We start from the raw sequence: 256,763 nt of genomic DNA on the forward strand, positions 1-256,763 counted from the left end.
TTCTAGAGAGAAACTGGACTAGTGCACACGACGAGCACCTGTTCACGCAAAATATCAAATGGAGTGTCCTTTAAAGGGGTGATTGTCTGCTTTTTTTCTAGGCTTGATTGTGTTTATGGGGTGCAGTCTAACATGTGTTAATGCTCTGTTTTTTTTTGTTTTTTTTAAAAACACATTATTTTTCACAAAATGTACCTCAAATCTACACCACACTGTCCCTTCTCTTATGAATGGTCTGATGAGTTCCTGGTTTTATGAAGCCCCTCCCTCAGAAATACGATATGGGATGGGATTAGTTTGGTTGGCTAGTGTGTTGTGATTCACTAAACCGCCTAGTGTGCATCTAAATGTCACGGCCCTCTCCTCAGAATGTGCTCCGCCTGTATTGTAAACAATGGCGTTATCAATATTGCTAATCAATTTGAGCCCGAATGGGAAACAGAGAATATTAGTCAAGAGGATCGAGCAGAAAATGTAAAAGAATGGCTCTTACAGGATGCTTCAGAATGGAATAGTTTTTTGTTTCACAGTTCATTGATGGAGCTAATGATCTAGATTGTTGTAATCCCGACGAGCCGTAACTGTAGGAATTAAACTGGCATAATTTTAAAAGACAATATCTCAGTTTTCACTGAATTTTTTAGCATTGTAACTTTGCAGATATTGTTTATGCTCAAACAGTAACATTACACACTAACTAAAGTTAAAAAAGTGAAATAACAATCACCTACCCCTTTAAAAATTTGTACTTACGAGGGGAGGATCTCAATAAAATTCAAATACAAGTGGTCACGATCGAAACACGTGTTAATAGCAGGTAGAAACAGTACTGTATCTTGGCTGGCCACTTATGATCAGTCACTGAAAACGCACCTTAATACCAGGTGGAAACATGACCTAAAACATTTTTAAATCAGATGACTGAAACCACATATGAAGTGTAGTGTAATCACTCGTCCATCCTAAATGCGTTCCAATGAAGCACCTACTACCTGCCGCTCACTCACCTAAAACTTGACCATTCTGTCATGCATTAATTGGAAGCCCACAAAAATAGGCATATCAAACTTTGTTGCATTGTACCAAAACACACGAATTACGAACAGATTGTAGCCACCTCTTTCTATTCTTCTCATTCGCTCAAGTTTTTTAACGTCACACTTGATGCTCCTGCGAAAGTGATGTACAGAGCGAAAAATAAAGAGGCAAGTGTCTCAATGAAATCTGAATGCAAGAAGTCACAGGAAACACATTTGAAATGCATGGTGGAAACTCTAATGCTTCTAAGCTGACCACTTGTGATCCAATCACTAAAATGCATCTTAATACCAAGTGTAAACAGGTTAAATAAAATAATAACTTTTAGGAGAGCATCACATGTTAAACTACAATGCTTTGCATGTTTGGAAACCATCTGAATTCAGGACAAGCAGCATGAAAGCGCTGGGCACATACATAACAGGCCCCACAAAAGTGTGTGTGTATTCTTGTCATCTATGGACTTCAAGGTTTCAAATGCCCACTGGCCTTTGTTTTCTTCTCTAGCCTCAGCTGCTTCAGGGTCAAGGCTGCCACTAGTGCGGAATGCGTGCTGTTCTTTGTGCAGGCCGTTCATCTCCATTCTCATCCCAGCATAAACAGGCATGCATTTAGTGCCAGGTGGCTAGAGAAGCACCTCAGTACCATTTCTGAGAGTCATTCAATACTAAAGCCATCAAGGTCTTAGCCTCCTGATGGATCACTCTCAACCATGCATTGTGCACAGATTACTAACAGTTAGAGACAAAGGCATCCCACAGCTGCACTGTACATCTAAATGTGCAACCTCTCAACCGCCAGCTATTTCAGAGTCACCACCCATAGTGGTCAAAATTAGCCCAAGCCACCCTCTTTCCAGACCACACAATCTCCCAACTTGCTTCTCCAGTTAATGTATTGTAACAATGAGCTCCAAGATTAGCTTACAACAATGGGGCCACGTCCCTTGGGCCATGGTCCTATCACGATGCAGACATGAGAAGAAGTCGTCTGACCATGGCACAATAAGTGCACCAATCCCTATCCAGAAATGAGTGACAGGAGCGGAGCATCCCAACTATGGAACGTTAATTCTCACCACAAACGTGTTGCACAGTGGAGGAAGGGTGCTAATGATCTGTGCAGGATCTTCTTACATAACAAATATCTTTAAAGTGCGAAGGAACACTTTAAACCTTTTGTTACTTCAGTACAGGGGCATCCAATCCTGCTCTTGGAGGGCTACTTTCCTACTTTTCCAACACCTGCCTGGAAGGCTCTAACCATCCTGATGACCTTGATTAGACTGGTTCAGGTGTGTTAAATTCTGCTGGATAGTGGACCTCCAGGAACAGAATCGGACAGCTCTGTTGTTAGTAGCACTAACTTCAGAGATCCAGGACACTTTATGTCAGAGGTCTTCAACCCTGCTTCTGGAAGGTCACTTTTCTGCAGAGTTTATTTCCAGCCCTAATTAAACACACCTGAACCAGGCTGACCTGAAAAAGGTCTTCTACAACTCTTTCTCTTCCATCTAATGCTGGTATGACGTACCTCACTCAATATCACACCGTGTTTGTTCGCTTAAGTCAGAAGAGAACTGGTCTCCTAACTGAGTCTGATTAATCCCAAGGATTTTATTTCTCCATTTCTGTCTCCTAATGGTGTTTGGTTTCCTTGTCACTATTGTCGTCTGGCTTGCTTAGTTGGGGTTTGAAATATACTTTCAGAAGTTTATCGATATGACAGAACTGATGGTCACCATCAGATGAGAACAAAACTTGAACTGAATTAAGCTGGATGATGGAAATATCATCTTCTGTAGAGCTGCTTAACAGCTGAATCGCCTCTTGCAAAATCAATACTGGACTAATGACTAATGAACTCATTTGAACTGAATAACTACATTGTCACCTTTTGTAGAAATGTTTACAGCTGATTTGACATTGTTTCAAAGTGATAAACATCACATTGTTATTGATATGAACTGATTTGAGGTAAATAATGACGCTCTCATCTCTTAGAGCTGCTTTACAGCAGAATATAAATTGTGTCCATAGATGAATTTCCATAATTGATTGCTATTTTCCTATTTATCCCTGTGAAGCTGCTTTGATGCAATCTGTTTTTTATAAAGTGCTATAGAAATAAAGGTGACGACTTCAGAATTGCTTGAAAACAACAGGCAGGTGTGTTGAAGCAGATTGAAAATAAACTTTACAGGACAGTGGGTCTCAAGGAGGGTTGAAGACCTTCACACTCCTTTGAGTCTTCTTTGTGCACTTTTAGTGCACTTCACCAAGAAAATACTGAGTAAAAACATGGACTTAATGTAGATTACAATTAGGTTTAGGGTTAGTACCTACTGTAGTTTTTACACACTGTAATTACTAAAGTTAAATTCATATGTACATGCAAAACTCGACTGTAAAATGAAGTGCTACTACTTTCTTTTCCGACTGCTTCTGTACCTGGGTGTTGTGGGTCAGCTGGGTATAGGTCCAGCTGCTCTAACAGTCTGGGTCAGGTTTCGCCCAATCTAGCTTTAGTGCTTCCACTTATCAAATAGAGCTTACAAAAGGACTGGGGCTCAGCACAGCCAGATGTCAAGCGGATTAGGAGGGCTCTAAGACCTTGGGTCTTCATAATAAAAAAGGATCCTGGATGTCAAGACCAGAGAACCTCTCACTGTGGACTGCCCTTGCCTCACAAAGAAGCCTTGGAGATTGAAATGAATTGCCAATTGAGTCTTTGAACACTTTGCCTTGAAGCCGATGCTGGAAATACTTTGCAGCACAAAGGGACTCTAGAAGATTAAGCTGGACTCTGGATGGTGTAAGACAACTACAGCACATCTATTGAGGAAAATAAATTTTTCAGCTTATAGACTTCAGGAAACAATCACGACTGAATTTGTCCTCTGATGGATGAGTAGTAAGAATGTTCCAGAAGAGGAAAAAAGTTCTCTACATCTACAATAGGGATTAGAGACCTTATCTTTCAAATTCTCATGTAACTCTCAGAGCAAAAATAACCCTCTTGGTTGCTTAAGTGGAGCAGAGGCTATCTTATCAAGGGTTTCATTTAACACAGCTATAATCTGACAACAGGACAACGTGCTTGCTGACAGAATACAAACGTGTGCCTGTTGCTCTGCCTTAAGTGAAGTCCTCAATGGTGTGAGCAGAGCATGAGTCAGAGCTGCAGGGCAGGGTGAGAGGCTGTGAAGTGCGTGGACGCGTGCGCCTCCTTGTTCTCCATCCGAGAGGGAGGTTTAGGGTGAAGGGAAGGTCAAGAAGCCCCTTCTTCATGCTGTCTGCAACTTAGACACATGCTGAAATAACTTCAAAGACAGACGCCCAGCATACACTAGCTGAGGACAGGGGCCACGTCTCATAGGCAGAAAACAACACCACAGTAAGATCAACACAGAGAGCTGCCGCTCAGTGGATCTTGACATAACCTGATATTCATACAGGAAGGAACACCAGGCTCAGGCTATAAGAGAGGGTAGGTGAAAAACGTTCATGTGGGAATGTATTTCTAAATGGTTTTTTTTTTTTTTTTTGTATTACACTTATGCCCTGAAGATATTATATAAGAGTTGCTGAGGTTTATTTAAAGCCTTACAAGTGCACTTTTTCTAATGCTTGATTGAAATTCTTACTCTGTTTGTGTTATGAGGTTACTTATTCCTGTTAAATTTCTAAATGAATTAGTTGAGCTAACCAGAATAAGCACCCAATGTCTGTCTCAATGAAAATTTTGGTTTATTGGTTTCAATGTATTTTTCACATGGAGCCTTGTATAGCATCTCACTGTAAGGCTCACATTTGCAGGCGGATATATTTTACTGGTCTGTATGGTGTGGGAAACATCACTGGGTTGTAAATGGAGTTCATAAATACCATCACTTCCTAATAAAACTCTGACTCCATAATCTACTATCTCTTGTATTCACTGAGCTGTCTAATACAAGAGTAGAGCCTGATAAAACACAAGGACAGACTAGCAAGAGCAAATCTGAGGCAGACAGATTCAGATAGATAGATAGATAGATAGATAGATAGAGCTCACTCTACTGTCTACATACAGAAGGCATCTTCTCTCAGTTGCTATAGTAACAGTGACCACCACGGACACACAAACCAGGATTATACTGTGATATTCATCCTCTTTACTTGAAATGTGAGTGGTCTGTGATAGATGCTGTGTTAAAGGGATGAGTAGTATTTAAAGCCCATCTAACATGGTGCTTTGAAGATGCTTTTATCCTCCACTTCATGGTAGTATATTAAAGTGGATCCGATCTTCATACGAACAGCACAGATATCAAAGGTGCAGCATTAACATTGGCTGAGTGTGTGAGTCCATTTTCTCAGAAGGACAAATATACATATCATTCAAGCTGCCCTGCTCTGACTGTTAAACACCCACTTAGCTTCTATTCATGCCTTTGTAGCGTATAAGTCAGAGGACGGGGTCCAGTGCAGTTGTTTGGTGGCAGAAACACAGTAAAACACATTTTTTTTCTAGGGGACATTGTCATAGTTCCAAAAAACTGTTGTTTTGTGTAATGATGCCATCATAATGGTTTGAAAAGTATGACATATTACTGTTATTATGGCAAATTAATTCTCTAGAAAATGCTGATATCAGTGCTGTAGGTTTTTATATTCTCAGTTCTTTTGCAAAACAAAAACCATGACTATCAGTTCCCATCTAACTCTTGCTGTGACTTCTCTGGAAAAACTAGGAAAAAGAACAGTTTATATTTCTGAAGTGTTTTATGTTGGGGGATGGAGGAGGAAGTGGTGGCGTGTTTATTGCTTGTAAATGCAAGTTTTACCGTAAGATGATAACATTACATATGATGATGACAATTCAGAACAACAACGAGGAGGGACAGATGGGCAAATATTCTGGGAAATAATTCATACGAAGAGTCCTGAAATCTTGAACTGTGATTCTGTTCTGAATGTAATTACTTTGTAAATATATATTTTAATATTTACAAAATAACATGGTGAAATCAAAATAAATAAATAAACAAATAAATAGAGAGAAAAAAGATTATCTACCCAAGAAAGATAAAGAAAAAAATAGATGTTATGACACTGTAAGTGAAACAAAGATAGATAGATTAAAACCCCTTGAAACTTTGGATCTGTTCACAAAAGCACTGAAATATTTTTTTTTCCTTTACAAAAGTTTTGAGAGAAAACACTCCTTCCACACAAACCTTTCAGTAAATTTTATAAACTTTCAGTTCATTTTTTCTTATTACTAAGAACATTTTACTAGAAGAACCCATTCTAAAGAACCTTTTATGCAAAGAAATGTCTCCACGGATGTTGAAGGTTCTTCATGGAACCACTGATGCCAATAAAAAACTTTTATTTTTAAAGTGCCCCTATTATGGGTAGTGAAAGTTTTTTTTTTTTGAAAGTCCCCAACAACAGGTTGACATGCATGTAAGGTCAAAAAACACATTAATTGTCTTGGATTATGGACTGGTCTGTGTGTGTTTTTTGCCCCTGTGACACAGTTTTGTCTTCCATTTGATTGTGTTAATTTGATCCCTTCCGGCAATGTAGTGTGACAGAAGACCCAACCTATAAACAGTTTATTGCGAGTCTCCCCTCCATTTGTTTTCCGTTTTTTCCTCAGTTTTTTCTTTCCGTTGTGTGTTACGGATCCCCTCCCAGATTACCGATCCGGGGGCCAGAGCCACCATCAACCATGGATCCATCGCTCAGGGCACACACCTTACTGTTTTGGGTCATGGCAAGCCTTACCAACTACCCAGATGACATGCTTTGTGCGTTCTACAATGCCAGTTTGAACATTGCACACAGAGCACTGTCATCCGAGTGAATTTCGCAACCTTCATGGAGTGGACACTGGCGAGAAATGGATCTCTGTTCCCCACCTGTTCCCAACATCTCCCCACAGTAAGGAGCATAAGCCCGAGCCCACCGATGACGGAGAGCCTTTTCCTGCCGCGATCCGGGGGCCAGAGCCCAACCCATCAGACCAGGTGCGAGAGCTGGGTTCAATGCCCACTGCTAGGGAGAGAGCCGCGGACAGTGTGAGCGCGGAATGGAGTTCGAGTATGGAGCACCACAAGGGCCAAAATGAGGAGGAGGAGGATCTTATAGACTGGGAATCTGAACTGGAGATTGAACTGCCCCCTCTCCTCTCTCCATCGTCTCCGCTGGTCCTGTCCAGCCCTCCTTCAATCTTGGTTTCCTCATCCGGCCCTGAGGGGGCTTCTGATTCTCCAGTGCCTGCTCCTAGAAAGTGCCTTCCAGTGCCTGCTCCTAGAAAGTGTCCTCCAGTGCCTGCTCCTAGAAAGTGTCCTCCAGTGCCTGCTCCTAGAAAGTGTCCTCCAGTGCTTGCTCCTAAAAAAGTGTCCTCCAGTGCCCGCTCCTTGAAAATACCAGCCCTCCCACCCGCTCCTGCCTCCACAACCACTGTCATCTGGCAGCCCTTCTGCCTGCCCTCAGCCCACCATCTATGCGGTGCGGGCCCTGTGGGACTGCCATCCTCCAGCGTCACCATGGTCGGAGTCTCCCTCACCTCCAGCTTCTAAGGGGCCGGACTCCACCTTGGCCCATTGTCCCAGCGGCTCCACCTCGTCTCCTGGCTCCCTCACCTCCACCATCAACCATGGATCCATCAGCTCCACTGGGCTCCCTCATCCTTCCGGCTCCTCCTGGGTCAGGCGTCCACCCGCCATCGCCTCTGGACTCCTCTCCACTGGCTGCGCCTAGTCGCTCCATCCCACCAGCTCCATTGGACTCCTTCCCCACGCCAGCTCCACCTTGGTCCTCAATTGCTCTGGCTCCGCCGCAGATCTCTGGATCTCCGCCTCCACCTCGGTCGCCAGAGCCCTTGGCTCCACCCTGGCCCCCTGGATCCTCGGCATCCACCTGGCTCATTTGCTCTCCATCTTCACCTCGGGCTCCTCCTCCACCTGCTCCGCCGCCGTTGGTCGGCTCCCTGGAGTCAGCGGCCATTCCTCCTCCATGGCTTCTCCCACTGTCGGCTCCACCTTGGGCCGCTGTTATGGCTGTGGCCTGGGTCCTGCTGGGCTCCTCCTGTTTCAAGCTCCTCATGTCTCCTCCCTGGCTCCTCCTTCTGTGGTCTAAGTCTGCCGGCCCCCTCCTGGGGGTCCATCCTCCACCGGAATCTCCTCCCAAGTTCCCACCCACGCCTACCTCTGTTGCTACTACGGTGCGAGGACGCACCTTTCGGGAGGGGGTGTTATGTCTGGATTATGGACTGGTCTGTGTGTGTTTTTTGCCCCTGTGACCCAGTTGGTCTTCCATTTGATTGTGTTAATTTGATCCCAGGTGTGTCTTGTTCTTCCCCAATTATCCTGCCTTTAAAAACCCTAGTCCTTTCAGTTCAGTTTTGTCGGGTCTACCAGTCAAGTATGTGTGTCTTTCTCCTGTTCTCCATGTTGGATTTACCCCTGTGTTGGATTAATAAAGACTCTTTCGATTATCCTCGGCTCCGTGTTCCTTCTGGCAGCATAGTGTGACAGCATTCATTATTACTTTATTTGCTAAATGATTCATTTTTCCAAACCCCTCCTTTGCGTGATGCAAATCTGCAGTGATTGGTCCGATTGGTCTCATTTTTAATTCATCTTGCCTGTAATGACTGATAAAGCAGCGTTTGTAAGAACAGTGCTGCTTTGTGTACAGCGTTACTTTAAGAGTGAATGCTAAGTTTCTTGGGGAAATGGAATACTTTTGTGAGTGAACGCAAAAGTTTTGCAAACAAACACAAAGTAATTGGGGAATTTAAAAGCACTGAAATATAATTGTTTACCTCTTAGGTAATGGTTACTTGTTCTATCCACCTGAGCAAGCCATTTTATGGAGTAGTTTTCTTAGTGTGAAAATGCTCCAGTTACTAATGTAACCTCGGTTCCCTGAGATAAGGGAATGAGGTTTGTGTGTAACACATTGGAGAAAACTCCTGTTTTACTCTGTACTGAAGCCTGATTTATTCACATTTGTGTAGCTGCACAAACCAATGGCGCTGTAGCCTGCTAGAAAGGGTGGAGCCTACCACTATATAAGTCAGCTCGGAGCGCCATTACTCAGATCATTCGACTGAAGCAGCAGCAATCGATTCGTGTGCAGCCTATAGCGTGGCGAGTGATGCAGTGCTCATTTCCTTATCTCAGGGAACCAAGGATACGTTAGTTACCCTTATGGCAGCCTCCAAAGCAAACAAAAAGCTGCTCTGACTGTCTGAACAGGCTAGAGCACTCCATATATACTCTCAGAGACCTTACTGGACAGAACAGGTTCTGACCCTGCTCACCATCAGTAGCGGAGAGTGCCAACAGAGAATCACCTGAGCTCTGAACGGAGATCAGAGCACCTTAGGAATATATCCTTTCAGCACGACTTTACAGTCGTTAGGTCCAAACTCACGACAAGAGATGCTGATTGACAGCGCTTGCAAGTCACCCACTCGTTTAATCGACGCCAAAGCTAGGAGCAGGGCCGTTTTAAGAGAGGGGCCACAAATTGGCAGAACTGAGCAGCTCGAAGGGGGTCCTTGTGGGGCCCGTAGGACTACAGACAAGTCCCAAAATGGCACAGTCTGAGGGCGCGGAGGGTTTAGCCTCTGTACACCCTTCAGGAACTTAATGACTAGGCTGTTTCTGCCATTTGATTTGAGAGATTTTATTGGATGGTTTAGTTTGGTAGATGTCACATGTGCTTTGTTTGTGTAATTGTAGTGTTGTCCAACAGCCCTTGCAAACACCAGTTAAAGAAGACTGACCATTTTTGGCTGTAAAGGCGCCTTGCCTCCAAAATGGTATTTTTTACTCTCGCTGGTTAGCTAGATAGTTACGCCAGTGAGTGGAGGTCCCTCCTCAACAGAATGGGCCATGGGGCTGCTACTGAGAGCTGCACTAGCTCCGGGAACCAAACCTGGTTCCTCCAGAGCGGGGCCACTAGTGGCGCTTTTCCACTGCGTGGTATGACTCTGCACGGCATGGCTCATTACGGTACGGTTCGGCTCGGCACGGTTTGCGTTTCCACTGCAGTCTAGTATCACTTCAGTGTGGGTGGGATTATTCACATGTCATTATATTTGCGCCGCCTCTACTGCCACGAATCCTAAAAAATACTTTTTCATTCCGCGTCGCCACCATCAAGCTCTTGCTGGATCCGCTCCTCTGCAATTAACGAGAGGAATGTCTGTACTTCAGCAACAGACAACAAAACTTTTTGGTTGTTAAAAACAACTTTTTGGTTGTTAGTGTTTCTGTAGCTCAAGTGGTAGAGCATTGCGTTAACAAGCACAAGGTTGGGGGTTCGATCCCCGGAAACCCATGATAGGTAAAAATTGATAGCCTGAATGCACTGTAAGTCGCTTTGGATAAAAGCGTCTGCTAAATGCATAAATTTAATTTAATTTAATTTAAAAAAAGGTGTGCTCATTTAAAACCTTAGCGTTTGATCCTTCGCTCGCTCCTTGAGCCACCGGATGACCTGAGGAATCAGGACAATCGGGCGAAAAGCGTAAAGGTGGGCACTGGGCCAATTGTGGGCCAGAGCATCTCACTGTATCAAGCAGTATGTTGGGGGGCAGTGAGGGTTGTCTTCTGAGGCAAAGAGGTTGACCTCTGCCTTCCCGAAGACTGACCAGATTTTTTGAAACGTTTGAGGATGTAGCGCCCATTCTCAATCTGCCCGGCACATGAACTGCCCTTAACGAGAGGAGTTCTCTCCGTGCCCAATAGAGGAGGCGACGAGCCATCCTGTATAGAGAGTGTGACAATGAAACCGCCTTGGTGATTGATGTAGGCCACCACTGTCAAGACGTGGTGCCCCTTTCAAGGTCAGTAGGAAGGTTTTCAGGGCTAAGAAAACCGCCAGCATCTCTAGGCAATTGATGTGTGGGCGCTGCTCTGGGACTGACCAGGAGCCGAATGATGGATTGCCCTCCAACAGGGCAACCTGAGTTTTAAGCATCCGTTGTGACAACCTTCCTCTTGGAGGTCAGCCCTAACCTCATTCCTGTTTGAAACAGGTGAGAGGACGCTCAGGGGGCCACAGCCTTGATACAGCAGTGGTCTACCTTGACAGGAAGCCCCCCGACACGCCAAACATGGGGTGGAATGCAGGCTTTGAGCCAAAACTGGAGGGGGCGCATGTGAAGGAGGCCCAGTGGAATTACAGAGGTAGCGGCCGCCATAAGGCAGAGTAACCTCGAAAAAACCTTCAGGGGACGCATCATCCCTGGCTTGAGTGATGAATCGCTGAATGGTCAGGGATCGCTCCAGCGTAATCCATGCCCGTATTTGGACTGAGTCTAAAATTTTCCCCAGAAAGATAGCTCATTGTCTGGGCAACAGGTAATTCTTGTTGATAACCAACCTAAGGCACTCTAAGAGTAACAGCTCTCTGTGAGCAGCCAAATCCCATTCTGATCTGGCTAGAACCAGCCAATCATTGAGGTAGTTCAAAATGTGGATTCCCATCTGCCTCAGCGGGAAAAGAGCCACGTCTATGCACTTTATAAAAGTGCGCGGGCCAGAGACAGTCCAAACGGAAGGACCGCATATTGATAGGCCACTCCCTCGAACACAAATCTCAAGAACGGTCTCTGATAGGGGGCTATGTGGATGTGAAAGTATGTGTCTTTCAGATTGGCCGGAGCATAAGCAAGTGGTTCAGATGTCCCAGATCCAACATGGGTCTGAGCTCACCATCTCTATTTGTAACAAGGAAGTAGTGGCTGAAAAAACCTGACACGCTGTTCGCTGGGGGCACTATTTCCACAGCACCTTTTGCAAGCAATACTTTTACTTCTTGTCCGAGAACAAGAGCTTTGTTGTCCAAGAATGAAGTTTGCATAAAACCTCTGAAGCGAGGTGGCCTGCAAGCAAACTGAAGCGAGTAACCTCGTTGGATTGTGTTTAGAACCCAACTCGACACTCCCGGTATGGCTGCCCAAACCATGAAACGGAAGGTGAGAAGGTCTATTTTTCGAATGAGAGTTCACCAAAAGGAGACGGGGAACCTGCATTCATGTGGTGTTGTGAGAGAGTGTGAAGAGGAAATTTGCTCTTTATTGTATGTGGGTCCACTATCGTGCTGCACCTGCAGGACGTGACCCACTGGAAAAAAATCTCCATCATTCAGAGATGCTTAGAGGAATGGAGAATGACCGGGAGGGCGCCTTCGTGAAAAAGGTAATCCACACGTGAAGATGGGAGAGACTCATGCTCTTGCAATGGGAGCCTCAGCGTGGGCTTCTTCCATGGCTTCTTCGGCTTCTTCCAGAGTCAACGGAGAGATGATCCTCGTCACTAAAGGAGAATGATTTGAGTAATGACATTCCAAGCCAACTTATAAAGTGGTCGGCTCTGCCCTTTCAGGCAGGCTAAAGCGCCATTGGTTTGTGCAGCTACACAAACGTAAACAAATCAGGCTTCAGTACAGAGTAAAACAGGAGTTTTCCCCAACGCATTATACGCAGCGGGAGAGACCATTCGAAAGGGAACTTTTTTCCACTTTAAAGAACCTTTTGTGCAATAGAAAGTTTCTATGGCTGTAGAAAGTATTAATGCCAACAAAACGCCTTTATTTTTAAAAGTATAAAACCTTTCCAGAGCACAAACATTTCTTTATAGTAGTAAAAAATTATTTAGATAATTAAAATGTTCTTCACACTAAAAAAAAAATCTTTTTTTAAGAACTGTTTATTGAAAGCTTCTTTTGTGGCATCACAAAAAAAAACCTTTTGGAACCTTTGAGCGTAAGAAGAACACGTTAAAACTGATACTGCATGTGATATTCAAATGAAAGTCAATTTTCACAATTGCCGTAATTTTTGCAAAAGCAGTAGATAATTATGTAAAGCTAGAGCAGCAAGCACTCGCGACAGAGCAGCAGATTTGAACACCCTAATTACTGTACTGCCATTTTCAGCACAAATATCATAATCAGGCCACAGCAGGACAGACATAGAAATGTGTGCTTAAAATTGAAAAGTTGAATGGCTGAAATAATGGGCATGCCATTATATCAATATAAGCAACCAAAACAAATGAGCACAAACGAGTACTTTCCTATTCATCTGTTCCTCACAGACTATCAGCATAAGCCCTCAGGAGCCCGATAAACGTGTCTACCCTTTTTGCTTTTGATAGTGGTAGTGATTCAGCTTTCTAAAGAGAAAACACCAGCGGTTGTTACATGTCTGTCTTTACATACGCCCTCAATTATAGTAAAATACTTGTACGGCAGCGAGCGAGTGTGTGCATTCTGTATATGTGCGAGTGCGGTCTCCCATCACCGTGGTGTGGACATGTAGATGCCTGTTTTCAAATGCTCCACAGGCCTGATATTGTTGAGATAATCTGCTGAAAACTGATCCTCTCCACACTATCGCCTGCAGAGGAACGTGTGGGCACATCAGCCCCCAACATCAGGAGCCTTGTCTGTCGCTACAGCAACAGCAAAAAGCCTTCCATTACCGCTACAGCATTCGCAAGGGTTTCTGCCAGACGACGCTTCTCTGATAACAAGACGACAAAATGCATACAATGCACTCTCAATCAGATGTGTCCATCTGTAAAAAACAGTCTGAAACAACAAGACTCGTCATGCATTGGTGAAATACCAAAAAAGTGGCTGAGGGTTTGAGAAAAACAAACAAACATGTGATGTCTGTACTGTATCTTGTACTTGCTCTACCATGATGGATTGTTCTTTGAGCTGTGTGAGATGGTGGTATTAAGCGAAGCCTGTCTCTTTAAGAGCCAGTCCTTGGGCAGGTTGGCTTGTTGAGTGGGGAGGTGGAACCTTGTCTGCTTCTACAAACAAGCATTTCTATCAACAAAACGAGTCTCACTAGCGGGCTGATCTTGAGGGTGTGCATATACACGAGACTGAATATTGAAGTTGTGCTTGATTTTCTTTTACAGTAATTCCTAATACTGTATGTGTGATATGTGAGTACCGTTTCATCAGCACCTGAGGTTTGCAACACTCTGCTGGAGGGGCCACCAACAGCTCAGGTGTGTCACATCTATTTGTCAGTAAGTGTATTTATGTGTTTAATAGAGTTAAATTGTTATGTGGCATTTAAAATACTGCCACTTGAAAGTGCTGGGTTGTGCAGTAGCTTTTAAACTCTGTAACTTTTTAAAAATGAGAATCCTTGTGTTGCAATTTCTGTACGAGGCAGAAATATGCTCTGGTAAAGCTCAAGCACTTAAATTTGTGAATTATAATCTGACTATTCATGTAATAGCAGGAAAGTATTTGTCTTCACACATCATTTGAGATGGAAATGGTGCAGGAATACAGATTCACTGTTATTCTGTGGTAGATGCTGGATAAAGGAACCATGTGCCAATTAAGTTTCCATGGAAGCTTCCTGGTAAAATAATGGGTTTTTAAGTACATATGCCAAGATTTTTGTGGGTTACTATGAGATTTTTGCATGTATTTTAAATGGAAGTGTATTTTGTGCTTCAGTGTACATCCAAGCTCAGAAGTCTGTCACTAATTCTTTATTGCTTAAAGACTTTTCAAAGAAGTGTTTCATACAGTACTGGCACAAAATCTGGAAGGATGTACATTACGACTTTCTAAAATGTGACCCTGGACCACAAAACCAGTCGTAAGTGTAAACATCTGAATAAACAAGCTGAATAAATAAGCTTCCCATTGATGTATGGTTTGTTAGGATAGGACCATATTTGGCTGAGATACAACTATTTGAAAATCTGGAAACTGAAGGTGCAAAAAATTAAAATATTACGAAAATTGCCTTTAAAGTTGTCCAAATGAGATTCTTAGCAATGCTTATTACTAATCAAAAATTAAGTTTTGATATATTGATGGTAGGAAATTTACAAAATATCTTCATGGAACATGATCTTTACTTAATATCCTAATGTTTTTTGGCATGAAAGAAAAATCTATAATTTTGACCCATACAATGTATGTTTGGCTATTGCTGCAAATGTCTCCTTGCAGCTTAAGACTGGTTTTGTGCTCCAGGGTCACAAATGTGAGAAGTAAATATGTTTGTGTTCCTAGACTGGTAAAATGGATAGTTTTGATGAGCCACAATATAAAATGCTGTTAAACCTACACATGTGAGTGCACATTCTATGTAAAATAAGTTACTATGTTATTATGTCCATGAAACACTTAAGGATAAATTCTGAAGAATCTTTATGCAGCTTCTTTTCACTCACTTTATCGTGTCATTTTCCAGAATGAGACCATAAAACATCAGATCATGCCCTTCACTGCAGGCTCTCAAGTGTTATTCTCCAAATATTCCCTACAGCATCACATTTGAACTGCTCTGTTGTGTTCAGTTACAACAAACACAAGAAAAATATTGTTTTTTTGATTTTTGGGATCAGTGATGTTAAATCATTGTGACTATTGTAACATACTATTCTCAGCTTTCCTGTACAAAGCTTTTCCCAAATTCATTCCCATTGTAAAAGCTCTCCATTAATTAATCATTTCGAATCTGGCCAGTTCCTCACAAATGTGCCAAAAATCTTTCCATGGAAGAAGAAAAAGTCATGAGGGTGAGTAAATAATGACAGAATTGTATTTTTCCACTTTTTTGTTGCCACCATTTTAAAAGTATAGTTTTAAATTTTGCATCATACTAAAGAATACCTTTTACATGAATCACTGTGATGCACAGCCCCATGAGACTTATTGCTTTAACATCAATTAGAAAGAGAGAAATTCTTATCAGAGGAACACAGCTGTCACACCTCAGTTGTTGTCGGTCAGTAGATATGTGTTAATAGTTAATAGCAGCTCCACAAGAAGAAGAAAAAAAACTGAATTTTTATCAAAAAAGGAAAAAATGCAATGCACAGGTCTACGCAGAAACCAAATGATAAAGATTCTCTGAAGAAAACAAGATGCTGCGAGAAGATGACTATTCGTCGATGTCTTGCTCTGGAGACAGTTTGGAGGCATGTTTGTGCCTGGGTGATGTTATCTCGCACCTCAGATCCGAACGAGCTGTTTATGGAGCTTGATTTAATAAATGCTTTGTTTGTAATGAGGAGGACGTTTTAAGCTATGAAACTTGCAGGATGTTTTAACGATACAAAGACCTCTTATATGCTAAAAGATCAAGGCAAATTTTATTTCTCATGTCATGACCAAGGTTTCGTTTTTATTTCCATTGCTGAAATTTGAATGCTGAACATGCTTTTCCAAAAGGTTCTTTTATTTTATGAGAAGCTAATAATTCATATCTGAATCATCTTGCTTTTAGCTTCATGTTTAGTGTGACAGGGCCTTCAGTTGAAGGACTGTAGGCTACATTTAAATCTATATCTGTTATAATGAATCGCTTTGGATGATTCATCGAATTTTGATGATTTGTGAAAGATGGACCATAAAAAAATGATGACAGTTTCCCTGGATAATTGCCAATGTGTCAAATGGCATAAAAGGCCCCTGACTGTACTTTTCACATCTGATATGACACATATTAATTAAACACGGCTGGAAATAGCACCTTCGACAATCACAGAGTGAGCTGCTCTGGAAATAAAGTAATGTTCAAATATAGCCTGTGCACTTGCTTTCACTTGCAGGTGTCTGCACATGAAACCGGCCAGAAAGCATAAGTGATAATTGACATGGCATCCCCAACATCAAGGACTGTAGATGGAGGCTTCCTCTTCTGGACCTCTTCTCAGCTTTCCCTTTCAAAGCTTTTCCCCAAATTTATTCCCATTAGTGGTTGCAAGAGCGCTCCATTAATCTACAATGGGAAACAACAAAAAAGAAGCAGCCAGTTGCACCATCTTGCCGTTTCATCATCTAGGTCATTTGCAAATCATACATTAATTCCTTTCTTGCTATGATTTTTTAATCTTTCTTTTAGTGTAAAATATTGCTGTTTGTGCATGTAAACGATCAAAAAAAAAAAAAAAAGACACAAACAATACAAATAATCACTAACACAAATGAACACTGCATACATCACTTTAAAAACACAGCTGTAATAATACATAAAAATTCATTTCAAGATCCCATTTAAAATACCTTCTTATTCTTGGCCTTTTTCACCAAAGGTACTTCATACCATCTGCCAGATGGAAGTAACTGAAAACAACTAAGCAGGGGATAAGAGTCTTCCTCACTAACAGAGGGTTTCCTTTTTAATGCCGCAGTATAGAGATCAGTGAGAGGTGTACTTGTCACTCACCAATTATGTTACTCGCCACATTTATAATTCTTAAAAGTCTGTTTTCGCCTTTTACAGAAAGAGAGTTAAACCAGGATTCAATACAAGTAGTGAGGTATATACCACTATCAGAATGTCCTTTTCAGTGTTAAAACTCCTAAATGCCTAGACGTCGATAAGCCTTTTTTAAAACATTGTCTGAATGCTTATCGAATGAAAATTGGGAGTCAGTCTCTATACCTAAATATAAAAATTAATATAAATATATAAAATGAACTAACAAAGGTTTGCAATGTGCTCATACATTATAAGCCCCACAACACATTTCTTTAGTTTTACTAATATTAAGCTGCAAAGAACTCTCCTCCTTCCAAACTGTAATAAAATTAACAAAATCTGAGGTAGTTATCTAATGACTGAATATCCTTTACACGTCCCACCAGCACCAATATCATCTGCATATCACAGGTCATTTCATTTATAGAAATAGAAATCAGGTAAGAGGCGTAACATTTCCGATACACTTCCATTTCCTGGTCGTTGAGCATTAGGAGCTGAATAGTGATTGTGTTCAGTTTTGGAATGTTTTTGAAGAGTATTTTTGTAACAGTTACCCATTTGACAATAAACCACAATAAAAAGTCCCCACAGTAATGTTTTGGTTGAAAACATGACAAAAAAGCACAGTGCAGAGAGAAGATATGAAATAGCCTAATATATGAATTAATGAATAAGAGCATTGCATATGGCTGAACCGATCGGCTTTTGCTTCTCATCTTCTCTTCATGTATTGCCTGCTGATGCAGTGTTTACAGAAGGTTACCGGGGAAACAATTCTATTTCTGCTGTTCCATAAGCGCCACCTGCTGTCAGACAGTGACAACATTCTCATTCAGGCTGCCTGACATTTCTGTTCAGACCAAATTCTTGTTGTAAATCTTAACCGGTAGATGGAAAGCAAGCTTATGCTTTGTAGAATCCTCAACACTTTGCAGAATAAGATGTCTTCCACTTGTTTATGGAGCAGATAAAATGCCTATAATCTGTCATTTTGACTCATCAATTTCCTAAACATTATCATTTTGAATAAGTTTAAAATATGGCCATCACTTTATTATTTTAAAGTTTATGCAAACAATATGTGCACATTAATGCTATTTTTATTTGTTGTTTGCCGGTTTTTGACAATTTGTTAACAATACAGTGATAATATATTGATCATTTAGGTCACTATAATCATGATATGAAGTTTTCATGCTGTTTTATCTCTATTAAAGAGACAGGAACTAAATCTGTCTGTTTCAAGCAGAGAGTGAAAAGGTACAGCATGTGTTGTGTTGTTGTTTTTTACTTTAAATAATGTAAATGTATTCTACCAGAACCCAAAAATAAAGTTATGGTCTTGTAAATGAGCATAATATGGGAATATTAAACAGTATTGCTTGAAGAGTTGTGGACCAGAGTGCAGGTTAGGCACAGGAGAAACAAACAGACACAACATAACACTTTTTCTGTCAGCACTCGGCTCAGCAAAGTTGCGAGATGTGTAAATAGACAGAAAAGGCAGTGAAGGACTGATGCGGTCTTGTAAATGTCCACCATGAAGGATTCACATAGTGCTTTTAATTATTAAGTATTAAGTTGAATTATTAAAGCGTGTCTGTTGGCTGGTGCATGGTCAGGTGTTGCTCTGTTAGATGCTTTGAAGAGTGAAATGACTTGGAAATCTTCATCTTGGGCTGTTGTGACTCATGTTGGAGGCTATGCAAGCATGCCTTGTTTTTAGTGCCTCATTTCTTGCTTTATACTTATATTCAGTAGGTAGATTCATAATATATGTCAATAGCAAAAGTTTGTGATTAAATGAATGATCATTTCATTGTTAATGTGTTAATGTCTCATTGTTTCAGATTGGCCTGCACCATGAATCTCACTGTAGTTCTGCTGCTCTGTGGCTGCTGTATGCTATTTCAACACAACTGTGAAGCCCAAGGTAAATATATTTCATATGCTGTTAATTTCTATTTATTTTTTTACTGTATATTCTTGAGCAGTGGTTGCTTTTTTTTTTAACAGTAATTCAATAAGTTAACTCATATAACACAAACAGATAAATTATTTTATTCATTCTGAATATCTTTTCTACACATCCCAAACGCATACATTATTAAAGGGCATTGATATCAGAAATATAATTCTAACAATTTTCATATTGAATTATTTTGAGTAAATGTGTAATATAACTTTAAAAAATTTATTAAAACTAATTTGCAGTCATTTAACTGTATTATGTATGCTTACTACATAATGATATTGAAATCAGTCATTTAAACGTTCATATCACTAAACCGCTATCATAGGAAGTCACGATGTGCTGCCTGTTTGTTTGTCAAGTCAAGCCGCTTTCACAATACAATCATGATGTGAATGTTTATAATTTCTTAATATTTACCTAAAAAGGTATGAGTAATATAAGGTAACTAAATGGGTTAAGTTTAGGTTTAGGGTTATTACAGTACCAAGTTTTTGTAATCACAATAATATGTACATAGTATGTACATGCAGAACAGGACTATAAAATAAAGTGGTACCGGACTTATCCTGGACTGATTTCACAGGAAACTATTACTGTAAAATGACTATGAAATAATGGCAATAGTTTATAATTTACAGTAGTTATATTGATACAATTCCATAAAATATCTGTTTAGCATGGATAGCAATGAAACTAGATATATGACAAGTAAAAGCAAAGCACATAGAGTATTTACAAAAGATACTGTTGGAGCAAGTTCATTATGAGGATTGGCCATACAGGCTGTTAATTTCCTCAAACAGTTTCTGCCAACTGTGCTGCAACAGGATCCTGGTGAGCAGATTACATAAAACTCAGCATCAGAGGCCTTTGATGGTTCCGTTGCGGCTGATCCATCTCTCTTTGAGTATTCAGCTGTGAAATTCCTGTCTGCTTAGAGAATGTGACAAATCTGCGTCTCAGTTGTTGGCAGCAAGAGTTTGTGTCTTACACGTGTGCTGGGGGCAAAGGTCAATGCCCAAAGTCCTTCCTCTGTGCGTCCAAGCAAGCCAGAAAAAATGTCAGTTGTGCCTGTTGACCTGCAGTTGAAGATGGGGGCAAAACCTGATCGGTGCATGTCTGCAAAGATGGATTATAGTGCAGGTCAGTGGGGCCAGAATCTCCTGGAAGGGGCTTCCAGCTGAGAGGCTCAAACCTGGAAACAAGCCACTGCAATGCCAAACTGATACAGACGGACAGCGCTTGAGTCTGTGCCAGTGACTATTGCCACACCGTAAAATAAGAAATCAGAAATCATATCAGTTGCTGGCTGTTCCTCAACACTATCAGTGCCTGCTGGACATTTGAAAGCTGCTTTGATGTTTTATACTAGTCATGGTACATTGAATAGTTCTATAAATGTTATAAAAATAAGTAAAAATAAAAATAAAAAAATAAGCATGAGTTATTAAATATGAAAATTATAAGTGTTGTTTTGGCAACTTAGCTAAGATAAGTTAAAGAACTAAAATAACTTACTGGAAATCAATAAAAACTACAAATGAAATAAAAAAAATAATAAACATAACTCAAATAACACCACCCCAAAAATGAAAGTTCTGTCATTATTATCATGTCAATTCCAAACTGGTATGACTGTCTTCTGTGAAAAAAGACAAGAGACATTCTTCAAAATATTTTCATTTGTGCTCCACAAAACAAAGAGAGAAAGCCATACAAAGTTGGAAGGACATGAGCATGAGTAAATGATGACAACATTTTGATTTTTCCTTTTAAATGCATGGCAGAAAATTCAAGTGAGAATGAATTGTGCCCAGCATTTATTATGTAATTGAAATCAGGTAGTTTAAATCAAGCTTCAGTGTGGTTACTGTAAATTACAGTGTGGAAATCTCCCAAGTGACAAAAACTTGCCTGTGCCAACATTTCTGCAAAATTGCATTGCTTTGTGCACATTTTACGACACTTTCAAAGTGACATGTCCAGTGAACGGCATTAAAAGCATGTTTAGTTTTGTGAAGGTGAACATGAATCTGGCAATGTTTTATTGAGTTAGCTCTTGTATATATTGCATGTACACTACAAAAATAACAGTGTACAGTACACTAAAATAATGTACAGTACACTAAACCCAACCTAATGGATAGTGTTAACAAAAGCTAAAATGAGATAAAAATGCATTCTGTGCATGTAATGCAGTACCAGGTGAGCTACTGAGCAAGTTTACTATGTGAGAAAAGCAATACATATGGACCCGATTATATGACACAAACATGGATTAGTTTACATACTGTATTATGCACAATAGTAATACTGTTTTGAGATCATAACATTAATTGGTAATTTGCCCTGTAAACAAAATTTGTGTGAAAAGCAATAAAGGTTAGTGTTTTACTGCCACTACTGTTAATTTTAACTGGGAACTACATACTGAATTGTATGCACAGTAAATATATATATTTTTTTGGGAGGGGGGGATGCATGTTTTTCTAATGAGCCTATGTTGCAGCCAACCCTAGTGCTCTGGAGCCTCACTGGATCGTAATCCGTCCTCGCTTGTCTGTCCTGGCAAAATGTTTTTCTAGCAGTGCAAACGGCTGAGTGGATACTGAGACTGAATGATCCTTTGCTTCACATGGATCTAGTTACTTCTTCCTCAGCTCCTTCAGATGCTGTCCAGCCGGCCTTCTATTACACTCCACCTGCTCCCCAGTGGGACACACATGCATACGCTTGGTGAGTGTATGTGGCCCGTCTGGGTTAAAACCAAAGGGAAACCCACACCTGCATGTTTCACTGGCACCATGGCGCTGAGCTTGGCCACGGGGGTTCTGGAGAGGGAATATAGGGTTTCATGGTAGGAATAAATTTAGATCACTCTGGTTTTCACATGCAGTGAGCCCACGCACTGTGGTGTCTGGTTAAGGACCTCCATGAGGTAAACCACAATGGCTGGAGGATGGAGACAGTCACACCTGTTGCAGTGCCATCATAAACTGAACCCCAGGAAGCACAGCCACTGTTAACAATTGAAATTATCACTATGTCAGATCACACATCCATCTTCAGCACAATGCCCACTGAATCAGAACATGACAGATCAAATCAGCAGGTGTCTGAGTGAATCTCAGGAAACCTTTTAGGAACATGTAAAGGGCTGCCTTTCCCAAAAGCATCGTAAGACTAAGTTGATCATAGCTTCCACTGTTTTCTCACCAAACAGTCTCAAAATGTTTTGTAGATTAAAAATAGCAAAACAAAGAACCTTTATGATTCCGCTCATCTTAATTACTCCAATATGTTCCAATTATGCATACATTTCATTTGCAAAATACAATTCTTAACTTAATGTCAATGCTTAAAATCCCAAAGAGCTGCGCATCTAAAAAGTCATTTTAAGTAAGGCTTCTTTTAGTTGAAAATACTGTCAGGTTTTTGTTGGGCTATATTATACAATATATATGTTTTTTGCATATTTGTAGCAAATTTGAATCATACAAAAACAACTTGAACTGAATCATGGCCCATTTTGAGATTTCTTGCTGTATCATATTATTTCGAAACCATTGTGATCGCAAATATTTACACACGCTACAGAATGAAGCCTGGAGGCTTTTCTAGAATAGACTCCTCCAGTTTGAACAAGAAGAGGTTATTTGCACCACATCTGTCTATCAGCACTCTGAGATCATCAGACTTCTGTTTGCTGTCACACCCGGACTCATTTCTCTTTAAAACTCTATAGTGTTTACTGCGTATGAAGTATTCACTGTCTCCATCCTGGATTTACACAACTCCCAGTCTTTGTCATCCAAAGCATGCTTTGAACTTGCAGTAAATGCAGAGTAAATGGAAGATTACCATTCTTCACTTGCTTTCTCGCTCACGATTTGAAGAAATCCCACTCCATAGAAAAATGTGTGGGCGATTACAGATCCACTACAAAGTTCTTTCAATATAATTGGTTTTTGGCCATATGATACACTATATGGACAAAAGTATTGTGATTAACTATTAAATTCATGTGTTTTAGTCAGCCACGAAGAGGAAGACCACAGAAAGTCAGAGTCAGAATAGCTGAAGAGCTCCAAACTTCCTCTGGCATTAATATCAGCACAAATACTTTGCGGCGGGAGCTAATGGAATGTGCTTCTATTGCCAAGCAGCTGTGCATAACGTCACCATTTTCACAAATTCATGTGTTTGTAGTTCACTCGGAGATTATTACAGTGTTGTTTTCAAACACTTGCACTTTGAAACCAGTTTTCGAGGCCCCCAAAACGCTATTGTTGTGTAAATGAACGTCCAAAACTCATAAAAAGTTTTCAGTTTTGTTTTTTTAGAAATAGTGTCATGTAAACAGCTCCTAAAATAAGAATAAGCACTCTGCCTTGCAAAAAAATTTAACTTGTAATTTCTCTGTGCGCCAGGCAAAATAATGCAAATCTTATCCAATCTTTACCCAATCGTAACATTCCTATAATGTTTGCAAAATGATAAAATGGAATGTTCCCTTAACGTTCATATAACCATTGAAAACATTTTTAAAACATTCAGAAATAATGTTTGCATGACTTACTGGAAACATTACCAAAAACATTCTTAGAACATACTTTTGACATATGCTCAGTGTCACAAATTCGCTTAAATTTGATTAGTGACCAGGTTTAAATAATAATAAATAAATAAAAATAGCTTTTGGACACCACTGTATATGTAAATTACCCTTGAGCAAGAAGGAGAATACTTTTCCATTCATGTCTTATTGAGCTGTACGACAAGAATCATAACGAGAAGAGATTCTCTTGCTTTTAAATGTTAAACTAATCCTTCAGCTGTCTATGTTTAAGAGATTACGCTTCATGTTGTTGTTTGGGCTGCTCTCTGTTATCAGTTTGTACTTTTCAGCTGTTGCACTGATAGCGCAGGAAAGCCAGGCTTGCATTGTTCAAAGCTCTGTGTTTCCAGGAATACAGGTCTTACACTTGGCCAGATTACATGGAAAATGCTTCCCATTCCAGCGCCACTGAATGAATATGAGCTTACACACGTATTGTGTCTCACATACCAGCCTTTATCAGGAATAGGAACACGATTAAGTGAGCATGTCAGATGGGGGGTAAACAAACTGCTCGTAAGGGTACATGTGATTTGCATATTGATAATTATTTGCAACTTCCTGGCTATAAGGAATAATTTAGTACATTTAGTGGAAATGCAGACGGGACGTGTGATGTAAGAGGCTGGGTGTGAGTGCCGGGTTTGAAGGCATGTAGGGGTTGGGCCCTGGGCGATGGTGAATTCTTGTGATGTTCGGGCAAAGCTCATACGGGCGGAGACATGAGCACATTCCTCTCCTCCCACTGCACACGCTCCCCTCGTGCCCATCACCACAGACACACGCGCTTCCTGGCCGTCCCCCAACACACACACACACACATACACACCCTACACTAACATCCACCAGAGCGCAAAACCCAATACTGGATAAGCACGGCCAAGAATGCTAAATCACTCAGTCGAGATGGTGATGATGGAGATCGGGGTGAATCATTTCCTGTAACACTTCATAAAACTTTTCATATAAAAGTATAAGTAGATTATTAAGGATGGAAAAAGAACACGCATAAACTTTCCACTCTCCCGGTCAGAGATCAGACTTTTATGAAAACATGCTACAGTTTCTCTCTAAAATAAATAACATTTTGCATTTTTAGTCATTTTAATATGTATTTCATTTATAATATTTATTTACAATATATTTAAATATTTTATTATATATATATATATATATATATATATATATATATATATATATATATATATATATATATATATATATATATATTTACACACACACACACATATATATATATATATATATATATAGGCATTCTGGCATTGTTTTCATAACACTTTTCCCTTCAGCATTTGACCTCTCAATAAAGAATGTAATTAGATTAACACAAATTTTTTATTGTATTACTGTTAAAATTCCTTTATATTAATCTGCAGTTATGTACTTTACATTTTCACCCCGTCATACAGACCAAGATGGAGTGAGTACTGTTAGTAAACCAAGTGAAAATGAAAGGGAAAGTTCACCGAAAAATTAACAATTTGCCGCCATTTACTCACCCTCATGTTTTTTCCAAACCTGTATGAGTTTCTTTCTTCTGCTGAGCATAAAAAGAAAATTTGAAGAATCTTAGTAACCAAAGAGTTTCAGGTAGCAATTGACTCCCATAGTATTTCTGGTAAGTCAATGGCTCCCTGAAACATTTTTACAACAAATTATCTTCTTTTGTGTTAAATAGACGAAAGAAACTCATACAGGTTTGGAACAACATGAAGGTGAGTATATGTTTCATTTTTGGGTGAACTATCCCTTTAAGATAACTAATTAAATAACATAGCTTGTCTTCCCCTGATTGTCTCTCACTGAAAGTTTGTCACAATAAATTAGCTTTCCTTCAGGCAAGATCAACGCGTATGTGCATCTTAGTATGCACTAGCTGTTGTTTACCACACTCAACATGCTACATAAGCTGTTGAAAAGTGACACTGATCGCACATGCCTTCTACAAGTGACAAACTCTCACAGACAAGCTAGAGCTTGTTATGTGATCTGAAGGACTTGTTTACTTAATCTGAAGAGGAATTATCATTGAGGATTGAGGATTGCTGTTATGCAATAACTTCTCATCTCTATAATGGTCAAAGAAAAAAACAACAACAGGATACCGAACAACCTAACAAACTATTAAATGTACTCTTCTCTTCACAGTTTTATATTCCTCAGTAGAAACATCTCCAACACCCTCGGCCAGTAACTGCACGTGTGAGCTCGGCCATGGAAAGTGTGCTGAAAACGGTGACTGCAGGTGAGTGGGTTCATGAGAGTGAAATATGGGCTTGTGTGGCTCTCGGGCGTCATGTTGTTGAAGTATATCTGACCTGTGCAAGCCTGTTCCCGCTCACTACTATTGCAGAAGAAAACTGTAAACAGATTAACAATACAATGAACATGGCATGTAGGGTTAACTCTTGTCTCCGTGTGGCAGGTGTGATCCGGGATGGGGTGGACCGCGGTGTGAGGACTGTGTGAGAATGCCCGGATGTGTCCATGGCACCTGCCATCAGCCCTGGCAGTGCACATGCATGGACGGGTGGGCGGGACGATTCTGTGATAAAGGTGATTAATTTTTGTAGATTAACCTGACAGCACTGATTATTCTGATAAAAGAAATCCAATATGATTTCCATGCATTTAAACATATATCCAAGAAATAAATGACAGGGGCATGAAAAAGGCTAGTCGCAACCGAGGCTCTTTGGGAATAGGCAACATTTCTGCAAAATCTGAAATATGTTTTGTCTGGGTACATTTTGCTGCACTTGTCATTTGACACGTCCACAAAATGCCATAAGTTATATCATTTTTCCTCCATTACAGAAGCAGGTTTATTAAACAGCACAGTGAAAAAAACATGCTGGGATGATATTGCGTTGCTTGTAGCACGTTTCACTGCAGTCAAAATGACAAAAGCAAATGTGAGATACAGTAAAAATGCATTTGCTTAAGCAACCATGCCATTTTAGCTTCCTTATACAAGACTACGAGCTCTTTTGTGGAGTGTCTTGATTCATTTTTCACAGAACTTGTAGCTATGTGCTGTACCAGGTGAGCTACCGAGCAAGTTTACTATGTCAGAAAATCATACTTATGGAGCTGATTATGTGATACAAACATTAAAATGTATTTGTTTACACAATGCACTGGGAAAAGTGTTTTGAGGTAATCACAAAGTGTTATTTTATTCATTGATAAATTTCCCTGTAATCATAATTTGTGTGAAAAAGGAATAAAAGTTGTTGATGTTTTACTGCCGCTAGTGTTTTATTTCACCTGGAAACTGCAGTGAAGTTTATGGAAAGGTACATTTTCCAGATATGTAGCCGAAGTCAGGTATTTACATTGAGCATGGGTTGGTTATTTTAGTATTATGTATTATTTAGTTTTAGTAATTAAGTTTTCATATTTCTGTTTAACATCATTTAATTATATTTAAATAGAAATATATAGTTAAATTGGTTCTTAAACATTTTATTTTCAGGTTTTATTGTTTTAAGTTTTAGATTCTGAAACAAAGGTGATTAATTATTTATGACCTTAAGTAGCAAACGCTTTAATAGATATAACAGTCGACATAACAGTGCTGACTTGTTTCCGCAGATATTTACGTGTGCTCCAGAAAGCAGCCGTGTCAGAATGGGGCTACTTGTGTCTTGAATGACTCTGGGGATTATAGCTGCTTATGTCCTGAAGGCTTTCGTGGGCGGGACTGTGAACTGAAAACAGGGCCTTGCCAAAAGACCAAGTGAGTGTTTTTTCCCGACTTTTGTTTGTAATGTAAATGCATGTTTTGTGTGTTCAAAAATACTCACCTGCCTAACATCACAAAGCTGCGGAAGAACAGAGCGAGCCATTTTTAGTAGGACTTTCTGATTACAGCGTTACAATGAACTGTTTTATGTAAGATCAGTGAGTAGTGGTTTGTTCATGATTTGACCTCCAAGTAAACATTTTGTTAAGCTGTGATCCTTAATCTATTAGCACACAAGCCCAGACGCACTGGCACAGGCAGCGCAACAGCCTGGTCAATTTGCAGCCTCCAGAGTGCAATCATGTATTTCAATGGGCTCATTACTGGCCCTGTAAGAGACTGCTAATACTGGCGTGCTGCAGCTCGGCCCCCGCTGTTCTTCCCCTGAAGACCAAACAAACTGACCGAGAGGTTTCCAGGGAAACCATGCTGCAGGACTGGACCAGTTGAGGCACAGTTTTAGAGAAGACAAATTATTACTTGAAATATTACAGTATATGGTTTAGCCTTTGAACATGAAAATAATAATAATAAACATTATTTTATATAGTGCCTTTAAAAGTAGCATCTCAAAGTGCTTTACATACATATAAAAAATATGAAGTTAAAAGATACACACAACAGTACAGGCAGTAAAGAATTAACCAAACAATACAAAGCCAGTATAATAAAAAACAAAGGAATCACATAAAAGCTACTGGTCCTAGTCAGAATTTTAGCAGCTGAGTTTTGTACTAACTGTAATTTACTTAGTGTAGCTTTGGAAACTCTAGCCAGCAAATCAATACGCGAAAAAACTAGTGTTGATTAACTTTTCAGCCACAGACAAAGTCAACATGGGACGTAATTTGGCAATGTTTCTGAGATGAAAAAAAATATGTTTTGACTGTATTATGAACATGCAGATCAAATGTTAAATTGGCGTCAAATATCACCCCCGGATTTTTTAGTTTGAAACTGTAAAGCAGAGCCATCCACACTTAAGGTTATGGACTCTGCTTTGCGCAACTGGTGAGGTGAACCAATAAGCATCACTTCAGTCTTGTGACTGTTTAGACAAGAACATTTTCAGACATTAATTTTTTAATAAAAGTAAACATTGACAAAGAAAAGAAACAGGCATATTGACATCAGGTTTTAAATGTATGTAGATCTGAGTGTCATCCGCATAAAAGTGAAAGTTAAGACCAAGTGTTCTTAAAAGTTGGCCAAATGGAAAAATGTAAATACTAAAAAGTAAAGGGCCCAAAACTGATCCCTGGGGAACACCAGAGTGCACCACACCAACCTCAGACTTGCAATCACCCATCACAACTGCTTGTGATCGGAAAGGTTGGACTTATGACTTATGAAGTAATGGGGATGTGTTTTTCACATGTCAAAGGTTTTATATGCAGATACAACTAAGTAAATAAGCCATTCACAGGGCTGGTTCACCTCAAAAGTGTAAATCTTGTGACTCTTTGGAAGAACGATTTTGCTTGAGAGTTCTGTGTGTCTGACCAATGGCAATAGAACAGGAAATCATAAGGATTTTAACCATTGTGATTCCAATACTGAGTCCTTAATAGTTTCATTAAGATTTTTTTTTGTTTGTTTTGTACTTTTGAGGAAGAAATATAAATATAGAGCAAATAAATTGCATTTACATCACTCAGCAGTCTATACATTTAAAATACATTTAAGGCAAGGACATGAAATACAGTTCTTTCATATGGTGTTAACATAGGCATATCAACAATAATTTGTAGCTCAGTGAGTCTTTTTAATTTAGTAACCACTCCTATTGATTCAGTGCTTTTCATTTATTAAAATGCCTCATAATTTATATTTGTATTATGTATTTGCCAGCAGGGACTTAAGTCCAAAGATACTTCAGTTCTGATGTATATGCTTATCTGAATGCATAGCATTTAAAAGTAAACTCCTTTTGATAACATGACCAAACACAGGCGTTGGCAATATAAGCACTATAAAGTTTAATCTCTATACTAGTTTTGGTACCTTTTTAGTTGCGGATAAGTGTTAATCTAGTCACAAAAAAAAGTATTTTGGCGTCACAGCCTTCAAAAGTTTGATCATGTTCCATGTCTTCAGCCAAAGTTGCCACCAGAGGCACCAACTAATTAGTGTAATAAAAAAAAAAAAATCAAAGTGCATGGGCATGCTTATGAATAATTAGAAAAACTGGACTTGTATGCATACAGTGTGTGTATGCTATGCTGATGATGAAATTTGTGTCATACTCACTGCATGCACAGTTCCTAGTGTACGCATTCCTAGTGTACGCATAAAAACCTAAGTATACTTTGGCCTTTATGTTGCATTCAAGATATACAATCAATCAATTCATGAATTGCCTGAGAAACAAACAGCAATGACTTGTACATATGTGTACAATAATTTTAAACACTTCCAAAACTGTAGCAACAGAGATGGAAATACAATTTGTAAATGCATGAACTGTTTCCATCTTTGTTGCCAGTTTTGGAAGTGTCTTTTTCTGTTCTAAATAAGGGGGTGTCCCAATACTTTTGTCCATATAGTGTATGTACAAGTCATTGGTGTTTGGTGATGGATATTTGGCTCAAGGTCTTAATTTAAAGTCACACCAGAAGTGTTCAGCTGGGATTGGGACTTGGCTTTCTGCAGACCAGTCAAGTTCTTCCACACTGACTGAATCAGTCATTTCTTTCTGAACCTTGCCTTATACACAGAGGCACTGTCATGTTAGAATAGAAAAGGGTCCTGTCCAAACTGTTGCTATGTGATGTATTATATGCTTAAACATTAAGATTTGTACTCATGGAAATTACTAAAGTAGCCAAACTAGAAGGGGGTGTCCCAATCCTTTTGGCAATACATTGTTTTTTTCAATTCTTATGTCTATTGCTGCAGGTCCCCCTGCAAGAATGGCGGTCTCTGTGAGGATCTGGGTGGTTACGCTCCAGAACTGTCTTGTCGATGCTTGGCTGGCTACACGGGGCCCCGCTGCGAGACCAACATGGATGACTGCCTGATGCGCCCCTGTGCCAACGGGGCCACCTGTTTGGATGGCGTGAACCGTTTTTCCTGCCTGTGCCCTGCGGGTTTCACCGGCCGTTTCTGCACCATCAACCTGGACGACTGCGCCAGCCAGCCCTGCCTCAATGGAGGACGCTGTATAGACCGAGTCTCCACCTTCCAGTGCTTCTGCTCTCCAGGGTTCACTGGAAGAACTTGCGAGATTCCCATGTGGGAGTCAAGACCTCAAGTGGTGTCTCCATTCAGGGGCGAAGGAGACAGAGTTACGCTGAGCAAACCTGCCCCAGTCAATCGCTCCCACTGGACCACTCCTAGTGGGGATGAAAGACGCTCTTTCAAAATCTCAGTGGTGACTCAGCATGGGGCAGAAGGGCTGTCAGAGCTGCAGCTCATCATCCTGCTGGTGTTGGGGGGCATGACTTTGGCCGTGGTGGCTCTAACAGCTGGCCTGGTCCTGCGCGGACATTGCCAGGACCGATCGGCTCGCTGTCAGTGCAGACCGGCCCCCGCTTACCATCGCCCATTCCACCGATGCCGGACAAACTCTGTGCCCTCGCAACAGGAATGCAAGATCAGCTTCCTCCAGTCTCCGGCTCCAGCTGAGCTTGAGAAGAAGAGGCTGAACACCGACATCATTTAGCCACAGAAATCATGCAGCTGCTCTTGTTGAAGTAAAAGACCACTTCTGACCTCTCAAAGATAAAGACGGTACTCATGAATCTGAGAGTTGGTTGCTGAAAGCAGGTGGTCATTATCCAGAGCAATTACACAGAAATAAAGAATCAATCAGTTTTTTTATTATTATTATTAAATATGCCACAAGTGAGGCATGTACTGCTGAGGGAACATTAGGTCAGTTAGAGTCAACATAAATTCAATAATGCTCGTACCTGGTCTTGGAAAAATTTTCTAAAGAGATGCTTGTCTGTGTAATATTTAATCAAAAATGTACTTTACTCTGCCTCTGAAAAACATTTTGCTCTCGCCAAGCATTATTTTTGCTGGAAACCCTGAACCTTGGAGCGTCTTAATGCCTTCCTGAATCTATTTGCTCCCCCAATTTTTATTTATTTATTTTTTTATATGAAATGAAAACTTTTTTTTCTTTTTCCTGGTATTTTATTTGGGTCTTTAATCTTTTTTCCTCAAAGGCAACATAACAGAAAAATGCTTTCTAGCTAACAGTAATCATGTAACTTTGGTCACCAGGTGCTAAAATTTTTTACACTGAAAAAAAGAAAAAAGTTAACATTACAGTAATGATACAGTAATACACCAATGATTTTCATAGTCCAATCAGAATTTTCAAATCTTGCCGATATTCGACTGATAGTTGAATCATGTTTTGGGGGCGGGGAAAAATAAACTACCAAGAGTCAAGTCAGACATTCGACATATGTCATAATTAAAGGGTTACTCCATCCCAGAATGAAAATTTTGGTCATTAATCACTTACCCCCATGTCGTTCCAAACCCGTAAAAGCTTTGTTCATCTTTGGAACACAATTTAAGATATTTTGGATGAAAACAGGGAGGCTTGAGACTGTCCCATAGACTGCCAAATAAATAACCAGTGTCAAGGTCCAGGAAAGTATGAAAAGCATCATCAGAATAGTCCATCTGCCATCAGTGGTTCAACCGTAACGTTATGAAGCATCAAGAATACTTTTTGTACACAAAGAAAACAAAAATAACGACTTTATTCAACAATTCCTCTCCTCTGTGTCTCTCCAAATCAGCGTAGTGCCATTTTGGCAATTCTGAGCAGTATGCAAGCGGCTTACGGTCTTCTGTATCAGCAGCGCTGTGCTGAAGAAACAAAGTCACCTACATCTTGGTTGCTCTGGGGGTAAGCAGATAAACATTTTTGGGTGAACTATCCCTTTAATGTTCATTTCAACATAAGTAATTAAATTCAAAAGTATCTGTTAATATTATTTAATAGGCCCAAGTTAACCTGAACTATACTGTACTAACAACAACTAAGATTAATAAATAATAATGTAAAAAATGTATTTCTCATTGATAGTAACTTTTAGTAAATGCATTAACTATTGTTAACTAATGGGGTCTTAGTGTAAGAATAAAAATAAATAAATTAACAGAATTATTTTAGAGGAAACAGACTTTCTTAGGGCTCCAAGGCTTTCTTAATTCTCATTTAGAGAGCACTTTTCAATATCCAGTCAGTAAAAGAATTGATCAAATTTAATCACACCTTACCCTTTTTCTCATTTTAATATACTGTATCACCTGGGAATACAGTATGTCACATTATGAAGGTAAGGTGGGTTGCAGACACTGTTTCATATTGACTTCAGGATACACAGCCGGAGAGCAACTGTATTTGTTAATATGACGTCTGTACTCAGAGTAAACAGTAGCACTCATGGACTGCATGTAAAATAAAGGGAAGCACTGAACCGCTCAAATATATCAAAACTTCCATTGTGTGTTACATAAGTACTGTATGTATATAATCAAGCCATATTACTAAAAGCGCTTTTAATTTCAGGTTTGTGTAGCCATTTTCGCCAAGTGTTCAAACTGTAAAATATTTCAATGTGAGTGAGTATAATATTATGCCAAGTAAGTTTTATTCTTTGAGTATTTGCTTTATAAACGTTTTTTTTTTTTTTTAAATGACAATGCAATATTCCCTTTAACATTATAGTGATGCTCTTTTAAGCAGTATAGTAACATGAATTTCATGCGATGATGTTTGTGATAGATCATGATACACTAACAACAGTATTCTTAAGTGTAAATATAATTTATTTATGTAATTTATTGGTGAAATGTATTTGTTTTTTATTGTAATGTGTTTTTTTATACAGATCTGTGTGTATTAAAGTTTTTAACTGTGTAATAGCTGAAATCCATGTCTAAAACAATGTCTTTGTATCACAGCTGCCATGATTAAATTAACACACTACATCCCTTTTAGCCCTGAGTTTGACTATCGCGTGATGCATAACAAACAGTGCCATAATGCATTAGTGACACATTTTTGAGCCGGAAAATCAAAACAAAAAAAAACTTTTGCTTTGTCTCGTAACATTCTGAAACTGTGAATGCTTTAATAAGAAGACATCAAGTGACCCCTGGTGGACGATTCAAAACAATGACAGTATGTGGATCTCAACCCTTTCTCTGGATACTCACCACAGTGTGATCTTTATGCACCATCATTTATTTACAGTATATTACCCAGTGTAACACCAGTGTTTAGCTGAAAAAGATTTATTCACATGCAGGTAACAATACACCGCTTAATTTACAATTTCACTGAAAATGTAATATAAAATGCCCACCAAAGGAAGAAAGTCCTACTGACTTTCTAAAATGAGAGGAGAAGCATACAGAAGTTGCGCTTATCTGTTATGATTTGCTGAAATATGCTCATCAATTCTTGCCGATAGTATTAAAATATTTCTCCAGGATACTCTCGACTTCATCCTCTGTGTAGTCCCGGACTTGGAAGAGCGAGTTTGTGGATGCTCCTCTGATCATGGCAGACAGCACTGGAGGGTGGGAGAAGAAAAATATCTATGTGGATATCTATCTGAACATCAGCGTGAATCCCATAAAGACCTGTCATGTGGGAGAAAGTCTTAATACCTTTTCCAGAGGAAGGTCTGAAGAGACAGAACACTCTTTTGTTGAGTGCCACAGCTCGGCCGAGCTCATAACCGACTCCTAAAGACGGCTGTGTCACCTCAGCTACTATCACTGAGACAGAGACGGAAAACTGTGATACAACAGAACCAAGACCGTCAAGAGCGACAGAGAAGTGGTTAATGATGAAAGGTTTAAAGGAAAAGACCTTTATATTAGATATTATAATTGTAAATACATCCTTCTTCAATTTGTGGTACGTTTCTTTTTTTATTTTTATAATGTAAATGTAAGAATAACTTAATATTTGTATGTGTCATATATGTATTATACTTGATTTTCCATAGATAATAGTTTAGAAAAATCATAAAATTTGAGTGTCAAAAATAATCCATCAGGCTTTTGAGAAAGGCTTTTGAGAATCATCTTGTTAAGACACATTACCCGGAGATATAGAGAGACAACTCATATTTATATGCATTTTATTTAAGTACCTTGTTATATTGTTATAAAGACCTCATTGATTCTCATTGAAACAGAATATGAATTTCATATTACCTTTTGGCCATATAAATATCAGCAATATCAGCTCAGTTTGGGCCTCTAAATTAAAATATGATTTACTAATTTAAATTTTTAAATGTAACAGTTTAGTGTACTTATGGACAATATATATATATATATATATATATATATATATATATATATATATATATATATCTATATATATATATATATATATATTTATATATATATAAGAAAAAGTATTTTATGCATAAGTGTTTTGGATATTTGATACATAGGGATTTTATGGCCCATATAGTACAGAACGAAATAAATAAATTTGGACTATTTCATGACAGGCTTTACAGGGTAAATTATCATCATTAATGCACTTTGCCTCTTTATATTATATTTAATATTTATCTCACAGTGGTAATTTTAATACGCTACAGTGTCCCGGTGAAGTACTTAGACCAGTTTTCTCAAACTCAGTTCCCGGGGGGCCACATCTCTGCAGAGTTTAGCTCCAAATCCCAGCTGCTTGGAAGTTTCTAGACATCCTGAAGACCTCGATGAGCCGGATCAGGTGTGTTTGATTACGGTTTGAGCTAAACTGTGGCCCTCCAGGAGCTGAGTTTGAGAAAACTGACACAGAAAGTCACAATTAAAAATTAATATTTCTGCAATGGATAACAAAATATCAAAGTTCTCATGGGGCTTGGGAGACTTTAGTGGAAGTATGAAGTCAGTTCTGCTCAAGTTCATGCAGGTGTCTGGCGGAGTAAGCACAGGTGTAGAGAACCACATTCATTTCACTTGAAACTTCTGTAAACGTTTTGCGAAATGTATAAATGCCACTTGATTGAAAACTGTTGACTATATTTTTTAGAGAGTTTAAATACGATGAAGAATGTCAAAATGATGAACACGTCACATGATCTCTCACCATCAGCCATCATCAGCCACTCGACATCTCGATCGTGAATGGCTTTATCTCCATCCAGAGCCGCATCTTCACCTGGAACAAGAAAACAGTGCTCAGAGCTGACCTGCAATCATCTTTATTAAAAAAACCCCGGATGGTTCCGGTCCTCGATTCTGATTGGCTGAGCCGCGTTCGAAGCTGCTGTAACGTTTGTTTACTTCTGTGTGTTGCTCGGGAACTACATTGTTTGGCGGAAGAATAATGTTTTTATTAACATCATTACACTTTATTTGCTCTGTTTTATTTTGTGTAACCGTACTACGTATATGGAATAACCGTTTTATAAAAGCAGTAATTGCTTTAATAAGGACTGTGTGATTGTTTGCAGTTGTTCACACACCGAACAGTGCTAGATGGATACATATTTAATAGAAATATAAGCTCTATAAGAGTTTGCGCAGCTTCGAGAGAAAGAGAGTACTTTAGAAATGAATCACCCTTTTCAGACAGACTGCCGGAGCTCACGTGCTCCGTCAGAACCGTGCCATACTGCTGTAACTTCTTCACTATCCTCTGGTAAATATTCACGTCTTGTCTCCCTCCGCGGATGCTTCCACAGAAATATATGTTCATATTTAGCAAATGTGTTCGTCCTCTGATAATAATGCAGAGTGGTTTTCACCGGGAAGAGCAAGACAGTCTGCACGTCATGTCCCGCTCAAACACACGTGGAGAAGCGCCACCGTGTGTGTGGCGACGTGCACAACACTTCATAAAAATGTTTTTTTTTTTTTTTTTTTTTTTTTTTTAGAATTTACTCAAAATTCCTTAATTATTCCCCCTTGTAGATGTATTTATTTACTTGTTTATTCATTACAGAATAACAAAAGTGTAGACCTATGGAGGACCAAACTACATAAAAAGATAAATATAAATAAATAAATAGCGCGTCGACGTGACGCAATCCATGCGCAGCTGTGCTTCTGCGCAGTACCGGAAGCAAATAATAGCTATCAGAAACAGATACAGCTGCTAAAAACATTTGGATAAAAGAGCTCCACAGAAGAAACAGGTAAGAGAGAATAATCAGAGATTATTTACAGCAGGTTTCTTCGTATGATATTCGTTAGTCAGTACCCTGGGATTGTATGAACCAGCAGGGTTTTAATCGCAAGATTACTCTGACAGGTGGAGGTTGACTCTGTACAACATTAGTTACATATAAACACGTATAAACACTTGTACTAACATGTCAAGAGCAGGGCAGTGGTCCCTGAGCCGGACTGAAAGTCTCGCTGTGTATGTTAGCCGCTGGTGAATGGAAGTGGCGAGGGCCGGAGCGATGGGTCCCGAGAGAATCTTACCGAACCCCGAGGAGGACGCGCTGCAGGACCGGCCCTCGGACACCGCGGAGCCGGAGGAGTGGAGCGGAGAGGACATGGAGGACGAGGAGGGAGCCGCCGGAGACGAGGACGAGGCCAGTGCTGGGTACTACTATCAGCCTCTGAATCAAGACCCAGACGGGATGAACGGCTCACACACAGAGCCAGCGGACGAGGGAACCGCCGCAGAGCAGCTGCAGGACGTCCAGGACAGGATAGAGGTTTGTGTCTCTCTGGTTTACCCGCTAATTACATTGATAAATGAACTTCTCGTCATCATGACCATTTCTGCAGGCCATGGGTCTTTTCCTGCCCCAGCCGCCTCCTCCTGACAGCGACGAAGAGGAGGATCCTGAAGGAGCTGCTGCTCGTAGAAGTCACGCGTCCATTCCCATGGATGCAGGTGAGAAAAAGAGACTCACTTCACATCTGTCTCACACACACACCTTTGCATTAGTTCTCTGTCAGTGTGAGGGGCCAAATTATACATAGCAAATCTGCTATATATAAAACTGCTTGTTTGTTTTACAAGCATAATGTAAATCACTCTATAACCTAGCTTTAATATGCTAAATGTGATTATAATCCATGAAGATTTTAAGATATTGTAAACATGATTTCCTGTTGAGCTGTTGTGAAAAATTATATACTTTTAAATTTGACTCAACTTGGTTGACTGATATTTTAAAATGGCATTATAAAGAATACAACTTAATACTAGCAAAGAGAAAAGTACACTTAATTGTTGAATTTAACTTTAGTAATACTAGCTCTATTTGTGACCCAAAAAAAAAAAAAAAAAAAAAGCACAACTGGTGGAATAATAGAAGTACACAAAATTGTTGAATTTGAATTTTTTTAAATGCGCAATTAGAAATTTGGAATTAACAGGTGAAATGATGAAAGAACAAAAAATGTTCAGCTTCAGTAACAGTAATATTTAATACAGAAAATGTGCAGTTGTTATTAACTGGTGGAATGATTAAACATGCAGTCAAAATTTAGTTTATTGCTTGACAAACAGATGTTGTGGCCTTTCACTGTGTAGTTTTAAAAATCTGTACTATTTACTTAAATGTTAAATAAAACACTAAAATCAGTCCTTATAAAAGTTTAAGTAAGGTATCACGTTATACTGTATCTAGTTTTCTCTACCATAGATTATATTGTGTTTTTAAAGACTTAAAAGGATCGGTAGATGACAGGAAAGTTAAACTAAATACAAAAATAACTATGCACAATAATACCCGTTATCTTATACCACTATAGATAAATTGAAAATAATAAAGCTCTAGTATCAACCAACATTTACCAGTTTATTGGTTGATATTAGCATTATAAAATGTTGATAGCAATTAGTGCTATCAAACAATTAATGTCAGCCAAAATATATGTGTGTACGGTGTATATTTATTATGTGTATATATAAAGACACACATGCAGCATATTTTGAAAATATTTACATGTATATATTTATATTCATATAAATTATCATATATATATATATATATATAAATGTAAAATATTTTTCTTAAATATATACATGCATGTGTGTGTATTTATATATATACATTATAATTATACACAGTGTACACATACAGACACACACAATTTAAAAAAACAAACTTTTTTTTGGAAGCAGTTAATCTTTTGACAGCACTATTAGCAATATATCATTTAGGTACCAGTATATTTCATAGTTTCTCTTTTGTGTCCACAGATCACGTTGAGCTGGTGAAAAGGACCATGGCGGCAGTAAATTTGCCGACACTAGCAATCCCTCCCTGGGCACAGGAGATCTCTGATGACCAGTGGAAGGACATGGTCCAGCAGACGCTTCAGTCCAGACAAAGCTCTGCAGGCCTGAGACTGGAACGCAAGTGAAACCCTTTCAAGAGCCTCATCTCACCTACTGCAGAAACATGAAACGGAGCTTCTGACATCTCAAACAAATCAAAAGGCATTCATCACTTTAGTTGTGGTTTATACAACTGTTCATTGAAATCTAATAGCTTGCCTTTTAATTGCTTTGACCCTGATACACAGCCAGTGTCCAGTTGATAGTTACAGAGTAGGCAAAAAGTGTCCTAAAAACATCCCAAATGTTTTTCAACCCAGTTGTATTAATGATGCAGTTTGTTCTTTTGCTTTTTTTTTTTTTTTTTTTGGTAAAGTGAAGAATTTTGCAAAACTAAGTGGTTGCTTTTGTATGACAGTATAGACATGTAACGGTGCATCTCAGTAATACTCACATCTCCATTAATCTGACTGTTGTTGATACCTGTGCAATGAGTGACTGATCCTTTATATATCTCACACGGCTCCAGCAACACAAATGGCCGTCACATCTTTTGTGTTTCTTTATTTTTGTTCTGTACATACATGAACATCTGTACAAAATATGACTTTCATACTATGTAATGCTCAACCTAATTAAAGTACAACATATGTACATATGACCTGGAAAGCAGCTTGAGATTAGTGTCAGACTTGGGAAGGAGGACTGGGAGAGGAGGGAAAGGGACGGGTGAGTGTGGAGAGACCCATACTTTCTTAATTTCCCCTCTGTTTCTTGTTGCTGCCAGACAAGCTGAACGCCGGCCCCATCTGCCTGTCAAGCTGCATTAAGAAAGGAAGCATGCTGCGTTTAAGAGTGAAGTTGCCTCTGATTGTTTCTGGAATGTTTTGGTCTTTTATTTAGAGGCAACAAGGTTGGCAATTCATGCTCTTGATTGCACGGATTAGTCATTCCCGTACGCTGATAGGCCGAGGTGACGTTACAACACTTCAAACCGCTAATGATTTCGAGACTTCACCTCTGCACTGCATACTAATAGGCTGTAAAAGCACGAGTCGAAACATATGTGCATGTTTGGAGCAGTGGATGAAGTGTAGCAGCTTGAATGCACAGCAAGTGGACATCTGGGCGAATTACAGCGAGACCTTTGAGCTGCGTGTCAGATCGCGATGCCGTTTTGCATTGTCCAGCAGCCTGTAAGAGGAGTAAATGTTCCCTCACTATTGGAATGATCAAAGTGACAACAGAGAGGGGACATCATGCATCAGAATGGAGTCGAACAAGCAAACAGAACGAAAGAAAAGTTGAACTTGGGGCAGGAAGAGGGAATGGGGTGGGCAAGGGCGCAATCATAAGCAGTATACATGACAATATACAGTACACAAGTATTTGCGACGGCAACTGCAGACTGTCAGTTTTCCATATATTAAGCCTGGACAGGTAAGCGAGTATCTTTTCTCTGCAAGTATATAGTCCTATCAGGAGGATTGTATAGCGCTTGATCGTACACTAGACCAGTGCATGTCCTCCATACGGTTCTAATTCCTGAAAAAAATATTGCTTAGGCGCTTTAAAGTGAAGAAAAAAAACAACAACAAAATAAGACGTACAATTTCGGACAGGACGGTAGTTCCTTTTTAAAGACTCGATGGGAGTTCGTTTTTCATTCTTGTCTAGTTTTCATACATCACAGAAACCAATGAAGCAAAAACAAGACCCCTTACTGAAGCTATGCAGTGAAAAAGGACGTTTCGTTGTTAAAGAGGTATCATTCTTAAAACGGAAAAAAAAAAAAACGTAAGAGCAGTGTGGACCGATAGGCCATTGGTGCATGCGTTTAGAGCAGTCTTTTCCGCTACTACTTTTACAGCATTTTCATCAAGCGCTCTGCTGGTGGTGTATATAGAGATGATTGCTTACACAAATCTCCCTTTTTTCTCATTTTTGATGGATCATTAACACAATCACTGGAAAAACAGCAAATGGATTAGGTTGAACTCTTCAGCCTCTGCCTCTTAATATGTGGCCGTGACCTCAAAAATGACTTCTTCAGATGACTACCTGAAGCATTTACAGCACCAGGCCACTACGGAGAAACACTCTCAGGTGTATATCTAGGAAAGCTTCTGAAATTGGCAAATCTCCAATTTGTGTGTCTAATCCATAAAGCTTCTTAGTAAGGAACAAGTTGCTCCGAGTAGTTTTTTGTTTGACGTCAAGAATACGCTGAGCCCACACAGGGTCACCGTCTCCACTGAGGTCTTCATTTATTTTGAGTAACATGATTCATTTAGTTAAGTGTGGCCCCTTCATTGCAAACAGCTTCACAGAGGCAGCGACTGGAGTACAGGAGAAGCTCTCAAGCAGTGGTAAGAACGGGATAGGGAACATGCGGACAAATGGAGACGGCATAAAGTGGGCAAAATCAAGTGGAGTGTGGAGAGAAAAACAAAGCACAACAAGAGCATACTCTGATTATTTGTAACCCACACTGCTTTCTAACAGCTTCTGTCGGATGTGAGGATCAGCAGCTATGGATTTGTGAAGACTTTGGAAAGCGTTTGTGCACACACAGGGGGTGGGACAGAGTTCATGGGAGCTCTCCACTGCTCTGCGGGCTGGATTTTTGCAGACGGGGCTCTCCAATAGCGAGGGAGGAAGAGAGTATGGATAGAGGCAGAGGAATAGAGAGAGGTGGGTTACAGCAGGCGACAATTTTGGACCAAGACGAGAGGGACAGTTTAGGAGCGGTGGAGGGTGGCGGGGCTCCCCGGTCAGAGGGCTTCCTGGTTGGCCGTCAGGTACTCCTCCGCTCGCTTGTGAGCTTCCAGGGCTTTTATAGTATACACGTCCTGCGGCAGCTCAGACTTTCGCCTCATCAAAACCTTCTCTTTCTTGATTTCTTTCAACCCCTGGAAAGAAAACGGTTATATTACTAGACTATAGCCCAAAGTGTACTACAGTTTTGACATTAACACTTAGCATGTGTGTTCGGCCAGGTTTTGTTTTTACACAGTGTTAGTTATTAAAGCAGCAGGTTGATTTTTTCCTTTATTAGGTCCAGAAAAGCATGCATTGCATTAGGTAGCCTACACCAAATTTTAAGAAATGAGTTTGGCACCTATGCTGTAAAACAAACTTCAATGTTGACCCATAAATCCACTGTTAAAGGGATACTCCACCCCAAAATGAAAATTTGGTCAATCAATTACCCCCATGTTGTTCCAAACCCGTAAAAGCTTCGTTCATCTTTGGAACACAAAACTTTTACGGGTTTGAAACGACATGGGGGTAAGTGATTGACCAAATTTTTATTTTGGGGTGGAGTATCCCTTTAAGTGTTTGATTGTACCTGTGTGGCTTCTGATTCCACAGTCTTCTTCAGCAGCTGGATGTCCTCGACTGTTGGGGTCTCTGTCTCCATTGAGTACAGGGGCATCCCTCCTTCATTATACATCATATACTGCACATACACAAACATGTCCTCAGTTCACACCTAAACATACATCTGTCACAATGTTTGGTTTATAACAACTTGCTGCATTGGTACAGAATTCAAATGATGGGTTTTATGAAGGCCTTGAATATGACTCATCCAAAAAGAAATCAGTGTTACTGTTTCGAGTCTTTTGTCTTTAACTTAAGTATTACATAATGTTGATCCAGATTATTCATTATGAATACCTTTTTTGTTTGCATCCATAACATCACAAATATATATAATGAGAAAAAAATAACGATCATAAAGCACCTTTCAAAGTATCTAATTTTCTGAATTATGCAAAAATAGACATAACTGTATGGTTATTAAAATATAAACCATTTATGTTGAGTTTACCAGCAAAACTGTGATATTGAATTACTCGTGTAGGATTTTGTTCATACCGCCCACCCTACTCCTAAACAGAACTTGGTAGGAAAGAAGAAAGTAACCCAAAGAGTAAGATGAATACATAACTATTATGTTTAGATAGATAAATGACTCACCTCCTCTTGAGCCAGACCGGGCCGCAGCTGAATCTTTGTACTCTGTGAAAATCCAAAACGTATAGTTGACAAACACGCATTCACAGGATCCCTCATCACATCTGATTTAACTCTGGCCTCTTTTTGTGTTTGCCCTCGAGAGCACACTGGTGACTCAAGAGAGATGAGCTGTGGTTATTACACTCGTCAGGAGTACTTTGGAGTTAATTCATTCTAATTACATGAAAAAAAAGGAAAAAAAGGAGAAAGACAGAAAACAAGTTCCCCCTTCTATTTCTCAGTAATTAAGGGAACCAGGCTGTTTTAGCTACACACAATGCTTTGCAAATAAAGGTAAATATATATATACCACTAGCAATATTTAAGCTTGTGCAACATTAATTTCTTTACTGATTTTAATTAATATCCATACACATGTATGACTTCAGTGAGTTTGACTGTGTCTTATTTGTTTGTCTTTATATGTACACAACTGTTTAAAATTTTGCGGTCATTAAGATTTTTTAAAATGTTTTTGAAAGGAGTCTCTTCTGCTCACCAAGTGTGCATTTGTTTGTCAAAAATACAGAAAAACATTAATACTGTGAAATATTATTACAATTTAAATTACGTTTTTTTTTTTATTCGAATATATATTTTAAAAAGGAATTTATTCCTGTGATGCATCACTCCAATTTTCAGTATCGCATATTATAATATGCTAAAGTAACATCATCAGTGCAGAAAACAATACATTTTTGTGAAAACGGTGATAGTTTTTCATTTAATGAATAGAAAGTTCAAAATAACAGCAATTATTTGAAACAGTGAAACTCTGTAACATTACAAAGTCTTTACTCTCACTTTGATTTATTCAATCGAATAAAAAAATAATAAAAAAATAAAATAAAATTTTGAACTTTTGATTGCTTTATTGCTTTGATTGTTTGAACTTTAGTGGGAGGGTGTTTACCTGAGGGTTCTGTTTTGCTAGCGCCTCGATTTTATGCCACATTTCTTCCCGCTCCTTTAGCTTGTACTTCTCTCTGAGAAGATCAGTAACACAACGACGAGTTTAGGATACATTTGAGAAGACCACTCATAAGTACTTGCTTAGAAAATGTTTATAGAAATTTGACCAAAACAAAGACAACTGCTTATTTAGACATTCTCTCTATGTGAAATAAATGACAACTGCTGACAAGTACCATGTGAGAGCAACACAAACTCCCTCCCCCCCATATTCTCTCTGTTCCCCCTCGTTCACTTACTTCTGCTTCTCAGCCTTGTACTGCTGAGTGCAGTCATCAAACAGCTTCTGGTTCATCTCCATAAAGAGCTTCAGAGCGTTGTAGATAAGCCCATGGATTGTCCTGCAGGACGAAACACAGCTCTATTAGTCCAGACATTTGAACAGAAAGCTCCTCTCTTCTGCTGTTTTGAATAAGATCTGTCTCAATGTAAAATCAGGCTGTGACAGTTCCAGAAGTCTGGTTTGTGGCTGTACTTGTTCCAGTGGCTCTTGGAGTTCTTGTAGAGAGCGGGAAACATGATGGGGAGGATCTTGGCGGCATTGTCACTGATCAGGCTCATGATGTACTCATTGTTCCAGTAATACAATGCTCTTTCAGCAACCTAGAACACACATGACCATTCAATTCAGTTGAAGTCAAAAGTTAGTATCGTATCGTATCGTATCGTATCATATCATATCATATCATATCATATCATATCATATCATATATCATATCATATCATATCATATATCATATCATATCATATCATATCATATCATATCATATCGTCCAGATATTTAGGCAAAATAAGAAAAATGTACACATTTTCATTCTGTTCAAAAGTGGCTTTTTTTTTTGTCCTCAGTGTGAAAAGATGAATCTCAGAATAATACAGTCACTGTTGGAAAGGGTTCAAATAGCTCAAAAAAAGCTAAAAAAAAAAAAAAAGAAAATTGTGGGACCTGAGGGATTTTTTTTTTGTGAAGAAGGGAGTTTAGTTTTTCTGTTGGGGAAAAAATGTGGTCTTGTGAATATATATCTCTTAACAAAACACACAGCTGTGGATCATTCAGGTAACAACACAGTATTAAGAATCAAGGGGATGTAAACTTTTGAACGGGGTAATTTTTATAAATTCAATTATTATTCTCTCTATCTTTTATGTGACATATCTTATTCAGGTCAGTACTAAAATAACGATAACATGCATTTTGTACGATCCCTCTTATTTTGGTAAAATAATTAATATTTTGCAGATTCTGCAAGATGTATGTAAACTTTTGACTTCATTGTAACGAATGTATCTGCTAGTATTAAAAAGCTTGTCTTTTAATCTATCAACGGTAAGATAACAAGTCTCTCAATGTTAAAGGAGTTTGAAAAGTACTATCGTGCTGTAATACCTGGAAGTGCGGACTTGATACACACTTGGCCAGCTGTCTAAAGAGAGGCTCCATGACTTTAACAAATTCTGAGGGCTCAATGACATCCAAGATTTCCTCCAGCTCATTCAGAAACATCACCTCCTTAGGACTGTGGGTCTTGGGCCAGAACTTTAGCAGGCCCATAATCACCTGATGCAGAAGGCGACAAAAAGCTGTGAGAAAGCCATCTTTACTCTCTCAAGTTTACCATGAAAAGAGAATTCAAACACAAAAGCTTGAAAGAAAATGTATTAATAGTGACAGGAAACAGCAAGGCTGTGAATCTTACAGGTTCAGTGAGGCTGCTGTCCTTTTCCAAAAACTGCACCACACAGTAGGCCAGCTGAAAGCACAGGAAATTACTTTTTTCCAAAAAGACATTACAGAGAACATAATATGATGACTAACACTGAACCACTGCTATTAATACAGTCTATTAATACATAGTGCATAACGTCATAACCTATAAGACTTAATCATAAAGTACAGACTATGGATATAGAGGAAGGGGTGGGCGATATGCCAGAAAAAATTTATTCTTTCTAATGCAGTTATGCAAACTTCATGGGCGTTTTGACCACACTGAAATATCACTGTCAATGAGAAAATGTGAAAGAGCTTGTTAGAATAAAAGTGGATCTTCGTGGTCTGAAACTGAGCCATAACTGGTTACTAGGGCTGTGCGATTTGGGGAAAATATCTAATAGCGATTTTTTTGACAGATATTGCGATTTGATTTGCGATTTTAATTTTGCAAAGTCAAGCTTCCCCTTAATATTGTCAATAGTGTGCAGCACAATATATGAGTATCGTTACCCTGCTGAAAAAAACAATAGAAACCATCACAGAAATTCTTATGGTTTCCATTAAAACAATTTCAAAATTCCTTTTTGTAGTGTGTTTTGGGCATTATTCCAATAGGAATTACTGTTGTGTTTCCCATCTGCCAGATTACATCCCACCAATAGAATCCATCAAATACCAGTAGACACCATTATAGTTTACATTAAACACCATTATAGTTTACATGAAAGCCAATATAATTCCCATTATAACCCTTAAATCCATTAAATTTTCTATTGTGTTTTGGGAGGGGTTCTATTGTTGTTTTGCAGGGAATATTTGAATGTATAACTACTTTTACAGAATTTACTTAATTATTGAATATCACAGGAAAGATTAGTTTATTTTGTGTAAATAAAGAACTGTGTTACTTTAGTCAATTATTTATGTATTACATAGGTTACATAGGCTGATACATAGCGAACATGCAATATAAACTTCAAATTACAATCTGTTGGAGAGATAAAATGTGCAAGATAATGTTGATGTACTTATAAAAACATCTAAGAATATATTTTATTCTCCAGTACTGAAAGCAGAGCCGATAATGGAGCTCTTGATATGTGTTGTGACAGCTCTTGCAAATTAACGTTACCTTTTTTGTTTGGTGTCTGTCATTTCGAAGCCGAAGTAATCTCATATTACATAAGTTTTTCTTTAGTAATTATTTGCCTTACTATCGATCTGACCCTGTAGATGTCATAATCACACACACACACACACACACACACACACACACACACACACACACACACACACACACACACACACACACACACACACACACACACACACACACACTCCCACTTTCCTTTTTTTTAATGGTGGCCGTTTAAGCAGTTGGTTAGTGCAGAGCTGATTGCGATTCGATTTCACTTAATCGCACAGCCCTACTAGTTACAACTGCTAATGCTTTAGAACTTAACTTTTGACACTTTAAAACATGAAGAGAGAGATGATTGAACATATTACCTCAAATCAAATAAAATATGGACTAACCATTCCTGAAGAGCCAAAGAGGTCACATATGGTGTAGCTTTAAAGGGGTCATATGATGAAATTTCAAGTTTACCTTTCTCTTTGGAGTGTTACAAGCTGTTTGTGAATAGATAAGAACCCTAAAGTTGCAAAGTCTGAAGTCTCAAACCCAAAGAGATATTCTTTATAAAAGTTAAGGACTGTTTCCTGAAACTGGGAAGGCTGTGCACAAAGGTTGTTTCTATAAAGTGGGGCAATTCCAACTTTGCAAGGACAGTCTGGTGCTTCTGACTCACAGCCTGTAAGTATGTTTTCATATTTAAAGGATTTGTCAATGAGGATTCAAATGCAAGTTTTGAGAAATAGAGTAGCACTTGTTGTATGTCGTTTCTCCGATCACAAATGCAGACATGGTTTTAGGTTTACGCAGTGCGATGCAACGCAACGCGTAAAAAGACAGTTTAAGTCATTATTATCCGTAATTATGTCCTCACTGGATGCAACAAATGCCTCGTTTGTAAAGGGTTTTATTGGTTTTGTCTCGTCTTGCCGGGACACGGCATCACAGCATGTTATGGGGTATAACATTTCCGTCACACATTTCCGGTATCAGCCAATCACAATGCACAGGATAGCTGGCCAATCAGAGCACACCTTGCTTTTCAGAACGATGAGCTTTGTAAAATCAGCACTTTTCAGAAAGGCGGGTCATAGAGGAGCAGCAACAATGTACAGTATTTGAAAAATAATGTGTTTTTTTAACCTAACCCGCAAAAACACATTGCATTAAACCAAATACACAAAATAATGTTCTTTTTAGCAGCATCATATGACCCCTTTAAAATAAGAGAGGGTCAAATTTTTTGGTTCCGATTTTCTTTTTTAAATGCGAGAAAATAAAATTGTATTTTTATCACAAAATCAAACGTTCTCTTCAGCTGCAGTCATGCTAATATTCAGCATAATGTGTAATGTATATACACAAAAACAGCCCCAAAAGAAGCTAAATAGAGAAGCGTAACGATAATAACAGTGAAACGTCCCAGTGGTGTTGTACTCAATGGTTAGCTCTTTTGGAACACCACTCAGCCAATTACATTTCAGAACTAACTGTGGTTTAATGCAATTATTTAACGTTCTGAGAATACTGTGGCTTCCACAGCTCATAATCACAAACCCCTACAAAAAGCAATCATTTCTACATTAGAGTCCCCAACAAAAGAGTGTTCTCCTTAAGCGTACCTGTGGGTGATAGACGCTGAGAGACTTGACTTTGTGTAAAGGCAGTAGCACTCTGATGAGGAACATTTTGTGCTCCTCTTTCAGTGGCAGGGCAAAGCCATTAATTATGCTGTGGGAAGAATGAGAGAACAGTCAGCAATAAGAGAAAGACCTCCTCTCAGGTTTGTCATGGCAACACTGATAGTGGTCACACACTCACCTTCCTAAGATTTCTAAAAGCTCTGCAATCCCATTGTGATGCTCCGTCTCGTATATAAACCTACAGTGCAAGATCAAGGACATTGACTCAATGGATGAATTCTGGAGGAGCTACCCGTCTCACCTTTTCTCACAAATGCCAACTTTTCTCAACTTGCTTCTAAGAGCTCAGTTTCTGTCTACCATAACAGAGTTTATGAATGAGAACATTTTCAGAACAAAAAGCAGAGGTGGATTAGTTGCCTGTAGAATATATTGTTGATCTGCCGGCGAATGTAGGCTCTCAGCCCGAGGAACTTTCCGTAGATGCGATGCAGGATGGTTTTCAGGAAGTCTCGCTCTCGGGGGTCTTCACTGTCAAAAAGCTCCAGAAGCTGAAAAGGAATAAGATGACCTGAAGTCATTAGCATAATCTATGTTTACATGCATCCAAATTATGTGTTACTAATCTGATAGATGGCTCAATCGGACTTAAAACCTTAAAGTAAACATTTCAATCGATCTGACTGAGCTCGAGTTGAACAAAATTTTGTTTTGGTTAAAAAGGTTGGTGTTGAACCGAAAAAAAAAAAAAAAATCAGAAAACGCTAACCATTTTCTCAGTCAGTTTCAAAAATACCTTGCCCACATGAGTAATGCCATGATGCATATTTTTTATGCAAGTTTTACGTCATAAAGAGCATGTGTATGTTTACTGATGTCTCATGTCTTATGAACTTCTCAGTAGATGAGATTAAATATTTGCTAAAAACCTCTTCTGACAAATGTCAGCTGTCTTTTTAGGGCCTGGTCACTCCACACGTTTTCTTTTCTCTGCTCAGACAGCTTTCCAATCGTGAAAAGAGCAGGTGTTAATGCCCTCCGAAATGCTTTCTTATTCAGAGGGTATTCATTTTGCTCACTGCTATTGTGATATTTGATCTTGCGCTTAGCTGAAGATAAAACGCAGCTTATTTCTTTTACTTTCATTGATGTGAACTCAGTTCAATTTGCATATAGTGCATAAAGAATTGAAGATCAGATTTACACTTGTTTTGGAGGAGACACATTTATGTGGCCAAATGTAAATGGCAGCATTTTAACACATCAGATAGTTATCCAATCAGTAAAAACACATTCATTGACCAGGCACTTAGATGTGGCAAAAACAATAACTATACTCAAGTTAGCTCCGGTGACATTATCAAAGTGGGCTTCTCCGGCTCTGAATGAATGACTGGTTACTGAAGATTACTGAACACGTTTAATGCATATGTAAACAAATATGAGAATCAGATTGTAATGTTGAGGGCTCAAATAAATAGAAATTTCAGAATCTGAAATTGGACTGGATTCATTCTAAAACGAATTGCATGTAAACATACCTAATGAGTTGTACTCTTAAAATGCTTCTAGGTCCTGCTCTCTAGATATCAGTGTCACCATCAGTCCATGGGGGGTATAAAACTGATCCACCAATAATTCAAAGTGATGGTGAAATGGTGATTATACGCTTGCTTTAAACTTGACCTATAGTATTCTACACAGGCAGGTGCTGATCTCTGCACTGCTACACGCTTGTAAAACCTGTAAGAGCAGCTGGGCTCTCGGACACTCACAGCAGAGGCAGTGTGTATCTTCCTCTGATAGTGTGCCGGTGAGGACAAACTGTGATGCAGCTATAGGTCAGAAGAAAGGACACTCACCGACATTACAAACTTTTGGTCGATGTATTTTTTGGCAATGTTTGGCTGGAAGTCAGGTGACTCCAGGAATCTCAAGAAGAATTCATACACCAGCTGAGGAAAGAAGAAAAAGGGGGTGAGGAGGAGAGATGGTAATAAAGCTCAACACTAATACATGATTAATGAAACCGTCTGGTCCTCTCTGACACCAAAACAATAAATGCTGTCAGTACCTGAACAAATGGGCTTTGTAATTATTTGAGACAGACACTTTGTTCCAAAACCTAGTGAACTGCTTCGCTGCAACCTCACTGGCAGGGAACCTCAGAAGTGACTGGACTGCAAACGCACTACATAAGCAGCAAAACTGTGACCTACACAAATAGTGCTTTTTATGACTATGACTTTAGCATAGTGCTAAAGCTAACAACAAATATAGAAAAGTCCAATCTGAATTTGATTGAAAAAACTATTTTTGCTCTCCAAAATACAGTATTGAAAGATATTTTTATAATGAATATTTGGATTTATTTTCCCCTGAGATAAGTGCAATGCATGTGATTCACCACAAAGGACATATATGATGCTACCTCGCATTTGGCCAAATTATTTTTATTATTATTTTATTATTATTTTTAGTTTCGTTTGCTGTTTGAGGTTTCTCAAATGCAACAGACCGTATCTCAGCTCGGACCGCAACACAAACAAACTTGTCCGAACTCAGAACAGCTTTATTTGGGAGCCAAAGTTGATTTCGCGACACCGTTACTGCACAGATGCAACAGTGCTGCGAGATCCAGTGATAAGCTTTGAATTCGCCACACAATGATAAGGTTGCTGTGAGATTTACTGAGAAGCATTCAAATTCTTCACAGAAATCTCTGTCATGAACAGCGCTGACATGCGTCAGGAAACCATGGTGTTGTGGTAGAAATAGTCGAATGTTGTACATAATTCATTTCAGGTTTGTACGACCTTTGAGAGAGAAATTCAAGCACTTTTCATAACTTTCAACCATTTCACACAACTGTTTCCAGCACTTTAAAGCTCTAAAATGATCCAGTTTGAATGTTATTTTTAATGGGATGATCAAAATATACTTTGTGGTAAACAAACACTTACTGTATGTAAAATTGAAAAAAATACATCAAATCACAATTATAACCAGTAGATAGCAGCAGAGGAGCACTTATTGGCTTATTAGTCATTCATTTATGCTTTTTCTCTATATTTTGAAATTATAAAATCACTATTATAAAATATCAAATCATCAAGAAATCAGATTTTGTCAGAATTTTACACTTTTTTGTGTAACTTTTCTTCAATTTGCTACTAAATCACACACAATCACTGAACGTGGTCAGTTCCATATGCTAAAAGAATAATGGTACATTTAATTAGAGTGGAATATACACATTTCCTGTATATAAAAAGTGGATTTTGCACCTGTTACTCTTGTTAATAAAAGTACATTTTGTATGAATCTTAACTCAAGCTTAGTGCATTACTGTCAAATATAAACAATAAACAAGAATTGAAAATGAAATGTTATTAATAACTGCACTTATTAAAGTAAAACAATAGTAATTTTATGATTAAATGATCTTTATTTTGAATACCCCCACACACCACCCTCAGCGCTACCATATCCGCTCCTGGCGCCACCATCTGTAGAACTTAGTGGCGCTGGTGCCACTGCTCTCAAATGTTAGTCTGGAGCCCTGAAGTGATATAGTTTTGCATCTTCATTGCTTCAAATCAGTAAAAGCCTTGAGTTTTCACAACACAATACAAACAGGCATATGAAAGGGAAAATGCCAAGAACGACCAGCAACATTCACTGAGGGTATACATTGAATATTTTGATAAATATGACATAGTCCTGTTGATCATATAAAGCTGCACACACCTGCAGGTGAGGCCAAGCTGCCTCTAGAGTAGGTTCGTCCTCCTCTGGGTCAAACTCTGCTCCCGTGGGGTTGGAAGAGGGCGGCAGAGTCCTGAACAAGTTTACAGAAAACTGGAAAGAAATACACATTATCTGTCATTATGTGAACAGTGAAACTACCTATTCTAAGAATATATTAAAAGTATTGTAATAGTACTGTAATATTATAATATATCTGGTATATCATAAAGAAATATGCATAGAGACCTTAGAGAAAAGAACAAAATCACAGGTATTAAAAACTAAGTCTTTAATATATTTTTTGTATCAGGATATCAAGTAATATTAGCACCGAGTGAGTAGTAGTATTATTTTGTGGATGTGTCTTTACTACAGAGGCTTTTCTGTTGTATTAATAATTTCAAGCGGACACAAAATTATTACTGCTACACTGAAACATTGTTACACAAATTATATTTTTAACTTGGGATGCACCGAATTTTCGGCCGCCGACAAAAATTATATATACACACTCATGTACCGCTCATACTCACTGGAACAGCAAAGTCCGCTCAAATAACGCACTGACAGGATATTTCTTTGTAGTATATTTGTTCCTGTCTGCAATAGCACTACTTTGCTGTAACATGCCAACGCTGGTAAAATGACGCTACTCTCTCGTGACGCTGTACTCACATGATCCAATAATAAAAGCTTTGTGGGGAAGTCGTGGCCTAGTGGTTAGAGAGTTTGTCTCCTAACCCTAAGGTTGTGAGTTCGAGTCACGGGCCGGCAATACCACGACTGAGATGCCCTTGAGCAAGGCACTGAACCCCCAACTGCTCCCCGGGCGCGCAGCATAAATGATACCCACTGCTCAGGGTGTGTGTTCACGGTGTGTGTGTGTGCACTTCGGATGGGTTAAATGCAGAGCAGGAATTCTGAGTATGGGTCACCATACTTGGCTGTATGTCACGTCACCCAATACATTATTTGGATAATTAGTTTAAAAAAAATTATATCTGATTCTATTGCACTGAATAAAAATAATACACTGATATTTAATATTAAGGTATAAAAATAAGGTAAGGTTTTATTATTTGGTTTTATTTGATGTAGCCTATTAACTAACATGAACAATACATTTATTACAGTATTTATTCATCTTTCCAAATGCATTTTCGGTTTGGGTTTTCAGCCAAGTGCATCCAGAATGTTCGGTTTTTACTGCTTCACTTTCACTCAGAAAAAGGAAGATAGCTAAAATGTTTACTTTAAAATTGTGTCTTCAATAAGCATTACAAATCATTCTAAAATCCACCAAACTTATCATGAGAGGCACTTGCTGTTGCTTTTGCTAGGTAGAGATGTGTCAGATGCACTTCTTTTGCCATCAGATGTCTTTTTGGCCTTTTAGGATGGGTCAAATGAGTTCATCTTTGAATTCCCATGTTGCATTTCTTTTTGATGCGTACTGTTACGTTCTATGTGAACGGCACCAAAAAATAAAATCTGCCAATGCTAAATCTGAGCCATGAGCAGGAGAATATACAAGTGTGCATCAGGGTATTGCGGTTTGGACAATATTGTGGTACCGCCAGTATTTTGAGGCCTGCTATACTACTTTAAAATTGATACTTAATGCTACCCTACCATACTCTTATTGGACAACATGTTTAATACACTGTAGTAGCAGTAGTTAAAACTATACATTTAATGAGAATGCATTTGTTATTTTTTAATATACATCTCTGGAAACATCTGTGACCTTCATTTTAATGTTTGCAAACTGAAAATTCGGCTCTAAAAACCTCACTTCATGCAGTTATGAACAAACTTCGTGGAAATACAACACTGAAATGTCATCCTTCTTTAGCTCTCATTATGAATCCTAGGCATTAAATATGTATGACCTAAAACATCAACTCCCTCTGAAATGACAAGTGGTAAGATACTGCTTATTACTCGTGTCCCAAAATGGCTGAGAGGAAGGACAGGAGTGTTACTACTGCAGAGGGGCGGCACTGCTCTCTCTGTCAAGATGACGCAATGTTTCGACCACAGCCTCAGACTAGAGTCGACTCAGACCTCCAGACAGGAGAGGGAGGGGCAAGACAATCTCTCTCACACCTCACTCTGAGACGGGAGAACGGGACATGAGGGTCTAATGCATGAGAGTGAGGCGACAAAGAGTATCTGAAAGTAAGAGATTTATGATTGCGATTGTCTTTCAATACAGGTGCAAGATTTATGACTAGGAATAGGACATGAATGAATTAGGTGGAGATTCTTTGTGAAAAGTTCTCCTGTGCATACAAATACAAATAATCTGAGATATATATATCTAACAGAGGTATATACACATATATATATACACACACACACAAATACATACACATATTAAATAGCTGCAAAATATAATTTAGTTTTTTTTTTTTTTTTTAGCTATAGTTATATCACTGAGCACTTTTTGGGACCCAGCAGATCTCTTCTTCAAATTATGAACGCCTGAAAGGAAACGCAGGTGTCTAGGCCTTGATTTATGACGGCTAATTACCCATAATTCCCTGGTGTACATTTACACTTGAGCAGATTTTATCCTGGGTCTGGCTAGTAATCACCTCTGCATCGGTCAGGCAAAAGCTATTAGCGTCAATTGGTCGCAGAGCTTGTGTTATGATGAACAGGGGTGTGTACTCGCCACATGTTTTGTCCTATTAACAATTAACCAACGTGGGTCAAATGGAAAGAAATAGTGGAAGCTAATGTTTGACATACATGTGTACTGCATACAGACCTACAACTGCTCAAAAGATGTGTGCGTAGTACAGGAACCACATGAACTCCGTCAGGCACTCAAACAGACAAGATTAATTCTTGTGATTAAATCCGCAGGTGTCAAAGGAAAAATTATGAAATGTTTTTTTTTTTAAGAGTTTGCAGTTTTTATGTGTATTATATCCCGTGAGTTCTTGTGACTCACGTGAAAGGTGAGTCACTCGATGCAGTGCAGCTGAGGCATGCCCTAGTGTGTTCACAACTGAGGGATCTCAAGATGGTACGAGAGGATTAATGTTGCCATGGAAACTGAATTAAAGGGGCAATTTTCCATAAAAAAAAAAAAGATTACTACATTTGAGAAAACTGCCAAGTGATTTTTGAAATGTGGTGTTTTATTTAGAATCGGGGCTGACCACTGAAGAGCGATAGGGTGGTGTGAACTAAGCCACACACTGCTATATGCACGAGCACCATGTATGAAAAGCAATGAGGATGTGTCAATGTTTGTGCATCCTCACCATGATGACAGCTTCAGGGTAGATGGACTCTGTGACCACGTCACGGTTGTGTGTGATGTACTCCACCATTTCATTGAGGCCGGCTCGCTTCACCTCTTTGTACTTGAGATCACTCAGTGGATCAGTCACAAAGTCGAAAAGCACACAGCACTGCCGCAGTTTCTGGACAAACAGCTCTTCTCGATCCACGGGTGGGGCATCTAGAAGGGGAGACACAATAAACGAAACAGCCTGAGTGACACCTGTCAGACAGGAGATGGGCGGCAGGCAAAACAGTCAATCAAACCAACCTGCAAACCTCCCAGGAAAGATTTCCAGTGCTCTTACTGAGCTATTTCACACCAATGCATTGTTTAAACAGAGCTCCTGTTTAGGAGGCTCTTTGGTCCACCACAGTTTCATTTACACCTTCCTCTCACCTTGACCGTGAAACTCATATGTCTGTCTGTGTGTTGTGAACTGTGTGTCCCTGCATGAGCTTGTGGAAAATAACACTGTTCTGCCAAGGCAATACACTGCTGCAATTATAAACAGGCCATAATGGCTGGACTCGAATAAGGTGGCCAAGTACTAGAGATGGGCAATACAGCCTACTGAATATTCATGATACAATCATAATGCTTTTGCTGACTATATTTGCTACCATTTAAAAGTTTTGAAGTGGTAAGGTTTTTTTATGTTCCTGAAAGAAATATCTAATGCTCATCTGCATTAATTGGATGAACAGTTGAAATTTTAATTTTGTGAAATGTTACAATTTAAAATAACTTTTATATTTTAATATAACAGCAAAGGTGAATTTTCAGCATCATTACTCCAGTCTTCAGTGTCTCATGATCCTTCAGAAATCATTCTAATATGCTGATTTGCTGCTCAAGAAACATTATCATCAACTATGTAAAAGTCCTTACTGTTACTTTTGATGCATTTAATGTGTCCTTGCTGAAAAGCATCAATTATAGAAACTTTGTGAATATTAATTTCTGACACGTTTAAAAAAAAAAAAAAAATGTTTTCTCAAAATTGTATGCAGGTATATAAGGAAATATTTGCTTATTTTATTACTATGTATTATTATTTTGGTTCACATAAATAAAGATGTTTACATTTAACTGTTCACTAAGGGAAAAATACTGTTGAAAACAAGTGTCTTGCTTACTTTTAAATGTGTTTAGCATTTTGTTGATTGCTATTGTGTTTTTTTCAAGCTATTACAGAGAAAATATACAAAAAGAAAAAAGGCTGAAAAATAGAGATAAAATTGTTTCACCTCTATTGCCAAGTCATACTAGGTTCTAAATGTATGTTTTACTATTAGAGTAAGGAAAAAACATTTATTCAGCAAATGTTATGTAACTTGCACATGCATCAGGCTAACTCATAAACTCCAACAAGTGGTCCTGAAATATTTGAATCAGTAAACTAGCTGTAATTTCAGAAAAGGTATTAAGTCTGACAGTGGTTTCTGTTAAACAGAGCCTGTCTATGGAGATGGACAGCACAGCGTAACGAGGAAAGGATGGGGGATTGACCCACTTTTGAGCAGGGCTGGGGACAGAATGAAAACGCAGGACTAAAATCTGGGGCACAGACGACAGCTTCAATGAATCTATATTAAACAGGATCCACAGAGAGCTGCACTGCAGCAGCTCCATCAGAACACTCACATGTCACCAAACACAAAGGGCACAATGACTGAAAGATCAATGTAAATGCAGCAGCCACCTCAAACAAATAACTCCTATTGCCAGATGTTTTCATTATTGATTTCTTTGAGAGATGGTGGCCTGTGTGCAAGAATGAAACACGTGTCATTTTTTAAACCCTGCTGACTCATGTGAATTCTTTCCACAATGCTTTAAGCTGGAGGAGGATTGCAGGATTTCCAGAATAGCTGCAGGCCATGAACCTCAACATCCTGCACCAGGCCTGCAGTCTGACGTAGGAGTGTGTGATTCGAGATCTTATGCAATGCCAGAGGAGAAGCTCTGAGGGTGATGAGGAGGAGGACAGTAATGGAGGTAGAGGATGGCCTGCAGCCAGCAGGTTTTCTGCTGATGAATGCACAGGATGGCTTTATAATATTGATTTAATAAAATCAAATATGCACTAAAGCATGAAAAAAAAAAAAAAACAAAATAGTAGTCAGAAAAATATTATTGTTGTGGGTGTGCACATATGGGGATATGTGGGGGATATAAATATATATTATTTTATTTGACTTAATAGAATAGATTTAATAGAATATTAGAATGAATTCTGAAGGATCATGTGACACAGATGATGCTAAAAATTTAGCTTTGCCATCAAAGGAATAAATAGAATTTTAAAACATCAAAATAAAAATCTGTTACTTTAATTTGTAATAATATATTTATTTATTTATTTATTTGACTAAATAAATGTAACCTTGGTGAGCATAACAGACTTCTTTTAAAATCTCACTGACTCCAAACTTTTAAATGGTAGAGCGATCTCCACTAGCAGCGCCAAACCTGCTCCAGGACTCACTGTGATCTAAGATGACTCTCTTCAGGGTTGTCTTTAGGTTAAGTAATGCAAATTACTAATAGCTAAGCATTTGCAGGGAGACATCTCCGTGCCATTAAGATAATTGCAAGATAAACTGTTATTACTGTTATCAGAGGGAACACGTATCTCTGGTGAGCTCTTAAATTGGATTTGTCACAGATCTTTGCTGTGACGAGTGACACCTGTGAGACTGAGAGTGAGCATGTGCACACAAACCATTTCTACCGATGCATGAGCAGACTGCCAGCACTCACGTTATGTCAAGAATACTCAGATTTGTATCCAGTCACTATTTCTTTTGGCAAACAGCTTAGCGAATCTGCAGTAGTGTAGAGATCGTTTCCACAGTCTATTGCTGCGCAGCAAGTGCTAAATTAAAGTAACAGCGCATTGTTTTCAGTAAATATGAACATGGATTGACACGAAAATGTAGTAATTACACTATACATGCATATAATTAATTAAAGTCTACGGTGTTTCACAGTCAACACATGTGGCTTTTTGGCTAGGTTTAAAGGGAAAGAACACTTTTAGATAAACAAGGCAATAAGATGGCACTCGTGGAGGAAGAAAAGTTATTTTTGAACGGCAGGATTGCATGTAATAAAGATTTAAAAAAGGAAAGGCAGTAGAGCTGACTATTTCTGTCAAAGGTAAGTTTGTGATAACGTAAGAAAAGTAGCTTAAATGTTTTGCCACTTGCTTAAGCAAATTAATATATATATAAATCTAGAAGTAAATGCAAAAGTAAAAGCACTGAATAATGTGTTGCTTATATTTATTGTGTTTAAACATAAAGATTGTAAAAATGTACTGTGTAAAAAAAAAAATAATAATTGCAATGATGAAAAAGCATTTTTAGTAACGATGTTTGGATTTGAAATCAAAATAATGGATAAATGTTGTGTTTGTGCCTTTGTGGTAAACAGACAAGGATCAGAAGTGGACTCTTCTGTGAAAGCACAGTCCCGAGGGGAACTGCCCCCTTTTTCAAAAATGAAATTCAGGCCCTGAATAAATTTATAAAATTGCTGATTGGAGTATCACTATATATAGTTATAAATTATAAATAGAAGCCTTTAAAAAGATTGGTATCGTTGATCGGTATCGACAGATACTTCTTTCTGTGATCGGCCTCAAAAATCCTGATCGGAGCACTCTAACTGAAAACATTTCAGCGTCTGTCGTCTCACTAAAAGAGGACATGAACTACTATTACTATCACATAACATTTCTGCCATGCTTTAATAGTAGATCCTCATTGCTAGCCAAAAAATAAAGTTTAATTTTCAGAAATTCTCTTTGTATCTGTGGCAACTCTTCAGTGATCAACAACAATAATTAACACATACAATTATCAATAATTAAAAGATAAATGAAATTAATGTTTTATGACTTTGACGTTTGATAATCAGAAAAATGTAAATACACAACATAGAATTTATGAGGGGAAAAAAATTCACAAGGCTATTTTTAGAATAAACTGAATCAATTAAGTTGTTTTTATACATTAAAATAATTAGACTCGCTAAAACACAGAATTTGGTAACAAAACATGAAGACAAAAAGAGAAAAACTAAAACATTCCATAGGGCCCTAAACATGTAATTTCTGTTAAACTAGAAAAACCCAGAAAACCAGAAAATTTAAATGGAAAAAACAGAATTTGAAAAAAATATAATGGAATTTGGGAAAAAATAAAACAGATTTTATAGGGACCTACATCCGATAATGATGGGTGGACAATCAATTATTAAAGCTGAATGGATGGTATAAAACAGAGCAAGGTAAAAGGGACTGGAAAAAGGCAATGCCTCAACCCACACTATGCAGACACTTTAGCAGCACAGGGTCAAATGTCTCACAGAGGACCCATTCGATTATCTCAAAGTTGTCACAACTCCAGCAAATCAAATCGGTATGTGACTGCAACCCTGGAGCTGCAGAACCTGCAGGGAGCCATTTATCTCTCTCTGTCTCTTCTACACATACACACACAAATGGCACAGAACACACAGCTTCGGCTTGCCGTTTAGTCCACAGTGATTACTGCTTAATGAGGCTTGCGTTTCCTTGAGTCCTGCAGATGGAAAGCAGGGCTGAGCACTGGGAGGGAAGCCCTTATGAATGTAGGATTGACTTCCTGTCTGTTGTTTGGCCTCCGCCAGAAACAAAAGCTGCCTACTGCTAGCAACACAGAAAAATCTTGTTTTTAATTTGCTATAATGTTGAGTATTATTAGGACTGCATGGGGAAAGTCATTTCTGATGTCAACATTTGCTGTTTAACACATGTAAAAAACAAAAACCAACACTAAACACGTTAGTCTATATAAAAGGCACAGGCAAATGTGACGTGTATTGTAATGGGTTTACGTAGCATTGTTTTAAGTGCGCTTAAACTAAAAGTTACATTTTTAATGTTCTGTAATTGTATTTAAATGTTAAAATCTGATAATTTGCCGTTTAAGTCTGGCTTTAAATTATATTGTAGTGTCAAATGACTATATTTATTCTATCCCCAGACAATGGAGGGAAAATTCATCCAGTACTTGGTAAAAAGAGATCATTAAACAAACATTTTAAAACAATTTGGAGATTTAATGTGAAAACATGATTACAAATTGCAGTGCTACAGGTGATCATCCATGATTAAATACAGAAACCTGCATGATTAATTAGTATATCAACAGGTCTAGGATTCTGCAATCTGTTTGTAATTTTATGTATTTTCTATTTCTTTTAATGTGCATCTAGCTATTGCTTCACAGTTTCAGACTATCCATGTCCATATGCTTGAGCTGTGTTGGATTGCTCTTGCATAATCCGATGAACCCCTGAATTGGTTTGGTTAATTTTTTTACACTTTAACCTTCTGAAATTTATAATGATTGTTGCCCAAAATTCGGAGATTTAATGTGAAAATATATTTGATTACAAACTTTACTATTAAGTGTGATTAATTGCAATTAATTACAGAAAGCTGTGTGATTAAATAGTTTTTTTTTTTTTTTTTAGCAATCAACAGCATTGGTATTTTGATTTTTTTTTGCAATTTTGTAATATAAACACTTAAGAGACCTTAAAGGAATACTCCCCCCAAAATGAAAATTTTGTCATTAATCACTTACCCCCATGTCGTTCCAAACCCGTACTTGGCAGTCTATGGGACAGTCTCAAGCCTCCAGGTTTTCACCCAAAATATCTTAAATTGTGTTCTGAAGATGAACAGAGCTTTTACGGGTTTGGAATGACATGGGGGTAAGTGATTAATGACAAAATTTTTATTCTGGGGTGGAGTATCCCTTTAACATGACCAAATATAATGTTAACATAGTTCATTAGCTAACATAAAACAGATGAACAAGGTCAACAAGTACAAACAACAAATAATATCAACAAATGTCTCCAGAGCAAGATAATAATGTGACTATTGTAGGCCAATGCAAAGAACACACCCAGTGCTTTTGAAGAGCACATGCAATAACCCCAGGGCTCCCAGACAGATGACAAGACAAAGGGAGGAGCATTTGTTCATGGTTCTTAGGGCAAGTGGATTAAAATAGCCTTTTTAAAATGATAAGTGGTCACATAGCTGTGTGCTGTGATGCCCATATACTCTCACAAAACCAAAACAGCAGCTATTAATGCTAACATTTGACCTCTTGTCCCACACAACCAATGCGATCCATGTCCTCTCTCACATGCTCTATAGCTGCGCCTGCAGCAAACAACACACAACACTCCAAGAAGACACTGAGCCGGGTTCAGTGCAACAGCTCAAGTGTTTAGGGTCATACGAGATTGTTTTCACAGTGGATCTTGAGCTAAACATAACCCAGACTAATCATCCAAATTACGACCCAATGACCTGTGTGTGCTGGCAAACCAAACAAGACAGACTGCACTTTCTTTAGTCAGGGCAGGTTGTGAAGCTCCTATTGCACATATGATATTGTGAAAAGATTTTATCAAGAATGTCAACCATATATGTAGGTATAACCCCAACCTCAGTGGAAAAATCATCACTTCAGTGGTTACCTTGCCCTTCAGCAGCACAGCACAAACATGCAGTCATAAGACCTCCACAGGCAAATCACCAAGCCCAGAGCAGGACATCTTTATTTTATCTCAGTGTTCTTTCAGTCACACTAGGTTACAACCAGACAAACATGGATTTTAATTTAGACAAACTATTTAAAGAGGACACAATTTCTTGTTCTGAATGCACACACACACACACACACACAAAAAAGGATTCTGACTCTGACTTGATGAGTTGAAGTCAAAACCTATAGTAAAATTATTTTGATCTTCAACAGTGAATGGGTGCCGTCAGAATGAGAGTCCAAACTTCTTATAAAAACATAATAATCCACAGGTAATCCACACCACTCCAATCTAACACCTTGTGAATCAAAATGCTGCATGTTTGTAACAGACATATCCATTATTTAGGCATTTTAACATTTAAACCATTACTACAAGCCAAAATAAGAGTCAATAATCCATAAAGAAATAGGTTTAAAAAAAAAAAAAAAAACCCCGCCCTTTCCTGACTGCTGATGAAATCACTGTAAAAACAGCCAGTGTTGCTTTATTGTTTTAACAAATATTGTTAAACCACATTTTACTAAATGTAAAAAAAAAGTAAAAACAAATATTAAATGGTAGCCTCACACTCATTCATATGCATTAAAATACAAAAAAAAAAAAAACAACTATTAAATTTAAAGAACATGAGGCTGAAATTAAGGATTCATAATGCAGTTTTACCACTGTACACCAGAACTGACAAAAACATTCGATAAACACTGTGTATTACATATGTTCCTAAGCAAAAGCATAGTAAAACAAAACTCAATCTTTTTTAAGCTCAAGTTATTCTAGGTTTAAATTTCCTCAGCAAAACGTCTCCAGCAGTCAGAGTGATGGTTCTGTGACAGTCTTGTATGCCTCACACAAAGAGCAGTCTTTCTACTGCATGAACATCTGTATGCTATACTGAGATCATGCTGCTGCAGGCAACCACCACATGAGACACAATGTTCTTTACAAAACTGTGAAAATATAAGCAAGCACTCATTCGAAAGCCTGTTGAAATATGTTATCTCGAAACTTACATAATCCACTTATGTTGGAAAACAGAGCACAGAGCTCACAGAGGATTGATCTACTTGCACACACAGCCAAAATACATGCATAAATAAATTATGCACGCTGTCCTCTGCATTCTGTCTCTACCTGTATCAACTTTTAGTCCACTGATGTATTTCTAATCATTAGATCTTCATTCATAATAAACATTACTTCTCCCAGCATGGCCATTTAAACACACTAGTAACATTAAAAGTACCAGTACTTCAGGTCCAAACTCGATACTGAAAACAAAACACTTTAAAAAAATAAATAAAGTAACAATACCCACCTAATTTAAAAATTTTAATTTTGATAAATTCAAAGTTAAAATTGATATTAATATGCTTGTTTTTAAAGGTGCTGTATGTAGGTTTGACTCCAAATGGTTGAACTAGGTATTGCAGTCCAAATTCAAAATATTGGAGAGGGTTTTTTTTCACCCGGCCCCTTGACACACGCAGGTTGCCAGATTGATGACACAAACAGGAATGAGCGCACTTGATGATGAATGAAATGAAATACGCTGTGTTTTCCACCAACTGGCAACTGTGCTGAAATGCAATTGGGTAAACTGGCAGTGGGCAGGGTTTCACAAACCAAAACAAACACCAACATTCCGGGCCAGAACGCACATTTTCAAAGGAGAATAACTGACTGTAGCATTGTTTTTCAGATAAACAATATGTTCACTAAGCATGTTTCTTAAATATCTGCAAACATATTAAGGTATTTTTATACTTTAGTAGAGTCAAAATCTTACATACAGCACCTTTAAATGAAGACCAGTGTTATTAAAAAAAAAAAGAAAAACACCACTTTAAATGTTCCTTATACATTTGCCATCCAACCTGGCAAAATGGCAGATACTGAAGTAAAATCACTCGCTTCAGTGGAATTCCTAGACAAACACTGAGCTGGTTTGGCTTAGTTCTCACACAAAGACAGGAAAAGGGAGATCTCCATGCTTCCTCTGTTTGTTTGCCATGTGGACATCCAGAGACAGTGCCAGGCCACTAGAAACAGCGTTGCCTGGGCCAGAAACAAACACACGGAGACATTGTTCTTGATGCATACATCTGTTTGGCACCCCGCATAGAAAGGTGAATACGTGCAATGGTCAAGGCTCCACAAGAACGCTCATGACGCATTATGCAACTCAGTATTTTAAGACACAGCGTGGTTAATTGAGACCATTGCTGTAGCATGTCGATGCACAGCATCAGAACTAAAACACATTACTTCTACCACAACCACTGAACTGCTGTTTCACATTATAGTAATAATAGAAACAGTAAACTGAAGCTCTTTCAAGAGCAGCTCTTCTCGAAAAGGGAGCATCATTCTTCTAGTTATGAAACCACGTGGACTGACAGTTAACTGCCTTCCTCAGGGTACTACTACTACTTGGCAAGAGCGGAGTTTAGGTGCAGGTCGAGGGGTCACATTAAGATACAATCTATCTAAATGTGCTGATCATGTGTGGAAAAATGACTGGTTCAGCTCTAGGGCCAAAACCACTGATGTTCATCATTCACAAATAGCCTGTGCTTCACTTTTAAGGACTAAAACAGCTTTTAAGGACTGAAAATACATCACCTTCATGTGACCACAACACAATGTAGTGTTAATACTAAAGCAACTTGATGTGCCCCAAACAACACCAAAAGAACTACCTATATCACAAATAATACAAAATTAAGAGTATCTGAAATGGTATAACAAACATCTTAATCTTAATTTTGTGGTCTTAAATTTGGGAATGGAAAAACAGGAATCCTGATACAAGCCTGATAACTGAACTTCAAAAGGCTATGACTTCATTAAAAATAAATGATACATTTTTGGATATGGAGCATTCATTTTATAAATTTTTATTGTGCCCCTAAAGTTTTTAAGATGCGCCTAGATTTTTTTTAACTGAGGTGCACATGTACTCTTTGGGGAAAAAAGTAAGCATCAAGCATCAATCAAGCATCAATCGTTCTGCCACAACAGGAGTTTTCAGCTATATTTTTCCAAGCGTTAACACTTTTTTTGGGCAACCAAACATGTAGTATCGCAGTAAATGCAGTATGCAGTCACAAAACAGAGATCCACTTCTTGATTACAAGAGGTCAAAGGAAGCATTTGAGACACATTTTAAATTCTTGGCTGACTATTTGTGATAGATATTAATTTGAGGTCCAAACAGGAGCTAATAAAATGAAAACAGCACAATAGCTGATGATGCAGTGCTGAATAAATTAATCAAACTGTATGCTTTCTAGGAACAATCCGCATCAGAATCCGCAATGAACAGGCTTGATTAGATTGGAGATTAGACTGTAACTCTCTAAATTGTGAGGTGTGGCAAGGTTTCACTGTCCTACTTAGTGCAGACACTTGCACTGCTGATCCAATTACCGTCTAAGAGTTGTCATGTGCTCAAACTCCCTGCGTGGCCAGACAGGAAGGACTCTCCCTGACTGAGACGATGTCGGAGCCCCACGCTCACAAGAACAGGAGAGACAGATTAAGAAAGAACATCCAACGACGAGAAACACTGATCTTCAACAGTGAAAGCTCTCAATATTGATTCAAAATGTACATATAATTAGTAGGACTATAAATAATTCCATAATTGTTAAAGACATTTAAAGACCTAGTGTATCTGCTCCAAATTCATTAGCCAATTTGCTGGAATAAAACACTTGATGTGTCTCACTTCAAACAAAGCTCCATCTGCCACAGTAACAGGCTAAAAAATAATAATTCATGTGATGTGAGGTTATGTGAGGCTGTCCTCCAACAGTTAACACAATTAGCACCATTCACTGTGATATGTACACAACAACAGATCACTTGATCATTCCAAGAAATCATCAACAAAGTAAGAATAACCTGCGAGGACTATGTCCTGTTTGGAGTTGCTACCTTTTATGGCGGGAAGCTTCTGCAGTTCCCGGTTCCTGCTGAGGTTGAATCGTGACGAACTCTGTCGACGCTCCTTCTTTACAATCTGAGGCCCACCTGAGTACTTAATTTTGTTGAGCTGAGTGGGAGGTGGAGTGCTGTTGCTGGGACGCTTGCTGGCTGTCTGCTGGGCCTGGAGAAAAAACACAAACACAATGTTCAGAATCAAAATGGGCACATTATGCCGTTCTATGCCATGGCACCACTTTTGCTCTTCCTGCTGATGGCGAACACAATAGAAGAGACAAAATACAGTGACCAAAGAGGAAAAAGGCAATCCTGCTGATCAGATGCAGAGGACATACTCATTCTGGAAAGCATTTTATTGGAGAAATATTTGGATACACTCATCAGTGCTAGATGAGTCATCAATATTTTTGCTCTGCTTTCTCGGAAGAGAAAGACTATTTTAAATGTGTATATCTACTAAAAGCAACAGTCAACTTTAGGAGTCTACTAACATATAAATGGCCTTAAAGATAATACAGTAAAAACTATAAATTTAATTTATTGGCACTTTAAAATGTCTGACTTTATTGTCTATAAATGCACCAGTTAAATTTCTGCATCTCTCTGTGTATATCTCTAGATCAACAGGTATATTCTTCTGCGCCTTGAATATCAGTCAGTCGGTTTCATTTGCACTTTTATATAAATATTAAAACTTATTCTTACATATCTGCATAATACGTCATAACTGGTTTGCAATGCTATTAGAAAGCACTACCAGACAAAAATATAAATTTAAGTCAGCTAGCTGCATTACACCTCACTTGGAAGCAGCTGACTGCAAGGAAACACTGAGTTCCAGCTGAATATTTACAGGATATTTAAATATAAAAAAAAACAGCTTCATGTGAGATGTGGGACAGTCTTTATGTCTTAAGTACTATTCCCACCCAGTGAAAAAAGTGAGACACCTAAAGCGGGGAAAAAAAAATACTCCCCATTTTGAGAAATGAATTTCAGGGCAGGCCTTGTTTGTAAAAAGAAAAGGATGAGAAAATAAGGGAGAGCAGATAGATGGTCATTAATAATTAAGACTTTGCATTATTCTTTTTCTTACATTGGACACATTACCTAGGAAAGAGCTTAGGATAAGACTGTGATATACAATAAATGATATTTTGACTTCTACAGTGAGCCTCCATTGACTATTAAATATATTACCACATTTACACTCAATTGTCAAGTCAAGCATAAACGGCTCATATTGTACAAAAAGTTTCTATCCGATGGCGAAACATTGGATAAAAAAAATCCATGCAACCACTGAGAACTGCTGTAACAAAGCAACGCACCACATCCGTCAACAATCTACAAGCAAACTGCCTCCCAAACCCATGCGAGTTAGTCCACAACTAACATGCCTCCTTAGAGTCAGCCCACATTAAACATTCACGAGTAGCCTGAGCTACACTATCAAATAAATATGTGTCTTCCATATAAAATGAGTGTCACAGAATCCGTTTTGACCATAGATGAGAAACACAGTACTACCGCTGTGGGACTGTCCCCAAAACTAAATCATGCAAAATTTCTGTCCTTTTGTCAAACTGTACGATATGACCACAGTGTGCAAAAGCCAAGGCAGATTATGCAACTTCCACCATCTTTTAAGACGATATACATCTCAGCTAATGCAATATTTCTGACACTGTCTGAGCTTCGTGTGAGGCTAAGATTCATTGCAAAGGCAATTAATCGGCCGCCAGTGACAATGTCACACTAAGCTATCCAAGACTGCCAATTTTGCCCTATGACAAAATAAATATTTCACAATCCCTGAAATTAGTCTCAGGCGGCATAATTGAGGGAAAAAAATAATCACACAGTGTGCACCCGGCTTTAGAAGCACGTTGATTAAGAAATAAAGCTGATCTCTGGTTTATAGGAACAATGAAACAATGCTAAACCACAATGCATTACTAACACCATGGCTGAAGCAGTTCAAATAGCAGTAGAAATTGCAAAATGAGCAACATGTAAGCATGTGAGCTTTCCAAAACAACTGAGCACCCTCATGGAAAAAAAAAAACCTTTAATGTATAGAAGGTTTTTAATGAAGAAAAAGCGACTCATGTTCAAGCAACAAATGGTGTGTGTGTGTGTGTGTGTGTGTGTGTGTGTGTGAACAGACCGGAGCTGTGAAATACATGTTGAGGCCTGCCCATAGCATTGCAAAGCTGGCCTCAGTCACAGGGGTTGCATGACTGAGCCTGACTTAAAATAGACCCAATCAATAAACTTCCCCCGCTTCTACGTCACACTCTCTGCCCGCTGATTCCAGCAGTCAGTATCACTTTGATGAACACTGAGATATTTCAGTCCCAACAGGGTTTACGGAGACACGCTGTTACGTCAACTGCACACTTAGAGGGATACAAGTCCATACGTAAACGCATACAACTTTCCTTATCTCACAGATCACTACTGACGCAAGACGACGGCAGCAACAAAAATGTAGTACACATTTCCTTCATCACCCGAATACTTCTTCACTAGGGTCTAAAAAAACAAGTCTGACTGGATGAGGATGCCAAAGCAACCATTAAAAACAGAACAATGCAAAAAGTAGTAGTAAACTGTTAAATAAAATAAAAATAAAACCTTTCGTGAACCAAGTAGAAATATTAGTGTTGACAACATATTTATATGATTTGTTAAATAAAAATTCTAGTCACCTATTCACACCTCTCCTAATAAAAAAAAAAATTATAATAATATTGAATTTGGGGCAACTGTGATGCAATGTTCAAAGCAATATTTGAATGCAATACAATTAACATTTTGAAGCAATGCTTGCCCGATCCATACCCCTGTCACAAAGTTAAACACGATCTGGAGATGTAAAAGAAAGGACAGAAAAATGTATTTTTAAGCTGCTGCTATTAGATTTAATAACACACAGACAGACCTAGAGGGGATTTGCATTGCTCCATGCAGGAGAATAAAGAACAGCTTTAAGAGCCACTTCAATCTTGGTTATTTAATAAAGCAGAAACTGAAATGAGGGTTTGTCTGGAAGCAAGGTAGATATCAAGGGCTTCACCCATCCTCAGCATGATACACTTCAGACTTGTGAGTTTGACAGGCTAAACGTGCAACCTTATGGAGTTGCAAAAACACAAGCAGAATCAACAGGAAGTGCAGTGATTATTATGCATGATGAACACAGCCTCGCAAAAAGGCAACAAAATTTAATCATGCCCCGAGGAATGAAAAAGCCCAGCTACAAGTATTTGTGCCGAGCCCACTAGGCAGCCCTATGGTCAAACACAGTATGAGATATGTTTTTAAAACTGTCATCTTTACCTCTTCTGAATTTTCAGTCCCAGCATCCTTTCCGCCACCGGCATTACTGTTTTTCGTGCTGCTTTTTGCAGATTTGGTTGGTTCCTGTAATGACCACAAAAGAACCAATAAATGAACATCTGAGTCACAAATCAAAGGAGGCTCCTATTATTTTGATCACTCCTTTTATCTTGGGGAGGGTCTGCACACGGGCCACACACGGGCAGGGCATGCTGCAGGGCTGGTATGACAGGTGATGGCCAGCAGCAACTAGACAATGACATTCACAAAACATTGACTGCTTTCTGGGAATGATGAATGATTTCAGTGCACACCGTCCAGCATCACATACACAGTGACAAACTTGTCCACTAATATATCGAGCGTTTATATAACGAAGCCCACAGCTTGTCCACTGAAACATTGACTCATGCAGGCACATGAGAACATGTTTGCGTGTCCAGCTTATGCTGCAATCTGTCACTAATACGCCTCTATTCACATATTAACAGCCGATCATAATCTTGCTGTAGAAAACTGATCTGTAATGCAAACACCGGGTAAAACAGCTATCGAACAGCACTCTTTCAAACATACATGATTCATGTTTTAAACCCCTATCACGTTGAGCTAAAGAAAACGCTTTTTTGTAAATTAAAAATTCTGAACACGTAGCTGTCAGTATTTTGACTTGAGACATAACGTTGCAGGCACAAATGCGCCCTTAACGGGCTAAGCGCGGCCTTCACTTACCAAAAACAGCGCCAGTAAACGCTGCAGAATATTTGTTTTACAAACTGAATTCTCAGACGCATTAATTAGACATGTGTTATAATTGTAAGCTGTACTTTACCTTCTCTTTTTTTGTTTTATTCGGCATTTTGCAAGTGTTGTCTTTAGCCGTGCCTCCGCGATAAGGCGTCCCTCGCACTCACTCAGGCTCTCGCTCACAGTTACCTCGCCCTCCCTTCACCAGCGACGATCTGATTGGTCGGCAAGGCTCGAGACTAGATAGCAACAGCACAGCGGAATTTTTCTATTGGCTGCTTTTCGAACCAGACGGTCTTGAGTTTTCCAAACGGGGTCCTGGCTGCGACGAGGAAGGGGGCTACAGCTGTTGTTGACGGCTTATCTATCTCTTGTGGAGGTGCAGATTGTCACGAGAAGAACTGATTGTGGGAGGGAGACTTGTGTTGGTGACATTGACTGTCAGAATACAGTCATCCAGAGGAGGTTCTGGTTGTATAACGCAAGAGAGCTGGAGCCTTTACATACTTTTAATTATAATACTACTGATACAGTCTATCTGATGAGACAATTATTCTGAAGCTGGACCACAAATGTATTACATTTAATGTTAAGGGTATTATGCTTTGTGATAGTCATTAAAAATCCCTTAGCTGCATAGAGGACTGTTCCACTGTAATTTTCTTACAGTGTGGTTAAAATTCACCAAATGTGAGTCTTTACACGCTTTAGCTTAAAACTAGTGTTACACAAGATCCTTGTTTTTGTAGAAATACATCTCATAAACCACGTATCTCGTCTGTTCATATTTATACACAGTATTCGTAATACATATATAAAATACTATATATGTATTAATATTGTATATTATCTTTAGAGTTAATAAAAAACGTCCATACAGAAGCATTTACTGCCATCTATTGGTACATTTTTCTCAAAACCATTTCGACAGGGATTATAGCCTATATTTTAATTTGATTTAGATTCAAACGACCAAAAAAAAAAAGAGAGAACAGAAACAGGATTGCATTCACAAGCATTTATTTGAAGTACAGAAAATTTATATTTCATTGTTTGTATTTACCTGTCATTAACTTCCGATTTCATATATTACTATTTTTAACAAATTCACTAGTGAATAAATATGGTGCTAAAGGATAGTTCACGACCAAAATGAAAATTAAATCATTGATGTCGTCTATTTAAACCTGTATGACTGGAAATTCTTCTAAACGCAAAATAAGAAATAAAGTCCATGGACTTTAATTGTGTAAAGAAGAAGAAAGGAGAGAATTTTTTCAAAAGATTTTATTTTGTATTCTACATAAGAAAGTTAGTGATTCGGTATTGCACATGATGGTGTGTGAAATAATTTTCATGCTGGGGTCAACTATGCTATTTTTAAACGTACTCGTACTATGTATTCTTCCATTGTACATGAATTATATTGATTAATTCACAATAAATTATCAAAACCAGTCAAGGCAGAAACACTTACCCTTGGTGATAAGCAGCAGCTTCATTTTGGCTGACGTTTTTTAGTTCCTCCCTGGATGCGATGTCAGCTGTAACATCACCATCATTAAAACACAGTATAAACCAATCAACCATATCTTCAGCAAATGCCTAAACAGTGAAATTCCTAAATGCATTACTCTTATGGTTTAGTCTCTATCATGATTCATGCATATATGAAAATCTACTTTTATATGTATAATGCACAATCACAAATATAAGTTCAGTAATCTCATGTTCAAGATGTTTACTAGAAGCAGGTACAGCATATTAGTTTCTAATTTATAATAGAACTAGCAATTACATTCATATTTGATGTACATGCAAATAAATACACAGTGCAGTGTGCCACATTCATGAAACACCAACATAATGAACTTGTATATAACGTTCATAAGACCATGCTTAGGCAAACCGCTCCACTCAGTGTGGCAAAGCATCTAATAGACAGGTTTTATGAACGATTTACACAGAAATCCATTCTGCGCCTGTTTTATGAATGAGCCCTAATGTGTGCAAAACAAAAGAAAAAAAGAGAATGCGGAAGTCTAATTCCAGCAGTAATAAGCATATCAGTAAGAGGCAAAGACAGAAAGGGTTACTGTGATTTATTTGAGCTAGCACAGAACGTGCAATTACACCAACTATCTGTAGATGCTGAAGTAGCATGGTAGCAATGTGATCATTATAACACCACATTAATTCCTTAAACTGAAACTGGAAAGAAAAGCCATCAATACAGAGAACAGTGTAATAAAAACTACGGAGGCCAAGCCTGACATTTTCTGGCCAGAGTTGTGAACGCACATGTCCTTGAAGCATGAACTCCACACCATTTTTCTTCTCTGAGCATGGATGTTTCTGGCTCCTGCATTAAAATATCTTCATTTATTTAAATGGAACGAACAGAGCAAACGGCTTTACAGACTTAAATGTTTAATACACATCATATTCATTATATGTTTTACATTACCTTTGGGAAAAAGGAATGGTTTCTGCTGGAAACGAAATAAGGAAACAAGTAGCTCAACACCAGGTGCTTTTGACAAGGTAGCAAAACTTTTACACATACTAAGGGTTCATTACGTGATGAAAGTTTTCATTTTCTTAGAGGGATTCCTTCCCCAGCACCCACTTCAGAATGAATGCTTTTCAGTCCACGTTTTCACTGGCATTACCTGCCAAAAGGTTAAGAATAGACATGAAACATTCTAACTGGATATAGCAAATACAAAGAATAATTCAAAATCACTTATTTACATTCAGAGGCATCATGTACATCCCTAAACCTACTCTTTGAAGGTCCTTTACAAAGTCTCAAAATTGAATTCAAATGTATCCAAGTTTAGTTGCTCAGTGAAAGAACCGGGAAGAGGAGAGAATGACATAGGTTCCTCAGATTCCAGAGGGTTTTCGTCTTCATTATTTGTCTGCATTGTGTCATGACTATCTACTTCCATCACTGCTATATCACCCACAGAGATTTCAATAGATTTGAGAACTTGTTGATCGTCAAAATGTTCCTCTCTTGCATTATCTTCATTTGGAAGGTCAGGTTTTAAGATGGCATCCTCAAAGGCTTGTCCAAATTCTGAGACTTCGTTCTTGGGAGATTCCTCTCTCTGGGCAACATTCGACTTTTCATTCTTGGGGGGTTCTTTGCTCTGGGCAACCTCAGAGTCTTTGTTCTTGGGAGATTCTTCTCTCTGGGCAAGATTTGAGTCCTCATTCTTGGGGGGTTCTTTGCTCTGGGCAACCTCAGAGTCTTTGTTCTTGGGAGATTCTTCTCTCTGGGCAAGATTTGAGTCCTCATTCTTGGGGGGTTCTTTGCTCTGGGCAACCTCAGAGTCTTCGTTCTTGGAAGATTCTTCTCTCTCAGCAAGATCTGAGTCCTCATTCTTGGTGGGTTCTTCGCTCTGGGCAATTTCTGAGTCAATGCTCTTTGGAGATTCTTCTCTCTGAACAAGATCTGATTCCTCATTCTTGGTGGATTCTTTGCTCTTGGCAACTACTGAGTCTTCATTCTTGGGAGATTCTTCTCTCTGAGCAAAATTTGACTCTTGATTCTTGGGGGGTTCTTTGCTCTGGGCAACTTCTGAGTCTTCGTTCCTGGGAGATTCTTCTCTCTGAGCAAGATCTGAGTCCTCATTCTTGGGGAGTTTTTCACTCTGGGCAATTTCTGAGTCTTCGTTCCTGGGAGATTCTTCTCTCTGGACAAGATCGGAGTCCTCATTCTTGAGGATTTCTTTTTGGGCAACTACTGACTCTTTATTCTTGAGAGGTTTTTCTCTCAGGGTAACTGTTGAGTCCTCGTTCTTAGGGAGTTCTTTTTGGGCAACTCCCAACTTCTCATTCTTGAGAGGTTCTTCTCTCAGGGGAACTTTCGAGTCATCATCCTTGAGAGGTTCTTTCCTCTGGCAAACATCACTAGCATTTTTGTCTTTATTGTTGGAATCTCTGCAGGTTGAGCCAAGGTCTTGAAGAGCAAATCCATAGTTTTGTTTGTCACCAACACTGCCACTGACAGTGGTTTTAGCTGTGGCACTGCCACTGTAGAAAATATCAAACAAATCTTTTGCTTTTCCTGCTGCAAGAGTTGTCTTTGGCTTTACAGTTTTGAGGGGTGGGTCTCTGGCATTAGAAGAAAGCTGAGGAGGAGGGCGAAGGATTACGGTGAGATTCTGCTCCTCCTCAGGCACTCCAGGAGCAGCCACATCAGAGTCGAGAGTAAAAACACATTGAATGGGAGTAACAGGTTTCATCTGGCTGGAATTTACCATTTTTGGCGCTGCAGTGGGAGACTGAACAGGTACAGATGTTATGAAGATTTCCACAGGGTTTGCAGGGGGGTCCTTTGTTTGTTTTAATTGCACCTCTTCTCCACTAAATGCCTTAGAGATGAGGTCTGCTGACAATGTTGACCCCTTCTGAGTTCCTATTACAGGTGCTTGAGATTTGTCAGCAGATGGTGTTGGTTTATTTTGCACACCTGTGTAAGTCTTCCTAATAACCATGGGAGATGAGGGAGGAGCTAAATTAGGATTAGTTTTATTTTCATTGTATGCTTGCCATACACCTGATGGGGGCAGCAAAGCCTTTCCTGTCAATTTGATAGCAATGGATTTTGCAGCAGCTATAGACTTGGAAAAAGGATCTAGCTCAGCTTCCTTGTTTTCTGCCATTTCAGAAGGCATAGCCTCTTCCTCTTCCTTTAAGAATTGTGCCGCCATCCTCTCAGCCTCTTTCTCCAGTTTTGTCTTCTGTGTCTTTTTCAGACCAAACTTTCCAAAGCCAGGCCGACCAGTTGCTTCCTCGTTCTTCTTGCGAAGTTTAGCAAGCAGGGCAGGACTTGGGCCACAGAATATTTTAGGAGGCTCGCTGGGTTTCTCTGGTTCTGATTTGCCATCTTTAACACTGAACTTTCCTGTGCTCTCCTTGTCATCTTTAGAATAACCAGCCTTGCCCTTCTGGTGCTGTGCTTTATCTTCCTTTTTTTCATACTTTCCATTACTGTCTCGGTCCTCGTCCCACTTTGATTTTGACCACTTCCCCCAGTCCTCATCTTTGTATTTTGACTTCTTCTCTTCGACCTCCCGAGTGTATTTGTACTTCTTATCCTCTTCTCTGCCATACTTGGGTTTCTCCTCTTCTCTACCATATCGGCCTCTGTCATCATCCTTTCTAAATCTATCGTCCTCTTTTCTATATCGATAGTGTTCATCATCATCATCATCATCTCTGTTTCTAAATCTGTCCTCTTCATACCTGGATCTCTCTCCTTCCTCCTTCCTGTACCTATATGTGTATTCCTCTTCTTTTCTGAAGCTTTTTCGCTCATCATCATCTTTTTTGTACCTAGCTCTCTCATCCTCTTCCTTTTTTATTTCCGCTCTTTCGTCATCCTCCTTGTATTTCTGTTTATCTATATCCTCTTTCTTGTATTTCTCCTTGAGTTTATTCTCGCTCTCTTTGATATTCTTATACGTCTCTTCCTTGCTGTACTGTGGTTTTGTCTCCACTTTATTGCTTGACATTTTTCCTTTGCTGTGTTTGGATTTCTTCAAATCATCCTGTTCGTCGTCTTCACGTTTTCGTTTGTGCTCTGAACTCTTCTGGCTCTCCAAGCCAGCCTGGCGGTCGAGGTTCCTCCTTTGTTCATAGAGGGGATTTTCATACATTTTTGCCTGTTAAAATCAATGCATATGAGACAATTACATCTGGTCAAAAAAAAAGTATAATTAAATGTATAATGTATCTTTTTAATTAACTTCATTAAATTTATAATGAATTTCATGTGATATATACCTTGTATTTCTCATTGTGAGCATGGCAGGTGACATGGGCCTCAGCACAAATGGGATCACCAAAAAACCCTTCACATAACTGGCAGAAGAATCCCCTGACAGGGATCAAGAACTCAGAGCCTAGAAAGAATACAGCACAAAATTATATACATTTACAAGTAGTGTATAATGGTTTTGATGGTTGGTAATTTACCCTTGATCTGCTCCAAAAAATAGAGATGCACCAATTGCCAGTGATTGGTTCTGAGCCGATCCTTTTATTGCCAGCGGCGCCGTCAATGACCTCACAGCCATGTGCACACTCACAGTTGCTTGTAAACAAGTCATTTCGCGTGAGAATGATTCTAATTTTAATTGCATTCAGTGTAAACAGCAACTGATAATGTATTTATGTTGTGCCAGATGAGGCTTGCACAGCTTGAGTGAGTGTGAGAGAGTGACAGCACACACAAAGTAACTCACAGAAATAGTGATAGATGCATAAATTATACATGCATACTGTGGTAGAAAAAAAAAGATATTTACAAAATATGATTTAGGTAAGGCCATGATGTTTGCCCGAATATCAATATCAACACGGTTGCAATGTGAAACTGATTTTATACAATAGTACTTCAATAAACAAGAAGTTAAAATTAAATGACTTAGATTTTAGACAAAATATTGAAAGTTTTTGTTCAATTTCGCTGACGAAAATAGCTCCAATCAAAGCCACAGCAGAACTGTTTTGTGTCTCCGAGCAACACACAGCAGTGTTTCATTATTGAATGAATCCATGTTTTTGAACGAATCAAGTGAGTCAATGATTCAGTGGCCCATTCATAAGAACAGTCACTTGTTTCTGAATGAATCAGCCATTTGATTAAATCGGTTGAATGAATGAATAAATGACTCACTCATTAAAACAGACATTTGCCGCCACCTACTGATGGTTTAGTCATATTTAAAAGTATCATAGCATTTTTCAACATTTATTTGTATGTTTAAAAAAAAATATGTAAAACATTAAATCTTATAAAATTATTTATGCATTTGAAATTTAGCAGTGTAAATGCATTTATGGCACCTCAGCTTTATCAAACGGTTTGTGTAAATGTATCTAATATCACTTTAGCTTCTGTTTCCTCAGCAGTGTATAGATAGAGTTTGTTAATACTAATTTCATTTGAATGGTAACAACTCTACAGTTTCGTATTATTTTAACTGAATTAATTGAAACAAAGGATTTGATGTGAAAGATGACAAATTTAATACGGTTAGGGGAAAAATTACCATTTGTAAACATAGTGGGAAATTACCGTTTTGTTACATACAGCAACTCCTTTTAAGTTAACTATTTCTTCCTCTTTCCAGTCACAGAGCACTTTATTTTGAGAGTTGTTTAAGTGAGAAAAAATCTGTAACTTAGTTCAGATTGGGGGAATTGTAATGTTTAATAATTTGTTTTATGTAAATAATTTTTGCATTGAAATTTGCATGGATTTTTGTTTGTATATGCTGTCAATTAAAGTTCTTAGAAAGTTAATCAGAATCGGCAAAAATCGGTATTGGCAGGTCACACTTACAAAAAAAATGGAATCGGCCAAGAAAACTGCAATTGGTGCATCTCTACCAAAAAGGAGGCACACTGCAAGAAAACAACAGTTTAGGACACTGCATTTAACATGGCATCAATTAGGGAAGAGAATCATAAAGAAACTGAATTATTCTAATTCTTTGACCCTCAGATTCCATTTAATGATTCCAAATCCTTAATGGTGCATATGTTAAAACAAATCAATTGCTTTAGCTTAAACAAAATGAATGTGTTTTCTGATTAGCAATCACATTTCATAAAGATGTAGTTACCTTTGGCTGGCTTTGAAGTCCTCTTTCCAGCAGGGGGTTTCTTTTCACTCTCTGATTTTGCCCAAGGTCTGTCATAAGGATCTAGAGTCTAAAGCAAAACAATTGATGATTGAAGCAGAGATGTGACTGGCAGAAATAAACGCAGCATTCATAAACAAAACAAAAAAAGTCTGATTTTGTATATTAGCACACATACCTTCCTATGGGTTTTGCTGTGTAAATGCATGAAATAATCGAACATTGAACCACTGGTAACATTGCAGTTTTTACACCAGTGGTTTCCTGCGTCGTAGTACTCGAACTGCTCGGCAGCAGTGTCCAGGGAATGGCTGCTCGACGGAGGAGGTGACTTGGGTTTTTCAGGAGACGCTCTTGATTTTGAGGAGGCTACCTAGATTAATTTAGGCAGTACAAAAAATACCTAAGTAAAAGTGAAGTATACCTAAGTATTCAAGCTGAATCAAATACTACAGAGGTATCTATTTTTAAATGAATGAAGAAAAGCTTTTCAAAGAAACAAATATAACAATCCTATTGCCAATCATTAAAGTTTGTCATAGGAGACTTACCTTTGCAAAATAGGCCATCTGTTTTCCAGTCGGGGAGAAGTTACCCATGGGTTTAATACTTGAATTATTTGACTTCTATAAAACTAATGGTTTTAAAAATCCTTTTCAAAATGAAATCTGAAATGGCTTTTATATCACATAACGTACTTAAAATTCATCAATAAAATCATCAAGCTCCATTAAAATAAAATCTTATTCATAAGAAATTTCAAGATATCAAAACACTTTTGCAGTGAATATCTTTCGATTTTTGCATATAAATAATAAATAATATAATACACACACAGACCTTATATATATTTTATGTACATATACGCGATTATATATATATTATATATATATATTATATATATTTATATATATATATATATATATATATATATATATATATATATATATATATATATATATATATATATATATATATATATATATATATATATATATATATATATATATATATATATATACACACACACACACAGCCCTTAAAATCAAAGCCAATTGTGATGCCAATAAAGAATTTAGGGACTAGTATATACCTTGTTATATGCAAACATATGAACACATAATTATGATTAAACAATGCTACGCTATTACGCTAGAATGCTATTATAATTAAACAAGCCTATGCTATCGAATAAAAAAAAAAATCCCTAAAATAGTATGTGTCCATACATTACAGGAGTTCCAGTTTAGTAAATCATAGCCACAATCTACTACAACATGGAAACAAATTAGTAAATCGTGGCCACAATTTAAATAAAACAAGAGATCTAATTAGTAAATCGGGACAACCAATAAATATACTGGGGGAACAAATTCTTAATTTGTGGCCCCAATTTACATTTTATCCTTCTATAAGTCACTTTGAACTAAAAGAGTGGTTTTCAAACGCTGTGATAAAACCAGGAGTACACAAAGTGTCTCAGGTGGCTTACAACTCTGGGAATGTACTACTATACTAAAACTGCTGCCTTCTGGTCTGTGTGGATTTTATTCTGTGCTGAAAGAGCCACAAAAGCTGATTTAATCCAGAAAAAAACAGCATGTTATTCCGTTTAATCTCAAAGGAAGCATTTAAGTGCCAGAACCAAGGGCAAGCATATTCTGAGCCTCTCTAAAAGTTGCAGTGTATGTGTGTTTTTAGACGTTACACCTTAGGGTCCTTCCACAGATCTGCAAAGGCATGCAGCATGATTAAACTGAACTACAGGAATATTGATCTTAATAATCAAAATATGGCATTATGTTGCTCACTGTTACTCGGATGGCCTGATTGGATCAAATGTGGTTTTAATTTCAGAACCACTGGCCTAAAAAGCGCCCTGATTGGATCAAATGTGGTTTTAATTTCAGAACCACTGGCCTTTTTGGCGATGACCCTCTATGTAAAAATGTGGTTTTAATTTCAGAACCACTGGCCTAAAAAGCAACTGTTTTAAATACATATTTTTGAGTATTTTTAATTTCATTAAGGGTAATTATTTACTGAGAAAATACTAAATGCAGCTATTTTAAAATTATTACTGAAAGTTTTTTAAATAAATATTTTGTGAAATCACTGTCAAGATTTAAATGACACTTGAAAAAGTGCCAGTCTAATTCTTAACTATGAAAAAAGCCAATCAAGCGCAAGCACCTTTCCTGTAACAGAATTAGCAACTCTACCTTATTGTATGAGGTGCTGGTTTTGGCCCCTGATTTCTCTGGGCTTCTGGTTGACTCTTTCTTACTCTGAAGGGGTTGCTGCACATAGTTCCCAGAGATCTTCGAGACTTTGTAGTCTATACCGAGAATAAGAGCCACTTTGCTCAGTTCTTCATATTTTTGGTCTGCCTCTCTCTGTTCAGCACGCAATTTAGAGATTTGGGCCATTGCATCTTCTTGGAGCTGACCGAGCTCGATGAGGACAGGGTCCTTGTGCCCATCCTTCTCTCTTCGCTTCTTTCGAAGAAGCTCCCCTAAAGGAACAAATCAAACACTTTATAATACAGTGAGCCCTTACATATTTATAAAGAAACCGCTTCAATTTTACACTAAGAGGGAAATACCTTGCTGCTTTCTCAATGTCTCCACATCCTTTAAGAGATTTTCTTTCCTCTTGTGTCGCATCTCTTTCTCCTTTTTTAGCTTTTCAAGCTCTTCCATGACCTGAGACAGAATTTTATTTGGGCCTTAAATTTCTTCATCAGCAAAAACAAAGGAAGGGGAATCCTGATGCATTTTAACAATTGTGCTTCTGATTCCACTTCCTTACTTACCCCCCAAAAATGTACAAAAGAAAATTGTAAAGATTATAGATGTTCAAGATGTTTGTGAATGGAGCCGAATGGAGAAAAAAATTCAACAAGAACCAGTTTTTGATTCTCAACACTACAAATAAAATTTTTGTACAAAGCTTTTGTTTTGTAGATGAAACAGCAACTTCAAGATGTTTGCACATTCAATAATCCCATCAAATCTCTTGCAGTTACCTTTTGCTTTTGGCTAGCAGTATTCTTATCTTCCATTTCTTTCCTCTGAATGCCACTGGTGATCATTTTAGAGGCCCCAGGATCTGATTTAGGGGGTGCTGAAAGGATAAATCAAATCATGTTAGTAAACTGTGATGAGCAAAATCGAAATCACCCAAAAAAATCTCTTAGTATTTACTCTCACTCTTGTCATTCTGAAACCATGATTAAATTCTTCCATGGAACACAAAAGGATTTTAAACAATCTTTGCATAGCTTTTTTTCCATTATTCATTGGGATCACGTCTGTGAAGCTCAAGGAAGCCATGTTATTTATAATTTAGTCTGCTTGTTTGAAAACTTGCGCTAATTTGTGCTGCTCTTGGTAGATTGCGTTTTCTTATTACGTAAATGATCTGATTGCTTCTGTGTTCTTTAATTTGTCCTATGTCAGTATATCACAGGCAGAACTTTCCGCTCCTATCGGTGCTTTTCTGAAATTGCACAAGGCATACCAATTGCATTCCTTGTTTAGTAAATCTGGCCCAAAGCATATAGGAAGTTATACAGACTGCTTTATGGTGCGTTTACAATCTTTTGTGGTCCTTCAAGGAGCTTTTCAGACATGGTCACTATGAACTCTCATTATACAGAACAGACCTTTGTGAACATTGTTCCAAAATTCTCCTTTGATCAACTGCACCAATGTAAGGTTAAATACATAATGCCAAAATTAAAATTTCTGGAAGCTATTCCTCTTTATGAATAACATATTTTAAAGGTCACCAACCTTTTTGATCATCACCTTTACTCTCATTCGGCACAGTTTTGATGACTTTAAGATAGGGTCGCTCAATGTTAGGCTGGCTGTAGGGATCCACTGGACTGGGAGGAGGTACCGGCATACCTGGAGGTGGGTACATCGGCCATCCCGGAGGCATATATTGAACATAATTGCCATACGGATCATAACCTCGTGGTGGGTAGTCAGGTGGCATTACCCCACGAGGGGGTGGCCCGGGGTATGGGGGCATGGGATGTGTTGGGAGGCTGTGTTGGGAGGGGTACGTCTGAGAACCAGGACCCACAGTGGGTGTCGTAGGCCAGCTGCTTTCTGGTTGAGCAATGCCAGGTTGAGCCTCTTTCTTCTTCTGACTATGTGAGCATGGAGATGTTTCTTCTGGGGAAACTGGCTTTTTCTTGCTGCGACTTGAAGTGTGACCTAAACTGCCACTTCGGCTTCGACGACTTCTGCTTCTACTTCGGCTGCTACTCCGACTGGAGCTCCTGCTGCTACTGCTGCTGTTGCTGTAACTCCTGCTACGGCTCCGGCGCTTTCTATCCGAATGCCGATGAGTTGGTGTCTTCGCAGGGGTGTTACCGTGCAGGCGCGCTTGCGTCCTAGCGGCCATCTTGCTTATCTCAGCCACACCCAGGTCCAAGCCAATTGTTTTCAGTAAGTCTTGTATCTTCTCATATTCCTCTACCTCCTTCCTCACATTGGTGTCCTGTGGCCCAACGCCAGGTGGGAAGTCATTAGGTCCTTCCTTGGCATGTACCTCAGGTGTGGCCGAGGGATGATGCCTGTCTGTCTGCCTACTGTCTCTATGCGAATGGATCATCACATTCTCCCCAGTACTGCCTAATGTGTAAGGATCTCTTATCTGCATATCACAAGACTGTGGGTAACTTGTGCCTGGAAAGTTGGAATTTGTTGGTGTCACCTCATTAACCTCTTCTTCTTCGTCTCCATAGAGGAACTTCTCCTCATCTTCAATATCTGGATGACTCTTTTTTAAATTCTGTGACTGGGCAACCTGGGCTATCATTCCAAGGAACTGTGTAAGGTCTGATCTCTCCTGTCTTCCCTTCTCGTGAGGGAGGAGCAGTTCACTTCCACCCTCTCTGGCTGGTTGGATCTTATTAATCAGCTCTTCGAGAACACCACTGTCAGAGCTTTTACTCAGCATGGATGCTAACAAGTCTGAATCCATGGTTTTGGAAAGTGCGCAGAGAAGCTGTTCAGCCTCCTGTGAAAGACCACCATCTGGATTTCCTCGAGGGGAATCACTATTCTGAAATACATTAGTTAAATATGCTTTAGGGACACCAGCATCATTCTTTACTTTCTAAAAAATAAAGCCCATTAAATATCAGCTAAAGCGGCGGTGACACTAGACTTTGAAGAGGCAAAATAAGCATGTTGCACGGGTATGAATGAAAGTCAATGGAATGGAAATTGTAGTGTGGCTGCCCCTTAGCTCTGTAGGCCAACTAAAGACTAGGGATGCACCGAATGTTTGGGAACCAAAATTATTGGGCCGAATTAATTGTACGGAACAATGACGTGACGTGATCAAATAGAGGCGCACACTAATGCAGCAAACACGTCGGCAGTGTGGAAGCATTTAAAACTATCAGAGAAAGATGCAAAAATCATGAGAGACTGTTTAGTACTGCATTGCATGTCTCCGATGAGGAGAGGAAGGGGTGGTTGTTGCTGGTTACTGTATAATGATTAGTAAATCAACTGCAGAACACTGTTTTCTAACACATGCATGAATTGCATGCATCAAACAGTACTGCACGAGCTCGCGGCGCTATCTGCTTGTTAGCCAGGGACAGTGTTCAAAGCAAACAGCAGCCTCCCGATCTCTTGCTTGAAAGTCCCATAGACTTGCCATGTTAAAATGCCCAACTTTACAGCAGAAAACAATATGTTCACAGCCTGGAACAAAAAGTGGTTTTGGTCTACATAAGTAATTTTGCCCTTCATGACAACTGTGAGGGGGTGAATTTTTTTTATATCTCATCCGTTTAAATTATCTTAAGCCTTAAAGTTCTGTATAATTAAGGATGTGGCCACTTGAGTGACAGGTGGACTGCTTCTCTGCAGCAGAGCGTGAAACTCACTAGACTGTGAAACTTAGAAAAATGGCTTTAAAGGTTTTTTTTTGTCCAGAAAAAATAATTGTAAGACAATGGAAATCTGGCAATTAGATGTTTTAATGAAAATTACCTCAAATTTGATTTTTACCACTATTTTGAAGTTATTGTAGGTACTCTGCCTTTGCACCGTCTGCAAAAAGTTAGATGGCATGCCGAGGCAGAAGGCAGTAACCTCCACATTATATACAATATTTGGGTGCTAATCACCATTTACAGAATCATTATAGTAATATCTGTATAAAATCTAGTGATCATTGGCTAGGCTATAACATATAGTAATGGGATTCATTTTTTTTCTGACCGTAACAACTAGACAGAAAGTTAAACGTGAGTGGATACCATTTTGCAACCGATTTATTAAAGGATGCAAGACATACTTAGCCTATTGTTTTTACATCGAACTGAATGAAAATAAATTAACCTATAAGAACAACTTGTGGATTGATGTGAACGCCAGCAGGAATAATGCTTAGAATGACTGTGAATAAAACATCTCCGATGACGTTCATTGCAATGGTTTTTATCAAGTTACAAGAAAAGGTAGGAAACAGATTTGACTGTTTACTGAACAGTTACTGATTTTATGTGATACGCTGTCACGGCATTCGACTCCTCACACGTGGAGAAGTGGGAAGCCCCAGACTGACAGCTGGCATCTGCATTATAAAAAGAAAAAAAACTTTAAAGATTATTTACGGTTAATTACTGTTGCCAAGTTATCTAGTCGTTGCTTATTTACAGTGCTTTGTTATATGGAGCAGTTTATTAGATCGTGATCTAATTTGTTTGTCTAAAGAAGTGCCGACAGATGTTGAAAGTACACAAGTTACCCCGTAATTTAAATGTGGCAGACTTTAATAGACAGTAAAACAAAGGCAGAATACCGTATTACTCCAGGCTGGCACAGTAATATTTAGGAATGGCTAAACAAATGCAGAGCACCGTAACTTAATTTGAGCGTTCTAAAACAAAGTCAAAGAGCGGTAACTGATGATACTGTGTTCTGCCTTGGTTTCTCCATGGCTTTTCTCCAAGATACTTATACACATGATAAAGGAGGTCATATATGATCATAAAAATGAAGTTATGGTGTTTTGTCTTTGCACGGCAGCACGGCTGTCACTATAGACGGGCGTGGTTTCAGCAACCAGGCACCACAGCTTCACCCACATCACACCTTTTTGCCCATTTTCGATCATCCGGGAGTGATGCACGGTGATGAGCTGCCAAGATGGTGGCAATCGGCTCCATCCACTTGCTCTTCAGAAAACTACGAGTGACGTCACAGACACTACGTCCATGTTTTTACAGTCTATGGTTCAAAGTCCAAAGTGCGAGGAAAATCTGCGCTGAAACTGTGTTACTTGTCAGCTGCTTAGTACGCATTTTTTAAAATAAAATAAGAAAATACAATAATAACGATAATTACTACAACAGCCCTATTAATACATTTATTATAACACTCACACAGTGTTCAAATTGTAATATTTTCTAATGTTTTAAAATAATTATCTTCTGCTCAGCAAGTCTGCATTTATTTGTATAGTAAAAAATACATAACTGCTTCAAGAAAGGTGTCTCAAAAATGGTGACTTTTTTAATTCATTACACGCAATGGTGAAAAAATTGGCAAAATATATGGGGAAAGAATGCAAAACAAACAAAAAAAAAAAACCTTTTCGGTATTCAGCCTTGTGTTTCATTTTGTTCGACTTCGGCGGCCAAGAATTTTCATTTCGGTGCATCCCTACTAAAGACCAACTCTACACAAGTATGTAAAATCTCATATTTGTGCACTGCTATGTTCTGAAAAGAGTCAGAGTACAATCAAAATGCAGAGCACACTTGCTATGATGTACATAGTTAAAAATAAGTGATGCAAGCTACTTTGTTCCCCCATTTATTTACTGACACCTCTTCTAACCCTGTGTTGAGAAACTGGGAGAAAGGTACAGAGGCACATCCGTCAATCTGAGGCTAATTAATTTCATTTTTGGTGTGAAAGGGACCTTACAGTTGCCAAAAATATAACTTTTGGGATTTCTGTTATTAAAAATAAGGAAGCATGCCCAGCTCAGGCTGACAAAAAGTAACGCAAAAGTAACGTAATGTATGAGTTTCCATAAAAAGTAACTAACAGTTACTTTATGGAGTAACTCAATATTGCAATGCATAAGTTTTAAAATTTATTGATTTTATTCAGATGAAGATTATTATCAGCTATAACATGAAAATAATAAATACTACCTTCCAGAATTAAATATCAGTTAATCCGTAGAACTGTCTTGTGCAGTATTTCTGGCTTAAAGGGGTCACTGTCACTGAATGCAAAATTCACTTTTACATGTTGTTTGAACTGAAATGTGTGTTGGCAGTGTGTGTACACATCCACCCTATAATGATAAAAATCCACCCAGGGCTTTTTTAAAATCCCCATAAATCATAACCCCTTCCTCAAATCGAGCCGTTCAGAATGATGTAGTTCTGCACAGGCCCCTCCCATGATTGTTGACTAGAATGTCTAATCTAGATCTGTCCTAAGCGACTGAGGTGTTTTGTTGTTGATGTAATAATGAACATAGCAGTTGTCATTTACTCCCGACATCTGAGCCGCTGAAGACACAGTGGATTTGCGTGAACCATTTGTGATCCAGCTTCACCCTAAGCACAGTATTTGCAAATCGCCTTTCCTAATAATGTGCTAGTTAGCAATGACAAATGCAGCTAAAGTTAACAGTTTAGAGAAAGGCTCATCACCCCACTGAAGAGAGGGGTGGGGTGAGCAGAGCTCATTAGCATTTAAAGGAACATGCACCGAAACGGGTCGCTGTGAAAAGAGCTGTTTTTGACAGGGTAAAAAGGGTGTTGTTTTACACTACCACTGAGAAATTTTAACCAAAGTATGTTATAGATTTTTCATTAAGACTCTAAAGAATCATATCAACTTATATAAGGGACATCCGATGACCCCTTCAAGTGTCTTAAATTGAGAGTGCCATACATAAAGTGAAGAATAAATATTAACAGCTTGTTAAAATTTTCCAAGCCACAATGAGAGGTGGTTACCTGTGCTAGCATGGGAGAATCAGTCTCAGAGGAATCCATTCTTTTCTTCAAAATTGACTTTGCAGGCTGTACAAGCATATCCTGGATTTCTTTACGTCGCCTGGCCTTCTCCAGCTCAGTAAAGTCCTCCTCCCTATCCCTAAAGTCACCTGATTTGACTCTCTTGCTGACGCTGCTGCGGCGACTCCTACTAGAGCCGCTGCTGCTACTGCTACCACTACGACTGGCGCTGCGGCTCCAGCTCCTAGCGCGACTCCGTCCTCTGCTTCTTCCCCTGCTATGGCTCCTTTCGCGACTGCGGCTCCGTGGCCGGCTCTTGCTCCGGGCTCTGCTCCTGGCCCTACTCTGTCGGCGACTGCGGCTTCCGCTTCTGCTTCGACTTCTACTGTAGCTCCTCCCGCGGGTTCTGCTCTTGCTACGCGCTCGGCTCTTCGCCCGTTCAGGACTCCTGCCACGACTGTAGCTCCGACTCCTGCTGCGGCTGCGCGGGCGACTTTTGCTGCGCCCATAGCCAGGACTGCGACTCCGCGCCCTGCTCCTACCGCGACTAACACTGCGCCTCCTCGAACCTCTATCGCTGTGTCCATCATAGCTCGACTTCCGTGGAGAGTAATGGGGCTTATTATACTGTGATTCCCCAGCAGCATAATCTCTGTCAAAAGAAATCATCACATCATAAATCGCAACTGAAGGACAAACAATTGCATATCTAGTGAGTCTATGGTCTCAAGTCAAGCTCAAAATCTCTCCATAATTACACTTAATAGCTTCAAGTGCTGTGGAATTAAATTATCTACACCTAAGAGTGTCTTATGCTCCATCAGAGTAACCAATCAACTGATTCTGAATAGGATGTAGAGGAAAAATGCAAGTTTGAGAAAGAACTACTCTTAAGTTAAGAATATGTTCACTGTTTGGAGGCAGGCATCAAAAGATAGGCAGGTCTAGTTTCTCAGATAAGTTTAAGATTAAACTTTTATTTAAAAAACAGGCATCTTAGGCATTTCTATCCACTGAATCCCGATGGTGAACCCAATACCTAGAGAGTAGGGTGCTGATAGCCAACATAATTCTGAGAAATATGAGGTGTAATGGAATTGCTAATGATAATTCATTCCAATATTATTTACAAAATATATTGGGACAGAAAAAAATAAGACACTTTTCTTAATCAACAGAGTGGTCACACTTGTCAGCCTCATTCTCACAATGGCCTTATAAAAGCTGGAATACACAAATTTCAGCCAGATTTCTTTTCTTTTTTTTTTTTTTTTTTTTTTTTTTTTTTTTTTTTTAAAGCGGGCTTGACTTTTTTGGCCAGTCAGAGTTGACAGATTTCACAAAAAACCACATGATGGACATAAACTCCAATTTTTTACCTTCAGACAACGATTCCGTCCATTTGGAGGATAACATTATAACAACATTTTGATATTTCAGAGCATATTGTTTTCATTTCTCATGCATCTCCAAGGAAAAAGACGCATGTAACTGTATGTCTGGTGTGTTCAGAATGGACTGAAAGTCTCGTTGTGATCCCCAGTCATTTAGTGCTTTGATGCACAGTCTTACTGAACCATTTCAGCACTGACATTGTAAATCTGTTCATGTTTTCAATGTCACAGTGTATACCAATCTTAAAAGTCAATATATTGTTATAACACTAGACTGCATCTCTTACCGGACATAGGGCGCTTCGCTTGGATGGGTCAGCTCGTTGCCAACAGTTATGACCAGACTGTGATCAACAGGGAGCCCACTACGAGGAGGTGATGGGCTGTACCTCTGTTAAGGAAAATGGGTACATAACTAACTCATACATGGAATAATACAAACTAAACAAAAAAGTACACTACCAATCAAAAGTTTTTGGACAGTAAGATTTTAAAGTTTTATTCTATTCTGCTCACCAAGCCTGCATTTTTTGATCCAAAATACAGTGAAAAAATTTTTACCATTTAAAATAACTGCTTTCTATTTGAACATAGGCCTATTTTAAAATGTAATTTATTCCTGTGATGACAAAGCTGAATTTTCAGCATCATTACTCCAATCTTCAGTGTCACATGATCCTTCAGAAATCATTTTAATATGTTGTTTTGCTGTTCAAGAATTATTTTATTTATTATTATCATCATCATCAATATTTAAAACAGTGGAGTTTTTTTTCAGGATTTTTTGATGAATAGAAAGATCCAAAGATCAGCATTTATCTGAAATAAAAATCTTTTGTAGCATTATACACTATACCATTCAAACGCTTTAAGTCAGTATATTTAAATCATTATATGTTTATTATTAAATTGTGAAATTACAGAAATTAATATGTTTAATTATCAAGGATGCATTCAATTGATCAAGAGTGATGATAAAGACATTTATATTTCAGCTGTTCTTCTGAACTTTCTATTCATCAAAGAAACCTAAAAAAAATATATGCTCTGCTGTTTTCAACATAATGATAATAATAAATGATTTTATGAGCAGCAAATCAGGATTTCTGAAAGATCATGTGACTGGAGTAATGATGCTAAACTTCAGCTTATCACAGGAATAAACTGAAACCACATTAAAAAATATATTCAAATAGAAAGCAGTTATTTTAAATAGTAAGTATATTTCACAATATTACTGCTTTTGCTGTGTTTTGGCAGGCTTTTAAATGCAGGCTTGGTGAGCAGAAGAGAATTCTTTAAAAAACATAAATAATCTTGCTGTTCACAAACTTTCACTGGTAGTGTAACGTTAGCGCCAAGGCATTTTTTATTAGAGTACATAACATTGCAACAAGTAGGTAATGGAATGAGAAGTTGATGCACAGTACTTTAACACCATTTTCACATGTCATGGTATTAACGTGGTAATCCATAGAATAACACGGTATTACCGTGATTTAACTTCAAAACATACCCAGCAGGACCACTTCCACTCTTAATCAGTGTGTACTATGGTGGATTACTGCAGCGCTGCATGTTGCCGTGTAATGCAGTGTTTTTGTTTGCTTCATACCCCATAGCTTCGCGGAGGTCTCCCCCCTCGGTATTCATCCGCTGGTGAGTATCTCCTCCGCGGGGACGGCCGGCGGTACGGATCCGGGGAATGGCCTGCTCCCGGACGGGAACCGAAGCCACGCGACGGCGGGGGATGATAGCCGCCTCTGTGCGGCCTAGACCCGCGGTACATAACGACGCGTAGCCGCTGTTCCTGCGTCGGTGTCGAGTCTTTATTATCCTGGGTGCAGAATGGCGATTATCCCTGCAACAGGTAAATGCGAATTCCAAAAATTCAATATGAATGAGAGCGCATTCATTACACACGAACGGCTCTGTTGGTGCTCGCTTCCTGTGCCGCCATTGGCCCGCATTCACCGGACATGACGTCACGCCATGAACAGCCAATCGAACGCAGCGAAACAGCATAACGTTATTTACCGACCGTCTCTCCTAAATACAGTAAGAACTCGAAAGCACTGTTTCTATTCTGAACAGAGAATATAACTGTAAAATTGGGAATTGTAAATGCAGTAATTTTTTGTCAGTTAACTGTACACTAACTGGAAAGTTTCAAATATGTGTGGAAGATCTTGACTGTCCTGCAAAAAAAAGTTATAAAGCGGAAAAACACATTCTGGGGCCTGTTTCATAAAATAAGTTTACCAAATAAGCCAGGTTTATTTCTGTTAGTCTGACGTATTGTTAGTTAATTTGGTTCAAAATAAGTCAGACTAACTGAAATAAGCCTGGCTTATTTGGTAAACTTGTTTTATGGAACAGGGCCCAGCTCCTTTTTGCTTATGTTAGTGTTGCGTTTTGTTTGTCCTGGAAAGTAGTTTCATGTGGACTCAACCCAGAGCCACTGGGTGGCGCAATGTTTAATGTCTGAAAGCAGGAAATAAAAATAAATAAATAAAAAAAATATCAGATTTGTCTCCTCTCATTGACCTCCCAGCATAGTTAAGACTACTAACTGTAAAGCATGTTTTTAAGTATGGCACATTCAAGTCTGATATTATTCAGAGTGGGAGAAAAATAATTCTTTTACAACAGTTCAGGTTCATTTATAATCTCTGTTTAAGGTTTGTGGTCAGCAAGATTTTTATTTAGGCCTTTCTATTTATTTATTTAATATTTTTATTTTTTTTAATGAAAATTATATTTTAAAGCATGGATTCATTAAATTGACAAGACTTTTATAATGTTAAAAAGCTTTATATTTCAAATAAAAACTATTCTTTTGAACTTTCTATTAATCAAAGATTCCTGGAAAAATGTAAACGGTTTCCACAAAAATATTAAGCAACACAAATGTTTTCAAAAGTGATAATAATAAGTGTTTCTTGAGCAGCCTATTAGCATATTTTGAAAGAAACTCTACCGACCTCAGTGTGTATCAGTCTCTCCTCTCTTCCTTCTCTGCAGATGTCTTCACTGCTAAAACATCATACTACCACAACAAAATTAACAACTGTTCTGACTCTCGCACACTTTTCAAAACTTTCTCTTCTCTTCTTAGTCCGCCTCCACCTCCTCCTTCATCGACTCTTACAGCTGACGACTTTGGAGTTTTCTTCACAAATAACACAAGAACCATCAGCGACCAATTCTCCACACCACAGACTGAGGATAACTTCACAATGACTTATACACACTCTCTCTCCTCCTTCTCTCCGCTCTCAGAGACGGACATTTCCAAACTTATCCTGTCCAGTCATCCTACTACTTGTCCACTGGATCCGATCCCCACTCACCTCCTTCAAGCTATTTCTTCTTCAGTAATACCTTCACTTACTCACATTATCAACTCCTCTCTTCACTCTGGAACATTTCCCTCAGCGTTCTATGAGCGTTGCTTAGGAAACTGTTTATGAATCCATCTCTTTTTGAAGAATTTTTAGAGGTATACAGTTCTTTATTGCTTTTTAAATACACTTGAGCGAGTTGTGTTCAACCAACTCTCTATGTTTCTTGTACAGAACAACCTCCTGGACAGCAACCAATCTGGCTTCAAAAGTGGCCACTAAACTGAGACTGCCCTGCTCTCGGTTACTGAAGCTGTACAACTGGCAAGAGCAGCTTCCAAATCCTCAGTACTCATCTTGCTGGATCTGTCTGCTGCCTTTGACACAGTTAACCACCATATCCTCCAGTCCACCCTCAGAAAGATGGGCATCTCTGGAACCGCACTCCAGTGGTTCAAGTCTTACCTCTCTGCTAGGTCCTTCAGGGTGTCTTGGAGGGGTGAAGTTTCTAAGTCACAACCTCTTGTTACTGGGGTTCCTCAAGGCTCAGTACTTGGACCACTTCTCTTCTCCATCTACATGACGTCATTAGTATCTGTCATTCAGAAGCATGGCTTTTCCTATCACTGCTATGCTGATGACAGTCAACTCTACTCTCATTCCAACCAGATGATCCAACAGTAGCTGCTCGCATTGCAAGCCTGTCTGAGTGACATTTCAAGCTGGATGAAGGACCATCACCTTCAGCTCAACCTTACTAAGACAGAACTGCTGGTGGTTCCAGCAAACCCATCGTTAAATCACAGCTACTCTATACAGCTTGGTTTGTCAACCATAACTCCTTCCAGGACAGCCAGAAATCTAGGAGTTGTGATGGATCATCAGTTAAGCTTCACCGACCATGAACTGCTGGTGTCCTGCAGATTTGCCTTATACAACATTAGGAAGATTAGACCCTTCCTGTCAGAGCAAGCCACCCAACTTCTTGCCCAAGCTCTTGTTCTCTCCAGACTGGACTATTGTAATGCTCTCCTAGCGGGTCTTCCTGCATGTACTATCAAGCCTCTACAACTGATCCAGAATGCAGCAGCGAGGGTTGTCTTCAATGAGCCAAAACAGCTCATGTTACTCCTCTCCTCATCAGGTTACACTGGCTACCAGTAGCCGCTCACATCAAATTCAAGGTACTGATGCTTGCCTACAAGACGACCACTGGCACGGCACCATTATACCTAAACTCACTAGTTCAAACTTATGCGCCCTCCAGAAGCTTGCGCTCTGCAAGTGAACGACGCCTTGTGGTGCCATCCCAAAGAGGTTCAAAATCACTCTCACAGACTTTTTCCTGGACTGTGCCCAGCTGGTGGAATGACCTCAATTCGAACAATGATCTCAATTCGAACAATTTTCAAAAACATCTAAAGACTCATCTTTTTCGCCAGCACTTGACCAACTAATACTAGCACTTACCTTTTCTTGTCTATTCTATTCGTGGAGGAAAAAAAAAAAAAAAAAAAAACTATTCTATTCGATCCTTGCTACGAGTTCTGTGCTAGAATAACTGAGACTTGTCATGGCACTTGTATACTGTTGTTGTTCTCTCGTGGGTCTTATTGCTTCTATTGTTCTCATTTGTAAGTCACTTTGGATAAAAGCGTCTGCTAAATGATTAAATGTAAACGTAATGTAATATTATAATGATTTTTAATTTCATTTATTGTAAAATGTCTTTTGATATATTTATTATCAATATATATTTTAAAAAGTGTCATTAATCTAAATTGCTAAATCAAATATTCCATTTAAAATTGTTTTGACAATTAGATGAACAATTGAATTGAATGAACCAATGACAAAGCTGAATCCCAGTAAAATTAATGAATGGCACAATTATTCTGACTTATAAACAAGGATATGTATGTACATATTTAATTGCCCATATCTCGTAATATAGAATGTAAATTAAATTACTTTAATTAATTAGCCTATAGGTTTTAATGAAAAGTGAAGATGTCTGAAACGCGTATAACTCATGAAAATAATGAATATAATAACCCCTAATGACAATAAGTATTACTGTACATTTAAGTAACAACATGCCAGCTGGGTCCTTGTGTGCTGATTCTGGGTTGGGGTGGGGGATCTAATTTTATCCCTTGTTAAGAAAAAAAAAAAAAACTTTAACATCCAACATAATAAAATCTGTATTTTCTTTTATTTATTTATTTTTCAGAGGAACTAAATTATATAAATTAACCAAAAAACTGTTTCGTCTGACTAAGCCTCACAAATGTTGACATTCATATGAAATGCCAAAATTAAAAAGAGAGTAGCTATTCATCAAAAGTTTTGAGATCAGATTTAAAAACACTGAATAAGTCTAAAAAAAAAACAGGTACAAGGTACATAACATTTCTGCTTTTATTTTACATTTTCATATAAATCTTTACATTTTACAATACAAGTATGCTTATTCTCAAAATAGGAGGAAAACAATAAGTTTTGCTATCATGCTGGAACAGACATAATTCCAGTCACCAAGCAAAACTCTCAAAACATATCTGATGAATCCAGGTCTGGAGAAGAGTCTTCTCATCAGTGACAGCCCATCAGTTGTTTCTCGCCGTTCCTTACCTCATCTGATCCTGAAATTCATTTGTATGAAAAGAAAACCATGCGATCTATAATGACTTGAATGAATGAAAACCTCTAGACATGTCTAGTATTCAAACTAGCCTACATCTGAGGCACACATTCAAAGTCTAGAAGGATGTGTGTTTTTCACACTGGTCATTACGCCTGCAGTCCACACTGAACCAATCCCCCAATTAGAGTTTATTTTAGGGCATGTTAGAGATTTTGGGTGAACATACCAGCAAATAATTGCCTTCATGACCCGTTCTGATGCTGTCATTTTCCCGTCTCTGCTTCAGTGTCAACTGGAGGATCCTGGTTCACTCTTATAATGATACTGTTTAAACTAATTTTGACATATTAATTTCCATAACTTGACACACACTACAGAAATTTGTTACTTTCCATGATGTTTGAAGGGCTGGAAATCACAATTTTTATTAATAAATAAATAAAAAGCATAATTATATAAATGAATTAATTGGTAAACATAAATGTGTATTCAAGTTTTCAATTATCATGGATATATACACTGTATAGTTTAACTCTTACTGATTTACAACAAAGGCTCAAAAACGTACCTGCAGTTTAAAATGTGACGTCATTTCTGGGTGCGCTAAATGTCTCTTAAATTACCATTATTATTATTATTGCATGAAACATCTATAAATTCAAACAACATTTAATAAGCAACAATAACCACTTACCTGAAGAACTTCACAGTGAGTGTTCCCTCTTACTGATTCTTGATCATTTGCATTCACCAGGCCTACATAAAGCAACCACTAGACATCAAACTGATAACATTTGCATGGAAGAAGCAGCAGAGACACAGAGGGACATACAAAGAAAGATTAACATGGGTGTAGATCACATCAAAACTGAACAGTACCAGGGAAGTTGTTAGGAAAATATAGACTTCAACCACTACAAACTGAGATTTAACTGTCAGAACATCAGGAGAACTCCTAAAGCAGCGTGATGGAAATTCTTTGAGAACGAAAGTTTTCTTTGAAAGTGTAGTGAATGTGTGTTTTTTTTAAATGGAAGATGGAGATTCTTATGGTTCTTTTATTAGTTTGCTCATTTCCTGTTTTGTGTTTTTAACCCTATTGCTGTGCTGAAAATCCTTCACCTAATTTGGTGTTCCCAGTTAAAAATGACTGGCCTTCTAAAGATTGCTTGTAAAACTCATTATGCATGAGATATGCATATATGATATATGCATATCTCATCACCAAAACTTGGATTTAATATTTTTGTCAACTTGTTTCAATTAGCACAGGTTTTGCATTTCTTTTTTGGGACTATTGGATTGTGAGTGGTTAATCTCAGAAAAGTTGACAAAAAAGATTTAATCCATTTTTGGTCAAATATGGCATGACAAGAAATGTATACGCTATTTGTCATCGGCCAGTCTTTTTTGACCAGGAAGTGTAACAAGGAGGAGAAATAAAAGACAGTTTGAGCAAAGTCAGTAAGTTTTAGTCCAATACAATAACATTAGCTAGTATTTTCTAAACATGTTATAGCAAAAAAAAAAAAAAAAACACATCTAACAACAGTCACAGAATAAAATGGAATAATTTTACCACCATTTCTTATGATTAAGCAGTCTAGACTTTTGGGAAGTGATTAGCAACAGGAAATGATTTGCCAAGATGAGCGTAGCCAATCACGTTTAAGAAAATTAAGTAACTCAAGTTTTTACATATTCTGCAAAGTATAAATATGTGTGCAAATACAGTCATTGGTACAGAAGAAATGCTGTTTTCTTTTCCACTGCTCTAGAAAATTACAAAACATTGGCACTATTGAGAGACTTACTAACATACCCCGACTGGATCTGAAGACGTTTTGCCATTTCCTGTGCTGATTTGTGGATCATATTTAATGACAAAAAAAAAAAAAAAAAAAACACTCAATGAAGCCAATGCTTTGTGATGTAAAAACACTTAAAACATGCAAGTAGGGTGTGAAGAACATTCTTTGTATCATACACGAGATCTCAAATAATAAAGAAACGTTTATTCCGTATTAAATTGGAATATTTTAAATTTTCTTGTTTTTATTTAATATGAAACTGAATGTATAAAACAGAACAAGTAAAAACTAAAATCTAACATTCTTGCAAAATACTTTTTGTGATACACATGTATAGAAAACAAATCTGCTTTCATTCTACGTGGGTTGTATTACAATTGATTTTGAAGCAACAAAACAACAACAACAAATGATACACAAGAAAGAAATGGCACTGTACAAGATGCTAAACAAAACAATTGACCATTTCTGGAACTTCCTCATCTCAAACCGATGGGTCAGATGTCTCTGTCTCAGTCTTATTAGTCTCACTCTCCCATTTCTCCAGAAAAGCCTGCAGGTTAAGATTGAAGGTATCAATACCCTTCCCCGATAGATGAACCCCATCTGGTCTGTAGAGTCCCAAACTTGGCCTTATGTTGCCGTCGCTCAATGCAGAGCCACCAAGTTCTGTCATAATTCCACATATGCTCTCATTAATAGCCATACGGATAATGTCCATTTCTTTGCTGTCTTCTGTACCCCTCCAGGTCTGACGTGAAAGGATGTTGGACCACACCAGCAGGCATTCGGGGAATATGCTCTTCAGTGAGGTCATGTCTTTCTTCACAGTCTCAATAAAAGCCTCTGGATCAGTCGTGCTTATGTCATTTCCACCCAAGTGGATTATAAGCACATCAGGTTTGGGCCAGTTGTCTTTGAGCTGGAGCAGCAAAGGTACAAGCTGTTGCCACGTCATGCCCTGCATGCCCTTCCACCAGATGCGCACTGAGTCTGGGTGCATGCCCAACTGCACTCCATACTCAGGGGAAGTAGCCCTCTTCTCAGCCCAAAACACAAGAGAGTGGCCACATATCCACACATTCTTTATCTCATTGGGGGTACTTTTACCTGTAAATATGTTACAATATAGGGTGTGTATTAACCTAGACAGGCTTGGCCACATTAAAAAAAAAAAAAAAAAAAAAAAAAAAAGAAGTGTTTGATGGTCCTTAATCTAACATCATTTCAGGACCTACAAAGTGATGTTTATCACAAAAGACCTGATCCTAATCCTGACAAGCTTCATCTAACGAAGAATAAAATGGACTAAAAGCAGTAGGGATGCACGATAAATATCAGCACGATATTAATGCCACGAGATGCGCATTAATATCGTGCCGATATTTATCGTGCATCCTTAAAAAGTAGGATTGATCTCATCTACCATCTGATCTGCATCTATTTTGTGAGAATGCATGTCTACACTGAAAGCGACTGGCATTGAGTTGACTTGAGACTGTCTAAACTAGAAGTGTTGAAGCTGATGCCCCAACTATACCCTAAATCTGGGCTAAATCCCAATTTATTTTCTACAGAAATCCAGTGGTTTAAAATTTGATTTAACATGAGTTATTTTAGAAAAGCACTCAATTTCACAGTTACTTTTGCTATAATTGCATCTACCTATGTGAATTGTCTATTATCAATAGTGTAGATGTATAAAGCACAGTTTACACAAGTCACTTTAAAACTAAGCAGCTTTCTGTTGGTCAACCCAATGTATTAGAGTGGGGAAATCTTTTTTGCAAGGCGATAATTAACAAAACAGTAAATGTGACTGCAACTTAACAGTTAAAATAAAGTAGGATTTACAGTGGAGATCAACATTAGAGAACATTAGAGGTCACTGTTTAGTCCTATTTGAAGTTATCCTAACAGGAGGGCAGTTTTTAAGCATTATGATATGTAAGCAAGCAAGTGTATTCTGAAGCACTTGAAAAATAACTGTTATTGGTGCTAATCTGGCACCTGGTGCTAATTTCATTAATTGTTTGACAAACCCATTTTAACTGGCTGCATTCTTCTAATTTTCACCGAGATTGCAAGATAGCAGGTCAAGTTGACTGAAACCCTGCAAAATGAGGCGCTCCAGATGAAGGCAAAAAGGATGACCCTTTCAGCCACTGCAAGAGTAGCTGGTCATTCCAAATCTGTTATTTCTCAAATATTGCAGGTTTACAATGGCATTCATTCAAAATCCCCCACCAAAAGACTGGTCGTCCATGTAATACAAATGCATGAGAGGACAGGATAATGCAGAGAATCTCAATGGGGAAATTGGTTCAACACTGCAGCTGGAATTGCTTAACAGTTCAGCTCTGAACAGGGTAAGGTTCTGTCTTGGCATGTTAAGGAGAAGTTGGACTGAAAGTGCACTCTACAGTGACGAGGCCTCTCATCAGCAGAAAGAATTACAAGGATAAGCTCACCTTTGCGGAGAAGTATGTTTTGTGGACAGAGGAGAACTGGTCCAAAGTTCACTTAAGAGATGTGAGCAAGTTACATTTATTTGGGTCAGATGGGAAACATTTTGTTTGGCATCAAACTGAGGAAAGACTGAAGCCCAAAGTGTGTAAAGAAGTCAGTGAAAGGTGAAGTAGGACGTGTCATGATTTGAGGGATGTTTTCTGTAGCAGGAGTTGGGCCTCTTATACAGCTAGATGTTAAGGTGAATGCAAATGTTTATCAGAACCTCCTTCAGCAAAATGCAGTTCCTTCCCTCCAAGCATCTCTCAATCAGCAGGACAATGCCCCCCGTCACACAGCAAAATGGGTAAAGCAGTTCCTTGAAGCTGAGAACATTGAAATAATGAAATGGCTGGGCCAGAGACCTGATCAAAACCCAATTGAAAATCCTTGGTGACAAAGTTATGGCTAAGAAACCCAAGTTGTGGTTGAGAACATTTTGATAATGATTTGTGTGGGAGTTATGGCTAAGAAACCCACCAGTGTGAGAGACTAGTGATGTCCTGCGGCCGCAGATGTCCTTAAGTCATCAGAGACCTGATCAAAACCCAATTGAAAATCCTTGGTGACAAAGTTATGGCTAAAATTTTAAGTGTAATCTTGTTTCGAGCTACAGTGATTACTGTTCTCTAATTCTGATCAGTGTTTTCCACAAAAAAAAAAAAAAAGTTGAAAAATAGTTGAAATTGTAGTATCAAACATGTTAGTAGAACAGTGGTATGCCTAAAGCTAATATTCCAACAAATTTTGAGCGATGAAGATTAACAATATTTCAGAAAATCAAAAACCTAGTATTTATATCTTGTTCTTTAATTTTGATCTCCAATGTGTCTGAATTAAATTTTAAATAAAGTGAAACATATCTACAATGTCGAAGAAAAAACGGGAAAACTGTCAATGGAAAATACTGTAATGCTGTAGATACTGCAATGGACACTTTCGTTGGCAGACAGCACAACTGAACATATTGCAACAGCTCTACTTTTAATGAAACCCAAGTTTTACACATCCAGTGCAGACATGCGTAAGTTTCGAGCTTGCTCTCTAATAAATACAATACATTAGAACATAAAATTAAAAACTATTATCACTGTCCTCACAAATTAATCTAGATTCTAATTTCAAGTGTTCTATTCAAAAATAAAACATTACTCCTAAAATGTTTCCTCATCTCGTGACAAGAAACGTAGTCCTTTTACAAAGCTAAATCATGATCAGATATCATCCCTATTATGATCTGAGAGCTAACTAAATCACTTTTTCTTGGAAACAAAGATTGTAAAATTTTGGCAATTATCCTGTTTGCAAGGTAAAAGAATAAGCGAACTAAACAGGCAATTGCACGTGAAGCCAATAAATGCCTGAACCTAAAGACTCTGGAAATAATAATACCTGTAGCTGAATTCCGATTTTGTCCACGTGAACGCTGGGCTTCCATTTGCTGCTCTTTCTTCAGCTTCATTCTCTGGTTAAACTGTTCAAGCTGCCCAGAGCACAATTATATAAGAACAAAACTGACAAAATTGTGCTAAAACAGTCAGTTGATTTATCACAGGTTTAGAAGATTACAGATGCACTCATAAGCTGAAGACAATAAGCTCACAGCAACATTGTCACTGGACAGCTTCTGATATTTGACATCACACAATTACAAAGTATGACATGAGTGTAAAATTGAGTATAACATCGATATTAAGAATCACTGAACAAAAGATTCCACATGTGAGAAGTTTGAAGAAAGATGTCATACCCGTTTCTTCTGCTTAGCCTTGATGTCATCTTCTGTAATGGTAGCAACCTGTATGTTCTTGGCTTCCTCCGAAGTTTGTTCTGCTTTACTGTCCTCTTTAGGTTGTATGGTAACAAGTGTGCTGGCAGGCTCTGCTTTACCTGTTGGAACTGTTTTGACTGTTTCTATTGTTTTGAGGCACCTAACAGGCTTTGTTTTTACAGATTCAGTTGGGATTTGACTAGCCGCTTGGGTAGAGTAAGCAGAGGCCATTGTGGAGAAGTGGAGAGGGTTGGGGATAGGTGGAGGACCATAGGGATGTGGCATGGGGAATGGAGGAGGTACGAAATATGGACTGGCCATTTGTGGAGTGTATGAACTATAAGCAGACATCATATGTGGCGGCATTGCTTGGTGACCCATAGCATAAGGGGATGGAGGTACAGTGCCATAAGGGTACAGACCAGGGGGCACAGAACCCCAAACTTGTTGATCACTACTTTGATATTGTGAATATTGTGAAGTTGAAAAGGTGGAAACGGTGGAATTTGGGGCATACTGGGAAGTGTCAGGCTGAACTGTGGTTACAATGGTCATTGGTTGGTACGAAGGTTCAGAAACTGGGGTTGGCTTGGGTTCATAAGGATCTTGTTTGTCGGTTGCTGGTTTCAAATTCACTACAGTTCTCTTAATGCTAGTTAGGTCTACATCTTCAACTTTGTGCTGGTCTTTGTATTTTACGGAGTCCTTATAACTCATGTAAACCTTACGATTTGAGGACTGAGCTGGGGAAACCGATCGGAACCCTTCAGAGTCTGAGGAATCTGCCCTACTACTAGCCCTCTGCTCAGTTTGACTCATTGATCGCTCCCTTTTTTGTTCAAAGGAGTGAGTAGGTGCACTAGGTTTTCTTGTCTTACCATACAACCGCTCTTGCGTCCTGTCCGCTAATTTGCTAACCTCTGCTGTGTCTAGATGAAGTCCTATTGTTTGAAGAAGACTCTGAATTTTTTCAAAGTTCTCTGACTTACTGGTTTTATCTTCACTGCTTTCTTCAGACTCCTGACGAGCTAAGCTTGTGTCAAACTTACCATCAGGCATCTCTTTGTCCACTATGTAAGAGTGCTGAACATCTGGATTGACTTTCTGGTACTCAACAGACTGACTACGCTCCCGATATACACTGCGTTCTTCTGTGTAATGTTTGTGTTCTGTTGCATACAAATCAGTGTCCTGTCCATACTGATTCCACTGCTCAGAGAACTGATTTGGATCCTCTTTATGGGCACTCCAGCTTTCTGACACCATTGGATGCCCATATGGTCCCTTCTCAGCTTTTGCAGTAGGGTCTACTCCATACTTCATTCCAACAAGCCGAGAAAAGCCACTACCATCCTGAACAGCTCTTTCATGAGGCAAAAGGTCATCTTTGCTGGGGTCATTCAAACGGGTTTCAGTCTTCACTCGTTCTTGGCCAGATTTTTTACCGATTAGGGAAGGCTTGTCATTGTCTTCCTCTTCTGTAAAAGGATCATATATCTCATCCATGAAGGGTATGTTTCTATCTAATTGTGGTTGAGTGGGTTTCTGTGTGTTTATCAAAGCCAGATCCTTTCTAGCCTCTTGAAACAAAGAGTTAACAACACTGGTGTCAGCCTTGTTGAGAGCACTAAGGAAGCGCTCCATTTGAGTTGTAAGATTGCGCTTTTGACCTGATGGTGAAGTCTGACTTGTCGAAGGGTTACTGCTGGGAGGATGGTCATGAGGCAGGCGAGATGATGCCCTGTGTTGGTCATCCTGAGAATTGCTACCTTTAGACAGACTGGAAGATTTCTGGTCATGCAAAGACCTTGAACTGGACGCCTGAGTGAGTGACTGTGGGATAACTGTCTTGTTAAAAGGGGGTGTTTCAGTCATTTGTGAGCCTGCTGAAGAAGCATTCATGATCCGGCTGAATAATCCCAACATATCGGGATGAATGGATTGTGGATTTGAGGACCTGCTAAATGGCAAAGTTGCTGTTTTCTGAGAAGTCGGTTTTGTAAAAGAATCATCATCCCGACTTGGTTGACCATATTCATCAGCTGAGGTTTTGTCACTCTGCAAAGCAAAAATACAAATAATTTTTTCACAAACTACTGTAGCAATAGGTAGCTTTTCTTAAAACATTTTGCACACTCTGGCTTCCAATAGCACTTTTCCACCATTGAGCTGAAAGGTTCATGAATTAGTTCTGTATCAGTCCAGGCACGGTGACATGGATTCAGTTTCCATTATGGTGTACGTGACCATGAGTTGCCAAAGCATTTACAACAACACAGTTCTCCTGTGAAGAGTTCGATACACTAACCATGCTGAGAAGTGTGGTATATGCAAGTGAAAGTGACGTGACATACAGCCAAGTATGGTGATCCACACTCAGAATTCGTGCTCTGCATTTAACCCATCCAAGTGCACACACACAGCAGTGAACACACACACACCGTGAACACACACGGCAGTAGTGGGCAGCCATATATGCTGTGGTGCCCGGGGAGCAGTTGGGGGTTCAGTGCCTTGCTCAAGGGCACCTCAGTCGTGGTATTGAGGGTGAAGAGAGTGCTGTACATTCACTCCCCCACCTACAATTCCTGCCGGCCCGAGACTCAAACCCGCAACCTCTGGACTACGAGTCCGAATCGTTAACCATTAGGCCACGACTTCCCCACCATGTCAAAATGTACCATATTGAACAGTGTTGGCAATGCTGATACCATACTCACCATGCTCAGAACTGTTCAGTCAGATGGTGGAAAAGTGTTTGTTTTTTTAGTATTTTTAGTCTTGCTGGGAAATAAAGCTAAAACCAGCTTCAGGTGGTAGCTGGTCCGATATGGTTTCTAGATGGTCCAAATTAGCCATTTTATGATCAGTCCTAAGGACTGTAAATGGATGGGTCAACCTTGGTCAAAATCAGACATGGCAGACCACCATAGCTGGTGGGATTCATAATCGAACCAACTATTAGCAACTACTCAGCTACCATGTTTGAAAAACCTGCTTCACCACCTTAGGCTGTTTTTTCCACCAAGGAGAGCTAACCCATATAATACCTTTTACAATGAACAAACCTGAGCTGTTACAACCTCTGAGCGTTTCTTCAAAATGGACTTTTTCGGTTGAATATCAGGTTTTATTTCGGAGCTCCATAGGTTCCCTTTAGACATTACAAATCGGTCCTCTGTGTACGAGTCAAACTCGTATTCTGCTTCCATTTCAGGCATTTCCCGAACAACTTTGACCTTCTGTTCCAAGGCAATTATCGCTCTTTTGCGTGCTATTGACTCACTGAGATCTTCTAATTGCTTCTTTTTTCTCACCAATTCTGAATCCTGAATCTGAGTTAGAGATGTCTTTTCAGACCCTGCAGTGGTCAAAGTCCTCTCAGCAATACTTTCAAATGTTGAGTAGCCAGGTGTATTTGAGCCAAAAGCACAAGTCTGTTGGTGGTATCCTATTTGCATCTCTTGACTTTCACTCTTTACAAAAGGAGCAGCAGTTTCCTTGCTTGCAGATGCTTAGAGAAGATGAGAGACAGTGAGATAGGCAAGAGAAAATAAAACATGAAACAAAACCTAGGAGCCCATGTAGAAACAAACCTGAGATTGAGAATCAGTGTGAGGTTCAGACTGTTTCTTCAAGATGGACTTCACTGGTTTTAGGTCAGGCATCCAAATGTTTTCATGATGCACATGCTCATAATCAAATGTTGTAACTCCACTTTTTCCATCCTCGGGTTCAATTTTCTTTGCATTGTGCTCCATAGCAACAATAGCTTTCTTACGTGCAATCAGCTCGTTGAGTTCCATTAGCTCTCTCTTTTTTCTCAATAATTCTTCCTCTACATTGTCAGGGATTTTAACTTTATTTTTGTCGCTTGGATCTTTAATGCTGCTTTGTTTCGAATAGCGATCATATTTGTCGACAGGGCTGCGGCTTCTCTTCCTAGAACTCTGACTGCTCCTGTCTCTGCTTCTGCTGCGACTTCGTCGGGATCTCTCTCCGCGCTCTTTGCTCCGACTGCGGCTGCGTTTGTGTCTGTATCTGCTGTCCCTCCTCTCACGGCTGGAACTTCTGTGCCTTCTGTAGTAGCTCCTATTTCTCTCTCGGCTCCGGCTTCTGCTCCTGCTGCGACTATATCTGCGTCGACCACTTTCTCTGCTCCTGCTCCGACTATACCGACGTCGACTATTTTCCCTGCTTCTGCTCCGTACTCTTTCTTGTTTAATATCACTTTCCTTCTTCAGATCTTTTGCAGATGACGTATATGGTGAAGTCTTATCTTTTCCCTTGTTTGACTTGCTAAAGATCAAGAAATTGTCAACAAAAAAAGTTTCATAAAATACATTACATGTTGTAACATGTTATGAATAATTTGTATAAGAAGTTTTAATTATAAAACTTGTTTAAAAATACATAACTATTTATAACAAGTGTGAACTTTTACAATGACAAGCATTTTAATAAAATGTTTGTACACAACATTCTTAATGACAATGACTAAATAAGATGTATTATTGAAGTAATATTATATATATTAAATTATAACTATTATCATTATATATTGATATTTATATTATGTTTCTATATTATCACATTGCAGGAGCTTGACAACATTAGATTTTAGTTTAAATTAAAAAAATTGCTAATAATTTAACTACTCGTTACTGTCAGCCATACTGTATTCATGAAACCAAATTACTTAAAGGTGCTGTATGTAATTTTTTTTACTGTACTAAAGCATAAAATTGCCATAACATGTTTGCAAATATTTAGGAAACATGTTTTTCGAACAACACTACAGCCAGTTATTATACTTTGAAATGTGCTTTCCGTGTCTGAATATCTGTTTTTGTTTTGGTCTGTGTGATTTCACTCAGCAAACGAACTGGGTCAGAGATCACAGATTCTACCCGACCTAAAAAGCCTCAAAATCCAACTAAAAATCATTATGACCAGAGAAATATTAAAAATCAGATAAATCAACTTGTCAACTTACAGTGTAAGGCTCATTGCCTAACATTGTTGGCTGGGCTTGTTCCATGTTGCACTTGGCAACCCACGTAAGCATCGATTTTTTTTTATTTTTTTATTTAGACTGCATGCCACACCTTTAAGTTTTACTTCCATTTTTTATTTTTGCTTAAAGTACTCTCAAAGGTGGATAAAGGTAACTGCTGTACTCCATGTGAATAGTATTAGAGCACATTTTCGCATTGTGACAAAACATCTTACTTCAACCTTTGACAAAAAGACGACTTAGTGTTTTACTCTCAAACTTACTGTCAACGTAATGATGCACCAATGAAGTTTTGAAGAACATCTGCACATTTTACTAAAATACTGACCTTCTTACTCATGATTTACAATAACTTACTCGTGATCTGATTCACTGACTTTGTCCTCTGTTTTGACCCCCTCCTTGATTTGGTCTTTCGGATCCTTCAGCAATTTGATAGTCATTTTCTTCTGCAGGCAGCCAAGCAAATGTGGCAGAATTCACATTTAGGGATCAACCAACCCATGGAAAATGACTAAATTGATCATTTATTGTATAAACTAGGAGTTGCACTGACTAGTTGATTAGTTCTAGTTATTACTAGACATTATTCTGCAATGCAGGCATTGGATCTTTGCCAACTTGTAATGGATCTCATGGTTTTAATTAAACTTATTCCAAACACAGAATAAGCCCAACTGAGTCCCAGTGTTGTTGCATATCATTCATTACCTGTCACGTAAATGTATTCATAATTAAGAAAAAGGTTAAAAAAATTAATAATCCTAAGCATTAATAAAATCACATTACAGTCGACCCTAAATAAACTAAGCAAGTGGGACATGTTTGACCACTGATTCTGCAGTGTATTGTGATTCAATAGGTATTGAGCCACCGACTAATTTTTGGACAACTAGCTAAAAACAAGTATCTGTGCAAGCCCTAGTACATAAATCTTACAATGATATAAAAGTTATGTACTGCACCTTCTCTTTTACTCCAAATGCCTCTAATTTTGGTGCAGATGTGAAGATGCTTTCATTCAGTCTTCTTATTCTAACAGCCTGTTTTCCTCCTTCAGCTGCTTGACGCTTCAAAAAAACAATTACATCAACAAAGAGCTGGACTGATATAACAGCATCCAAAATGTACTCTCTACTTTTCAAGCAAAAGCTAGAAACTACAATAACAAAATACAGGGCAGGAGAAATCTAGCCGTTACGAAAGGTTAAGGAACAAAATTTGTTATTGTAGTGGCTGAAAACTTACCGGTACTAACGTAAATTCAACCTTCTCAGACAAAGTGAGTTTGGTGTCCTCCATAACCTCACTTATGTCAAAAAATAGCTGCGGGTCCTGTTGTGTCCCGATGAACCCAAAATTATCATCCAGCTTGACAACAAGCCCCTAATAGATGGAAGCACGTCATAAGCAAAAATAAATTGTAAAGTTATTAATTGCTTTAAGGAACATATTTCTGCCCATTCCAGTTCCTGGAGACCAATCTCTCTAGAAACTTCTGCTCCAAACCTGATGAAACACAACTGAACCAGCTAATTGAGATCATCAGAAGAACCTGATAATTACAGACAGGTGTTTTTGATCAGGGTTGGATCTGAACTCTGCAGGTAGGTAGATCTCCAGGAAAGATTAACTGTAATAAAACACAGCATCTCTTCTGATTCTTCTACAAATGCAAAAAAGCAAGGAGGTACCAAAACTTCAACCACAGAAAATGCAATAAACCTGTCATTTTGGAAAAAGAAAACAGGCCAAAATCTTCGCCAAAAATATGAAAAGTGATTGCATTTTAATATAAGAAACTCTGAAGAATAAATGCACAAGAAATGATCTAGATTACATTGTAAATAGTGTAAATGGCAGGAAAAAAAATTACTGGATAAAAATCCTGACGTGTACCTGCTCTTCAGGACAACAAGTGTGCTTCAATCACCCTGAAGTCTATGGGAAACATCAATCAAATGTGACTGCAAATTCAGCTGATATTTCCTAGCTCCGAGCACACAGAATATTATGAAGAGATACACTTAAAGTGAGCAGAGGCGGACAGACTACACAGCTTCATTACTTGAGTAAAAGTACAGATACCCCTTGCTTTTACTCAAGTACAAGTACTACAGTCAGATGTCTACTTAAGTAAAAGTACTGAAGTACTTGTTTTTAAAAGTACTTGAGTATCAAGAGTACATTTTCTAAATATTGCATTACTACTGCCACAGTGCTTACATTTATGTACAGAAACGTCCTACATGGAGATATGATGAAAAATGTTAATGTTAAAGGCAGGGTAGGTAAAAAATTTATAAAAATTTTTTTTTTCCAAATTTGTTTAAACTTTATATATATATATATCAATACATAATTAAAATGTAAGTACTCTGAAAAAGAAAGTATAAAAAATCGAGTGTCTGTAGACGTCTCACGACTGTTTTAAAGACAGCTCATTATTTCCATTCACTCCACCCCCTCCCTTCTGGGCTCCTTCCCTATAGATTATTTATCGTCTCTACTACGGCTCGCTAAGTAATGTTATTTTAGCTATATTACGCAGCTACGTATGCTAATGACACATGCTTCATGAAAAAATAAACAAAAAAATATGTATGATCAAAATACAAAAAGAAAGATTTATCTGTCTAGCAGAAATAAAGCCATCAAGGAGTCACTTTTCAGCCCCTTGAGTTCCCTCAGTTCTCGCCATCGCTGGAAAGCCACGCCGATATTAACTCGCGTTTTTATTTCTTTGTTTATCCAAAGACTTTTTGTTCATTGCCTTTTCTTGTACTGTTACTGTCTTCCTTTTTTGCCTGGTTTGCCTTCAGTAACTGCATAGGCCCGGGTACTGTGAATTTTGCTTGCTGTTTCTCTGCCATTGTTTTGGTATTCCTAGGATCCGTGCCTGAATTCCTCAAATCAAACCTGCGCGCGCAAGTGGGCAGGTCATGTGTGGCAAAATGGTGGTTGCCATGGTTGCGAGAGAGTGACAGTCGCCTAAGCCAATCCAATGTTTTGTCCCGAATGGAAATAAGGAGCTGTGTTTAATACAGATTAAACGGTCTAGAGTCACTCGATTTTTATACTCTTTTTATCAGAGTACTTACATTTTAATTATGCATTGATATATATAGAAAGTTTAAACAAATTTGGAAGAAAGTTGTTTATAAATTTTTTACCTACCCTGCCTTTAATACCTTGGAGAATGTAAAAGGAATTGAAAGTAAAATCAAGTCATTTTCATCTTTTTACCATGTTGCTTTATCCTTTCTCACTTGTGCACAATGGCAACGCTCTGCCAAACCTCTGCTAGAGTTTTAATGGAATTATTGCACCCACATTTGAACCTGACTGTGTTAAACACAAGAACATCAAAGCAAATGCTCAGCTTACATTAATGTGTAATATCAGAAAAGAAAATTCAGCTAAGAATTGTGTGTACATGTGAGTTTCTCTGTTTTTACATCAATCAAATCAATAAACCTAAACCAGCAAAGAAGGCAATATAGCAATGTTCTGACACACCTCTGAACCTGACCGTGTTATACACACAGCATAGAAGAGAAAATAATAATGATTAAAGAAAATCAGCTAATCAGCTGTGTTTAGGTCAGCGTACAAAGAAGGAAAAATAAAATTCAGCTCATTTGAGTGACAGTATTAAGCCCCTTCCTCTCACAGAAATACAGACAAAGGCAGGAGAAAATACTTTCAGCTGAATAACACCATTCTCTCACACACAATCTATGGGTGACAACTCTCTGTGTGTGTGTGTGTGTGTGTGTGTGTGTGTGTACTGTACTTCAATTCAATCAGATGTCATGAAGTCTTTTGCGGATAGCTGAATGTGATTGCTGATAGGCTGTGTCCCAATCAGTGGCGCCTGCACAATCCAATCACGTTTGAGAGGGAAACAACACATTTCCGAGATTTCTCTTTTTTTCTGTCGCACAATTCTTTTATCGGATAGGCGTTTCGTCCACACGGAATCCGGCGTTTTGGGAGAGTGAAACCGATGTTTTTTGAAATCGGGTCCCAGAGTGGATACATTTGAAAACGGCGCCCTTGCGTTTTCGTCTGGACAGCCAATCCGTATATTTTCTGAAATGATGAAGTCATCAGCCCACGTCTCGCCCTAATCAGACACCGCTACGTCACGTAATAGCAACAAAAACATGAACAAACACTGAATGATTTTCTTTTTATTAACTAACATTAACACAGAATAAATGAATTCTTCCATGTTCGTTTGTGTACCACGCGCAAGGTTTATGAGCATAGTCCATGTCTTCTTCTCCGTTTTTGGTGTATCTCTGTGGCAGAATTACAGCGCCACATGCTGGTCTGGCATGTATACTACATCGTTTTGCGGTTTCGTGTGGACGCGGATATTTCTTGAGACGAGGAAAAAAAAAAGATCGGATTGGGGTAAGCTCCGTCTCCGTGTGGTAGGGGGCCGAAGAAGTAACGGGTACTTATGGTTATGGATAGAAATGTAGCGGAGTAAAGAGTACAATATTTGCCTCTCAAATGTACTTGAGTAAAGTCATGAGTACTCCCCAAAAATGATACTCGAGTAAAGTACAGATCCCTCAAAATTGTACTTAAGTACTGTACTCAAGTAAATGTACTCCGTTACTGTCCGGCTCTGAAAGTGAGTGCACACAAATATGCACTGGGGCATTTCAAAGCAACCATAAACTGTAACTAAAAAGCTAATATCACAGCAATTACGGAAGTTCAGTACCAACTTGGTACTAGGGTTGTCACGATACCATAAACAAATGTTACGATACTAAACCAGCTAAAGTATCATGATACCTAGTAGTATCACGATACCATGCCATATTGTATTAATTCAAAATTCAGATCTACAAAATGAAGCAAAATGTCAGAAATACTAAGATATAAATGAAAACAGACCAAATTGTCCTCACGTCCTCATTTTTTTAATGATAATGAATAACTGGCTCTTTGAAAAACTCGAGAACAGTCATGAAGCAACTAATAAAAATGTGCCATGCATGTACTCCATCTGTACAGTAATGAAGTCATGCAAATTGAAACTCTTCTCAGTGTACTAAGTATAAACACCGCATGAATTTGGATAAGCAAAGTCATAAAACTTGGATTTCAGTGAAGAATGAAATTGAAGAAGAAAAATAAGAATAATTCATATATTCGTCTGAAAAGTTTATTAGAGAACATTAGAACATTCTACTGTTTCTGAGTAAATAAATGCTGGTGGCTTTTGCCAAGAAACACCAGCATATCAAAATGATGTGAGGTCAGCCTTGAACGGAGAGGTGTACATATGTTGCCTGATAAACTAAAAATGCGTTCTGATGCACAACTCGTGGCAGATATGCACAGGTATCTTTTTGCGAACATCGATAGGACTGGAAAGCTTCCCTCATTTTGCCTCCATCATTTGAGTGGGTCATCTCTTGCTATCTCGGGTCTAAAAATTACAACCGTTGTTTGTATCTCTTTCTGATTGTATCGGTTTTGCAGATCAGACCTTATGCAATCCTTACTTAGTTGGCTGTCAGAGGCAGACACTATCAAAACTGATTCAGTTTTCCAAAGCAGAGGCAGGACTGAGGAAACTGTGGGGCGCTGCTCTCCACTTAGTGCATCAGTAAATTCCCTTCGAGGTCCAAGCACATTTTTCAGTGCTTCCATTGTAGTAACATCCAGGTCTTTAGGCATGAGGTGCCACTTGTTTCTGTTATCAGCTAATACAACACAAACAGCTTGCTGCTGTTCTAAAAAGCGTTCCACCATGTCATATGCTGACCCCCAATGGGTAGGTTCGTCATGTATCAGTTTGTGTTGTGGTACACCAAGGTCAGCCTGCTTTGACTTTAACTGTCTTGTCAGCTTGGCGGATCGTAAAAAAGCAGAGACCGTTCTTCTAAGCAGAGACAAGGTATTGCCTACATGATCAACATTGAGGCCCTTGTGAACTGCCAAGTCAAGATTATACCCAAAGCATGGAATCCAGTTACAATCAGAGAAGGCCTTGATGTTATTTGAAGCATTGTCAGTAATTCCTGCCATGTCACGTAAATTGAGCCCCCATTGCTCTTCCAACATCTCAGAGAAGGCCTGGCTTAGGCTCTCTGTGGTGTGGTCACTATTAAGTTCTGCACAGCCCAGGCACCATGACTGCATTTGCCAATCCTTTGTTGTGAACCGGGCCGGGTTTACGATTGATCTTACTACTTACCGTCATTTTACAATAGTTCGTTATTGTTCCACGTGCATTTCCCAAAAATGCACTTAACACAGTCGCACGAAGCTGTACTTTAAATGCTACTTAAGGAGTCGCTATCCGTTTGTCAAGTGCTGAAATGTCACCTTATAGAATGGCTAGTATTTGTAGTACACGCTCGTTTATTCAAATGTAAACCTAATGCTGCGTTCTAGACAACTCGGAAATAATAACTATAATACAAAATGATTATAATACAATATTATTACATTATATTATAATTTACTTTATATACATATATTATAGTACTACAGTATATAATATAGAGACGTTATTTCCGGGTCCAATACATTGCTGGTCATGTGCACGTCAGCAAGTCATTACCAGACCGATTGTCCTGCAGGTGACTGCATAAATCTGTCTTCTTACGATGCACTTAGGGCTTCACGATTACTCCAGAGCACTCGTAGATCTATGATGATTTTCAAGTACTACTTAAGTTATGATGCTTTTTGGGAAACAGAACTTCTTAGGCTTACGAAGCTTTTGGGAAACTCAGCCCTTAGCAGTTACAGCCATGTAGGACTGCATTGTTCTGCAGGTCCAGAGCTCTGTAGTACATGAATAAACTCCAGATCCTTCAAGTTCTGCTTTTATTGTCTCTCCAGATTCTGTGTACATTTTTGGTATTTCATTATTCATGAAAAATTGCTTAACTAGTTGCTTGAATTCAAACCTGTCCACTGTATATACTGCTCTTTGGTCTAGACAAATTAATTCGGCCACAGCTCTGTTTAGAACAGCTGCTTCTTTGGATGTTGCTTTGGATTTCTCAAAGAGGCTATCGATGGTGGGCTGCGACTTGCTGGTGGCAGGGTTAACTGTGTGGCTTTGGGCACCAGTTAGGGCAGCATGGTTCTGATTCTGAAAAAAAGAAACGAAACAATATGAAATTAATTACTTGTAAAAATGCATAAACATTTTTAAAATTTTGAATGTAAAAAATAAATTATATATTTAATAGCCCATTTCATATTTTTTCAATACAATAGAATACAGAAAATGTTTACATTTACGTTGTATGCTAGTACTGTACATTTAATAAAATAAAAACAGTGTGATATGACATTTTTTCATTGTAAATCAGTGTAAGAAAAATATATTTTAAAACTGCAGAATTGGCACAGAAGCTGCACTTGAAGTGACACTGTAATTACAACTGCATAAATAATGAGTAATTATTTTATATATGAAGTTTTAAATATAAAATGCCAAATACAAATATATGAAATGTTGAAAAAATTATAATTTTATGAAATACGGTTAAATGGGAAACTACAACATCAAATTAGGTGGCAGTCGTTCTTAATGATTGACAGTGCCATTCAAAAGAAACGTCTGGTCACTTCAGGTATGAAGCAAGTGATTACTCACACGAAACTTCGTGAATGGCTCATTTAACAATTTACTCGCCCGATTCGTTCAAAACACAAATATGTTTAGGAACGAAACAAGCTGATTTTAACATTATAAATGAATAAAGGGCTGACAAGAACGGACTGCAGATGCAGTCATGTTAATGAATATAAAAACATTCTTTGTCGCAAAGATTGTTGCAAAGAATGAAAACCATTCATTCAGAAGGTGGACAAAGGAGCAACAAAAATACATACATACATACTATATATAAAGTTATTATTTTAAAATGCAGTGTTTAAGCTGCTACTTTTAAAAATATTTTCAGTCCCTCTCTCTAGATAGCTTGAATAATATGCACGTTACTGTAATGTTAAACAGGACAAGGTAAATAAACAGGTAAATAAGTTCCACTAACCTTTGTGTACTCTGCAAAAGATGAGGGATGTGTCCAAAGATGCTTAATGAGGTTGCTGGTGTTTCCCCCTTTAGCTTGAATTCTCTGTAGGCATTCACGGCAGATTGGTTTTCCGTCATCAATAGGTTTTCCAGTCTCATCAGGTAAAAATCCGAAGTAGTTCCATATTTCACTACGTGTCACAGGCAGGTGACTTTGATCAGGGTTGGAGCTAAACTCTGCAGAGCATTGGACCTCCAGGGCAAGATTTGAGGAAGGGGGCATATATGGTTTTTCAGGCGTGAATTCTACACAGGTTTTTTGCGCGCTTAAAGGGCACCGCAGAAAGACGACAGGAAGACAAAAAGACGCTATATTGTTTATTTTCAACACAAGTGTTCCTTACCGTTTAAAAAAAATACAGTGGCACCGGCAGTATTTTGGACCCTTAGTATCGCGATACTACCATAGTACCGGTAAACCGTGCAACCCTACTTGGTACCAAATTGCAGGACCTGGGGGAGGCTTCCGGTTTGCGAACAAGATGGCTGCATAACTTAAATGCTCTCCGACTGTTTTTCTAAAAACAACCCTAAAACTTTTGAGATTTAACTATAAGTGAAATTTTATTAAAGATGGAGACTAGGGTTGTTACAAGGAAGAAACGGACGAAGGGCACAGCGCCTATTACTGAGGATTTACAGCAGGACAGCCGAAGCTGCTCTCCAGTCCATGAGGCCGAGGGGCAAGAAATGGAGGAGGTTAGCTTGGAGAAGGTACTAACCGAACTGAGAGATTTTAGACGTGACAACAAGCAACAGCTTTCGGAGATACAACAAGACTTGCACAAGACAAGTGATAGGCTGGATGAAGCTGAGGGTCGAATTGAGGAGGTAGAAACGGCCTTGCAGGCGGCGTCATCGTTACTTACACAACTTATACAACGCCAGGACAATATGGAGGCTAAACTTATTGACCAAGAGGGTCGCGCACGCCAAGAAAACATAAGGATTTACGGTATTCCCGAAGGGGTTGAAGACAATAATATCGAAGATTTCATAGATAAACTGTTTCGGGATTGCCTGGATTTCCCCCAGGACACGCAGATCAAAATTGAAAGAGCCCACAGAGCCCTTGGTCCTAAGCCCGCTAACGCGCAGTCAAAACCTCGCTCCATCATTGTCAAGTTTGCTAGCTACAAAGTCAAAGAATAAGTTATACGCAGAGCTTGGCAGAAGGGACAAGTGCAATACAACAACGAACGCTTCTATGTGGACCACGATTACCCACCAGCTATTATCAAGAAACGTGCAGAGTACAATCAAGCAAAGAAGATATTAAAGGAGAGGAAAATTAAGTTCCAAACTCCCTACCCTGCAAAACTACGCGTCTTCTATGGAGATGAGACCTGCCTGTACCAGACAGCGACGGAGGCAACGTCAGACATGGCATCACGGGGGCTCCCAGTTAAAGTTATCCGTCCCTCAGTCAGCTCGTACCAGCGGGAACTACGACTGCTTTCATCTTGGCAAGTGGCTGGGGGGCAGGACGCAGTAACACCGAGCGACACGCACCCCCAGGAGGATGAAGAGCCCCGGCAGCGGTTTAAAGAAAAGTTGCAGGAATTCAGACGTCTATCGCCCACAGATAAGTGACTGCCCATAGATCGCACGAAGACTGATGCTTGTTCGTTTTAGTTAATTTAGTCTGTTCGTTTAGTTTTGGATTTGGACTGGTTTTTTTTTTGAAGTTGGACTTAATTGTAAACTAAAATGTCGGGGCATTTTGAAGACTGGCAAAAATCATAATGCAGCCAATACAGTGGGCCCCACGCTACGTGATGAGTGGGTTTACCCCTGTAAGGTGCTCTAACATCTCGAGCCCTTTAAAGGTTCAGTTTATTAGAACCTCTGATCCGGAAGCAAACCTTATGCAAAGAAATGACATTCTGATATTTCTGTTAAAGACTTCACCATATTTTAGTTGTGTTCATGTTTTACTCGTTTTTGTTATGGGTGTGCATTACTTCTATTTGTTTTGTATGGAGATGTTTTCAGTTAAAAATATAGGAAACCATGGTTGACAGAAATATTCTAAAATTTGCATCATTTAATGTTAATGGGGTTCTTAACCCCACTAAGAGAAATAAAATATTATCTAAAATGAGAAAGGAAAAGGTACAGATTGCTATGTTACAAGAAACACATCTTAATTCACTGGAACATGAAAAATTAAAAAGGATGGGTTTTTCTAAAATATATTACTCGTCCTATAAATCAGGGCATAGGCGGGGTGTAGCCACTCTAATATCACAAAGAGTCCCATTCGAACTTATCTCTGAAACTACAGACAATGAAGGAAGATTTTCACTGATTACTGGTAGAATAGATGGAGTCCAAATAACACTGTTTAATGTTTACGCCCCCCCAGACAGTGACATTTCATTTTATAGAAAACTATTTGATTTAATGGCACAATCAACTGGTATACTTATCTGTGGAGGGGATTGGAATGTACGACTTAATTCTAGACTTGACTCCTCAAGACAGATTCCTCAAACGTCTTTGCAGAAGAAAATTAAGATCCTCATGTCAGAATATGGTATTCTGGACATTTGGAGGGATTTATATCCAACATGCCGAGATTATACCCACTTTTCCCATGCACATACAGTATACTCTAGAATTGATTATTTTTTTATTTTCAAAAAGGACCACCATAAGATATGTAACTGCGAGATTGGAAACATTGATCTTTCTGACCATGCTCCCCTATTGCTAAATGTAGAAATAAATGATGATTCTAAAAACATACAGTGGAGGTTGAATACAAGTGTACTGAACGATCTACAATTTACCAAATTAATCAAATCTGACATAAAAACATTCCTAAAAGAAAACCTTAATGGTGAGGTGAGCCCAGAAACCGTCTGGGATACTTTGAAAGCGGTTATGAGGGGTAAAATTATATCATTTTGTGTCCAGAAAAAAATTTAGATTATCAGAGTTAAATAGGGAGTTAAAAGAGCTGGAGGGAGAACATAAGAGAGAATTAAAACCAGAACTCAATATTAAGCTGAAAATAGTGAGAAATAATATTAATGCGCTATACTTACAAGAAATAAGAAAAAAGATGATTTATACCAAACAAAAATACTATGAATCTGGTGATAAGTTTGCTAAACTCTTAATGAGCAAATTAAAAAAGCAACAAGCAGACAATTCAATATATAAAATAAGAGACCCAAATTCTAAGAGATGCGTTTATAAACAAAGTGAAATTAAACAGGCTTTTCAGAGTTACTATAAACAATTATACACACAGCCAAAGTTAAAAGATAGACAACAAATCAAGGGCTTTCTTGAACAACTTAATTTACCTGTTTTGCAGGATAATCAAAATCAAAGGCTTGTGGCTAATATTACAGAAAGGGAACTATCCTATGCCATATCAAAGCTTAAAGCAAACAAATCTCCTGGTCCAGACGGGTTTACATCCGAATGGTACAAAAAATTTAAATTGGAGCTATCACCATTCCTCCTTCAAATATTTAATCTGGCTCTAAAAGAGGGTAAGATGCCACCATCATGGAAACAGGCCACTATATCTGTAATTCACAAAGAGGGAAAGGATCGGCTTAATTGTAGTTCTTATAGACCTATTTCTGTTCTTAATATTGACTACAAGCTTTTCACATCAATTCTCTCGAAGAGAATTCAAGGGATACTTCCACAACTCATTTCTACTGATCAGACAGGTTTTATCCCACAAAGACAAACTCATGATAATATAACGCGTACATTACACATACTAAACCAGATTAAAAAACATCAAATACAAGCTGCAGTGATCAGTCTTGACGCTGAAAAAGCTTTCGATTCCGTAAGCTGGGCTTTTCTGTATAGAGTATTGGAGAGATTCGGATTTCATTCAGATTTTGTTAAAGTGATCGAGGAACTATACACAAAACCAACTGCGCAGATAAAAATAAATGGAAATTTATCAAATACTATTGAACTAGAGCGCGGGACAAGACAAGGGTGCGGACTCTCTCCTTTACTCTTCGCCCTTTATATAGAACCACTAGCTCAATTAATAAGGCAAACAAACCGTATAAAAGGTATACATATTTCTGGTGATATACACAAGGTGGCGCTATACGCCGATGATGTGTTGTTATACATAAGTGAACCAAACACATCACTTCCCAAATTATTTCAGACGCTAAATAGCTTTGATGATTATGCTGGTTATAAATTAAATGTAAGCAAGACACAGATATTGAAACTTAATTATAATCCTCCAAAAACAATAAGTGATGAATTAAATCTTAAATGAGACCGGACCATATTAAAATACCTAGGTATTTTAATTCCCAAAGATATAACCAATATAGCTAAGTGTAACTACGATGACCTTTTGAACAAAATAAAACTGGATATAAAGAGATGGACCGTTACCCCCTTCATGAGTCTAATCCAAAGAATTGAATCTGTAAAAATGAACCTATTACCAAGATTTCTATTTTTCTTTCAATCTCTTCCGACAGAAATTACAAAAAAGCAATTTTTAGAATGGGACAAAATGATTTCTAGATTTATATGGTTACGAAAAAAGCCCAGGATCAGATTTAAAACATTACAGCTCTCCAAAGAAAACGGGGGTATGGCTGTACCACATCTTAGAAACTATTTCTACTCTGCGCAAATTAAACCCCTGATAAATCTTTGTAATACAAACTACAGTGCTAGGTGGAAAGACATTGAAGTATGTCAGAACCACCTTTACTGGCAATATTGGGAAATAAAGAATTAGAAAGGACTCTATACAAGATTGAAAACCCTTGGATAAAATCACAACTAAAAATCTGGATGGAGGCTAAACATGAATATAAATTGCACGATAATCTGAAGATAATAAGGTGGTGTGCCTATGACCCTGATTTCAAACCCAATCAAACAGATGTCGGATTCCAAAACTGGGTGTCGAAGGGTATAACAACACATTTCTCATTAATAGATAAAGGTAAAGTGAAAGATTTTCAATCACTTAAAACCAGTAATAATTTGGAGAAACATGACTTTTACAGATATTTACTTAATCAAGAAGTTATTAGGTCCCTGGATGTGCAAGAACCAGTGCTCCAAGAAATATTGATGGCATACCAGGCAAAAGTCAAAAAGGGTATTGTTTCACGGCTGTATAAGGGATTTATGAATAAACAAACAAATTCAACATTATATGTGAAAACAAAATGGGAAAGGGAAAGTAACATGAAAATAACTGATGAGGAGTGGAATGGTTGCTGCATATCACAGTGGATATGCACAAACTCACATTCTTGGAGGGAATTTGGTTGGAAATTTTTGATCAGGTTTTTCATTACGCCAAAACAGAAAATTTCTGGCTCCGGGGAGGAGACTAAGTGCTGGAGGCAGTGTGGAAGTGAAGATGGCAACCATTGGCATATATTCTGGGATTGTCCAGTAATAAAACAATATTGGATAGAGATACACAAAGATATCGAAAATATTCTCAACATGAAAATACCCTTCAACTTTACCAACTTTATTTTGGGTAACACAGACTTCTTACCTGATTATGCAAAGTGTGAAGTGTATCTATCTTCGTATAATATATATAGATATATGAAGAGACAGTAGATCGTCTTTAACTCGCTTTATTCAGCATGAAGCAACCGCATACACGAGAATCTCCCTTGTGTTATCTTTCTGTATGTCCATCACCCATACGTAAGCCCTGACGTATATCCAATCACAGAGCATAACTTGGTTAACGTGACATCTCCCCCTTTTAAGTCTAAGGATTCATACAGTATTAAACAAAACAACTGTTTCTCAGAAACATACCCTGAAATTACTTTTCGGTCTAAAACACAATATTTTCCATATTCTCTTTTTTTCCAAAAATGTATTAAATAAACATAAGAACTCTTATTCTATTTATCAATATTATTTTTAAACTTGCTGTTTAAGTAGACATTAACAAAATACATCTGAACAAGCAAATATAAACAAACATTCTTCTCAGACCTTCCCTTTTGTCCTTCAACATAAGTGGTCTGTACTCATTTGTGAACATCACTAGTTAACTCATTTCTTCTGACTAGTAAGTTAACTTGACGGCAGGTTTCACAACACGTCCAGAGCGTGTTCTCAAAACTCTGGGTGACGATGTTAAACTACCAGTCTCTGAATTATTTTGAGTTGGACAGGTAGCTGATGTTATGCTGCCCGGCGGGTTGGAGACTTTTGGTGATTGTGTTGGAGAGTCGTTCCTTTCTTGGTTGACAATCTGCAGGTGCCTCCGGTTTCGTCTGATGGTGTCTCCTTGTGGCGTTTTCACCACAAACGAACGGGGAGTGGAACACGAAGCCTGAATCACCCCGGTGCCTCTCCATGTCTTTTCTGAATCTGTTTTCAGTCGCACTCTGTCTCCGACCCCTAAGGCGGGAAGCTGCTTAGCTGAGTATCTCCTGTTGTAGGTGTTTTCGTAGGCCTGCTTAGCTTTGGCATCTGTCTGCCTGACTGTAGACAGATTTGGCCATGACGGTCTCAACTGATGGTGGAGCTTGGGGACTGTGGTTCGCAGTCTCCTTCCCATGAGGAGTCTGGCTGGGCTTTCTTTTGTCGGCTCCGTAGCGGTGTCCCTGTAGATCAGGAGAGCTAGCTGGGGGTCTTGTTGCCTAAGGATGCTTTTAGCGGTCCTGACAGCTCGCTCCGCCATCCCATTAGCTTGGGGATAATATGGGCTTGATGTAGTATGCTGGATGTCATACTTAGATGTGAAGTCCTGGAACTGCCGTGAGGTGAACTGTGGGCCGTTATCCGTAATCAGCTCTTCAGGTATCCCGAACCGTATAAATATGCTCATCAGCTTACTTATAACTGCTTCACTCGTGGTCTGGGTGAGACTTAATACTTCAAGCCATCTTGAATAATAGTCAATAACAACCAGGAAGTGCTTTCCTTTAAACTCACAAAGATCTGCAGCTAGTTTTTGCCACGGGAGTTTCGGCAAAGGCGTTGTAATGAGTGGTTCCCGGCTTTGGCTTGGTTTGTGCTCATTGCAGTGTGGGCATGAGGACACTTTCTCCTTTACTGCATGGCTTATCTTTGGCCACCAGATGGCATCATTGTATCTCTCCCTGGATTTGTTTAGGCCTTGATGCCCATGGTGGATTCTCTCCAGCATCTCAGTTCTCATTATTTGTGGGATTACTATTTGGTTTCCCCTCTTTACCAGTCCATTATGCTCACTGAGACTACTTCTCTCCATAAAATAATCTAGAGCAGGCCTCACGACATCCTTTCTGTATCGTGGCCAGCCAGACTTAATGTATTGTCCGACTTTCTGCAGGGTTTCATCCTTCTCTGTCTCTGCTTTTATGCGCTCCAGCACTGTTTTAGGCCTTTCCAGCTCTGCGATGGAGTCCACATATGCCTGGATGTCCTCACTCAGTTTTGTGTCGTCCACTTTTGACTCTGGGTGCCTTGACAACACATCAGGTACTATCAGGTTTTTTTCCTGGGATGTACTCAGCGACTGGATTGAACTTCATTAGGCGGATCAGAAGTCGCTGACACCTTAGTGGAGTTTTGTCTAGGTCTCTGTGGTTGATGAGTGTCACCAGTGGTTTATGGTCCGTTAGTAGTTTGTAGCTTTCCAGACCACACAGATATAGATAGAACTTTTCTGAGGCCCATACACTAGCAAGACACTCCTTTTCTATTTGTGCGTACTTCTTTTCCGCTTCATTTAGTGTACGAGAGCAGTAGGCTACCGGTTTAAGTGTGCCTCCATGATTTTGCATCAGTACCCCTCCTAATCCATAACTGGATGCGTCAGCACCTACTACGGTGGGCAGTTTTGGATCAAAGTACTGAAGAACGGGTGCAGAGGATATCAGCGACTTTACTTTCTGGAAGGCTGCTTCTTGCTGCGAGTCCCACACCCATGCTACTGCATTCTTTAACAGCTCGTTAAGGGGATGAAGGATTTGTGACAAATTGGGTATGTATCTGCCGACATAATTCACCATACCAAGTACTCTTTTTAACTCACTCACATTTGTAGGTGTCTCCAGAGCGGTGATGGCAGACACTCTTTCTGGGCTTGGAGTTACGCCCTCTTGACTGATGACCTGGCCCAAGAAGTGAATGGAAGCCTGCCTGGACTTACACTTTTGGCGGTTAAGGTTTTAAACCAGATGCACGGATTGTCTCCATCACCTTTTCCAGGCGGCTGTTGTGCTCTTCCAGAGTAGCTCCGAACACAAGAATATCATCCATATAAACGACTGTGCCCTCGTGATCATGCAGTAGTTCTTGCATCCTCCTTTGGAATATTTCTGGTGCTGATGTTATCCCGAATGGGAGCCGTTTAAAACAGTATCGACCATTTGGTGTTATAAAGGTTGTTAATTTTGAGCTTTCTTCTTCATCCAGAGCCATTTGCCAAAATCCACTGGCAGCATCCAGAGTTGTGTACACCTTACTTCCAGCCAGTTTGTGTAAGATGCTGTCTGTGGTCGGCAAGATGAATTTTTCTCTTTTCACGTTCTCGTTTAGTTTAGTGAGACCTACACAAATTCTTACTTTACCGTTTGGCTTTATCACAGGCACCATAGGCGCTACCCATTCTGTAGGCTCTGTCACGCGCTCTATTATGCCATTTTCCTCCATTCGCTTAAGCTCCTCCTCTACTTTAGGTAGCAGCGGAATGGGTATGCGGCGAGGGGCTACAACGCTGTATGGCTTAGCATTTTCTTTTAGGACTAATTTTTATGGGGTCTCCCTTAAGCAGCCCTAATTCCCCAAACACACTGACTTCTTCAATGTGTTGTATTAGACCCAGACGAACACCGACAGATCTACTCAGTAAATTATCACAAGTAGACTTTGCCACTATTACTCTAAAGTAACAGTCTGTTGTTTTTTTTTCCTTTTGTCTCTTGCGTCTTAGCTAGGAATTGCCCCAAATGGACCACTTTTCCTCCTGGACTTTCCAGTTTAGAGGTGACTGGACTAAGTTTCGGCTTGACACGGAGGCTGCTATATGTAGCCTCATTTATTATTGTCGTGTCAGCACCAGAATCAATCTTGAAGCTGACTGGAGTATGGCATATCACTAGTGTTGTGCGCCATGGTGGCTCTGTATCTGTGATGACTTCATCCACTGTAGCCTCATTCTTGGTCATAGTCTCATTTATTGATCCTAAGAATAAGCTGTCTACTTCTTCAGTCACTTCTTGTATCATTCTGGTTTTGCATTTGTTTGCGAAGTGACCAATTTTGTGGCATTTGTTACATTCTCTGTCTTTAGCTGGACATTTGTCTCTTGCATGTCTGCGCCCACATCTACCACAGTTTCTCTTTTCATTTTCTTTTCGTCCTCCTGCTGCCTCATATTGTGTTTTTTTTCCACTTATTTTTATAAACTTTTGATTTCACTTCATCAACGTGCCCTGATGCACCAGCCTCGCTGTTCTGTTGCTTCACTAACTCAGAATGCCTGGCCATGTCAACTGCTTTCTTCAGAGTAAGGTCACTTGTCATTTGTAGCTTCAATGAAAGATCTTTGTCTTTAATCCCTATAACAAGTCTATCTCTTATTTCCTCCTCCTTTTCATGAAAGTCACAGTGGGCTGCGAGTTCATACAAGTGCCTTATATACTGTTCAACGGACTCACCCGCCTCTTGCGTCCGCGAATGAAAACGTGCTCTCTCAAAAATCACATTTCTTTTTGGCACGAAGTGCGCGTCAAACAGCTTCAGCACTTGGTCAAAATCCTCCTCCTCTCCCTCGTCGTCATCTGGCGAGACGAATGAATTGTACACTTGCTCTGCCTCCGGGCCCATAGAATAAATCAGTGCGCTGACCTGAACATCGGCTGGCTCTTTGTTAAGCTTCGTTGCTATTCGATACCGGGAGAAGCGTTGTTTCCAATCGGGCCAATCCTCCGGTTTAGCGAAGTTAAGCTGCTCCGGCGCCGAAAACTTTGCCATCCTGTCCGGTTTTCTTCAGTCAAACTACTTCCTTCAGTCAGCGTGCTGTGTCGGTTCACTTCTGACACCATGTGAAGTGTATCTATCTTCGTATAATATATATAGATATATGAAGAGACAGTAGATCGTCTTTAACTCGCTTTATTCAGCATGAAGCAACCGCATACACGAGAATCTCCCTTGTGTTATCTTTCTGTATGTCCATCACCCATACGTAAGCCCTGACGTATATCCAATCACAGAGCATAACTGGTTCACGTGACACAAAGTACCTATTCAGAATTTTAATTATTGCCTGTAAGAAAACTATCACCAGACACTGGCTCCTCCCTGATCCCCCTACTCTGGAAAAATGGATAGAATGTGTTAATGAAATCTACCAGATGGAAAGACTAACATTTTCACTCCGCTTGCAGATGAATAGATTTGTAGTCTTATGGTCAAAATGGGTATCCTATGTTAATCAAACACAACATGCAGGAATGTTGTCCTGAAAGTTGCAAAGATAATGGTAATCAATGGTTGATTTTATTGTACTGTATTTTATGTATCGTTTATTAACAAAATAATTGTGTTATCTTTTGTTTTATATGTATTAGAGATTTGTATTATAGTAATGCACCCTTTGTTTGTGTTCTAATATGTTCTTATTATAATTACAAAAATGGGAATGTTGGGAATGGAGAACCTTGATCTAGATCACAGACTGGAACTGTGACCATGAGGTTATGTAAATCTGGCTATTGTATTGTTCCCAATGTTTCAAAAATAAAGAATAAAAAAAAAAAAAAAAAAATTGCAGGACCTCTGACCACAATAGTCTCATGCATGAGATGTTTGTTTGTTTGTGTTTAATGCCATGCCAGCTTCTGTGGCTACTTTCACGGCCAGAAAATGTATGGCTGAATTATAGATTATAAAACTGTATGTGGCTTAAAGGTCCTTGAACACCGAGTCCGAAATTCTCATCTGAAATTTTTGCACATTAAAAATTAAATACAACCTCACATTGTGTAAAATCACATTTCTCCGATACGTTCGTCCATCATAAAAAAATTTGGATCCATTTAAATTTTCTGCATTTTTCACATCCGTAGCGAGCATTTTTAGAGGTGTCTAGGCAATTCAGAGCCACCATGACCTTCTGTGCATGACAAATTTTGATGAATACGAAAAACACGTGAAAATTTCAGACTCAGTGTGCAAGAACGGTTAAAAATTTCTTCAAAAGGGTTAATTAAATAAAAAAAGTTTCTCACAGAGTTAAAGCCAGCACAATTCAATAAAACAAGCTTCACAGATAAAGGGTTTTAGTAGAGAGAACCCATGCATGAAATATTAAAGCAAGCATAGGCTATATCCACATAAAACCACGAAACTGACACAAAAGGATGTAGTATACATGCCAGACCAGTATATGGCGCTGTAATTCTGCCACAGAGATACACTAAAAACAGAGAATACGACTTGGACTATGCGCATATTCCTTGTGCGAGGTATACAAACGAACATGGAACAATACATTTATTAATCTGTGTTAATGTTAGTTAATAAAAAGAAAATCATTCAGTGTTTGTTCATGTTTTTGTTGCTATTACGTGTCGTAGTGGTGTCTGACTAGGGACGAGATGTGGACTGACGATGTCATCGTTTCAGAAAACATACGGATTCGCTATCCACACGAAAATGCAAGGGTGGCGTTTTAAAATTTATCCACTCTGGGGCCCGGTTTTAAAAAATATCAGTTTCACTCTCCCAAAACACCAGATCCATATGGACAAAACGGCTATACGACACAAAATGTATGTGTAAAACAGCTAAACGCAATTATGCCCTAATCGTCACCATTAGCTACATCACTCTGGGTGTTCTAGCACATGATTGCTACATTCCATTTGTACTCAGAAGCTGGAAATTCCAGGTTCCCAGTAGGAACTTTTAACTGGAACGCCCTCCCAAGTCAAGAGTTCTGACTCAGAATCTTGGAGAAATTACAACAACTTCGGAATCAAATATGGCTGCTCAGTGCATTAACAGAAGAGAAACAGTAGTAATATATTGTTTATTGGCACTTAAGTTTATCTGTGTCTCAAACTCAGCTGTGCACACGGTACTATCCAACCTCTATTTGTGGGCATGATGTTATCTGTGAGAAATACCAATTTTTAATTTTTTTTTTAATCAAATTGTATTGCTAACAATGGACACATCCATCTTTGTTTTTCCTGGCTTCTCTACTGGAACTGAAACATCATTCCCAACTCCAACATCTGACTTCCGAGATATATAGAATGCAGCATATGGCTGCTGTCACATCGTCCAGGTGGATGCAGTGCAATCATAATATCATTCTTCATTTTGGTGCATCCCCTACAAGCTTATTTATTTGCGATTAATCCTACTACTTTCCACATAATTTGTTTTACTATTTCCTATGTAATCTGTCTGAGGAAGAACATCAATGCTGAAGACATACTGCACAATGGTCTGTGAGGTCATGACATTCGTGTCCTACAGAACCGCACAGACCAACAGTGCAACTATGCAAATCTTGGGCTATTTTCATCTTCGAAGGCTAAATGCTTACGGTAATGCCAATTTAAGACCAAGATATGGTGCAGCTGCTAAACTACTACTACTACTACTACTGCTATTTCTAAACAACTACCTAAATCCCAAATCACCATGGATGACCACAACTGAAAACACTTACTATCTTGCGCTGCTCTTCGGAGTCTGTCTGGAAAGTTTCTGGCAGGATCTCTACGTTGACGGCACACTCCTCCTTAGTTACACTGTTGGTGGAAATGTTGAACTGGACCTTGTCACCGACAATCATGGTGGCTTTAGTGATCACGTCACATGACCTGAAAGATAAGCGCTTCTCTGTGCCCTCCACTGTGGTGACAAGAAGACCCAAAATGGGCTCTTGGTCGTCCATCTGCTCAAAAGAAAAAATACACATAAATAATTGAAACATGAATGCTTTGAAAAATAATGTCATGATCAAGGAATAAAAATTACATTAAAACCTCCCACACTGATTCTATAAATATTTACGAAACCATCCATGCATGCTTTCAATTCAACATACTAATGAGAGATTTTTTGTGTTCAGGTTGCAGGAGGGTGAAAACCTACCCCTTTTTCTTGACTTTGGCTTTTCTTTGGGGCGATTTTGGTAATGGTCCCCTCATGTTTCTCACTGTTTATGTCCAAATCTTGAGAACCAGCTTCTTTAGTCACGGGCTTCCACTGCAGACAAAGACGTAAATGCACGTTTAGAAGAACATGAAAACTTCCAAGAGCATAATTTCCTTAAGTTATCTCCAACAGGACAGCTGAGAATAAACAAGGCCCTAGTCTAAACTACCTTGTCTTTGACAAGGGTAGTCCCAGATGTATTGTCCTTTACGCCAGGAATATTTTCATTGCCTTTTGCTTTTTGATTAAGGGTCACAGAGCCCTTGGGCAGCTTTTTGAGTCGGACGCCCTTCTTTGTGTCGTTCACCTTCAATACACAACATATGTATATTATGAAGCTTTGAATACAACAGTTTGAATACAAAGAAAGATGCAATGTGTAAAAAAAGAACCTAATAATTTTACTCACAGTCAAAATGGTGAGCTCCACTTCATCCATGACATTCAGCTCTTCATCTGATAAACTGTCGGTAGCAGAGGCCGTCAGACTATCATGTTTCTCTGTCTTGATGGTCAGGGTTCCATCGCTTTTATTCATAATCACACCCTGGCGGCAAAATAATAACAAATACAGCTGAGGTCAAAAGTTTACATCCCCCTTGCAGAATCTGCAAAATGTTAATTATTTTACCAAAATAAAAGGGATCATACAAAATGCATGTTATTGTTAGTACTATATTTAGTACTGACCTGAATACAATTTCACATAAAAGATGTTGTTTACATATAGTCCACAAGAGAAAATAATAGCTTAATTTATAAAAATGACCCTGTTCAAAAGTTAACATCCCCTTGATACTTAATAAATAATTAACATTTAGCAGATTCTGAAAGGGGGATGTAATTTTTTGACCTCAACCGTACATTTTTATGTTTTCACAAGAAAATATGAATAGTGTTTGTCTGAACAGAACCACGATGCTACAGTGTTCTGGATGGCAAGTTGCAACCAGAGTTTCTTTAATACTAAAAACTCAAAGTACTCACACATCTCTCCTCAACAGGCCTCGTGATTTAAGGATAATTTTTGTTAAAAAAACAAAATTTTATTTTAAGCTTTAAAACTATGCTTAACACTAAAGCATTTTTTTTATATTATATATACTGTATACTCAAATTACACTGTACAACTCATTTCCTCATGCTCTAAAATCTTAACTTCCTGTTCTCACTTTGCTCTCAGTTGCATTTGTTGCAGACTGCGTCACGGCCACCTTCACTCTGGTCTAGACAAATCAGGGTTCCTACAGTTTCAATTTCAAAATTCCACACAATTTTACAGCATCAAACTTACAAACCTCAGTAGATTTTCAGACCATATTTAACATAAATGGGTCATATATATATATAAATAATAATATTAAAATACAGACTTTTGTATGCACACAAGAAACTATTTTGTGCCCTCGAGAAACTATGCCCATGAGAATGTTTTGCATGCTAATGCATTACAATTTCTAGTTGGGTCATTCATTCCATGTCAACTCAACCAGAGGTCCCCGGCTCAAATGTTTGATTTTGCTAATAATTTTTCTGAAGAAAGACTTTCATGTATAGTGATGAAAACCAAAATATTAAATGTCATGGATGAATATTTACTGAATAAACCAATATTTTGTAGAAGGAGGTCTAATTGACAATTTTCACTTGCGATTCAGAGCCAAATTACAAAGGGGTAAAAATTACTTCAGAAAGATGGCAGCATCATAATGCTATTTTTTCACAGAGATTGGTAGGTGTATTAGTAAAATCTGTTGACTTTAGCAATCTTTGTTACATTGTGTGCCAATGGTGACCTTTGCAAAAATGGGGAAACAGCACTTTTCAAGTTTTTACTCCAAAGTTTGCAAGTCTGTAACTCACGAAGAATTAAAGATATTTGAATGCCCTTTTAGACATTGGGTCTTAAAACTTCTTTTTTAGCACTTTCATTTTTAAGTCACTACGTACATGGTTCGGTTCCAGAGATATTGGAATTTCAATATGGCTCCAGGGGTAAATCTGTAAATTGTACACATTTTCAGCGGTCAAAAACCAAACGTGGGCCAATTTTTCACAAATACGACACTTCATTTCTTTTAAAGAGGAATGTCTGAAGAACAAATAATGTTTAAACTAGAAATTTTGTCAAGACAACTGCATGGAACATAGCTGTCTGAGTGCCATAAATATTCTATTTTCCAAAGTTTGCGTGGCTATAACTCAAGAAGTATTAAAGATATCGCAATATGATTTTAATTTCTAGTTCTTAATGAACTTTTCCTTTGGAATCTTAATTTTCAAGGCCCTACATCGTTCAGTCCCAGAGATATGGGGATCTCAATAAGGCTCTATGTCCAGATGGTTCAATTTTAAATGTTGGTCACTTTGTATACAGCCGATACTTATTTTGTTTAAAGAACAATGTCTGAAGAAAAAATAATGTTGAAATTAGAATTTTATCTTGTTTCTTTCTATCAAAACCATTGCATAGAACATAAATTTATTTATGATACATTAATTTTCATTCTTTTTCTTAAGTTTCTATTATATATAAAAAAAATGAAATCGGGGCAAAAGTCTAGAAATCCAAATATTCATACTCTATATTCATATTCATATTCATAATCTATACTCTGATTTCTTTTTTCCCATACTTTTCCAGACCTGGAAATTACTTAAATGAAATTACATACTTTTCCAAACCACGTAGGAACCCTAAAAGATGTCTCCAAACTTGGCATTATTTACACAGACATTTAAGTATTTTTTTGAATCATACCCAATCAGGCCATTTCGGTCAAGATGAATGAATAAAATAAAAAGAATTAGCACTTACAAGCTCATGTCTTCAGGGTGAGCATATAATTCATAAGTCCTGCAAGGTGAGTGAAATACGTTACCACTTACCGTCTCCCTGACTTCTTTGGTGAGCTGAAAAGTGTCAGGTGTTTTTGGTTTGATGTTTGTGGCTCTTTGCTCCTTAGTAATAACATTCGTCAGCAACTGGAACTCCACACGATCATACAGCAGCAGAGTCACATTGGTGTCCACCTTTCCAAACGGCAATTTAATGGGATCCTTAGAGATGATGGTCCTGATACAGCCATGGTTAGCCTCCTTGACATTATCCTTAAGAGATACATACAGAAAGAGATTTTTGGATTTAACTTAGTACAACTCTATATTACTACAGGACATTTTTACCATTACACATTAAAGCTACAGACTGCATAATCTCCACCAAAGACGTGTCAAGATGTTACAATACAAATAGCTATAAAATAAAACATAAGTAGAGACAAATAGATGTTTTTTATTCAATAGTGGATGGATTTAATACATTTTCCAACTTCCAAGCCTGACTTCTGACTATTTGGTATCTGCCCAATTAGAAAGGAAGTGTGGTGAGGCTGATGTTTCTTTGATGAATAGAAGTTCAGAAGTTTCATTTATTTGAAACTCTTTTCTAACATTATAGATGTCTTAATCATCACTTTGGATCAATTTAAAGCATCCTTGCTAAATAAGTTAATTTCTATCATTTCTTTCCCCCCAAAAAAAGAAAATAATACTGACTCCAAGCGTTTGAATGGTATAGTGCATAATGTTACAAAAGCTTTTTATTTCAAAGAAATGCTGAACTTTTGATCTTTCTATTCATCAAAGATTCCTGAAAAAAATGCACTCAACGGTTTTAAATATTGATAATATTAAAAAATGTTTCTTGAACAGCAAATCAGCATATTAGAATGATTTCTGAAGGATCATGTGGCACTGAAGACTGGCGTAATGATGCTGAAAATTCAGCTTTGATCACAGGAATAAATGACATTTTAAAATATATTTAGATAGAAAGCAGTTCTTTTAAATAGTAAAAATATTTCACAATATTACTCCTTTTACTGTATTTTGGATAAAATAAATGCAGGCTTAGTGAGCAGAAGAGAATTCTTTAAAAAAACATTTTAAAAAATCATGTTCATAAACTTTTGACTGGTTGTGTGTGTGTGTGTGTGTGTACATACATACATACACACATACATACACACACACACACATATTAGGACTGTCAATAGATTAAAATTTTTAATCTGATTAATCACACCCTTTTTACTGTGATTAATCACGATTAATCGCACACTTCATGAAATTAAGCATAGACCTTTTATCTTGTTTCAAATATTTATTTTGTTATCATTTGCTATATTCAGCAAACTAAACCAAAAGATTGAAGGATGATTCTCAAAAATCTGTATTTTCTGAAAGCTTTTTTCAAGATAAATGTAGATGTCTTTCCAAAAAAGGACTCCAAAAGAACCAAATGATATAACGAGCCTGTATAAGCACATATGGAAAAAAAGCAAATATATATATATATATCTGAATAACACAGTATGTGTACAGTGCAACAGCAAATAGCTTTTTTACATTTTAAAGAAGTTAAGTTGCGATTCTGAACATGACCCCATGGTGATGCCAAAAACCCATAAACCAACCGCCCACTGACTGCTTTTATCTACTACACACGGATCCATTCAGTATAACTAACAGATGACACAGCAACATACACATGACCAATCAAAACATTATTGTGAATGTGTGTGGAAACAACGTGAATGTACGGAAATGTCTGTGCATGTACATACATACAATGTGCGATCAGTGCGTCAAGAGCACTCATACACGCATTATTATAACGGACTCATGCGTGCTTACTGTACGACTCCTGTACGCCACCGCAATCGTCTTTATCTTGATCGCAGTCCTCATCCAGCAAAACTTTATTAGCAAGACTGGTTATCCAGTTAAGAAACCGTACTTTGCGTCTCATCTGACCATACAACGGTGGGATGTGTTGACAATCTGTTCAGTCTGTACTTCACGCAGCGCGTCTGACGTGTGAGGGCTCACACTCTTCAGAGACAATCACAGAATATGACAGCGCTCATGTTTTAAAGCGAAACACACTGGAATTAATAATTCACTGAAAACGCAATGCGGGTCTTTGTTCTCTCTGCAATCTCTGATGTAATCAGCCTGGTTTCCTTTATATTAGTGCTGTTTTAGACTGATTGTTTGAATGCATTCGCTTACTGGATCATTGGACTGAAAACTCTACCATTAACTCTATAGTTTAGCAGCTTAAAATGATCTGATCGCAAGCAGCAAAGCAAAATTTGGTAAAAGGGTTAGAATATAAATTGTGCTTTAGTAAATTTGCTATTAATTGCATTAAATTAATTTAATGCATGAAGGATTGTAAAATTAATCACATGCGTTAACGTTGACAGCACTAATATTATATATATATATATATATATATATATATATATATATATATATATATATATATATATATATATATATATATATATATATAAAACGTCTGTCAGTTTAACATGTTAACTTATTTAGTTATGAAATTAATAATGCAATTAAAATAATTTTAACGCAGTTAACGCACTGGCCCTGCCCCCAGACCTGTACATCATCTTACACTTCATATAGCTCACGGTTGACAAATATGATGCAGGGCAACAACTCCATAAATGCTGTTATGCCCTAAAATTCAAGATGTTGGTGCAATAAATGCCCTTGTATGAGTTTTTGTCTCAAATTTATATCATACGATATCACACTAGCAGGGAATGAGCTGTATTAATTAAACTGTAACTCTCAGCCCAGCGGGTTATAGGTCCACATTAAAAGACTTTAAAATAACACAATAAAACCAGGTAGACTCAGTCTGTTAAAGGAATACAGTTATTTTGTCCATACCCAAGAATCCCCGAGTGCTGTTGAGTCCCAATGTGAGTGTCCAGCAGTGTATATACTTGGTGTGTGGAGATTCTAAGAAATCCACGTGGTGAAAGGGATTCTGAGAGGTCCACGTATTCAAAATGTATCTTAATTCGAAGCCACGTATTCAAAATGTGTTTTATTCATATTGATAAGTTTCATTTAAATGTTTGAAAAAATATTCCATGTTAATGATATGTCTCATATAAAAATAAGTTTCATTTATATATTCAAGATGTCTTTTGGTAAACTTTGGTGTGTAGCTTGTTGTGTATTTTCATATTTTTTTTAAATGTGTTTTTAGTTGAGTATTCAGCTGAATCTGTTTTGCATAAGGAGTTAAACTGCACGTATTGTTCTTTTGTGCCAATATTTATTTAGTATGATATTTTGGATCTAAAAAGAGGAAGAGGTCCAAAATCGAGACACAGACTAGACTATTTTTAAAGGTCATGATATATTGTTAATTATAGTCCTTCTATGTTGAAGATGACGACTTCTGTCTTGAACAATAGTATATAAGAAAGAGCTAGTGCACTCTGCAAAACAGGATAGGACTATTGACTTTCTGAGACTCTCCGGTCTCTCTATCCTTTCAGCTCTCACTTCCTCTTCTTTGGCTTCACTTGAAAACTCTTAGACTCAGACTTAGAACTCTTACAGGTTTTTATTCAAATTCAGATACTTTGATACTTTAATACTTTGGTACTTTTGATTCAAACTGAATATATATGAATATATTGTTTATGTTTTAATTACAATTTTATTAATGGTTTGATTAATACTAGATGGGTTCAATCCATCATAAATGGATTGTTATTAAAAATGCATTTGATTTGCATTTTCTATATTCGAAGTTTGTTATTATTATCAAGAGTTTTATTTCCAAGTTATGATTTGTGGTTTATGTTCTCTATATTCTTTTTAATAAATTTACACATTATTGCACCTTGACCGTCTGACTTGGATTCGATTTTGCATCAATACTGTATGATCCAATCTGAGTGAAATCCAAGTGGCTGCAAGTGTCCGGAAAGGTAAGTCCAATAAAAGTAACTCCACAGTCCGGCTGTGAGTGGAAGCTGTTAATGGCCTCCTTGATTGTCTGCCATGCTGCTCTTTTTATAGGGCTCCTGCTTCCTTTCAGGTGACTGATCACCTGACATGTCAACCATACAGATCTTAAAGACATACACACACACACACACATGGATAAGAGGCATAAAATGGACCTAAGAACATGCAAACCAATTAAAACTTTATAATACATAAAATCACTGTAATAAATAGAGTGGTTAAAACATGCCCTTGAATGACAGTGTCACATAGTCTCCCCCTTTGCCTACGGCACCCCGGGGAAGAAACTAGACCTTTTAGAGTTCTGTCACTCATTGTCCATAAAATGTGTACCCTCTTTCCAGTGTGGCTTAAAATGTCTTTGAAATAAATTAGCTAAAACTAGGCGCTCCCAGGTGGGCCCCAGTTTGAAAGTGAAAGTTGTGACATTTGCCAAGTATGGTGACCCATACTCGGAATTGGTACTCTGCATTTAACCCATCCAAGTGCACACATACACAGTAGTGAGAAGTGAACACAGCGTGAACACACACCCGGAGCAGTGGGCAGGTATATATCCAGCGCCCGGGGAGCAACTGGGGGTTCAGTGCCTTGCTCAAGGGCACTTCAGCCATGGGTATTGAGTAGGGCTGTGCGATATGGACAAAAAAAACCTATCACGATTTTTTGATCAATTTTGCGATTTCGATTTTAATCACGATTTTGACACACATACATGCTTTTACAGTCATAAATGCATTCAGGATGAATTTGAAACATATTTCCAAAAGAAAACCAATGAGAGCTTTATCAAAAAGTTGCAACATGCTATATAAAAATAAAAAAAAAAAAGTCCAGGGATTTTTTTTTTTTTTTTTTTCCATGGATTTTTTTTTTGGCTTGTTTTGGTGGTGGATCTGGTTGTGGAATATATTTATTGCGAAAGGTTCACACGTTTGCAGTGCGTATACAGTATGTGTATGCGGTGCAGAAGCAGCAGCGAGAGCGCGTTATTGTAACGCGAAAGCACATTAAAATAATGCGCGAGCGCGAATCTGTCTGCTCGCATGCAGATTTCCTTTGTTTTGTCACAAAACCAGACACGCGTGCTCAGATACACGCTGCTTTCGTCCGGAGAGAGTGCGCGCACTTAAAACATGTCTCCTCTCACTCACTCACAACTCTCTCTATGCTCATGTGCTAAATATTCATTCTTTTTGCACCTTTCGATTTCTAACCTTTTCTGTTCACATCTTTTACCGCGTGCAATGTGAACGTTCTGATCCATTAACATGGGCTCGGAAAAAATAGACACATCACAGACAGAGTGTGTGAACCTGGAGCATATGCCCAGTCTGTTCTGTTCTCACACTCCACTTAGGTGCGCTGCATTCTGATTGGATTGGATAGCATACTGCGGGAGGTCGGGACCGCGGAAAATCGTGCTTTAAAGCGATTTAGAAATCGCACACGCTCAAATCGTGATTTTATTACGATTTCGATTAATCGCACAGCCCTAGTATTGAGGGTGGAAGAGAGCGCTGTTCATTTACTCCTCCCACCTACAACTGTCAGCACTGAGACGCGAACCTGCAACCTTCGGGTTACAAGTCCAGCTCTCTTGCTGGAAGGAGCATGGGAACCGTTGTAGAAAGGTAGCAGCCGGTACCAACCTGGGTAACCCTGGGTAGGTGGCGCAGTTTCTCCCTGGTACTTTCTATACCAAGCATGGCTGGCCTACTGCTCCCTCCGTCGATTCCTCCTTGCTGGCTTTATGGTTTGTAATGAAGTAGGGTGAAGTGATGGATCTTAGCCTTGGTCGATGACGGTGCAAATTCCACATTCCCCCACATACTGCCAGACATCCTTGCGGACCGTTGGCCACCAGGCGACCTCAAGGATACAGAGGAGCGTTTTCAGTCGGTGCTCATTTTCACTCCGTTGTCCTGCTGGGGAGGATCTGTAGCGTTCTTTGGATCAAGGCCTTCGGAATGATGAGCTGCATTCTGTGCTCCTTCTCCAGTTTTAAAACAATGTTTTTAAGAGAAAGCACTTCAGCACGAAGCTGGTCAGTCACAGTGGTGTAAAATCTATTCAACGTTAAAATCTGCAGGAGTTTTAAAAGAAGCAGCACTTTCAAAATGGTATGTCATCCTTTTAACACGTTTTTACTCACACACAGAGAAATCAGATGCCATTCCAATTCTAGTAACTAACTTTAGTACTAAAGTGTTTAGTGTTAAAACTTTAAATAATCTTTTCTGGGTATTTTCACAGTCAAATTTATTTTGCAATCAATTTGAAGAATTAATTGACATGTAATTAATCAGATAAAAAAAATTTAATCGACTGACAGCCCTAATATATATATATGACGATGACGACTTCGGAAAATGGATTATCGCCTGTGATAAGTAGGTGCATTTGCAACACCAAATTATGTGGCCTCCAGCAAAGAAGCACAAGCTGTGGCAACAGTTTGATGAGGATAAATCTAGAATCATCAATGCAACAGCTAAGGGAGGCATAGAAGGACGACTTCAGAACCTGACTTCCATCATCACAAGTTTTGCGACTGAGAGGTTTGGTGTCGGGGAGCCAAAGTCCAGCAAGCCTACCTACACCAAGAATCGCAGAGTAGATAAGATCCAGCAATTTTGGAAAGAGCTGCGGATGCTGACGAAGCAGTCCAAGGCAGCAGCTGAGGAGGAAAACCCACCTCTCTCTGAGTTTTGATATACCATCAGGAAAAAGCTCATGACCCTGTGAAGGGCTGAATGACACAGGAGACACAGGACTGAGAAAGCTAGGAGACGAAACCTCCTTTTTAGCCGACACCTTTGGCTTTACAAAGCGGCTATTAGGGAAGAAGTGCAGCGGGCATCTGGACTGCTCTAAGGAAGAGGTAGACCACTTCCTGCACAAGACCCTGAGCTAGGACTGCAGACAGCTCTCCTAGTTGTACCAGCACCCATAGTGGAGTTTAACATCTTAGAACCCACCTGGAAGGAAGGAAGTTCAGGAGGTGGTGACAGCAGCCAGAGCCAGTTCTACTCTAGGGCCCAGTCAAGTACCCTATAAGGTGTACAAGTGCTGCTTAGGGCTGCGCCGAATCCTTTGGAAGTTACTCAGAGTGGTTTGGTGTAGAGGGACCATCACAGAACAGTGGAGGCAGGCAGAGGGAGTCTGGATCCCCCATGAGGAGAACTCCGCTAAGCTGGAGCAGTTTCGATCTATCTCACTCCTAAGCATGAAGAGTAAGATCTTCTTTAGCATCCCAGCCAGAAGGATGACAGACTTCCTACTGAAGTACAAGTACATTGATACATCTGTACAGAATGGTGGTATTCCCAGAGTGCCAGGGTGTCTGGAACATACGGGAGTGGTCACACAACTGATCAGGGTGGCACAAGAGGGAACTTGCAAATGCATGTGAGTCGATGCCCCACGACCTGGTTAAGACCACCCTAGAACGACACCATATACCCTGTCAAATCTAGAACCTCATCCTGGATTATTATGGTAATTTCAGGCTGAGAGTTACATCAGGAAGCATATCATCGAACTGGCACTGGCTCGAGAAAGGGATCATAACTAGCTGTACGATCTCTGTGATCCTTTTTGCCTTCGCCATGAATATGTTGAAGGCAGCTGAGGTGGACTGCAGAGGCCCCCTTTCCAAGTCTGGAACCTGGCAGCCCCCACCAGAGCCTTTATGGACAATCTGACAGTCACCACTACATCCGTGCCTGGGTGCAGATGGATTCTTTAGGGCCTGGTAAAGCTTATTTCATGGGCTAGAATGAGCTTTAAACCAACAAAATCTAGGTCAATGGTCCTGAAGAGAGGTAAAGTGGTGGACATGTTTCGCTTCGCTGTGGATGGCGTATTAATACCATCCATCACTGAGAAACCAGTTACTAGCCTAGGCAAGGTTTTTGACTGTATACAGAGTCAGTCCAAACAACCATCAAGAGGCTCAAAGCTTGGACAAATCTGGCCTACCTGGCAGGTTCAAGGCATGGTTATGTAGGCCGAGGCATGCGGCAAGGATAGGCGCCATCTTGTCCTGCAGGAGGTCCGTACAGGAGTAGAGGAGGTGAGGCCCAGCAGGATAGTAAGTCTGCATCAGCAGTGGGCATGGATGAGGTGGGAAGGAGTGCTGGAGAAGAAACTGATCTGGAATGACATCTGGAAGGCAGAGCCACAGCGTATTAAGTTCATGATTCAAGCTGTCTATGATGCTCCCCAACCCCGTTAACCTGAATGTCTGGGGCAAGAGTGATGTTCCAACTTGTCCTCGCTGCCCCGGGAGAGGGACCTTGGAGCACATTCTGAGCAGCTGCCCATCAGCCCTTTGAGAGGGACGCCATCTCTGGCGACAAGACCAGGTCCTGAAATCTGTGGCAGAGGCCATTTCCAGCGCAGTGGCCAACATGGGCGGCACTAGGGAGGGGCTAGCAGGTGGTTCAGCACCCCCAAGAAAAACAAAAGCACCCCCACAGATTTTTTCCTGGAACCAATATACATGCTGTAGCCTATTGTATTTAATAATTAATATGATTAAAAAAAAAATCTTTATACGCAAAACTCGAGCAATGCAATAACGACATGATTTGCAGCTGTCGCATTTTCTTAATGTCATAACTGCATTTTATTTAAATAACGGAGCGTTTCCTTGTGCTAAGTAGGCCTGCCCCCGAATAAAGATTTTTCTAGTCATCTTGTCGAACGTTATATTAAATTGATTAATATAATAATATATTAACTATCCTTTAACTATTAAACACTGCCATTTCTGTTGCATACAAAAAACATCAACAGGCAACTCGTTTGAACTGTGCAGCGCTTGGAGTGTAGTGCCTGGTTTATACTCGCCGCGTCAGCACGAGCGCGAGGCTGAGCGCAGCAAAACTGATGTGAATATTGAAGAAACGCTGGATGGTTTTTACATTAAAGTAAAGTAAAAGACTGCTTCTTAAACCAGAGAAGGTGAACATGTTGGTATTCTTGTGGGGGAAAAAACATGCAAGCACTGTCACTGGCAGCAAGTTTAGTGTTACTTTTCTTTTTGTTTTCAGTTTGAAAACTTATCTTTGCTTATTTATTTATTTGATTCCTCAGTATTTGCTAAACGTTCTGTAATTTATTAGATATTATATAATACAGCATGTGGTGTATGCCATGCCACATCTTATTCGTTTTTGTTAATAAACGTTTTGTAAGCTAGTTTGCCATTGTATCGTGTTTTAATGTTGTTCCTTTTAAAGAAAAATAACAAAGAATCCATTGTTTATTTTAGTCTTAAAAAAGTGAAAAGTGTATAGATGTAGCCTCAGCAAAACAGACAATTATCTTTTATTGTAAAAAAGTGACAAGATCGCGAAATCGAAAGTGAAAGCATCCGAAGCCAGGCTTATAACACCGCAAAAGACGGACTCCTGTTCACAAAATTCAAATCACAAATAATACTACTGATGAAAAAGAACGTGTTGAATGTTAACCACTTTCGTTTCCATATAGGCCTAAATATAAACTATGATAAAAGTTCATTAGCATGCACAGATTAATCCCATGTTGTGGCAAAAAAAAAAAAAGTGTGTTCCTGCTACCAACTGAGAAAGTTAGTCGACCAGTGGGAAGAATGAGTCTGGAGCACTGAATTGCCCAGCTCCCTCTGTCAATGATCTAGCACCCCCTCAGCACCTGCGCTGACACTGGTGGTTGGAGGGCTCGCTGTGAACCCACTGCTACCAATGCGATGCAATACGATTCACCCGTTAGGATGCAGTGCGATCTGATTTCGATTCGATTCAACACAATGTGATTCGATGCAATTAAAAATATGATAACTTCTAATGCCTCAAGGCATGTTTCATAAGGCTTATTTCAATGAGTCTGACTCATTATCAAATGATTTGGTTCCATAAAGCAAATTTAACATAGGCCTAGATCAAGCTAGTCACTGTGGCAACTTATGCAACAAGAAACAGGCTTAAATTGAAAACCAAAATACAAATGATAAATGAAAAATAGTTAAACTTCCAAAACGATAATAACCCTGATGTGTGCGTGACCATCTTGTAAATGTGACTATCTGGCCTTGACGAAGCTCTGGGGGATGTTGCTTTAGGAATTAAATCCTCCTTTAGACATTATCATTCCTTTCTTATCCAACCCGGCAAGGCCAGCAGTCGCCCACGTACAAGTACATGCAGAAAGAGGAAAAAATCTGCTCAGCACATTTGATAATTTATGAATACATGGTTAAAACAGATTGTAGAAAAGGTGAAGGCAGTTACCGCGCAATGTCTGAATATGTGAATTGATGAATGTATCTGTAAATGTAATTTTGTCCCGTATTATCAATGTGAATATATACATTTATATAAAAAAGATATTCTTCTATTATATTTATGTATTTAACTGTGTCCTCAAATATGAGCTGCTGTTAAAGGATTACTCCACCGCAAAATAAACATTTTTTCTGTGTCAGCCGCGCTGCGCCGATGCACTGTTTGCTTTCAAACCAAAGCGTAAATATACGTAAAAAACGTATCTTTGTGGTGCAGCTGATACAGAAGAGCGTACGCCGCCTGTGTACTGCTCAGAATTGCCAAAATGGCTCTACGCTGATTTGGAGAGACACAGAGGAGAGGAATTGTTGAATAAAGTCGTTATTTTGGTTTTCTTCGTGTACAAAAAGTATTCTCGTCGCTTCATAACATTACGGTTGAATCACTGATGAAGATGGACTTTTCTGACGATGTCTTTTATACTTTTCTGGACCTTGACACTGTTATTTACTTGGCAGCCTATGGGACAGTCACAAGCCTCCCGGTTTTCATCCGAAATATCTTAAATTGTGTTCTGAAGATGAACAAAGCTTTTATGGGTTTGGAGCGCCATGGGGGTAAGTGATTAATGACAAAATTTTCATTTTGGGATGGAGTATCCCTTTAAGAGGAAAACGTGATGATCTTGTGCTGACATGTGATGAAGTGAGTCTTTGTGTTCCCATCATATGAGGAGATATAGAATAGAGGTGGGCGATATCTTATCATTTGCGATATACCGGTAAAAAATTCTCCCCATGTTAAGAATTAGTTTTTCCATGATTATAACGATAAAGTAGTTGTTGACATTTCTTTGGGCGACAGCGCGAAGCAACATCGCACAAGGTGAACGTGAAATTGAGAAGTTTAATTGCTAAATGCGGAGCTCCTTCTACAATCTGGAAGTGGTTTGGTTAGGGCTGTACAGTGCACAAAAAAATCGGTCTGAATAACTGTACTACAGCAGCATGTGTGCGATACAGTTTTGAATGTGTATGTGCATGTTTACAAACCTGTTGTTCAACAAAGATTATTGACATGCTTTTTCTCCAAATTAACTTAACAGTTGAGTGTTTAAAAATAACTTATTTTTGTGACCAGACATGGTTTCATATTACAGAATGATAGTATTATATACAGTGATAAAGGCTATGTCGATTAGCATTGCATTATAAATATACTTTCCTTATAAAAAAAAAACCAAGATTGCTTAAAGCACACAGATAAACCATATATTTTGTGCAATCGTATGTTTATTGTCTTAAAGTTTAATCAGTTAAAATTTCTCTATCTGCGTTGTGCATTTTATTAATCGATAACTGGATAGTTACTTTGTCCAGGGATTTCATGGAGCGTCATCAGTATTCACTTCTGCTATGTACTGTATGTGTGGAGTTTCTGCGCAAGGGCGCCCTCCGGCTTTCAGTATGAATTAAACAGTTAATACATGTGCACTGAGTAATGCTCACATCACCCTATTTTGGGTAAAAATAGGAAAGATAATACTTTTCTCTAAAGAAACAGGATTCCCTGGATTATTGTCATTGATATTGTTATTGCAATAAATACCAGAAATATTGTGATATATTTTTAAGCCCATATCTCCCATCCCTAATATAGAATAGAGTTAAAATTTGATAAACAACAGTGGCCTTTATGATATGTACTGACCCTCCCCTGGGGTAGAGCATATGGAAACCTGTACAGAAGAGTGTGCAAAGACAAATTCTACACACATACACACATCACATACTCTGGAGAGTCTACTGGCTTCATTATCTCTGATAATAAATTCTGTCTTCTGGCATCAAAACCTCTAGAGTTCTAGAGTGATTTCTCACTGAGGAGGCAGAAGTCACAATAGAAGTTGTGATAGTGGGTCGAGGCTGCTCAGTTCCCACTCACTATTTCTGCTCAAGGCCGACACACACACACACACACACACACACACACACACACACACTTCCTCCCATGAGAAGATCTTCTCTTTATTTTTTCAGCACACAAGTAGAGTAATATTGAATAGTGACATTCATAACCCATATCAAATGACTTGACAGGACAGGAGACAGGACATATACTCACTCTAATAAACCTTTTGTTATAGATCTTTACCATGAAATAAAAGTGAATGGTGACCGATAGATATAATGGATGGATAACTTGAGATGGATATCTTGATTGGACAAAAAGTACTTAAGTGCGAGTTTTACTCACCTCAGGAAGGACTGTGAGAACTACACCTTCATACACCGTACTGTCAATGTCTTCTGTTCCTCCTGGTGCCACTTTCACGTCAACCGCACATTCTTTTCCCTGATATCAATGTGAAAAAAATGAGAATACTTTCTATCAAACATGCAAAATGCTTCATCAAATGAATTCTATATAAACACTTACCAGGTTTTTCACTGCTGTGAAATGCACTTTAACCCCGGGCACCAGGAGAGTCCGGTTTCCAATAAAAGCATCGAATACAAAAGAAAACTTCTTCAAATCCTCCCGTTCAATGAAACCACAATTATTCTGAGGGGGAATCAAAAGCAGTGCTATAATGTTTGCTATTCAAAAATTTGGGATTTTCGAGCAAGTTCACTCACTCTTTTAAAAACAAACTGTAGCACAAGAATAGTAATAATAAATCTTAAGTCAGAAAATAATAAGTCAAAACTGATACAGTTACAGCCCCGACTTCTGATTGGTCAGCAAAATAACAATACATACTCGGATTCTTAGGTAAATTATATATTGTTGCTTTCATTATGGCTATTAACATCATGCACAATAATATTTAAACTAAAACTGAACCACCCAGACCTTAGTCACATTTAGTTTTTGACAGGAATGAAAACAAGACTGTGAGGGATACAAATACAGTGGATTCAACAGACCATACAGTTTTTTTTTTTTTTATATATATAACAAACCAACTCTTCAGCCGACAAAACATCTTTACGAAAAAGCCCCAAAAAGTTTTACCTTTGTACAGTTTATGGATAAACTAAGTCGGTCTTTAAAAGCCTTGTTTTTTCGCAATTCAATATGGCATCAAATCTAGGTCTATTATTTATTATTAATGTAAACAATATTATTATTAACACTTACAGCAATAAGTGAAATCACTCCCAAAGAGCGTCCACGAGGTGTGCTGAAAAAACAACAACACATGAGTTTAGTTCACCAATCTCTACTTTCTCAAAACCTCTACTGCTTTCCAGCAGAGAAGCTATGATCTTCTCTCCAGAACACACAGACCAAACAGGGTTGAAAAAATAAATAAATAAATAAATAAAGATTGATTATGAAATTACTTTGCAGAGATATTCTTGAACGTGGCTATCTTGGAAGCCATTGATTTAGCAGGTTCAGTCTTAGTCTCTTTCGGAGGCTGCTGATCTTTTTTCTGCGGAGGTTGGAGTGGACAGGCAGGAAGAGGCCCGCTCTGAGATATAAAGCACACAAGACACTGCATTACAGATCTACCACCCCTGACAGACTCGATGAAACACAAGCGTGAACTTACAGTGGCACTGAATGCCTCCGGTGGGGGCTGTACTGGACCCGGGCCGCGGAAATCAGATTCCAGTGGCCCGGCAAACCCTCCTCTCTCTCCAAACGCATGATTGCCCATTTAAATGACACAAAACATATATGCTTAAACCTATATTGAGCTAGCTTTTTCATTTAAATCCAGCTCTAGCAATCATAATGGGCCTAAAAGCAATGAGACAGAAAACTTGTGAAAAACATGCTTTCAAAAGTCATCATGTACGTGTAAAATCAAATGCTAACATGCTTTGTGATGTTCCAGTATAAACCTTGATCAATCAAATATAACACTGCAAGCTAATTTCATATATAAAATCAACTTCTATAATTAAAAAAAAAAAGTTTTAATTCCTTTACACTCTGTGATGCAGCTTGATTATATTTTTCTCCTTCACCATTAGTCTAAATTACTGTTTTTATTAATATTATAAATCTAAAGTCATTCAATAGTTTTTTTTCCTCACACAAAAGACTTGAAATATAGCGAGTGTGTGATATGAATTAATTGTATGATGCACCGTCATATGAACCAGTCATTAATGTAAATAAATGTGCAGTTCACAGAATGAAGGATTCAGACTGATTCAATCAGCAAACTCTTGAACTGTAAGGTTTTTGGTCGATTCATTAAAAGCACCCAGTGTCGTCCAAACTGTTTACAAGAGCCGTTTCTTGACTAAAGACCTATGTAGCCTAATCCTATTCTTTTCAGATGAATCAAAACATACAGCGCCACCAGTGTATTCTGATTCATGAACAAATGAAGTTTTAGTGAATCAAAATACTTATGAATCTCTCTTTGTCAATTCACTATGAATGCTAATTTTTAAACATGAATTGTTTAATTTTTTTTTTTGGCGTTTTATTATAATAATAATAATAATAATAATAATATAAATATTATTAATTGGATTGCAAGTCATCGCATCATGCCTCTGCATTGTCCCATATAAAGTTTGTGTAAAACACGCCTTTTGCGAAAATTGTTACATTAGTGTATGATATACGTATTTTGTTAACATTTGAGATGGTCAGCATCCTGTTAAGTCAACAAGAATTGCATTTTGGAATAATCGTGGATCAAAACGAATCGTTATTTCGAAGTGATTGATCCAGTGGTTAACCAGACCGACACATTTAAAGACAAAAAGCGTGTACTTACATGTGGGTCCATGTGTGGCATGTAATGAGGGTCTCTTGGACCATACTGCTCCATTTGGTCGTATCCAGGGTTCATTCTGTGGAAACCTGGCCCACCCTCAAACTCAGGCGGGTGGAAGCTCGGGGGTCTTCCCCTAAACTCAGGCGGACAGAAGTCTGGAGGTCCGTCACAGAACTCCGGAGAACGGAACCGCGGTCCGTATTCAAGCTCTGGATGGTAAAAGCGCGGTGCTGGTGGTCTGCTCCCAAACTCTGGATGATGGAAACCTGGATCAGGTCCATCAAAACACGGGCCAAATTCATGTCTGTCGGGAAAATCCATGGGGTGATAAGGCCTATCGTCCATCATGAATCCCGGCGCTTCGTGCAGAAACCCTCGCTCTCCTTCCATGTCGTCCATCATCATCATCATTCTGGAGGGGTGCGGGCCGAAGTCGCGATGGGGCGCAGGATACCTCTGTCCAGGGGGGCCCATCGGGAAACCGGGAGCAGGACCGCGAAAGCCGCCTTGAGGGGGAGGAGGTCTGGGTTGAGGAGGCGCTGGGGGACGCATGCCTAGTTGTGGTCCGGGTCCTGGAGGTTGAGCTGCTCCCTTTCCTTTCTTGCGATTTTTCCCCATTTCCCAACAGTTTGCGCTTTCTGGTCAGTAACAAGTGGCTCGGTGAGCAGCTAACGTTAGCAGATCGAGTCACGACCACGTTAGTTTGCGCACGCAACCATGCAGATGCAGCACCGTTTACCTCACATCAGCGCAAACAGTGTCATAACCAACCTGCTGTAATACATTTAAGTTGAGTGGAGAGCCACTCACTAGACATAAAATAACCCTTAAAGGCAAAGGTCCACTGCACGAACTTACTCAAGCAATAGCAGCACAAGCATTGAAGAGAGCCAAATGGCCAACGGATATGACGCAATAGATTCAAAATAAGAGTGCACAAAAAGAAGCTGGCGCCTGATTTGCATGCAATGTTATTTACAGACAAACATATTCAATAAATAAATAAGAAAGTAGCATAAAATATAAAGCAGACTCTAACGTAGACAATAATGTTTTAGAGAAAACAGATATGATGATTCACTAATACATAATTCACTATGTAACATGACAATAAAACCAGATACATTTAAACTTTTAATAAATATGAGGGCAGAGTGGCAATTAGAATAAATACAAAATACTTCTCCAAAATAAGTAAGTCCATACATGCTTTAGTATTTATACCATGCTACTCAATGGTTAGTGTTGGTCTTTTGGGAATATTCCTGTCCTGCCAGTTATTTCATGGCATACTTCTCAGCCTTGTAGCCAAAGGAACAAAATTTTTATAATGGTTATATCTAGACATTGGAGTACGAAAACGTCGACCAGATGGAAGTAGTAGTAGTAGACTTGAGTTTCAAGTGCGATAAAGCCTGCTCTGTTTTGAACTCTACCTGTTTTCTCAGGTAGAGTTCATTAAGAGCCACACCCTTCTAATTTGAGGCCAATATAAATCAAGATCAGGTGAATGGTTTGATGTAGTTGTGGAGGTGAGCTGCTCTTAGAAAGCTTATAAGGTTGGCTTGAAAGTGTCTTTTATATTTCCGAGGTTTTTTAATTATTTCCTGCTTGCTGTGATATTTGAGTAAAATGGTGAGATTACTGATGGTTATCTTCACTGTATTATTAGTGCTGCCACTTTAGCACTTCCTCGCAGTTGACGTTTGTGTTTTGTCTCGGTCACACAAGAGGGAGTGTATTTCCATACATATTGGTCAAGCAGGTATCCAGATGGGTAACTCCTGCTGGGAGCTGTATTGTTTGGAGCATGGCTTCCAGCCGGATGGCACCATTGTTGCTGATGGCAGCTCACTGGTTGACTCCTCTTTTGGCACTTTCTTCAGTGAAACTGGTGCCGGGAAGTACGTTCCTCGTGCCGTTTTCATTGATCTAGAGCCGACAGTTGTTGGTAAGACTGAACACCATTCAGGCTTCTTAATTATTGGAGAATCTTGTCCCTGTTCTTCCAGTGTAGCTTTGTTCTTATTTCTTTTGTTTGAACGGCAGACGAGATCCGTAATGGGCATTATCGACAACTGTACCACCCTGAGCAGCTCATCAGTGGCAAGGAGGATGCTGCCAATAATTATGCTCGTGGTCACTATACTATCGGCAAAGAGATCGTAGACTCTGTGCTTGACCGGATGCGCAAAATGGTGAGTTTTAAAACCGTGGTCTCAAACTAAATTCCTGGAGGGCCACAGCTCTGCAGAGTTTAGCTCCAACTCGCACCTGCTTGGAAGTTCCTAGTGATCCTGAAGACCTTGCTTTGCTGGATCAGGCATGTTTGATTAGGGTTGGAACAAAACTGTGCAGAGCTGTGGCCCTCCAGGAACTGATTTTGAGAACACTGCTCTAAAATAAAGAAGGTCTTTATTGGCACCTACAGTTCAATGAAGAATCTTTTAATCCTTGGGTTCTCAACTCTGGTCCTCGAGGTCCCCTTTCCTGCAGATTCTAGTTCCAACCCTAACCAAATACACCTGAATGAGTAAGGTCTTCAGGATCACTAGAATGTTTAAGGCAGGCGAGTCCGATCAAGGTTTGAGCTAAACTCTGCAGGAATGTGGACCTTGAGGCCAGAGTTGAAAACATCTGCTTTAATCTCTTTAAACTGTTTCGCAAAACCCTTATGGTGGAAAGTTTCTTTAGAGAACCGGAGTTGAGAACCCAAGGATTAAAGGTTCTTCTTTGAACTGTAGGTGCCAATAAAGACCTTCTTTATTTTAACATTTAAGAAAATGGTTCTTAAAGAACTGTTCTAAAGGGCGAACCCAAAATGGTTCTGTCACTTCCTGTGAAAACACCCTTTTGGAACCTTTTAAGTGTTGACCCTTTTAAAGTCTTGAATTCCTGGCTGGATGTAAGTTCTCTCACTTTTCCCTCTAAACTCTCTCTAGGCGGACCAGTGCACTGGTCTGCAGGGGTTCCTGATCTTTCACAGCTTTGGTGGCGGGACAGGCTCTGGCTTCACATCTCTACTGATGGAGCGACTGTCTGTCGACTACGGTAAAAAGTCAAAGTTGGAGTTCTCTGTATATCCTGCCCCACAAGTCAGCACTGCTGTGGTGGAGCCCTACAACTCGATCCTTACAACCCACACTACTCTGGAGCACTCCGACTGCTCCTTTATGGTGGATAACGAAGCCATCTTTGACATCTGCAAGCGAAACCTCGACATCGAGCGTCCCTCCTACACCAACCTGAACAGGCTCATTGCCCAGATTGTGTCCTCCATTACAGCGTCACTGCGCTTCGATGGAGCCCTAAATGTGGACCTTACGGAGTTCCAGACCAACCTGGTCCCGTACCCACGCATCCACTTCCCGCTGGTCACCTACGCTCCCATCATTTCTGCTGAGAAGGCCTACCACGAGCAGCTCTCCGTACCAGAGATCACCAATGCCTGCTTTGAGCCAGCGAACCAGATGGTAAAGTGTGACCCTCGCCGTGGAAAATACATGGCCTGCTGTTTGCTGTACCGTGGTGACGTGGTTCCGAAAGATGTGAACGCTGCCATAGCCAACATCAAGACGCGCCGCTCCATCCAGTTTGTAGACTGGTGTCCCACGGGGTTCAAGGTTGGAATCAACTACCAGCCGCCCACCGTTGTCCCAGGAGGGGATCTGGCCAAGGTGCAGAGGGCCGTCTGCATGCTGAGTAACACCACTGCTATTGCAGAGGCGTGGGGTCGTCTGGACCACAAGTTTGACCTGATGTATGCAAAGAGGGCTTTTGTGCACTGGTACGTGGGTGAAGGGATGGAGGAAGGGGAGTTTTCAGAGGCACGAGAAGACATGGCTGCCCTGGAGAAGGACTATGAGGAGGTTGGTGCTGATTCCACTGAGGACGGTGGGGAGGATGAAGAGGAGTATTAAATATGCAAAGTGTTTGTATATTGAGTAAATAAACTTAAAAGCATCTGAACCCTTTTAGTTTGGTTCTTTGACTAGTTTTGCCTTCATGACCTTTATCAGATGTGTCGTTTGTGTTCTTGGGTGTTTGTGGAGCTTAATTGAGCCATGGCCTGTGTGGGGTATTTTTCATGTCCAATTAAATACCTATGAGTAACTGCCACATGCTGGTGGTTTCAACCGCTTCAGACAGCCTCTTTGTGAAGAAATCCAAAAAACTGTTCTGATTTAAGTTGCTGGGAGAAAGAAACCACATGAGTGGTTATACCACATTCGAAACCACGGATGAGTTTTGTCATCTTTTAGGGTTTCTAAACGAGTACATCTTGAGTCTTCCGTGACTCTGCAGCTGAATGTTAATTTTAAATTAGCTTAACCATGCGTTCACACTGCCGCCGTTGAGAGCGTCAAAGTGGCCAGAAGTCATTCATTTTCAATGTGAGCTAGCGTCGAGGAGAGTTGAAATCAGAGAAACTTTATGGTAATGAGTTATGACGCAGTTCGGCGGCAACCAGTTGAGAAAGAAGTCCACCGCTTGAGAGGATTCCAGAGAACGCAGCCTAAACTTTGGTTCCGACCACATTAGTTCCCAAGCAAAATGGTGGAGAGATTGATTTTATTGCTGTGGTGGGTTTGCAATCTATGTGTCCCTGAGATTGTTCGTGTTCCTGGAGAGTTGCTGATGTGCAGTAACATTATAGGAATAATCTAATGATATAATACAATAGTCCCAGTTTACTTTTAAACCTTTTAATTACATTTTCCTGATTATACTTTAATGTTTATACCTGATTATACTAAAGTAACATTTTCATTGCAGGACTTTTACTTCAGAGTATGTTTACAGTGTGGTATTAGTGCTTTATACATTAGGTAAAGGATCTTAATACTTCGTCCACAACAATATTTAATGAGGTTAACTTATAGCGTTATTCTCATTGTGGTCAATCTGCACAAGATCAACAAGCTTGTTTGCTTTGTGGCCCTTTTAAATACAAGATAAGCATTCGATCTATGTCAGAGTGTCAATGAATCTTTTTACAGCGTTGTTAGCAAGGCCAGAGTGATTTTTGATGCTCTTGGTGTGAACGCACAGTAAGTTACAGTTTTGGGGTCCATCCTGAAGCATTCAATAGTTCCACAGATAAGCAAGAGTAGCTAAACACAACCAAGTCTTTCAATCCTTTTCAACCCATACTATTATAAATATAATTTTTTATTTTTTTTTTTTGAGCAGTGTTGACTTTGGATGCAACTCTTAAGTAACACTGTTTCATATGAAGTGTGCATAGTTTGGGATGTCCCCTTTAAGAGTTCATTTTCTTTTCCCCCCTCTTTGTAGAATTGAGGTCTAGGCATCTGTAAGGAAATTAAAAAAAAAAAAAAAAAATTAACCTTTCACTTCGTATGCACTATTGTTATATGTATTGTTTTTATATTGTTTTTTTTTTTCTGTTTAGTATAAAGATTTTTATTATATAGAATGTATGTAAAATTGTATCTGATGTTTGTACACAGCAGATGTTTTCCAGGAGAAACACTCTTTAAAAGACATCTTGGAGATGTTTGTGTGCTATCAGCATTCAAACCCCTCCAGATCCAGTCCAGCATCAGGTCACAACAACAAAGTGGAGGTGAAAGGTCAGGTGTTACACCCTGCTATAAATAGTTAAACTTTCATGTCAACTACAATTGTTTCTTTTAACAGGTGACATTTTGGACTTGTTCGACCACTTACAGAACGCTTGTTGGGAAGTATTCGGCCACGTCTATGAAGGGAAAAGCTAGAAGGATGGCCTTGAGGTATCATAAATTTCTTTAAGTATCTGGCAGATTGTTTTGTCACAATCGTAGCTCCTTCAGGCTGCTCTCGAGATCACTGTGAAAACTTTAACTGTGGCTAGCAGAACTCAATAGGTCTTATATTTACTTTTAGTCATTTAGCAGATGCTTTTATCCAAAGCGACTTACAAATGATGACAATGGAAGCAATCAAAATTAACAAAAGAGCATATGCAAGTGCTATACCAAGTCTCAGTTAGCTTAACGCAGAACACATAGCAAGGTTTTTTTATTTTTATTATATAATACAAAGAAAATGGATAGAATAGAAAAAGAAAAGAGCAAGGATTAGAGGCCTCTTTTGGTTTTGTTAATTGTATAATAAAAAGAAAATGAATAGAATACAAAAAGCGTAGAGCAAGCTAGTGTTCTTTTTTTTTTTTTTAAAGAAAACAAGCAGTTAGTAAATGAATAGAGTGCAAGTCTAAAAGGGGACAAGCTTTTTTTTTTTAGAATAAGAATAGAAAGTGCTAGAGTTAGATGGTCAAAGATGGAAAAAATTTGTTTTTAGCTGATTCTTGAAGATGGCTGAGGACTCAGATTGAGTTAAATAAGCATTAAAAATAAATATTTTAAGGAAGGTTTACCTCCTTAGACAGACGAAATTAAACAAAAAAGAAAGAAATTATACATCCAAAAATATGCAAAAACGCTGCAGGGGTGTGAACTCCATGAACTGGTGCTCTTTGGACGTGGGATTCTTTTGTCATCAAAAAACTCACCAATCCAAGGCACTTGAAAATATTGTGGAAAAGTAAAAAGCCTTTATTCACATGGCTTTAACATTAAAAACAACACACGTGCAGCGATGCATTGCGGCTAACTCGCCTTCATCAGGGTGCGCTAAATTAAGACAAATTAATTTACATAAATATTAATAAATTAAATTCACTAATCTGGAGAGATCTCAAAGAAAGCACAGCATCTTGCCCAAATTTCCCCCTTTGCTTATTTACACACCTTTTACACATATACTGCAGACACTGAAGTTGGCAACTCTCATTGGGTTGCAGAAAAGAAGAAAAAAAAAAAATTGCAGCACAAGTGAGTGCCTTCAGCAAAGATGGAAGACTTCAAATCTCATACTTCTGGGGTGCATGCGGCAGCAGAGCAACTGGCATTGAGAAGAACGAAAAAAGAAACGCTAATGAAAAGTTTCCTCCAGATATTACAGATCTTCTTTCTCCATCTAGTTTTTCAGGTTAGTACTCATCCTGTGTTAATGCTCCCGGGAATAAAATGAACAGGTCTCAAGATAGTTTTAAAAGTTTAACTACTAAGGGGACATTTAAACTTTCTAACGTTAACATACTTGATTTTTGGGAGCTTTTCTTTGGATACAGTTCTGATGCACAAGACGACGACAAATAACCCATGTACACTCAATTTGAAGAAAAGCATTTATTTTATGAGCTGAAGCTGAGCAACTTTTTAAGTTGAACAGAGAAAACATTTCAGAAGATGGACAGTATATGAATATATAGGTATCTCAATTCAAAACTGGACTTTGGAAGATATTTTATATCTCCATCTCTATACAAGTGAACATAAAGATGTCCAAAAAAAGAATTAAAATTTTTTTTTTTGAGGAAGAAACTGAAAGCGATTAAGCTATGTTTTGCTTAGCAAATAATATGACGAGCTACAATACTATTAAATATTTATTGCCATTACATCTTAATGAGACAGGCTAAAGTAAAATGTTCTAGTCTGAAGGGTTCTTCAGTCATGTCCCGTCATGGACTGTGGTCTGAGACTCATTTTTCATGCAGCCCTTTTACACGGATGCTGATGTTTTTCTCAATCTTTGCAAATATTTCCAAATGCTTACAATCACTCAAATGGTGACCAACCAACTTAGCATCATATATGAAGGCATTTAAAGGAATTTAAAATTGAATACAGGCAAGAGCTTTTGGTATTCAAACTAAATACACAATGTCGACACCTTTGACCAGATTAAAAAAAAACAAACAGCTTTCTTAATGATTACACATCCCTTCTTTTTCAATGTTTGACCAAAGAAATTGTTAATAACAATTTCAAAAACATAATACCTCTACAATATAACATCAGTCCTTCATTGAACTTAAAGTACCCTCATAAGCAAGTTTTGTAACAGTAGCATAAACCTAAATAAACTTGGAATACCACTTTTGGTGTAACGACAAATTTACGCTAGGGCTCAAAGCAGGTGCTAAGTGTGAAGCAAAAACCACGTTACAGAAAACCATTTTTTTTTGTTCTTATATGGGGGTGGAATTTGTAGTGTCTACTTTTACATTGGTAGGCATCGTGTAAGCATTGTGTATCGCTCTCAGGGTCATTTAGTCCAAAGGGCTGAAGTCCCTCTCTAAGTTTTCAGATTCGTCATCATCAGAAAAGAAGTCATCATCATCTATATCTTCATCATCGTAATCCTCGTGCCATTCTGGAACGTATTCATCGTCATACTCGTCGTCTGCTTCAACGCCGGGATCCTCGCCGGCGCAGTTGTTGTTGTCAGGGTCTCCATCAGATTTGGACCTGAAATTAAAAATAAAGGTAAAGCTCGTTGCAGAAGTCAGTTGTGATTCTCTGTAAACGTGTGCTGGCTCACTCTTTGTTGGTGTCTGCGTGGTTAGCCAGATTCGAGGCCTGTGCAGTCTCCTGGTCTGGCCCAGTCTTGGACTGATATCCCACACGGAAGTCCTGTCAAAAAAGACGATTTATCCCAGATGGTCAAATGAGTGCTTTGAACGCTTTTCATGTTAAACCTGTTAGTAGTACACACAGGAGTAGGTTTACCTGAGTGGAGTGCTGGAGGATGGCCACAAGACGCTCCTGAATTCGGCGAATGAGCTCCAGGCCAGTGTTTAGGTGCTCAGGTTTTAGGAGTCGGACACAGGATGCCAGATCAGTGCACTGCAGTAGCGTCTCCTCTGAAACCAGAATCACAAGCAGTTTTATCAATGCATCAGAACTAAACAACTTTCAATTAGAGCACAATTTCACCAGGACGACCGAGTTATGACATTACAAAGTCACAAAAATACAAAAAAAAATACATACACTGCTAATTTGTTCATAATAGATTTAAAAAAGCGCTTGTTGTTAGAGCTTTTTGGGTTGGTTTGGCTCAAAGTCTAGAACTGTTTACTGGAAAGTGTTAGAAATCCCTATTGAGAATGTGAATGGGAAAAGTGCTTCCAGAACCAAAGCTGGTAGAAAGGTCACTGTTGCAGTCCACTGGCAAATGTTTTTAAGGTTTCTTGTACAACATTCCCGGAAGCAACAACCAATTGTGACCGATTGGCAGAGTTAAGAGGGAGTTTTCCCTGACACTAACCAAGCAGGATCTGCAGGGCGTTAGTATGAAGGTCCAGAGCTTCGGTCTGTTGCTCCATCACATCCATCTTCTCAGTGTCCTGGTTGTAATAGCTGTAAACACACGAGTATGCCAGCACCTACATGACGAATTACACAAACAGAACTATTAGCATAAAGAAAACAACTGGAAGTATAAAATAAATGTATAATAAATTCCCACCTTTCGAGCTTGGGCAAGAATCTTGCAGGCGTCGATCACAAATGTCAAAGACTTCATCTGTAAAGCTTCATTAATAGAAAACACCTTATTCTCCAGATTGATTGCAAAGTCCTGCAGAAAGCAATAGAGAGACACTTATAAGAACGTAAAACGTTTGAACTGAATGTAATGAAGGGCTCCAACAAACCTTGGCTTGGTTATGAAATGTGCATCTCTCATTGTAGTCTTGGAACTTCTTCTCTTGCCTTGCAGCTTTACTGACCTGCGATTGCATATTAATATACAGCAATTATCAAAAATCAGTGTCTCCAGTTTTAAATGCAAGTAGAAAAATTGTTATTGCAATTGGTAAGCTTAATTCATTTTGCAAATCAGTTTAAACATTCTTTCATAATTAAGTGGCACAAAACTGTCTTTCAGAAATCTGAATGTTTATGCAAGTCTTGTGTGGCCCTTTTTGTGTATTACTTTTAAATAACAGATTTCTGTTTTATTACTATGCATTTGTGCTAATGAATAGAAAATAACAATCATTCTTCCTTGTGTTCATTCAGTTAGTAAAAGTGTTGGAAATAGGGTCATATTGCAATCGATCTTTGTGGAAAATTTTTAGTAACCAAATATGAATCAATCAAGTATTATCACTTTGAATACAGCCATGTATGTATCAAGTTATTCTACTATTATAAGCATGTATTTGCCAGAGGCCTCCAGAAGAACGGAATGTGCAGCCCTTAAAAAAATATATGTTGAAGCGTTCACCTCGTATTTTGACAGACAAAATATATGAGGCCACCCCTGATCCACTTCATATAAATTGAGGCCTTGTGTCTACTTCTTGAAAACAGGTTGGTGTCGCAGCCAAAAAAGGTAAACAATTAAAACTGTACTGCAGGGACTCTTGGCTTGATTATCTCTGGCATCAAAAACCCAAGACGTCCGAGAGTGATTTATCACATCTTCTGAAGACACTTACCATGGCCGAGCAGTTGTAGTAATCTTTATGCGTTGGCTTCCATGGCTTCAGACATCTCCAGCAAAATCCATGATTACATTTGGCACACGTCATACTACACGGAGAAAAAGATATAAGGTATACACTTAGTACTGAAGTTAACCGTTCTTCAATTTAATAATAAATATGAGACATCTGTGCATGCACACTCACTGTAGGCAACCCTCGTTCTTCTCAATCTGGGCCTGGCAGCTGGGGCATCGTTTGGATATAAGTTTGGCCAGATGTTTACTCTGTGCTTCCATACTCATTCCCTCATAATAGCCTCCGTCATCCATCCACTGAGACATGTGACTGCAGCTGGCTGGGTAGTGCGCCTGATGATTGGACAAGAGAGAAAACCAAGGCTTACTCTTCAAGTCATAAATACCCACGTAATTCCCACTATTCACAGTGAAGCTTTTTTTTTTAAACAAAATGTATTTATTTTGAGATGAAATGTAACCTGCACATATTCTCAAGAGGTCTCTATGTACAGTAGCAGCGATTCTTTGATGATTTTAGCATTCATTTACCTCTGGGAAGTTACAGCTGAAACAGGAAGACCAGCAGCACTTGGAGCAGGTGCCCATGCTGCCGATGTTCTCCTTGCACAGGATCTGGTCGCAGCCCTGAGGGTTGGTACACCAGGTCAGGTTGGAGCAGCACTCCACGAAGCCTCGCAGAAGGGCGCTGTCATACTGCAGGAGGAAGCACAGGATACAAACTCATTCTCCAGTCCCTAAACACACCGAGTGTGCGTGCTGACCTGCACATACTTTGGCAATGGTGTCCTTATCGGTGAGGATGTTGTGAAAGAACTTGGAGGTGGGCTGAGCCCGACAGTCTGTGATGGGACAGTCGCAGTTCATCACCAGATTCTGTTCGATACGAGCAGTGAGGTACTCCTGCCAGCAGGACTAATGGGAAACAGAAATGACACAAGCACACAGTTTAACATAACTTCACATAAACGTTTAACATCGTGGCAACAAGATTTCATTTGGGCCAGATTTACTAACAGCGTGCAACAGCACAAACCCTCTTATTGAGTTCTAAAACTACTGTCTGGATTTATTTATTCAAGACACGCAGTGAAATTTTTTGAGGCTGACCTTATTGCATATGCATTTGTAGGAGTTTCTCTTTCAGATGTAACATTTACGCTAGGAGAATATTTAAATGAATCACAATATGTTAATTTACTAAGGTTTGCTTTAGTCAGTGTACTGGTATTTGCAACATTATTTAACGCCATTATTTATAAAAAGCATATCTTAACCGATTTTTTTATCTGCACTTAATTATAATCGGCTCTGATTTTTTGCGACCCTACACTAATTATGGAAATAATCCAGCAGCATCTGTGTTCTTTAACTTGCACATTGTCTGTAGATTACTGGACTAAAACTTTCCACTTTCATCTGCGCTTTTATGGGACTGTGGTCTCATGCTAATACGCCCCGTTTAGTAAATCTGGCCTATGAATATACTGAGGTATTACATGCATATGCCATAACAGTTGCACTTGTAAAGACTATTAAATCAAAACCAGGCTTTTAGTCGTTTAGCTGCCAGTCATCTATATAATAAAATGCGACAAATAATAACAGAACTTGACAAAATTAAGTTTAAGCACAAATAAAATACACTTTCTCAAAAACGGAGTAAAAATATTTCTGATCCTCATGTACTAAACAAAATAAAAATGTATCTAAAATTTCATGCTTCATAGCTTTACATGAATTATAGGGACTGGCTTTTTTATTATTATTATTTAAACTGATTTACACTAGCATTCAAAAGTTTGGGGATGGTAAAAAAAAAAAAAATATATATATATTTTAGTCTCTCATGCTCACCAAAGCTACATTTATTTACAGTAAAAACAATAATATTGTGAAATTATTACAATTTAAAATAACCGTTTTCTATTTTTATATATTTAAAAATTTATTCTTAAAATAAATTCTATAAAATATATTCCTGTGTTCACAAAGCTGAATTTTCAACAGCAATTACAGCAACATTTCTTATTAGTATTACTGTTGAAAACAGTAGTGCTGCTTAATATTTTTTGTGGAATAAGTTATAAAAAAAAATGTTTTCAGGATTCTCTGAATATTTGAAATATAAATATTTGTATCAATGTAAATGTTTTTACTGTCACATTTGATCAGTTTAATGCATCCTTGACAAATAAAAGCAATTCCTTAAAAAAAAAAAAAAACAAACTACTTTAACTACTATGTACTTTCCCTTACTATAATCACATTGATACAATGCACTTAATGTCTACATACATGTCTTCACAATATACTTACATTTAAAAAAAACAAACAAACAAACAAACATATATATCCTGTAATTACATCTGTAATTAATTTCAGTAGTTATATATAACTACATAATTACCCCTATCCCATAACCCTCCTTAAACTCAATCACAGCACCAAATTTGTCCCTAACCTTACACTTATCCTACTTCAATATAAGCAAAAGAGAATATAATCAGAAGGAGTACATTGTAGCAAACAATTAATTATTTCGGAAGCAAGTACATAGAAGTTAAAGCCATTGAATATAAAGTGGGACCAACTATTCTTACTGACCCCACACTTTTGAACAGTACTGTATTTACTAGCGCTTTAATATGCCCCGCCTAAATGTGCAGTTTCCACAGGAAACACATCAACCCAGTGTTTAACTCTGAAAGGTTTTAGCCCTGCACTCACCCTGCAGCAGTAGTGCATGCAGCAGAGCATGGGAGGGGGGTCACTCTCTTTGGACTGGGATAGGCACACGGGACAGTGGGCCACGGGGCCTGGGGCCGGCTGGGGGTTGCGGATCTTGAGGCCGGCAGCCAGGACCAAGGCGTCTGGGTCGTCTGTGTACCGCTGGATCAGCAAGTCCACGTTCCATTTGCAGTGAATAAGCAGGTGCTCAGCCCGGTCCAGATCCAGGCTCAGGGTCCCCGCCACCTGCTGGACGGTGCGCTGCATCAGCTGCTTGACCTCCTCCTGAGTCATTGTGCGACCCATGGAGAACAGCACGGCCTCCAGCACGCCGTCCTCTGGATGCTGCGGGGGAACTATTAGACCTCCCAGGCTGCAGAGGGAGATATATACACACACAAAACGTCATTATGTGGATGTGGACTGTTAAATCACTGACTTTCTGGGATGGGCATTTTGAGCAAACGTTTCCACATTCGCAGTGCTGTTTATCTGGGAGAACGGATTTAAATGTGGTAAAATTCAATGCTATACTTTCATTGGTAGCTGGAAGAATCATCAAATCAGCCAAAACATTTAATAAACCAACCAAAAACAAAACAAAACAAAAAACCACTTCTAATTGTGTGAGACTCGGCAGTGCTCTTCCATGTGGACTTGCTCAACATTTATTACCATTTAAAAGCCATTTTTAAAAAAAGTCACATTTATTGATTTTATTCTGGTCAAATATAAAAATTTGAACTCCCTGATATGCACCACTTTTAATAAGGCAATAATATAATTATCCCTTTGCATCGATTAAAAATAAATTTTGTTCATTTTGAAAAATGTATCACCTTAAATAGAATTTAAATAGACCTTTAAATAGAATAAATGAGCAACAAACATGATGCAAAATTTAAAATGTATTTTTTTTTTTTTAAAGTGATAAACATAAGTTGCCTTGTTTGAAAATATCTAGCATATTTATGCTAAAATTTTGTACTGAAGAAATATAAGTATTAGATTTTTAAAAAGTGGACAAAAAACATAAAAGCATTTCCCAGTAGACTCAGTCTTTCTGCGGTAGTTCAGCTAAAAATGTAAATTTTGTCATTTACTCACTCTGATGTTGTTCCAAAACCAATAAGACTTTTATTCATCTTCAAAACACATATGAAGATATCTGAACAGATTTAATTGAGCTTTTTATTCATATATAAACATCCATTAATGCACAAACATAGCACATATATGGTAAATGGAAGCTTAAATGTGCTTGCAAAGAGATTTGTTTTTGTGTCAAGCAAGTGCGTTTTGACCATGTGTTGTGTTTTCATATGTGAATAAAAGAAAATTAAATCAGTTTGTGTCTCTTCAGAAGACTTGGATTAAACCAATCGATTCATAGAAATTGCTTTTACAATGTCTAAAAATATGTATTAAAAGTTTTGGTTGCATAGCCTTTCAATGGACGGACAAAATAGATGAGGCAAAAAGCAGAAGATATTAAAAATACCTTCATTTGCACTCTCAAGATAAACAAAAGGGTGTTTTAAAACATTTACGGGTGAACTAACCCTTTCACTACAGCACAGACAGGAACTGAGCAGCCTTCATTTAATAACAGGACTGAATTTCAGTCAACCGATGATCACAAACTTTAGTGCTATTTATAACTCTTGCAACATAAGAAAAAGAGCATGTCATAAGGCATTCCGTTGGCTGATGCCAATATTCATTCTGACCAACAGGGTTCGTACAGAAACTGCAAAATGAAATTCCAGGACTTTTCAAGCACTACTTTTTTGGTTTTCAATGATTAAAAATGGCACAAATAAAGTGCAGCACAAAAACATGCAATGACTGTGGCAACTTTAACATTTGAAAGGATATTATGGCAAATTTATCAATTTCCTTATTTAAACTGAATTTTTTTTTTCATGAATATGATTGACCTGAATAATGAAAGCTGTATCATACACTTGGGAAATGATGAGCTTTATCACCCCTTATCAACACTAGTGTGTGTGACGATACACCTAGCTCAGGAGATATACAGATACTTGGTTCAACTAGAATGAGACAATATTTTAATACTATTTTTAAGATTTTTTTTTAAAATGACAAAATATTTGTCTTTTAATCCCACAAATCTAAACAATGCAGTTGTATTTTGAAATATTTTAACTAATCTAGGGCTGTAACTAATGACTATTTTGGTAATCAAGTAATTTACTGATTATTTTGACAATTAAGTAATCTGATATTTTTTATATTTTTTATTTGATTTATATATAAACAAACGATGAGGCAATAATAATTGGTTTAAATAAAGTATCAAAACCAAGTGATTACATGGTTTTACTGAACAACACTGTTAAATTACATAATGTAATATACATAATATGAACATAACCAACTGAAGTTTATTATGTATTATAACAAACACCTGCAGAGGGCGCCAACGGCCTGGCAATGCTTCACTTTACAGAATGATTCGAGGACATTAAATCCATGTAATTTTAATATTTGGCCACCTGCAAACTCAGAGCGAGGGTGTGAACTTTTATTTCAAATTGTGATGTGCAACAATTCATGATGTACAACAAATTGCATACTTAGAAATATGTAGATGAATTCTCCTGTATTGGTTTATACATGATTTACGTTACAAATCTAGTGAGATAACATGCACTGTTTTCCTTTTACAAGCGTGGAGATGTGTAACACAGTGCAACACAAAACGCGTCAGACGTTATATGTGCTCCCAAATGATACCCAAACGAACAGCACATGCAATAAAAGACTGAACAATATAATGCAAGCACTATCAAATGTTTCACCACAAACACAACTTTATACTAATATCACAAGACCGCTTTTCACCTCAAGGAGTAATATTGCGAGATCTCGTGCGCTGCTAAAAGCCAGGCAAAATGGCTTTGTATTTATATCAGATGCGCTGCATCGTTATTTTTGAGTAAAAATAGTGTTTTATTGAGGGAAAATAACACTTATTTCAAATATACTGCCCTTTAAACACTCACGTACTCCTCAAGTACCTTCTCAAAAATATGGCTGTTTTCAAGGGTTTTCCTGGACTTAAATTTCAAAAAGTCAAATTCAAGTACTTCAAGCACTTTAAGCACCTTGTCAGACCCTGGACCAATGAGGAATGGACTAGCTCTGTCCTTGAGTAGGTCACAGTTAGCACAACTTCAGACGTTAAACCACATCAAAACAGAAAAAAAACAAGCAGCAAACACTTCCTGTGCCGTTGAAAATGCATTTGCCAGTATTTGCCCCAAATACAGACTCTGCTCTGAAACCTAGTGAGCTGCTTCCCTGTTTACTGCAGTCTTCTAAGATGAATGATTCGGAACGCTCTACATGAGCAGCAACTCCACATATCCCACAAACCTCTTTCATAATCTTTCATAACAGCATCAGGAGGCCGTAGTGCTGTCAAATTATTCATTATGATTAATCGCATCTGAAATAAAAGCTTTTGTTTACATAATATATGTGTGCGTACTATGTATATATAAATAAACACACATGCATGTATATATTTTGAAAATATTTACATGCATTTACATGCATATATGTATATTCATATAATTTATATTATTTATAAATATATTTAATATATAAACATAACATTTTTCTTAAATATATACATGGATGTGTGTGTATTTATAAATATACACAGTACACACACTTATTATGTAAACAAAAATGTTTATTTTGAATGCGATTAATCGTTTGACAGCACTAGGAGGCCGTCTATGTAGGAAACTCACTAGGTTTTGAAACGGAGCTGCACACACAGACAAACGAAATATAAGAGCTTTCAACAAAAAAGCAAAAGGATAGACAAGCTACTCGCCCCAATGAGTGCACCTGTTCGGTATCAGTGCATCTCTCGTTTCAGTAAAAAAAAAAGAAAAGCCCTGAGAGGGGAAAAAAACGTCAGTGAAAGCCACACTCTCCGCCTCCTTTCTTGCACAGGGTGGGGGGGTCTAGGGATCAAGGGTTAAGGGTCATCAGCACACCTGGTGTCGGCTTTGCTGCCACCACTGCTGCTTGCGGAGCTTTTTTTCACGTCCATCTTAAAGGAGAACTGCGCCTGGCCCTTCCGGGGTGTGGACGGGTCCTCCATCAAGAACTCCACGATGTGTGGGCTTTCCTCGTTGCGGCGGAGGTAGCCTTTGTTGATGACGTGCATGATGCAGGACAGCACATCTGTAGTGCTGCAGCTGAAGCGAACCGAGGTGCGAGTCCGACTCGACTCCTGCTTCTGACACCGGTCCAACACCTGCAACGGCACAGGAAACACGCAAAAAGCACAAACGTCTCGTTTTTCTATTATCACTTTTGTTCATAATTAACACTAAAATCTAAAGAAAAAAAACATACATGCAAAAGCACATTTTCCATAAAGACAATAAAGTCTACTTTCAGAACTATCCGATTTGAATTTTCATGAAAATTAAAACATTTTTTTATTTACATACAGCATTTTTTTCCATTGTAAAAGCAGTATTACTACTAGGGCTGTCACTAAGGATTATTTTGTTAATTGAGTAGTCTGACGATTATTTTGACAATTAATAAAAAAAAAAAAAAAAAAAAAAAATATCCATGAAAAAAATAATCCATACTTTACCATGAACACTAAATTGTCAATATGCATCTCCTTCTCATTCTTCATGATTTGCACAATGAGACAGTAGATGTAGTTTCTCTTCCTCTCTAGTGTGAGCGCAGCATCTTCATCCACATTCAGGTAGGTCTGCTTGGGAAGCAGGAAATGACAACCCTGGCTGTCTGAGCTCTGCGAGAGGGTCTTCTTGTTCAGTCTCAGGACTCCTGAAAAATTAGATTTTTTGTACATTCAGAATTCAAAACACTGAACCCTGAGTAATTCAAACCAGTGATTAAGATATTGATGTTTTTTTTTGATTTTTTTATTATTAAAAAAACAAATATAGTTTTTGGTATTTTTTGTAAGTTTTATGTTTTTGAAAGTCTCTTATGTTCACCAAGGCAGTATTTATGAGTTGAAAATGCAGTAAAACTGTATTGTGAAATATTTTAGAATTGAAAATAAGAGTATTCTATTCTAATTTATTTCAAGATGTAATTTATTCTTGTGATGCAAAGCTGAATTGTCAGCATCAGTACCAGTCTTCTGTGTCACATGATGCTTCAGAAATCATTCTAATATGCTGATTTAAATCCCAATTATTACAGCTTTCTTATTTTTGAGTTTCAAATCAGCTGCCAAAAGGACAAAATTCAATATATATATTTAAATGAAAGAAAATATATATTTTTAAATTGAAATAATATTGGACAACTTCACTGTATTTTGTTTTTACTGTACTTTACATTACTGTGTTTTACTGTATTTTTGATCAAATAAATGCAGCCTTTATGAGCATAAGAGACCTCCAAAAAAAAAAAAAAAATCTAACTTATTCCAAACTTCGTGTATATTCAAATACTTTTTCTGTTGTATTCCTCAATGCACTGATTTCTTTTAAACCAAGGCATCAAGAAAACAGACGTCACCTCGTTCTGTCGTACTGAGGATTTCTCACCTTTTATGGGGTCCTGGCTGGAGCCGGTGTGAGTGAGGATCCCCTTCTCTGCAGTGAGAGGTTTGAGGGCATGGCTCAGCACGGCTGGAGAGAGACCTGTGGCCTGCTGCAGCATCTCCACATTCACATCCTGTGGAACAGGAAGAAAGTGAACAATTCTGATGTATAAAAACTTCAAATCATGTTTTGGTCTTCAGATAGTACCTCATGTTTGTTGAACTGTAGCAGGATGTACATCTGCAGTGTGGAGACGTAGAGAGTACAGGAGCCGTACTGAAGCTCAGCGTGGCCGAGCCATGTCCACTGCAGCCGCCGAGGCTTACTGTGCGTCAAACCATACATGCGCTGACCTACAGGACAGATACACACATACAGATTAACTTCAAACTACAACAGAACAGCCAGAAAGAACCGACCGTCTTCAGAAACGCTTTGATGTCATTTTCATTTTGTCTTTCCTGTAATGCCTGATAAAGTAGAGCTTATTTGAATACAGCCGTTACCGGGGAAACCACTATATTTCTCCCACTGCTGACAGTGAATTTACATTTGCAAGTCAGCGGGAAACACTGGTGTCTGACAGCAAACAAATAAAAATCATGCTTCAGAACGGTTTTGAGAAGGTGCTTCAGTTTTGAGCAATGTATCATTACTATGAATTAGGATACTACTACTACTATATATTTACTCAAACTCTCTTTTATGAGATGAAGGGGTAAAAAAAAGAAAAGAAATCAGCCAAACATATCGGCCAGAAAAAATTAAAAAAACAAAATAAAAAATAATAAAAATAATATTATATATTTATATATATATATATATATATATATATATATATATATATATATATATATATATATATATATATCTATATATATATATATATATATATATATATATATATATCTCATCAGCTGCCCGGATTTCTAAATATCGGTATCGGCAAGAGAAAAACCCATATCGGTCGACCTCTGTTTGCATTGCCAGAGATCATGGATATTTCAACTAACCGTTGGCATAAAAGTCTGTGAATTCAGCCAGGTAATTGCAGAGTTGAGCAGGGAAGTGTTTGCTGGGGTCCTCGAGGTAGCAGGGAGCCGACACAACCCAGCAGCGAGGGGACAACACCAACACTTTCACGTCACTGTCTTCCTCGGGTTCAGACACGTCCTCATCCATCATCTGATCACAAAAACATGACGAACCACAAAATGCACCGCATTAGCATTTAAAAGGACAACGGATTTCTAGAAATTTCTTCCTAAAATCACAACTCAGGTACATCTATAATGCATAGGGATGTGCATCAAACATTTCATCATTATTAGGGATGTGCAACAGCGATCGAGTACTCGGCCCAGCCACGACAGCAATGATTGATCATGAAAACGTTGATCGTGGAAAAAAAAAAAAAAAAAACATTCGGATTGTTATTGCATCGGATTGTTAATGCTTTTCATATAAAAGTATTTCGGAGATGCAAGTGCACTTAACCGCAGCTGCGATCGAGCTTCAGGACAACAAACACAAAGTGCAAGTGAAAGTCTATCAGTGCACGAGTTTCGTGCATCTAATAGTACTGCATCCCAAACAGCAGAAATTAATGCCTATCTAAAGCATATTTAAATTAAAACATGGCTGATGGAAGCACACACTGTCAAGCAATGTGCACGCGTCTCACAGCGCAATTTCTATGCAATGAAGCCCACTGCGTCTCTAGCGCACACACGTGCCATTTGCAGGGGAAAAAAAACAGCTCAGAATAGATTCAGAATCGCTGAAGAGAGAACTGCGATTCATCGGAGAATCTATTTTTTTTTCTCCCACCCCTAATATATATATATATAAATATATATATAAATATATATATAAATATATATTTATATTAGTTTATTATTTGTTTTCATTTTGGTTTATTTTGGGTTTTTTTTTATTAAATTTATGTTTATTATTTATATTTATTTATATTGATTTAGGCTATGTTTTTCTCTCTCGTAAAGCCAACAAGGAAGTGACTTAAACTGTAATTCATCAACTGGCCGCTAAAGGCTGGCTGCCAAAGGGATCCATCAATCCCATAGACTCCCCATGTTAAAATGCCCAACTTTACAGCAGAAAAAACATGTTTACAGCCTGGTTCAAAAACTGCTTTTTGTCTATATAGCTAATTTTGGCCTTCATGACAACTGTGAGGGGGGTGATTTTTTTTTATAACTCATCCATTTAAATTATATTAAGCCTTAAAGTTCTGCATAATTAAGGGCGTGGCCACTTGAGTGACAGGTGGATTGCCGCTGCTGACACTGCCGTCGAGCTATGTGGGCGTGGCTTCAGCAACCAGCTCCCGCCTCTTTGCCCATTTCCGATTATCCGGGAGTAACAGGTGGTTATGCACTGCCAAGATGGCGATGGCCCGCTCTGCACACTTTGAGCTTCAAAAACGCTCTTCAGGAGTCTACGGGTGACGTCACGGACACTACGTCCATGTTTTTATACAGTCTATGATATATATATAGACCCTGCTCTCAAAGAAATCAGGAAAGTTGTCTAGAGAGGACAAGAGAGATGTATTAATACCAGGTGTAAAGTTGTAGTCTATTGTTCTCACCTCCTCAAAGTTCTCCAGAGTCTTGTCCAGCTGCTGTAGACGGTAAAGATGAAACTCCTGTTGAAGCTCCTCAGATTCACTGAGGTTGGTCAGCATCTGCTGGGGAAACCGGTTTGGGAAGCAGGTACCGATCTGCTCCACCACAGCACTCTCTAACCACACCTTCCCCTGACCCAACAGCCGATCTCCCAGATAGTACCTGAGCACAGAGGAAGAGATGTACAATGTGAAAAACAGGGTGAACCATAATAAAAGCTTGTGTTTCCCCAGAAAAAAAAATATTGTGCCATGCTTTTTAATCTTATAGAAATAATGATATTTCATTGATAAAACAGTTAAGTTGATCACCCATTTTTAGAACAAATACAAAAATAGTCATATCATTATTAGAAATATCATTATTTCTGAAATATCACTCATCCCCAGTTAGCAGCAGCTGTTCTCCTACCTGTAAAAGTGCTCAAAGGTGTTGGCCAGCTCCAGACCAGAGAGAAACAGCATGGGCTCCAGGAACTGCTGGAGCTGGTTCAACGTGTCCACATTTCCAGAGTCCCCTCCACTTTCCTGGATCATCTTGTCTATGTACTGTGCAAAACGTTCACTCACTTCAAGTGAGGTAATAAACAAACAGAATTACTTTTGACTTTTCTCATTTCAATTCAAAATATCCTAATGGTCCAAAAACAAACCCTAATTAGTTATTGAATTATGAATTAGATTACATGGGCAATATGACAGACATAATCTTGACAGGTTTCACAAAATTCACCCAAGTATTCCCTGTTGACTCACATGCATAGCGGTCAGGATGGAGAGCTGGAGCAAGGCGGCAGAAAAGCCCTGACGGAGCGCAAGCACAAAGGCAGTGTGCTGGCCAAAAAGTTCCTCCATGGCTTTCTTCAGCCGGAGGAACAGAGCCCTGTAACGCTCTACGAAGTCAGGGAGGCTGCATGTCGAATCTAGGAAACTCTTTACCTGGAAAGATCCAAACAAACATGATAGGAACTGATAAGTGGAATTTTGCATTCATACAGTTCATTTCAGGCTGGGACACATTGATGGTCCACCAACATATTTTTAATTAAATGAACTGAAACATGGACACGTGGAATAGGTGCTTTAAAGTTCACAGATTTCTGAATGATTTCTCATTTTGTTCAGGTATTTTGACTAATTTGATTATACTTTCACCTACTAAAGCTCCACATTTAAATCCTACATTTCACCAAATCTAAAATAAATGTCTAACCTGTCGCTGAACGACACCTTGCCAGCACAAAGCGATGCCTGCAATGCTGCTAGTATTCTTCACTTTTGGTTTGCTAGAGGATGAAGATGAGCTCACTGTTGTCGTTTCCTTATTCTTTCCCTCTTTACCATCTGCAAAACAAAAAAGGACATAAATTAGGACTCTTGACAAATTGCACCAAATTTCCAAACCAGGCACACATGACATGTGGCTACTAACCAAAACATCACCAAAAACGATGTGCCAGAAATTAGGGCTGCACAATTAATCAAAATCTTGGTTCCCTTTAAATCTGTAGTTAACTTCTAACATGCATTTTGAAAACAAAGAATTTTAGTGTTTATTTTTATTTCCAAGATTTTTTGGCCTCCACAAATCTGGAGTAAAGCAATGGCACTGTACAGGAAAGCAATTCACCTGATTTGAAAAATGGGCACATTAAAAAGTGTCAGCTACAAGCATAAAGGTCTTTGTGTTAAAGAAAAACAACAACAACAATAGTTTTCCAATGCAAAATAGAAATACTAAATGTTGTAATGATAAAATTCAATATTATATAACATTACAACAAAAATAAAACAACCTGACTAGGGGGAAAAATAATAAATAAATCAATAATTAAAACAGACTAAAGTGGACCAGATAGAAATTCACTTTCAAGTTTTGGCTTCAATGTGAACGCAAAGAGAACAGTTAATTTTCACTGGATTTGATTTTCAAGTTTGAGTTTGAGTTGTTAGAAGGACTCAAGTGTGAACTCTTTGTACTGGCTGCAGAACATGGACAAAAAATCATTTTGGAGATAAAAGGGCATGAAAATTTGCAGTTTTTTAACCTACTTATTAGCAAGAAAGCTGCTGTTTCAATATGGTTTATGATATTTTGTTAACCATGCAACTGAAATACATGAAATGTTTATCCAATTGCAGTCGTAAATGATCAAATCGTGCAGCCCTACCAGCAACTTAAATGGGAAGCCAGAACAATTCAAAAACAAATTTAAAGGTGCTGTATGTAGGATTGACACCGAGTGGTTGAACTAGGTATTGCAGTCCAAATTAAAAACATTGGAGAGGGTTTTTTCACCCGGCCCCTCCTCCTCAGGCTTGATGCACACGCAGGTTGCCTGATTGACGACATCAACAAGAATGAGCACACTTGACGATGAATGAAATAAATATTCTGTGTTTCCAGCCAACTGTTAACCCGGGTTGCTGAAATACAATTGGGTAAACTGGCAGTGGGCGGGTTTCACAAACCAAAACAGAGACAGACATTCTGGCCCGGAACGCACATTTTCAAAGGAGAATAACTGACTGTAGCATTGTTTCTCAGATAAACAAGTATGTTAACTTAGCATGTTTCTTAAATATCTGCAAACATATGGAATTTTTATGCTTTAGTAGAGTCCAAAACTTACAGCACCTTTAAAGACAGCTGATCTGAATTAATGAAAAATAACGATAAATAAATGAAGGGCATTGTCGTGGTTAATTTGGAGTTCAGCTGAGCAGATGGATGGGGTGCTGCAAAATACATAAAATGAAGTCAAAAAAAAAAAAAAAGATTATCATCTACACTATTACTTACTCTTCAAATCTCTGCTTCTGTTGATACCTTCTGAAAACAAGAAAAATACCTTAAAACACAGAAGCCTTCATTTAACACAATCTACAGTAGGTGGTATAAACACAGCACACCTGTTCTCTGGCTTACCAGAAAAGACTTAGACAGGACCACCATGAAACTAACAAATATGTCTCATGTATATATTAAAGTACTCCACAGTAGTGGCACTCCAGTCTCTAGAAGTATTGTAGTTTTTATTGTTCTGAAGGCACTCACTGGATTTGATGGGAGGTTTGAGCTCTTCTGTATCAACTGTGCTAGTGTCCACATGGACGAGCAAATGTGTGAGACGCCGCACACGGGAGTTGAAGATGGAGGCTGAGCTCTTACATCTCTTGGAGGATTCAGTGTTCTCCAAATATTCGCTCATCAACCAGGACAGAGGGCTGAGAGTAGAAGTCTCTGTTATAAAGAAGAAGATCAGAAATTCAATCGAAATGGACCACCCAGTTCATATGGATGGATAAAAGCACTTTTCAGAAGTTTGACGCCATAATTTGTGTAACTGTTTTTCAGCATTAATCTGTTTTTGTGGTATAATACATTTCACATAAACCGTTATCTAACCAACATTTAAAAACGACACATGCTTGTCAGATGGTCCCTTCCTATTTAAGTGGGTGGTACTTGGCCAAAACAAGCTGTAAATCGGACCAGACTTCAGTCAGGTAAGTGCTGGTTACCTGAGATAGTGATGCTCTGTATGATGGGGGTGATGAGAGCTTCCCAGCAGGTCCGGCCTAAAGCCTCTGCGGCCTCGGCGTCAGGCAGAAAGCGGTCAGCAAACATCTGCTCATGTTTCAGGGCACTGTTTAACCTGAAGCCCAGAGAGACACACAAAAATATAAGTGGTTTTAATACAAATCAGCAACAATAACACCTCTTACCATCTTAATTCCACTCTATAACCATGACAGAAGGTCTCACTTGTTAAAGAGCTGCAGCAGCTGGTTCTTGTCCTCCAGGATCTCCTGGCACCAGGTGTGAGCTTTTGTCGTATAGAAGAGATAAGTGCGGCAGCACAGCTGCTCCTTAAACACCGGCCAGAACGTGGGCTTCGGCCCCAGAACCTCAAACCCATGCACTCGTGTGTCAATGCCACCCTGTTGACAGAAAGAAACATCACGTGTACTAGAAGAGGAATAAACAACATCTCAGGATTTACGTATAACTCCAGGCAAGTTGTGCCACATTTCATTCTATAGCTCTGACCTGTTGACATCTTTTGACTTTGATCTGAATGATGGGCCAGAAGCGGGTCATATTCTCCAGCAAAACCACATGACTGGCGGAGGGGGCCACATTTACCTGTTCAACACAAACAAGAAAAAGAAACGAAAGTATCATCCTAAAGTTCAATGTGCAGTCACTACCTGTAAGATGGAGATGAATGAGAAGGGCTTCCTCACAGTGTTGATTTCAGTGTTGATGTTTGTGGGATCATCTCCTCCTAGGACTACAATGCGAGCTGGCATGTAACTCGAGTCCTCGCTGGCTACAAGCACAGTCAGCTGCCTGTGAATGAAGAAAATGATAAAGGATCTTCATCAGTTGACGTTACAGAAAGGTATTCTTCCATTAAAGGGCAATTTTCTAGGGTTTCTAGGTCCAATGTTTTACCTTTATAAGGGAAAATATTTATCAAACCATATTAAATGTATGCCAGTAGGACACGATAGGGAAGTTACAAATGAATGAAAACTGCTTCTACCTACTATATTTTACTATCTAAAACTGAGCAAAAAAGAAAATGTTGACAATGTTGTGACCAAATTTTACTGAACTTTTTACACAGTTATGCTGATATTCGTGAAAACAGCACATTTGCTTGTGTGATTATTACTTAAATATGTAATTTATAAAAAAAATTATATCTTGATTTTGAGGAATTTATTTCCAGCACGATTAGCTGATGCTGTAATGGTAATCTAGAGTTTCCTTTAGCAGCATTCACTTAATAAAGAGTAGCTAGGCCAGCATACCTGATGATCACCCCTTTATGCATGTAAATGTTGATAAAATGGGAGCCTGTGCAGCCGTTGGATTCCCAGTAGGTTTTGGGGTTTTTGTCTGTCAGCTTGTTAGCTCGATGGTGATTGGAGGAGACCTCCACCTTCTCCCAGCATTTGTCCTCTTTCAGTTCCACACTGGAGCCTGGAGAACATCACACTCAAATCAACAAAAACATTTGGTAACTGTTATAGTAATACCTAAACCTTTGCTAGTAACACAAAGCTATCTCATGATTTCAGAAACTTTGAAGTCATGATGAAAGAGAAGTGGCTACAGAGCTTTTCTTCCACACTGTCATACATCAGTGTTAAACGAATTATTGAACAACAAAATATGGAGGGCAGGTCTTGGTTCTATCCATCATATGAAATAAATGAGACATAAGATTCAAATGAGTGAATAATGAATTTCACTTTGGGGTGAATTATTGCTTTAAGTGTTTGATGAACATACCTTGGCACAAGTTCCGCAGGAACACATCAAAGAAAGGAATATTGATGGGCTGATGGCTGCGACGATGCTCTTCAATCTGACCAAGGACCATCTGAAGACACAGATATGGAGTGTGTAATTAAGTGAACATGTCTATTAATTATTTTAACAAACCATTAAACATTCTAGGAATGAACCATCCAACAAAACCTGCTTTGTTAAGCTCCACCTAAATCTTTATATAAAAGACTTCTAAGGAACAAGTCTGTTCGAGGTCAGGTGACCCAGAAACCAGCCTAATTATACAAGGCTTGTCCAGGCAACTGAACATTGAAGATATTTATTTTTGAACAGGCCACCCTTTACCTGTATACATCCAGCCAGCACACTGGTGGTCATTTTCTTGTAGAGGCTGGCGTACTTCTCACAGTCGTTGATCAGGTCCCGCAGCTCTGTGACCATGAGCAAGCTGGTGCTGTGTTTGTCCACGGCTTTGATAAGAGCCTCTTTGGTGCCCAGCCGACACATCACAACAGCATAGTCTTTATTCAGAGATGCAAGTCGATATAAGAAGCGGATAAACTGCTGTACGACCTAAGTGGGGATAAAGAGGAATCAAATACTTCCGTTATGAAACCATGATCTTGTAAAGCTAAATTAAGGGAAAGTACCTCTCTGTCACCGACAAAGGCTGTCATAGACGACAGGCAAGGCTCAATGCTCTCATGCCACGGCAACAGATCCTCCTGGTAGTTATCCAAAAACTTGTTCAAAATCCTGTGGAGTATGAAATAGTAAATATATCATTAGCAAATAAAACAATACAATCAGTACAGTCACAAACTCAACAATACAATATTGAAATCAAGACTAATTAGTTTGAAAACTAAAAAAAATTTGTTTTCTCAGATGTCATTCCAGACTCATATGACTCTTGTTGCATAAAACAAAAAAAAGATATAATTTTTTTTTATTATGTAATGTAATTATGTAATGATCAGGCAAGGTTAGTAAACAATAACAGAATTTGTACTTAATTTGGAATTAATTCTTTAAATAAATTACAAAATATCCAACACAGCCCACAAATTACAGTTGCTTAGTTTTGTTCTCAACAAAGAACAATCGTGATATGATATACAACAAAAACATGAGCAGTAACTAAACTGTTATCAAAAGAAAAAAAAAATAAAACTTATATTTAAATAAATGAAGCCTATTTTACAGGACTTAAAATCTTCATAATGTAAAAATCATAATGCAAAGCAAATTATATATTATTTAAAAATGTAAAAGTACTAATATTACATTGCAATAATGGTACTGGCTTTAATTTAATTAATTTAATTATTTATTTAAAAACATTGTATTAACAAAATTATTATTTCTGCTTTAATAGAAAAAATATACAGTATTGCAGCAATGAGAATCTATACACCTATACACATACATATACACACACATACATGCATACATAGACACACATACATTATATATATATATATATATAAAAATATATAAATATATATATATACATATATATATATATACACATACATATATATATACACATACATATATATACACATACATATATATATACACACATACATACACACACACACACATACATACATACATACACACATACATACATACATACACACATACATACTATATATATATATATATAAATATAAATATAAATATATGTATATTTATATTTATATTTATATACATATACAGTATACATATACATATACATTATACATATATAAAATATATATATATATATATATATATATAGATATATATATATATATATATATCTATATATATATATATATATATATATATACACATACATACACATACATATATACACATACATATATATATATATACACACATACATACATACATACATACACACATACATATACACACACACACACATATATATATACACACACACATACATATATACTCGTAATATATATATAGCAATGATATGCAAGTGCAGTAACAAGTCTCAGTTAGCTTAACACAGTACACGTAGCAAGGTTTGTTTTAAATTACATAATAAAAAGAAAACAGGTAGAATAGAAAAAAAAGAGCAAGCTAGTGTTAGAGGCCTTTTTTTGCTTTTAATTATTGTATAAGAAAAAGAAAGACAGAATACAAAAAGACTAGAAAAGCTAGTGTTAGTTTTTTTTTTGGTAAGAAAACAAGCAGTTAGTAAATGAATAGAGTGCAAGTCTAAAAGGGACAAGTTTTTTTTTTTAATAATAAAGAACAGAATTAGAATAGCGATTGCTAGAGTTACAGGGTCAAATAAAGATGGAAGAGATGTGTTTTAGCTGATTCTTGAAGATGGCTGAGGACTGGATTGAGTTGGACAGGTAATTCCACCAAGAGGGAACATTTTACATTTATTAATTAATTAATGCCTCTCTCTCTCTCTCTCTCTCTCTCTCTCTCTCTATATATATATATATGTAAAAACATTGAGGACAGTTTTCAAAAGGAATTGCAAATTGTATTTTCAGTTGTATTCTCCATATGTGGACACATAAATTGTGACAATCCAAATGCAATTGCAAATCTTGCAATACCTTTTGCATTTTTGCTCATAACTCGTAAGACATGAGAAATACAAGTGCAAATGGACGTTGCTTTTTCATTTGAAATGTGCCAGTCACTGTGCGTAAAAGCGAAAATGTAAACGGTAACGTGAGATTTGCAATTGCATTTGGAGTATGTCAATTTATGCGTCCACAACACAATTGAAAATACAATTTGCAATTTCTTTTGAAAAAAGTCCTAAATATTTTTCCACACACACACACACACACACACACACACACATATATATTTTATTTTATTTTACAAATCTTTGGATTTTTGGGTCAAATGTGACCTAGACATTTATTACCTAAATCAGTCAAGGGCTCACCTCAGGATGGACAGCTGTGCAGCCCGATCCGCTCTGTGCTGGTCCATGAGGCGGATGAGGTCCTGGAAGGTGTCTCTGCTGTGCGTTACCTCGTTTCTCTCTTCCTCCAGTTGGGAGGTGTCGTCACAGAGCAGCTGCTCCAGGGTCAGTATAACCTCTTTAGTGGCTGGCATTTCCTTCAGACTCACCACCAACATCTTCAGCTCTGTGTCCTTAAAGTCATGCTCATCTTGAGACTCTACCGATGCGAACAGAGCTGTGCGTTACTTCAAATGAGGTACCAACACGTGTAATCCAAGTCAAGAATGAATGTGCATTGCTTTATGAACATACTGTTTATTACAGGAGTGTAGAAATCAGTGTGTTGGAGATAATTATATACCTTTATAAACACAGGGCCTTTTAAAAGCAACTAAAAGCAGTTCAATTTGGCTTGCAGTTAAAATAATGCATGACGGTACCTTTTTTCTCCAGTTTGTGAACCATGGAGATGTGGTTGAGGGCGATAATAGCCAGCATGCTGTGTTGATTCTGAGCAGAAAGGCACTTCTTTAGCGTGGCACTGACACTGCAGGCGACTAGCTGCTCTGCCAGGCTCTTGTGGCTGGAAATCAGCATGATGATGACCAGCAGCCCGTTCCGCACAGACAAACCACAACTGCTCAAACCACAGGAGAAAAGTGAATGTGAATTCAGCAAACAAAGATCCTACATCTAAAGCAGACTTCAAGCTTTTTACCCTGCCGTGCTGAGCATGAGGTCAATGGCAGAAGGGATGGTACACAGGAGCCCTTTGGATCCTTCGGGTGTAGCAGAGCCTATGCTCGCAAAAATCTCCAGCATCATCTGAGTGCCAGACTCTGAAAGAGGCAGACAGCCACCTACACTGCGAGGGTCATGTTTACTGGCACCTGTGATGACCTTCAGAGTCTGGAGAAAACAATTCATTTTTATTTCATTGAGCATCCTTCAAATGACACTTTGATTTAAAAAAGGAATAGAATTGCAGTAAAAAATCCAATAATTCTGGCCCCAGTTCTAGTTTATAATACTTAACACATGGGCATTCTTAGGGACAATTTTGTCTTTATTTATTTATTTTTGTAGTCGAAAAACTGACTAAATCATAGTTTGTATACAAACAGCATATGTTTTTTCAGAAATGTGAATTTTTATTGGAATTTTAATTTTTCACCCTCATTTGCTTTCATAAATCTATTTTACACTAGTAACAAAAAACAGTTACACCCAGGACATTAAGGACAAAAACGTCTCCATTATGACCATAATATTTCATCTCCGTGCCATTAAAGCAGAAAGTCATGCATTCGTTGGTCACAGGCTTTCATTCTGTAAGCAAGGCTTCAAAAAATATTTTTACTATTTTCCACCTGATAACACCCTTTTCTCAGGTTTGCATTTTTTCCCGGTTTCTGCTTTTAATGAAAAAAAGGCCAACTGAATTGAAATTATAACTGAGTGGGTGTTTTATTAGCAGTGGTATCAGAATGTGGTTTCTATGTGTGCACCGAGAATGTTATGTGTGTGAATGCTAGTTTTTATTTTTTTTAATCTGACACTGCACTACCCTCTACAGACACCTTGGCAATCGAATAGCCATTGGCTAGTAATTTTTTTTAGTTTACTCGCCAGACTGATATTATATATATGTATGTGTGTGTATTTATATATATATATATGTATATAATATATATATATATATATATATATATATATATATATATATATATATATATATATATATATATATATATATATATATATGCCATTTTACAAACATAAAAAATCTATTACATAAATAGTTTGTAAACTGGCACAGCTTTTTAAATATCTGAAAGTTCACTCTTAACATCAATCATTCAAGCATTATAATATGATAATCAAGTAGGCCTATCTTTTAATGATAGAACTTTAATCATTAGAATTACAATTTGGTAACCATGTATGAATGTATATTAGTCATTTTAACTGAACTTAGGACCGGTGGTGGTGCTTTGGGTCATTCAGTGTTTCTGTAAATAAAAAAATAAAAAATACAAAAGGGAAAAACTTATCTGTGTATAGTAAACGAGGCAAGTGTGTAGATTCAAGCCTCGTACACACCGGGACGAATATTGCACGCGCTTATCGCTGACGTTTTTCGAACCTGCCTTTTTGTTCATACCCAAACGATTTTCACTGGCGAAGAGCCGAGTGAACGTGCAAATTCACTCCATGACATCAGATGTAGGGTCCTATGATTTCCACGATGTGGAAAACACGGACAGAATCGCGGAATCCAGTCATTAAAAAATAAACAAAAAATCCAGTTTACCAAAAAATAAAGTTTGCTTAATTTTCCATTTTCAAGATAAATTAGACAGATGTTTTATGCCTTTATTTGATAACCAGAAAAATGTAAATACACAACAGAATTTCTGAGGGGAAAAAAATTTCATACGGCTATTTTAAGAAAAAAAGTAATAAATTAAGTTGTTTTTATGCATTTAAATAATTAGACATGGTAAAACACAGAATTAGGTAAACATATGGTGAAGAAAAAATAAAACATTTCATAGGGCCCTATAGATGGCACTTAATGAAAAACAGACATACCCCACTACACACCGAATCCTATTGGATCTGCAATTCCTCTCCATAACAACTCCCTCTTATCGAGATCTTTGTAGTTGCTGTAGCGTTTGTGTTCAGACACCAATGAGACCAGCAGATCTACATTCATCTTGCCTCGATGCATCTTCTTGGTCTACTTACCTCTTCATCGTTAGGTATCAAGTGTGCTCGGCAAGACTGTTTAATGCTTCAGCGCCACCAAGTTGTGTTTTACTGTAACTTCAGCAGCTCCAGGCACGTGAACAAATGCGCCAATCTCATTTGTCAGCCAGTTTTTAACGCGGCGCATCAAACCAAAAAACGAGCCAGAGGCGTTTTAAAAAAATGACACTTTTACATTTTGCACGTCGGTGTGCACACTCACATTGGTGCCCTTTGTTTAGTCATGAGGCGTTAAACGTCGGTGATAATCACGTGCAATATTCGTCCCGGTGTGAACAGGCCTTTACATTCAAGTTATTTTAAGGCATGAAAAATTATTTTCACAAGAAAAAAACGTTTTAATATGTAATTTTGATAATCAAAGATTTGTTTTAAGGGATAACATTTCTGACTTAAGAATTCAGTTCCCATAAATCCTCACTCACCGCCAGTGAAATCTGCTGCACCTGTATACAGGTAGGATACTCCTGCATGCAGCACAGGATGGCTTTAACACCCCCCTCTGTGGCGAATGAGACCCTCCACTCGTATTTCAGCATTAGACTGCGGGTCAGCAGCAGCGCAGTGACAGCATTCTGCTTAGGCTGACTGCCAATCATCTCCACCAACATCTTTAAGACTTTGTCACTGAAAAAGACAAGAAGGTTATTTTAAAACCATTTGCAATATCAACTACAAATCATGTTCCTTTACGGTACATTAGGGCTGCACAAAATTTAAACAGTAGATCATGATTATTGACAATGCTAACTCGCATGGTTTGCTCATAGATTTAGTCAGCAAACAGCGCAAACAACCACATGAAAGAAAACAGACTGTCTGTGTTATATCTTTATTTGCACAGAATATACAGGGAACTACACTGCGACCTTTTGAAATGCCATTGCGACCCAAATTTTTATGGGGTCGCAAATGTATCACTGATTGTTTTTGTACCTACTTATGTGTTATGCTATGATTTAATATGTGCATTTATTAAAACAGAAATGTGTATTTTAAGAATACGTTTTATAACATGCTCCGAGCATTCAACATAAGTTGGCTTCAGCCCCGCGATGCGGGAAAGCTGAACTGAGCAGCTGGTTACTCGCGCTGTGTTCGGTGCGCACGAGAGAGCCGCGTCTCGCGAACAGCAACACTGAACCGAGCTCTCCTTCAGGACGTTCGCATCCTCCTGCACCCTGAACGAACAAATACAAATCGCAGTTTAAATAAACAGAAAAAAAAAAAGAGCGAAAAGCGAAAGAGCTCAATTCAGCACCGCGGTGTCCAGGGAGAAAGCAGAGACGCGTCTCAAAGTCTTCTTGCTTATGTACCGACAACAAATACATACAAAATATGTCGAAATACCCGTCTTGGAAAGTGTGTTCGAAAAAGTCTGTGGTTATGTCTTAAGTGAAAGTAGCAGTTGCAAAAAAAAAAATCGGATGTGTATCATTATAATGGATGCGTTTGTCTCTTAAGGTGACCGCGCCTAATTTACTAGCTCTGCTGTCAGAGTCTTTAATGTATGAAAATGTAAGTAAATCACTCACTGCTCTTGACTGAATTACTAGGTTTAACAAGAATTTATCCAAAGTCAATCCAAAAATCAGATAGAATTGATTATATTGTTTTACTAGTGGGTGCAGGGCACTAGTTCATTTATGTAAGTGAGTATGGCAAAATACAGTGATCTGTGAAATATTATACCCAAAAATTCTTCATACTGTAGACTACCAATGAAATTGATTAAAAAAAAATAATTAGGGACCTGACCATGTTTTGCTTAAGTGTTTCTTTCTTTAATTGCTAAATGCAACCTTTTCACACCACAGACTGAACCAAATTAAGCATTGCTTGCTTGGTAACTGTTCAACAAAGTATTGATAGTTGTGTAAATATTGTCATACTGACAGTTGCCTGAAGTTTTGGTTGATTCCATTACATATCTTTTTATCAAAGTTATCCGACATTATCAAGAGGAATTTGTTCTGACACAGTTTAACTCTAAATTATTGGCATATTGTATTACCAATTTCTAAACTATAGCAAATAAACTGTGATAATGTGAGAAATGTTGAAGGTGTCTGAATACATTTTGGTTTGATTGTGTATTTTATTTTACAGTGAAGACTATGCAGTGCTATTTTAAATAAACAAAAACAAACTTAAATGTAAACATTGTGTAAATATCACAAATAAATAAATAGAATGAACATACAGTACAAATTAAACCATTTTAAACAGGGCCCACTGTACACCCTGCACCAGGGCCCCTCTAACACCAGCTACAAGACGGAGCAATGCACTGTGTGTACTGTAAGAAATAGAACAAGGCATGTGGTTTAAAAGATGGCAAGTAAAACAAAGCACATCTGTATGCAATACAGTTTCATTATTGTTCATTATTATCCAGTAATTATTATAAATAATTTGTGCGACCAAATCATGTTTTGCGCCAGTAACTGAAAAAGTTAGTAGCACAAGTGCCACCAGTGGAAAAAGTAAGTGTAGTTCCCTGAATATATAAATAGAGATTGCTAAACTCTGAACTGCAAGTTTGCAGACGTTTTAAGCTCAGTGCTTTTTCCATAACGTAGAGAGTGTCTATGCACATAGTTTCCAGGTTAGGAAGATTAAGTAAACCACTGGGCAGATAATGCATTGATTTAAGAAAAAAAACTCTGATTGGGGGATTTAAACTCTTAAAATCTGGCAACCATGAAAACTTGAGAAGGCTTGTTACCAATACAAGATAATGCAATTGCCAAATTATAATTAAATGTTTCAGGATAAATAACCAGTGGGCAAATAAAATTGTGATCACTATTAAAATACAATTCACCTTGCAGCCATACATTAAAAAAAATAAAATAAATAAATAATAATTTGCATAAATAAATAAATAAATTAAAAAAAAAAAAAAAAAAAAAAAAAAAAAAAAAAAAAAATTCTATATACTATATATATATCTATATATATATATATATAATATATATATATATATATATATATATATATATATATATATATATATAAATAAAACCTAGTAATCATGTAAGGGTTACATTTTATTTTAAGGTGTCCTTGTTACAGTGTAATTACACATTCAAGTACTGAGTAATATTAATTAACTACATGTACTTACTATATGGCTAGGGTTAGGATTAGGGTTACTTGCATGTAATTAAGCATAATTTATTGTTATTATAATAATAAGTACATGTAACGTGTAACAAAGACACCTTAAAATTAAGTGTTGCCTCAGGTAACATTTACTTTCTATGGAACGTAATGTTTTATGCAATGCATGTAGACAAAGGACTATTTTCACAGACTGTTTCTATAGTTATTAAAAGTGTAAATCTAGCAAAGGCTTTTTTAAAAATTACATGCACATCTATAACACAATGTTGTGTGTTATATTACTCACAACTTCTGCTTTTAAACCCCCCAGACATTCAATTCCAGTTATTTAAATTAGCATGAGGAAACGCTGAGCTGATAGTAGACAGTGAGTCTCACCGGATGGTTTGTGCCGAGTCTGATCTGAGGGTGCTCCTCTCCTGAGGTCCCTCCTCCTCCAGAATCTTACTGATGACCTTCACACCGGCCAGCTGCAGTCCTGAGTCTGAGCTGCTCTTCTTCATGATGTCCACCACCTCCCCCATCTTCTCTAGGGAGCTCTTCTTACCCTGCACCTTCGGACTGTTAAACACTGCAGAGAACAGAAAACACTTGCTTAGAGGAAGAACTGTGCATCTACTCGCTCTAAACACTTCACTGCTTTTATCAAGTGAACAGTTTTACAAAGACACTGATGGCTTGATGAAATATATGTTGCTGGATGAATGTGGCTGTATTTTGCTCAGAGAATTTTACAAAACTCAGAATAGCAATTTGCTATTTGTCTTTAACTGGACACATACTACCCTTATTTAATTTTTTTTTTTTTTTTTTTTTTTAGATTTGTCATGTCTGGTAAATCATCTGCTAACCGTCTGCTGAATTTACACATGGAGGCACTATTGTTAGCACTGGTCAGGATGGATCTTTCAGTTTTAATATTATTATTAATTGCAACACTTTCTCTCTGTGAAGTGTAAAGGCAGTTGCAAATGGTTAACTATATTTAACGAAGACAGACTATTTGCAATTCTGTATGCAAATATAACTGTATGCAAATATCAGTCATCATCAAAGTCAATGGAAATCAAATCCTGAGAACTGAAATGCTGCCCAATGGACGATTCAAACACCCCATTTGAAGAACACTTATTAGCTACATTCTGTGAAATGCACCATTTCCTGTTGCAGAGGGAAAAAATCTAGTGCATCAATAATCATGTCATTCAGCAAAAGTCATGGTGGATATAAGTATCTGTAAATGTACAATTTCAAAATTGATACTTTTGACTCTAAATTCTGATCAGACAAGTCACTGTAAAATACCCAATATAATACCCTATGAAATCTTTTTTTTTTTAAATTTTTTCCTAAATTGTGTCATTTTTTTTCTGTTCTATGTTCTGTTCTATTCTGTTTTATGATTTAATACAAATTCGATCTGATTAAGTGTGCAGCCCAACTTCTGATTTATTCATCCTAAACTTCACCAAATTCTGTAAGATTCTGTATTCTACTATAAATTCCATTTTTAGGACTGGATTCCACAATGCTGCATGCAGTTTGTAGAAATCGTACAGCCCTACCAATTTGAATATGCACATCGGTGATGGCAATCAGCTGAACTCTGTATTATTAATGCAGAAAATTCTAACATTAATACTAAACTCATATGTGTTGTGCTCAAATGTTCTTGTTTGCTCAGCAAATCATTATGAACAAAACAAGGGGATCCACTAACAGTCCTATCCACAGGAGAGCCGCAGCATGTATAAAACAAAGGCTTGCCTTTCATCTTTTCCTCCAGGTCATCAGGATACTTCGTGTCATCTTCAGTGGGAAGTTCACTCTCGGTCTCGCTGCCACAGCTGCCCGTGTCTGCTGGGATCTCTTTCTTAGCTTTCTTGGACACAGAGCCCATGGTGCAGGAAGAGGCTGAGGAAGAGGACGATGCTGTAGCTGAGGACAGCGATGAAGAAGATGAAGCTCCTTGTCCTCCGAGCGAGCTATCCATCAGCATTTCCTCATCCTCGAGGCCGGCACCTCCACAGTTCAGGTAGTGCTTGGTGAAAGTGTGGGAGCACAGCAGGTCGCCCAGACAAGATGCCTGCAGATTCTGTTTCAGGTAGTGGAGGACTTTCCGCGCCACTTCACTCCAGAGGGACAGCTGGATGAGAGTCGGCTCGTCAAGCTCTACCATCTAAAAGATACCAGGAGAGAGTGGAAAAGATCACATGAATAACCCCAAACAGGCTCATATATGTGATCCTGGAACACAAAACCAGTCTTAAGTCACTGGGGTATATTTGTAGCAATAGCCAAAAATACATTGTATGGGTCAAAATTAGGGGGGAGGAAAAAAAGAGAAAAAAAAAAATTCAAATTTGCTTCAATTTTTCAGTTTTGCTGGTCTTTTCTACTCAGTGTGAAGAGTGTGTGAGAGATGGTGAGTACCGGCTCATCGAGGCTCTGTCGCAGGATGTTGTTGATCTCCTGCTGCTGCTTGGGTTCTAACTTCTTGATGAAAAATAGCACTTCCCACCATTCAGCACGGCTCAGGGTGCCTGTGTCATCCCGAGAGCCCTCCATCAGGTAAGGCAATGTGTACAGCCCACCGGGGGGCTTTGAGAAGAACGTCTGACTCACTGCCACGTTCACAAACACAGAAGAAAACACTGCTGGTTTCATATAAAGTGATGGAGACCCATATAAAACACACACGATCATGTGGCTGAGTGTGAGAGTTACCTGTAGTGAGTTTGAGTGTCTCCGTGAGGGACGAGGCCTTCTCTTGAGTCTCTTTCTCCGCCTGTCCTCCGCTGCCGTTGCCCAGAATTTCAATCATGTGCCAGTGCACCCAGTAAGTCCTGGACAGGGAGTTCCAGTACACCTGCAAAAGCCAGAACATGACAGACATCAAGGTTTGTACAGGCAGTATTTCTATAACCGGTGTAATCAGGGCCTGAATATCTTAGTTTTCAACAAATGTGCAGTGAAAGGAGACGCTTCTAACTGCCAAACTCAGGAGGCCGTTTTATTTTCTATTTGCAACTCTTGCCAAAAATTTGAACGTGTCTACACAGAGATGTGTGATTATAATTTTTTTTATGCAATAGATATTATAAACCATAGTGAATATGCTTAATAAACCACATTTAACTTAGGGCTGGTAATTTAACACGTTAATTATATTAATCACGGTTAAAATCATTAATGCATTTAACGCACTTGCCCCGCCCCAGACCTACGTGGGTCATCTGACATTTCATACAGCCTTTTTTTATTTTGAGAGGATTCATGATGGAGCCTAGAGAACATAGTTAGAATGACCCTAAAACTCAAGATATGGGGCAAAAATGCCACAGACCGATCTGTGTATGACATCAAAAGACCGCGAGAGATTCAAAAGCATAAGGAGCCGTCCACTCTCTATAGCTCTTGCAGTACTTTGATGTCACACACCGATCGATGTGATGGTGATGATCCGCGTCAAGTCGAACAAGCCTAATGATTCAATGAACCATTCACGAAGAACCATTTTCTGCACTCCTAAATGAATCAGCCATTTGAACGAATCAAATGAATAAATGACTCGATGACTTAATCATTAAGACATTTACCACCACCTACTGGCAGTTTTAGTTTAAAGGCCATTCTATACTGAGTATATCACAGAAAAGTGGGAAAAGGAAATGCAGATTTGTATTCCAGCTGAAGAATGGCTGAACGTATGGCATTCACAGTGTGTGCATGAATCATTCCAGGGCTCTAAGGGAATTTTGTTGGAAAAATACCATTTGTTTCTTTATTAAGCCCAAAGTGAAAGCAAAACAAAAAGGAATGACAAATCCGGGCTCCTGCTGGAGGCAGTGTGGGACATTATTGGCTGATCATGTACATGTTTTCTGGACTTGTCCAGTCTTGAATCTGTTTTGGTCAGAAATACATTCTATCATAGAGGAAATCTTGGAAATTTCAGCTTATATTCTATTTCTTGGCAATATACCTGATTCCGTTAATAAAAGGAATAAATATTTACTCAGGATTCTACTAGCAACAGCAAAAAAAAAGTGATTACTCGTCTTTGGCTTCAGCAGCCTCCCCCAACAAGAACTCAGTGGGAACAAATAGTTACAGAAATTTACAAGATGGAAAGACTGACATTCAGGTTGGGACTGCAAGAAGAGACTTTATAGAAACACTGGGGACAACCTATATATCAAAACAGAGAGAAGACAGATAATGCCAAAGTGGAACATGAATATTAATGTAAATGTATGTAACTAGGATCAACTAGGGCTAGGTTTTGACACAAATTTCACGATTGTATTTGATTCTCATTCACAAGCTTTCGATTCGATTCGATAACCAATTCGATTCGATTCAATATCTATTATTTTGGATATATATCAGGTACAGTTCTTGCCAAATTTTCTCAAAGGAAAAAAAAAACTCTCTCAACAAATAGTGTAAAATATACATGAGAGTCATTTGATACTACATTACTATAATACTGAAGGTTAAAATTCACTGATATGCAAGCTATAGCCTACAACTGCTAAAATTACACTTAAAGTTTTTAAAATAATAGTTACAATTACATAATATTTTTATTTCAATTTTTTTTGTTTTTTTAAATATAAACGTTTAAATGGTGGCGGTCATAAAAAAAAGTTATGGATTTATTCAAACATAAATTAAACATAAGAACAGTACAAATAATAATGAATATGTTATATTGTGTATATATTTAGTAAAATACCCCTCTCTACAGTTTATTTTTCTGGCTGACTAATGAGTTTATGGTCACCGAATATGTTTGTTTCTGAGGTAAATGTGACGTTACGTGACACTGAATACAAGCTGTTATATTGACGTATTTGCACGGCTGAAACACTGATTGAGCGATTACATGAGACAGGATACGGTCTCATGCGGATTGTAAAGTTGTACTCTTTCTTAATTTACCTTCGGATGTTTATTCATGTTAATTTTTTGCTGAAACTGGTATTAAATGTGGAGGAGGTGATCAGTTCAAGTGCGCCTCGCGCTGCGGTGTCTCACTCCACATTAAAGGGTCATGAAACCCCAGACTACTTTTTCTGAGATTTTAGCAGAGGTGTTTGTGTTGCACATCATAGAAGACAATGTTAGCATCCGATAATTTTAACTGTTGCAGAAAACTGGTTAATTTCAAGCCTTTTTCACTATTTTCATCGTCTTAGTTTAAATCTACATCATGTTGACGTCACAATTTGTGACATGGCAATGGACTATAGTACATCGATAACGCGTCGGTGTCTCATTACTATTCATGAGACTGCATGCTCTAATCCTATGAGAAGAAGCTTCGCTTAATTATTCACAAAAGCATGTGTTGATTTGCTATGACAGACGTTTCAGACTGTGAGATGACATCGTGCACATTATCTGAGAGAAACATTCATGGATCAAAGAAGAGTGTTTGTTTCTGCTTTGTAATAAGAGTTCGGCACAAACGCGATTCATTCTCTTGGTGAGCATAACCGTTTTTACAGCTCCGTGACACAACCCATCAAAAGGCTTATATATACGCCACAGAATAAGCCTTAAAATTCTCAGAGGTGCAAAAGTGCATTCATATATGTTTTTGATGCTGAGTGCAAATGGCTGTGCACTTATTTGTGTTTTTAATTTGATGGAAGTGAAGTGAAACTGTCTAAATGCGAAGCTGTGTGTGTTGTCTGTCTTCCCTCATCCCCCTCCTTCTTTCCGCTCCGCACCACACCCACTTTTTTCGTGTGTTTTTTTAAAACTGTGGTGAGAACGAACCAGTGCTGAACGGGGGTTTTCATGACCCTTTAAACAGCGCCAAAACAGCATTTATTGTTAAATACTGCAATACAATGGATGGAGAGTATTTGAAATTGAAGACTTTGTTTCATATTAAAAGTACCAAAGTACAATGCTAATTATGATTTATTGGATGGGAAGTGCCCTTCAGTGTTCCATCCATTAACTGAAAACAGGCTTCACTAATCGATTCTTGGTATCTAAGAATCGGTATTGGTCCATAAAAAAAGATAATTGATTAATATAGAGATGTCAATATTTTTTACCCAGCCCTAGGATCAACGGCTGCTTGAGTAGTATGTCTGTGGAAATTAGTATTATGTTTATGAATGTATGACCACAAATATTCACGTATACATGCCTACAAATATTTGCTTATATTGTAACCAGTTGACCAGGACGAAATTCCTTCACTGGAAAAATATTTATATATGTAACCATGAAGGAGTCTTGATTGTTTGTTAGTGTTGAAGTTCATAAAGATAAAGTAAAAAAAATAAAAAATTGCATATGCAAAAACAGCTCAGAAGTAAACTACTATAAGGTAAACTGCTATATGAAAAATGGAAGCAAATGTTGCAAATATATACAATTTTCCAAAAGAATTATAATCAATTGTTTTTACACCACAAACAAACTGAATGAAACTAATTCTGGATCTAAATGAAAATGCAAATTAGTTGCCATTCAGTACACTTTTAATAACTGGTAAATTAAGTGAGAATTCAACCCAAAAAGTCAGTTTGCGTATTATATATTACAGGTTTGCATAAAATTTGTTTTCCATTGTGCATTTTTATGCACGTAAGAGGAGAAAAGATACTGCTGCAGAAAACAGCATCTGTCTGATTTCTATATTTAAGCAGCATAAACATGAATGTAATTTAAACTGATAGTTTAACAAACCATAAAAAAAAAAAATTATCCTTAAATGACCTATATGCATTACCACATTAACTAAAACAAAGGCAGGGCTCGAAATTAACTTTTTTACTTGGTAGCACTGGTGCTCCCAACTTCAAAAAGTTAGGAACACCAGCAAAAATTTAGGAGCACTAAATTTGTAGTGTTTGTGTTAACAAATTCAAAAAGTTAGGAACATATGCATATATTTATGAGTATTTATATATATATATACATACATACATATATACATATACATATATACATATACATATACACATATATACATATATACATATATACATACATATATATATACATATATATATACATATATATATATATATATACATATGTGTGTGTGCGTGTGTGTCAACATTGTGTGTGTGTGTCAAATTCTGAGTAAAAGTGGCTTTTCTGGAGTACATAGGATTTTTGTGTTGTAAATATAATTTATTCTGAAGCAATACTCTCATTGGTGTTCTATCAGCTTTGACATTTAAATATGCATATTTTTAATAATTACCCCATGGCAATTATTATTATTATTTTTTTTACCTTTATAAAGGCCTTTTTTTTCTCAAATCTTATTAAATGTGTGCTTCATCTATTACTTTAAATTCTTAAATTTGTATGGGTTGTATATATATATATGTTTTAATTTTTTTTTATATATATGATTCATTCAAGATAGAGGCAGCTGTTTATGAATGGGTCAATGAATCTTTGACTCAAAACGCTGAATCATTCAGTAATGATTTGATGCTCTTGATGGTGCCGCACATGGCTGCTTCAGTGCTTGGCTCTCCAGTGTTTGTACTGTTTTTGTTTGTTTTTCCTGTTTTCAAACTGAATCAGTGAAAGCAGTTAAAGCAGTTTATTCAGCTGCAGCTGGATTTCTTCTTCAGGGCCTATTTGGAGTTACAGCATGAGAGCGCCCTCTGGCCTTCGGATGGAGATTACTACTGATCATCGAACCGTGCTTCACTGACGAGATGCGCATGACAATCGCAGCTTTTGATTAATCGCGATTTCATTTCAATTTATATTGCAGCCCTAAAATGAGAGCAACATATAGTGTTTGATACTGAGCTTCATGAATGCACACAGCACTAACCTGCACCGGCGGCGAGCCGTCATTACTGTAACGAAACTCTCCTTCATCCCCGGCGCTGACCTCCTCATAGTCCTCCAGCATACGGACCACCATGCCACTCTTCAGGTTGTCCTGCACATACTCCACATAAGCTGAACGAGAAGTGAAGTCAGAACGTGTCTTGAAACCATTTGCCGTTTTCTTCTTCTTTGGTGGCGTGACCGCAGCCATTGCTGTAGCGGCCACGAAGGGAGACGAAGCGGAGAAGCGCGGCTGAAAGATGGAGCGGACGGGGTGTTTCTGGACTTTGTTATTTATTTCCTCAACCCCTCTGCTTGAGCTTGTGGAGGTCAGGGGCAGCTGCCGGTTGCGGTCCCAGCCCATGACGCGCACCAGCTCTGAGATGAGGTTGGCCATGGCCATGGTGAACTCGAACTCCCGCTGCACACGAGCGTGCTCTGATTGGTAGGCTGCCGTGGAGGAGGAGGGGCCAACCTCCTGACGCTCAGAGATGGACTCCACCCCCGCCGTGTTCAGCTTGTCCATCAATGAAGTGACGCACAAGTAACGCTTCACCAGAGAGAAAAGCAGCTTGCCTGGAATCTACAACAGACAAACAAATTCTTACAGAAAAACATTTGTACAGTGTCACTGACAAAGAGTGTCCAAGCAACAGATCTTAGAAATGTAATCACTGGATATAAATTTAAAATCGGTGTTATTTTAGTATCTATTATTTTCAAATACTATTATAGCTTTTCTATTTTTGTATTTTCCATTTTTTATTTGGTTAATACAGAATGTTTTCTTTAGGTACACAACCATTAACACCTCCTGCAATCGCTTTTTTAATATATAGTTTTTATTAATTTTATTAATTTATTTGAATATTGATTTTAGTTATTTTAACTGAAAATGAGAAATGTTGCTTTGAAAACTAGCTGAAATAAAATAATTTGTTAATTTTTCTTATATCTAATATTTTATTAAGTTAAATATAATAAGACTTATTCAAACAAAACTGCTTCACTGCTCGTTTTTTCTAAGAAATAATAATGAAATGTGATGCCAAACTAATTTTCAATTTCCTCCCACTGAGGCCTTTCACTTCTTTTATATTATCAGGACATTTTTGTAAATTTTCACAACTATACCATATGTTTTTAGCTGCTAATTTTTTATTAATTAAAAGAATGAATGTATGAATTGCAGTTTAAGTATTTTTAAATGAAAGTTAGTTCACCCAAAAATGAAAATTCTAATTACTTACCCTTCTTTCGGGTTTGGAACGACATGAGGGTGAGTAATTAATGATATAATTTTCATTTTATGGTGAACTATGCCTTTAAAAAAAAATGAATAGATAAAAAAATAAATAAAAAGAGCTTAGTGTCACTAGCCCACAAGCTCAACAATATCCGTCTACCATTGATAAAAGTACTCTTAGCAAAACCTTGCAAGTTGCCGACTTAGGCAACCCAGGAGCATTCCCAATATGAAGGCTTATAAGACACCCTGTTTTGTCAAATTAAAAATCAGTTCTGCATTACCACTTTATGGTAGTAGCATTTGCTGTGTTGCATGAGCTGCTGCCAATGACAGCTGTCATAAATCATCACTTATGGGATTCAATCTGGGTTAGCACGCTGCCAGCAGACAAGGTACCTGACTAGGTTTTGGAGAGTTATTCCGACTAGAGTGGAAATGAACATGAGTACCTGTGGAAGATGGATGCCCTCAAAGGAGATGCCGTGCTCCTCAGAGGAGGTGGTCTCTGCAAAAAGCTCCAGCAGGGTGTAGCGGTTGTCAAAGTCCATGTGCAGCTCGATGCCATCCTGCTGGCTGAGGGACAGCAGCACATAGGCACGACTCCCTAAAGACAAACAACACCAGCCTTATCAACACTGACAGATTCTCACAGACCTATTTTATTTCCTGTATTTACTTCTACTACACATTTACATCAATTATACTATTTATTCAAGCATTATCTGGGAATCATATCCATGAGCACCCATTAAAGTACAGAATATAACAGCCCCCCCCCCTTTTTTTAAACAAATCAAAGACAAAAAAGATAAAAGACAGCAATATCTGTGCATTTAAAAATGTGGGTTTGACACATCAGTATGGGGTGTATTTAAACCATTTGTCTTTCCCCATTTAAAAACAAATGATTTTTCATATTCTCATGGGTAAAAAGTAAAACTTGAATATTTGATTTACAGATGGCTGGGCTGTTTCTAAAAATGGGTGAATTCAATAAGATTTCACCACTGTTGCTCACAATAATTAGGCTTGTCAAATACTACACATTAGCATTTCATCAAGAGGCTTGATTGTTTGACTGGTGTTAGGCAACTGGATAAAAGCTATGATGCAATCCATATTAGACAAATAAGACAAAAAACATTCACCTCACCCACAGCAAAATGCACTGACCAGGTCAGCAACTTTTGTGCTGATACTTCACTATTCTTAGAAACCACTTTCTGCAAAATAATCCAGTCAAAATGCATTCATCTACTTTCTGCTGAAGTGTGAAAAGCATCAGTACAGTACAGAATAATGTAGTCATGCTACTTCCTTAATGTTTTACTACTTACAACTGATCATAGTAATTTGGATGTTAATATACTATCTCCTAAACCAATTTAACATGCAGTGTCAACTATAAGGAAACAAAAAAAAAGTGCAAACACTGAGGTGCTATCTAAACACTGCTCTGTTTGTCTGAGAGGCTGGTCTATCGTGCCAAATTCTGCCTCAAGCACCGGCCAGGAGTTTAAGGTGGGACTACCTTTTTACAACCGATGGCAGACAGAAAGCGGTTTCAAAGTAATCACAATTCTGTTTGCAAAGTGGTAGTTATTTTTTGTTTGTATATTCAAATATCTCAATACTTTTGAATTTGCTTTGAAATGGTTAACGAGAAGACCTTTTTCCATGTTGCTTTGTTTTATACTGCCAGCAAATTCAAATGCCAAAATACTGAGGGCAGTGTTTCCCCTAAGTTCACAGCTTTGGGGGTTTTGGGGGTGGGGGGGTTCTATGAAAACGAGAATAAACTCATGAAAGCTGCAATCCATTTCTTATTGGTTAAAATGAATGGATACCATCTCGTGTTTTTCCGTGGGTGCTCAGGGATCGGCGCCTATGCCCTTAGCACTCTTTTAAAGCTTCCCAGCTTTTCTGCCGTCTTTTCACACAAAACGAAACTACTCTGTGTGATATGTGCACATGAGACTGTTACTTAAGACTGTGCTTAACCCTCTGGAGTCTAAGGGTATTTTTGGGGCCTGGAGAAGTTTTGTCATGCCCTGACATTTGTGCTTTTTTCAGTTTCTTATAAATATCTAAATGGCTAAAGTCTAATCTCACTGTAATCAGAACAAACTGGGCTATAATAATATGTGAGCAGCATGTATGTACATGATTGTGTTTTTGAGAAAAAAAATGTTATGCGTGGTTAGTGTAAAACTAAAAATGTTAAATCACTTGAATAAGGCAATAAAACACATACAGTTCCTGGGACTTTTGAGAACTGGAGCTTGTAGCCTAGAATTTTTTTTTCTAAATGATGTGAAAATCATCTTGTTTACTCACTTACAGAAAACAATATATTGATTTAAATTTTCTAAGACACTTTTTGTTGGTAAAAGTCATATGCGAGTAGGCGTCAACTATCATGAATTCACACCTGAGAAGACAAAGGCCTGCATAATGAGCTGCATAATGAGCCATTCAGTCAGCTGTGTCACTGAGAGGGAAGAGTTACAAGAAAGAATGTGAGGACAAAATAAATGAATATAATTTTATGTTTGTAGTTGATTTATAATATATTTAATTTTCCCACAACATAATTTAATATTCACTTGTGAGTGCAGTTAAACAGTTTATTAGGAACAATCAAAGCTGACTTTCAAACTGAATTTTTTGCATCATTACTCCAGTCACACAATCCTTCAGAAATCCTTTTAACAATCTTATTTTCTACAAAAAAAAAAAAAAACATTTATTGTTGTTATTATTATTATTATTATTATTAATGTTGAAAAGAGATGAGAATACTTTTTTCAGGTTTTTTAGGGGGGATAAATTGAAAGAACAGCATTGTTTACTACATTTGTTACAGTTACATTTATTGGTACATTTATATTATTTACATCAAGCTTTTGAATGGTATAGTAGTGTATATTGTTATTGAAACTTCATAATATTTCACTTGATTATACATTTAGTCAGGAATTATAGTTTGGAAAAAATCTAACTAGTAAAATGTTTACACGTTATGTGAAAACTAGTACAAGTATATAAATCAATAAAAAGAGACTTACTCATGTTTATGATCTCTGCTGAATAAAGTGCTTCATTCTTTTTTCTGAGGAAATCCAAATCTCAAATCCTCAACCACATCACATCTTTTTGGGGTGAATTATGTCTTATTCCTCTCATTGCGAAGCAAACAGTAAAATAAAAAAAACTTGAAGAACAGTCTCGCTGCGTTGTCTTCTGTTGTGTGGGCGTATTCAAAAGCCGCGCGCTTCAGTGAAACATTTGAATCTCAAAAGCGTGTTCAGCGCGGGGGCGTGGTCACATTAGAAGATAATGAAGGGAGACGTGAAAAACGGACATCGCGTGGTTTTCATATGGATTACTTTATCACAGAATATTTGTTTTCAGCAGCACTTGTTTAGTTTAAAAGTAGACATGACAGGCTTTCTATAGATATCTCTGTCATGTCTCTTCGTTGAGTATTCACTGAGTTACAGTTCATTTTAATGACACATTTGTAACTGAAGATCAGCGCAGACAAAGGCTGCAGACAGCACTCCTTGATTGTTATCTTTATTTTATAAATGCACAAAGTTTTGTGGTTATTATGTCTGTATACAAAAAAAAGTAGACCCTTTACAGATTCGATTGATGTATTGCTCTTATCTGTACGATCAAAACTGAAAGTGTAATGTAAGTTCTTTTCGGGGTTATCAGGAGAAAATACCCCAAAACGCGTATACGTGTTAATCGACTCCAGAGGGTTAATGCTACAGTATTTATTTATCATCAGGTGTTCAAATCGTGGTAATCGAATATGGTTATAATGATAATTGAAATATGAAGTGGTAATACTAATCGTGGGGAATTTTATCATGATTTATCGTCAAACCGGTAATCGTTACATCTCTACTGTATTATGTGCAATACTCAGCATTCAAATGAAGTTTAAATAAATGTTACATAAAGTGCATAATCTAAAATATGGCTAAAAGAAAACATTTTTATCCATCCTACAGTCTTTTAAGTCCATTATCTGATCGTCTTTTCCCCGTAATATTTGTAAATTATTATTATTAGCCTATTATTATTGGTTATGTTTTTATATTAGTTTTTTTCCCCTTCATTTCGATCTCTTAACGTTCAGAATAGCTTTGTAAATAATAGGCTACTGCAAATGCTCGACACGCCTATAAAGCTTTGATTATGCTGACCGGAATTTTTACTATAATGCAGTTTAAATTTAACATTTCAATTTATTTCGGCTAATTAATAGACCATAATTATAAATACTATAGTGTTTCGTTGAGGAATTAATCATTAACGTAGTTTCATTTGTAAATGAAAACACAACATGCTCATTTATCATCACAAATGGGCATAAATACGGTTTAAAATAAAATCAAAACTTTATTGGCATAATCATCAGGCATTTTCTAAATATATGGTAGGCTTGCAAATACTAGCATAATTATACAAAACGTTAACTAGGTAAAGCGATACACAAATTGAAAGGTGAAATAAGCATAAACAATAAATAAATAAAAATATAGCCCTAATAAGTTAATGTAATAATAATAATAATAAACAAATATTAAATCAAGTTTTCCTTTCTCTTTGGAGTGTTACAAGCTCTTGGTGCATAAAGAAGATCTGTAAAGTTTCAAACCCAAAGAGATATTTTTTATAAAAAGTTAAGACTCGTCCACGCCCTCCTGAAAACGCCTCTTATAACACGCCCCCACATGTCTACATCACTGTCTGGGAAGATTTGCATAACGCTGCCCAGATGTTCTCGCAAAGAAGGAAGGCGTGACTTTGATTCTTGCTGTTGCCGCCGGCACCATGTTGTGGAGACGCTGTTTCGTGGTGAAAACGAAAATACTTTGTTTGGCCTTACAAAAGAGGGCACGACTAGAAATCAGTGGTTAAGTTGTATTTACAACACTGTTCCAGAACAGTCCAACCCAAATATTCAGATGTGTGCAGCCCATTTTATGGAGGACTGTTTCCTGATCCTGGGAGGGAAGACTACACTGCCGGCTGTTCTGACTCACAGTCTGTAAGTATGTTAACATACTTTTTGCAAACATTTTATTGTGTCGTGCTGCACCACTCGCGTCTGGTGTAGACACAGTATAAGTTAATGTAGCTTTCTGATACTGCATTTGAATTTTCAAGCCACATTATTTGAAATTAGCGCGGGCAAACTTTTTTCTCTCATGGGCCGGGTGTGGCCCGCTGGCCGCCTACTGAGTAACCCTGCACTAATACGTAACATTAGTATAATAGTAACATTACTGATCACATGTTCAGGATTTCTCTGGTAGCTTAACATAAGCCACATGCCTGTGGTCTCTGTTATGCTGAAGTAAATGACAAAAATGCCTCAGCCTAATCAGAGGAACAACAGATAAACAAGTACATCCTGTGAAAGAGTAGGAATAAGAGTTAAAAGAATGGAGGAGGAGGAACTGGAAGCCCCCCTTCGTAAGGATTCCTTTTTCCTCTTTCAAAAAAAAAAAAAGAAGAAAGCAGGAATAATCACAGTAAAAGTAATGTCTGATAACTTTGCCTCTATAAATCCGATTGATTAACACAACTATTTTTTTGTTTTAATTTGAGGCATAGCTCTAAAACAGAAGCTAAATAATTGAGCATGACAAAAGAGCTCAATCAAACATATGTTGAAAAATACACAGTGTTATCTCATCTAGTCCTGAAGGGTCCTAAAGCATAAGTACAATCCTGAGACACTGCCAACACCCAATGCTGAGAGCGCTATGACACAGCCCTCTCTCTCTGTGCCTTTCACTGATGACTCACATTACCCAATACCTCATAGCGCACACTGGCAGGGAATCTGACGGCTTCAGCAAACTCAGGCCGTGGTCTAAAGCCAATATAGTGAGTCTTTTACTTAAAGGGTTAGTTCACCCAAAAATGAAAATTAGGCCAAAAATTACTCACCCTCAAGGCATCCTAGTAACATCCGATGCATTTTTGTAAGAAAAATAACCATAATTAAAATTTAATAATGAATTTAATCTAGCTTGCGCTCACTGTTGTAAACCGAAGCAAATCTGGACGGATACGTCGGAGGTCGGTGTTGAGGTGAATGAGTGGCTGTCAGTCACTGCACAGGTGTGGATATTTACTGTACTTCGCAATCACTGATTCTAGCCTACGTCTTGGAAAATGTCCAAAATAAGAATTTTCTCTGGATATTGTCCTCTGAACAAGTAACATGTCTGCCATGTTTGTTTTCAGGAAAAAAGCATTACAATATTGCTCTACCAATGGTGATTCAATCTAAAGATTGGTTAGCTCATATCACATCAAACCATGATATGCAAATTATTATTATTGCTATACTTTTTTCTCGAATTGTTCTCGAAAAAGCAAATGAAGAATTTTGTTCCAAAATGCTATAAATCCATTTTGGTGAATTTGAGTAAAAATGTGTTTTGTGTTTTTTTTTTTTTTTCCAAGAAAGTGGAAAGATTAAAACCACTATTTTCTGTTTCAAACTTTCACATAGTATCTTTAGGTTATAATTACATTAAAAAATCTAATCCAGATTTTGATTTTCAAAGATTTATTATAAAATTTTATTTTATTTTTTTTCCAAAATGCAATAAATCCATTTTAAATCCACGTTTTTTTTTTCTCATTGAATAAATATAAAAGTTAGTTTTCATACTGAAACTGTTAAAAATACACAACAAGTTGATCCACATATGACAGGCTCTAAACTTGGTCAACACTGATCTTATATACAGGCACTGGACTAAAAATACATTCAATCAGTCATCGCTCCCAAAATGAACAACATCACATTAAACCACAGAAATTTCAAAATGATATTTCCCTTACATTCAACTAGCTACCAAAAGAGCATTCATCTTTGCCATGTTACATTCATTTAGTTGACTAGTGCTATACGCTGTATTAACAAAAACATTAATGCCATTATTAAAAACACACTGACAAGCTACGCAATATCGCGTTCATAATCGAATGCGACTCATCGGCGATTATGAACGCGATATTGCTTAACTTGTCAGTGATGTTAGGCTCTGTGTATTAAATGCTGCTCCATCTGAAAGCACACAATGGAGATTTATCACAGAACTGCTTTACTGACGAGATGTGCATGACAATCACATGCGATTTATCATGCAGCCCTTGTTTGTTGATCACAAAGTACAAAGTAGAAGAGGAAAACTAGGATGGCAGGTGTATTCAGAGTGCCGCAATTACTGTTTACAGTGCATGGAATGGTGCGCTGTGATTGGTTGAGTGGATATCGCATTCTGCACAGAAAGGAGACTGCCATTTGTCGCAGTTTGGAAAAAAGGAGAAAACATGACAGAATACTCGGCTGATATCGCATTTTGCATAAAATTAAAAATTGAATTTCAATATCGAACAGTTACAATACTGATTTTGGCAGAAACTCAATTCTTTCAAAAATGGCATTTATCGCGTTTTGGAACCAAACTCTTCAAATTATTCTTCCTTTTAACTGGTTGCCTTTGAAATAAAAATCTTGTGTAATCCCAGGCTATCTGTAATCATATGAACATTTAAAACTGAAATAGGTCCTATAATTTAATTTCAGTCATATGTGTTACATAAAAACATAATCCTTTCTGGATTATAATTCACCATCAAAATTAGGGATGTAACGATTAACTGTGAGCTGGTTGAAAATCGATTTAAATATGACGATTCAAAACGGTTGAGATGCTAAACCAATCGCAATTCTTTTAGGTGTAGGAGTTTATATGAATGTATGTCTGAGGGGAACTTACTGTCTTTAGAAAATTTTAGATGGTATTTTTTCTTTTCATCTTGCCTCTGTATAATGCATATTAAACTTCATTAAACTTCAAGTGCAGCACTGCTTCGTTTACAGCAAAAACCAAGGAAACGCTTTAAGCACCACCTACTGGCAGAGAGTGAATCTACATCTCATACAGCTCGTCTGCTGTTTCATGCAGATATTTTTATGTATAGTTTCACAAAACTGAAGTCAAACCATTCTGTTTTTGCTTCCAAATTTTTAAATTATACAATCTAATTTAATTAAAAACTGCTCATGTTGCATGTATGCAGCATCTTTGTTTGGATCATGATTAAAATGCAGTGGTTGCCTCTAATTTTAAATGGAAAGAGCACAGACAAAGCCTTATTTTGTTTATATGAAGAGATTTATTTTATTTGTGTTATTTTATTTGGGGCTTGTTTTACAATTTTAATTAGTTTTGTTATTTACATTTACATTCTATTTAAATTTTGTCATTTAGCAGACACTTTTATCCAACGCTACATACAAACGAGGACAATAGAAGCAATCAAAACCAACAAAAGAGCAATAATAATGCAAGTGCTATATTAGTATATTATAGTTATATTATAATTTCACAAAGACAAGTACAGCATTTTGTCCAAGCAATAATAAAAGGACATATTTAATTAATATTTGCCTTAAATATCATTTTGTTTAAAAATAAAAATCGTGAATCGAAACAAATCGTGAAATAAAAATCGTGAATCGAATCGAATAGTGAGTTGATTGAATCGTTACATCCCTAATCAAAATGATACATTTAATTATTCCAGCTGCTGTGAGAAAAGGCTATAAGCAATCCGCCACCTGCAGCATCCTCACATGTAATATAGCCTAGCCTACTAGCTAGGGCTAGGCGATATGGGCAAAAATTAATATCTCGGTATTTGTGGGCAATTTGCGATATACAGTATATATCTCGGTATTTTCGTTTTTGTATTAAAAAAAAAAAAAATCTGTATTTAATATATATTTCACTTACCACCCAATGTTGTCCAACAAAAAGTGAATGTAACCATGTAAGCCTTTATATGTGCAAAAAAAGCCTAACATCACATTTCATTTGAACATTGCAACATTGCAATCTAAAAACAAAAATAACGCTTTTAAAGCGGAAGTTAAATTCACTAAACTAACAATTAAAATAAATGAGAACAAAAGCACAGAGTTGTATCAGTAGGGCTCCAGACTGCAACCATTTTTTTTGCTAGTGCGACCAATTTTTGTGAGAGGTCGCAATGGTGCGACCACCGTGTTGTCCAACTCACAAGCTCTGCTATTTCTGTTGCATTTGAGAAACATCAAACAGCGGAAGAAACGAAAGAGAAACTAAACCGCGCTACATTTCAGCTGCGCAGTGCAAACCGTTTATCAGCTCCGACAGTGACGCAAACAAACTTGTCCGAGCTCAGAACAGCTTTCCTCGGGAGCCAAAGTTGATTTCGCGACACCATTACTGCACAGATGCAACAGTGCTGCGAGATCCAGTGAGAAGAGTTTGAATTTGCCACACAATGACAAGTTGCAATGAGATTTACTGAGAAGCATTCAAATTCTGCACAGAAATCTCTGTTATAAACAGCGCTGACATACATCAGGAAACCAGAAGCGGTAACGCTAACTATAACCATTGTGTTGTGGTAGAAATAGTTGAATGCATTACATAATTAATTTCAGGGTTTGTACAACCTTTTGAGAAAGAAATTCAAGCACTTTTCAGTGACTTTCAAGCATTTCACACAACGGTTTCCAGCACTTTGAAGCTCTAAAATGATCCAGTTTGAATGTTATTTTTAATAGGTTGAACAAAATATACTTTGCAGTAAACAAATACTTATGTAAATTGTTAAAAATACATCAAATCACAATTATAACCAGTAGACAGCAGCAGAGGAGCACTTATTGGCTTATTAGTCATTCATTTATACTTTTTCTCTATATTTTGAAATGCTAAAATCACTACTGCAAAAAAAATCAGATTTTGTCTGAATTTTACACTTTTTTGTGTATGAAGTAAGAAAAGTCACAAACTTTTCTTCAATTTGCTTCAAAATCAGTTCCATATGCTAGAAAAATAATGGTACATTTAATAAGAGTGGAATATATACATTTTCTGTATATAAAAAGTAGATTTTCCACCTGTTACTGTTGTTAATAGAAGTAAATTTTCTATGCATCTTAACTCAATCTTAGTGCATTACTGTCAAATCTGTATAAACAACAAACAAAAGAACAATAAACAAGAAATGAACATGAAAAATTAATGGCATTAATAAAAACAAAAGAAAAACTCATCCTTTCTAATCATCCTACTACTTGTCCGTTTGATCCTATTCCATCTCATCTCCTTCAAGCCATTTCTCCTGCAGTTGTACCTGCACTCACTCACATCATTAACATATCACTCCACTCTGGTGTTTTCCCCTCATCATTTAGACAGGCTCGTATAACTCCACTACTTAAGAAACCCACCCTCAACCCATGTCTTTTAGAGAACTACAGACCAGTTTTCCCTTCTTCCTTCATGGCAAAAAAACACTTGAACGAGCTGTATTCAACCAAGTCTCTACCTTTCTCACACAGAACAACCTCCTTCACAGCAACCAATCTGGTTTCAGAAGTGGACATTCAACTGAGACTGCCTTGCTCTCAGTTGTTGAAGCCCTAAGACTGGCAAGAGCGGAATCCAAATCTTCAATACTTATCTTGCTTGATCTATCTGCTGCTTTTGACATGGTTAACCACCAGATCCTCCTGTCAACCCTACTGACAAAGGGCATCTCAGGAACCGCACTCCAGTCGTTTGAGTCTTACCTATCAGATAGGTCCTTCAAAGTATCTTGGAGAGGTGAGGTGTCCAAGTCGCAACATCTAACTACTGGGGTGCCTCAGGACTCAGTTCTTGGACCACTTCTCTTCTCTGTCTACATGGCATCATTAGGTTCTGTCATTCAGAAACATGGGCTTTTCATACCATTGCTATGCTGATGACACTCAGCTCTACCGCTCATTCCATCCTGATGATCCATCGGTAGCTGCTCGCATCTCAGCTTGTCTAACAGACATTTCTTGCTGGACGAAGGACCATCACCTTCAACTCAACCTTGCCAAGACAGAACTGCTTGTGGTTCCAGCAAAAACTTAGTCTTGCCAGTCTTGCACCATCAAGTTAGGCACATCAACCATAACTCCTTCAAAAAGAGCCAGAAACCTTGGAGTTATGATTGATGAGCTGACTTTCTCAGACCACATTGCTAAAACTGTCCGGTCTTGCAGATTTGCTTTATTCAACATTAAGAAGATCAGGCCCTTTCTTTCGGAACATGCTGCGCACAACTCCTTGTTCAAGCTCTTGTTCTGTCCAGGCTAGACTATTGCAACGCTCTCTTGGCAGGTCTTCGAGCCAGTTCTATCAAACCTTTACAATTAATCCAGAACGCGGCAGCAAGATTCATTTTTAATGAGCCGAAAAGAATACACGTCACACCTCTGTTTATCAATTTGCACTGGCTACCAATAGCTGCTCGCATAAAATTCAAGGCATTGATGTTTGCATACAAAACCACCACTGGCTCTGCACCCCTTTACCTAAATTCATTACTTCAGACTTATGTGCCCTCTAGAAGCTTGCGTTCTGCAAGTGAACGTCACTTGATTGTGCCATCCTAAAGAAGCACAAAGTCACTTTTACGGACTTTTAAATTAAATGTTCCCTCCTGGTGGAATGACCTGCCCAACTCAAACCGAGCAGCTGAGTCCTTAGCCATCTTCAAGAATCGGCTTAAAACACATCTCTTCCATCTTTATTTGACCCTCCAACTTTTGCACTCACTATTCTAATTCTAATTTCTATTCTATTTTTGTATTCTATCTATTTTCTTTTCATTTATTATACAATTATAAAAAAGACCTCTAACATTAGCTTGCTCTATTCTTTTTCTATTCTATCTGTTTTCTTTTTATTTATTATATTATTTAAAAGCCCTTGCTACGTATACTGCGTTTAGGCTAACTGAGACTTGTTATAGCACTTTTGTTGTTTTTGATTGCTTCCATTGTCCTCATTTGTAAGTCGCTTTGGATAAAAGCGTCTGCTAAATGACTAAATGTAAATGTAAAAATTATTAGTAACTGCACTTATTAATGCAAAAACAATAGTAATTTTATGATTAAATGATCTTTATTTTGAATACCCCCACACACCACCCGCAGCGTTATCTAATAAATGAACTTTTCCACTACATTCTAATTTATTGAGATGCACCTGTATATTGTTATCGTGATATAAAGTTACTCATATCTAGGGCTGGGCAATATATCGCATGAGATTCTCAAGCTCATTTTGTCAGTAAAGCCGGTTCCCCGATTACCGCTAAATCTCCATCACCTGCTTTCAAATGGAGCGGCATTTAATATACAGAGCCGTAGTTCACTGACAAGCTACGCAATATCGCGTTCATTATCGAAGGCGATTCATCTGCGATAATGAACGCGATATTGCCCACCCCTACCTCATTTGTTTCAATCTTGGTTGCAATTACATTTTCAGGAGTATTATTTGTATTTACAAGTGTAGCTTGATCATTCACATCTGCTTCCTCCATATTTCACAATATAACGTTATACAAACAACCTTATAAACAAACAGAACCTCCCCGTACGGGCCACCAATATTAACACTCCACTATATATTATAACGGTGGTACACTAAATAAAAGGGAGCGTCTGTTCTGCTCAAGCAATGCCAATAAATAACCCACAACAACCAATAAAGCCTCGATAAACCCCTGGTGTATTTACAAGGCAATTTTCAATAACCTAGCCAACATCAATAACAAACATTCAGATGAATACATGAAATACAACAAGACTGACAATGTGTAAACAGTCCAGCACGTTGAGTGAATACAAGATCAGTCTCACCAGTGTGCAGTGTTCAATAGCAGAATCTTTTCTTTAAGTCCAACTGTTCAAAGTCCTCAAAGGTGAGTAAAAAATAGCAAAAAGATATACTCCACAATGAGACAGCAGCAACAGCCAGGACAGTTTATCCCCCCACCAACAAATTACGGCTGAGAGTAAAACCACGCTCACCTCCATGGCCATTATACGGTCATCTCTATATACAGATGTAGCAGCACTTACTTCCGGGCTGCCAGGCGTAAACTGATGTAATGAGTTAAATCACATCTCGCGATAACAGATTCAAACACAGTAATACATAGGGGAAAATAAAAGCGTAAAAGGATAATAAAGCGTTCTAACTTTCATAAAACAACAATTTACATATATAACCCTATTATGTGGCCATGCTACAAACTTTTATATAATTTGATAAGTATTATATTTATTATTTATTAAAACCTCATATCCTGTTTATCATATTCATTCATAAAAACAAAAAAAAAAAATATAAGTAAATAACTAAAACAAACAGACAAAATCTGTTACAGACATTTGTTATTAATTTGTTTCAATAGGTTTGTTCAAGAGATACATATTTTTATTTAGATGTTTGGCAAAAGCAAGATATTTATTTCAAAGTATAGGGCCTATATAATCCACATTATACCCTTGCATCCACACAGACTACAATGGAAACAAATTTACAGAATAAACTCCTAGACAAGAAGATGCTGGTTTTTTGCAAACTTAGTGATATTGTGATTTTTTTGTGTGCATTATTCACAGCATGGATGGAAATATTGTCCTTGTCTGGAATAAAGTTTATGTCAATACTGAACTAATGCACACTTGCTTAGTTCTTGTATTCAATTAGGGGAAGGGGTTAGGTGTTACTTCCCCTAACTAACCATTAGGGGAAGTCGTGGGTTAAAGAGTTTGACTCCTAACCCTACCGTTGTGGGTTTGAGTCTCGGGCCAGCAATATCACGACTGAGGTGCCCTTGAGCAAGGCACCGAACCCCCAACTGCTCCCCGGGCCCGCAGCATAAATTATACCCACAGCTCTGGGTGTGTGTGTTCACTGCTGTGTGTGTGCATTTTGGATGGGTTAAATACAGAGCACGAATTCTGAGTATGGGTCACCATACTTGGCTGTATGTCACTGTCACTTTTTAAAAAAAAATAAAAAATTATATTTATACTGTTGTAAAATACTTAAAATATTAAACAATATTGAAAGGTTATTGAAGTCTAAATGCTACTTAAGATTTGCAATAGGCATAATGCAATAATTGTTCAAGTAATGCAATTTAAAAATATTCAGAGAAAGTAATTCCCAAAAATACAGCTATTTAAAATTGTGTGTCCATGTTTTTCATTTTGCTGCATCAAAAATTAAGATCAAGGTTTGAAATACATGCAAGCATTCAGCAGTATTACCAGTACTTTTCAAGGAAAGTGACTTTAGTTTTACTTTTCATTCAAGGGAAATACCCTAGGAAGTAAGAGTTTTACTTTGAACCACTGGAACAACAGCTCTAACAGAGTACCCCAGGAGTTTCAAAAGATCACAGCCAAAAGACCTGTGATGACCCAGAGGTTGTCAAACAAAATAACCACGAGTTAGATATAGAAACCAGACTGCAAAAAGCCAGACTCACCCGCATCATGAGAAGCCAAGGCTCGCAGCATCTTGCCAGCGCTGCGTCTGGTCTGCCGCTCCTTGTTGCAGAGCAGCTCCATGAGCAGGTCAAGAGCGCCGGTCTCCTTGAAGACTCCTACCAGCGAGCCGATGCTGGCGTAGGCGCTCAGCACGTGGATGGTGTGCGTGATGCTTATCCCGAAGTCGCTGTTCTTGGCCATCTGCTTCCGGGCGCGGCGCACGAGATTCTTCACGTCGTCTTTCATGTCCAACAGCTCCCCCTTGTCGACATCTGCGGGGAACTGGCCGCTGGGCCGCTCCTCTTCCTCCAGCAGAGGCCTCTGGGAGTCATTCTTGCGCTTGCCCAGCAGTGTGGGGCAGTTGGCGTAGACGTCTTCTGTGGACATCCACATGAGGATGCTCTCGCTCTTACTCTCTCCTGAGGTGGAGCCACTAGAGCCTCCGACGCCCGAACTGCTGCCGCCGCCGCTCGCGTCATTGCTGCAGCCTGAGCTGCTGCGGTCTTCCACGGCCAGCAGGCTCCAGCGAATCAGGTACTCCGTCTGGCCGTCGTGAGTCCTCCTCTGACGGATAAGCTCCTCTGGGTAAGCCTGCAGCTTCGGGCCCAGCTGCACCAGCAGGTTACCGTTGCGGCGTTCGCCCACCATGGTATCTGAGGATACAAGGATTGATATAATGAGGATGTGTGACCCGTGCCGGCAAAATCAGTCGGAATGAGGTGCACGGTCTAATTCTGAGCTACCGGCACAAGAAGAAGTGAAAAATGTCAGTTTTGGTCGAATTTTATTTTTTTCACAAAAATGAGTTCATGAAGCCCTCTTCTAGTGATCCCAATGCTCCAAATAGTAATTAAACATCTAAAATGATCTTTATTTGTATGTTTTCTGAGAGGAATACCTTTTTCTCTGATTTAATGCAGGCTTTTACTCATGTATAAGCAGTTAGTAAACTTAACTGCACTTGCTTGATGTGTGACGAAGAAACCTCAGTGGTTCTCAGTGGTCAAAACAAGCATGTTTGAATTTGTGTTTACCATATTTGATGAGCTTTTATGATGTCTTTAAAGTAATTTCAAGTTTTTGCACATCAACAAGCATGTTTGAGCTTCAGTCTTAGGAGTTTGTACCGATGAGTAAATGACGATGGCAAGGTTTTAGTGGAACTAACTTTCAATGGAGGCACAGAAATGTCTAGGTTTTCTTAAAAGGAACCTTAACTTGCTTTTCCAAGATGAACAAAACATTTGGGAACGAGGAGGGTGAGTAAATGACAGAATTGTCATTTCTGGGTGAACTATTACATCTGATCATTTCAAGCAAGATAAGATACGACTAAAGTGTTAGGATGTTTCTGTAGTGTCCATAATCAAGTGTCACATTAAAGAGATACTTCACACTAAAATTACATTTATGCCGTTGACTACTCAGCTCATATTATCCTGCTATTTTTCCATCAAACACATAAAAAGGGTCAACTCTGAAGAAATTCTATGCTGCAAGGCACCAAAGCTACCTAATCCTCTATACCCAAGTCTAAGATATCAGTCATTTCATCTAACACCTCATTATGACTTAGTCATGAACGACACGAGGGCACTAAAAATGACAGATGCTTCAATGTGGGTCGTTTTGTGTTGTGAAACGTTGTTCGCTTGCATCACCAGAACATCAATTGTTATAGATCTCTAACAAAGTCTAAAGTTTATAAAGAAATCGTACGTACTAACACAGTGTGCATGTCACCCCGCGGCTAAACCAATGTCCATTACTTCTCGCAGCTGCTGTCATGCGCTCGCGCAGCTGCTAAACAGCGACGTGTGGGCCTTGTGTATGTGTTCACGCGTGTCTGAGCAGCGCTCCGCGGACGATTCACTAACCTCAGCCCGCTCTGTGCTCGCACCTGACGGCGTCTGAACCCTTCCAGCCGCGCTGCTTGCTCTCCTGAGACGCGCTAAAAGAGCTGAGCTGAGCAAGTGCGCAACACTGCGGGCGGGCAACGAGACGCGACGCGTCAAAATGAAACGCCATAAAAAAATAACACACAAAAAACAAACCTTTATAGAGTGAAAGCAGCGCGAGGAGGCGTCGTGCGGCTTCGAGAGCGTTGTGGTTAGCTGCGTCGCGTCGCTAGCGGGGTACATATGCTGTAACTAGCTGTCAGTGCGGCCTCGGTGTCAAAAATACACAAAAAAGCCCCGCGGAGCTCCGCTCGGACTCACCTCCGGTGTTGCAGGGCCTCCCCTCCTTCTCGACTTTCCCCCGGGGTGGATGGAGTTTTCTTCTCCGTGGTAGCGTATCGTTGCCCAGCCTGAAGTCGTTTTTGCTGCCTGTTGTATAGTTAAGTGAGTGTAGTCTAGTCCTGCTTCCTGTGGAACAGGTATGAGTTCAGCTCGCCTGTGCGCCAATGTGTGGGTGCAGCAGCACTTCACTGCCATCTGCAGGCGTGGAGGAACAACAACAACAGCCCTTATATTCGATTATTAATGCAAATAGCATGTGCCGAAATCCGCACACCAAACGAAATGCAAAGTTCAAGGTTTATTTTAACAAAAAATTATTCCTTGAAGAATATTTCAAAACTAAAGTGCACGTGCACAAAAAAAAAAGATTACTTATTGCATTTTCAATTAATTGTTCCGCTGATTCACTTAATCATCTGATGTCTGTTTTGTGCCCTGATCTCCTCAAGTGTTTGTTAACCACTGTTGGTAATCTTTAGCACTGAAGATGTGTGTATGTGTGTGTGTGTGCGGTCACCTTTTGTTTGTGCACTTTAGTTTTTGTTTTCACCTCTTTGTAAATTTTCAGGAATAAATTTTTGTTCAAATGACCTTGAGGAGCTTTCATTTGGTGTGCAGATTGTTTTTTGCCTTTGCTTTTTGTCTTTTTCACTATTGACTGAATCTATGCACCCAATCGTAAACATATTCTCGTTGTTTTACTTAACTGGTGCAGAGTTTGTTCATATTTTTTTAACAAATAGCATGTACAATGCCATCTCCCACTGTATAACAAATCAACATGCATCAACAAGAAGGAACAAGGAAAAAGAGAGAAAAAAAGAGAGAGAGGGTACAAGCATCAGTTTACAGAAAGATATAAATTATACATATTTCGCACTTTATATATTTTATACTACAGAAAATTACTTTGCAGGTAAAAACCATTAAATGCTTTTTTTATGTGAAAATGTTAAAGGAGGAGCATATTTGAATTGCTCTACTACTGCTTTACTATTCTTAGATTTTGACATCACATCTATATACATTTTATTCTCTTTTTCAAGCACTATAAAAAGAGGATTTGCTCTCTTTGCAAACTTGCATTTAAGAATGTGAAGTTTACATAAATAAAATGTACACTGTATAACAAAACCAACATCCTTTAAAGAGTGATCCCTGATATAATAATAACCCAAAATCACACGTTTATAAGATAAGGAAAATGTTTAAAAAATATTATCAACAATGTAAACCTCTACATTATTCAAAAATGCTGGTTATATTGGCAGGACCAAAATAAATGAGAAAATATTTCAGTGGAACATTCACAACAAGAGCATTTTAAATCAATTTAAAATTGCTTTTGTAGGACAAACTCTATGAATTAATTTATATGAGATTTCCTTAACCTTATGGAGGAATTTTTGAGGTAATGACCAAACTTGAGTCCAGTTTTACATTATTGAAGGTATAAATAACAGAAGGCATAGAAATTTATCTTTCAAAAACAAGAATCTAATTTTATAGTTGTTAGGAGTAGCCCTAATTCTAGCAAGCTACTGTTCCTTATTATATGTTCGTGAAGATTCTTATACTTCTGCATGTGCATCAACAAGAAGGAAGAGGAGTTTATATATATATATATATATATATATATATATATATATATATATATATATATATATATATATATATATATATATATATATATATATATAGCTAATAAATAATGTAACAAAACAAACTTAATGCTCCAAAACGCTAACACCTTTAATATTGCTTGGTCTTCGACTTTTTAAACACTGGATGGCAGTGTTGCAATTGAGAGTCTGAATAAAGTTTGCAGAAACAACACCTAACCTGCTGTGATCCAGACCCAAGCACTTCTTGTTTTATATTATCCTGCTAAAATCACTGCAGGATCAGTTATTTGCTAAATTATTTTCTACAGAGGATCTAAATTCTGCAAACCACCAACTTTATGAAGAATCAACTCTTCAGCCTTTCTCCCTATTTTTATTAGTTGTGTCTGATAAGGCAGGTGTGGTTATATACTATTGCCATACTTAAACACGAATCTTAAAACAATAAATAACATGCACGTTTTTGACATTAAGTGTGGTTATATACTATTGCCCATACTTGGGATTTGATTATGATTATGAATGATGATAATGATTTGGCCTGCAATAGTGCTAAATAAACATCTTGTACGTGTTCTCATATTTTCATTCTTTCTTGTCTCTTGCTATAAAAAACAACAATATATGCATTAATGAACAGGAATCAGATTTGCTTGTAAGACAACAGGTAATCAGAATCAGACATGCGAAATCAAGATAAGTGCATCTCTAAATTTACGAATGTTTGAAATGAAGTAAGAATTAAGACAATAAATATTGCAATTTTACAATGTGATAAAGATTAGATTAAATATTGCAGCTACCTTTGAAGTTCTCTAATTCAAATAGCTGGGTTGCTGACTTAATGTCAGGTTTTTTTTGTGCAATAGCCTCCTCTTATTTATACTGCAGCCTATGTATTATTTGTTTTATGTCATAAAGCTATGCAGTTTCTGGGTGAATGATTGGTGGTGGAATTGGCCGGCACCAGCTCAAATCTTGCCTATAGGATTGATCAGGGCCTTACTCTCTTAAACACGAATCTTAAAACAATAAATAACATGCACGTTTTTGACATTAAGATTTAATGTTCAAACACATGCCAAATATACAATATTGATGTAGACAGCATTAAACAGCATTGTGGCTCACAGCTGGATAAAACAAAGAACAGGACTACTTTTGGAAGGAAGATAAATATTTCATTTCATATCTTAATCTTAATACTTCTCCTCCCTATTGCCTAATATTAAGATTTAATTGTAATTTTTATATTACTTTGTTTGTCTATGCACGTTGTCATAATTTGATCTCAATGTGTGATGGTATTTGTTTAATTTATAAACCAAAGTTCCTGGCTTCTGATTGGTCAACAACACACGTTTTATTCTAACATAGCCTGCCGTAATAACAGCCATGGCGGGAAACTGGTTGTTGTATTGTTACCTAGTATTAGGCTACCTAAATCTGAATTAAGCACAAGCAATAAATGCATATATAAATCATGAAAACAAACGGTCCTGTCCTGTGCGATCTTTAGGACCCAGGGGAACTGGAGCGCATCCATATAAAGCCCGCAGATGAGGAGAAAGCAGGTGCATTATAGTGCGCAGACATCAACAGTCTCGACGCGTCTTTTCGCTTAATAACTAGTCTTACCGCAGTCGTATTAAAACGGCTGGCAAAATGCAGTATAATCGACATCGTGTCCGCATGAAAGGTTTTTGCTGGTGATTTTTCCCCCTTGATAGATGACTTCAAGAAACAAGGACAAAAACTGGACGCTTGCACTTTTTATTTATTACTCTGCTCCAGAAATAAAATTGGAAACGGATATATGACTCGCACGTTTCACCAGTCCTTGAGGTTATTCGTTGTTCACATTTATTGACTGCTATACCAGCTCACCTCGGAAGGTAAGTTACCAGTCTGATCACGAACTTGTACAGCAAAAGAATGATTGCACCAAGATGACATCAGTGCATCACAGCCTTTCTGAAGCCTGGCAACAGAAACCTTTCTCGTGGTCTGTTTGTCTCAGTTCACCCTTCTTGCATTATACGCACAGGACCATATAAAGCAGAGCTCACTGATGCGCAGGTTGATTGATTGATGATTGTAATGGTGAAGGATCATACTCATTAAATAATTAATCTTGCATTGATGTGGTCAGTATTTTTGGTTCTTCTGTGACATATATACAAGGTTCTGTGCCTCAGACAGATTTGACTTGTTTTTGTTTGCTTTGTTTTTTTTCTTTTTTTTCAGAAAAGACTTGCAGTGCAAAACCCTTCGGATTCATGTTTTGGTTTGTGAAAAAAATATATTTTTTTTGTCAGTTTTGAAATGAGCTTTGATTGTTTTTTTGGGAGATAATAGTTGTTATTATTTAATAAAAAATCATGTAATGAAAAATCAAATGTTTTATTAGGCTACAGAAAAACTTGCTTTGAAAAATAAGGGTTGGGGATATTGCTGTGTACTGAATAATCACGGCCTTAAAGACGGCATACAGTGAAAGTTTTTATACGGGTTCCCTGAACAATTAGTATTGTGTACTGTAATTTGGCAAGCAAGTTGCATACATTTCTTCTATGCTTTACTTGTCACCATGCAATGCACAGACTAAATGCCGGTCTGGATCAGCGTACAGGGTGGAGTGGAGCCACAGAGCTTTCCTTCCCTTCCGCTCAAAGTGTTAGTGATGACTGGCCTTGAGATCCATTTTGGGTTTTACATTTCCCAGGTGAAACGATAGGGCTGATTTTTGTATCGACTCCGATACCTGGATCTGGATTAGAACCAACAGAGCTGACAGATTCCAGAACTGGTAACTTACCTTCTGAGGTGAGCTTATATATATATATATATATATACAGTATATATATATATATATATATATATATATATATATATATATATATATATATATATATATATATATATATATATATATATATATATTAGGGCGGTACACAAATGTCACGGTTCGATACGATTTCAGTACAACAGGAAAAAACAACAAATCTTCTATGCTAGGTATCTTACTATGCTAGTAGTACAAAAAAATTCCACCTAGATGTTAAAAAAGACTAAATATTATATTAAATTATAATGTTATATATACAATCTTCAGTACATATATACAAGGAATAAATATTTGAAATATATTTGATTTAGTTAACAGATAAACGAGGGGAAAAAAGTTTCAGTTTGTTTTTTGTGCCCGGCTTAATTTGTTCACAGAGCGTAAACTCAAATGGCAGAAAGTGGCATCCCATTTGTTTTCTTTATTTTACAAAAGCACGGTGTTTTGTTTTCATTGTGAGTGTACACAAATAAAAGTAGACCTTTACAGTGATGCATTATTAATGAGACAATAAATGACGGAGTATTTTAAGTTGATTCTGCTGGTATAAAGAAACAGTTGAAGTAATCGCACGCGCGCACACACACACACACACACACACACACACACACACACACATACACAAAACACATCAGTTCCAGCATTGCTAACTTGACAGCGCAGTTGGTACAAAGCCTGTAATTTACATAATAAATGATAATTTAGCATTCTGATGCATCGCAAATATGGAAATATTAAGTAATATTTGGATTTGTACCGAATTAAAGAGGTAGGATACACAAGCACAAAGCTCCATTTCGCAAACAGTTGAGTGCGCGAGTCTTTAAAGTATATTCCTTCGTCAGCAAGAGACACGTTCAGAATCAGCACATGGTCACTGTCTAGTGGGCTTTGGTTTCAAGTGTGCAACTCACGGCATTCGCTGTTGTTCTGCTGGCGGCCAGTTATCAAACAGCATTGCATTACTGTGGGCGCCACCTTCTGGATTGAGGGTGAATTGCCTGTATGTGTTTTAAGGCCTCATGCAACGAACCGAGATGTCTGTACTGTGATGGTTTGGTATGAATGCATGTATCGTTACGTAATATATATATTGCCAGGTGCGCCGTAAGTGGCGGGGAGGTTACGGCAATGAAGGGGGGGCCACTGAGGGTGAAATGCGATTTCTACCGAGGGGAACACGATCGCGATTTCTACCAATAGGGATCCCCTCGGAAAGCGATTTACCGAGGGGAACGCGGAACGCAATCTGTACATACAGTTAGTCATTCCACCTCATTTCCTGTTTTTATTTATTCATTTCTATTTTGTAAATTTTGAGTAATAGAGTGGTCATTTAAATTGGACAGTTTTGTGTAGGTGCACTGTAAAAAATTCAAGCTGCTTCAACTAATTATTATTTAGTTACTAGTTCCACAGAAATCATATCTTCAGTCAATTTCTCTCTTCAAAGTGTTATCTGAATTTTTATTTTTTAGTTGGCTCAGCCTTTACTGAACTAGTTTTATAGTCCATACAGCTAAAATGTTTTAATTGGTCAAACATTTAAAAAAGTTATGCAAGTTAACCACTTACTCCATGTGTTTAATGTTACCTCAACTAAGATTTATTATTTGGGCATCATAAGAAATTGCTGTGGTCTATAGTTATTATATTTTATATATTTTTATAGTTGAACAAGAATATTAAAAATGAATAACTGGTGTCTTTCAATCACTAAAAACACACACAACAGAATTATAATTTATATTTTATACAGACTAAACATACAGGCTTGCCTGAAGAAAAAGTAACTGACATGTAGAGGGTAATAATAACAGACTATCATGGTCTGTTTGGTTTACGCATTTGATACAGCTGTTGTAAACAAATGGAGGTTTTTCTATGGCCAATGCATTTATAAAGCAGGGCGGCTGTTATAGTATAGGCTACAACTGAGTAAAACAAATGAACTGAAAAGAAACACACAACATTTATTCAGAGACATAAATCTATTGACAAAGTTGTCAGTAGAATTTGGATCTGGCAAGTGTGGAGATAAACACCTCAGTTTGGCTAATTAGGCCTAACCCAGTGTCGATAATCTGAAAACCACTAAATATCATTGAAATAAATGACCTGGCTGATATATAGGTCCAATGCTAGTGTTTACTGTTATATTCATGGAGTCTTTAATGTGGTATTGATGTTTTCACACCAGCCCTGTTAAACTGATACATGTTTCCTTGGAGGATATCCAGCTCTCCTCATGGTGTTTAATCCTTTTCACGGATGCCTTTACCCTTTAGGGTCTGATTTAAATTGTGATCTCTGATTCACTCATATTCACAGACATCAGATTTGTTAAAGCTGTGATCAATCTGTCTTTTCCTGTGGCCCTGTGATTTTGAAGAAAACACTAAAACTGAGGGTCAATGTGCTGCGATCACGTTCCTGCACTGAAGCATCTAATTGCTTACAGGACACTGCTGATGGTGTGATGGGTTTTCTGTGCTCATGGCAGTAGACTCTAAATCAGATTATAGGATGCTGTGCATTAGGTGCCCCCAGCATCGGGCACAGCTTCTATCCGGCACACTGCTGAACTTAGCAGAAAAGAAAGTTTGTGTATACCTGGCCGGAGGGTTTTGGATAATGCAGTGGTGCAGAGTCTCAGATCAATGGCCTAGACATGCATTAAATAATCTTTTGAATAGTCTTTTGAGAGTTTGGAGGAAAAAACAAATGAAGTTGGTATTGAAGACCACATAATTCTCTGGCAGCTTGAGAACATCAAACATTTGTCCACCAATTGATTGTTAAAAGAGTAAATTCAATTAAATTAAATTCCGATTTATTACAGTTTATTCTATTAATCTGAATCTCAGAAAAACAGCAATATTTCGGCAGATAGCCAGATCATTAAAAATGAATTAATCTCATTAAATGTTTCATAACAGCTAGGGTTTAACCCAAAATTGTCATTACTGTCAGTGTCATGCACGTGCAGTTTTTATTAGATTAGAGATTTTATCAGATATAAGTAGATTTAAACCTATTTTTAGAGTGATAATGTCTCAGTCCACATTAAATAAAGCCTACACTGGCTTTCAGGAAAAATAATAATAGTAATAATCAAAATAACAACAACAACAACAATAATAATCAACTATTGTTATGATTGTTTTAATTCTATTTAACAAAAATGATGACTGAAATATATTACTGTTGTAAATTACAAATGAATTGTAAAATAAAAATTAAGATTTATTAATGATTAATACTAACATAATATTATATGTTATAATAATACTTTTATTTTACACTACAATTTACAATATTTATGCAGTAAATTCTTCTCTTTTTGTTACTTTCAAAAGATATTTCAGTCTTATTTAAAACTTAAATTTAGTTTTGGTAGGATAAATTAATGTATTAATTCAGTGATATTAAATAATATTTTTGAGTTGAATAAATGCAGTTTATTTAGATGTTACACTTTTTTTTCAGTGTAAAAACTTAACCACAGCCATTAATTTGCTAATCACCCCAAAATGTGTCAATTATCATGCAACCCCAGTTATTTATTTATTTGAATTTTATATCGTATGTAATTAATTATTAGCTTTTCATCAACTCATGAAACCCATGCAGTTCCCTCACGAACCCTGTTTGGTAAACCCTGGTTATTAAATTAATTAATTATATTTTTTTACAATTTCATTTATATATACATATGACAGTAATGAAAGTAATCCAATTTATTTTTTTATTTTTTTATTTTTTTTAAGGTGCAGAATTTTTTATGGTCTTGAAAATTGGTGGATACACAAAAATGCTAAATTAATTTTCTTGTATGAGTACACCTTTGAGCAAAATATAATTTTACATTTTCTTTCACTTGATTTTTGGGTAAAATATGACAAGCTCTTTTGTGATATACAGCCATTCACCAACATATTTCTTCCACTCATTCTATTATAGTCTGACACTTGTTGATGTGTGTGGCATCAAATTCTCCCATCACAGTTTTATAACCAGACCGATGTGGTTTTTGCAGGAAAGAGGGATACTTGAACCTCATGCCTCCACAAAGCCATTCATGAGGCAAGGCTTCCTCCACACCAACAGACCAGCATGGAGAAAGGGGTCCGAACACGACATGAAACAGGAGCCGCAGATGAGAAAGATCCTCTTACTCATGGAAAGACCCCAATAGCGGGGAGTTCAGACTTGGGACATGAATGTTGCAAACGTAATGGTCTGATCAATACCCACAAGCTCATGGTGGAGACTAAGGAAGGACTGGTGTCGGTCTATTCTGCCCCACAGTACCAGGGCCATGTGGTGTCCAAGGACATAAATGGGACACCGGATGGTCGAGGACCCCCGCAATTGCTCAACCCCAGCGCCCTGCCCCAGGCTATAGACCCTTACTACAGACCCAACCTCCTTCTGTACCCCGAGAGCGTGTTGAGAGCATGGGGAGATGGGGGGGACTGCTGTGAGACCACCTTCATTGAGGAGATGACCCCGGCCTCGTCCGGCTCCGCTGTCACTAGAGACAGACTTCTGTTCACAGACAGCAAGCTGCTGGAGCTCTCTATGGAAGACGCCAAGATCCAGACACTCTCCTATGATGTAGATGACGACGATGATGAATTTCAAGAACTCGAGGTGAGAGATTGCATATTAATACTCTTTTAAATATAGTTCATCCAAATGCACAAAAGAGCACATAAGAAGTTTTTGTGCATATTGTGGTTATTATTATTATTATTATTTTATTACGATTATTTGTCTTACCAATTAAAAATATTAAACAAAATAAAAAAAATATTACTATGGTAGTATTTCATAGGAAAATTTAAAAAATCAAGTATTTAAGAAAATGAATGTTATGTACACTTTTTTTTTTTTTACAAAAAAAGAAATATCACTATTAAAATATTTTATTGTATTTATTGTAAGAAAAATACAAATATAATAATTATTATTTTAAGTACATATAAAATATTGCACAACTATTGTAATATTTCACAGTAAAATATTTTTTAATAATTATTTTAAATACAAATAAAAATATAAAACAAAATAAGATATATTACTATTGTGATATTTTAATTGTAATATTTCACTGTCAATCTAGTATTTAAGAAAAATAATATTTTACACATAATGCTAATTAATCTTAATTAATTTGTTTTAAATTTAGTTTGTCTTAATTTATTTACTTTCAGACATTAAAACAAGCTATAATTTTGGTTAAAAAAGAAGAAGCAAGCCCTTAAAGCTTCTCTTTTGTGGACAACATCGTGTTTGTAAGAACTTCTCGTTGCAAGTTTAGGAAGATGTTTGGTGCATGGTTCTGTTCCCAAATGCATGCTAAAACAACCTAAACTCAGAGCAGATACAGAAATAAGTTAGTGTGTTGCAGCATTTACTATGAACTGATAAATCTCACAAGGCAGATAATGATTAGTTTTTTAAAAAAAATAGTTGGTGAGACAGATTGATGCTCTGACTTTAAAGTTTGCACGACCTCACAAACCTGTGAGGGGACCAATGTGCATTACAGGAAGTGCTGCAATCACGTAATCATATGTCACTTTTTTTGCGTGCGCACTCTTATACATAGACCAGGCTTTACAATGCTGCCTAGGTTTTGTAACAGAGCCAACTTGGTCTTTTCAAATAATTTATGCACCACACAAATGTTTTGTTTAGAGGTAATTCTTACCAATGTAAACCAAACTGTTATCCAGTGTTGTAAGGATGGTGTGAGCTCTGTCTTTGCCCCTACTTTAACAGCACCCTGTCATATGGTGCTGCTGATCTGAGCGAGCACGTGTCTGGAGCTCTTGCCAGATGACTGGGAGAGAGAGTGGGTGATCAGAAGGCTGTGTAGGGAGTGTAAAGAGAGCTGGTCTGGACAGCCAGTTTCCTGCTGCTGCCCGCCTGTTTGCACCACCTGTTCTGAGTCCGATGTACAGCTTCACAGAGTCCTGCGCGAGTGGACAATGGAGAGCACAGCAAAACGGCAGATGTGCTGCAGCCTGTGTTTCATGGAGTTCATTTCGATTTAAAATACATGACCCCCAAAAAGGCTTATATGATTATACAGTCAGAAGCTTACAAATGAAAATTTTGTGATATATATATATATATATCACAAAATCAGTTCTCAAAAAATGTTACCCCCCTTCCTGATTTCTTATTTTTTTTGCATGTTTGTCACACTTTAATGTTTCAGATCATCAAACTAATTTAAATATTAGTAAAAGATAACACAAGTGAACACAACATGCAGTTTTTAAATGAAGGTTTTTATTATTAAGGGAAAACAAAATCCAAAACTACTTGGCCCTGTGTGAAAAAGTGTTTGCCCTCTAAACCTAATAACTGTTTGGGCCACCCTTAACAGCAACAACTGCAATCAAGCATTTGCGATAACTTGCAATGAGTCTGTTACAGCGCTGTGGAGGAATGTTGGTCCACTCATCTGTGCAGGATTGTTGTAATTCAGCCACATTGGAGGGTTTTCGAGCATGAACCGTTGTTTTAAGGTCATGCCACAGCATCTCAATAGGATTCAGGTCAGGACTTTGACAAGGCCACTCCAAAGTCTTCATTTTGTTTTTGGTGGACTTGTTGGTGTGTTTTGGATCATCGTCCTGCTGCAGAACCCAAGTTCACTTCAGCTTGAGGTCACGAACAAATGGTCAGACATTCTCCTTCAGGATTTTTTGGTAAACAGCATAATTCATGGTTACATTTATCACAGCAAGTCTTCCAGGTCCTGAAGCAGCAAAACAGCCCCAGACCATCACACTACCACCACCATATTTTACTGGTGGTGTGATGTTCTTTTTCTGAAATGCGGTGTTACTTTTAGGGCAGACGTAATGGGACACACACCTTCCAAAAAGTTCAACTTTTGACCATTTTTGCCCGTTCTCTTTCTTATGCTGGAGTCATGAACACTGACCTTAACTGAGGCAAGTGAGGCCTGTAGTTCTTTGGATGTTGTTGTGGGGTCTTTTGTGACCTCTTGGATGAGTCGTCGCTGTGCTCTTGGGGTAATTTTGGTCGGCCGGCCACTCCTGGGAAGGTTCTCCACTGTTCCATGTTTTTTGCCATTTGTGAATAATGGCTCTCACTGTGGTTCGCTGGAGTCCCAAAGCTTTAAAAAATGGCTTTATAACTTCTTCCAGACTGATAGATCTCAGTTACTTTCTTTCTCATTTGTTTCTGAATTTCTTTGGATCACAGCATGCTGTCTAGCTTTTGAGGATCTTTTGGTCTGCTTCACTTTGTCAGCCAGGTCCTATTTAAGAGATTTCTTGATTGCGAACAGGTGTGGCAGTAATCAGGTCTGGGTGTGGCTAGAGAAATTGAACTGTTTTAATTTAATTGTTTTAACGGGGGGCAAACACTTCTTCACACAGGGCCATGTAGTTTAGGATTTAGCTTTCCCTTAATAATAAAAACCTTCATTTAAAAACTGCATGTTGTGTTTACTTGTGTTATCTTTTACTAATATTTAAATTTGTTTGATGATCTGAAACATTAAAGTGTGAAAAAACATGCAAAAAAAAAAAAAAAAAAAGAAATCAGAAAGGGGGCCAACACATTTTTACACCACTGTATATATATATAAAACATCAGGGCTGCTGCTGGTCAAATATGTGCCCTAAGCAGGATTGTATTGTTGTGCCCCCTTCCTCAAACATTATGGAAGTAAAAAAAAAAAAAAACTGCTATAGGGTACTATAGATATAAATGTAAATAAATAAAATTACAAATCTAGACAGTTACCTATGGCTATGATTTTATTAATACAGTTGTCTGATTGATTTTATAGTGTCAAGCATTCAGAAATCATGCATGGCTCTTGGCGCGTAACGAGGTTTTTTCCCCGGGAGTCGGTGCCCTATACGCGAACTGCATACTCTGCATATAGGGAACGGCGGTACTGTATAACATCTTGCAGCCTTTTTTTATTTTTTTTTTTTTTATTTAACTACAACATATAGTGACTACATCCTCCATGATCAAATAAATAAATAAATAAAGACCAAAAAAGTATCATATACTGTTAGGGATATACTGTTATATTAATACAGTATTGGTTATTGGCTGCACATCCATTTCCACACTCTTTTTTATTTTTATATTGTGATGCATACATGGACTTGTCTTGTAGCATTGTAGTTTTTTGTGTTTTATCTTTATGCAGACAAAAAATACATAATTTTAATTTTATTATTATTATTATTATTTTTTACATTTTTTTTATTAATAAAAGCCATTTATAAGTTATTGACCATAGCATTAAAATATGATCTCTTAATCTGTATCTGTCATAATTTTATTTTGAATTATAATTTTAACTATCATTGTATGGAAAAGAGTTGTTTGAAGATTCTTTTAAAAAATCTTTATAACAACAGGTTTATATGAAAGCTTGTTTTCACCATGGGATGGATGGAGGGAGGATGGAAGATGGATGGATGGATGGATCAATGGACGGACAGATGGATGGATGGATGGATAGATAGATGGAGGGATGGATAGATATATAGATGGATGGATGGATGGATGGATGGATGGATGGATGGATAGATAGATAGATAGATAGATAGACTCTTTAGAGATAGAACTGATATAATAGATAGAATTGCAAGATGTTGATAACTCGCAAATTTAAAATTTAAACTTATAAACATGCAGTTGGAGGAAAAATCATCAGAATTGTGAGATAAGTTGCAATAACCTTTATTTTTTTATTCTGTGGTGAAAAAAAAAGAATTTCAAGAAGTAAACTCTAAAAAGTCTGAATAAACTCTGAAAGAAAGTTAGAATTGCGAGCTTGTGCAATTTTGAGATTTTTGTCTCCAAATTGTAAGAAAAAAGGGGCAGAATTGTTAGACATAAACTCAGAATTCTGAGAAAAATTACATTATTTACCTTTTTACAACTACCTTATTAATTTTTTTCATACTGTCACAAACAAGCTTCCATAGGTTTAGAAAAACATGAGGGGGGAAAAAATAATTTTATGTGTAAACTTTAAAGTGGTTATGATCGTATCATGGTCTATACCTTTTCATTTTAATGGAAAATTTCACTCACAGCAGATTCTTTTGTAATTCTCATGGAATATAGATTTTAGGAAAACTGTCACTGCATGTGATCGCTTGCAGGATGTTGTGATAGTTCAATTACAGCTGAATACACTGCATAACCCTCTGCAGGCACTCTCATATCTCTTTTGGGTATTTCATAATACAACATTAACGGCTGATCAAAAATGTAATTTATGGAGAGATTAATCAGTCTATTAAATGTGGGGAATGAATATCTGATTGCACTGGCCTGAAAAACATCACATCATACAGCACGGGACAAGCATGTGCAGCCGCTCCGATGACTCGTGTAACACTTTCCCTTATTGCTTTCACAAGTGCTTCATTTTTTTACATTTTTTTTTTTCGTGAGAAGTGAATTTACATCCGCTGCTTTCTTACCTGCAGAGAGAACTCTATCATGCCTCCTTTCATAATTGCAGCCTTTAGAAGCTCTGGCCTTTTTGAAGTTCTTTCTGGAAGCAAATTAACGGAACACTTGACATTCCTATTATGCAGACACACTTCTCAGTCTGTTGCACCGTTACATCCTCAGACACGTTGCATCATATGACACTGTTTGGAAAACGATGTGCCAGTTTATCAGAGCAACCTGCCACTTCACAGCAAAAGCCAATCTGAGCAAATGAGATCGTGCAAGATGTGAGCTCAGGTTTGTGGATGAGGTCAATCTGGAACTTGGCAATCAGACTGTTCAATCTACATTCATCGCATTTGCATGATTAGAAATATGGTGTACCCAGATGATACAATCAAAAGAATATTAAAATCCATTTGTCATTTAATTTCTACATGCTGCCTCAAATTAAGGACTACAGCACTACTGGTGATTCACAGGGGTTTGGGAAACATGTCTTGTGTTTCATAAACATTGTATGGGTCAGATTGGATCAGAGGAATCTTACAAAAACATTCCCAGGTAACTGTTCGCTCCAAAATTAAATAGCTTTATTATACTGCATTTTATATGACCTTTTGCCCTTTTTCCCATTACTGTAATATAGAACATTTTAAATGTTTAATTTGGCTTGGACGATGTGCAAAGAAAAAACATTTGACTGGTTGCATACATACAGTAATGCACACAATTTCGATTAATAAAGCCTAATTTTTGCATAATCACTTGAGGAATATTATGTAATGAATTCAAAACAATTTTATCGTGCTGCAGGATTTGAAAACTGATGCATTTAGAGGTTAGCATCACATATCCAACTTCATATGCATGAGTTTCCTAATTCGGTAGGTTTGCTCGGTAGCTCAAGCGATACGGCTTTGCACTTAAGTGATGAAGAGCTTTGGTATGAATCCCGTGAAACTATGGTTCAACAAAACAGCTCAAATCTTCATAAGGAAGTTAAAATAGCACGGCTGCATCAACAAATGCCTTTTTACATCATTTTTGCATTTGTTAACACTACTGTTTAGGTTTAGGGTTGGGTTTGGTATAGGAGATATTTCCAACACAATACAGCATTAACTTTTAACGACACTCCTCGTGCCTATATCAGCGTAACAAAAACGAGTCACTGAACCCACGTTTTAGCGCCACTCACTGGACATTTCACTTTAAAACTGCCACGAAATGTGCAGTAAGGTACATAATAACGGCGCTGCAGAAATGTATTTAGAGGCACGTATTTCGATTATAGGGTTACTCCACCGCAAAAGGAAAATTTTGTCGTTAATCACTTACTCCCATGTCGTTCCAAACTCGAAAAAGCTCTGTTCGTCTTCGGAACACAATTTAAGATATTTTGGATGAAAACCGGTAGGCTTGTGACTGTCCCATAGACTGACAAATAAATAACAATGTCAAGATCCAGGAAAGTATGAAAAGCATTGTCAAAAGAAATGACTTTATTCAACAATTCCTCTCCTCTGTGTCTCTCCAAATCAGCGTAGCGCCATTTTGACAATTCTGAGCAGTGAGTTTTGTTTTCTTTGTGTACAAAAAGTATTCTCGTCGCTTCATAATGTTACGGTTGAATCACTGATGGGAGATGGACTATTCTGACAATGCTTTTCATACCTTTTCTGGACCTTGACAGTGTAACTTACTTGGACAGTCTCAAGCCTCCCTGTTTTCATCCAAAATATCTTAAATTGTGTTCCAAAGATGAACAAAGCTTTTACGGGTTTGGAACTAAGGGAGTAAGTGAATAATGACAAAATTTTCATTTTGAGATGGAGTATCCCTTTAAGACAACAGTGACATCACTGTAAAAAAAGTAACAAATGTTACATTAAAAGCCTGTTAATTGGTTAAATGTAAGTCGCATATATAGTGAGAATTGTAGATGGTTTAACATAGCAATATATGTAATGTAATTGTAAGAATTAATTTACTGTCGTTTTCAGGTAAAAACTATGATGATAATTATGATAATTCTTTTCAGGAATTCAAATTCTTAGGTTTTGGGCCCTATTTTAACGATCTAAGCACATGGTCTAAAGAGCACAGCGCAGGTGCACTCAGGGCATGTCCGAATCCACTTTTGCTATTTTAACGATAGGAAAATGTTCGGCGCGCCCGGGCGCATGGTCTAAATGGGTTGTCCCTTTTCTCTTAATGAGTAATGGGTGTTTTTTGGGTGTAACGTGCAATAAACCAATCAGAGTCTCATCTCCCATCCCCTTTAAAAGCCAGTTGCTCGCTAGCGCCATGACGGTTCACTATTTACATGATGGAATGTAATTTTTCATTTTTAAAAATGTTTGTGTGCTGCTGCGCGTCCCTGTGTGTGTAATAAGCGTAATAAGTGTACGCACCCGCCTTTAGGCGCATATTATTAACGTGCTATTTAAATAACAAAGAAAAAACATTGCGCCAGACTTTAGACCAGGTTTGAGTTGGTCTATGGTGCAGTCTATTTTCAGTTCCTCAAAATGGCAATGCGCTAACAATGCACCTGAATACACCTCGTTTTCAGACCAGCACGCCCATGGGCGCACAAATGGGCACAAATGCATTTGCTATTTAAACAACGCACAACATATTTTTAAGAATACAAAATATTCTTAATTCCTTAGTAAGAAAATAAGAAGAAAAGCAGTTAAGAAATATTGTATTCTCTTAAATTAAAATGAATTTCATTCTAGTATTTTTTTGGAACAGCATACTATTGAACAGTACAAAAAGACCAGGTACATTAAGCAAGAAGTAAAATCGATTTTAACCCTATAAAAACCCTCCACATGCCTGTCTCAGGGCTCCTACAAGCTTGTTGCCATTATTACTCCACTTTCTTGGTCTTCCTTTTCCATGAAAAGAAGCAGAGAGATGTGAAATGGAGAGAGTTGGATGAAAAGCCGCTCTGTCATCTGATTCATTCAGTGTTTTGTGTGTGTTCTGCAGAGTGAGTACTCAAGTGACTCAGAGAGTGAAGACAATTTCCTCCTGATGCCTCCGAGGGACCACCTGGGCCTCAGTGTTTTCTCCATGATCTGCTGTTTCTGGCCCTTGGGCATCGCAGCTTTCTGCCTGTCTCACGAGGTGAGAAGATCTCTATCACAACCTCATATGCCAACGTTAATGCCAATGAAGTAGTTACATTTATTAATACTAATAAAATGAAGACTAACAATACATTCTTTAAATAAAGGTTCTAAAAGCAGGTTTTCACAGTGATGCCATAGAAGAACCATTTCTGTTTCCCTAAAGAACCTTTCAGTGAACAGTTCTTAAAAGAACCATTTTTTAGTGTGAAGAACATTGTTAAAATCTAAAGAAGCCTCTTCCACTATCCACCTTATTTTTTCATGTAAAAATGGCCATTTGTTAATTTTATGGGTCTTGCTTCCGGTCTCAGCTATTTTTAGCAGTACTTTTGCTGCTTGATATTGCAAATGGGTGTGTCTTACCATAGCATTTTAGTGTATTATTTGAATTATGAACACACTGGTTTGTAATGCAAACAGTTTTACCATTTCCTGCACGTTGTCATTCTTCTCCTTATTTCTCTATAGCGGCTAAACAGGAAGTCTTGCCCATAGGCGTACTTCCGTGTTTAGGAATAAGGTGGATAAAGAATCTGTTGTGGAATGGAATGTTCTATGGATGTTAAATGTTTTTATGGAACCATCGATGCCAGTGAAACACTCTTATTTTTAAGAGTGTAGGCTGTTTACAGTTGCCTAGCAACATATCAGAACTGATGCGTGGTCACAGGTGTGCATACAGTATAATGGATACTTTACAACATCATTTGTCTGAACAATCTGTTTTATAATAAAGCAGTAAGCCAGAAGAGGCCATGAGTTGTTTTACAAAGGGTATTAAATAATGATTTTTTGGTGCAACATTTTTGGACACATTGTTATCGACAGGTAGAATTGCTTTTTTGTACATTCCTGTGAGAAGTCCACACAGAGTTGCATCCATTGTACTTCATTTTTTATTGAAATATATTTACACAATAATAACAGCAACAACCTTTAAGTAAAGTGTTACCATAATAAGTTTATCTTTATATGTTCTATCATCCATCTATTGTCCATACTGAAGCATATTAAAATTATTTTCTTTTTATTTATTATTATTATTATTTTTATTATTCATGCAGAACCAATGTACTGTAATTAGTTGAAATTGAAATGCATAGTGTAACAACGAATTTATAAGTGTTATAAAGTATTAACTGTGGTTACAGTTATTGATAAGATTGTACTATGCGTTATAAGGCATAAGCCATGCATTAAAACAACTTTTATAATGCATTATACATAAAGGCTTTAAGTAAAGTGTTACCGTTTTGATTGTTATTATAACTCCTTTAGATAAGAGTTTTATACTTTAACCATACTTGTCCCCTTTTATGTTTGATAATCCTGGGCTGTGAAAACAAAGTCCCGAGGACAAACTAAAACTGTGGAATAAACGGTAGATTTCCACAGCTCACAGCACACACTGTCAGGGAAAAGCCAGTCATTATAGTCTGATGTATGCTGCAGGGCAAAAGATGGAGCATTCCCGTGTTTGTTTCGTAAAGGTGACTATAGTATGCTGCAGTGTCAACTGTATTTATAGCTTACCGCAATGCTCTTGAGAGGAGAGAGATTGCTTACTGAAAGAGTGCTAAGAGAGAGAGAGAGAGAGAGAGAGAGAGAGAGAGAGAGAGAGAGAGAGAGAGAGAGAGAGAGAGAGAGAGAGAGAGAGAGAGAGAGAGAGAGAGAGAGAGAGAGAGAGAGAGAGAGAGAGAGAGAGAGAGGTCATTCGCCTCAGACAGGAACTGTACAGAGAAGTGGTAATTGCAGCATTTTCACTCATTCCCTCTCTTATTTCAAAGCATTAATGCAAAACAGGATACGATGGTGTTTATCTCCTTTCATTCATCTTCCATTTCACCCCTCAATCAAATAAAAATGAAACCTATATATATATATATATATATATATATTTTTTTTTTTTTTTATTTTATTTTTTTTTTTTTTTTTTTTATTTTTTTTTTTTTTTTTTTATTTTACTTTTTAAAAAGTAGCATAACTACTCCATAATATAAACAATGCATTTCTGCAATTCTGCAATAATTTACAATAATTTAGTCTTAAAATATCTTAATGGTCCCAAAACAGGCCTCATTTTCATAAATCGTAATTTCTTTCGATTTTGGGCTGAAATATGTCCCGCTTAATGGGTTTCGTGTGATTCATCGTGTGCTTAAACTTTCAGTGTTCACTTTTGACACTGGCTTTAAAAGCAGTTTATGGCCCTCATTCTCTGTGTTTCTCACTCTGTTTCTCTCCGTCTTTCTCTTTCATGCGGTACATCACGACTCAACACCCACAGCTCTCTAATTCTGTTCCTGAAAAAAAATAAAAAATAGAAATCCTTTCTTAGCCTGGTTCTTAAAATCTAAGCCTACACCAAAATCAATTCACTGCAATCCTTCTAAAAACCTCAACATTTACATTATTGCGGAATGTTTTATCAAGAAAAAATGTCACACAAGCAGCTGATATAACTTTAAATATCTAAATGCATTTATGCATATCTTCTAAAAGATGCTAGATACACTTTGTAGACTATATACGGAGTACATTGTAAAAATGTATGTATGTCATTTTTGAATGAACTATCCCTTTTGAGTAATTTGATTATTGCATCAAACTTAGATACAGATCTTGTGACAACTTTCCTGTGTGATGCTAACCCTGGTCTTTGTTTTTATGATTTTTTTTTTCTTCCTCTTCTCTAGACTTCGGGTATAAGCAAATAGAATGTGCGTAAATTGCACTTTTTTGCAATTAAAATGTAACATAGGTGCTTTGAATTCAGAGTTGTGTGTGTTGAAGGCACAGTCTAAAACTGTTTGAATGGTCATGTATTATACATCTAGCATTTCTCCAGGGCTTCTCATCTTCCCGCTGGGTTTAGCGAGAAGCTAATGGATGGCCCATGTGAAAGTCATCCGCCGGTGGGACGTTCTGTGAGAATGAAGCAGGCGCGATGTGCCTTGAGGGGGGCCAGAGCAGCCTCTTTGAACAGCTCTTTTTCTTCTATTCTGTTTCACTGGCATCATTTTTAAAAGGTTATTGCTGTCTGCTAATGCAATTTTATAGAAACTTAATCAGACATATAAAGCATTTGACTTAACTACAAGTCTTATAGCATGCTTTTATGTTCGTTTACTGTCTGCAATGATTTATTTTTCAATTCACCAAAGGGATTATGAAAACTGTGCAGATACTAATACAAAATTCAGTGCTGAATACAATTTGCATGGCACAGTTTCCCATGTTGCATGTGGTTCTGAGTGGAATGTTATTGAGTTTAATAACATTCTGAGTATAATGTTATTAAATTATGATTGGTTTTCCTTCAGGATTATGGGTAGTGTAGTTCTTAACTTGTAATTTGACCATTGAAATAAAAAAAAATCTCTGTAGAGAAAGAATATTATTATATAATGTTTAAAAAGGAGAAAGGAGACATACTGAACATTTTTGTGAATTTATATAGTAGTTCTGTAGTTAATTTCTTTTAAATTAAAGTTTTATATGTCTAGCTGAAAACATAAATCTTAAAGGTAAATCTGAGTCCCAACATTCTTTCAAATATATCTAGATTTTATTTGATCATTCTCTAAGTATCATTCCAGTTGAGCAGATGGTTCCTGTCCTGCTCAGAAAATCAGGCCCTTAAACATCCTTTTTTTTTTTTTTAATAATTTGTGATTCATCTCCATTCAAAGATCTTGCACTCAAACACTGCTCAATTTAAAATTGTTTCATGTGAGTTTGTGGTTTTGTTTGACTGGCTACTAATTACATCTGTGTATTGGGGGGTGCATTTTTATGTTTTCTATTGCAGTATCCCAGTGATTGCATCTATGCAGATTTCCATGCTTTTCACCAAAGCGAGTAATCAATTCTAAATTTTAGATTGCGATAAAACTGGATTTAATATGATGAATCTCATCACAGTGTTTCTTAAAGGATTTTATATTTGCAGAACATTCTAAACAATAACAAGTAATATTATATCAACAGATTATGGTTTAAAAGGGGGAAAATATAATTAAAATGTAATATTTAATAAATTACTGTTGTGAATATGTAGTAGATACAAGACATATTTGAATCTCACTATCGCTACAAATTTGCATATTTACCAGTGCCACTCATGCATAGCAGTACAGAAAACACTATCTCATCAGATATATTACAATCAAATTATAATTTCACATGAATTGTCCTTATTAGACCTCAAAGCATGAGTAATTAATAATCTGGGCAGGTCAGTGAATGCTGTTCCTGTCCTATCTGTTTTTGCTAAGCCTGTGTGCATAATCTGATTCATTGCTTTTAGAGCGTGTTCTAACACAAACACAATACGCTCCTTATGTAATGGTTTGGCGAGAGTGCAAGTGTGGGCCTTGTAGAACATAAGCTTTGAATAAAATACCTTTTTTTGAACAATGGGTGGATGCATTCAACAAAATGGTTTTCATTTCGTCAGCAACACCGTGGGTGCCCTTTGCACGGATCGCCGCAGAGATTCACATAAGCCCACTTCACAAGTAAATATGCATTTGTGCTGTAGTTGATGATTATGCAGGAATGTCACATATTAATATTTCAGGAAATATATCCTGCACAGTAAGATCTGGTGCAATCACTGATACGACAGTGAGCAATTGTCGTGCCTCATTTAGTTTCTTTTTAATTTTCTTTTTTTTCTTATCGTCTGTGTCATTGCTCTATTGTTAATTACTTTTTACTTTGATTTGATGGTAATTAATTATGCATGTCTAAATTGAAGCAGTAATTAGGCTACTAAGTACAGTCCTTCATCTGTAAGGAACAATAGGCTGCTAATCATGTTTGCACACTGACTGTGCACATTAACAGCAGGGGCGGAAGAAGACATGAACTACTTTACAAATCAAAGTTCAAATACTACTGCATGACTAATTTTCAACAAAGGATACATTAAAAATAGTGGAGATTACACTTAACAATAGATTTTTTTTCCAGACAGACAGAAGGACAGACAGTTAGACAGACAGTTAGACAGATAGATAGATAGATAGATAGATAGATAGATAGATAGATAGATAGATAGATAGATAGATAGACAAACAGACAGATATAGAGACAGACAGTTAGACAGACAGTTATATAGATAGATAGATAGATAGATAGATAGACAGACAGTTAGATAGACAGACATAGAGACAGACAGACTTGGTGTATTTTGATTTCAGTGCTCAGATTGACACTAACATAATTTCACATTTGCCTCACTCAACGAAAACAACGGATGGTCTGAAAGGCATGGAGTAAAAGTGGCTGTGCTGGTGAATGGTGTGACATTTCCAGAGGCCTAAGAACATTTAAGATATATGCCAAGAAGACAAATGAATAACCGATGTGAAGATAACAACATACTGCTTTGCTTCTTGGACTGCAGAGCTAAAATGTATGCCCTGACAGCAAGCATTACAAAAATCATGTTAACTTGGTTTGTATTGCAAGCCCAAGGGAAGCATCCGCATCCACACAAGACTCTCATGTGTACCAATGAGAGCTCAAAGCTCGCCAGTGGACTGTTTGGTTTTCCAACAATGCATCATGATAATGTCAGTGACAGTTTTATTAGATGAAGTCTTCTGTGATAGATTTAGTGAATTCTGGATGAGTAAAAGCAGGAATAAAGTGTGCTGAGCTCTGCTGAACATGACATAACAACCTATGATTAATGCATCACAAGGCCCTTGTTGTGCTCTAACTGTAAATGAAATTGGGCTCTATCATACACCCAGCGCAATGCTACGCAAGGCGCAGCGCAAGTGTGTTTGCTAGTTTCAGTCTGGCGCCGTTCGGATTTTCCCGTCCAGCACCACGTTGTTTAATTAGCAAATGCATTTGCGCCCATTTGTGTGCCCATGGGCGTGCTGGTCTAAAAAAGAGGTGTGTTCAGGCGCATTGCTATTTTAAGTAGCTGAAAATAGACTGCGCCATAGACCAACTCAAACCTGGTCTAAAGTCTGCCGCAATGTTTTTTCTTTGTTATTTAAAGAGCGTGTTAGTATAGGCGGGTCCACAACGTCTGTACACGCTGCTTATTAAACACAGGGACGCACAGCAGCACATAAACATGCCAAATATGAAAAATTAAAGGATTGCAATGCATAAGAATTTTTTGTAGGTTGAATTAAATATAAAAATGCCTACATGTCATAATGGATAGTCATCGCATGTATCAGAATTAGGCTATCTATTTGCTCGCACACGAGCAGCTCCGTTTCATCTCAGATACGCGTTGTCTTTGCGCTTGCCAAATGCCGCTGTGTAAATCCGTCATGGCACAAGCGCAACTAGCTCTTAAAGGGAATGGAAGATGAGACTCTGATTGGTTTATTGCATGTTACGCCCAAAAAACACCCATTACTCATTAAGAGAATAGGGACAACCCGTTTAGACCATGCACCCAGGCGCGCCAACCATTTTTCCGTCGTTAAAATAGCAAAAGTGGATTTGGACACGCCCTGAGTGCACCTGCACCGTGCGCTTTACACTTTGCATTTAGATCGTTAAAATAGGGCCCATTGAATCACAAATTCTTCTCTCAACTTGAAATAGTTCACCCCAAAATGAAAATTTGGTAAAAATGTACTCACCTTCAGACCATCCAAGATGTAAATAAATTAGTTTCTTTTTCGGAACAGATATGTAGAAACTTAGCATTACATCACTTGTTCACCTTGTTCACCTCTGCAGTGAATGGGTGCCATCAGATTGAAAGTCCAAACAGCTGATAAAAACATCTCAATAATCCACAAGTAATCCACACAACTCCAGTCATGTGAAGTTAAAATATGCGTGTATGTAATAAATTCAAGACATTTTGACTCCAAATCAATGCTTCTGGTTGAAATCCTGTAGTGTAAAAATCTGTAATATTGCTTTGTTTAGTAAAAAAGTAATCTCATGTGAATCAGGAGAGAAATATGCACAGATGAAGCACCATTTGCAAGTGAAAACAGTCCAAAACAGTTCTAAACAAATATGTTGGTGGATTTTGATGTGAGAGACAACAGGAAATTGACTTTTTCACTGGAGGAAGCATTATTATCTATTATGGACTTTGGAAGTAATGGCTGACATTGCAAAAAGCCCACTTTTGGAACTTTTATAAGTATGGGACAAGTATGTGCCAAAATGTAATACTAGCATTATTTGAAGTATTACAGCATGGCAAATCTAGTTGCCAAGTGTCATTTAAATGTATAAGAGGCTTAAATGTATTACAAACCTAAAAATGATTAAATTTGTAAGCACACAGCCAAAAAATAAAAAAATGAATTCATCCACTCACAAAATTAAATCACCTTCATGTTTGGCCAGCTTGGCCAGGTTACAGCAAAGCTTTGTAAAAGACTGCAGTCATTGTCAAGAAAAATACAAAAAAATTCAGTTTAAAAAATGGAAAAGTGCAGTTTCTCACCAGTTAACCTCATATTCTACTCCCATGCCTGTCTGCGGCATGTTGCCATGCTGTGGGGAGTGCTGACATCTTGCAGTATTCTCGAGAGACCCAGAAGTAGGCAGAGCGCATACATTTAACAGCTGCCCTGTCAATGACCACTTTCACAGGAAGCTAGTGGATCTTCCAGAAGCTAGAAACTGTCTCGTGAGTTAATTATGCCTGTGAATTCTGTGCCCTGAGAACAGCTTCTCAGTTCCTGTCCAGTGGACCTACTGTCCTCTCACTTTATCCTCTTATCCTGTATCAGCTAGTGCATGTTATTCCATAAGAAAATAAACACTTGTCTTTGTATTTCATAATCACATCTATAGTCACATTGATAGTAAATAGAAACATATGAATAGGAACCTCATATACACTGCCGATAAAAAGTTGGGTCAATAAGGTGTTAAATGATATGTTTATTTAATTTTTTTTTTTTTAAAGAGTTGTATTAAAATTTTTATTTTTTTAAAATGATGAAGTTTCCACAAAAATAGGAAGTAGCAGTTTATTGATAATAATAATAATAATAATAATAATAATAATAATAATAGTTTCTTAAGCAGAAAGAAATAATTGTTTCTTTATATCTGCATATTAGAATGCTTTCTGAAGGATCATGTGACACTGAAGACTGGAGTAATGATGCTGAAAATTCAGCTTTGCATCACAGAAATACTGTAAATTACATTTTAAAATATATTCAAAAAGAAAATTGTCATTTTAAATTGTAATAATATTTCAAAATATTGCTGTTTTTACTGCTTTTTTGAGCAGCCTTGGTGACATTAAAAACTTTGGAATGCTAGTGTATATGTATATTTGTTCTCAAATGGAACAGAGAGGTGGCGTTTAATGCAAGAAGACAATTAAGCTGTTTTAAATAATTGAACAAGGAAAAGTGATGACTAATTTTAATCATTTTTATATGCCAACATGAAAATACAACATTAATCGATATGTAAAATTGACTTACTGTATACAGCTTTTTTTTTTTTTATAAAATCATTTTAATATATGAACAAAATCAATATAACCACAAGCTAATTTTGTGTGATGACACAAAATAATCTTTAAATCAGATTTAGAAACAGTTTGAACTGATTTATTTACCAACTTTTGTGCTGTTTTTTCACACTCTCAGTATCGTTAGTCTGATGCACACCAGTCTGATATCATCCAGGCGAAGAGAAATGCACATTTGAGAGAAATCTAGGTTGAGCATGACTAGAATAATTTTGTTTTGTTCCTACCTCATGATGCAGTCGGTCAGAAGTAGTTGAATTATGATAGGCTGCTAAATGTGAGGGCAATTTCAATATGACCTGATTAGCATCATCAGGTTATTGTGGGCCGACCCGTTTGATGGATGTTGGCAAAGATGAAAGACACAAGCTTACAGACAGACAGTCCAGCTTTTCTCCCTAAGCAATTATCACCATTATGTAATAAATCAAGATAATAGATGGCAAAACATCTCATAGCGGTCAGGAAGGAGCATCTGTAAGCAAGCGAGGAAAAAAATATCGAGGCAGCGGGGTGTTGAGATGTAAATAAATTCATCAGAAATATCTGTCCATAATCTTGGCAACATTTCCTGGACTTCAAAGGCTGCGGGTCCCCGCAGGAGATCTCTGAGTCATGCAGCACTTATTATTTATGCACTTTACCAGATCTGTCAGTCAGCTGCTGGAGAGCGGCCAATTAATAATTTCTCTGTTTTCTTTCTCTCTGTAGCTCTCTTATGCGATCATAGCTCGTTCACACTCCAGACCTTTTCAAAACATGTCAACATGTGCTATTTCTGTCTTTGTTCTCCCTCTTTCATGCAGACTAACAAAGCGGTGACTAAAGGAGACTTTCACCACGCCAGCTCCAGCTCCAGACGTGCGCTCTTCCTCGCCGTGCTGTCCATCACCATCGGGACTGGCATCTACGTGGGTGTGGCTGTGGCCCTTATCGCATACCTCTCCAAAAACAATCACTTGTAGCCTTCCCATGCCCAAATCACTCTCACAGTTAGATAAAGACTGGTTCACTTTTGGATCAGCTTCTTTGGGAAACACCCGATGGTCACGATACGGGACTCACCAGCAATGTGTTCCACTCCTGCACTTTGAAAAGTCGCGTTCCCATTTTGTTGGGAAGATCATTGTTTGGGTAAACTGTCTTGGTCACGTTTCTGCATTTTCATGTGAATGTGCTGCCACCAATATTGTTTTTTTTTTTTTTTTTTTTTTGCGCTCAGTGTTTGTGCAAGTGCAAATTTAATGCTACACACACGCACACGTTTTGGGCCAAATTAAAGTCAATATGAAATCGAAATGGACCTGATTTATTTTCTTAATGCATGTTCTTAATCATGCTGAATTCATCAAAATGTATTTATTTGCTCTGCCACTGCACAATTTAGCATTTTTGTCATCAATCCAGTCAGTTCCCATTGGATGAAATCAGGGACCGGTTGCACCAGCTGTGCGCAAGTTACAGCTTAGCCTATTTTGACGCAAAGGTCCACTAAATTACATCTTACGGTGTGTGCACACCAAAAGCAAAATCAATTACAAAGCAAATCAATGCAAACAGGCATATAGACACAAATTTGTGCTGGGCGATGCGAATGACGCAAATTGGGTGGCGCGGTTGTCGATAAAAAAACGCGATATTTGCCTCAATCGTGTATTCTGCAAGTTGTAAAATTTCAACTCAAAGTGGAAAATTTGCATGATGCATTGTCACGCAAGGCAATCAGCAAAAAGCTTATTGACACGTCTGGTTTGACATGTTCGTTTGTATCAGAAAATCTTTTTGTTGTTTTCATGCTTTTATTTGTGTGAGTAATGCAAAAACATCCTGCGACTACACTAGAGTGAGAAAACTGTTGGAATAGAATAGCAGACAGACTGAATTGCATCAATAAGCTCATGATTTACCTGACAAACTACAATTCTTTAGATATACAATGTACACTTTAAAAAATGCTGGGTTCTTTCAACCCAACTTTGGGTCACATATGGACTAACCCAACTTTTGGGTTAAAAATGTTATGTAAAAATTTAACCCAACTGTTGGGTTAGTCCATCTTTGACCCAAAGTTTGTTTGAAACAACCCAGCCTTTTTTCGAGTGTAGGGGCGTTTAGATTTTTTGGGGGATTATTTTAATGATTATTTAACAATATTTTGTAGAGTGTGTTTTTGTGCTGATCGGTCGGATTATGGCACTTATGGATAAATAAATATGACACTAAAACCTCCAGTAAATCCATGTCTTAATGATAAAGTGATTCATTGAATCGTTCGTTCAAATGATTTGTTCAAAATGGCTGATTCGTTTAGAAACAAAGCAAGTCACTGTCTTTGTGAATGGATCATTGAATCATTGACTCAAATTATTCATAAAAAAATAGATTAATTCAGGAACAAAACAGCAGTATTTCTCTGAGATGTAAAAATGTATACAAAACTATTTTCATTGACGAAAAAGAAAAAAAGACAATTGTGTTTAATGTAATAACGAGTGTATAATAATCCTTAATATTAACTTATTGTTTGTTGAATGATTGTATAAAATCAATATCACATTTGCAATCAGTCACACTCTGCACCCTTGCTTGTGTGATGTTACTTAAGTCTTATAAATGTCTTATAAAAAGATGTGTTTTTGTTTGTTTTTTTGCCAAGTGGATGACATTGATAATGTCAGCTCGCACATCGCTAACACAACAATTATGATACTGCAGACAATACGTATTGAACACCCCTAATATGATGACATTTACTCTTGTTTACATTTTGAGAGAACATTATGTGAAAAATATTGTTTACGAACCCAGTGCTTACAATCTACTGGCTACACTCTGCCTTATAGGAACAAATGGTGCAACAAAAATCAAGCACAGTTAGCTACAAACTATCTAGTAGTTACTAAAAATCTAGTGTGGACTTGTTCCCATTTAAGACCTTACAAACGGCTGGTGTAACCCTACCCAGGCCCAGGTCCCTACAGTTTTTGTTTTACTTGGAAACATACATTTAAGTTAATTAAAAGGGGTTAAAAACAAAAATTCACGTTGACTTTATTATTGGTTTGTCATAATAACAGTATTTGGTACACCTAATCTAACCTGTCTAAAGATCTGAATGGGATCTGAATCCGAATCTGAACAATCAGAGATTTTTCTTGAATGTTTTTTGGAGTACATAAAGCATCTGTCTGAAGTGCCACAGTGCTTTCAAGCCTTTTTAATAAGAGCTACTGAATCTTAAGGTCTGACACATGAAGGGGCATTTTCAACTGTCTTTTGATATTACAGACACAAAATGAACATAAAGCCATATAGATGGGTTGCTCAAGCCTGCGCATGGACTTTTTTCAGAATGTATGGATAAACTCATTCTCGTGGGGCTGTCACATTTAATATTAACTACTCTGTAATTAAGTCTTAAGGCTTTCAGTTTATACATGTCAGTCTATGAAGCTGTAAATGCCTCCGCTGTCACATTTTCTCCTAATACTTTGGGAAACACCTCTTGCCAGCAAGCTCATGCTAATTAAATGTGGTCTTTTCATTCAAACATGGTCTTGGTGTGTTTATCTAATTTGCTTTCAGATCTTTTTATGAACTTTGATGAACTGTTGCAGTTATGTTAATGTATGTTAAAGGAATAGTTCACCCTAAAACTATTCTGTGATTTTTTTTTAATTCAAAACATCTATGAATATCTTGTGTAACATAAAAAAAGAAGATATTTTGAGAAATGGCTCAGTGTTTGTTTTGTCCATACATTTGAAGTCAATGGTCACCAAAACATTTTGGTTAATGGCATTCTTCAAAATATCTTATTTTGTGTTCCAAAGAAAAAATAAAGTCATTTAGGTTGTATTTTTTCATTTGTTACAGTGTAATTACTATAGTTTTTATAATTACTATACATTTGCTATAGGTTTTGATTTAATGTTAGTTATTTGCAATTATGCAAAATTTACAGTTATTATTATAGTTATTACCAGTGTTGAGAAGGTTACTTTGGAAATGTAACAGGTTACAGATTAAAAGTTAGCTTATTCAAAATGTAATAAGTAGTGCTGTCAAACGATTAATCGCGATTAATCACATCCAAAATAAAAGTTTTTGTTTACATAATATATGCGTGTATACTGTATATTTATTAAGTGTATATAAATACAAACACATGCATGCATATATTAAAGAAAAATATGTTAAGCTTATATATTAAATATATTTATATTGTCATGCTACGGTGAGATAAATGCACGAAGAAGATGAAGATAAATGCAGATAGTCTTTAATAAATCCACACAGGGGTAAACCCAGGACTCATAGGGACGTAGTAGACTGGACAAACACAGACTGCACAGACTAGGGCTTGAATATATGGGATAACAAGGACAATTAACAAAACACACCTGAACCAAATGACAATTAAACATGAGGGAAAACTAGGTCTCGGAGCACATGAGGGATAAAAACACAACAAAAACAGTCCAGGGGTGTGACAGATCACCCCCCTCCCAGAAGGCGCAACTTCACGCCACAGAAACAACAAAGGGAGGGACGGAGGGGGACTTAGAAAGATGACAAAGGAGTGGATGTGGGATCGTGACAGGGGATGGCAAAGGGCTGGCAGGAAGGCAGGCAGACAAATACTTGAGGAGGTTTGGACGGAGGGCGAACACCCGGGAGGAGTACGACAAACAGAGTCCAGGGTGGAGACGATGGAGAGAGGAGCCAGGAAGGTAACAGGAGGAGCCAGGGTGGATCAGACGGAAGGAGGAGCAATTTTGGAGGCAGAAGTGACCAGGGCGTGTATCAGATGGAGGGAGGAGCCAGGGAGAAGACAGAAAGGAGCAGGAGGAGCAAGGCGGGACCCAGGCTGCAGCCATGAAGGCAACCCATGGTGGAGCCAACAGAGGGAGGAGCCATGGTGGAGGAAGGGCTGATGGCTCCAGGGGGCTTACTGACAGCGCTGGAGTAGGTGGTGGTGGAGCCCGAGGTGGAGATGGAGAGCCGAAGAGCCAGGGTGAAGGGGAGGATCCAGAAGGCCAAGGTGGAGCAGATGGCTCCGGCGACTGAGGTGGGGATCCGGAAGGCCGTGGTGAAGCCGGAGCGACAGAGGACCAAGGTTGAGCCGGAGGGTAGGAGGAGCCTACCTCTGATACAGAGGAGGTGGGAGAGGGAGTCTGGGCCGGAATTCAGATTGCTCAGTTGGATTTGACACAGTGTGTGCTGCCCTCACACACCATAAGGCCACTTTCAGCACCGTGAGCGCCAGCGACAGGGGAACTACCACTGTGGTCATTATATTACAGGCAGATAGTTCAGGACAGACAAATATTTCCAGACTGACAGACAGTTCAAGGTAGAAAACAGTTCAAATACGACCTCCATGTTCGATTCAGGACAGACAGAAGATTCCATCACATCCTCTGTGGTCATGACGGGACAGACAGATAATGATGTTGGGAGAAGACAAGGCATATCCTCTGAGCGCAACCTCAGCTCACACCTAGCGGTGGTGCAGTGGGTGCGGCAATCCTCTGTGCCCTCGCTCCCTACTGACACTTCCACCGTCGCGTGTCTAACAGTCGAATCATGCACCTGGACTGACGTCGATTGAGGCTCTGGCTCCAGGGCGATCCTCAGCTCTGTCGCTCTCCTCGGCAATGGGTCGTCGGTTGGAGTGGGCTCTGGCTCTCCGTCAGCAGTGGGCTCATACTTTAGCTCTGCGAAGCAGGGTGATGGTAGGCTGGGCTATGGGTTGTCCAAAATAACACAAAAGAAAAAAACTTTCCAAACAAAAACAAAATGTGGGGAAACACGCCACGTTACTTTCACTTCTAGGTCCAGTCTTCTGTCACACTACGGTGAGATATACACACGAAGAAGATGAAGATAAATGCAAATAGTCTTCAATAAATCCACACAAGGGTAAATCCAGGACAGAACAGGCAGGAACACACACAGAGATGTAGTACACCGGACAAACACAGACTGCACAGACTAGGGCTTAAATACAGTCGTGGCCAAAAGTTTTGAGAATTACATAAATATTAGTTTTCAAAAAGTTTGCTGCTAAACTGCTTTTAGATCTTTGTTTCAGTTGTTTCTGTGATGTACTGAAATATAATTACAAGCACTTCATACGTTTCAAAGGCTTTTATCGACAATTACATGACAATTAAGAGTCAGTATTTGCAGTGTTGGCCCTTCTTTTTCAGGACCTTTGCAATTCGACTGGGCATGCTCTCAATCAACTTCTGGGCCAAAATCCTGACTGATAGCAACCCATTCTTTCATAATAACTTCTTGGAGTTTGTCAGAATTAGTGGGTTTTTGTTTGTCCATCCGCCTCTTGAGGATTGACCACAAGTTCTCAATGGGGTTAAGATTGGGGAGTTTCCAGGCCATGGACCCAAAATTTCAACATTCTGGTCCCCGAGCCACTTAGTTATCACTTTGCCTTATGGCACGGTGCTCCATCGTGCTGGAAAATGCATTGTTCTTCACCAAACTGTTTGTTGGGTTGTTGGAAGAAGTTGCTGTTGGAGGGTGTTTTGGTACCATTCTTTATTCATGGCTGTGTTTTTGGGCAGAATTGTGAGTAAGCCCACTCCCTTGGATGAGAAGCAACCCCCCACATGAATGGTGTCAGGATGCTTTAACTGTTGGCATGACACAGGACTGATGGTAGCGCTCACCTTTTCTTCTCTCCGGACAAGCCTTTTTCCAGATGCCCCAAACAATTGGAAAGGGGCATCATCGGAGAATATGACTTTGCCCCAGTCCTCAGCAGTCCATTCACTATACTTTCTTGCAGAAGATCAATCTGTCCCTGATGTTTTTTTTGGAGAGAAGTGGCTTCTTTGCTGCCCTTCTTGACACCAGGCCATTTTCCAAAAGTCTTGGCCTCACTGTGCGTGCAGATGCGCTCACACCTGCCTGTTGCCATTCCTGAGCAAGCTCTGCACTGGTGGCACTCTGATCCCGCAGCTGAATCCTCTTTAGGAGACGATCCTGGCGCTTGTTGGACTTTCTTGGACGCCCTGAAGCCTTTAGGTGCAATCTTAGTAGCCACAATATCCTTGCCTGTGAAGCCATTTTTATGCAACGCAATGATGGCTGCACGCGTTTCTTTGCAGGTCACCATGGGTAACAATGGAAGAACAATGATTTCAAGCATCACCCTCCTTTTAACATGTTAAGTCTGCCATTCTAACCCAATCAGCCTGACATAATGTGCTCGTCAACATTCTCACCTGAGTTAACAAGATGATTACTGAAATGATCTCAGCAGGTCCTTTAATGACAGCAATAAAATGCAGTGGAAAGGTTTTTTTGGGATTAAGTTAATTTTCATGGCAAAGAAGGACTATGCAATTCATCTGATCACTCTTCATAACATTCTGGAGTATATGCAAATTGCTATTATAAAAACTTAAGCAGCAACTTTTCCAATTTCCAATATTTATGTAATTCTCAAAACTTTTGGCCACGACTGTACATGGTATGACAAGGACAATTAACAAAACACACCTGAACCAAATGACACAATTAAACATGAGGGAAAACTAGGTCACACAGAGCACATGAGGGATGAAAACACAACAAAAACAGTCCAGAGGTGTGACATAAGTTTATAATATAAGAACATAAAAATATAAGTGCATGTACATGTAAAAAAATTTCTAAATATATACTGTATGTGTGTGTACACAATAAATATACACAGTATACACACATATTATATAAAAAAAACTTTTATTTTGGATGTGATTAATCACGGTTAATCGTTTGACAGCACTAGTAATAAGTAATGTAACTTTCAATTAATTTAATAAAGTAATGTACCTGATTACATTTGATAACTTTTTGATTACTTTTCTAAATTTAAACTGTTAATCATTTTCAAACATTTATACCAGACAGGGTTAACCTTAGAGTAGTACTCAACACTGATTACTGTCAGACTTCACTTGAGTTAAGATTATAAAAAAATAATTTTAAAGCACAGTCACCACAAATTTCCAGCTCTGGAATGCATTTTATTACTTTATCACTTTATCAGAAGTAACCCCTTTTGTAATCGTTAACATTTTCCTAAGTATGATTAAATAGGATTAAATTTGGGTTACATTACATAAATGTGAAAAAACATGTTACAGTGATTTATTTTGGGGTCCGTTATTATTCTTTTAAAATGTCCAGCTTGATTAGTTTCAGCTCTGTTGTTGTCTGTCCTGAAGTTTTCATTCCTCAGTTCCCATGGGCTGACTGAATAACTAAACACCTGTGCATATTTCATCAGTTTGCCAGACATATTAGCAAAGCCAATTCATGCATTTTACATGCAGGGATGCCTGAGGTTAGGATCTCAAAAAAAATGCAGCTTCCTTATACAAGTAGGTGGCTTGGGAAACACTGCTTCCCAATTAAGGGGACTCTCAAGTTATCTGAACAGGATGCTCTCTAGTAATAATTAAACCCGTAAAGCCTGACATGGAATATAATATTCAGAAAAATCTGATTTTTTTAAATGGAACAGCTTATTGAACCTTTACATTAGATGTGTTTGTTTAGCAGATGCTTTTATCCAAAGGACTGACAAATGAGAAATACAACCAGTGTTTCATTATGAAGAGGCAAATAACGTCATACAAAGTTTCAGACATTGTTTAGAATAGTACATACTGTCTTTAATAAACACAATCAATAGCTTTTGAGTATCATATTTGATAATTAAGCTTTTATGGCTCATATAGTCCAAACTGAGCAAAAATTTGCTATTTAGTGCCATTGCTGATATTTTTATGGCCAAAAAGTTAAATTCTAATAGCTTGTAATTTAAGCCAAAGTGACCTTTATAGCAGTATAACATACTGCTTACATAAAATATAAATATCAGCAGTCACTCTGTATGTCTTAGTAAGATGATATTTAAATGCTCATTTTTATGATCACTGTATACAATGATGATTGAGAGATGAACAAATAATATGATGTTTGGATAATCTTGTAAAATTGCTTCAGTCCAGTAAGTGTTTATCTGGAATTATTAAAAACAACATAAAAGTTATTCTCACATTTACTTAAAAAAATTATTCAAGATATCGCAGCAAAAAGACACGCATGAACCACAACTTGAAGAGAGACGTTTCATACAAAAAATCATTTTACTTCTTAAAAAAGTATAAACTGTACTGTATACAACAGGCTTTTCAGTAAAGTTTTTGATCATGTTGATCATTAAGAGGCCTTAGAAATTTGCATCAAGTTATCAATTACCGTCAAGTGATCAGATATGATACAGTATGCTTTAGGATTAATTAAATCTTAGTTGTGACTATTAGCTGTGGACAGAAAGACATGATGAGAGAGAACTAAAGAGGGTCAGTGGGTTTATGTAGCACCTTAGTGACAGTGTTTGTAATTTAATTAATTGTAAACTGTGGGGATATAGGAGGGTCACTAAATCAAGGACAGGTCTTTGTAAATACCGGGGATTCTGCAGTCTTAGTTCATGATTCTAGGAGTCATGGATTCATTTGAAGGACTCTCAGTAGCGTACAGTTGAGCATCTGTTACTGAGAAGAGATGATGAGTCATTCACTGAAGTTCACATCTGCAGCGGAGGAGGAAAGCACAATCACATAAATCTAATTACATGACTATGTGGAAGTATACTGTTTCTGATCAGATCAACATGATCCATTAATGAATCACTTTTGAGGAAGTACCACATAACTGATTTTAACTACATTATACAATATAAATATCACATAGGTAATAGGTTTTAAAGAAATTAAAGAAACAGTTCACACAGAAATGAAAATTTGGGCAATCCACAATGTAGAAGAGTTTGTTCCGATTTGGAGAAATTTCGCATTACATCACTGGCTCACCAATGGATCCTCTGCAGTGAATGGGTGCCGTCAGATTGAAAGTCTAAACAGCTCAAAATCCACTGAAATATTTATTGTGAAGGGTTTCAGACTGTTTTTGCTTGTAAACGGAGCTTGATCTGTGCATATTTCTCTCCTGATTCAGACGAGATTACTTTTTCACTGGAGAAAGCAACATTATGGATAGAGGACTCTATCCATAATGTATTTTACCCGAAAACAAAGGTTTAGATGTAAAAATATCATACCGATGGATTTGTTTCTTACAAGCATGCAGCTTTTTGCTGCTCAAGATGTTAACTGGACTGGATTGATTGTGGATTATTGTGATGTTTTTATCAGCTGTTTGGACTCTCATTCTGACGGCACCCATTCACTTCAGAGGATCCAGTGGTGAGCAAGTGATGTAATGCTAACTTTCCTTAAATCTGATGAAGAAACAAACTCATCAACATCTTGGATGGCCTGATGGTGAGTAAAGATTCAGCACATTTTCATTTTTCAGTATTAACTATTCCTTTATACTTTTATTCAGCAGAACAAATTTCAAAGAAATGCTCATGTTCTTTTGAACTTTCTATCCATCAAAGAATCCAGAAAAATACTAGATTACAGTTTCCACACGTGACACTGAAGACTGGAGTAATGATGCTGAAAATGTACATTAAAAGTTACATTTTAAAATATATTGAAACAGAAAACTTAATTAAGATTGTAATAGAATTATATAATGTAATTGTAATATTACTGTTTTTAATAAATGTATAGCCTTGATGAACATAGGAGATTTTTACGGGCAGATAAAGTACAAATAAATCTTAGATTGATAGATGAATGTTTTAGCACATTTTGTCTGCACATTCATCTCCTTCCTGTGTTTTCTTGGAGGCTACCCTTTAAAAATATCTTGTTACAATAATCCTCCTGTCCATCAATCGTAATGACAAACATTGTTCTGGACAAACACAGTTGTTATTCATAGCACAACCATCTGCGTTTGTACTGCTACTGCTCCTATTCTGCTAAAAGGGTTAAATGGCAGAACACAATTAGCCTAATGCACAGTTGTTTCACGTTTACAGTCATTTGCTGAGATGTGATCTCAAGAGCTTTAATAATATTAGAGGGGTTTGTGTGTGTTTACTGCATTTGTGGGTTTTAGTTAATCTCTCTCCCTCTACAACCCAAATAATTAGGTTGCAACATAATACCCGTTGTACGCCATAACTTGGGGGTGGATGTGGTTTTGTAAACACTGTGGTTTTCATTCTCATAATTGGCAGATTGAAATGACTTTTGGCCTTATCGGACTGTCCAGTGCTACAATGAATTCAAATGAGCACCTGAAAATTGGAAATCCAGCTGTTAGCAAAAACAGATTTGACCTGAGGGTATTATTGGAGAAAATAAGTCATGTTCTTCCTGGATTATGTGAGGTGCATATCAATAAAGCTGGGCAAATTTGCAGACTCTCTCAACAGCACTGCTTGTAGGATGCTCTGTTCTAGAAATTATATTTATTACAATTTCAAAAGTAAATATGCATAATGTCCACAGCATGATGTTTATTTAGAAAACTGTATGGAATATGCTATCTTTCAATGCAATGCGTGCCCATTTTCAGTGAAAACCTGGAAGTACACTGAAAAAAAAGGGTAATTGGTAATATTTATTTCACCAAAACTAAACCAAAGTTAAATCAACATGGGTTAAATAAAGTACAAATAAGGTAACAATTGCAGGTCAGCACTTTTTACAGTGTAATAGTAGCTGCAGTTTTGCAATCCACCATGTTTATTACTACTGTTCGAAGTGTTTAATGTTGCATTATTTACTGCCAACAGTTTCACTGACGTGGCTCTGTTCCAAATGCTAGCGAGTTGTGTTACTGTGTACCGCCTTCATCCTAATTCAAATGAAACCTTGTAAATGACCGATTTGGAACAGTCTACATAGGCACAAAGCTGTGTGTTTCAGTGTATTTAATGTGCACTTGTAGTGTACTTCAAAGGGCTGCCCATGTAGGCAGCACACTCACATTTGGAACAGAGGCATGGAATCTATAGAATGTTCTGCACCACATCTTTTCTACAAATGACAGACAAAAATGCATTGCTTTGGCATATCTAACCTCTGTGTAGCACTGCACAGATTAACAGTAATACGATTCAAACAACATCAAAAATGAATAGACAGGTAAAAGAAAAGAACAAAAGAAAAAAAAAAAGAAAACTGTTGGCACATTTATCGCAGTGGCAAGGCCTTGTGCTGAGGTGTCTGGCTAGGAAATCATTGCTGCAGCCTTTCCTCCAGGGCCATTAATTAGAAATGAACAGCGATTGAGTTTCTCCTGCACACAAACACTGGCCTAACACAGCCTGGAGACTAAATAAAACCCTTCCTTCTGCAAAGACTGCTCTGTTTCCCACTCATGGATGCATTTCAGTATTCATAATGCAATACGTGTAGAATTAATTGGCAACATAAAATACAATATATATGTCACCAAACAGATTATAAGGATTGTTATAATGGTTGTCATATCTTCATAGCTCACATCTTCCATTGGTCATTGAAACAAACAGTCCCACCCTGAACTCACACCATTGGTTGAGTCAATGTTGTAACGTCTGGACCAACTTTGCAATTCTGTTGGCGCTGCTTGTGATGCAGAAATTACACACTTCACCTTTAATCATTTTTATGCCAACTTAATCAAGCTTATTATAAAGGTGCATCTTAAGCCGTTGGCATAGTTTAAGCGGGGAGTCGACTGCTCTAATTGCATTTGAAGGTTATTCTATGCTTCAGGACAAGCATGCAGGAGTTACAAGAAAAGAAGAAAAACTGATTCAAAAGAAGCAATCAAAGAGTAATAAATGTCCTCACATTTGCCATGACTTCTGGGGTAGCAGCGACTAATTCACATCCAGCATTCCGTATTAATGAACAATTATTTCTCTTGTTCCATGTATTATGTGATATACTATTTGAAATCACTTCATCTGTATCAAAAAGACAATTAAATTAATTCTAACGAAATTAAGTAACCATTATGCACATCATGTCTAGAAATGAATTGCACTGAAATCTTAAGTAATAAAAACTATAATCAAAAATAAAATAACGTCTGTTATTACTGAAACTTGGCTGAAAATTTTTGCAGTGCTCTGAAAATCATTCAAAATAATTTTGCACAAAAAGTGTATTTAATTAGTTCTTAAGGGCATCTCTTAATGATTACTCTTAACTGAAAAGAAATGTATTTAGTCCATGTTGTTCTATACAACATGAATATAATTTTTTTTATATATAATGTTGGATTTTCAGACCTTTGTCCACTCTTGAAAAGGGGAGTGCATTCATAAAAATAAAGGTTTCAGAAGGGTGTTTTTGCAGTGAAACCATAGAAGAACCGTTTTTGGTTCCCCAAAGAACCTTTCAGTGAACAGTTCCTGAAAGAACCATTTTGAAGAACATTTTTAAAAAGAACCCTTTTCAACTATAAAGAAACTTTTCTGCATTTGAAACCTTCCATGGATGTTCAAGGTTCTTCATAAAACCATTGATGCCAATAAAGAACCTTTATTTTTAAGAGTGTAGGTGTGTGCTGGGACCCCCTAGAGCTCTGCCACAAATGAAGCACTAGCTCATCAATCTCGGTGTACATAAATAATCTTGAGCTGAAGATCACAATGAAGACCCAGATGCTCCTGACTCGCTGTCTCGTCTGCTGGGGCGCATGTACTGTACCTATCAGCACTCATCCCGGATGAAGAAACTTATTTGTGCCTCTGGGTCTCTCATGAGGGTTGTCGTAGGGTTTATCGTGAGTGTTGTTGAAATCTCCTAGACAGCTTCAGCACTAACACAGTGCATTGTTTTTAAATGTTAACCTGACTAAGAAAAAGAATGGTTGCATCAGTGTGTTTTGGTTGCATCATATTCACCCTTTACTGTAGGATTTCAGGAAATAAACTCTCCTAAAGCACTGAATACTGTAATTTCTTCTTTTTTGTTAACAAATGTCAACATCTTAACACATTCCAACATCCCAAATCATATCTATCTATCTATCTATCTATCTATCTATCTATCTATCTATCTATCTATCTATCTATCTATCTATCTATCTATCTATCTATCTATCTATCTATCTATCTATCTATCTATCTATCTATCTATCTATCTATCTATCTATCTATCCCAAGTGGTCTTTCCCTTGAATTTTTACCCCATACTGCAATCACAAACATGCATTTCCCTAATTGTTCACAAAGTACACTAACTTTTGGTGACAAGAAAGAATAGGAACACAGTTATTGGTAACAAATAAATAATAAAATAAAAAATAATTTAAAAAAAAGCATAAAAATAAAAATAACTGACAGACATGGTAAAATCGATCATTTTCACACAAATATTTAAATGCTTTATTTTTAATTAATATTTCAAGACTAAAAGTCAAGGTCATTTACAAGGGTAAGAAAGATAAAAAAATAAAAATATAAATAAATAAATAAAAATGTTAAGTCTTTAAGTTTTCCCTGAACAAACTCCTAATGTGCTGCTGCTTAATAATAATTAGTAGTAGTTGTTAAGTTTAGGCATGGGGTAGAATGGCACGTAGGGACCATGCAGAATAAGGCATAAATATGTGTTTTATAAGTACTCATAAACAACCAATATAGTAACATGCATGGTAATAAGCAACTAAATAATAGTGAGAACTGGTCCTTAAAATAAAGTGTTACCACAACATAAAATCCATATAAAAAGCAGAAAAAAAAAGTAGTTATAAAGTCATGAAAAACATTTAAGTGCCATGTAGTTGAAAAAACATCCATACAGCATGAATTAGATAGAGCAGAGATCCAGTGTGTACAGGACAGCTAGTGTCTGATGTAGAGATGATTTACAGAGGAAATGAGCTTTACCTGACGCCATGATGCACAAACCAACAACAGGCAGCCACTGAAAGAGTGATGGAGGGGCCGTACTCATTTCAAAAGAAGAAAGAAAGAATAAATCACCTTTTAAAATAACATTTAATGCAGTCAGATGCAAATCATTCTCATCCAGCAGCTTTTAATTATTATGCAAATGCTGGACGCACTAGGATGTAACATCACAGAGGGCATGACAGGACGCTTGGCTTCTCAAGTCACGTTTGAGCCAATGTTGATAAATGGTGTATGATTTCATATTTTTTCTTGCGCTGTGGGGTAGTTGAACCAAACAATTTAATATTGCGATATAAATATATTAATCAAAATACAAGCAGCATGAATTTCAGAGCTGGAAAGGAAAGATGCTTGCACTGTACACATTTTTTTAAAGGTGAAATGTGGTGTATCAGAGCAAATAATGTTTTAAAACAAGCATCTCATACAGATCTGTGCTAATGCATATGTATCTCCACTCAAACGGACTCTACAATCAGTCAAAACAGACAGCAGGGTGACCTTCTCTTTGACAACTGACTTTGGAAGCAGATGTGCTTAGGAATAAATGGCAAGTGAATATAAAGAGATATGGTGACTTGGGAAGAGAACAAAAGATGGGATACAGAAGAAAAAGGAATATGAGGGGGAGGTAAAGGAGAAGAGGGGGCCTCAAGATACTGTGTATGTCTTTGGTGTTGAGCCTACACTGTAATTCCTCAAAGAAAACGAGAGTACAAGCGTTTTGTTCTGACCTACATTCTCAGATAAGAACAGCAGCTTCAGTCCACGAGAGAAACACAAGCTCAGAAGTTAGACAAAAAGAGTTTGTTTTATCAAATTTAACTGAATAGTCACTTTGATATTTTTCCACTGCATGGTTTTGTTGTACTTTTTGGGTTATGTTATGTTGTTGTTATATTATGTCATGTTATGTTGTTATGTTATGTTATGTTATGTTATGTTATGTTATGTGTTATGTTGTTATGTTATGTTATATGTTTTGTTGTTATGTTATATGTTGTAATATGTTATGTTGTTGTTATGTTATGTTTATGTTTATTATGTTGTTGTTATGTTATGTTTATGTTTATTATGTTGTTGTTATGTTATGTTATGTTATGTTATGTTATGTCGTTTGTTATGTTGTTAGCTGAAAGTTGAGAGAGATTTGTTTTGTTTTATGTTATATGTTTTGTGCTTGCAATGTTTATGTTATGTTATGTTGTTATATGTTATATGTTATGTTGTTATGTTATGTTTATGTTATGTTATGTTATAGATAATGGGCACTTTCTCACTAGAGCAATTGGTGTGGACCTGAATACATTTGATGTCAGAGTTTGGTTGATGTGAAAGAGTATTTCTGAATTTTGTTAGGATTTATATCTGATTATAAATATAAATGATGGCAATAGAATAGAATATCAGATTCTAAATGCCATATTCTCTCATATTCTAAAAGTTTTGGTAGTAAATCAAGAGAACCATATTTTCTTCATAAATGGATAGTTCACCCCCCAAAAAAAAGAGAAAAGAGAAAAGAGAATTCTGTCATCATTTACATACCCTCATGTCTTTCGAATCCATAAGACTTTAATCCATTTTTGAAACACAATTGAAGTTATTTTTAATGAAACCTGAGAGATTTCTATTCTTCTACTGAAAGTCTACGCAACCACGTTTCTGATTCAAAACATTCATAAAATCATTCAAACATTCAAAAAAAGTTCAAAAAGTCAATCCACATGAATTGAGTTGTTTAGGCTTTTGTGCACATATTAACAAACCTTAATAGTTAGTAGAAAATGTTTGCACTTTCATGTTTACCGTATTTGAAGTGCTCTTTATATGTGCGTTGATCAGTGTTCCCAAATGAGTGAATCAAAATCAAACTCATTGAGAGTAAGTAGATTTGCATGTGCAACGTTATTCAAAAGAATGTGTTAAAGGGACCATCAAAATAAAATGAAACTGAAGATTTCTAATAAAAATCAATTTATTTAGAGGCCAGAATGGTGCAAAAAAAAGTGCTTAGTGCAAAGTCAAAACTTTTGTCATCCGTGTCACGATGATATAAATCACCAATAAATGGATGATACCTCTGGTCCCTGTCTCACATAGTGTCAGTCACAGGAATCACAGAAATTATTCCAGCTCTGGTAACTAATCACCCTTGAGTAAAGAGGGTGGAAAAACATGTCATACTTCAAATTCCATTAATAGCCTCGAGTGCTGTTCCTGAGCATCACATCAGGGACCAAGCACTGATCCTACCTGCTTTGAGCTCCCTCTAGCCCTATATGCGTTATTCAAAGAATATGACATATTCATAGGAGAGAAGAATGGAGCATCAGATTGCACATTGATTGACTCTTACATACTTCCCTTAGGTGATGAAGCATGGTTTCGGTTTCTACTGTCATTGAGAGACTGAATCGAGGCAGAAGGAAGGAAGTCATGGAAGGATCATGTCTTGATAAAATCAACAAATCATCACCTTATTGTAAACTATATACTCTAATGGGGATTTTCATTGAGAATAATGGCATTATAATTTATGGGCACACATGATGTGGTTTTTGGTTGAGAATAATGGCATTGTTTTGAGTATATAATTGTACTGCTATTTCTTCAGCACTTTTCGCTTTATTTTTAATTTCTTATTTTTTTGTACTGTTTTTTCTTATGGGGTTTTTCATTGAGAATAATGGCATTATAATTTATGGGTGTAATATTTGTAATAATCCATAAACATTTGTCCATGACCTAAATAAGAGATTCTGCTTCAGTCTTCATTCAAACATGATCCTGCCAAACCTACCATTATAATATAAACAATTATGCCACAACCATATAAATGACATGGATTTGGTATATGTGCATTTGTAAAATCTTTCTTGATTCTTCATTATCTGAGGGTTCACATCACTCACAAACATTTAAACGACCACAGTTTCTTCACCCTACTGGTCAAAACTTTGGAAATAATAAAGGAGTCTCTTATGCTTTCCAAAGCTGCATTTATTTAATTAAAATTACAGTAAAAACAGCAATAGTGTAAAACATTATTACGATTTAAAATAACCATTTTCCACTTCATTATATTTTAAAATATAATTTATTCCTGTGATGCAAAGCTGAATTTTCAGCATCATTACTCCAGTCTTTAGTATCACAAGATCCTTCAGAAAGCATTCTAATATGCTGACATTACTGAAACCTACAAATGCAAGAGAACACAAGAGAATGACAGAGAATGTAGATAAAAAAAATCGTATAAGGAGAGAACAAATGCTTTGAGAAATGTCTCTTTGAGGATATACACATTGCAGAGTACCGACTGCCCCAGATGCTGATTTCCAGCTTAAGACCAGGTGTATAAAAGTCAACTCAGTTTAATAGATTATCAGTGTGGATGTCTAGATTTTGAGTAGATGCCTCTCAGACTCCAGCATCCTGGGATTTGTTGTAAAACATTCATCCAGCATCACTTCTCAGTGAACTGTTGCTAGGTTACCTTCAGCAGTGGAGCAGTCTGTCCTTGTTTTTAAACGGGTGAGAAATGTGCATCTGCATTTTTGTTCTAAAAGGGTTAAAGTTCATTGTGCAGATGTGGCAATCCTTAAGAGCCACGATGAGGTAATGGTTTTCTTTTAATGCGTGCACACACACACACACACACACACACACACACACACACACACACACAGAGCATACTTATTATTTGTACTACTAAAACCAGTATTCAAATTTAAAGGTCACTTTAAAAATTTAAATTGATTTTAGAATGAGATTTAAAATTTGAATACCTCACATTATATACATATATAAAATATACATAATCTAATTTTAAATCTCTTGTGCAAAAATATCTTGTATTCAAATTTAAAATATAATAATGTTTTATTAACTAACATTAACAAAAGGTAAATAAATGCTGTTTTGACAGTTCATGTTAGTTGCATTAATGTTAACAAATGAGATCATATTGCATGGTGGTACCACTTTTTTACATGAAAATGTGCATCAACAAGATCATCATAAAACAGCTGTAGTGAGTCACATGGTGTGGTGTAACATGCACCCTGGAAAAGGTCAAACATTTATCACTCAAACAGGAAATACTACAGCAGGAAGTAAATCTGACATGAGACCTTTCTTGCTCAAATGCCTTTCCTCTGTTGTACAGAGATATAGTTGGAGATTTCTCCTGACTGACAAGCTCAGATTGCATCTGGTCTCAGTTCAGAAATCTTGAATGCAAGTTGGCAACATGTATCAAGTGCTGAATATGATGATTGTCACAATCCATCTGATTCATTCTGTACAAATTCCTGCAGGGACAATATGTCACAGCTGCTTTCTGCTGCAGAAGACTTTTTTTTCTGAATTGAGTCAAAATCAAAACCAAATTTGTTTCCCTAGCAGATTTATTTAAAAGCATATCCATAAGCAAAAAAACATCTCTGCAATCTGCAGTTACAGTATAACAGTAAACTAACAGAGACAGTCATTACAGCCACAAGTCTCGTTTTTTAGACTAACTGCCATGATGTACTAATATTGTCTATGACCTTTCAGGCTCGCTCAACAAAAACTGAAGACGTCACAGTCCAGAGTCCTTCAGAATCTTCCACTATCTGCTTAAGGACAAACTATTTTGGAAAAGCTGACGAAGTGAAGCACCTCCATTTCAGTTACTTGCTGTTCACTAAGCAAAGATCTAACAACAGCAGAAAGCATTTCTTGAGTCAGCTCATCACTGTTCTACATTATACAGTGATGGTCCTAGAAATATGATAAAAGGAGAATAATGGCATGAAAAAGGCTGAAACACAAATGAACTGACTTGAATTAACCTGCTGAGTGATGGGTGATAGCGTAGTGTCTGAGAATATAGATTCATAATTACTTACTAGAACTAGAACTGGGAACTAGGAATGACTCCGTAATGTAGCTATCGCTAGAAGAGTGATATGTGCTAAACAATACTCTGCCACTTTAGCAGGATCTGAGTGTGTGTTATATAGTGGGTGTGTAATCGCTTTCAGGTGAACAGGAGATTGGTGACAGCTGTGTGCAATCAGTGCAATGGATGATGGGAAATGCAGTCCAGGGTATAGTGTAACAGTCTGTATAGTGTGAGAGCCCATAGAGTAAGAGGGTGACCTCTGGTGGTGAGTGAACGGAGGTTCATAGACCAGATTCATGACAACGATCTTCACTCTACGAGACTCGAAGCCTTCACCTTTGACAAGTCCTGCAGTGGATCAAGACCTCTCTGCTCGGCTCACTTCACTGCTCCCCATAGCTGCCTTCAGTGTCTGCAGCAGCCGTGGTCTCAGCGGTCCCCTGCCGCCAACCGGCAACATTCAACAAGCATTTCAAATTTTGTTGCAAATGCCACGCCATTACTGTTGCTCGTGCAGGGCTCCCCTGCATACCACTGATGGTCTGGGAGAGTGCGTTTCATGCCTGGGTGAGTGCCATGCAAAAACCGCACTCACAGAATCTCCATGTTCCCACAGCAAGAACATGAGTCTCGCCTCTCTACGCTCACAGATAGCTTTTTTCATCAGATGAAAAGATGAGCCTGTGAGGCTTCTCCTTTCCTCTTTATGGCAATGATAGCATGTCATTGGTGGTCTCAGACACGGAGGAGCTGTTGGGCTCGATAAATTACCCTGCCCCCTTTCCATCTTTGGAGCCCAGCGAAGCCAAGGCAGGCATGGACACCAAACTTTTCCACATCCCGTGTATGGCTGATGAAGAGCTGGGTTTGGAGTGGTCTCCATCCAAGCACGTAGAATGACTTCAGTCCTCGCCGGACAAGCTTACTTTTCGGCTGGACAATCTTACTCTTCGGCTGGACAAATGGCCTCGGTGCTTTATTCCATGGAGGTCCTGGCTTTACATGCCAACAAGACCACAGCTCAAGAGATCAGCAGGCCAGTTTAGTTGTGCTCAAGCACCACTTGTGGCTCAACTTAATGGAGATTGATGATGCCGATAAGGTCCTCTTTCTTGACTCCCCAGTCTCCCCAACTGGCCTGTTCAGACCTTTGGTTGAGGGCTTTGCTGAGCGCTTCACTGCTGCGCAGAACTCATCTCAAGCGATGCAACACTTCCTGCCAAAACGGTCCAACTCTGCAGCTGCTTTCAGTCGCCCCAAGTCTGCACCGACTCAGCAGCCCACGAAGCCTGTGCCTCCAGCCAAATAATATTGTTCCTGAGAGCAGATTTCGACTCAGCCAAAATGAGGGCAGCAGTCAGGCCAGAACGTGCACTGGCCATACAGCATCTTGCGGCCTCCTTCGAAGTTGAAGCCTCTCACCCTCTCAAGACATTTCAGAAGATGCTGGGTCTCATGGTCTCTGCATCTCCTGTGCTACAGCTGGGCCTTCATATGTGCCCCCTTCAGTACTAGCTGAAACCACAAGTCCCATCTTTGTATCAAGGTGAACCAGGCCTGCATGTCAGTTCTGACCCTTGGAAAGACAATCAGGGGATGGAACAGGGCGTGGCTCTAGGAATGGTCTGCAGAAGGAAGGTTGTCTCAACAGATGTGTCCAACATGGGTTGGGGAGCTCTGTGTGATGGCAAGCTGACTTTCAGCCCTTGGTCGAAAGAGGAAAGTCAGCTACACATCAACTGCCTGGAAATGCTGGCAGTGTGTCGAGCCCTTCATACCTTCTTGTCCGACATTAGGGGACACCACGTTCTGGTCCACTAGGACAGCATGACGGTGGTGTCCTTTATAAATCACCAGGGCAGGCTCACTTCTAAGCGCCTCTTCTTCCTAGCAGAGTGCCTCTTGGAATGGTCATGCTGTCCCAGAGCAATGTCCCCTCAGAGGAGTGGATGCTTCTTCAAATGGTTCAGAGAATCTTGGAGATATTTGTGAAGTCAGAGGTCGACCTCTTTGCCTCAAAAGACAACTCTCATTGCCCAACTTACTTTTCAAAGGACAAGGATGCATTGACCCATGACTGGCCCAAGAGGTCGACTTCGGGACCTCCTTTACACTTTTCCCCCAATCGCTCTGATCTGACCTCATGGGGTGCAGGAATCAGGCGTACAATTGGAGCGAGGGTCTCTAAACTTTGGTGCACAAAAAAAAAAAAAAAAAAAAAAAAAAAAAAAAAAAAAAAAACAAAAAAGGTTTTCCTAGTGGCCTCGCTCTGGAGGGACCAACATTGGTTTTTGGAGCGGTCTCAGCTGCTCATGGCAGCCCCGTGGCCCATTCGGGACCTTCTCTCTCAGAATAACAGAATGATATGGCACCCCCATATTGCCATATTTGGGTTTTGGATCTGTGACTTTTAAATGTGAGTGTGAGGATGTAGACGATAGCATGTGTGCATTCTAAGTACAATCTCTCAGGCTAGAGCCCCATCTATGAGAGGTCTCTATGAGCCCTACCTGCCTTAAGTTCATGCCCAGCGACTCTAAGGTTGTCCTGAAACCAAGGCAGGGTTATTTACCCAAATTTCTCTCCACTGCATTCAGAGCACAGGTCAATTTCTCTCGTCTTTATTCAGAGCACATTTCATTACTATGTGTAGGTTTCATAGTTTATTGAAGGAATCTTGGTTTATTGCATGTGTGTTGTAGTGGGGGTTGTTTGGCTTCGTTGGGGTTTGCAGTAATATAAGCATTTCCTTACATTTTGAACACATGAATGTTATTTTAACACACAAATAATTTGGTTTTTACCATAATTTGGATGAACATTCAACATGAAACTGTCAATTTTTGTGTTAACATTAAAAATGTTAAGTTTTAATCATGGTATCCCAAACATTGTTTTCATAATGCGAGGCGCAACGTGTTCACATGCGAACAGCTTTCCTGCTGTTAACAGGACTTAACTAATCACCTATCTGAACAATCGGACCAGTGCTGCTTCCTCAAAGTTTATCATTCTCAAGAGTTTTAAGTCGTGTCATTTAAATATTAAAGTGTTTTAAGCCATTCAAGAGAGAGAGAAAGCCACAGCGCTCGAGTAGGCCAAATTGAGCTCTCTTTTGCGCCTTCATCATAAAATGCACACAAAGCACATCAGAATGACAGTCTTGAGGAGTATTAAATGAGTATTTTTTCCGATCCGCACTTTACCCCAAACCATCAGGTTCACAACTTCTTCAACCCCTAATAGGTCCTACTGCTCGACCCCATCGGTATATGCTCTAATGCACAGGCAATTGCACTTACAATGGACTTAACAGTGCTTTCAAGGTCATCTTCCTCCATTTCAAAACAAGTGTGTGTTCAAAATGTAAAGAAAGGCTTATATTACTGCACTGGCCATCAGAGCGAACCAACCCCGTGACGTCATATGCGGTGGTACAGCAAGATGGCGGCGCCCTTGCTCCAAAAGTTATAACAAAACAACTTTTTCTTTAAAACGGTAACATTAATCATATTTGTTATATATTTTTTTTAATTAAAATGGAAGTTATTTTCCTGAATGATGCAAACTTGACTGACTGCTTCATTTCCACTTTAAGGGTCTCATTGCATTATATGGTCAACCATGGCCTTCATGACCTTGGGATGTAGCACATTTTTATTCCATATGACCTCAGTGCTCTCAGCCTCCTGTCACAAGCCTCTGTACATCTCTATGTAAGACAGAGAAGAGCTTGACAAGTCCACATCAGGTGGCACTCATAATAATAACCCTGCTGAAGATAGTTCGCCTGTTTCCATCGTGCTTCTGAACGCTCACACACTCACCCAAATATCCTCACATCTTGCTCTGGAGAGCAGATGGGCCTTACAGCACAGACAATCGTTTCCCTGTCGCACACCACGTTGAATCCATTAGCTGACAGATTAATCTAGAGGTCACATTGGCCAGCAAGAGGAACATCACCCAACATCATGCTGATTAATGATGCTGTATATCTCGGAGAATAACTTAGTGATACATCATACTGCAGGAATCAATACAGTTTCCAATTTCCACAGAACAACATGCATTTCTAGCCACACACTGAGGTTTATTGACATGCGAAAGACAAATGACCTCCCCCAAAAAGATTTGAAAAAAAGTTTGAACGCTACCCTAATGAAGCCTTCATTGGAATTTCACAAAAACATTTTATTGTTGGTTTGAAGGTTATACAGCAAATATTGTGTTTTTTTGAATATTTGGATAGCTTTCGTTGGAAGCATTTTTGTATGTTGGTTATTAGGTCCGTGTTTAAGCTTTGTTGTCTGTTCTAGCTATTTGCCACATGTAGGTGTTTGCAAGTATGTTGCCAGGTTGTTCTGAGTCATTGTTAGGGCACTGCTAAGTGGTTGCCATGCAGGCAGACAGACAGACCGATATAAAAAGACATAGCTTACTCGATTCTGAACAGAGCGCAAGATCTCATATGTTGCTGGTGTGGAATCAAAGTGTTTGCTAGATTTAGCAAGACTTTGAAGCTCTCATCCTTCAAGTACACTTCTGCAGCAGAGCTTTCAAGCAACACATCTGACAATACAATAGAAAAAAGCTACATTTATAAAATGGATAGTCTAAATGCAGATGATCTGAATGACCTTTAAGTATTTACCTGATCTAATCACCATCATGAAAATGACTCAATTGTTTTTGGGCTAATAAAACAGGCTAATAAAAGAGAATACTGTACCTATATCCTACAGAATTTGGTAAGCACTGGGAAACAAATTTGAACCACCTGAAACCATTTTGTATCAAAAAGAGGGGGTTTTGTTGTTTTTATAGGGGATGGAAAAATATCATCCTGATGCTGAATGTAACATTATAGGTTATTTAACATAATGTTGTATATCTTGAATATGATTCATGTTAAAACAAGCAAATGTTGACCAGCCTCAGTATAAACAGAAAATTACTGCAATAAATTCTCTGCATATTGGCAGCTATCAAAAGGGCCTGTTGTATTAACATGGGACAAGGAACAACAGACGGATAGTGATTTCAGCGTTTTTGGCATGATGAGGATGTAGGCCTACACTCTGTTCAGGCAAAAGTAGCCTTCATTTTTTTTTGAAGTGCAGCAGCAGTTCTTCAGCCTGGATTGAGATATGTGAAGGATGTGACATGGCTGGAACAAGCCTTTTTATGTTCTCAGCACAAGGATAAGCACTTGATACAAGCACCATGCTTGAAGTTCTGCGAGCCGAGGAGGATCCAGAAGCTGAAGTGAGGATAAAAGATACCGCATTTCTCCTCTTGTTATCTTCTGAAAAGGTATCTTAAGTGTTTTTGGTGATTGCAGGATGAATTCTGGAATGAGTAGCGCCTTCTTGTCCATTTGGATCCGATCCAGGGTCTAAACCTAGGGCTTCAACAAAATGTGAGCTATTTCTGAGCAACAGGATGTACTAATATTACACTGACGACACAACGCCATCTGCTGGTGATGAATACAAACCTAGACTGTGAGCGTGATTTCACCAGGTACAACCTGGATCAACGTCCTTGTTGATCCTGGAACAACATTCCAATCAACCAGTCAGAATAAAGATATAAAAATATCTGTTTCAGGCTTACAATTAGGGTTAGGTGCTTCTACACCCTTGTTAATCAGATATCATTTCCCACTGATTTTAGGAATAAATTATGGGTAGGGATTAGGGTTAGGTTTAGGGGTAGGGATTGGGTTAAGTCTATATTTTGGAAATGAATGTTGA

The 256,763-nt window shown here is 38.0% G+C and overlaps 10 protein-coding genes across 17 annotated transcripts; 4 read left to right on the forward strand and 6 right to left on the reverse strand.

Moving 5' to 3' along the window:
• The first annotated feature begins 3,826 nt into the window (after positions 1-3,826).
• On the forward strand, positions 3,827-32,194 carry dlk2 (delta-like 2 homolog (Drosophila)). Of its 3 annotated transcripts, none has more exons than XM_042736366.1 (6): positions 3,827-4,527; positions 19,161-19,243; positions 26,073-26,169; positions 26,350-26,480; positions 27,522-27,666; positions 30,571-32,194. In XM_042736366.1, the coding sequence occupies exons 2-6, from the start codon at positions 19,174-19,176 to the stop codon at positions 31,334-31,336; spliced, it is 1,209 nt and encodes a 402-aa protein (XP_042592300.1). In that variant the 5' UTR covers positions 3,827-4,527; positions 19,161-19,173; the 3' UTR covers positions 31,337-32,194. The 3 variants fall into 3 exon arrangements, with proteins under 3 accessions (XP_042592300.1, XP_018969574.2, XP_042592299.1); XM_019114029.2 differs by lacking the exon at positions 3,827-4,527 and adding an exon at positions 12,771-14,101; XM_042736365.1 differs by lacking the exon at positions 3,827-4,527 and adding an exon at positions 12,773-14,080.
• Positions 32,195-33,923: 1,729 nt separating this feature from the next.
• On the reverse strand, positions 33,924-36,501 carry dnph1 (2'-deoxynucleoside 5'-phosphate N-hydrolase 1). Of its 2 annotated transcripts, XM_019114028.2 has the most exons (4): positions 36,241-36,490; positions 35,765-35,836; positions 34,318-34,428; positions 33,924-34,220 (listed from the first exon to the last, which is right to left on the reverse strand). In XM_019114028.2, the coding sequence occupies exons 1-4, from the start codon at positions 36,374-36,376 to the stop codon at positions 34,102-34,104; spliced, it is 438 nt and encodes a 145-aa protein (XP_018969573.1). In that variant the 5' UTR covers positions 36,377-36,490; the 3' UTR covers positions 33,924-34,101. The 2 variants fall into 2 exon arrangements, with proteins under 2 accessions (XP_018969573.1, XP_042592301.1); XM_042736367.1 differs by lacking the exons at positions 33,924-34,220; positions 34,318-34,428 and adding an exon at positions 35,125-35,591 and having other exon boundaries at positions 36,241-36,501.
• Positions 36,502-36,675: 174 nt separating this feature from the next.
• Positions 36,676-39,584, forward strand: mea1 (male-enhanced antigen 1). Of its 2 annotated transcripts, none has more exons than XM_019114026.2 (4): positions 36,676-36,815; positions 37,052-37,346; positions 37,420-37,528; positions 38,846-39,584. In XM_019114026.2, the coding sequence occupies exons 2-4, from the start codon at positions 37,062-37,064 to the stop codon at positions 39,007-39,009; spliced, it is 558 nt and encodes a 185-aa protein (XP_018969571.1). In that variant the 5' UTR covers positions 36,676-36,815; positions 37,052-37,061; the 3' UTR covers positions 39,010-39,584. The 2 variants fall into 2 exon arrangements, with proteins under 2 accessions (XP_018969571.1, XP_018969572.1); XM_019114027.2 differs by having other exon boundaries at positions 36,718-36,815; positions 37,001-37,346.
• Positions 39,473-70,365, reverse strand: ppp2r5d (protein phosphatase 2, regulatory subunit B', delta). The gene is made up of 17 exons (XM_042736362.1): positions 70,211-70,365; positions 69,379-69,462; positions 66,025-66,196; positions 55,442-55,641; positions 52,164-52,274; positions 50,276-50,368; positions 48,834-48,964; positions 48,592-48,651; positions 48,393-48,501; positions 45,619-45,672; positions 45,309-45,479; positions 44,397-44,524; positions 44,161-44,262; positions 43,863-43,935; positions 42,911-42,952; positions 42,276-42,386; positions 39,473-41,835 (listed from the first exon to the last, which is right to left on the reverse strand). The coding sequence occupies exons 1-17, from the start codon at positions 70,235-70,237 to the stop codon at positions 41,698-41,700; spliced, it is 1,806 nt and encodes a 601-aa protein (XP_042592296.1). The 5' UTR covers positions 70,238-70,365; the 3' UTR covers positions 39,473-41,697.
• Positions 70,366-72,212: 1,847 nt separating this feature from the next.
• LOC109100467 (zinc finger protein 318-like) lies at positions 72,213-90,209 on the reverse strand. 2 transcript variants are annotated; one of them, XR_006156236.1, is made up of 12 exons: positions 89,821-90,209; positions 88,493-88,596; positions 86,812-87,463; positions 81,587-82,871; positions 80,818-80,915; positions 80,395-80,494; positions 80,012-80,304; positions 77,968-78,162; positions 77,772-77,859; positions 75,925-76,043; positions 72,593-75,803; positions 72,213-72,487 (listed from the first exon to the last, which is right to left on the reverse strand). XR_006156236.1 is itself a non-coding variant. In XM_042736359.1 (11 exons), exons 1-11 carry the CDS (start codon positions 89,992-89,994, stop codon positions 72,927-72,929), a joined length of 5,985 nt encoding a protein of 1,994 aa, XP_042592293.1. In that variant the 5' UTR covers positions 89,995-90,209; the 3' UTR covers positions 72,213-72,926. The 2 variants fall into 2 exon arrangements, 1 of the variants encoding a protein (XP_042592293.1); XM_042736359.1 differs by having other exon boundaries at positions 72,213-75,803.
• Positions 90,210-95,225: 5,016 nt separating this feature from the next.
• Positions 95,226-145,357, reverse strand: si:dkeyp-121d4.3 (E3 ubiquitin-protein ligase RBBP6). The gene is made up of 19 exons (XM_042736358.1): positions 144,443-145,357; positions 143,255-143,359; positions 143,043-143,173; positions 142,837-142,879; positions 142,132-142,257; positions 141,949-142,047; positions 129,449-129,670; positions 126,969-127,106; positions 126,729-126,866; positions 126,497-126,610; positions 126,069-126,296; positions 106,552-106,689; positions 106,269-106,373; positions 105,661-105,752; positions 103,882-104,585; positions 103,355-103,800; positions 100,266-102,344; positions 99,908-99,998; positions 95,226-97,117 (listed from the first exon to the last, which is right to left on the reverse strand). Exons 1-19 carry the CDS (start codon positions 145,058-145,060, stop codon positions 96,492-96,494), a joined length of 6,243 nt encoding a protein of 2,080 aa, XP_042592292.1. The 5' UTR covers positions 145,061-145,357; the 3' UTR covers positions 95,226-96,491.
• LOC122139391 (E3 SUMO-protein ligase ZBED1-like) lies at positions 109,845-113,723 on the reverse strand. The gene is made up of 2 exons (XM_042736368.1): positions 113,349-113,723; positions 109,845-112,438 (listed from the first exon to the last, which is right to left on the reverse strand). The coding sequence occupies exons 1-2, from the start codon at positions 113,610-113,612 to the stop codon at positions 112,070-112,072; spliced, it is 633 nt and encodes a 210-aa protein (XP_042592302.1). The 5' UTR covers positions 113,613-113,723; the 3' UTR covers positions 109,845-112,069.
• A 580-nt stretch (positions 145,358-145,937) lies between the features above and the next one.
• Positions 145,938-148,411, forward strand: tuba4l (tubulin, alpha 4 like). Its single transcript, XM_042736363.1, has 4 exons — positions 145,938-146,077; positions 146,174-146,393; positions 146,492-146,640; positions 147,385-148,411. The coding sequence occupies exons 1-4, from the start codon at positions 146,075-146,077 to the stop codon at positions 148,360-148,362; spliced, it is 1,350 nt and encodes a 449-aa protein (XP_042592297.1). The 5' UTR covers positions 145,938-146,074; the 3' UTR covers positions 148,363-148,411.
• A 3,215-nt stretch (positions 148,412-151,626) lies between these two features.
• LOC109047116 (cullin-9-like) lies at positions 151,627-205,837 on the reverse strand. 3 transcript variants are annotated; one of them, XM_042736356.1, is made up of 42 exons: positions 205,628-205,837; positions 203,408-204,061; positions 189,430-189,584; positions 187,733-188,314; positions 182,629-182,770; positions 182,335-182,525; positions 181,669-182,080; positions 180,280-180,472; positions 177,198-177,399; positions 174,716-174,906; positions 174,438-174,634; positions 173,977-174,214; positions 171,692-171,797; positions 171,387-171,614; positions 171,042-171,132; positions 170,558-170,729; positions 169,985-170,090; positions 169,788-169,883; positions 169,503-169,678; positions 169,259-169,392; positions 168,792-168,977; positions 168,537-168,563; positions 166,947-167,077; positions 166,490-166,672; positions 166,146-166,303; positions 165,698-165,896; positions 164,100-164,271; positions 163,294-163,439; positions 163,090-163,219; positions 162,153-162,355; positions 161,539-161,801; positions 157,499-157,871; positions 155,543-155,683; positions 155,300-155,464; positions 154,938-155,101; positions 154,746-154,839; positions 153,957-154,031; positions 153,770-153,880; positions 153,569-153,686; positions 153,028-153,161; positions 152,840-152,931; positions 151,627-152,766 (listed from the first exon to the last, which is right to left on the reverse strand). In XM_042736356.1, exons 2-42 carry the CDS (start codon positions 204,054-204,056, stop codon positions 152,568-152,570), a joined length of 7,725 nt encoding a protein of 2,574 aa, XP_042592290.1. In that variant the 5' UTR covers positions 204,057-204,061; positions 205,628-205,837; the 3' UTR covers positions 151,627-152,567. The 3 variants fall into 3 exon arrangements, with proteins under 3 accessions (XP_042592290.1, XP_042592289.1, XP_042592291.1); XM_042736355.1 differs by having other exon boundaries at positions 168,537-168,566; XM_042736357.1 differs by lacking the exon at positions 168,537-168,563.
• Positions 205,838-208,811: 2,974 nt separating this feature from the next.
• Positions 208,812-234,804, forward strand: LOC109047140 (synapse differentiation-inducing gene protein 1). Its single transcript, XM_019064857.2, has 4 exons — positions 208,812-209,168; positions 214,161-214,777; positions 222,608-222,745; positions 232,057-234,804. The coding sequence occupies exons 2-4, from the start codon at positions 214,238-214,240 to the stop codon at positions 232,213-232,215; spliced, it is 837 nt and encodes a 278-aa protein (XP_018920402.1). The 5' UTR covers positions 208,812-209,168; positions 214,161-214,237; the 3' UTR covers positions 232,216-234,804.
• Positions 234,805-256,763: the final 21,959 nt, after the last annotated feature.

Source organism: Cyprinus carpio, chromosome B13 (genome assembly GCF_018340385.1).
Source record: "Cyprinus carpio isolate SPL01 chromosome B13, ASM1834038v1, whole genome shotgun sequence".
Classification (NCBI taxonomy): Eukaryota; Metazoa; Chordata; class Actinopteri; order Cypriniformes; family Cyprinidae; genus Cyprinus; species Cyprinus carpio.

Excerpts from the sequence above, each read along its gene's own strand:
- ppp2r5d (XM_042736362.1), bottom strand. The coding sequence starts at position 70,237 with ATGCCGAATAAAACAAAAAAAGAGAAG. Across the intron at positions 45,673-48,392 it reads TCAGCGTCTATCACCCACAG|CTGGCCTACTGTGTGGTGCA; the intron begins GTACGCTTAAGG and ends CTGTGCTTTCAG. Across the intron at positions 41,836-42,275 it reads TGGAATCAGAAGCCACACAG|GGGTTGAAAGAAATCAAGAA; the intron begins GTACAATCAAAC and ends TTTTCTTTCCAG.
- LOC109100467 (XM_042736359.1), bottom strand. The coding sequence starts at position 89,994 with ATGTACCGCGGGTCTAGGCCGCACAGAGGCGGCTATCATCCCCCGCCG. Across the intron at positions 80,305-80,394 it reads GACATTGAGAAAGCAGCAAG|GGGAGCTTCTTCGAAAGAAG; the intron begins GTATTTCCCTCT and ends TTGTTCCTTTAG. Across the intron at positions 76,044-77,771 it reads GACTTCAAAGCCAGCCAAAG|GCTCTGAGTTCTTGATCCCT; the intron begins GTAACTACATCT and ends TATTCTTTCTAG.
- dnph1 (XM_019114028.2), bottom strand. The coding sequence starts at position 36,376 with ATGAACATATATTTCTGTGGAAGCATCCGCGGAGGGAGACAAGACGTG. Across the intron at positions 35,837-36,240 it reads CGGCAGTCTGTCTGAAAAGG|GTGAAGATGCGGCTCTGGAT; the intron begins GTGATTCATTTC and ends TTCTTGTTCCAG. Across the intron at positions 34,429-35,764 it reads GTGGCTGATGATGGCTGATG|TGATAGTAGCTGAGGTGACA; the intron begins GTGAGAGATCAT and ends TCTCTGTCTCAG.
- LOC109047140 (XM_019064857.2), top strand. The coding sequence starts at position 214,238 with ATGGAGAAAGGGGTCCGAACACGACATGAAACAGGAGCCGCAGATGAG. Across the intron at positions 214,778-222,607 it reads ATGAATTTCAAGAACTCGAG|AGTGAGTACTCAAGTGACTC; the intron begins GTGAGAGATTGC and ends TGTGTTCTGCAG. Across the intron at positions 222,746-232,056 it reads CTTTCTGCCTGTCTCACGAG|ACTAACAAAGCGGTGACTAA; the intron begins GTGAGAAGATCT and ends TCTTTCATGCAG.
- tuba4l (XM_042736363.1), top strand. Across the intron at positions 146,394-146,491 it reads TCTAGAGCCGACAGTTGTTG|ACGAGATCCGTAATGGGCAT; the intron begins GTAAGACTGAAC and ends TTTGAACGGCAG. Across the intron at positions 146,641-147,384 it reads TTGACCGGATGCGCAAAATG|GCGGACCAGTGCACTGGTCT; the intron begins GTGAGTTTTAAA and ends AACTCTCTCTAG.
- LOC122139391 (XM_042736368.1), bottom strand. The coding sequence starts at position 113,612 with ATGCCCCCTTCCTCAAATCTTGCCCTGGAGGTCCAATGCTCTGCAGAG. Across the intron at positions 112,439-113,348 it reads CTTTTGCAGAGTACACAAAG|AATCAGAACCATGCTGCCCT; the intron begins GTTAGTGGAACT and ends TCTTTTTTTCAG.
- LOC109047116 (XM_042736355.1), bottom strand. The coding sequence starts at position 204,056 with ATGGTGGGCGAACGCCGCAACGGTAACCTGCTGGTGCAGCTGGGCCCG. Across the intron at positions 171,133-171,386 it reads TGCTGGCTGGATGTATACAG|ATGGTCCTTGGTCAGATTGA; the intron begins GTAAAGGGTGGC and ends CTGTGTCTTCAG. Across the intron at positions 155,465-155,542 it reads ATAAGGACACCATTGCCAAA|TATGACAGCGCCCTTCTGCG; the intron begins GTATGTGCAGGT and ends TTCCTCCTGCAG.
- si:dkeyp-121d4.3 (XM_042736358.1), bottom strand. The coding sequence starts at position 145,060 with ATGGGGAAAAATCGCAAGAAAGGAAAGGGAGCAGCTCAACCTCCAGGA. Across the intron at positions 142,258-142,836 it reads GAGTGATTTCACTTATTGCT|AATAATTGTGGTTTCATTGA; the intron begins GTAAGTGTTAAT and ends ATTCCCCCTCAG. Across the intron at positions 104,586-105,660 it reads GTCAGTGAATCAGATCACGA|CAAGTCAAACAAGGGAAAAG; the intron begins GTAAGTTATTGT and ends CTTGATCTTTAG.
- dlk2 (XM_042736366.1), top strand. The coding sequence starts at position 19,174 with ATGAATCTCACTGTAGTTCTGCTGCTCTGTGGCTGCTGTATGCTATTT. Across the intron at positions 19,244-26,072 it reads ACACAACTGTGAAGCCCAAG|TTTTATATTCCTCAGTAGAA; the intron begins GTAAATATATTT and ends TTCTCTTCACAG. Across the intron at positions 27,667-30,570 it reads GGGCCTTGCCAAAAGACCAA|GTCCCCCTGCAAGAATGGCG; the intron begins GTGAGTGTTTTT and ends CTATTGCTGCAG.
- mea1 (XM_019114026.2), top strand. The coding sequence starts at position 37,062 with ATGGAAGTGGCGAGGGCCGGAGCGATGGGTCCCGAGAGAATCTTACCG. Across the intron at positions 37,347-37,419 it reads ACGTCCAGGACAGGATAGAG|GCCATGGGTCTTTTCCTGCC; the intron begins GTTTGTGTCTCT and ends CCATTTCTGCAG. Across the intron at positions 37,529-38,845 it reads GTCCATTCCCATGGATGCAG|ATCACGTTGAGCTGGTGAAA; the intron begins GTGAGAAAAAGA and ends TTGTGTCCACAG.